Genomic DNA, 264,316 nt, shown 5'->3' on the forward strand with positions numbered 1-264,316 from the left:
ACTAATTAAAGTAAAACTCAAAATCTTTTTAAAGTTAGGCTTATTCACTGGAAAGTTAAGTTTTATTTTATTTTTGGGGAGGCGAATAACTTGTCTTCCCAAATACACATACTTCTACAAATTTAATATTTTAATTGCTTGAGGGGGAGCAATCTGGAAAGCAATATGACAGTATTACTGTCCACTGAGTTCCACCCCTTCTCTTCTCCCTCTTCCTCCAAAAGCTAGTTTAGGAGATGGGAGAACTACATTAAGATCAAGGCGGAGGAGGGTAGAGCGATCTGCCAGCCAAAAGCTGGAGTGCCTATTTAGGACTGCTGAGAATTATCTGGAACAAAGCTTCAGAAAGCACTCAAGTGGGGGGGGGGAGAGAAGAGCCCTTTTTTCTTGCGCAAGAGCTGGGGTGTCCATCAAGACCCTCATTTGCATAAGACGAAGAAGCCATTTCATAACCTAGACAGTGACCTTGAACTGGCTAAAGCGCCCTCCGATTTTCAGATTTTTCTGGAGTTCCTTTTCTCTCCATCCTACTATCCCGAAACATGTTTATGAAGAAGGGCTCCTTCGGCAGAAAGAACCGATGCTTTTCTTTTAAAAACCCGAAGTCGATCTTCATCTAGGCCGGACGGAGGTGAGAGTTTAGAAGCAGCTGCTTTTTCCTGTTATATTTCTTCGCTTTGGGGACGGATTTGCTGTGTTTTCTTTTGCTTTATTTCTCGAAGAAAACTGTTGTGGATATTGGGGAGAGAGAGAGAGGAATGGGAAAAATTTGGCTCAAGCTGCTTAAACTCGATTTGAGAGAAATCAGGTGTGTAAGGGATCCGTGGGGGTCGTTCAACTTGACTTACTTAACAAAAAAAAGAGTGACAGGGGGGATTATGTTTCTTTAAATTGGTGATTTAAAATACAGTAAAGTATGGCACAATAAAGCCACTGCTTTAACTTCCAGAATATTTTATTTTAGAAACTGCAATAAATATGTTGTCTTGCAATCAGTAAGTGGGATACGTGTCCCTCTTCCCATCCGCCTCTTTTCTCTTTCGGCCTCAGCACAACTTGGACTGGAAGGTTGAATAATTCCTACACAGTTCAGTGAATTTTCTCTCCAGAAAGAGCTCTGGGATTCGAATCTTACAGGTTTTGCTGTCAACAAGTCTCACGCTCATCGACACATACTGGTTTTACCCAGAAACAATTTCTCATGGAGCTAAGGGGTTTACTCCCTTAGTGTAGGCAGGATTATGAGGGTCAGATTTGCACCCGAAAACACGGGCTGGTTCTTCATTTTGGTTTCGTTCCTTTCCTTAGTTTACAACATAGATCATCCTAAAAAAAAAAAAAAAAAAAAAACCCTCTGGAGTCTTGAAATAACATCCCCACCAAGCAAACTTTCTCCCCTATCCAGTTTGGAGAGCTGCTAAATCAATTAGACCCACTCTAAAAGCTATAACTGGGGGGAATTGTGATTAAGAAGGAGCAGTAGTATCAGGCCGTTTCTCTTTCAATAGAGTTGGGAAAATAGCTTTGATGATTTGACTAGCACGTCCTGATTATCCTATTATTAATGTCTGGATGAGTCAGATCAACAGTTGATGATTCACCTTGCTTGCCTGCCTGCCTGCCTGCTTACCTACCTACCTGCCTGCCTGCCTGCCTGCCTGCCTGCCTGCCTGCCTGCCTACCTGCCTGCCTGCCTGCCTACCTACTTACCTCGGAAGAATATCTACCTACCTCGGGTAAACGCCAGCGCCTTGTGAACAGTTAAGCAGCTTTAAATCCCACCGAGGTCAATGAAATCACGAAGGTCTAACGGTGGGCAGGAGTGAAATCACAGGCGTTTTATGCGGTAAATCAACTTGAAAACGTTTGGCTCTAGGCTGCCAGCGGGCTTTGGGGTGGGGGGAAAGGCATGTATTTGTAAAAAGAGATCTGCTCCGGGAGTATAGAGGGATGGGATCTTCACAAGTACAGTTCTTGTCCTAAAGCCCTAAAGAGGTCTGAACGGACCGCCTGGGAGCTGGCGTTTCTCGGCCACCCTTAGCAAGAGAACAAAGCTGGCAGGGAGCGTAATAAAGATCACACCAAAGAACAAACCTACCAGTCCCAATTGTAGGAGCAATTTGGATTACACATTTAATTAAGTTGCCCAGCAATTCGGCTGCACTGGAAAAGGATCTCCACTGAACTCGGGTATTGCGAAGAGCTGCTCCTGAAAAGGTTAAAAGTTGGGGGGGGGATCCTCCCCAAAGATGCCTCAGCCGGGTTCAACTGGATTCGGAGTGTGGAAAAACCAGGGAGCTGGTTTTAATAGGATTAAGAAATAAAAGTGCTTATTTGATTCCCACGTGCTTTTGGTTCCCCTTCCCGCTGTTGGCCAGCCTCTCAACATAGCTGGGGGAAGAGGCAGTGGTTCCTAATGGGGAGGAAGCCCGTGCTTAATCCTCCAGGATTTGAACGCCCCAGAGCAGCGCTTTGAATGAAAACGTGCAGCGCTTCCATTGTTTGATTAGTTTGGTTTATCTGGAGGCGAGAGAGCAGAAGTCCTTCAGGAGCTCTCCGGCAAATTAAAGTTACTTGTATTGGGGTATTTACGGTAAATGAGCCGTCGGGTCTTGAAAATAGTGTCTACAGTACAAATTCCTTCTTTCTGGAAAAGGGAAGAGAAGCATAAGCTTCCCACAAACTAAACAACTCTTTCCTTTGTACTCAGAAACGGTGAGGTGGATATTTTCCCCCCCCCCTGAATTCCTTTTGGTTTTGAAGGGTCTCTGAGACTCTGCTTTCTTTGAAGAACTTCCCCCCCCCCCAGCAGTTTTTTTTTTTTCAAAATCGCTAACACTTTGGAGGAACAATCTGTCCTGTAAACCAGGATGTGATAAAAGCCGATTCCTCCTCGAATTAAAGATCCAAAAACAGCAGTTTAGGACAGGTGAGATCCAGAAGACGGAAAAGTCTCCGACCCCCTTTGTTTAGTGGGTCTCCTTGCAAAAGGGGATCTCCTTGCAAGATCCCCGAAGTGATTGGCGCGCTTCCTCTAATTCCCTTTTTTCTACTTCTAGAGGGAAAGAAAAATCTTTCCCTAAGAACTTTTTTCTAAATGCGAACTCCGCTCCTGCTATTGAAACTAAATAAGGTTTAAAAAAAGAAAGTGGAAGACTTTTCTCTTAGATGCAGAGGGAAAATGAAATTCCTCCGCCCCACGTATCTATAAACACAAGCCTGTTGTGGTTAGATTCATTCCTTTTCCTAAAGAGCCTGTAAACTTTCCACGACCCAATATCTAGCAGGAATTTACTAGGGAGATAGTGTAAATTTCAGCGGATTTAATTAATGAAAACACAGCTTAATTTTTGTCAACTGCTTAAAGGGATGCTTAACGTGGTTGGGGAAAACGAGGCGTCATTCCTTTATGGAAAAAGAATTGATATGCTTAATACGCGTTTTATTTTGTGTGTGTGTGTGTGTGTGTGTGTGTGTGTGCTGTAAAAGAACCCGCCCGGCAGACAGAACTTCGCATTGCGTTGCGTTCCGTCTCAAATTGCGAAAGGTGGGTGGCACCCTTTCTTAACGCAAGTTGGTGCTCACGTGACCCCTCCAGACCAATCGGGTGGACCTTTAGGTTTAACTATGTTTAATGTCAGATAGCAATAAACTAGAAGCTCTTGGTCAGGCCCGCGGAAATGGGCGAACATAATCTCCTTAATCCTGGGTTTGTGGGACCGTTGGTGAACATCCATACGGGAGACACCTTCTACTTTCCCAATTTCCGAGCCTCCGGAGGACAACTACCCGGGTTGCCATCTCTCTCCTACCCAAGACGGGACAATGTCTGTTCTTTGCCCTGGCCGTCCTCGGAGCCCTGCAACGGATATCCCCAGCCCTACCTCAGCAGCCCCGTGTCCATTAACCCTTCCTTCGGCCGAGCCTGCGACCTAGCTAGAGTGGAAGAAAGCAAGTGCTACTATAGGGAGGCGTGCTCGGAGAACGCGCCCCTCAAAAGGGAAGAGAGAGTTAGGGACGCTGCCTTGATGCCCCTCGAGTCGGGCATCCCCAGTGGAATGAGCGGCAATTTCGGCAAATTTGATTATCCGGCTCCTGAGGCGGCGGTGTCCCACGACCCCCCTTCTTGTCAGTCGTTGGAGTCAGACTCCAGCAGCTCCTTGCTCAATGAAGAGAACAAGGGCGCAACCAACGAGGCGTCCGCGCTGGTCTCCCCTCTCAACCAAGGAAGCAATCTGTCCGCTGGGGGTAAGATCCTACGCCTGGGAGGAAAAAGAGTCGGCTCTTCATAAGCAAAGCAAAATGGGATTTCTGCAACGCCTTCTCCTTCCCTTCCCTCCTTCTCCCTTCCCTACCTCTCCCTCCGGGCTGGGGAAAAGTCTGCTCCAAATTCCAGGAAATTAAGCAGCTGGGCTGCGCCCGCCCGCCTGCCTGCCCGCCCGCCCGCCTGCCGATTTGTGCCGAAGCCACTAGGGGTAGCCCTCAAATGCCTCGCGCTTTATTAGGAGCTGCTTCTTTTTAAAAAGGAAAAAAAAAAAAAAGAGCCTATAAACATGTAAATATCCCATAAAAAGGGGATCGCGAGGGCCCAAACAGACAGGCGGGAAGGCGGTCTCCCTTGCCTTTTCTCTTCTCCCTGCCCTCCCCCCCCCCTCCTCCCCAATCTTTATGCAGCTTGGCCGTCTCCGGAGCGGTCGGGCGAGGTGGCGCTGGTCTGTGGATGGCACTTACTTTCTTTCTCCATTTATTAAAAGTTCATAGGCGCCCTTTTTCGGCCGGCGAGGAAAAACTCCATCGGGGACGGAGGAGGGGGGGGGCGCGCTGTTTGTGGATTATTTGTTAACTCTGGTAGAGTGGGCCATTCCAGACGACCATCTGGAAGGAGAGGGGGGTTCAAGTTCTTTCTAGAACTTGATCTTTCCGCCTCGTTGTCTCCTCGCGAACAGTCCAGCGCGCTTCCCCGGCAAACCGGGGAGATGCTGGTGCCTGAATAAAGAGACAATAACAGCAGGTCCTCCGGTTAGGGCATTTGTTTTCTCCCATCGGAAACTCTTCCGGGAACAGGGATCGGTTCGGCTTCCCCTTCTTGCGGAGCGGCAGCGGGTAAAATCCGGCCCTTCTCTTTCCCCCCCCCCCCGTTTCTCTGGCTTTAGGACTCTGTAACACCCTCCTGCCTAAAGTTCTTTCAAAGTGGCTTTCGAAACTGCACCCAGCCCGTGGGGCTCCTTAAGTCCTTGCCTCTCAAGGTAGGGAAACGTTTATTCTGCTGGTGGCCTTGTTCGGTTTATCTGACTCGAATCTGAGTAAGAGATTGGGATCCTTTCCTTCTTAATATTCCTTCCCAAACAACAATAGTGGGCAAGGTCTCTGCATTCCTTCCTTCCCACCCTCCTTCCTTCCTTGTAAGAGAATATTAGCTAGTTTTTAACCTCTAATTATCTTTCCAGGTCCCTGCAGTTTTGAGAACTTTGTTTTCCTTAAGGGAGGGTGATAATGTTCCGTCCCTAGAATTTGGCATTGAAGAAGTATGTGTAATCTGTTTTAGAAGTGAGTAAAAGGAGAGAAGGACCCCTTCTGAGACAGTCTCTCTCTCTCTCTCTCTCTCTCTCTCTCTCTCTCTCTCATTAAATCACCTTTTCCATCCTCCCGTTCTTAGGTGCTCCCTGGTACCCGATGCACACGAGGTCCCGCAAAAAGCGAAAACCCTACTCCAAGCTGCAGCTAGCCGAGCTGGAAGGCGAATTTATGGTCAACGAGTTCATTACCCGCCAAAGAAGGAGAGAGCTTTCAGACCGGCTAAACCTGAGCGACCAGCAGGTGAAGATCTGGTTCCAGAACCGACGGATGAAAAAGAAAAGACTCCTCCTCAGAGAGCAAGCGCTTTCTTTCTTTTAGGGCTTCTCAGAGCATCCACTGCGGAGGAGGGGAACCACTTAAGACTCTTTTCGCCTTCCTGCTGGTGGTGGTAGTACCTGACGGGACCCGGAACTCTTAGCCGATGTGGTTGAGATTTTTTTTTATTATTTTCCTTGAATGATAATGTTATTAATATTAATCAGTATCCGTCTTCAAAAGGCCCAGCAGTAGGCGTGGTGGTGTGCGTGAGAGCGAGCGAGCGTTCGAACGCGGGAGGAGAGCGAGAGAGAAAGCGAGAGCGAGTGAATAGGAGAAAATGTCTTTTTTTTTTTTCCCCTCCCTTCCGCTCCTAAATCTGTAGGGAAGCGCTTAGAACGGGAATGCGCAGATACCAGGGACCGCCTCCCTCGGTCCGCCTGGCTTCTTGCAGCTAAAAAAAGACCTGCCAGCTAGGGTCGGGAGTGCTCCGCGAAGGCAATTTCAGCCGGATGGTTCTGGGCTTGGGCAAGCCGCCACACGTAGACGCTTCCCGGAGCAAGTCCTGAGGCTCCCTCGCTTTCTTCTTTTCCTGACTCTGGAGGTCGGGATTGGGTAGCTCGCCGGCAGGGAGAGGCGGAGAAGAAAGGCGGTCGAGAATGGACTCGTTGCCCGCTGCTCGGCGGGGGAGAGGTGGTGATGGGAGGGGAGGGGTGTCCTGTTGGGATTTGTTATTCGCTGGAGGAAAAAAACACGCGTGGATGTGACCTTCGTCTGAAATCACCGAGAACCAGTCTTCTGGAAGCTGGTGAGCCAGCTTGACAGGTTTGGCCCAGAGCTGGTGGCTTACCAAGGCGAGATTCAGGAAGAGGCGACTGTGGTACCCAGGTGAGCTGCGTATTTCCGTCTCTAACGACGCAGATGGTACAGATCATCTACCCAGCTGTCTTTCTTCCCCCGTCCGGGCGGGCGAGGGGGGGGGGCTTCGGCAATCGAAATGTAGCTGGTGCTACTCGCAAGTTATTTTCCTGAAAGTCACTGCGGCAGGAGCGTGGGACCATTGGTTCAGCCCCCACCGATATACAGGGTGGTTTACCGGCTATAATTATCTATAGGTACGTGTATGTTCGTATGTGTGTGGGTGTGTGCGTGTGGGGGGTGTCTTTAGTGAGATGACCTAGCATTGCTAACGTTTGTTTTTTAAAAAAAAAAAAAAATAGGAAAAATTCTTAAGGAAGTTACCTCATTTATTGTATGTATTTCTTGGATTCGTGAACTGAGCCTTTTGGAGGCTGCCTTCCGCGTTAAGCAGGCTGCCTTCCTTGCAATCAGCCCCACCTCACCCACCCCCTTTCTCTCCCTGCCTCTCTCTCTCTCTCCCTCTAATAGAATGCTTAACAATAATTTCAATTTGTGCTTTAATAACAGCTCGGTGGAAGGAGAGGTTGTGCTGTTTATTGTGCCGTTCTATTTATTGACGATTAAGAAGGTGATGAGAAGTGGGGGGGGGTGTTCCCTTTTTAATACATTAACCACAGTGGCAGCCCCTTGGAACTAATTAAGCTATTAACAGCAATCTCCGCTCGGAGGAAAGATGCCTTCTAATATTAGCGCCTGTATCAATGATTTCTGTTGTGGAATGAACAAAAAGGGGGTGTTCCCTCCCCGTCTCCTATCACTTCCCTCTTTTATATATGTCTTACATTTACACTGTGAAGTACAGAATTGGAAGAAAGGCAGTATCAACCCCTGTTCTCCCTCAAGATTCAAGAGATATCTGTGTGCGCGTGCATGCCGTTTTCTCGGATCTTTGTACACACGCGAGCGCGGGCACACACAGGCGCTTTATTTTCATTCCCGATTTGCCACCGGTAGCGACTGCCAACTGTGAACATTTATGGAGTGTGTCGCGTTATTTCTCTCCTTTTCTGATCCGCCCACCCGCCCGTCCGCCCGCCCGCATGCAGGGCTCGCACTTCATAATCTGCTGGGATGATTTCCACCCAGTTCTTCAAGTCTCCCACCGACCCCCCCAGCTTTCATCTGCATTTTTTCTTACCACCTAGAGCAGGGCAGGAGAGGCAGGGAGGGGGAAGCACAAGAGCAGGCCCGCTAGTTGTTTCTTTGTGGGCCGTTTGTGTTGTTCCTGGCTGGGTTGTCATTTCTTAAAGAAAGTGTTAAATTTGTTTTTCTAACACCTGTCGGGTTTGGACGTCCTCTGTCCCCGATCCCCATCCTCCCAGTTTTGCTGCTTTCCATAATTACACCCCGATCATAACCGCCATAGTGGGCTAGCAGAGAGAGACTCTGGCTACTTTCGCAGGCTTCTGGGCAGGGACGTTCACGGTCACGGCTGGTAGCAGGAATTCCTCGCTTTTACGATCCGCCGGCTACTCTTTCAAATGCCTGTGGCCGCCACTCCCTTCTGTGGAAGCCTTTAAAAAAAAAAAATCTCAGGCTTTTTCTCCTTATCCCGTCCCTTCGCCGCCGCCTCACCCTTCTGCAGAGGACTGGGCCCTCTCTAATATCTATCCTCCTTTCTTTAGGAGGGCACACCTTCTGCAGGCTTCACATCCACGCACGCACACGCGCAGCGACAAAGGAGAGGAAATTTCACCTGGCTATGGTCTGAAAACAAGAGGGATCCCGGGATAGTGGTGTACACTAAATGTACCTGTGTTTATGGCTATTCTCTCACCGCCCTGCAATGAAGGTCGTGGGAATGGTGGGAAGATGTGCAGAGTCCTGCCCCGAGGCTCCAAGGACTGCAAAACCAAAGGTTCCCCCTCTCCTTCTCTCCAGCAGCGGCTGACCCCTTTGCCCTGATCCGGCTTTCTTGTCTGTCCTGAAAAGCTTGCGCCTGTGGTTTGTATAGAGTGTGTGCAGGCTTAAAACAGGGGAGAGGGGAGAGAGGGAGAGGGAGGGGGAGGGGGAGGGGGAGGGGGAGATGGAGAGAGAGAGAGAGAGAGAGAGAGAGAGAGAGAGAGAGAGATGCCCTTGAGCCACTGCAGTATAATGTGATATAGATATTGTATAAATCAGGTAGCATTGGCCACGCCGGAGGTGGGGAATGGGACTCAGGCTTGAGGGTAGTTCAAGATACCGGGCTTATCAATGTTATCCCAGATTTCTTATCTCGAGGAAGCCGCCGTCGCAATCCTAGCGGTCCTGGGTCTCCCGCCCAGCTCGCCAGGTCTTGCAACCCGGGGCTAATGTTAACGCGCCGCCGGGGGGGGGGAGTATTTTGGAGGTGGGCGGCTTTATCAGGCGCCCTGGTTTGCAGTCAGCCTAAACAGGCCCGGTTAGGTAAATCCTATCATCCGAGGAGGGAGGGAAGGAAGGAAAGAGGCCATAAGGCGACTGGCTGCCTTGTTAATACACTATTTCACGGTCCCAGGGCAGTTGCGCTGTCCGCAGAGAAGAGGCACCTCTGCGCTTGGAAACCCCAGGCGCCGGCAGGAAAGTTAAACCCAGGCTGTGCAAAGCAACCCCTACTTCAATATTTAAAGGAGGAGGAGGAGGAGGGGCTGATCCACTAAAAATGAAGGCGCTGAAATATATGCAATATTCTCTTTCTGACCGAACTCGAGTATTCTTCTGTGTCGATTTTGTCCGTCTTGTGTTCGTCGCCGGTGTGGGTGTGTGGGTGTGTATCCGACGTCTCCCTCGTTCCTTCCTGCTAGTGAATGTCTCGCTGTTATTACCTAGCTGTCGCTCGCGGTAGAGTCCCGATGTAAATTGTTTCTTACCTCAAGCTTATTGTACGTAGGGCCTATGCAAATGTCGCCCGTAGCACGTTTCCCCCCCCCCCGGCTTTATATAGTCGTGTATTCTCCCCCCCCCACTTTCATAATAATGATAAAGATGACAATAAATTGAATGTATTATTATGTGATTTCTGTTAATAAATAAAATGGCTCAAATCTCCAGTTGGTGATTTATTATCGAATGAGGAGGAATAAAAAAAAAAAAAAGGTTAGTACAGTAGGGCTTTTTATAAAGATAATGAAACCTTTGGAGGCTTATATAGGGAATATATTTTCCTTAACGAAATAATAGATACATAAACCACGTTGTAAAATAGAGAGGCTGCCTCAGGAGCACCGAGCAATCCAAGAAGATAAGCAGAGGGAATTTATCTCAGTTGTTAAAAGTGTTTTAATCAGAATATATTGAAGGGGGGAGGGGGAGGATGGAATTCTTGCACGTCCTGTTCTTGGAAAGATATGTTTTAGGTAAAACGTTTGGTCCCTAATTGGTGGGGGAAGTAACGAAGCATGGGACATAATTGAAATCCACCAGCCATTGATGTCTCTAAATGTAGAAGGACATTGGATAAAACTGCTGCGGTATCATTTGCTAGGAGCACTGTGCAATATGAAGATGTGAAAGAAATATAGATTGGATGTGATCCAGAGTTCCCTATATTATTATTTTTAATTAGACTGGCATGTCATTCATTCCACTGCTTCTATGCTGAGTCTGGAGCTTTAATGGAGTTGCCCAGCTTTGAGATCTTGGGGCCCTCCCCAAATCGTAGAAGAGAGGAAACCTATGCATGCCCTTGCCCAGAACATGCAGAGAGACACCCATAATGGCCTCTGGATATCCTTCAAGGAAAGGAAAGGCTGCAATTCCTCCTGTGGGGTTCTGCCCCAGTTTGACCTAATCCGTATATGGGGTCTCTGTGCTCACTTTTTCTCCCAGCTTCCTTTCACCCAGATCACAGGAACGGGGTTTTCTTGGGAAAAAAAACAACAAGTCTGTATTCCTTGTGAAAGAAGGTAACTGTATCAGACAAAATACCAAACTGATTTGGGTAGAATTCCTCTTCCTGATCCATTTCCTTTATGATCTGATCTGCTGCCAATGCCTGGAAAACTTGTCTGTGTGGCAAGGGAAATCTAGAAGCCACCGGGATCCAGAAAATTAAGAAGAGCTTTGGGTGCCAAAAAAGGAAAAGGCATCCCTAACGGTTTGATTTTACTGGCTGAAATGTTAATTGATAAAATACCCCTTGGGCAAATAGTACCTTAAGTGGTGTGCGCAAATTCCTTCTGCCAGCATCTGCTCATTTCCTCTAAAGGCATCTTAATCAGGACTCACAACCAGGAGAAGTGTTAAAACAGCCTCTCCAACAGCTGGAAGGACTATTTCAGAATTCGCAGCCACCCCTGCAGGGAAAAATACTTTAAACTATATAAGATGAGGCTGCAAATATATGGGTGTGTAAAATTAATAGGAATCGTTACAGGAGTTGGAAGGAGAGGTGAATCAACAGTTTAAAATATTAAATAAACACGGAGGCAAAACATAATATGCTTGCTCAGAGGTCTCTAGTGTCTTTTTAAGGTAAAGACCTACTTTTTTGCACTTTTGACAGCTTGGTAGGGTTTAGCCCATTTCACTGAGAAAAAGAAAATTCTCCCTGCAGCTCAGGCCACAAAATCTGGAAAACTTATTTTTCAGCAGATGATGATGATGGTCCTGCAAATGTTTGACAAGAAATAATTTATTCTATTTAAGAATTGGGGTAGAACTGAAACAGGTGTAATAATAGTAATAATAACAACAACAACAACAACAACAACAACAACAACAACAATAATAATAATAATAATAATAATAATAATAATAATAATAATAATAATAATGTTGGAAGGGACCTTGGAGGTCATCGAATCCAACCCCCTGCTCAGGCAGGAAACCCTACACCATTTTGGACAAATGGCTGTCCAGTCTCTTCTTAAAAACTTCCAGTGTTGGAACATTCACAGCTTCTGGAGATAACTTAGGAGGTCTCCTTTTTCCCCCCCTTACCAGGACCTTAACCCAACAAAGTTATTTGGAGCAAGTTTTGCAAATGGCAAAGCTTTTGTGAATAGCTTACACCAAACCATCAGCTCATGAAGAGGCCTAGGCCCAGCTACTGTGCTCCCTCTGATCTGGGGGAGGGAGGGAGGGAGGGAGGGAGGGAGGGAGAGAGAGAGAGAGAGAGAGAGAGAGAGAGAGAGAGAGAGAGAGAGAGAGAGAGAGAGCTCCACCAGAGCTGCACCTTATATATAACCCATACTTTTATTGTCATTATCATCACCAGCACGTTCGTACTGGCAAAGTGGGGGATACTGTAGGCCTCATAGAATCCTGGGTGAGTTACTTCTAAGTAAATATAGCAAGGGCCAGCAGCTTCCACTGCAGGGCTTTCTTTCAATTTTCTCATTGGGGAAAAATCTAATAAATAAAAAATGAGAGCAGCCATACTCTGCATGATCCACCAGGAGCTCTTATTCACAGTTGCCAAAATCAGCTGGAGGCTTGCTTTTGGTTTCCCCAGGATGCAGACACACTAGCCTGTGTCTGGGGCTTCCACTTTAATTCACCCCATGATGGGGGCAAAAGTTACCAACCAAACACCACTTCCTCTCAGTTTCACTTTGAGGTATAGGGCAGCTGAGGACAGGGAGAGGGCTGCTCAGAAAATAACAAGAAAGCTAAAGGCTGTGCAGAAATCAGTAGAACCCTGGATCCTGGCCAACATATCTGAAATGTATATAGTAGCATAAATTGTGTAGAAAATTGTGTGTCAGTTCACCTTGAAGCAGGAAATGCTTGGTTCCAAAGATGCTTAAGCGTTCATCCAAATAGATAAAACTTATTTATTACCAGTGAGTGGCTGGACAAATTGTTGCTAGCAGTAAAAATGCGTATTGTTCCTGAGCTGGCTGGCTGCTGCTTCTTTTTATGTAGGGGTATATTTCATAGCTATGGCTTTAAAATGAATTCATTAGGAAGCGAAAAGTATATCTCTTTGCTGCCCACCCCGCCCACCCCATCTCTAGAATTGCTAGGAGTAATTCTGCTTTCTGGGGAAGGAAGAAAGGGGGGGGGGAGACAGGATGCTCATTAAGGTGCTTTTTGCTTGGATGGAAAATCTCCAAGAAAAGGGAAAGGGAGGATAAGAGTCCACGTGTTCTTGATCTCCGAAGAGTCTTCACTATGACATTTTTAATGTAAGTGTTCCCCAAAGAGAGCCAAAGGGAAAAGGACCTTTAAGGCAAAGCTTCTGCTTAAAGATGGTTTAAGACTAGTGGGCTTATAGTGTGGAGACTCTGAATGCTTTTAGGTCGAAAGCATTCTTGTGCTTGTTTTTAGGTATCCTGCAGTCAGGATATCTAATGGTACATTTAGATGATGTGTCCAAATGGTACATCCCTTTTAGAAGAATCACAATAATAATAAAAAAAACATGATTCTCCTTTCTCTTCATATTACATTTTAGCAGGCTTGTGCAACTTCCATCTAAACAGAATTCTGTTTTGGGGGAACTCCCAAATATAGAAGCAGAAACAGGTGGGATGAGAAGCAAAAATGGATTTAAAAAAAACAACAACCCAGAAATCTATGCAATGCAGGAAAATACATTTTAATTTCCACTTCTATAACACCAACTTCTCTTTGGAAGTGCTGCTATAAGGTATATACTGATTGCCCTGCCATGAATACCTTTTTTTCTTTTCCCCTTCCTATCCATCTGCTTTGCAATAGGCATTTCCCAACTTACTATAGATGTGTTGAGCTGTGGAAGAAATGGAAGAAGCAGTCCACCAATCAGAAATGGGGGCCTCCCAATTATGGAGACAGCTCTTCCAGTCCTGTCATCCTTGTACTTTGACAACCCCAAACTGAATTCCACAGGCCTAACTGCTGATCGTTCCTAGGGTGTTGCTCTTTTGAAGCCAGTGCAGAAAAGAAATGCTGTCTAGGCAGGGTATGCAAAGGTATCTTCATTCTTGAGGAAAGGTGAATTGCTTAGAGTTGGGACATCTTGGGTTTGAGCTCCTTGGAAGACCCAGGACCCAGCTGTCTGCTTCAGCCTTGGATCCAGTGGTGACATTAAAGAACAATGCAAGGAGTCTCATTCTGCTCCTTTGGTGTTTTGGAAGCAACTGAGAACCTGTGGAGAAAATGGAAAATGCAATAAAGTTGACATTTCAGTTGCTCCAAAAAGTATATATACATGTTTCAGACTCCTTTGCTCAATAAGCAATGGCTAAAGTCATTTGGTATATGCAAATATAACCATTTTAAAAGAAAAAGTAGGAATAAGGCACAATTAAGGGTGGGCTGTATGAATGTGAAGATGATGGTGGTGATTCTTAAAGGGACCTGTGAATGTATGCAAATACTAAATGTATTTTCTTTGAGCATGTCACAGCTAAAGAATTGTACAAAAATTTAAACAGCAGCACTGTAGTATTTTTAATTGCAGTAATCAACACCAACCAATTACAGTTTTAAAAACATTAAGACATCAGCCATCCTCCCACTTTAATGGAATTTAATCCTGTTTGCATTATCCCAGGAAGGAAGAAAAGGTGGTAGTGGTGATCAGAGGAGCTGCTGAGTATATTTATAATACAGGAAAGAATTATTTGTACGCTGCTTTGAGGTGGCAACAATGGGAAGTGATGTACAATATATATGAAATAGATGTTTATTTCAAAGAGTTTTAAAGATGGCTTTAATTTTGCCCATTAAAATTGGAGGTATGCTTAGTTTTGTCTGCATCCTTCCAAATATAAAGTGTGTATGTGGTGGTGGTGGTGGTGGTAGTGGGGAAATAAGAAAATAATCTTAGGCACCTACAAGCCCCTTTCCCTATATAACCTTAGCCCCATAGCAGAAGACAGACTTTGGGATAAAAGAAGTTCCTAACTACACCCTTTTATTATTATTATTCTGCTGCCAGTTGAATCTGCACAGTCCTATGAAGCAAAATCCATCAGTCTTAAGGAGATTTTGCTAACTCAGCAATGCAATCTGGGCATATCACTTAGAAAGCAGCCCTGTCAGTTCAGTAAGATAACACCTATAGTATAAGTTTGTCCACATCAATGGGCCTTGCTCTCTGATTATTCTACATAGCATTGCAGTGATATGTGGTATGTACTGTATGAATGCTTAATTATAATTTATATTATCATTTATTTTAAGTATTAATGTCAGTAATATTATTTATTTATATTTATATTATATAATTAATGTTATTATTTTATAAGTCAATACATCTGTCACATGTTGCAATGGATGTCTGGCTGATGATCTTAACTGGGGCTTATTTTTGGGGTACGTTTAGGCATACATTACGAGCACCCCGAAAAAAATAATGCTAGGGCTTATTTTCTGATTGGGTCTTATTGTCAGGGAAACACAGTAGCACTATTTGGACCATGGGTGTCCAAACCTTTGGCTTGCCTGGGACACACTGAGTGAACAGGAATTGTCTCGGGCCACATATTAAATATGTAATATAGTTAATGTATATAAATAATAAACTTCCTTTATTTTTTTAATATTTTTATTATCTTGTGGGGCCATGTTATTAACTGTTTAGGGACACCTGCAGCCTAGGGACCGCAGGTCAGACACACCTGTTCTAGACATAGGTGTTCAGTCTGAAAGGCCTACAACAGGGGTAGGCGACCTTGGCTCTTTTATGACTCATGGACTTTAACTCCCAGAATTCCTGAGCCAGCCTTGCTGAGGGGACAGGGAGAGGTTTCCAAGCTGAGCCATGCTGGCTCAGGAATTCTGGGAGTTGAAGTCCAAGAGTCACAAAAGAGCCAAGGTTGCCTGCCCCTAGCCAAAAGCAAGGTTGTACTCACACCCAGGGACATTTATGTGGAAAGAAGAAGTGCTTCATAACTAAAGACAGGCACCTTGACTCACAGGTATCAGATTGTAGATCCTGAGCGCCATCATCCTAACCAGAAAAACCCACATTAGGTTCACGAGGGTGATCCCAGAAGTATTGATGGACAAAGATTTGGAAAAAGTCAAAGTGAACACTCCTAGAATACCACCAGGTACTTTCTGTTGTTTCAGAAGCTGAGTTAAATTTTAGCTCAGCTATGAACCACCTAAAGAACCAGAAGACTGTGAGTTCCAGTTCTGACTTAGGCAAAGCTCACTGGGTGACCTTGAGCCAGTCCCTTTCTCTTAGCCCTAAAAAGAAGGCAAGAACAACTCACTTCCAAAAGACCTTGACAAGAAAATTGCAAGGATTAATCTAGGCAGTTCCCAGGATCCATTCTGACTGGAAGGTGTGTGAGCATATGTGCATGTGTGCATATGCTTAAATCCATGCATGAGTGCTCGCACACTTCAGTAAGATAGACAGACTTTTGGAATTATTGCTATCTTCTTCCTCATTTCTTCATCCCCAGGTTCTGGATAAACGTATTATTTTATTCCGAAGTGGATACCTGCCGAACAAAATCAAATTCCCTTTGAATCCTTCATATGAAGCTGGATACCTAGTGATCGTGTGCTTTTTAAGTGACAAGTGCCATAAAAAAAATCAATATGCTTACCTATTTTTTTACAGAGTATTTTCTCCACTTTTATAAGCATTGGCTTCATAAATACTCCATAAAGACAGAGCGGGCATAATTAGTAATGTTTACCAACATATGCCACCCACACCACCCTTTATTCCTTCTGATACTTTGGGAAATAAATAGAATACGAGTAATTAGTTTTAAAGCAAAGCATTTGAAATGGAAAACTTATGGGTAAAGCCTAATGAACTGCAGAAGAGGTTTTTTAAAAAATCTAATTTTTATATGACTGGATAGATAGCAGCAGGAGACATAGCAATATTTTACTGCTGAGAGAATAAATTAATTAATACGTCTGTAGCAACCAACTGCAGTGGCTCCATGGTTGACTGCATTTAAACGAGATATATGTATCAAGCCTCGCTGGTGTTGTTAACAAGAGTGATAATAAAGATGAAAAGGATAGGAAAGATAAAAAGATGGGCCCGTTTGTATTCCTTGCAGGAGCCATAAGAGCCTGCTTAGATTTTTTTTTTTTTTTTTTAACAAAGCCTTGTGTGATTACATCAACCAGCTGAGTTCATGAATCAAGGCTGCTCCTGTTTAGAACAACAACCCCAATCAGAATATGTATATGCAGCTGTCTGTCAATATAACTGCATTTGTCTGTACATTTATGCAATTACTTTATGTGAATCTACATAGTTTATTCACAGAGACACACATATTGTCTCTCTCTCTCTCTCTCTCTCTCACACACACACACACACACACACATACTCACACACACTTTACAAATTGAAAAGAATGATTTGATCCTTTAACATCTGATTCCAGTTGGATAGGTGTTAGCCCATAAACCATTTATACTTACTTTGAGTTCACTGAGGCAAGACCACTGATTCCCAAGTAGCACTGTGGACTGAAACAGGTGTTTAAATCTCTCCTCCAGAAATCAGATATTACAGCACCACTGATTCCATTAACACAGAAGTACATTAATATTTTAAATGGAGCTGCCCAAGTCTTCTGCTTAAAAAAATAAAACCACAGACCTGTATCTGGGAATAGGCCCATTTGAATTTAAGGATAATTTACTTCTCAGTAGAAGTGTGGGCAGAATATTGCCTCAAGAACTTTTCCATAATTAAGTACTCTTTTTTTAAAAAAAAAAAATCTCCTTTTACAGTATGTTTAGAAGACAGAAAATCTTAATATCTTTCTAGGCTTTAAATAAAATTACCATTTATATTTGTCTTTAGCTGGAATGCCTGTAATATACCAAGGCAAATTATTTGCATTAAAAAAAAAGTCTCTTCTTCCCTCTCCCCACACTGAATAGAATGGTAGGAATTACTTTCTTGTGCAGTATTTAAATATCTTTAGGAGCGCCAGCCAAACTCAAAGGGGGTGGGCAGGCCAGCTTCAGCAGTGGTACCCAAGACTTCCTTTTATCTTCTCCAAGACACGTGTTCACTGTGTTCATGAGTGTATAATTTACAGGGTGTGTGGAAATTCATTTCTGTGATAAAGAATAATTCATCTGTTATGAGATTTGGGAACAGAATGATTACCATGCATCATTAGCATTATTTCATGAAAGAGAACAGGGGGAATTGAAATACTAATATTAAATAATGGTTCCAAATGCAGGATCATTATTATTATTAGCATCAGCATCTCATAGAAGGATATTACCTTGTGTGGCTCCCCACCCCACCCCCAGGCAGCAAATCTAAGCTTCTCAACTGCTACCTTGGATTTCATTCAAAATCCTGAAAGAACCAAAAATGTGTTGATTCAGTTGGAGGAGGAGATATTGCCACACTGAGCACTTGTACGTTTTTGTTGTTGTTGTTGTTTTTAATGGTGGTTAATGGCACTGAGTTTTCTTGCATGCCTCAATCAGCCTTAGAAATAATAATAATAATAATAATAATAATAATAATAATAATAATAATAATAATAGAAATAGAAAGACTGTGGCAAAAGCAAGCAAGGGTAGTACCAATAGTCATAGGCTCCTTGGGTGCAATCCCAAAACAACTGGAGCACCACTTGAACACCATTGGCATTGACAAATTTGCTATTAGTCAATTGCAAAAGGCAGCCTTATTAGGAACTGCTTCCATCCTGCGACGATATCTGTAATACCATCAAACATCCACATCTGCCTATCCCAGGTCCTGGGTAAGGACTCGATAGGTAGACAAAATGCCAAATCCAGTCTGAACATCTGGCTGACTGTGCGATGATCGATAATAATAATAATCTGGGAAAGCAGATAATAATAAGACCTGGCAATGGCTAAGAGCAGGAAAATTGAAGAAAGAGACCGAGGGACTAATTCTGGCTGCACAAGACCAAGCCTTAAGGACAAATGCATACAAAGTCAAAATTGAGAAGACAGCAACAGACAGTAAGTGCCGCCTATGCAAAGAAGCTGAAGAAACAGTGGACCACTTGGTAAGCTGTTGCAAGAAGATTGCACAACTGATTACAAGCAGCGGCATGACAAAGTAGCAACAATGGTGCATTGGAAGATCTGCAAAAAATATCATTTGCCTGTAAGCAAAAACTGGTGGGATCATAAAATAGAGAAAGTCATAGAAAATGATAAAATTAAACTGCTCTGGGACTTCAGAATTCAAACAGACAAGCACCTGCAACATAACACCCCAGACTTAACAATTGTCGATAAGAAAGACAAAAAAGTCTGGATAGTGGACGTGGCAGTGCCTGGAGATAGCAGAATAGAAGAGAAAGAACTGGAGAAGATAACAAAATACAAAGACCTACAAATAGAAATAGAAAGACTGTGGCAAAAGCAAGCAAGGGTAGTACCAATAGTCATAGGCTCCTTGGGTGCAATCCCAAAACAACTGGAGCACCACTTGAACACCATTGGCATTGACAAATTCGCTATTAGTCAATTGCAAAAGGCGGCCTTACTAGGAACTGCTTCCATCCTGCGACGATATCTGTAATACCATCAAACATCCACATCTGCCTATCCCAGGTCCTGGGTAAGGACTCGATAGGTAGACAAAATGCCAAATCCAGTCTGAACATCTGGCTGACTGTGCGATGATCCATAATAATAATAATAAAAAAGTTGGAAGGGACCTTGGAGGTTATCTAGTCCAACCCCCTGCTCAGGCAGGAAACCCTATACCATTTCTGACAAATGGCTGTCCAGTCTCTTCTTGAAAACTTCCAGTGTTGGAGCATTTACCACTTCTGGAGGCAGGTTGTTCCACTGGTTAATTGTTCTAACTGTCAAGAAGTTTCTCCTTAATTCTAGGTTGCTTCTCTTCTTGATTAGTTTCCACCCGTTGCTTCTTGTCCTGCCTTCAGGCGCTTTGGAGAATAGCTTGACTCCTTCTTCTTTGTGGCAACCCCTGAGATATTGGAACACTGCTGCCGTGTCCCCCCTTGTCCTTCTCTTCATTAAACTAGACATACCCAATTCCAGCAGCTTTTCCTTATATGCTTTAGCCTCCAGTTCCCAAATCATCTTTGTTGCTCTTCTCTGTACTCTTTCTAGAGTCTCAGCAGCTTTTTTACATGGTGGTGACCAAAACTGGATGCAGTATTCTAAGTGTGACCTTACCAAGTCATTGTAAAGTGGTATTAATTCAGAGGAAGAAATACTGCTTTTTTCCCCAGGACTTATTGCACACCAGAATGCAGTCCTTTGGATCACACTCTTGCCCATGGTTATTTTTGTAACTTAAAATTAATCGAATTGTTATCACTTACCGAATAGAACTACTTCTGAATTCAAAGGAAACCTGGAGGTTTGAAAGAAAGGCAACAACTAAAATGTCAGGACTGTATCCATACTTATTGGCATAGTTTCCAACTTGATCATCCTCCTTTTTTTCAGGCATGTCATACCCCTGTAAAATGAATGTTTCCAATGTGGGGGTGGGGGAGGCTAGTCAGAAACCCACTTTGGCTAGAGACATGGAGGCAGATGACAGACACCCATAAAAATATTTATAAATCCATAAAAATCCACCCATTCTTCATCATGCACATATTGACCTACCTTGTCAGGATGCTAGCATACTGTAACTTTTACTAATATACCTCTATAGGCTGCTACCCTATCATCAGTGTGCCTCAACCAATGAAGTAAAGTACAAGATGGAAGTTATAGTGTAAATCTCTCTACACCGAAGGAGATTGAAGAAGTTACTGCCTTTTTAAAAATAATAATATTTTATTAATTTTCCAATTTTACATTTGAGTATTTAAAAAGCAATGTGGTGACTGGGTTAATCAATAGTTCAATAACAAAAACTTTAGTGCAACTCTCAGGTTACAACATCAAATATTTCTTCTCTTTTTCCCTTAATATTTACTATCTCGAATTCAAGCTAGTACAGTTCTAGTTATATCAACTCACTAAGAACATCATTATTACATTTATCAATAAATGTTTAGCTTATACATACCTTAATTACATTCAATCTTCGTAAACAATCCATATCCTGGTATTAATTTTTACCCAGTTTTTAGTTTCTCATCAGTATTCCAATTTAACATTTGATATTTATAATTTTCAGACTTTGGGTAACCAAGTTGAAGAAGTTACTGCCTTTTGGTGGGCTGCCCCCTCCCTGTGTTCCCTTCCTGAAATCAGAGGAAGAAATCCTACTGTTTTTTAAATATTTGGGATAGCATCCTTCACATTGACCAAGAAATGGATCTCCCAACCTGCCCCATTCATTGAAGCAGAAAAAAAGTGTCTTTAAAATGTTAAGGCTTGCATACAAATCTAACACCTCCCCTGTGTCCCCTTTCCTTCTCTCTAATGGGAGATATTTTTCTCCCTGTGGATGTCTGGCATATGTTTGTGGATGGGTGTGTGTGTTTGTCATGTGTGTAGGCCTTCCAGAGATACAGTTAACAGACCATTTCTATGCTTCTTTCCCTCATACACAAACAAATGCAGAATAATCTTCATTACCGAATCACTTCCACAGCCTACATTCAACATGTAATAGAGCTTAATCTTATTCTCTGATCAGTTGCAAACTTTAACCACAGCTAGGAAGTAGCTGAGGAAGGAAGAAAATGGTGGGTTTTTTTTTTTCCTTTTTCTTCCTTTTGGTATCACTTTGACTTAAATTCACAAAACCTTCCTTTGGATATTACACTGACCTTTCCTTTTTTTTCAGCCTCTGGTGCTGAAACTAGTAGGAAAGCTGAAGGGACGGTTCAACTATTAGAAGCTGAACTAAAAAATGTGATTCCCTCCTCCTTGCAACTCAACAGCCCCCTACACACACTACTTCAAGGCCACATTCAACAACAACGGTCCCTGGGGATTGGATCAACCAGGCCAAGTACTGGAGAGCCCCTCTGAATAGGCTTTTAATAAAGAAGCTGGTTGGTCTCCATGCCCCTCTTTATTTTCTCCCTCTCCGTCCCGCTCCCTCTGCCTCTCCCATTCATCTTCCCCTGCTGGAGTTTAGAGAAAATGTTAAGTCTCTTGCTGCAGCTTACAAATCATCAAAGATACTGGCAATTTTGTGGCCTAGTCCTTCCTTCCTTCCTTCCTTCCTTCCTTCCTTCCTTCCTTCCTTCCTTCCTTCCTTCCTTCCTTCCTTCCTTCTTTCCCTTTCTGCCAGGCGGCTTCTGTTTACAACTGTCTGTCTCAGTGGGCGGGGGGGGGGGCGCCATTACAAAGTGAAGGTCAAGTTAGCATCCTACCTTATATGGTAGACGGCACTCCTCCATTTTCAGGGATTTGTCACAACTGCCCCTTGCCTTTCTTACTCGAGTAAACATGTGGCTCCCTCTTCTTCCGCTCTCTTTTCCTCCTAGGGTTTCTTTCTTTCTTTCTTTCTTTCTTTCTTTCTTTCTTTCTTTCTTTCTTTCTTTCTTTCTTTCTTTCTTTCTGTTACATTCGAACTCGCAGCGAGCAAGAGGAAAGGGGGGGGGAATCTCTTCAGGAGGACTAGCAGCTCTGAAAGTTTCTCCCCTCCGCTGGCCCCGTCCTTCTCGGACTGCAGACTTGAAACAAGCCTTCTTTCACCGAGATGCCAGCCCCTCTGTCTGCCTGGAAGGAAATCCAGCCCCATAAAGAAGAGCCCCGGGAGGGTTAATGCTCCCCCCCCCCGTGCTGGCGTTTCTTCCTGACCGGCTCGGTAAGCAGAGGGACAAATGCAATAGGCGAGGAAAGGGTGGGGTGGGGGAAAGTGAGCTTAGTTTTCCACCTTGCAAAAGTCCAAGGCAGCGTTGCGGGGGGGGGGGGAGAGAGGGGGAGGAGAGAGGGGGAGGAAGGGAGGGAGAGAGAGAGAGAAAGAGAGGAGGTTAGGAAGCGGGCCTGGAGAAAAGGGGGGGGGGAAGAGAGAGAAAGAATCACTGAAGTTTTGAGTGTGCGTGTGTTCCTGCTCACCACCCACCAAGACCCCCTTGCAAATGCGCGCGTGTGGAAACCCGGTGCACACGTACCCGAGCCTTCTACTTCTGCAAGACAAAAGGCGTCCTCCTCCTAACATTTAGGAGACCTGCCAAAGCTTCGGGGGTCGCTAAAGCAGGGCTGTTAATACTTCAGTGGAATTTGGAAGGTAATATCGGGGCTAGAGTATGGCTGGCCGGGGCGGGGGTGGGGGAGGCGGGCGGCGGGGGAGAGAGGGGGGAAAGAGCGACAGCGAGAGGAGCAAAGTGTAAGTTGCGTGAAGGAACAAGCCGCCCTTTTTTTTCTTTTTCTTCCAAAGAGCGCTCTCCTTCCCCCCACCCACCCACCCCCCCCCTCTCTTCCCAGTGGCGAGCTGTTCTCCGCGTGTGAAAGACAACTTGGGTTTTTACCTTCCTCTCGAGGAAACAATATGACCCTTTATGAAATATTGGCAGCCGCCACTTGGCCAACAAAAGAGGGTCGATTTAATCTATTACAGCCCCGAGGCCATCCCATAATTTAAATTCTTCCTCTGCTCTTTCCTTCCTCTTCCGCCTGGGTTTCCAGAGGCAGGAAAGCAGGATAGTTACCCAGACAATTGCTTGAGAACTCCTAAGGTATCCGTGATAATAATAATAATAATAATAATAATAATAATAATAATAATAATAATAATAATAATAATAATAATAATAATAATAATAATAATAATAATACTGCTACACACCAACAGTCAATCGCAAACGGCAGCTTCACTCGGAATAGCTTATATTCTGCCAGAAATACATTTAACACCAACAAACATCAACATCTGCCTATCCCGGGTCCTTAGGTAGGACTCGATAGGTTGGTAAAAATCTAGTCTTAAACATCTGGCTTGAACTGTGCAATTAGCTGATAATAATTCCAAACCCCAGAACACACATAAATTCCCTTAAATATTGGAACCCCCCCCCCATATGGTCTATTTCCCCAGAACCAAAGTGGAGAAAATCCTTTTTTTTTTTTTTTTGCCACATTCCAAACTCCCAGAAAAGAAGGAACAAGCTTTTGTGGTGGGGTTTTTGTTCGTTTTAATGAAAGGCTTGGCCTGCTTGGGTTTCTTGATGAACCAACCCATCTTTTCTTTAAAGCGTCTGGTAGGGAAGACATAGAATTTCATTTAGCCTTGGTTATCATTGGTTCAGCTCTAGAGAGAGAGAGAAGTTGGGTTGGGTGGTTTGGTTCACCAGAAAAATTTAAGCTTCGGCCAGGACTGAGAGCTGGTATGGATATGCTTTTCTGGCGGAGTGAGGAGACATCACAACAAACCACACCAATCCAGTGAGCGACAGCTTCCAAAAGCATATTTAATCTCTGTAATGTGTGTTTCTGGTATCTTGCTCAGATTCAGGCCAGATGTACATTGCAAGTTTCATCAACCTCCCCCCCCCCACACACACACACACTTCTTTCCATTTTGTGCTTCCGGTTTGGTTTCATCTTGGTTAGTTTGGAAACACCTCGCACAGCAAGGATTTTTTTCCTGTTAGTCCTGCCAAGCAGATGAGAAAAGAGGAAAAGGAAAAAAGGAAGGTAGGTCCTGGCTAAAATAGATGGTGTGTGTGAGAGAGAGAGGGAGGGAGGGAGAGAGAGGGAGAGAGAGGGAGAGAGAGAGGGGGGGGAGGGAGGGAGGGAGGGAGAGAGAGAGAGAGAGAGAGATATTGTTAATACAAACTCCACTGGCCTTACTTTTTGAGAGTTTTGACTTCAGACTGCTAGCATTTAAAAGTAGGCAAAAGAGAAAAATAAAGAAAGAAAAGAAAGCAGGGATGTGTGTGTGTGTGTGTGTGTGTGTGTGTGTGTGTGTGTGTGTGTACAGCTGTAGATACTGCTCTTCAGTAATTACATGTGGGTCTTTACATTTGCAAACTAATTATAATATAATATAATATAATAATAAACTCCAAAAATATTGTTTCATATACAAAGATGGAAAAATAAGCTTGAAGAACTTGGCAGACAAACTGACTGACTGTGTGGGTGCATGGTTAATTATTGAAAGGGGTGTAGGAATTCATTAAGATAGATTGATAGGTGACAGTATTTAAAATGGAATGCATAAATCAGGACATTAAGGTCGAGTATAAATAACCAATTCTGCTGTCTTAAAAAAAACAAAACAGAACAAACTCATTGGTGGTGATCTGAAATATTGGCTGGGCGGTATGTTTTTATCTGTTATCATTTTAAGGGATAGGCATATAGAAAAATATGTTTAAGTTCCTTCTCCATCCCCACCCCACCCCGTACTTTTTTTTTTTTTTTTACACTGGAAAAGTCAATTCGGGATTACTTTCTTAGAGGGTCTTGTGACATTTTCCAAGATATAGGAGTTATTAAACGATTAATTGGATTAATAGAGTCCCTTTTTTTCTCTCCTGCACCCACCCATAGACCTCCGCTTGCAATTAAAGAATATATTTGTTAGGGTACTTTGGGATCGCCACCCTTTAGAAGGCATCTCAGAAGTTAAATTATGTCCCAGTAAATAATAAACAAGCCCCCCCTCAAAAAATGTTTAAACATGGGGGGGGGAAGAAATCGTTTAATTTAACTTCTTCTTCAGTTGCCCCACTTGCTCCTGACAGAGCAGTAACCATGAAAATTCAGCCCTCTTCCAGGGTCCGCGCCCGCGTGTACACCGACTGGCAGATATGCACACTTCGGAGGAGAAAGAGGGAGTACACGCCGCGGTGCGCACGCGCACATGGCCCCATGCAAACAAAGAGACTGATATTTCGTAGGAATGAAATCATGCAAAAATTCTCCAAACTGGGTTTCTGGGTTTGTAGAGAACGTCCCTTTTTTATTCACTGTTTTAGGCATTCTGTTTCATTCAGCCGTCCTAAATGTGGGTTGATTCTAACATCACTGACCTACATTTTGCCCGAGAGGGTGTGTGTGCCCAAGAGGGAGGGAGAGAGGGAGAAGGAGAAGCAAGGGGAGGGTTTTAGCAGTTTTCCCCTATAAAAACCCTTAGATTTTACTTGGATCGTGTTAAGTCAAACGAAAACAGAGCTGCCTGTGGGCAAAAATCAAAGAAACGTACGTTTTAAGGGGTAGGGGAATGTTTGCGTGTGCATCTCTCTAAGCACAGAAAGTTACAGAATGTATAAAGATGTAGATAAAGGGAGGGGGGAGATAGTTTTAGCGCCACACATGATCCAAAAGAATATCTTTCTTATGAAGATTTTGGTTAAACTTCATTTTAGCAGCGGCAGCAACTTTTTTTTTTTTTCTCGCAAACTCCCGCAAAGAAATAGGTCCTGATTGAAAAGGTTGGTCATGCCAGGATCTTTGCTGATAAACTAACTTGAAAGTGATGAAATATTCTCACTGTGTAAAGGGAGCCTTTTATCCCGTCTCCCCTTCTTTCAACCACAGCCTCCTTTGAGACAATAAAGCAATTTGATTGTATATGCAAGTCTTTTTTCTTCCCGCGCGGTGCACAAATATGATTTAGCATGCTGGCCGATTTGGAAGAATTTGCCTAGAACAGGCTGGTCGACCCCTCTCCCTTCCTGCCTTTCTTCCTTTTCTTTCTTTCTTCCTCCCCCCCCCAATAAACCGATCACCCAATTATTATTTTTTAAATGATGCTCTGTACCCTGAAAATAGATTTCATGGGTGACCGAGTAGGTCTCCCTTTTCTTGCTTACAAGATGAATTGTTGACAAATTCCCCTGGATGTGGCTTTGCAGCATCTATATTTGAGCTCGTGTTTGTGTGTATGCACGGCACACGTAAATGCCCCCCCCCCCGTACTCACTAGTTTCTTGTCAACTCAGAGCTTGACCTCTTCAACATAGTTAGGAGGCGGCTGAAATGTTCGGGTTTTCTTATTGAGGAAGAAATCAAGGCCATGTGGTTTCACTTCTGAGCAAAACTGTATCAAAGTATTACCAGATCTGCACTGGAATCCCCAGAAGAGGAAAGAACCACGCAAAGGATCCGAGGGGAATGAGACAACCCTTATGCACCCAGGGATCCCATTTGCTCTTGACCCGATCCCAGCCAGCGGTCTTCATGCATTCATAATAGGGCTGCTAGGTGGGCATCTAATCCCTTTCCACCAGCCTCCCTCCCGGTCCCCCAACCCTGCTCAGGGTGGGCTTTGCGTGTGGGATGCCCCTTATCAGCTTTTATCTTTATTGGGTCCACATGATTTTGAACTTGCAATCCAGCCTCTGAAAGTGCTCTCAGCCTGCCCCCCCCCCTCTCTCTCCTTCTATCTTGGAATCGTATGCAGCTTATGAAGTCATCTTTAGTAGGCTGGCTCCTATCCCATTAAATTTATCTTTGACATTGGAGGGCAATAATGTTTCCCAACAGCTTCCTTCTTGTAGCTATTGTGTCTGCTGGCCCTTGGATCCTTAACGCTACAGCTAGCCTTTCCTCTTAATACCTGCAAGGTTTGCAGTTTGATTTAAATACTTGGATTTTTATTTTATTTTATTTTATTTTATTGCCGGGGTTGTTTCCCCCCCCCCTTAGGAAGTAATCATCACTCTGTTTGCTGTGCCAAAACTGTGGTATAAAAGAAAAGCAATCAAATGCCAGGCTGTGATTCCAAACCCGTTTATTTGCAAGCCCCTTCCACTGAGACCAATGGGCGCAACAGCGAGATACGTAGTTCATAAAGGCGTCTGAAAATTGGGAGTGTTGGGCTTAATACAAGGCAGGAGAAAACAACTGCTTTAACGCAGTCTGAGCGGTGCCAGTTCCCAAATTATTGCAATGATTATCTTTCGACAGAACCATCTGAATTATCTGAAGCAAAAGGAAGTATGTTAAGAGTAGTATCTCGAATTCCCTAGGAAAAAGCCTGCAAGGAGATAAGGGTTTTTTAATGCTGAAAAGGCAAGTGCTATTTTCTTTTTTTTCCCCTTCTCTCCTGATTTCTCCCTGCATGAAAGCCTTTGATTAGTATGCTGGGAGAGGTGACTGGATCACAGTGGTTTTAATGGATAACATTTAAAGTACCTTCTCCAAAATAGACTCCATTCCACAGTTGCTAATAGCAGCCAAAGAACTCTGGAGAAAAAGTTGTTAATAGTCTGGAGTGAGAAGTTAATTAAAATATATACAGGAGAACATGAATTTATTTATTTTTCTCGCTAGCCTGGAGAGACTCATTTACCAGTAGCACATGTTTCTAGCTCCTATCTAAATCAACCCTCTGCATGCCATAAGGGTCAGGTTTTACTTCCTTAACATATACAAAGAGCTCCAGAACTAAAGTCTGGCCATTCTGGTAATTTCAACAATTCTTTCGCCCGGCCTGCTGCAAGGACAATGGGGCCCTGCTTCTTTGAAGGCTAATATTGGAGAGAGAAAGAGAGAGAGAGAGAGAGAGAGAGAGAGAGAGAGAGAGAGAGAGAGAGAGAGAGAGAGAGAGAGAGAGAGAGAAAGAAAAGAAGAAGAAGAAGAAGAAGAAGAAGAAGAAGAAGAAGAAGAAGAAGAAGAAGAAGAAGAAGAAGAAGAAGAAGAAGAAAGTTTCATAAAAAGTCTTGTTCAAGCTGAACTATCTCACTCCTGTGCCTTTAAAAATAATTTCAAAATAAAAATGCTAGCATGAGTTTAAGCAGGCTCATCCTTAGGTTGGAAAATGAATTGGCAGGAGGGGATGGGAATGTATTGTTGTATTAACATAGCAATTTGATGCAATGCAATATTGAAAGAGCCATGAACAACCAGCTGGCTGTAGATATACACATTTAATTGCATACATGAAGCCTGGCCTGAGAAAAGGACAAAATTGTTTCCTCTTTTTATTCCACCATCCATCTTTCCTTCCTTCCTTCCTTCCTTCCTTCCTTCCTTCCTTCCTTCCTTCCTTCCTTCCTTCCTTCCTTCCTTCCTTCCTTCCATTTTATAAGAAGCAATCAAATCTATTTTGAAATAACATTTGCATCCCGCTGTCCTTTATTTCTTAAAAATTAAAAAGTGTCCTAAAAAGTTGGGTCGACTGCAAAGAAAATAAAAAATAAAAAAATCTCTCAAGGATGAAAGCAGTCAGCGGACCTTGCAGTTTATTTGCCATATATATGTGCATTGGGCCTTTGTTTTTCTTTTTTCTTTTCTTTTCTTTTCCTTTTTTTTTTTTTTAGTGGAAACCAAAAGGAATGTGAGACTTCCAGCCTTCATTCTTCTGTTTTATGGTAGTCAGGGAATTGACTTTGGTGGTTCAAATTCAAGGGCTCCACAGCTGTCTTTTCTGTGTTTCTTCGCAGGAAGCCGACAAATCCTATATACTTTTTTAAACCGGGCATTAAAACAGGCAACAGTGCTGGGCTTGTCCAAACTTATATCTACCTATTAAGAGCAGTAAATTATTCACACACCTAGAGGAAAGAGCTTCAGACATTACGCCCCACAAACTTTTAACCACAATCCTTTAGATCTCTTCTGAGTTGAATAAAATAGGGAAGTAATTCTACCCCAAGTACAAAACTGAGGGTGGCTGGGAAGTCTCTCTCTCTCTCTCTCTCTCTCTCTCTCTCTCTCTCTCTCTCTCTCTCTCTCTCTCTCTGTGTGTGTGTGTGTGTGTGTGTGTGTGTGTGTGTGTGTAGAAGAGATCTGGTCAAAGGCAAACACAGTGCCTTTGCATCAGACATGGAATGGAGCATCTTTTCCCAGTCAGCCTTAACTGAAAAGATCCTCACCCAGGCAGGTTTCAGAGTGTTGGGGGGGGGGTTGAGGAGGGTGTGAATGGATGAGGAATAATAAGCCTTATAAACAATACATTTCATAGTGGGTTTTACGTAGGAACATTACTCTATAAAAGGCAACGGGAAGATTTCCTGATGCTTTAATGGACAGCTGGGAGAGGCCAAAAAGAGGCTCCAGACTCCTCAAAATAAGGCAAAAGGCAAGATTTGAGAAATTGAGATCTGCTTCAATGACAAGGCACGGGACCTCCTTTTCATCCTGGCACAGAGGTGCCTCATTCGATATGGGAACGTGCAAGGAGTCTGGAGGAGGAATTGACATGGTTGGAAAGTTACTTATCCAGAGGAAGAGATTTGTAAAACAGCCCAAATCCTATCTGGGGGTGAGGATAGCCTCGGAGGCAAGTTTAATCCTTTGGCTTATGAAATGCTACAGACCTCCCTTGACTTTGCTCCAGCTTATCCTGAAAGGTCCCTAATAAAGTCTGGGGTGGCAGGCTTTCTGACACACACATTTTATTAAAAAGGTGCTACCGGGCCTTTTGATTTGGACTGCCATAAACTAACAGGGCTCTCCTGTTACAATATCAACAGAAGGCTCTGAATAAAAAAGGCTTCCAATAGTGCCATCTTGGCTTTAGATGACATGCCTCAATGCCAGGTGTACCACCCTGGGAAGGGTACTTCAGTCCACACACACCCTCTAATCCACCACTACAACCACCCACACACATTAACAAGGTTTTGGTCTTTTATGAGGTATAGTCCATCAAGCTGATCTCTCTCTTGCTGTAAAGTAACTTGCCTATTAGCTGCGGTTCCATTTGGCTCTGTGTGCTGAATCCTTCCCAGAAAATAGTCCTGGAAACCAGGTTTACCTGCCAACAAGCCCTTATCTGTTGCTTTGAAAGTCAAGCAAGGTCACCCTAATCAAAAGGCGTCAGTGAAAATACATCAGAAGGGCAAATCAGGTCATCTGAAGTAGTTCCTTTTTCTTTCTTGTTTTCTTATTAGAATTGCATTTTAAAAGATTCCTGCCAGCCTATCTTCCAGAGAAGAAAAAATTGTCTTGCAAATAGTGCACAAATAACATCCTTAAAGTATTCTTGCATAGCGGCCTCTACAATTCTGGATTTCCACATTTCTTCCTGTGAATTTAGTTTCCTACAACACATATCGACAGGATATCACTACCAAAGTCACTTTACTCTCCTGATACTAAGTGAATTTTCTTATGGGGCTTTTAAACTGTCCCAAAGTGGAGCCAGTGACAGCAATAAAGGCAGGAGGATTTTATCTAAACAAAGCAAAATTGTGGGTGATTTCCCCGCTCCCAACCCATCTCACTGCCCAAAGGTGGAACAGACTGAAAGAACAGAATGGAGCAAACAGAATCAGCAAGAAGTAAATTAAAGAAGAGAAACATAAAACTCGGGAGGGGGGGAGAAAGGGAGGAAATAACAAAGAGGCAAGAGAATATTAGACAGCTCTGTTCTATTAAACAAATGTAGCCTTCAGCTCTCTCTCTCTCTCTCTCTCTCTCTCTCTCTCTCTCTCTATATATATATATATATATATATATATATATATATATATATATATATATATATATATATATATATATATATTCAAAATTTTGTGGCTGACAAAGAGTTAGTGGGAGACTTGTATAGCTATTTCAGGCTCATTTTGCAGAACAGACTGATTTATATTTGGTAGACCAGGTGCCTCACTCAACAGATTATATATATATATATATATATATATATATATATATATATATATATATATATATATATATATATATTACTTTAAGCAGCAAATCCAGTTCATGTTCGTTTTTCAAAAAAAAATCTGTCTCTTTTGGATGCTTTTATGCATATATGAGTCACCTCATCCAACGACCCATACGTTTTATATATCTTTTATCCCAGTTTTCTGAATTAATATTGGGAGAAGTGAACTGTTGGTTGAAAGTGACTGGAAATGTCCATAGTGGCACACGCTTCCGAAATATATCTTCTTTCAACTTTCAATAGTGGTGTGGTACGAATGAGAAATAAAATATTCAAAGCCAAAAGCCTGGAAACAAGGACAAATGACTTTAATAAAACTCCTTAATTTTTTCCACACATCCCTCCCCCAGCTTAGCTGACCAAATAAATTTACAAGACACGTTGAACATGTATTGATTGACAATAAACACTTGCATTAAATATTCACTCTACTTCTCTTACCTGATAAATATTTAACCAAACATTTTTTTTAAAAAAAAAACAGGCTTCTGGTTCTTTATCAGTCCTTATCTTAAATCAGTGGTTCTTCATTTTGAGCTGGCCTTTTTCATACCGGGCTTACTCGGATCTTTAATCTAGGCCTCACTAGACTCCAGTTTTATACTTCCATTTCTGGCAAAAGTTTTAAAGTGTATACCACCGCTTTTAAAGTTTATACCACCACTCCCCTGTGGCTGCCAAAGGATATTTTCTTATGATGTCTGCCTACCTGCTAGAGCAACCAGGTGATCCATCAATGGGGAAGGCCAGGGGCTAATTGCTCCCTCCCTTCTGCCTGTCCCCTACCCTCCTGGGCAAGATACACAGCGAATGTGGATGCTAGCCTAGCCGCACTCCCAAATGGAGACCTTGAGAAATATTTGAAAGACTTACTGAAGAATCTTTATCCTCTCCTCTGAGCTTCTAGTAATTCAATCCCCATTAAAGGGGGGAAGAAAAAAAAGGGGGGGGGAGAGAAATAATCCAGCACTTAAAATATGACTAGCATGGGAAAGGAACACACATGCGAGGGGGAGATTACAGTCAAAGCCTCGGGTAGACCCTCCCTCCCACCCCCTCACTCCCACGCGGCTACCCCACATCGGAGTCCCCCCCCCTCCCCGAAAGCACCGAAAGCCAGATCCAAAGGGGAGAGGAAGAGGAAGAGAGAACTTCCTCAGCCATCCCTCGGCCCCGTCTGCTCTGAGCGCTGACCGAGGGGTGTGCCTGGCAGAAAACGAACACAAGTCTGCGATTGATTTTCATAATGTTTCTGCGGTGTTTGAAAACCAATCGTTTGAACCTCCGCGGTCGTACCTAAAGCGAACCACTCCTACGCTTGCTTCCAAGGGCTCCCAAACTGATATATGGCAATATCTACTTTGGATCACGTGTCCCGGAGAGCGCGACTAAGACGGATCGCGCGTCATCTCGCCTTCCCAAATTTTTCCCCCTCTGCACCTCGGATCCCCAACCTCTATCTATAGGAGCGAGAACAGGAGGAAGATGTTTAACTCGGTCAACCTCGGAAACTTCTGCTCCCAGTCGCGCAAGGAGCGGAGCGGCGACTTCGGGGAGCGCGCAGGTTGCGCCGCTTCGAACCTCTACCTCCCCAGCTGCACCTATTACGTCCCCGAATTTTCCACCGTGTCCTCCTTCCTGCCCCAGGCCCCGTCTCGCCAGATCTCCTACCCTTACTCCGCCAACCTCTCCCAAGTGCCGCCCGTGCGCGAGGTCTCCTACGGGCTGGACCCCTCGAATAAATGGCACCCTAGGAGCGGCTACGCCTCGTGCTACTCCGCCGAGGAGCTGATGCACCGGGACTGCCTCCCGCCCTCCACCATGACCGAGATGCTGATGAAAAACGAGAGCGCCTACGGCCACCACCACCCCCCCGGCGGCAACCCCCCGCCGCCCACCGGCTTCTACTCCGGCGTGAACAAAAACAGCGTCCTGCCGCAGGGCTTCGACCGCTTCTTCGAGAACGCCTACTGCTCGGCCGAGACCCCGCTGGAGGGCTGCCCGCAGAAGGCGCAGAGCAAGCTGGAGAGCGACCCCGCCGCCGCCGCCGCCGCCGCCGAGCCCGCCGCCCTGTCATCCCGCGGCGAGCAGGGCGTCGACCCGGAAGACGAGGAGGACGGCACCCACCCGGGCTCCTCAGCCTCCTCTTCCTCGGCCAACAAGGACGCCGGCAAAGCCAGCAGCGCCAGTAGGTAGCCCGGGAGCAGGAGCAGGAGCAGGAGCGAGCGCCGCGGCCGTAAATGGGGAAAGGTGAAGGGGGACAAGCCGGCTGTTTTGTCGGCCAGGTTTTATGTGGAGTTTTATAAGCATTCAAAGGGATTTTATGATAAGCTGCAAAGCTGGGTCTTGCAACGGGGAGGCATGTTTACGATGGGAAGCGGCTCTGGGTAGAGCGAGGGAGACGGGAGGCGCAGACCCCAGGGGCCCCCACCAGTCGGGGGAGATTTGAAAAGCCCACCGGGGTGACAAATATTAACTTTGATCGTGAACTTACAGGGCCGCTTGAAGGGGATTGTGGTGCCGGGCTTTGGGGGGGGGGTAGGACAAGGCTTGGGTTTCCCCCCACCCCCACCCCCACCCCGAAAGAGGCAGGCGGGGTAAGAGGCAGTGGGCGAGATGGTATTGTGGTTATGATTGTAACGATTAAAAATGCATGTGCTCTCTGCACGGGTGTGTAAACGTAGGGGAGAGCAACACCTTGGCGTCATGAGCACGAGCTGGGTTTGTTTTGCTTGCAAGGTGTCGTGGATCTTTCTCCAAGCCCCGGCCAAATTCCCTTTTAATTTGTTTGTGCAGTTTTTACTTTGCTCCTAAAAGTATTTTGCTGACATCTGAAATCACACACACACACATACACACACACACACACAGAGAGAGAGAGAGAGAGAGAGAGAGAGAGAGACGCAGGCGCCCCCCCAGAAACAGACACAGGACATCTCAGAGACCCTACACGCTCTTTCCAATACCCCCGCCCCGCACCCTCGCACAAGGCATACATTTATGGTTCTTCTTTGAAAAACGTGGATCGAAGCAATTGATCAGACATGCGTCCTTATGCCATCGATTTTCATTCATAACAACTGAATGGGAGGGTAAAATATTGCAGGAACTGCCTGCGCGCGTCCGGGTTTTATTTGCCACTCGAGTGCCCGAGGGGTGGGGGAAGTGTTTCCTTTCTGCCCTGTTCTTGGGCGGGGATTCGGTTTAGATCCGTGGCTTTGATTTTCTTTGTGCGTGACAACGTGCGGGTTGAGGATCCGCGGAAGGTGGCACTCCAGTTAACCAGAAGCATAAGCAGAGCGCCTGGTCTACTTCTGTTCCACCCGGATCCGGTGCTGGTGCTGAACGGGGCAAGACCAAAGAAAAAAGTCTGTTTCCCAGCAGTTACTGCAGGCGCCTAAACTCATCCTTGGCTCTTATTCCGAGGGCCAAGCTCAGGGTGGCAAATTGTCCTAGGTTTAAAAACCGAGCGGGAAAGATTGCCCACATGGTTGTAATATGCTTCCCATCCTGGCCAGAACGTTGCAAACGACGTGGGCTTTGTTGGCAGAAGTGTGTGCTTGTGTGTGGATGGTGGAAGGAGTCGCCTGCAAGCGAACTCTCTAGTTTGTGTGTATGGAGGGGGGGGGCTAGGTTAGGATTTTGCAGGATATTTTGTGTATCTGCTTTCCTGCCTTCTGGTGGTATTTCTCTCTCTCTCTCTCTTTCTCTCTCGCTTTCTTTCCCCCTTAAGGTGCCCCCCGTACGAGGAAGAAGCGGTGTCCCTACTCGAAATTCCAAATCAGAGAGCTGGAAAGGGAATTTTTCTTCAACGTCTACATCAACAAAGAGAAAAGGCTGCAGCTGTCTCGGATGTTGAATCTCACTGATCGACAGGTTAAAATTTGGTTTCAAAACAGAAGGATGAAAGAAAAAAAACTCAGCAGAGACCGCCTGCAGTATTTCTCGGGAAATCCCTTATTGTGAACTTTCTTTTATTTTATTACCCTTTTGTAAACAAAAATTAAAAATTAAAAAAAGCCCTCTGCTCCTTGAAGTATTCTGTGTATGAAGAAGATAAGAATATGGCAAGTACGGTTTGACTTGACAGTAGAGCCTGGAAAACAATCCCTGACTTTTAAATCTTTTTCCTTCCTTAGATTTGTATTTTGGGGGATTGTTTGGGACACGATTTTTTTTTAAAAAAAGTCTTGTATAGTCCCTTCTACCTTTCCCTAAATCTTGAAAGAAGACTGAACATTTGTATGAACTTCTAATGAATGTTTTCTTCTGAAGAATGGGAACCCGAATTGTTGTTATTATTATTATTGTTCTCCTTTCTCATTACCACCCTTCAAATCCCTCATCTCCATCCTTCTGAAGAACCTACAGAACTCTGTTCAGAAAATGCTTTGTGGTGGTCCTGATTTCCAATATGCAGGTTGTTGGTGCTAAAGTGAGTTTAATGAGTTCTAAAACGTTCCCTACCCAAAGATTTCAGCCTTCAGCTGGGAGGAAGACTCCATGCGGGTCTGCATGGATAGGTGTGTGGGGGTAGGTGTGTGAGAACATGGTGAATGTGTAGATAAGCGTGCATGTGTGTAGATGCCTAGATGACCCCCTGTCCCACCATGCCCGCACACGCCTCTTCATAGGGGTTCTACTGCTAAACATGCTGAGGATCCTTGCTGCTTGAAAACAGATTTAAATCTGCTTTCCGAGAATTGGCACCACTATAATAATGTAGGTTCCATTGATTCCCTCCTAGACCTGTGATATATACATAGGGAGCCAGCCCCGGGTTGAGTTTTCTCCTCCATCTCGTTTCTTCATCTGGGGTCAGGGTGAGGGTGGGGGTGGACCGGGAGGAAGTGGAATGGACTACAATAAATTTGCAATAACTGTCTCTTAAATAGTGTGTAAATGCATTTCCCTCCCTCTCCTGGACATGAGAGACCAGCAAACAGGAACAAGGACAAGAACAGCTCCAGCAACCGGCAACCGCAGTTATAAATAAATCTTGGTGTATGTAAAGAACTGAATCCAGGGCAACTCTGTGAAATTCTATGGCAAATAAAGAGATTTCAAGCTGTTCTATATTATGATTTTATTTGACCATTTTATTAGTATTTCCCTCTTAAAAAGACAAACTGCAGTCAGAGTGGTGTGGACTTTCCTGCAGGACTTTCAATGCCAGAACAGAAACGTGTCCATGGGCTGTATGAGCTCGTGGATAGCTGTGTGACAGCGAAAGATTTGTGCAAAATAAATCACCATATATACACGTGTGTGTGTGTGTGTGTGTGTGTGTGTTTGCATACATACAAATGCGGACGTATATAACATATAGAGAAACGTCCTGTATGGGAGTGTGTATATACTCACATTAATATGAACCTTCTGTGTTTAACTAGACATTTGTAGTAGAGTTCATTGTTTTTTCCTGACTGCATTTACATTTATAGACGTTTCTTGGCCCAATAATACAGGCCCTTGCTATGTTGGGCCCCAGATGTCTTTGTCTGTTTCTCCCATGTAGTAATGTTTTTGTTTCTTGATTTTCCCCGTTTCTTTCCTCCCTATTCCTGCAGGAATGATATATTGCAATATGCTGAAATGATGGTTAATGAGCAATATTGCAATATTCTCTCTCCCCCCCCCCATGCAATTACGGCGATGCTTAAGGAGCGCATTTCTGTCCGCCCCGACAAAGAAGTCGAATTTCCCCTAACGTCAAGGATAAAGCGCCTCGCCCCCTCCTTTCTCCCCCCCCTTCCCCTTGCGCGAGGCGCAAATACAAAGTCAAGTACTTAATTCCTTCTCTTAAGCAAAACAAGTTCAACCCCAGGACATGGGGACAGGAGTGAAATTTTATGTTTGCGTGTCAATCAGTCCCCCCCTCCCGCCCTTGCTTGCTCAGAGAGCCTCAATTTGCTAACAGTACAAAATAAATAAGAAGAAAGTGCCTAACTGGTTTTATGCGTGTTTTAATTGTGCAGATGTGGAGGTATCACAAACAGGGAGGGAGGGAGGGAGGGGGGGGAGGAAGAAGGGAAGGAGTCTAATATTTCTCAACGTGTAAGCCCTACATTTGGCACTGAACCTTGGCTAGTCCTTATATAATTTCCCTTCATGCCAGAAAGTATGCAGTCTTTGGATAAAGGGACAGCTGAGCTCAAAATATGTTTTCTCATACCTGGGCTGATAGGCTTTTAACACAGATTATATTCAATTAAAATACTTTGGATGGACCTTTTGGGTTTTATCCAGCTATGGGGAAAACCACACGCATGTGCTCAAGTTTAAAGCGGGCGAGAAACTTTAGTTTGCTTGTCAGATCCATTTCCAATTTCATCGTGAAGAAAGGACGGATTATCTGGACAGAAATGTTTTCTATTACATGAGGTAAGGGTTGCCTATATCACTATATCTCTGCCTGCCTGCCTGCCTGTCTGCCTGCCTGCCTGCCTGCCTATCATCTATTTTGCACACAGAAATGCTGGGTGGGAATGGCTTTGCCTCCCGAGGCTCTCTCTATTTATTCTGTTAGGGATCGGCTTCTTTCCAGGCGACTCTGGAGCCCCAAACGCCAAAGTAACAAGCTTCTTCAAAGATTCAGAAAGTCTGTGCATATGTTTAATATAAAGATGTCTTGTGGGCGATCGTTTCACAAACTAGCCAAAACGTACTGAAAGGCTGAAGTCCAGACTATAAAAGTGAGGGGGGGGCAGGCGTACTATTAGAGGGTGAGGGAGAAAAAGAAAGAAAGAAAGAAAGAAAAGAAAGAAAGAAAGAAAGAAAGAAAGAAAGAAAGAAAGAAAGAAAGAAAGAAAGAAAGAAAGCCTGGGAACTGAGAAAACAAAATGGCGCGCCACTTCAAGGTGCCCTTCTTCTTTTTCCAAAGCGGCTGGGGGGCGAAACCCTTCCAAGGTTAAGGAAAACTCTAGCCAAGGTGCAATAAGGCCCATCTCCCCCAGTCCCAAAGTCCAGTCGAGATACCTTCACAGCCGGCCGTTTTGTCTGGACAAAGGAGGCGACTAGTCTAGACATTGTAATAAAGCCTGCAGCCCTAAACAGCTTACTTTTTTTCCTTAATGACCACCGTCTGGCCATAGAAAAAGACTTCCGCCGTAAATAGTAAACAAATAAGGGTGCCTTTGCTGAGCCTTTCTCCAGCTTCCTGCCCTGCCCCGCCCCCCCTTGCCCCGCACACACACACACACACACACACACACACAAACGCTCTCATTCCGACCTCTCCCCCTTCCTCCCCTGCTCCCCCCCCACCCCGCTCCTCTCCCACATCTTTTCGCCAGGGCTGCGGCATAATGAAACTGGAGGCCTAGTTCAAAGTTTTTCTCCAGCTAAAATGGAATGCCAGTTGTAAAATCCAAGTTTATAGACCTTGTGGGACTTTACAAGGGTATTAAGAAGCCGTGCGAGGTAGGACTAACCCGTTAATGCGCTTTCCCGGGGAGGGGAAAGAAGGAAAGGGTGGGGTTTTGGTTGTTTTTTTTCCCCTTCTTATTTGGATGCGGGGGGGAGGGGAGGGGAGGGATTTGGGATCGGGAAGGTCACCGTGGAGGGACACCTTATAAGACTGAGTCCAGAGAAGTGGCTCTGTTTTTACCTTCCCTAAAATCGGGGCATCTAGCTGAAGAAAAAAAAAAAAATCCGAAAAGAGCCGAATATCTTGGCGCACTAACATTCTACTTGTTGCGGGGGAGGGGGAGAAAACGGGGGGGGGGAGATGCAAGAAGCTGGGGGAAAAGTGAATATATGATGTCTTTGAACTTCAAGGGAGTCAAGTCCATCACCTTTAACCCTTTTGTAATAAACCGGAATCAGAAAGGCCCTTAGTCGCTGCCCCCCCCCGTGTTCCCGCCTACCGAGTTCAGTAAGTGGACTGGCGGGGGGGGGGTGCGTGTCCGCGCGCGTGTGCGTGTCTGGGAGTGCCACCCAAATTTCGAACCCAGCCGTGGCGTTTATGATCCTTCATATTTAACTCAGCTGCTCGGTAGCTTCTTGTATCTAAAGGAAAGGCGGGACATTAACGCAGAGACACCCAGACACCCGCTGCTGCCGCATACGAGGTTTATGATTGTTATAAAACCTTTTAATATCTTAACGCATGGAAAGTTTTTATAACTTTGTTTGGCATAAAAGTTTTACGGCTAGGCAACCCCTCCCGACGACCTCTCTCTCCTTTCCCGGCCGTCTCTGCCTCTTCCGCCCCTCTCCTCCCCCTAACCACCCCCCCCCGCCCCGATTCCTACCAGCTTTGAGCCTTTTGCAGAACGCAACTTTTTGTTGTTGTTGTTGTTGTTGAGATCGGAGGAGAAAAGGCTTCCTCGTAGTAGGCCGAAGATTGCAGGGAAAAGCTACTTTAATGACCCTCGGGCTAATTGCGGGGGAACTCTCCGTCTGGCTGCCAACGCGCACACGCGCGCGCGCGCGCGCACACACACACACACACACACACAAACGCACACACACACCCAGAGACCCAACCTGTTTCCTGCTCCTGCTAAGAATCCCGCCCGAACTTACTGGACGCTGTTTAAGAGGCGGTCTTGGCGGGGAGACTAGTGAGAAAGGTGAGGGGGGTGGAGGAGAGCTCGGAGCCGGCTACTGGGAGGACCCACAGCTGCCTCTCGGTCGGCTGGAGGGCAAGAAATGTCTCCTCCCGACGTTCTTATCGTAGTTGTAACTGGCTAACTGCAAGCTTCGCCTTCAACACCACTGGCGGGGTGGAACGGATTCGTCCCGGGTGGGTGCGAGAAGGTACCGGAGGGCTTCGGCGAGTTTATCTCCTCCTCCTCCTCCTCCTCCTCCTCCTGGGTCCGGGAGGCTAGAAACGTGGCAGGAAACGTGGCTCTGCCATTGAGGAAATTGACCGAGCGTGCAGATTCGGGCTTCCCGGGGCGAGTCCCTTATTCGGGGGCACCGTGTGAAGCACGCCACACTTCGGGGAGCGATCCCGCGCAGATCCGCAAGATCCGCGCCTAGGGCAACGGGTCCGAGTTGGCTGCCCGCTGAGTTTCTCTTTAGGCTCGGGAACCTGGCCCAGCTGGACCCACGGAAGCCCGAAGAACCGCGACAGTGGCTTTGGGAAGTGGACTTGAAGCTCGCTCCTCTTCGCTTGGCTGCGGACTTTGTGGGGGGGGGTGAAGCGGGGGCTGATTTAATTGACTTCTTTTCACGCGAACTTTCGCGGGAGGCCCACTCTGAGCGGCCAGAAAGAAAACGAGCCTTTCTTTGTACATAAATAAAATCCCCTCTTAGTCCCGCTTTGCAGCTAGAGGAATCCGGAACTGGTGTTTTAGAACAACCCCTTTCTCAACAATTAAATGTGCTTCTTGCTTTCTTTCTTTTCTTTCTTTCTTTCTTTCTTTCTTTTTTCTTTTTCTGAACATCTGACTGGCACAAAACTTTTTGACAGAAGAGACAGATTCATTGAATGAAATTGATAGATTGATAGATTAGATAGATAAATGATAGATAGATAGATAGATAGATAGATAGATAGATAGATAGATAGATAGATAGATAGATAGATATTCGTAGGCAGTTAATGAGTGACATTGACCTGAACTAAGGAAAACTGCTAGCCTTTTCATTTTCCAGCTGGATAATATTTCTGAACAAATCTGAACTTTCTCTGAATCTGCAAAAGAAGCCAGATGCAGCTTTAGCCTTCTTATTACAAGCGAGCTAACCCAATCCTCCCTCAAGATGGCGACTCATTAAGGCCCTTTTTATATGCTTTTAATAAAGGTGGATCATACAGGGCTGATCAACATATGTTGGTCTTAAGCACTGTTTCTCTGCTTGTGATAACTCACAAATCATACCATGAAATCACAAGAATGCAGCTTGGAGCCCAGGAAAACCTTGGAATCTTGGCTACAGCAAATAGAAAATGGATCACCGTTCGATGAAAGCTGCTCAAAATGTTCCTATAGCTTGTTTTGTTTAGCGTTTTGTTTGTTTTAGGGGGCAAAAAGCAACGTTATTTGTAGTGTAGAAGAAAGAAGAGAGGAAGGAAGGAAGGAAGGAAGGAAGGAAGGAAGGAAGGAAGGAAGGAAGGAAGGAAGGAAGGAAGGAAGGAAGGGTGTCATATGCCTTTATATGCATTGGTATTGAGCCATTATTCTTCAAGATTTTTAATGTAAATCTTAAGACTTGATTCAAATGATCTTTCCAATAACTGGATCCCCGCGTGTCAATTAAATTTTCCACACAAAAGATACAATTTAAAATCTAAAAAGGACAGAAGACAACTAGATCCAACAGGATACTTATACAATATCCAAATTTCCACCTTTATGCTAAGATCCACTTGGCGGAATGAAATCAACCACGTACTACCACTGATTTTTACAATATAGTGAAGCAGAATGAAAAATATAAATAAGTAGCTAATTCTGGTTTTATATGAACAATCCTCTCTCACAATAGGGGAATAGGGGAAAGTATCAGTTGGAGAACAATGGGAAAGGATGGAAAAGAGGAAAAGAGAAGACAATATATATTTTGAAATAAAACTATTTTTACATAGTCTTTCAAAGTATATTAAACAATCAAGGTAGTCGGAAAAGGGCCCCTCCTGTAATTCACAGTAATATTTTGGTTCTTCCTTTCAAAATAAACATTTTATATATTTTATCACTTTTAATTTTGTGTGTCAGTTCCTTTTTAAAAAAAATCTAATATTTCTCGGTTTCTTTCTTTTTCTTCCTTTCTTCTTTCTTTCTTTCATTTTTTTTCTGGTACATCATTTTACACAATAGTTTTCATTAGAAAAGATCAGGCGCTTATGGAAATACCATTTTAAGGGGAACAGAAAAAAGTATTATCTTATATATATATAAGATAATTTAATTTCTTTTTTTTTAGCATTGCTCCTTAAGGTCTTAAAATGAGGATACTAATAACATTAGCATGCTAGTTAGGCAAAGTGCTTTCGATTTCTATGTTAGGACAGCTTTTAAAAGGTTTGTTTTCCATCCCCAGATTAAAGTCACGCTTAACTTCTCATGTGAAAATAGAATTATATCATATAGCAAATGATATATATAGTTTTCATTTTTCATTCTAAAACAATTAGCTGTATTGTTCCCCGCCTGACTCAGTGGATCTACTAAACTGAAGAAGATGAATATTTTTTTTGTGTGTTCATAGCCACATACATCTAGATATTTATCTATTCTAGACAAGGAACAGTGTGCGGATAAATGTAACATGTGAGTACTGTAGGAGGAAGTTAGGCACATCAACTTTAATTTCTATGTTGGGGGTAGGAATAACTAAAGCAGTTTTTCAATACCACCTCAAGGCATGTAATATGATTCCATAATTCTTCGGCTTATGCCAAAAAAAAAAGGGAAACAGTATAAGAGGGACTGTAAAGTTTGATAGATTTCTTGTGGTGATAGTTTACACTTTCTAAGCCAACATCTAAAGGGTTGGGTTTTATTTTTGCATTCTTGTTATTGTACTCTCATGTACTTCGTCATAAATCAGAACATTTATTTCTTTCACAACATGGGGTATAATAGCAGGCAGAAATACAAATTTAAGGTAATCATTAAAATGTTCCTACCCAATTTCCCCCCCCCCCCAAGAAGTGAAAATGAATGCTTATCGTAAAAATGGCTAAAGGAGGTTGGGGCGGGGAAGAGAGAGAGAGTTGGTTAAACATATGGTGGGCATAAGAGGCATTTTGTGGCGTGTAACTCGTGATGAGATAATTAGGGAAAGGGGGAAAAAAGGACAAGTAAAATATGAAAAGTTTGAGGCAGTGCTTTTGTGTGAGTCGCAAAACACATGCCTGCGGGCACACTTGTATATGATTTTTTTAAGGCACATGTGCAGCTCAAGACAGCGCTGTGCCAGTGTTCCTGCATCTCTCTCTCTCTCTCCCTGTATGTGTGTGTGTGTGTGTGTGTGTGTGTGTTTGCAGCCCACTCCTTCCTTGCAGCCGCGTGCCCCGTGTCTTGGGGCTGAAGGCTGTTCCAAGGGAAGCAAAGGGGAACTGGTTTCAAGACCTCGTTTTGGGGGGGGGGGTCAGCTGAACTGTCTGGCTTTGGCATTCAAAGAAAAGGCCATCAGGCACTGCAGACAATAGCAAGCCGTCTGCAGATTGCTCCATGTACTCAGGAAGGCAGAAAAGTGGCAGGGCGCACTTTATCCTGTTTCTTTGACTTTTTTAAAAAATTAATCACTTCCTGACTTTTACTTCAGTCAAATAATTCCAAATAACTACCAGGCCCAAGATAAATGCATTAATGAATCCAAAAGCACTCACAAACCAGCGTCAATTCTACTTATGTGTAATCCCCATGACCCTCGGTCAACCTAACAACCTCAATCTTTCTTTGGTGGTTTTATTTTATTACTATTTTTTTAATATACCTAATACGCACTGCATGTTTTGTTCCTAAAGTAATGTAAAAACCCAGATTGAGATGTTAAAATCTTTTTTTCTGCATTTAGAGATTTCCCCTCCATTTAAGTTTTAATAGCATTTGTTGGTATTTATCTTCCGCAATTAAAGCATTTTCCCAATGGGGGTTCTACTTAAGCGGATGAATTTTATTTCTTTTTCCATTAATGACCCGTGTTTATCATACTAATTATTTTTTTACTTTAAGTGTTATTTGGACTTCTACATCCACTCTCTTGCTCTGGTTTACAGCAAGACCTCCACTTAGTGTATAGGTTTATAGCACATACACAAGCATATTCTGAACTGAAGCTAAGAAGTCTGTTTTGATCTTTTAAATTTCACCATTCCATTATCCATTATAATAAACTGTTTGTGGAAAGCTTCAATTATTGACCCAATTTACACTGAAAACTTTTCCATGTGTTCGTACAGATAGAGTCGGAGAAACAAATGTGCTTCTTTAAAAAAAAAAAAAAAACCAAAAACCAAAGCAATCATAATGACAAACAGGCAATCAATATGTAATTTCTACTGACTTTACACATTCAAAACCCTTCTATCCTATGTCCAATCATATTCAATCAGGCCTCAGTGGTATATATGAATCTCTGAAAAAGATCTGGAAAAAAATAATAATGTCATTTCACAGGCTTTACCTCAGTGCAGTTTGGGCTTTCCTTTTCCTATTTCCCATGGGGGAGAAAGGATGGAATTCAATACAGACAAGAATGCAGAGTGGAAAATATAGATATGGAAGACTTTGAAATATATTGTCACTTCATTTTCATCTAGGCAGTTTTTCTCACCAAAAATGCCTACAGGAAGGGATCTTGAGCTTTGTAGCCCAAAATGATTGTGTTAGCAATATAAGCTGCAAAAATAAGGGGGGGGGGTTTGAGAGAGAAAGAGAACTGGGAGAGAAAAGGAGAAAGCTAAATGGTCCCAAACAGTATTGGCCTTTAATTTCTTCACCTATAAAGGAGGAAACATTGGCTCCCATGCTAACATTTTATTCTTTGCTTATAAATATTATGTGGAATTTTCGTTGGAGATCATAAAAAAGAACGATTTCTATCAAACTCTTTCAAAAAGACCTATGCAGATAAGGCAAATAGAGGCTATAAAGTCACAAATAGCTTTCCAAAGAAAGCAAACAATGTTTAAAGTGCAGGAAAGCTCTTAGCATGTTGTATTTTGAATTGTGTGGCGGGGGAGGAGGGCGTTTGTGTGTGTGAAGGAGGACTTGAGACAAATAGAATTATGTGGTTTAAGACTTCCTTGGCCTAAGATATTAAAACTTCTCACCCTTGAAGATTGGAGGGAGGGAGGTTGAAGGTGTCCTCCCCCCCCCCCAAGTCCTTTCAAAGCAACAGCCAAATTGAATTGTAAAACCAGGTCATAGAAAACTTGTGTTTAAAGCTTGGCTGTTCTAGGAAGCAATCAGCATATTTAAAAGATATGTATTTAACCCAAACTGGTTAAGTTCCACATTTCCACATCTCTCAGTCTTTTTGAGTAAAAATTTCTTGCCCATTATCTGTTTTTGAAAAGGCATTCATTCCATCCCTTGAAAATGACTCTGAACCCTCTAAAGGTTTCAGATCCTTTGCAATGATCTTGAGTTTCCTTCCATTGACTGAATCTATTCTTGTAGTCACCATGATAAGTATATAATCATTATTTGTCTCTTTGTCAAAATTTCAGTTAGATGGCAGATATTTCCTTACTATACTCATCCACGCCCACTCCCACACAAAATGTAGAGAAACATTCCAAACTGATAATCATCCACAGGATTGTCAGTTTGGGATTGTAACACATTAGTCAATTTAATATACACTAAAGAACAATTCGACTTAATTCCAACCCAGTTTAGAAAATGTCCAATAAAGAGCACAGTCACAAGAAAAACATCTCGTTCAACATAACTTAATCTATGAGATGCCAATTATTATTTTGCGATCGTTAAGTTCACAGAGAGAAAGAGAGACGGCAAAGAGAAAGAAAGCATAGAAAGTAAATGAATCTAGAATAGGAAAATTAACTAAAGGAAACAATCATTTTTTTAAAAAAAAAACCCAAAAATCTTAATGTGCAATCAATAAATATAAGATCAAATAAAATTGTGCATAAAATTGCATTTAAGCACTCTTTCTGCTAAATAAAAGATTCCTCAGACATCCCACAATTTGATACTTTGCTTGATTGTGATAATCTCCTGAAAGAAGTAGATACCAAATCCACACACTCCTATAAGAAAGAATGCTGTTTTAGTTTTGTTAATCTACCTTAGTTTATTTACAAACTTGTGCTTATGTTTAGATTTCTGGAGAAGTCTAAGCAGGGTTGATGTTTACTTTAAAATAATGGCACAGGGTTTTTTTTTTTCCAAAATTTGAGGAGGAAGTTTCCTCCCCCCAAAAAATAATAGAAGGAAAGACACTTTCGTACAGTAAAGGCAAGAAAAATACTTTTTTAAAAAATAAACCCTAAAACAGCACAAATGTCAGTGACTATGCTGATTTTCAAATGGAAATATCTCAGTGATTTAATCTGAAGGCTTCATATTTCTTTGACTCCAGGTGATGATAATTGACGACAATGATTTTCTAAAGACTTTTGGGAAGTAAACTGAGCGTCCCATGGTGAACATTGAATCTGCAAAGTATTAAAGAAACCACAAGGTAGCTGAAGAAACATTTTCTGTGCATTTCGAGTTTAATTGGGGTGAAGAACTCAAAGAATCCAAAAGTTCATTTAGTGTTCGATTATTGGCTCATTTGTTTTTCTTCCAATTTTTTTTATTTAAAAGATAGATAGATAGATAGATAGATAGATAGATAGATAGATAGATAGATAGATAGATAGATAGATAGATAGATAGACTTTGCTGACCTTTTAATTTGAATTTGACTTTGTTTCTATTTACAGGTTCACTTCCTTTATGTTCCCCAGTCCGCTGCAGACACGCGTTCGTTCATTGGTAAACAAACCCGAGGGAAAGCGTGTCGCCCTCCTTTGTTCAATGTGAAGGTCCTGGGTTCCCTACCTTCCAGAAGCGGATAGATGTCGCTGTTGCTCCACGCAGGTTTTCTTCTCTCGCAACAACTTGACCCCGGTGACGTCACTGGCGTCTGAATCATCAAGGCCATTTTCAATCCTCATTGGCCTAGTGATCACGTGGTTGGGACCGATGCGTGGATAATTATGGTGCTGATATTTTTTTTTCCCCTCTAAAAAAAAGATGTCAGCCCCTGGCTGTAGTATTCCTCTTTAAAATCCTTCTCTGAAAATGTCATGTCCCAACAATGTGACTCCCAACTCGTTTTTGATGGACTCGTTGGCTGGTACCTGCCGGGGAGAGAATTACTCCTCTAATCAAGAAATGTATATGCAGTCGGCGAGCGACTTCAGCTGTGGGATGATGAGGAACTGTGGGATCATCCCGGCTCTTTCCAAAAGAGACGAGGTGAACCACGCCGGCGGGCTGTCCCTCAACACCTACCCGCCTTACCTTTCTCAGCTAGACGCCTGGTGTGACCCCAAAAACGCCTACCGAATCGAGCAACCTGTTGCAAGGCAGCTGCCCTCCTGCTCCTTCCCGGCCAGTGTCAAGGAAGAAAATGCTTGTTGCATGTACAACGCCGAGAAAAGGGCGAAAAGCGCCTCCGAGGTCACCCTCTACCCCGGGCAGATGCCTGAAGCTTGCCTAGCTGACCAAGAGGTGCCCCTGCCTAGCTACTACCGCGCCAGCCCAGGCTACTCCTCCCTGGAGAAGGCGCCCAGCGGCGGCAGCCCCGGCGCCTTCGAGGCCGGTTTCGAACCCAGGGCGGGTCTCGGCCAACCGGGCGAGCGTCGGGAGCAGACCCCGGGTCCGCCGCCGCCGCCGCCGCCCTCCGCCGCCTCCGCCGCACAGCAGCCCCAGCCGCCGCCCGAGCGGCCACCCCCACCTCCACCTCCGCCACCCGCCTCCCTCGCCCAGCCCGGAGCAACAGGGGGCTTCCCCGAAAGCGCCAAGCCGGAGCCCAACCTGAGGAACAGCCCGGCTGGCGACGTCAAGACCGAGAAGGGTCTGGCCGTGGCCAAACTCAGCCCGTCGGAAAGCGAGCAAAGCGGGCAGAAGTGCGCCGAGAGCAGCAGTGACAATTCCGACCACGAGGCAAAAGGTAAGGTAAGGGGTGGGTGGGGGGGGGGATCCTTCTGCTGGCTTCCCGGGAGAGGAGCCCTAGGGATGGAGGTTCTGCTTGGTGCTCTTTGGAGGTGGTCGCTCTTGTTATTGCGGTGGCCGTGGTTGTTGTTGTTATTGTTGTTACTGTTATTCGGGCTTACGGTCTGAGACGCGGAGCCCCGGCCTCTCTGGGGCTGCGGTCAAACTCCACCAACTTTTCTCTTTTGGACCCGGGGCGGCGTTCTGCGCCCCTCTCTCTCTCTCTCGGAAGCGCTCAGCCCGGCCCCCCCAAAGAGCAAGCCCGAACGAAAGGGGCACGATGACAGCCCGACTAACAACGACACCAGCAACAGCGAGCCCCTTAACGTCCGCTTGAAAGAAGGCGCCGCAGTGTGGCTCAGTCATCCTGGCCAGAAGTGGACGCCCCTGCCTGGCGTGGCTGTGGTTTCCGTGGGGGCAGCGGCTGGGGCTGACGGGGAAGGGGCAGGCGACGTGGTCTGGTTACGTTGACGGAGCTGTTTTTTTGTTTTGTTTTGTTTTGTTTTTTTGTCTCAGTCAGGGGGATCCCAAGGGGTTCCCGGCGCTGCACGAGCCCCTTCGGAGGGGCGAGGGAGTGGTTCGAGGAGCGGTTGCAACTTCTCAAACGGGCTGTTTGGAAGAGCTCGCCCCCTTCCCTCCTCTCCTTCCCCCCCCCCCCAGCCCTGAAAGCAGGCGTTGAAATTCTTGGGGATGTGTCGTGTTGTGGTGGCGTGACCGTGGTTGATTGTCTTGAGAATTATTTGACTGGCGAGGGCCCGGCTGCGGGCTGCTGGGGGTGAAGGTGGCCGGAGGGGAGGGGATGTGAGGTGTGCTGGGAACGGGTTGCCAAACACTTCAAACTGGACTTGGTTGTTGAGCTCCATTCTCAAAGCTGCATGTCCCCTGAGTCACTTCAAGGGTCTTGTTTGCGCAGAAACAAAGTCCTCTCCCCCACCCTCCTCCTCCTCCTCCTCCTCCTCTTCCTCCTCCTCCATTGGCGAGGGTGTAGGAACCCCTGCTTGAAGTTAAAATATTCTGGGCAAGATCAGCTCCTGGAGGGATCAAGAAGGGGCTTTCACAGAAGATACTTAAATTTATCTTGCAGATGGCGCCTAAAAAGGGGGCCAGTGAACAGAAGGGTGGGAGAGGGCTTAAATAGGTATTATTATTTATTAAATTTATATGTCACCCGTACTCCCAGTGAAGGAAGGGAAGAAAATGAACGAGGAGAGTTTGTTTTCTTCAGAATAGTATTAACTTTACGCAAAGAGTTCCTCCACCTCCCCCAAAACTGTTGGGAACAGATACAGATAAAAAGAAAGGTGTTTCAAAAGTACTTTGGTGTGTAAGACTCCCACGGCCTCACAAAGCCCGGTTTGGAATTGAAGGGGGGGAAAAACTTAGAAAGCAAATAGAGAGGATTTGGATTGTAGAAGTACGTGTACATTTTCTTAGCATACGTATTTTGTGCTAGTATGCATGCTTTCACCAGTACCTTTTTCACACGTGAGTTGCTTGAATTGCACCAAAAAATACAAGCATTTCATCCTCTCTGTTTCTCATCTAATGTATATATATGTGTGTGTGTGTGTGTATGTAAATGCGTGCATGGGTATGCATGTGTACACATATATACACTCCATATGTGTGTATCTACATCTACCAGTGTCTCCACCCACATCTTTATATATGCATTTATATAGAGCTAAAATACGATTTTTAAAATGGCCTGAAACGGATTTTCCAATCCTCTTCCGTGCAACCAAGAATGGATTATTTTATCTACCAATAAGAAAATATGCAATGTCAAGGTTATGTGAAAATCTCTAAAAACTATTTGCCCAAAACGCTTTCTTGCTTAACCGCTTTCTCAAGCGGCCTCAATCCACAGAGGTAAAATGAACAAAAATAATAAAATACGATTGGCTTTTTGGGGATCTCAGAGAGAGGTGGAAAAAGAGAGGACCAGGGGAAAAAAAATACCCAACAACTTCATGATCTCTTTTAATCTCAACAGTCAGTTCTATTGAAGAATTTGAAATGTCCCGCCTAGGTTTTTCCAAAGTTTTATTTAATTTTCTTCGTTGCGGAAGGAGAGAGCTATTTTTGGAAGTCTAACACTGTATGTATTATGCCAGCAGGGGGATGAATTTTGATGGGGCTGATGAGGATTATAATTATTATTATCTTTCCATCCTTCTCTTTGTTTTATATGGAGTCTTCCTCTCTGTTTCTGTTACTGTACATCCAGCACGCCCCCATGCAAGGTGTGGAGAGGGAGTTTAAGGTTTGTGGGAAAGGCAAACCCTTAGGAGGAACTAACAAGGTTCAATGGCAGAGGGCTAACTAAGCACGTGAAAGGCATTTCCACGCAGCCGAATTCGGTTTGGGAGCACCTTGCTGAGATTCCTAAATTTGGGGCAAGAATTCGGATCCTGGGACAGGAAGACTCCGGTAGACAAGGCAAGGCTTGCAGGCTTGCCCTCACCTTTGAAGGGGGAGAGCTGACTACCTCTGCCACCAGCCACAGAAGGTCCAAATTCAAATCTGGGGAAGTGTTTGTGAATTTGCAGGCTGAAGTGAATAGTTGGGGTTATGCCCGCCTGTGTGAAAAAGGGATATTTAGGGGGGGGGAAGTCGGGGTGTTGTATACGTGGGTGTGCCTGTGATGCCCGTGTCACAGACAGATAGGAAGGTGGTCCTTGGTCGGTTTGTTTTTAAAAGTAATATCGAAAGTTTATCTTCATTCATATTCAAACTAGCCAGAGCTTTCACATCAAAGGAAAATGGAGTCTGGACTATTGGGAACGGAGGGAGGGGAAGAGAGAGAGAACCACCATAGACAGGCAAAATATTTCTCTCCGCTCACCCTCTGAATCTCCCACCCCATCTTGTTTTGCTGTGGACTAGTTTTGAATATGAAGTGCTAATTTCAGAGCAGTGCCTGAGCCGAGAGCTTTGCGCGCGCCTGCAAGCAGCAGCTAATTTAGGACAACCATTAAACCTCTAGAATTAAGTTCTTTTAAAAAAAATTATTTAGAAACTTGGATGGAATTTTGTAACTCTAGGAGCCTATGGATAGATCTGACGCTTAAAAAAAAAAATCTTTAAAAATTCGGCCTGTCTTCCCAAGAAAGTCCTATTTAGGCTTTTCCGTATGTGTCATAGGAGAAGTGTGTGTGTGTGTGTGTGTGTGTGTGTGTGTGTGTGTGTGTGTGTATGTTTTAAAAAAAAATCTAGTAAGAGTTGGCATTATGTATCTTATACCCAGGTAAATATTGTTAAAATAAGACTTCGGTCCCAGCTTTTTGCGAGCCCTTAACTCCTGCTATTTATCAGAATGCTTAATTGGGTTGTTGTTGTTTTTTAATAAATCGGTAAATGTTAAGTAAAAATAAAAAGGAGTTGCAAGTAAAACGCCCATAATTTTTTAGCAGTGGACAGAGAGATTTCCTATTAGCAAAAGAAGCTGCAGGGGGGGAAAAAAAAAGTAGTCTTGACTCTAGGAAGCTCTCTTTGCTATTCCAATAGATACTTATTTAATAATATTATTTTTAACAGAGGATATAAAGGCAGAAAACACGACAGGAAATTGGCTGACAGCAAAGAGCGGAAGAAAGAAAAGGTGCCCTTACACTAAACATCAGACGTTGGAACTGGAGAAGGAATTCTTATTCAATATGTACTTGACCCGCGAGCGCCGCCTGGAGATTAGCAAGAGTATTAATCTAACAGACAGACAAGTCAAAATCTGGTTTCAGAACCGCAGGATGAAACTCAAGAAAATGAACAGAGAGAACCGAATTCGCGAACTGACTTCCAATTTTAATTTCACTTGAAAGTGTTCAGAGGAGGAAAGGACGGGCTATATGGGGAGAATCATTGCAAATCTTGTGCAGTATTTTTTTTAATTATTATCATTATTATTTTTCCGCCCCCCCCTGGGTATAAACTACAAGGAGTATAGGAGGGCAGGCGGGGAGGGGAAAAGAAGGCGACCTCAGGCTATGTGTTAAATTCTATAATTTGGATATTTACAGATTATAGAGCGGAGATGCATTCATCAGTATGAGCATGCGAATACATACATATATATATGTATATATATATATATATATATTGCATCAGTGTTTCTACATGTAAAATAAAGAACCAGGTGGTTGCTTACTAGCTTTTCAAACAGCTTCTAAGATGTTTTTTTTAAATTATTCAGAAACAGCACAAAGCAAAGGGAAGGGTGTGTTTTGGGGTGGAAGACTGAAGGATCTACATCTATGCCCTTTTTTATGTTTAGGATACTAGCTATGTTTGAAAGTTTGCTTTTCTTACCTTAGTGTAGCCTGCCTATTGTACCACAAATAAAAGATATACTGATGCCAATGAATTTCAGAGTATGTGAGTATGTGGAAATAGCAGAAAGAAATGCTTACTCTGTGTAGTTATGCAGTCTCCTTTCAGTAAGGTGGTGCTGTCACCCATTATATTTAAAAAAGAAAAAGAAAATAAAGCAGCACTGCTATCTTATCATGGGGAGGGGGGGGGATGCCTGTGCTTTTTTTGTGATTGTTATTTAAATATATCCTGTATGTGGAATCTGTGCATGTATCTTTCTATATGGAGCCAAATAAATTTCTTAGAACCCTGGACAACTGGGTATTTTTCAAAGTGATTCTCTCCCCCCCCCTGCCAAAAAAAGCACGTCTCCCTCCCCCCCCCCGCTTCCCTCTCCGTCTAGGGTATTTCCCCCCCCCCCAGTACTCATCCTTTTAAGGCTTTCAGGAGAGTATCCTAGCGGGCTTAATATAAGTGAGAGACCATAACGTTGATTTAAATATTATCCAGGTGACCACAATAAGTCAAGGTCATAAAACAGTAATGTCAGGACAGTCTTGGTAAGCGCTGGAGGTGGATTTTATGATCTGCAAATATAATGTGCCGCAGCAGTAAAAGATGCATTTAAAGGTGACTGTGGAGGAGGGAAGCAAGTCAGAAGCCGAGCAGCTTTCTTGGGATGCACACTCCTCATAGCTAGGGGTCTTTTTCCGTCCGTCTTTCTTTCCACCTTTTCTCTCTCTCTCTCTCTCTCTCTCTTGCTTTTTTTTTCTTTTTTTTTTTAAAGGAAAGACATGCTCCTTTCTCTCCTCCTCTGGAAGAACCGTTTTATATGACTAAAAAAAGAAAAGAAAGAAAGAAGGAATACACTTTTTAAAAACCACCCTTGCTCTCAGCCTAGCACAGGGAACTGGGGAATGTCACGGTGGAAGGCGAGCAAAGGTAAGACAGACGGTTTCTTGGCTGAGATACATGGCTGAGGTGCAAGTGGAATTCTCCCTCTGTGTGTGCTGCGCGCGTGTGTGTGTCTGGGTTGGTCTTCCTCCCCCCCCCCTTCCTGCGTCTACTCAAGGTAAAGGCAGCGTGGATGTGAACTCCACTTTGAGGCTACCTAGGTTTGATCCAGATGGGGCGTCTGGTTTGGTGTCTTAGGACTTTGGGGGGGGGGGCTTTCCTGTGCCTGTGTGACAGCTCATTTTCGACCAGAATATGCATGGCTGAAGAATGGTGGTGCATAGATTTCCATGTTGATCCCCTTGGCCACCAACACCCCCACCACACCCCTTCCTCTTCCTCTTCCTCCTTCCTTTTTCTTCTCCTCCTCCTCCTTCTCCTTCTTTTCCCCCTTTTTAAACTTACTTCTAATGAAGTTCAGCTTTCTTGAGAAGGGACACCAGAGAGTCTGAGGTTTTTGGTTTTTGGTTTTTGTGGCTCGGCAGAGGACTTTGGCAATCCCCAGCACACGTTGTAGTTGGGGTTGTAGTTGGGTATTCCCTGACACGGACTCTAAAGAAAGGGAAGGCAAGGGCGTTTGGTGGCATTTCAAAATGTTGTGGGATCACAGGCGCGCACGCCCACGCAGAGACTTCCCTTTGTGGATATTTCTTTTCTTCCCCACCTCCTTCCCCCCCCTCCTTATTTAACAGAAACTGTCATAGCAGTATGCAATGCAAAATGAATAATGTCAGACCGGAGCCAGTTTGCCAATGAAGGATAGTGGACATACCAGCAGCTCAGCTAAAAGTGTCAACCGCAGACCCAGAGAGAACTAGAGAGAGAGAGCTGAATGCAGATTCTATTAAAGACGGAGAAAGGGGAGGGGTGGGGGAAGAGGAGGGGGAGGAGAGGGGGAATCTTAATGAAGAGATTAAAGATGTTGCCTTAATTTGAAGTATGTTTTGTTAAGGGGCTTGGTCATTCCTTTGCTCAGCTTCCAATGTGGGGTGAGAAAGGAAGCAGGAACATATTCTGAAGCATAGCCTACATAGGAAAGGACTGGAAATGTTGTCTTTCTTTCTTTCTTTCTTTCTTTCTTTCTTTCTTTCTTTCTTTCTTTCTTTCTTTCCCCCCTCTCTCTGTCCCTCTATCCCTTTTTTGTCTTTCCTTCTTTCTGGCAGAAATGACTGTGGATCTTTCGCCCTTTTCTGCAGCTGTTCCGTGGTTTAGGTAGTTTCATGTTGTTGGGGTTGGCTTTTAACTCGGCAACAAGAAACTGCCTTAATTACGTCAGTTAGTCTTCATCAAGGGCAACCTTCCTTCCCCCCACCCCACCCCCGCTTTTTATTTTGACCCCCTTTCTTTTTCCTCTGCTACTCACACGCAGCCAGACGAAAGAGCCTTTGAGAGTCTTTAAGACAGGGAGCAGGCAAAGCGAGCAAATGGTCGGTAGACAGACTTCTCTCCCTCCCTGTTTCCCCCCTCCGGGGGGGAATTAGCAAGAGGAAGAGAGAGAGAGAGGGAGAGGGAGAGAGGGAGAGAGAGAGAGGGAGGGAGGGAGGGAGGCAGGAGGGCATTTCTGGAGGCTGGGTCGCAGGTTCGCCAAACGTTATAACCCTCTCCAACTCACCACGCGGCTTCATATACCTTCCCAACAATTCCCCCAAGCACTTAATGAGCGCTGCTGCGTACAGGACTTAAGATGAATCTTGCTGGTCGCCGTTGTTTCTGGCCGACGGGGCTCTCCAGACGGACAAACATGGAGGGGGTCCCTCTCTGAAAATTTCTCGGGTGATTAACGCTTCTAAGTTTAAAACCGGAATAGTTGTCTGACTGTGTAGCCTAGAGGTTTTCGGATTCAGTACCACTTCGCTTTCCTTCCGGCGGTCAACCTGGTGGGTGCTTTTGCCTCTTGATTTCTGGAAGGAGCCGAGTGTGGTGAGGAGCGAACGGGGGCTGCGGTGTGTTAAAAGACCTCCGTTTGTATGAACGCAGGTGCTCGGTAAATGGCCGGGGGAAGACTGAAATTACAGCCTCTTCGCTCCCAGTGGCAATCTATTGCTGGTATAACCGGCCCAGTGGACTCTGAGAATTCACTTAAATAAATTATAGTCTATTATGTTCCTTAGCTTGGAAGCGGCTAGAAGAACAAAGCGGAAAATGGTACTTTGCGTTCCTTAGACTCTCCCCGACAGTGTGTCCAGGTTTTTTTAAAAAAGGGTGCCTCTTAAAAATGAAGGGGGAGCAAAAAAAAAAAAAACAACCCAAGCCCCCATGAGCTCAAGATTTGCCGAAAGATTTTTCGAAAGGCAGCTTGGGTTACAATCTGCTACTGTCCAGCCCCCTCCACCCCTGCCTCCATTCCCCCTGAACTCCAGGGCTACGAAAGCTAAGGAGACTAGCAAAATCCTTCTGCACAGTGTTGTGATGAACAAGTTGTTGTGAAGGTGGTGGTGGTTGCTTTTGGTGGATCGGAGAAAGAGGGTCGAGATTTAAACGCCGTGTGTGTTTGTGTGTGTGTGTGCGTGCGCGCGCGCGGGGGGGGGTGGTTGGGGTGGGGTGAGGTGGGAGCAGATATTTTCAAGGGGGAAAAATAAATAAATCCGAGGTACGAGGGTCGAAGCCACCGAAGGGAGAAAAAAATCGCTGCTAAATTAGCTTAATTCTCCCACGTGGAGCTCAGGTTTATATTCAGAAAAAAATAATGAAGACGATTCCACCACCGTCACCCGTGTCCCCCCCAAAAAAGAAGAAAAGTACAAAAGAGGCACAGTGGCATTGGAGGAAGAATTCGCCCGCAGTCCTGCAACTCTGAATCCATGAATAAAGGGCAGGAAAGGAGGGTGAGAAAGAGCAAGGCACAAGGGCAGGAGCCTAGGGTGAGAGGCTGCGCGCACTTCTAATAGACGAGAAATACATTTCCGCAGCTTAAGTACAAAGGTGTGTGCTGTGAACTCTGTTCCTAGCCAAGCTCTAGGAAGGTTCCTTTCCAAACACAAATTTTTATTAGAGATAAAGTCTGCGCACCCCACCCCACCTCCCCCGGGCGTATGTACCTCTGCTCTTTCACTGGAGAAAGGTTATTTTGCTATTGCTGTGATTCTCGCCACTGTTTTCACTGTTTATTTTTTTTCCTTCTCTCTCTCTCTCTCTCTCTCTCTCTGAGCCCACAAGCTCTTTAGCAACTTTTAGCCGTCGATTTGGGGAGAACTGAGTACCTGAGACTGAAGGGTGGGCTGGGGTTGGGGTGCATGGATTCCCTTTCTCTAAGGAGTGGGTCAACCTGGTCTTGACAAGGTACCACAAAGCGGGGGGGGGGGGTGTTGCTGTAAATTGTTAGCTGAATGGTCCAGGCTGGAGGGGCCACCCGTTTTCTCCTATCTTATTTCTGGTTTGAACATTAAAGCTCCAATTTGGGGTACCGGCGAATGTACTGGGAGCTCCTTTCTTCAAAATCTCTTGCCCCTAATGTTAAATAACACACCCGATGCACGCCCTTCGATTTTTAAACATTTTAATAAGCGGACCTCAAAGTGGAAAAGCAAAAAAGTGCGCCCATTGTGCTTGCTTACTGTGAAGTCACTGGTCTACAGATAAATGTCTCTGGTCAAAGGCTTTAATTATTCGCAATGATCTTGAGATAATTAAATGATTTCATTACCTGCTATAGATAGAAAAGTTTTTCCGTCTTCCTGTTAATCTATCTCCTATAGCAATGTAAAGAAGTACGGGTAATAGTACTAAGTGTCCTTCAGTCCTGTGTAGTGTGACGGTTTATATTTGTGTGTGTGTGTGTGTGTGTGTTTATGTGTATGTATATATCTATATGTATAGGTGTATGTGTGTATACATATATATGTTTCTATGTATGCGTATATCTATGTATATACATATATGCATACATATATGTGTTTCCCACATTTCTTCTCACATACAGAGGGGGATCTAAAGTCATATATATTTAATCTACCCAAGTCAAGAAATGTAATAAAAGTGAAATCCTCCCCTACTGTGTCTTCCCCCTTTAAATGATTTTATTAGACCTGGATGTGAGTGAAGAATTTAGAGATCTAAACATTATTGCACGCTGCTTTTTAATCTCTAATGTCAGAAAAGATGCAATTAGAAAGATTTCTTGCTGTTTTGTGCATTTCTCTCTCTCTCTCAGCAAAATACTGTTTTTCCTTGCTTGCTAGATATGTTTTGTTCTGGGGAGGGGGTTGCTGTTGTTATGCCTATAAAATATTAGCAATATCATTTCTGCATTTCCAGTGTTGCTCTATTTTTCCCAGTGTGTGTCTGTGTTACTGTAATTCTGCATTTCACAGCAGGTGTGACTTCAAAAAGTTTCTCTTTTGATGTCTAGAATTTGATGTGCAAACCTATCTGCAATCTTTCTTTCAGTTTTATCTAGGTCTGTTTTTCTGAGCATTTATGGAAGATGCTGGTAGGGAAACAGGGGTGCGCATGTCTAAGCAGCCATTCAGGCACACACACTATTGTATGTACAATATACTGTGTACAATATAATGAGTAAGCATTTCTGTGAGTTAATATAATCTATATAAGTTGGTACAATAAATGTGTATAGGTATCTAAATACAGTCATTGCCCAGTGAATGCTCCCAAATAAAGTTGTCTGCGTTTTTTTGCCTTTTTATGTTTATGTAATACAGTATAACTGTTGTTCAGCCTGTGTTGTGTTGTATTAATACACAGTCTTTCCCTGAATCATATGAGTATCTCGTGTATTATATTCTGTGTATAAAATAGACATGTATCATGTATTTAGACATATACGTAGAAGTATTTACAGCGAGAGAGCGTGAGGAAGAATAATTTGTAAAAAGACTGTATAACTGGGGAAGGCAATAATCAGAAATAAGCTATTTTTCATTTGGCGCAAGGCAGAGGGCCTTTTGGTCTCTACAAGGCATACATTTGCAAGTATGTACTGTTGGTGAAGGTTTCTGCTTCTTTCACTGCTATGTGTGCATGCATACATTATACGCCTATACGTGCATGCATATAAATAAAAATTAATTTCGGCAGCTTAGCAGTTAATGAAAAAGAGGCATATCTACATATCTATAGCTATATCATGCACACACCTTTCTAGCCTTTTTGCTGTTTTCCATTTGCCTTCACCTTTGAGGGCCCTACTGCAGTTCCTGGAAAGTTCAAAGGAACATTCTGAACTGTTTCAGGAAAAAGGGAGCTTAGGCGGTGGCTGGGTGGCTGGCAGGCAGCCGGCTATGCCTGTGTTATTTGTCAAGGGAAAGTTCTCCTGACTCAGCTGTAAGAGAGGCTGCTAAGCCCAGGGCAGGCAGCAAGTACCATTAATTGAGGACAAGGCCTAGCCATGGGACTGGGGGGGGGGGTTGAAGAATGGGGCTAGCATGCCCCGTCTGCCTTTGGCTGAAACTTGCCCTTGTTTATAAATGCTGTCTTCCCCCCACCCTGTTTATGTGAACTAACACCTAGCTGGCTGCGAAGCCCCTTGACAGCAGTAGGCTTAAGCAGACAACAAGGAAACCAGCTTCCTTGTGGGCCAGAGGCATCATTCTCACCAGCCTTGATAAAAAGAAAAGAAAGAAAGAGAGAATGCTGGAGCGGGGAGGGTTTTTTTTAAAAAAATACAGAGAAATAGGTGGAGATAGTCTCCCCTGATTTTTGTTTTCCCCCCAGACATTCCATTTGGTGAGGTCTGGTGTGCACTTTTATTTATTTTTACTATTGTTCCTGCTCCTTCCTGTCTCCAATGCATTCTGTTTCGAAATGTATCGGTTGTGAGTATTTGTGTTACCCTAAAAAAATGAGAGTTGAGATATGGCGCAGAGGACCAACCGTTTTATGTCTCATTTAAACACTGTTGCCCTTTGAGGACTGCCAACTTCATCTTGCATTTGTGAATTTCCCCCGCTGCGTTCCTGCTCCTTTTTCTTCTTCTTTTTCTTTTCCTCCTCCTCCTCCTCCTCCTCCTCCTCCTCCTCCTCCTCCTCTTCTAACCTGAAATGTTCAAGAAAACACCCACAACACAGTGAAATGAATTAGTCCTGAGGTTTAATTGCGCTTCGGAATTTATTGTCTTCCATCCCCACCACCAAAGCACTAAAAAAAAAAGTCTGGCACCTAAAGTCATAACATCTCACAAAATTCTTAACAGCAACATAAAGAGAGTTCTTAGGGGCAGGGGAAGAGGAGGGGATGAAACAGGTACAGATTCCCCGAGACTAAATTTAAATTAAAGGTACATTTTAAGCCTTCTGCTTTCTTCCCACCCTCCTACCTTTTCTCCTTGGGTTAAACAGAAAGAACACGCCCAGAGGGAAGTAAAGTTCAATAGACATACACATATTCCTGTAAACAAATTGTTCGTACAGAACTATCTCTGAGCCCAAGCAGTTTTTAAGAAAGCTAAGAAAGCGTTTTAAGAAAGCAAAAGAGATCTTTGCCCGGCTGAAATGACACCGTTGCCCTTCTCACCATCACCACCACCACCCTCGCCCAGTGCTACTCTTCCTGTCGCTGCTCCCATTGTTCCTCTTATAGCAGCGGTGGAGTTCCATGGCTCCTGCGCCTCAAGCATCCATTTGGATAACAGGGAAGAATCGGGTAACCCAGTTCTCTCTCTCTCTCTCTCTCTCTCTCTCTCGGCCATGTTTTATCCATAAATGCAAGTGGAAGGAGGGGGGGGGGGAAGCCTAGGAATTCGCTCCCCATCGAAAGAAGGACCAGAAAGGATAGCCCGCCACAAGCCAGGCCAAGCCTCCTCCTGGCCGCCTCTTCGTGGACGTTAGCCCGTTTGATTTCGACACACACACCCCCTCTCTTTTCTTCCTTCAACTCGGGTGCTTCGGCTGGAGGGGAGGGCTAGGGGAGAAAGGCTCCCCACGCGGGGAAATTATTAAGCGGCGGGGGGGGGGCGCTTTGGGACCGACTGGCTTTCTCTTATGAAGAGGGGGCTGTCAACCCCGCGATGCTTTCGGTTTACAAAACCGGTTTACAACCCGCGGGGCCTTGCAGGGGAGGCGAAAGCGGGAGAGGGGAAAGTGGGAGGGGAGGGAGAAGTGGGTTTTTTAAAATCCGAACTTGACGGTGTTTATTGAGACAACTGGGCAACCGGGACCGAAGGAATGCGCCCCAAGGGTGGCGAGTCGGAGCGGGGAGGGGGGGGGACGAATGGGTCTCTTGATTCCTTGGGGAGGGGGGGGGAGGGAGGGAAATGGGTGTCTTCAGCTCCAGAGCTGGCTCAACCCAACCGGGGTTCGCCCTCGTGATAGCTGACGGTTTCTCTCTGGCGCTCCTCCGGTTCGCCTCCTCCTCCTCCTCCTCCTCGGTTCTCCTAGGCTGAATCCAGCGGCGGCTCAGGAAATCCTGGGAGCCCTGTGGGTTGTGGGTGTTGGGATTGCTCCCACGGATCCCCCCCCCTCCCCTAGGCCTGGAGTGGGCGACTAGACCAGGGTGGGAGCTGTTAGGGACAAACGGAAGAAGACCCTTTGCTCGACCTTCAGCGCTTTTCCTGGAGGAGAAGAGCAGGACCTGAGGTGTTGGCAGCGGCGGCTGCGGCAGCAGCAGCAGCGGCTGAGAAGGGCTACCGGGCCTTTAGACTCCAGAGTCCACTTCTGCAATTAGGGGAAAGGAGCCCAAGGAAAGAAACGGGAAGCCCGGACTTCGGAATGCCCGCAGTTTATATCCAGAATCAGATCGATAGGGGACTGCGTGTGTCTGGGTGTGGGCTAAAGGAGGGACCCAAGAAGAAATGTGCAACCGTGCGTGTGGGTGTGCGTTGATGTGCAAGTGTGCGTTAGGGGGATATAGGTAGCAGGCTGCTCGCCAAATGTCAGTTTTCTCTACCTAAACAAAACTGGCAGAAATCGCTTAGAAAATAATAATTCTTCAGTGTCATATTTAAATGGAAGATCGATTAAAAAAATCTCCAGAGGGGTTCACGCTACATTTTTTTCCCCCAGGCTCGTCACAGATGACAATCTTTTTTTTTTTTAATGCAGCTTTTTAAAAAATGACTCTTCCTTTCCTTTCTTCCTTTTTCTCTCGCTTTAAAGACAATTATATATATACTGTATATATACTATATACTGTATATATATATATATATATATATATATATATATATATATATATATATATATATATATATATATATATATATATAGTCATATAGAAAATAACCTGGAGATAACCTGGAGTCACCACGTTCTTTTAAGGAATTTCTACTGTACCTTTTTACCAAAGGGCAGGATTTTGCCTTGTTAGCTGGCGAGATTTTTCCCTTGCTACTTAGAGAACTTGATGCAGAGTCTGGGCAGACTGCACAGAAATGTAGCCAGCATGTTCAACTTCTGCAGCTCGAAATTCTTGTCCCCAAAGAAGAGCATTAAAAAATATGCCACCCCCCCCCCCCACACACACACACTCTGACAAGGTTAACTGAAAATTTCCCCCTTCCCAGAATGGTGCCCATTTCAATTTGGGGGCATCTTTCCTAGTTAGGAAAGAGGAGTTTTGAGAGGGATGATATAAATGATAGCTAGATAGCTAGACAGCTAGATAGAGATAGTTCGATAGATGATAGATAGGTAGGTAGGTAGGTAGGTAGGTAGGTAGAGATAGATAGATAGATAGATAGATAGATAGATAGATAGATAGATAGATAGATAGATAGATAGATAGATAGATAGATAGATATTCTGGATGCAAAGGCATGTCTTTGATTTGATTTTATCTGTAGACAACATTCCTTCTGTCAATTTTATTATCTTATTTTCCCTGACATAGCAGGACTTGGTGGGGGGGGGGCACTTATAACTCTGACTGAGTTCTTTGCACCATCAGCCTTCCAGGATCATTGCCCCAGGACAACCTGCAGCCCTGATGGGAATTGCTGTTGTTTTTGTTGTTTTCCCCGGATAAGAGGGTGGCTTGTAAATAAAAGTGGCAACTTTCACTTATCAGCGGCTGTCTGCGTATTCATTCCAAAATGCTTCTTTCAAGGATATTTAAGTGCCCTTGCTGGCTTCTGTTAAGGCTGCCTTTGGTGTTTACCTCCTTTTCTATTCATAATCTGTTATTCTTGACTTGGATTCATGTCTTAAATCCTCATTTTATGCTTAATGTTATATTTTCTGTTTATTCTCTGTATTGGGGATATATATATACATACATACATACATACATACATACATACATATATATATATACATACATACATTTTTTTAGATTGCTAACAAAGAATAAAGGGAGAACTGGAATAGCTATTTCAAGCTTCTTAACTCTCTTCAGCCAGACATACCTTTCTGAGATTTGAACCTGGGCTGTGTGCATGTTAGTATATAATGTATCTACTAAAAAAGCAAAAGAAAGCAACTTCCTCACCCATTCAATCTGTCAATCAGTTGGAAGACTGATTCTTTGCAAAAAGAAAAGTATATTTCTTTAGTGCAACTAAGCAAGGATTTCATATTCCTCCTTGCATCCCTTCACACACACACACACATACACACACACATTTCTACCCATATAAAGCCTAGAGGCAAGATCATCAAAGCATCCTAGGTACTAACTCACCCCCCCCCCAAGATTCAGAGGGGAAAGATGAAGTCATTAGAGAATTGTGATTGACAGACAAAGTGAACTCAAGGCAGGCCAAAGGACACATTAGGTTCCTACAGGACAATTTCTCATCCAGAAAGTGCAAGGTTGAAAACAGGAGGAGAACTGTGGACAGAAGGTGGTTAGTACAGAATTTGCAGCAAAGCTGTTTTCAGATCTTGGGTGCAGAGACAGTCCCGCACACAGGCAGATGACACACATCCAAACCTTACAGTATTTCTATTTCAAGTCTGCTCCATATGGAATGAAATACGGTTTTACTACTCCCACCAGGGCAGGCTGGGGAACCCCGATTGAGGGCTCCTGAGTTAATATCCATTCAGGAACCTTTAATCAGTTCAATCAAACAACTTTCTCCAGAGTCTTTTTCAAGGGAGAAGAAAGAGGGGGAGGAGGACAATAACCAGTGAATAAGCACTAACTGAGAGGTCTTCCGGGAAATGGCTTTGCCTGCTACTTTGCCTGCCCAAATGCACCTTCTTCAGCAAGCTGCCTAAAAATAAATCCACCGCCTGCTCCTGTACCAAGAGGAGACCTGAGCCCTCAGCCCTGAGTGTGTCCCTAGTGGTTATTCCATCTCCTTGGGGCACACGTCCCCCCTTCTCCTTTTCTGCCCTCTGAATGTCCTTTTTCTCTCCCCCCCCCTCCAGCCCCATAGCGTCCACTTTTCTTAAGCCTTGCAACCCCCTTCCCTCCACTGGGTTAAAACTGTACCTCACTTCCAAGCCGCCTCTGCTGTTATTGTATTGGAAATCTTGGTTCTTCTCTGACAAAAACCACAAAAAGGAACAACACGCTTGTAGTAGCTGCCGCTGCCTCTCTTGTTGTGTTCATATTCTTGAACGGGGATGGGTGGGAGGTGGGGGGGGGGAGGAAGAGACACATCCTTTTGCAGATTTCTTTTCCAGAGCCAGGGACCAAAGCCACCCTTCCAGACCACTAAGGGTAATAAACTATACCGATCACCTTACTCTACCAAGCCAAGGTTATTTTTTTTTTAACACACGCACGCGCCTGCGTTCACCCACCCACCCCCACCCACAGAGAGATACGTGTTTTCAGTGAAGTTCTGCAAATCGATTAGTCGACAGAAAGTTTCAGGTATTTTTAATGCGCGCGAGCACACACACACACACACACACACACACACACACACACACACACACACACACACACACACACACTTACCAACAGGGATTAAACTAGGAAAACAGAATTTAAAAAAAAAAAACACTCTAGCTTTCTGTCTTCAATTGCAAAAACAAATTCCCTCACTCCCAGTTATGCCTCATCGCTGAAATTTACTCGTACAGTTTTATTTAGTGAACGACACATTCATGAACAATCAAATGATCCTCGTAAAAATTTTATTGAAGGACATAAAAACATCTAGGACTACTTGCCGAATAATGTAGCCTCTCGGGAAGATGAATGCCACTTTTTGGGGGGAATTCTTGCTATTTTCCAGTCTCTGGGTTTACAAAGTCATCCTCTTCTTCCTCCCAGAAAGTGTGGGTCTGTGCCTGCATGTGTTTTTGTGTGTTTGTATGTATGTGTGTGTGCGTGCGTGCGTGCGTGTGTTCACCCAGTCCCTCCCTCCATACATACACATGTATGTAGAAACGGATGGTTTTATCTGGCAAAAAAATAAAATAAATGAATGTGTATATATGTATGTGTGTATCTGTGGGTACACACATACATAATACATATACATACATGAATGTAATTAAAATTCAGGAGCTGGTGCCGGAGAGGCTGAGAGCCAAGCAGGATCACTCCGTGAGGCCCTTCCGTCGGCCACCTCCCCTTTTAAAGATCTTCCATGTAATGTATCCATTATCGAATACAAGCTGTAGAAGCAGAATGAGTAGACAGAGACAAATTGCGTCGAGAAATAGTTCCTGTGTTACCTTGCTACACCAGATACCTTACACCCTCATTAGCAGCAGGGCTATGGAAAAGCCAGGTCGCCGAGCCAGCCAGCCTGCCAGCCAGCCCCAAGGAGCGAATCGCCTTTCAGCTTACGACACGTAAGATCCGACCGCTGCTGCTAATAACGGCATTATCTCAAAGAGTTTGATGAAAACCCAAGTCGCATAGGCATTATTTAAAAAAAAAAAATAGAAAGAAGGAGAGGGGGAAGAGAGAGAGAGAGAGAGAGAGAGAGAGAAAAAGACCTGCGGATTGATCTACGCTGTATTTTGGGTAAATATAATCACGTGGGACCTCGGAGCCAATGGCACGCTCGGAAAGGCTGAAAAAATAATTACCTGCCCTGATTGTTCTATGAGAAGATAAAAAGTACACATACAGTTCATACAATAATCTTATGAATGTAAAAGAGGGGGGAACAATGTCGGCTTCGGGTCCCATAAGCAACTATTATGTAGATTCTTTGATTAGCCACGAGAGCGACGACTTGCTGGCGTCCCGGTTCCCAGCTACGGGCTCTCATCCTGCTACAGCCCGACCGTCAGGATTGGTACCGGAGTGTGCAGATTTTCCGTCCTGCAGCTTTGCCCCCAAACCGGCCGTTTTTACCACTTCGTGGGCTCCCGTGCACTCCCAGTCGTCCGTGGTTTACCACCCGTACACCCACCAGCCACACATTGGAACTGACACTCGGTATATGCGCTCTTGGCTGGAGCCTATCTCCGGCGCGGTTTCGTTCCCAGGTTTTCCAGCCAGCAGCCGGCACTACGGGCTTAAACCCGACGCCTTCCACGGCCGCAGGGACTGCGGACCGGTGGATGGACGTAGTTACCCGGATTATATGTACGGATCCCCGGGAGATCTCAGGGACAGAACCCCGCAGACTATACCCTCTCCGGAAAATGAGGCCATCGCTTCCAACAAACACAAAGAAGAAAAGACCGAATTGGACCCTAGTAAGTCGAAGTCATTCTTGTTTACAACCGGGAAGGCATTACAGCCTCCTGGCACGCAGCTCAATAAAAAGAAATTACCTTGCTGTTTAGAATTCTTGGCGTCCTTCCCTTGGATCTCCAGCTACAAGGGCTGACAAACCTGGGGAAAGCTGGTTTATTTGATTTGGGAAAGGAGGGCGGCAGGGGGCGAAGAAAAGGGATTTTTTATGATGATGATGATTATTATTATTATTATTAATTATTATTGTTACGGGGTCTCGAGGGTTCCTTCGTCCTCTCTTGCTTTCCCTTGGCATCTTGGCTACTTTGTTTGTTGCTAAACTAGCCACAACCTGCTTTCCCCCCCCCCCTCCTCTTCCTTGCATTTAGTCCTTCTGACTTTTGGAGGAAGAAGTCTGGCAAAAGCCATGAGGGGTATGTGGGAGGAGAAAAAATATTGGGGTGTTGATGTATACTGAAAAGCAGGGGGGATTGGCGAGAAAGCTTTAGAGGGGGGAAAGAAACAACAACACCCTACTCCAGACAACAGTTCCCCAGATTTTTGCCTCCAGCTAGAAAGGGGATCGAAAAGTTAGGGATGGCAATGGGAGGGAGACAGCAAATAAAAGGAAGGGGATAATTGGATTAGGAAAAGTACAGGTTCCTATACTTTTAGAGTTTAGCAGATGGGGAGAGATGTCCAAACGTTTGAAAGAACAGTTAATATTACACACCATCTCCCCCTTTCCATTTTTTTTATAAAGAAAAAGAATTCCACAATGTAACTTACTAGTAAAGGGACTTTAAAAAAAAAAGAAATAACCTTGAACACTGTTAAAACAGCTGACAGGGTCTCTAAGGGATTTGTGCTTTTGCTTTCTTTTTCTTTCTTTTTTTTTAAGTAATCATTCTTCTGCACAGTGAAATGTTCATTTCCTAGTGGACATCTGCCATTTAAACATGGGAGAATTTTTTTTTTCTTGTGTGCAGTCGATGGGAGGCGAGATAGAGAAAGCAAAATAGGTGGGATTTAGACTATCCTAGTGCCAAGAAATAATGCCCACTTGTTTATTGATTCACATGCCCCAGCAAAGAGATGTGTGTGCATTTCTGTGCCCATCTAGAGATAAACAGAGCTGGTCTCTTCCCCTCCCCTTCTGCTCTATAGATAGATTCCCATGCCAGGTGTGTAGAAATCCTTTCAGGCCTGATGTGCTGGTCAAATACTGGTTCATCCTGATAATTTTAATTGTATTTGTGCCACATAGGCAGATATACTTATAAAAATTCATGGGGAGAGAGGAAAAAAAGGGAGAGAGGGAAAGAGACAGAGATCTGGGACTAAAGGAGACTATTATCAGCAGCATATTCATTTCACCCAAGAAATAATTAGTCTGAAGGATAAGCTAATTCCTTATGAGAAAGTTGTTAAAGAAGGTCTGGTGGAGATGATGGTTCAGTGATCAGAAAAGGGAAGAGGTTTGTTTTGTTTTTTTATAACCACAAGGCTTAATTCAGGGGCACTGTCTGAATATATATATATATTCTCATTCCTTTTAAAATTGCTGGCAGCTCCATCAGTGGGAAGTTACAGGGAGAGAGCTGGAGAGAGCCAGGGTTGTAAACAGAGTTTATAGGCCTATGAAGTGGTGGGAATTTTGACTTTTCATGATTGCGTTCTTGGGTTATCCTCAATAGAGTCCAGAGGCATATTATTATTGTTGTTGTTATTACAACCTCTTTGCCCTAGTTTTATTTTAGAATTGCAGTTGGTGGGAGAGAATGATCACTAAATGAAATCAAAATGATGGGCAGAAACAGGGTGCAGGACAGAACTAGTTAAACTCACTCCTGTTTAGTGGCTCCCTGCTTGCACATTGATGAGCACAGTGCACGCTCAGTTCCTATAAAAGAATAGATGTGCCCTTAAAAATCCTGAAGGTCATTTCAGGCTTGAGCAAAGAATGCTCGCTTGTCTAAAGAGACTTTGGACAGGAGACTTTAGATAAGTACTAAAATTATAAGGGTGGGAATACAAATTTAGGGAGTCTTTATTTGAAGGTGCTGCCATCAATAAACGCAGATCTGGGTAAAGGCCGAATGGCTAAATAGAGATGAGCAGGTAAATAAACAATTAATTATAAATTAAACGTCCCAATCTTTATCTTGCAGATAATCCTGTTGCAAATTGGATTCATGCACGTTCTACACGAAAGAAAAGATGTCCTTATACAAAGTATCAAACGCTGGAACTAGAAAAAGAGTTTTTATTCAATATGTACCTAACTCGGGACCGCCGTTATGAAGTGGCCAGGGTTCTTAACCTCACTGAGCGCCAAGTCAAAATCTGGTTTCAGAACAGGAGGATGAAAATGAAGAAAATGAATAAAGAGAAAACCGATAATAAAGAGCAGCAATGAAACTGGCTATATGTCCTTCCAGTTGCGGAGAAATCAAGGCGCGCTCTGGTTTTTCCTAAGAAAGAAAATTGTTCCTGACTTTTTCCCCTTAATGTGCTGATGAGTGTTTAGAATTAGTTAAACACGGCAAACCTTTCTGGAACAAAAAAAAAAAAAAAAAAATGAGAGAGAGACAGAGGCAGAAAGGGAAACAGAAGAAGTGCTTTTCTTTACAAAATGCAAACACACACACACACACACACACACACAAATCCCTAACAATTGCAACTAAAAATAAACTTTTTTTTCTTTTCAGAAAAAAACAACAAAGTACTTGAATTTTTGGGTTTAGTATTTTATTTTATAAGTTAAATTTATCCAGTGGTTTGGGGTTTTTTTTTTAATTATTATTTTATGATGTTGTGGTTGCATATTTTGTACAATGGAAAGAATAAAAGTGGGTGGGTGGGGTGGAAAGAAGGAGAAAGGAAAAAATGGTAGGGGGGAGTGATTGCTCAAAACAATGTTTCTGTCCTCGTGTCAAGCTGGTGTACTTATTTGTGTCTTCTCTGATTGTCACAGAACCGTTCTGTAACACTGTTATGTTTTGCTATAGTAGAACAGCTTTCTGTAAATATATACCTAACTTCACCCAAAAAAAAGGAGGAAAAAAAAACCCATCGGTAATCAAGGTGTCTTTTTTTTAAAAAAAAAGTGTAAACTCCTATGGAGGAATAATACCTCCCCCACCCCCACAATAAGTTGTAAAGGAAGGAAAGAGCCAGGAGATGCTGTTTGTGATTCTTAAGGATACAATTCTGGGAAAAAGATGTCCATTTAATTACCGCTGGTTTCCTTCGGAAAATATTTAGAAGAGCAGAATATCTTCTCTCGGGGAAATTTGTAGGAAATGAACAGATCTTCGGCTCCCAGTGTTTACCTTTTTTTATTATTATTATTTTTTCTGGGTCTCCTAGCTCCTCTCCCTTTCTCTCAATATACCAATATCAGCCTAATATTCTGCTCGTAAAAAAAAAAGAGAGAGAGAGGGAGGGAGGGAGGGAGGGAGGGTGCTCTGCATTTTAATTTGGGGTAATTAATTGTACTAATTTATGACCCTGGGCAATCAAAGAATGTGTACGAGATTAAATACGAGCTTCAGTCAGGTTTGGCTCTCAGATAAAGTTCTCTTTGACTTTTGTGATCGTCCGGAGACAATTCTATTAGAACGCTTTGGGATTATCAGCGAAGTGCCAAAAACTTGTTAGTGCCTCGCTTGGGGGCCCAAGCAATTACGAATTAGGTTCGTAATGTACCACCACCACCACCACCACCACCACCACCACCACAGGGAAGGGGGGGGGGGAAGAGGAGGGGGCGGATGGTGTGTTCCTAATGGCAGCGTTAGGGCTGAATAGCGAGAGAGCATCATCTAAATAATAATAAAAAGCTTAAAATGTTATAAAGCCTGAGGGAGTGGAATTCGGATCGGGAGGCTCCCCTCCCCTTCCCCCTTGGCCTCTTTTAAAACCGCTTTCTCGGGGCAGGGAAGAAAGAGAAACTGGGAGTGTAAAAACCCCGAAGGTCGCCCTGTTTAGGAATGAGTTAAAGGACACGGGGCCCGGCGGGAAATGTGGCAGCTCGAGCAGGGGGCTTCTGGGGTGGTGGAAGGCCAGGGTTGCTAATTTTTCATAGTTGATTTAAAAATCTTCCTTACAAAGGCAGGTCTCCTGTTGCCAGGGCCGGTTAAATGAAAGTCAAAGGATTTTTTTAAAAAAAAAAAGAAAAGAAAAGAAACGGGGGGGGGGGTCGGAGAAGACATCCGTGAGATGCTTCATCACAACTTGTCCTAAAAAAGCGTTGCTTTTCTGGAAAGAAGGAAGTCAAATATCTTCCCATTTTTCTAATGATAAACAGACCGCGGCTTGCAAGAGCCAAGCTTCCCTAGAAACCAACAACAAATAAATATGGGTGTTTTTTTTAAAAAAAAAAACAAATATCTGGAAGCTTTTGGCCCGCTGATGTTCTCCAAACTATTATAATTTCGTGCTTTTGTCCTGCCTTTTCATTTAGGAAAATAAGTTTGCAGTCTGATGTGTTTATCTAGGTGGCATAAGACCGGGGAGGTGGGACTATCGGTTCCAGCAAAAATGTAACAGCCAAGCTTAGCTTTCTGTAGTGTTTTTCAAGAGGGTCCGAGCACCCAGCAATGCGGAAGGGCAGGGAGGATTGAAAAGTTCCGTCTAAAGGGCAATAAATAAATATGTATAACACCCCCTCCCCCGTTTTCCTTTTGTCTGCTATAATAGGAACGCTGGCGGAGGCAATTTAGTAGTTTCAACCCTGTATCCAATGTGAATTTGAAAAGATAAAACAAAAAAGAATATCCATCTTTAAAATCCTTCCTTCCCTCCATCTGTCCTTCCTTCCTTCCTCCTTCCTTTTGCCTCCCTCTTTTCCTCCCTCCCTCCCTCCCTCCCTCCCTCCCTCCCTCCCTTCCTTCCTTCCTTCCTTCCTTCCTTGTTTTTCTCACCTTCTCTCTGATAGACTAGTGCCCAGCCTGTGTCTCTTTTATTAACTTTGAGCCTTCCCTATGCTTCCCCTTCCACCAGACCTCATTTTCAAGATGACTAAAGATGCAGCCTCTTTCACCTTTCTCTTTCCCCCAACCCCTCCTCCCCCCCCCCTACCCAATAGTCCTCAGCAGGGCTGAGCTCCCATTGGAGGTAATGGAGAAGAAAAGAATGTAAGTTATGCTTCCTTTGTTTCCATAAGACTGTTGTTCTCTCTCCTCCTCCTCCTCCCTCCCTCCCTCCCTCTTTCTTTCTCCATTTCTTTCTAGCTTGCTTTGTTTTATGGAGGAATATAGTGTCAGTTTCTGTACAAGTCTTCTACATAAAATTCAGGGCATCTCTTTTCATAGATATAATTTAATGGCAGGCGTGTATGTGTGGATCTCTCTCTCTCTCTCTCTCTCTGTGTGTGTGTGTTTTCCAGAAGTAACTAGGAATAACTTACTCAAATATGCATATCAGGACTGTATCTTCAAAGCATCTTCACCCAACAGGATTGATTTTGCAAGCAACCTTGCTTTCGTTGGTGAATCCTACTTCTCCCCTCAGCAGATTCGTTTTGCTTTCTTTTGTTTCTAAATTAAAAATCACGCTTCCCAGTTTCTCAGCGGTGATGTTGTTCGAGTAGATGCTATATGGGGGTGTGGGTAGGTGCGGATATGTATAAGTATTAGAGAGGGAGAGAGGAGAAAAAGAAGGGAAGGGAGGGAGAGAAGGAAGGAGAAGGGGAAGGTAGGAAGGAAGGAAGAAAGGAAGAGGAAGGAAGGAGGAAGAAAGAAAGGGGGGAAGGAAGGAAGGAAAGAAGGAAGGAAGGAGTGGGCCTCTCATCTTGCCCTTAAAAACAAAAACAAAACCCTAAACAGAACCCTTTTGTAGTCAGTACAAAAAAGACAGGATACAGCAGCTTTGAAAGCAGCCCAGAGGTACATTTCCGCAGCCCAAAAATGCCAGCTTTACAACTTTGATTGTCTCCGCGGTGAATAGAATGGAACAAAACAGGACCACGGAACCGGCTAGACGTCTGGCCTTAATCGTTTTATGGTTTTAATAAGGTGGGGTGCTCTTCCCTTTGAAACCGGATTATTGGAATGTTTTGTCTACCGGCAACGAACAACAGACGCGCATTTCGCCCCCTCCCCCTCGCCCACCTTCTGTTCCCCCCCCACACCCCTCTTCCAGCGCTTGGTTAGAGGAGGAAGCCCTGTTTGTAAAAAAAAAAAGAAAGAAAGAAAAAGATTGTGAACCGGTGGGGGGGATGGCGGGAAGGGGTGAGGTTGACAGGAGAGGTGAGGGACAGTGGTGTAAGGGTGTGAGTGTGTGTCCTCGCGCGAGCCAGCGCGTCAGGGTTATTGTTCTGAGAACCGGGGCTTAGCTGGGGGCAGGGGAGAAAAGAGGAGGGGGGGGAGCAGAAGCAACCTGAGCGAAGGGTGCGCCCCTGTGTATGTGTGCGCCTCCAATCATTAAAACCTAATTTTTGTCCAAGCCTTCAGAATCTGTTGTTGATTGAGTAACGCCAGATGTTCTAATTCTTTCCTTTTTTAGGGGGGAAAAAAGGGGGATTTTTTGCATGGCTTTTGTTTCCTTTGGGACGTAACAGTATGCACGGACTGGGAAGGCGGAGGGGGGGAGAGAGGCGGGGGAAGGGAGAGGTGGGTGGAGTAAAAAGAAGGTGGTGCTGGGAGATCTTTCTCTATTTTTGATCCCCCCTCCCCCCCCCGCCCCGGAAAGGGGCTCTTCTTCCCAGCCCGCACCGTTGGCCCAGTTCCGCAAGGCGCCTGCCTTGGAGACAAACCGGCGCGAGATGGCGCTGTTGCTCAATCTTAGACGCCCCGCTTTATTTACAAAGCGGCCGCTTACCTCGAGGCCTGTCAGGACGATTTCAGAAAAAGCCCGAGCTCCAGAACCGGGGGCTGAATGTGCGTCTTGTCAGCGATGACTTGCAAAACAACGTCAAAGTTAGGTTGGAAGCACAAGCCCGGGTTTGATGGCGTACTGCTGGGTTAAAAGGCGCCGTAGCCTTAAGGCGTTATGAACTATGCAATGGGGGGGGGGGGAGAGAGAGATCCTCTTTTATACTTCCTTGGCTAGTAGACACACACGCTTTTTGCACAAAATATGCTTTACCTTTATTTATACGAAGGCAAAATACGGATCTATGTAATAAGGAAGGCGAGCAGTTACATTTTATACCCCGAACCTACGCATCGCAGAAACCAGTTAGCTATAATGAGTGCATATGGCATTTTTAGTTGCATAATTTATATGGTGTATTTCACCAACATTTATGGACACTTTAAGCACCCAGCAAAAAATAAACGTGGCGTCCTGTATGAGCGTGAAAAAACAACAACCCACAAAATGATGCTGCCTTTACAATAAAATAATGCATAGGTTGAATTTTATTAAACGTTTCACCTACTTCTCTGTCTTTTCTATGCATTCTCTCTCCTATAGCTCTGTTTCCTAGTGTGACAAGCACATTGTGCTGTACCCCCCCTTCTCCCTTTTCCTTGTTTATGAAGATAAATCCTTAAAAAAAATCAAATGTTTGTATGACTGAGTGAAATATATATGACCAACTTTCTATCATCACAGAAGTTTCTAATAATAATACATAAGTACATACATTATCTACGCATTATATATACAATATATATACAATATATATACAATACACACACACACACACACACACACATACATATACATACCACAACACTCAATATATTGTACTACATAATAAGATAATCATGCCCAAAAATTTAAATTCATATATGTATTGCTTTCCAGTTCTGGTAAACTATCCTGTTGATGACTCTGAGCCTTAATCTGCCAGTTAAGACAAGTCAAAACCCCCAAAATTGTTATGCTGTTTAATAGTTGCTGAGCTTGGTTTCAGGATTCTCTGATTTAAGATCTGTTACGTTCTTCTTGCCTCCAGTGTAGAAATAAGTGTAGATGTCTTTTATCATTGCAACGATATTATTTATTATTAAACAAAAATAGAAAGAAGAAAAATTAAACTAAGTCTTGGTGTGTTTTGTGGGAGGGAAAAGTGAGGGGATCCACTTCACCCCCATTTCTTGCGCCATTCAGACCATCATTCTGTTGCATTGAAGAATAGCTGGCTCTTGGTTTCTCATTTTGTGTCTGTCTCTCTCTCTCTCTCCTCTGTATGTGTGTTGAGAAAAAGTACAACCCAAGAACAGATTATGCGATAGTTGTTCCACTGATTTCAAAGGATTTAGGAACCAATGCTCTTTGGTTCACCAAAATAAAATAAAATGTGAGGGGTGAATTTGTTCATAGATGGACTGTAGTGCTTTGCTCTTTCAAATCCAACTCAATCTTTATTGCAGCCATAGCCCAGCATAGCTTTGCTTTTTTGCACACTGCCTAGCAGTTTGGATTTCCTCTCCCCTCCCACTGAAATTTACTTAGTTGCCATTTTCTGGGGGAAGAGAAGGAGAAAAAGAGAAACACTGTGAAGATTTTGAGGGTGGAGGGATAGAAGAAAAATTGCTCTGGTGGGTTTAATGAAAGGGCCTGGAGGACAGTTAATTTATTCCAGTGGCTTTGATTAATTTTTTTTTTAAAAAAAATCTTTTAAAAAGCACAGGAAATATTAATTTGTAAACTTTAGAAAGAGAGAAGGTTGCTAATTTTTATGCTTCTGTTTAATGGCCTGAGCTCTTTAACGCAGCCATTAAAAAAAAAATGAAAGGAAATCTCCCAACTGAAGGCTTTCAGCCAATGGTCACTATGGAGTGGAAAAAGTATGGAGGGGGTGGAAATGTGGTGTGGGAGAGGTTTGCAAGACTACACATTGGAAACATATCACGTGTGCATATGTGAACCATTCCCCAACATTAGATAATAGAGAGGGATAAGTTGTGGCCTGTTACTAAGCCATGGTCTCTGTTACAGAAGTTCCTTCTCTGTCCCCAGGAGTACCCTTTTACAAATGTGTGTGTGTGTGTGTGTGTGTGTTTTTATATATATATATAAAATTTGGATTGCTAACAAAGAATTAAGAATATGTATGTATATATGTATGTATGTATGTATCCTCTTTCCATTACTCAAACCAGATTGACTCCATATTCTCCAAGGGTTGTCTTGAGGATCTCTTCAGAAGGGAATCCAGTCCTCCCCCCCCCCCCGTCCAATAAATGCTTATAAACTATCCCCAACATTTTTGTTTTGGGGATCAAACTTGTAGGCAACAAAAGGGGGGCGAACCCACCAACACTGCCTCCATCCACTTGGTGGTGGTTACTCCTCTAAAATGGGAACTGTGGCCCCTTCTCCTGAATTCTGACTCACCGCCTCCCTTAGGGAGGGACAATCCCATGTTTTGAAAGGGGTGGGGTGGGCTTGCTTAACCAGCTCCTATGGCCTGTCTGAGGTTATCTGGGATTTCTCTTCTGCTAAGCACTCTCCCAAGCAAAAAAAAAACGACCCGGATTGGCGTTTTTCTACCTATTACCTGTTGAAGTAACCTAAATTGACCTCTCCGCGCATGTATTTGCTCAGATCAGTGAAGAGGCTCTTAGCATAGGGAGGGGGGAGCGAGGGAGAGAGCCAGCGAGTGAGCGAGCGAGCACCTCAGGGTATTACTGCGCACCTTTCATAACCCTATTCCATTCATTCGATATGAGGGTGTCTGATTCCTCGCCCCCCCCCCCTTTCCTTCATCCGAAGGGCTGCTTCCTTCGCCACCCCGTCACCTCGTCACGAACCCCCGCGATTTCCCCTTGTCAATTTCTTCCTAGCCTGCCTCGGCGGGTTGGATTGATGAATCCAGATCGCGTGTGAGAGCCTCACCACCGGGAGTTTGAGGAATTTGCCTGTGGTGTTAAGGGGAAGGGAACAAGTAAGGGAAACTGAGAGAGAGAGCTCTACCTATCGACGGATATAAGAGAAGTCAAGAGCGTTAGCCATAAGCAGCCATACCCACTCAGGCACTATGAAACGTCTTTGAGAGAGAGAGAGAGAGAGAGAGCGCATTAAAAAAAAAAAAAACAACACACCAGCAGCCACTAAACCAGGACTTTGCGTAGTCCAGGGAGAGGGGAGAACGAGAGTCCTTAGCACTGATCTCGTAGAATTAAAGACCTTTTTTATTATTTTTTTACCAACAACAAAAAAGGGGGGGGTTGACTTCCTTCTTTCCTTTCATGCGAGAGCTATCATGAGCTCCTACTTTGTAAATCCTCTTTTCTCCAAGTACAAAGGCGGCGAGTCCCTGGAACCAACTTACTACGACTGCAGATTTCCACAAAGTGTGAGCAGAAGCCATGCCCTCGTGTACGGACCGGGCACCACGGCTCCCAGCTTTCAACACCCTTCACACCACGTCCAGGAGTTCTTCCACCACGGAACCTCCAGTATCTCTAACTCTGGATACCAGCAAAATCCCTGCGCTCTGGCGTGCCACGGAGAGGCGTCTAAATTCTATGGATACGAAGCCCTACCAAGACAGTCGCTTTATGGTGCCCAGCAAGAGACGGCCGTGGTTCAATATCCTGACTGTAAATCCTCCTCCAACAGTAACTCTAGCGAGGGACAAGGGCATTTAAATCAAAATTCTTCTCCCAGTCTCATGTTCCCATGGATGAGACCGCACGGTTAGGATCTTTTCTCTCTCTCTCTCTCTCCTTTCCTTCCTTCTTATCGTGGTTTTGTTTTGTTTTTCCTTCCCTATTTCAGCAGAGCGAGAGGGAAAGGAAGGAAGGAAGGAAGGGGGCAATGTAATCTGTATTTTGAAGCGGCAGGGAAAGGCAGATAGAGGAACAGAGGGGTCGGTTATAATCCTGTTTTTTTTTTCTTCCTGTTTGGGCAATGGCGGGGAGGGGTGTGTGTGTTGTTTTCTCGTTAAAAAAAAAAAAAAGTAGAAGGGCTGCAGTTGTCTTTGAAAAGCCAGGAAGGTGATTTCTGGGTTTAAATCACAATAAAGTAAAACTTTCTTTTTATGGCTTGCCGGGAGGAGAGCAGTAAGAAACAGCTCCCACGAGGTTATTAGCATGTTCATATATACGCTGCTTTTTCTAAAATGTCATCTAGCTTTGCTTAACCGCTTGACGCCTTGGGCTAAAAGGTGAGCTTTACCAAAAAGGGATACTGCTTGAGAAGATGTGGGGATTGCAATTAAAAGTTAAAACCTTTGAAGGGCAGCCTGGTCCAATTTAACATTCCATTCGTGGAGGAATTTTTTTTTTAGAGGAATCTCTACTAATAATTATAATTCTTCTATACATTGTTAGATATAAAAACTACACCCAGATGCTACACAGACCAGCATGGCAGAATACTTACCTAGGGCAAGTTTCGCCTTCATAGAGTATTATTTAGAAGGCCTTTTAATTTAAAACACATGGAGTCTGGATTGTTTTAAAGAAGGAAATTAAAGGACAGTTTCCGTCAAAATGTTTTAAACCCAGTTGTTGTGTTAAGATTAAGATGACTAGAACGGGGCCCAGATCAAACATGTGTGTGTGTGGGGGGGAGAGAATAAAAGACCAAAAGTTATTGTTGTGATGGAGGGTTTTGACTTCTAAGCAAATCTCTACTGGGGCACTTAGAAGAATGGGGCAAATACATCCTAACATGTGTGGCATTTGATACCATAGATTATGGAGAGCCAATACAGATAGAGCTGAGTATTTTGTCTGTAATCTATAATCGTTGGATTGCATTTTCAACGCCTCAGTTGCCACAGCCATGCATATGGATGTATTGGGAAGACACTCCCACACACAAGCAGAAGCAGGGAAACAAAAAGGAAGCCGGGAGCGAACGCCTATCCTGAGGGTTTCCATCAGCAAAGATGGAGAAAGGAAGAGGCTGCATGGTGTACTAGAAAGTCAGAAAAGTCCTGGTTCACCCCATTTGAGGGTGGAGGGGAGTGAGAGAAGCAAAGGTTGCCCGAAGACTCTGGCTAGGAGGTTGGCTTTATTTGAAGCCAGGGTTGGTTGTGTGCAGGTAGAAATGTGAACAGGACAGTAAGAGTTTGCAGAGAAGGGGTGGGGGAAGGAAGGAAGGAAGGGAGGGAGGGAGGAAGGAAAAAGGAAAGAAGGAGCTTCCCGTAGGAGAGGAAAAAAACAGAAAGAAAAATAAAAAAGAAGGGAAAGGAAGGGAAGGAAGAGTCTAATACATTATATTTATTGTCCTTATTCATATTGTTTTTGTTTGTTGTTACTATTACTACTACTACTACCATTATTATTATTATTATTATTATTATTATTATTATTATTATTATTGGTGTCACACAGCTCCCGGAAGGCGCAGTGGCAGGCAGACTTACAGCCGATATCAGACCTTGGAGCTAGAGAAGGAATTCCTCTTCAACCCCTATTTGACACGGAAGAGGCGCATTGAGGTCTCTCACGCCCTCGGACTGACAGAGAGACAAGTCAAGATCTGGTTCCAGAACCGGAGGATGAAATGGAAGAAAGAAAACAACAAGGACAAGCTGCCAGGAGCAAGGGATGAGGAGAAGACGGAGGAGGAAACCAACGAGGAAGAGGAAAAAGAAGAAGAGGAAAAAGAAGAAAGCAAGAAGGACTGATGTCTCCTTGAAGTCCTCATTTTATGGCGGATGATCAATCGAGATGTTTACGACCCTGTCATTCGCTTTTATAGAGTATAGAACAGAGAGACTCACACACACAACAGTAACTACCTGTCAAACAGTTGTAGCCCTCCCTTTTTTTATTGTCATAGTACTTTCCCTGCTCTCTCTCCCCCCCCCCAATAGCAGCAGATATTTCTTTATTTTATTATTCACTCGAAATTTTTCTTCCAACAAAGTAAATATAGAACTGGATTGATCGCAACCACATTGAAAACCCGAGTTAGCTCTTTGAGTACCAGTTACTTTGCCTTCACCCCCCCCCCTCCAGTAGCACCAGCATCATCCTCAACCCCAACTCCATGCAATTTTTCCTATTCTAAGAACAAAAATATATGCATCCTCTATACTTCTTTGGAATGCCTGGGCCGCCCTCCCCAGCTCTAATGCTCTGAAAGGGGCTGGGGGGGGGGCACAGAGAGCAGGTTAATCACTTAGGTTTATCTTAATTTTAAAGGAAAGCAACATCAACAACAAGCTTATCTACTCATCTACTGCTCCATGCTAAGGTACATTTACAATTTCACTTTTAGCTGTCAGCCAGGACCACCTAAAGGACAATTGTTATTATTTTGATGTTGGTGTTGCCTCTTTAGGAACCGTGGAGGCTTGGCAGATTCCTGAAGACAAACATTTCGTGCTTATTGAACTTAAGCTCTATGAACTTAAGAGAGAACTTACCTACAGGCCCCCCCCTCCGATTTGCAGGATAGGGGTGTATCCCTAAACACCCTGATATGGAAAAAAAAAGTTCTACTCTGATCCAGGAATAAATATACTTAGGATACCCGTGAAGAAGCGGGAGCTAGATTAAGGATTCTGGGGCGATGGGGTTATTTGCTAGATCACTTGTGTGAGCATTCTTCATATACTACCTAAATGGGAAAACCTGCAATAATCTTCTATTAGCAGCAAGATGGGGGCTTATACATAGTAAAATAACATAATAAAAGAACTGCAAAAACCACAGCATCATAATCGGTTTAAGAAGAGTTGTGTATTGCCCTAATGCAAGCTACTAAGTAGCAGAAAATAATAATAATATTAATAATAATTAATAAGATCAAAACCATTGTAATGTATCTTATCACTACCTATAGAAGGAATCATGCTTTGAAAGTATTTGTAAACGCGGTTTTGTTGTCGTATGTTGCTGCTTACGGTTTTGTTTTTGTTTTTTTTGTTTTGGAAAAAAAAAATTTCCCAACAACTGAAACTGCCTAGTTAAGAACGCACAGTATTGTATTATTTTATTGTGCTTATAATGTAGTTAGGACTTAATTGCACTGAATGTATAGTTATCTATTTGTCTTGACTTATCTGTAAATGCAAGATGCTCGAAGTACACCCACACAGAAATGTCATCTGTTTTATGTCAACCATAGTCTTCTACATGTTCAAAACTCTGAATGTAGCAATTTCAGCTAGAAATGCAATTCTGGCTGCCCGTGGATTTGTATTGTATACGTGAGATATTACGTAAATAAACAATAAAATTTAAGGAGGAATAACTAGATCAAGCTTTTTAATAGCTGGGCAATTCTATAAACCTCTATAAACTCACCTGCTAAAATTTACTGGTGGGCAAGTGGTGCCTTCAAATTACTAACAGCCTAAAACCAAGATCCAGCTTTTGATTGAAAGAAAGCTGGTATGGGATTTAAATGTCTGCATCCGGATTAAGATGAAGCTGCGAAATGTGGGAACACACACTCTGTGTACTATATGGGCCCCATCTGAATCAGCCCAAGGGAGTGTTGGGGAGCCTATGTGTGCATCCCCTAATAGGCTGACCAGTATTTCACTGATGGAATTAAATGTCATGGGAGAAGTTTTCTTAGATTGCATTTTACTGGAGAGGTTACAATGGAGTTTATCTTCCAGAAAATATGCTTTAAGGTTGTGCTCCAGGTTAACACAAACAAATCTTGAATCTACACGTGGATCCAGGGATTGTCACCTCCTCCTCCTCCTTCTCCAAAGGACTGAGGGACAACGCCCCCTGCCCAAACTAAACTTAGCTCTGTGCTTGGCCCCCCTCCCTCCCTATTATTGTTTTTACAATACCATTCCATTTCTTTGTTATAAATGTATGGCCTTTATTAGGATCTTCTTACCCATTCCTTTGGAATCAATTCTTTCAGTAAAGATATTTTCCATTGGAAAATCTCATTATTGAAGGGCCCTTGCATAGTTTTCTGCTTTGGGTAATCTTATTTTTATTTGTATTCTTATTCTTAAGCAAAGATGAAAATAAGGGGGAGGGAGCTGGCCTTTCTGGGCTCCTCATCCAGAAAATAAAACAAGTAGAATAAGATTTTAACAGAGGAGCTACAAAGTAGTTTGTGGTGTAGTGTACTTATTTATAAGCCAGTAGCAGCCAGCTGAAGGAATAATATATGTGTGTGCGTATTGCACACACTTTACTTAACAAAATGCATTTAAAGTATTAAGCATATATGAGTTCTCTGTGTGTGATCTGTTTGTCCACAACATGCATGCATACCTACACTTAAGCTGTCTCTCTCTTTCTCTCCCCCTCTCTCTCTCACACAAACACATCTATGTGTCTCCTCTGAGCTCTTCTCTCCTCCTTCTATTGCCCCTCCCCCCACATATTGGTAGCTATGTGTGCGTGCACATGCACAAGAAAGACATTCCGCTTCTGTAGGATATTCCTATGTCTCCTCTGCTGAGAAATGGACTCTATCCTAACTCAGTATTTGGTATGAAAGGGGACAGTTTGTTTACAGTGATACTCCAGATAAGTGTTAACCACAAGATTCCTAAGATGCATCTTGGCTTAGTGTGCAGAAGCTGGAAAAGATACAGGCCAGGGGCCCCGGTTGGGAGAAGTCCTTTATCTTCCAACCTTAAATGTGTAGAGGCTTAAATGTGTAGAACACTTAAATGTACAGAGGGAGGGAATGTGCAGGGGTCTGCTCCTATGTGCCTGAGCAACTTTGGGCACAGAAGGAGGGCCTCAGGGAGGTAGGGTCAGATGGGAAAGAAGGCCCTGTGATCAGCAGCACATTTATTTTGCACAATTACATCCATAGATCCCTGCTTTAGGATTGTATTTGCATTGGGTCTGTGATCAGTCCAGACCTGTGCTTGCCTCTGTGGTTGGAGATCAGGGATCCAAGGTTACTGCACTCCCATATTCATTGGTACCCCAAAAGTAGGTGCTTAGGTACTCTCAGGAATTTGGGAACCTGCACAATGTCATAGAAGTAGGGCACAGGTTGCCTGCAGAGGCAAAGGCAACTCCCAAACAGACTAGGAACACCCCTCCTTCTTGAGACTAATGCAGGCTCTCATGAACCTGGCCCAGGGGTGACTCTGCTGAGCCTTTTCCATATTTTGAGGATTGGAAAGTGGGGGGAGAAAACCCTGGCCCGTCTTAAGGTCCCATCCCACTCCTCACATCCCAAAGGGCAGACTTTAGTCTCAGCGGCTCTAATCCGAATTCACAACCTGAAGGTCTTGCCCGGCTAGAGCACAGGCGCCTGCCCTATCGTTAAAGGGCATATCCTTGAGAGGACACCCTAGCGTCCACCCACCCATCCGCCTGGTCTTTGCAAGGGGGTCGACCATAAAGCTTTGCCTGCCTCGGTAGACTTTAGCAGGCCGCAGAGTAGAAAGGTAAGCCGATTTATTACTCCTCAAAACTAGGAGAGCCCTGGCCTTCCGCTAAACTTGATGCCCCTCTGTCTAAGCGTGTGTGAAGTAGAGAGGGGAGGGGAGGGAGACGTTTTGTACGTGTGTGTGTGTGTGTGTGTGTGTGTGTGTGTGTGTGTGTGCAGAATGTATTCATCTCCTCGGCTATCACCTCCCTCCTCCTTATCCCCCCCCCCAAGGAATGAACAAAATACAAACCTACACCTTTCAAAGCCACTCTTGGAGCATCTGATCCCTTTCATTAACTGGCACCTAAAAAAAAAAAATAACCCCTGAAAAAATTTTTAAGAGCTACCGCTCTTTTTATTTTCTTCCATCTTTTTCTCCAAAGTTTAAGGAAGTCCTTAGAATGCACAGCCTTCCTATCCCTATCCCTCCCTCTCTCCCTCTCTCTCTCTATCTTTCCCTCTCTCTCTCTCTCTCTCTCTCTCTCTCTCTCTATCTCTATCGCTATATCTCTATATCTCTATATCAATATATATGTATATCTATATCAATATATCTGTATATCTATATCTATCTATCTATCTTCCATCTATCCCCATTTATTTATTTCTCTTCCTTTGCAATTTTTTTTAAATGGGGGAAGAGGAAAGCACCCAACTATCTTATCCATCTATTCCTGCAAGGAGAGGAAAGTTAATTTAATTTAATTCCAAAAAGAAGGAATCTGAAAAAGCGAGGGCAGAAAAAGAAAGAAAAAGAAGAGCAGGGCGAGGCAATCTGCTCTTTATCCATCATATTTAAGCCTACATTCTTGAAGTGGCTTGATTCGAAGGAATGTCCCAAATGAGACTTATCTATCAAAGGGGTAGAAGCTAAATTATCGAAATTGCAAGGAAAAGCCATTACATTGGGGAGGGGGACAGAAATGTTTATCGTTTATAAACATTGTTAGACAATATGTGTTTATTTCTAAGGGGTGTGTGTCATTGTTAGACAATATGTGTTTATTTCTAAGGGGGGGTGTCGGATAATCACTTGGCTATTGGAAGAGGAAAGGAGAAAAGAAGGAGAGGAGATGGCCCTTTTTATTGTTGGAAGTAATTTAAAAGAAGATAAGCTTTTCAGAAAGTAGCTGTTTTTGGAGACGCTCATTACTTCAATATTTTCTGAAATGTGACTCACCCACCTGCCTGGAGTAAGAAATACCACTTTTCTTTTTATTAGCCAATCAAAATTTCTTCCAGCCTCCATTCGTGATTTGTGAAAAAATACAATTTCTCGAAAAACTGCGTTCAAGCATATTGCTCATTTTCTTTTAATTTATTATTCTCATCCCAACAGCCCTTAGATAGTAAATGCTCCTACCGTGCTGGGGCCGGGGGGGGGGGGGTTAAAGAGGGCTTCGACTAAGTTTGGTTTTGTACTTGGAGATACCTCACCCGCCTGGACAAAACTTTGAAGTCTCGACTCTTTGGGCCTAGCCTGAAAAAAAAAAAAAAAAAGGTTTCTTGGGAAAAGTCGGGAGAAATGGAAGGTTTTCTCTTTCTCACCCAGAGCTTTCTTCCTTGTTCGCTTCCTGTTTTTGATATATTTTTGATATTATTATTATTTTTTCCTCTCGCCAAAGCGAAGTGGGATTTCTGTCCAGCGAAGTGATTTTTCTCACCCCCCTCCTAAAAGAGAAAAACGCACCACCTTGTCTGGGAAGGGCTGACTTCGGATTGAGGGCACTAGGGGACGGACACAGGGCACCGGAGAGAACCGGGCAGGTTCCCTTCTTGGTCCGGCAAGCTGTATTTGGGCCGCCTTTCTCTGTAGAAAACGGGGCGTCCATTGTCCCTTCTCAGCCTCCGTCGCGATCGTTCCTTCCTCGCCGTAACTTTTAACTACCTGTTATAAAATTTATTGTCGGTTTGTAAAGCGGTGGGGGGAAGAAAAAAAAAAGAAGTAATTTCCCTCTCATCCGGTTGGACCATTACCTATAATGGAAATTTTAGACAGACTCATATTCACACGGAGTCTGAGAAATAACGGCCTTCTTTCCCCAAGGAAGAATTTGGACGTCCAGGCGAGAATATGCAGAATATATAAGAGGGTGTATCAGGCCCACTCGGATCCGCTGAGAGGCAGGTAAAAGCCGACAAATATTCCAGCACACACTTGACTTTCTCTTCCGCTCTCTCCCTTCAATACAGTTTCCACCCCACCCTTTTCTGTGGCTTCTCCCTCCGCCGCGCAATGTTCGTGTTTCCAAGAGACCCTTTTAAAAATACAAAAATCTACCCCGCAATCAACATTGGCACAGCGGCCTGTTGGGATATAAAGAGCCAAAAATATCACCCCTCCTTTGCAATGTCTAAGTGCCTGGAAAAAAAAAAAAAGGGGGGGGTGCTGTGTCCCGCTTCACAGCAGGCCCGCGGTCCTCTCCGGTGCCCAGAGGAAGGACTCGCCCTTCAGATGCCACCCCCGCCCTCTTCCTACCTTCTGCTAAGGTCTAGAAATGAATCAGATCCATGGGCTTTAGCGGTAGCCCACCATTTATTTCCACGTCGCTGTATTAATGCTCGGGGGGGGGGGGAGCCTGCCGGACAGTAGAAGCTCGGGCTAAAACAAAACGAAAAGGGCGCCTAAGCTTCTGCCATTGAAATTCGGCTGGGCAGAGAGAAAGTTCCATTTTTTCCCCCTCCTGACCTCGCAGGCAGGTATTTTTTTTCTGCAAAGTCACTTGGGGAGACCCGTTTTTGGGATTTGTAAAGCCCAAGGTAGCCCTGGGCACCTGGTTTGGGTGTTGCGGTGGGTTGCTTTGTTTTCCGTCCTTGTATGAAGAAGGGCGAATTATTTCGTTATCCGTTAAAAAAAACCAGTTGGGGGATTCCAGGTGCGTTATTGAAGAGATATTGTTTCATTATTGGTGATAGCAGGAATTTAGATCAACGAAAATGTGGAAATGTAACATATACACACACATATACGTATATATGTATATGTATGTGTATGTGTGTGTATATATATGTATATATGTGTGTGTATGTACATGCGCGTGTGTCCGTGTGTGTGTGTGTGTGTGTGTGTGTGTGTGTGTGTGTGTGTGTAGAAATATAGAAAGGTCAGGACCATATTGGTTGGAAACATGCGGAAGAGGCCTTCATCCTGCAGTGGTTAAACTATGGCTAAAATTATTATGGCTAAAATGATTATATTATATTGTGTGTGTGTGTGTGTGTGTGTGTGTGTGTATTAATTAAACTTGTACCAGATTTTCCTCCCTCCCAAGAATGTTTTACATAATACGGACTATTATTTGCATTCCATATTATACAAAAAAAATTTTGTGAGGGGGAAAATCTGCTACCAAATCTGCTATTATATATATCTCTGTGTATCTAATGTATGTGTGTGTGTGTGTGTGTGTGTGTGTGTGTGTTTTATGTATATATATATATATATATATATATATATATATGTGTGTGTGTGTGTGTGTGTGTATATATATATATAATATAATATATATAATATAGCAGATTTTTTCCATTCACAAGATTTTTTTTTAAATAATAGGTGTGCTTGTGTGTGTATATATAATATATATTCCGTATTATGTAAAACCTTCTTGGGAGGGAGGAAAATCTGGTACAAGTTTAATTCAGACCTTGGGAGGGAGGGAGGGCACACAGCCTGGAGAACTAAAGCCTTAGGAAATGGGTTGCAAGTGTTCAGAGGTGTGCTTAGCTTACTCCCCATTCTCCTTTCGGATGGCTCCATGGCTTTGTCCACCAGTTCATTTGCTTGATTAAAGAGGCTAGTCGGAAAATGAGTTGGGAGCATGGCCAGACGGCTTTTGCTGCCACTGGAGTAAACAAATGGGAGCTAGGTTGGAAATAATAAGCGAATTAGCAGCTATAATAGGAAGAATGATAGTGCTGTATGATGGACGCCAACATCTATTCTCCCCAGTCCTGCCCCTCTGCATATTAGTTGGAATTCAGACATGAATAAATGAACGAATTGGAATTGTAAAAACTAGAGGAAGGAAGGAGGAAGGAAGGAAGGAAGGAAGGAAGGAAGGATCTCTCTCAGGCTTCATTGTAATTTATCTGTTTTAATATCTTGTACGTAGTGAGTGAAGATTTGGGTGAGGAAAAAAAATGACTCAAGCCAAATGCGTGTGAGTGTATGTTTGCGTGTGTCTATATATGCATGAACGTTGAGGCACACATGCAGATACATAGAAAGGAGACTTCTATTAACATGGCGACAGAGAAGAGCATTTGCACTCATCACACACAAAAAAAATGCAACGCATTCTTGGTTGTTTGCAGAAAATTTACAGCTGAGCAATAAAAGTTTACGACTGAATCACAAGTTGGATTGGCCACAGGAAGTCATGTGGACTCCATCCATGAACGTGAACTTTTTATTGTGGTTTCTCTTATGACTCTTTCGCAGTAGTCCTTCCTTTAACAGTCCAAGCAGTGCCAGTGAAACGGGGGTACGATGGTATCTGTATTTTTTTCCCTTTATTATTAAGCTCTTCTTTTTTTTTCGTGGGGTGGATGGAAAGATGGGGAGGAATTCTCATATTGTTTCTGTTCTCTTCTGGTGTTTTGTTGTGGTGGTTTTTTTTTCTCTTTTTTTCTTTTCTTCAGAGCTGAAATTGTTGATTATTCTGGGTATTTTAGGAATAATAAGTTGACTGCAGCGGCTGGCTGCCTCCTCCTCTTCCTCCTCCTCCTCCTCCTCCCACTCCCCACCCCTAGGGGCAAAACGCAACACATTTCCTCCGGAGGATGCAATAACGAGGGGGAACAAGGAGTTGTAAATACCCTTTTTTAAAAAAAAAAAGAAAGAAAGAAAGAAAGAAAAGAAAAAAGGGAGGAGGGGGGAGGAGAAAGATGCTAATCCCTCCGTCTTCTGTTTACCCCCATGCCATGTTCAAAAAGAAAAGGATTATTTTTACGCGTGGGTTTGCTTTCTTGATTTTTCTTTTTCTTCCGTTTTGGTTCTTACCTCCCCCCCTTTTTTTCTTTTTTCTTTTTTTTTTAAAAAAACCCATAACATATATATTTCTGCGGAGCTGAATTCATCCTCAGCGAGACAGGAAAAGAGGCCAAAAAAAAAAAAAAAAAAGAGAGAGAGAGAGAGGGGGAAAGAGAGAGAGAATGAGAGAGAATGGGAGAGAAAAGAAAGGGAGAATCGGGTAAGTGTTCCCTTATTGGCTAAAATGTGTGTAACTAATGACCCATGGAGATGGGTGGTAAAGATAACGATGCCTCGTTTTCGCGAAATAGACGAAAAAGAGGGGTGTTGCCTGGTTATGACAGAATATGATCAGGCAAGGTCGGCGGCGCAAATGTGGTTAATTCGGGGGCGGGGGGAAGAGAGGGCTGCGGGCGGTGATGTCACTGCGGTCTGGTTTGCTGGAGACGGAGGGAAGCCGGTTGCAGTCGGCCTCCCTTCCGCGCTGGGTTCAGTGTTTATTTGGAGACGGGGGGGGGGGATGGAAGGAAGGAAGCGCGCCGAGCGGGGGCGGCTGGGCGGGAGGCGGAGGCGAGGAAAGGTCTGTGGCAATGCTGCCCATTGGTTAAAGTCAAGAGAAAAGCCGTGGTAGAGCTTAAGTTCGGGACGGGCATTAAAGCCAATGAATGCTAGAAAGCGTGCTGCTTTTTTTTTTTTTTTTCCCAAAGATGCCGGGGCGGCTCTGTGTGTGTGTGTGTGTGTGTGTGTGTGTGTGTGGAGGGGAGGGAGGCTACACAGGAGCAACTTTCAATAAGGGCGACTGAAGGCGGTGGGTGCTTCAGGCACATGCGCAGTGCGCCTCCGCCCCCTCCTCCTGGCAACTGTAACATTTCTTCCCCCCCCCCCCGGCGTACAACGAGGAGGCAAACAGAAATGCCATTTTTTAAAATTAGCAATTGCGGGGGGCTTCTATTTGTTTGGCATCCGGGAGGTTCTCCTCCGGTTTGCCGTTGGTTTTCTCCTCTCTCTCTCCCGTCCCGTCCCCCCCCCCCGGTTCACCTACCGACATCTGGCTTGTCGTGGCTTTGCTGGAAGTGTTTTTCTTGGAAAGGAGAATGCGAATTTATTTTTAGAAGTTGGTCCTCCCCACATTCTTAGCGTGCGCCTCTCTTACTTGGGTCCTCCTCGCTTCACCTGCCTACCTCCGACGGACCCCCCCCCCCGCTTTGTGTGAAAAAATGCTGTTCGGTGTAACAATGCACGTGTACTTCCGTGGGCTACGATTTGCTGCTGGTTCCTGTGATAGATGCCTGCTATGTTTTCATTATTTCCAATATTGTCCAAGTTATAGTGTCTGTTTGCAGTCGCCGAAAGCTGCTCACTTTAGGAATCTTGGTTTGGTTTCTTGGATTTATAATTCTGATTAAGACGTGGCACTTTAGCAAGAAATTGTGAGATGTTTGATTTTTACACTTTTTCAGTATATTTCTCTATCAAACACCATGCACGGACTGAACTAAAGCTGCTGAAAATAACATCACCCCTATTTTTTCTTTGCTTGGCTGGCTATGTTCCCCGACACCCCTTTAATGCTTGCTACCCCTCCTTTCAGATTCTTTTAAAATACACACATTTTACTTGAATACACGTATATTTTTTATATGTTATGGTTTTATTATATTTGTAAGACTCCAATGTGCTTCTTAATTGACTGTCCCCCACCCTCTTTATGCTGGTCTATGACGGTAATAAACAATTGACATGACATGATGTGATATGGTCCAAACGAGCTATATATATATATATATATATATATATATATATATATATATATATATATCCATATATAACAGAGCGATCCGTATCAAAGGATAAGAAAACGTCGGACGACCTAAGATAGAAAAGGGTGGGGGAGGGGAACCACGACTAAGGTCCCCTTTCTGGAGTTTTATTACCAATAGCTCCCCCTTGTCATTATGAATACAATAGGTGGAAACGCAGGCCTTGAGGAATGGCACCCTCCTGTTCGTCTGGGGGGGGGGAATCTTTAGGGCCTCCAATCTGACTCCTTAATGAAATATTTAGCGCGTTCTTCAACCCGGGTTTTTATAAAGGCCTGCCTGTCCCCTGTGGAAGCGCCTCCGAGCAGCCTGCAACGAAAGCTTTGCGCGCGCGGGGGGGGGCGTCCCCAGGAGACAAGGGGCTCCTACTGGATCGCGGCGCGCCCGGCACAGAAGCCGACCAAGGTGGCAAACGCGAGTGCCTCTTTCTCCCCACCCTACCCCCACCCCGTGGGTTGGCATTAAGAACTAATCGGATCCGGGGCATCCGGTTTTGCCAGCCATCTTCTCCGTGGAGAAAACAACCACCGAAGCCAGCGGATCGCCACCACGACCATCGTCAAACCCTTCTAAGTCCCCAGGAGGAAAAGCCAGCAACGGTGAGTCCATGGGCCTCTTGGAGGAGGAGGGGGGAGGAGGAGGAGGAGGAGATGGTGGTATGTCGGTCTGTGGAAGAGAGGTGGTCTGAGTCCCGGCTTCCCAGAGCCAGAGAGATCTCGGTTTTCCTGGCTGGGGCGTGGCGTGGCGTGGCGAGAGGCTGCTAGGGAATCCCCCTTGGCTCGGCAGTGCGGGCTAGTGCGTCTCCTCTAGAGTAAGGGAGCCTTGGAGCGGAAGAGGCCCCCGTTCTTTCTTGCCAAAGCTTGAACCCGGGTGCGCCTTGATCGTTTGGTGAGCGCGCTTCGTTTGGGGGAATGTTGAAAAAAAAAAAAAACAAATAAAGCTGGGGGGGGGGGGGCTGGGGTGTCTTTCCTTGCCAGGATTAGCGTCTGCGAGCCACCCTTCCTCTCCAGGCGCGTGAGAAATCCGCGGTTGGTGCTCCGGAGGTTCCATAAAAGGGGATTGGAATAAAAGCTCTTTTAAACGACCGAAGCACAAGCCTTAAGGAGCGTTTACTTGTCTTCCAACCCCCCCCCCCACTCCCGGGCTTCCCTTCTCTTCCTGTTTCCCAGGAACACTGTTTTCTCACGTGGAGGTCCACTGGTTGGGATCAGTGCCCCCCCCTTTCATATTTCTTCCTTATGCCCTGTCATTTTGTTGTGCCTTTTTTTTTCCCCTGGGGTCAACAGACCTTCCTCTCTGTTTCGGCTGGGCAAGTACAAAACACACATTTTCAATGCACCGATTCGTTCTTTAAATTGACCTATTGCCGTTTTTCCTAAATTTATGAGATTTATTTTTTTTTGGTAGATATAAAAGGGCTGATTCTTTTTTTAAAAAAAAAAAAAAACAACAAACCCCGATTTATCTCTCCAGGATTTTACAGAAGGAAGGAAATGAATGGTTTCTTTTACCCCATACCATTGAGATAGACAAGGGATGGAGTGAAAGGAAACTCAGCCCTTATTGGCGTATAGGGTCAATGAAGAGGGTGAATAGATTTCTGGCAATGTGTAAGTCCAAAATCCAATAATAGAAAAGTGTCTGTTGATTCCTGACCTAATTTTCAATGGCTTTTAATCTCCATAAATAGTATCATGAATGTGAAAATTGAAAACCATGAATTTGTCAGGGTAATAAAGGTTAATCTTCCAATCCACACTGAATTAGAGAGGTAGATTATGGTTTGAAATCCTCACTGTGAAGCCTCTGTTCTAAGTGGATTGGTTCAGACTGATGACAACAACAACAACTGTCATTAAAATAATGCTAAGGACTTCACAGTTAGACCACCACAACTAAAAACCTCACATGTTTTGTAATAATTGCAAAAAGCAAAGCTGGGAAAAATATTACTGCTACTAACTACCACCGCTATAGCCATAACCCTAAGGATAATTTTCAAATTATGCTGTATAGCTATTTTTCAGCTCAGAAACAGACAAAGAGAAGAAAGGGTCTGACTGGGAGCTGGAATGCTGGCTGAGAGAGAGAGAGAGAGAGAGAGACAAACATACACAGGAGGATAAACTGCAAAGCTTTGTAAAATGACAATTGCAATAACAAGAGTCATAATCCACTTTGAAGTGGGTGTCATATATCGATTTACATTCCATTCCATAGATAGAGAGGGCGTGAGAGCCTGGTACTCTGCACATGAGCAGTCAGGGTTTTGGGACTTAGACAATGTTATTAAATTCAGGCCCTCTAAAATAACAACAATCAGAAGAAAGATGTGCAGTCTCAGTCATATCCAAAATCATAAGGCTTCATTTTTTTTTTCTCCTTCTGAAGCGTATCAAGGGGAGGGCCAGGAGAAAAGGGAAAAGGGAGATAGCTTTCACTTTTCTTTGTGTGTGCCACACAACACCGGGGTGTTAGTGTTGTGTGCCTTTGGCAATGTGTATCCTTGTCTATGGCAATTGCATCTGGGGCTTGGGTTCTTTCTTTTTTTTAGGTATGTTGGAATTGGTTTTGTGTGTTTTGAGCTCTGGGAATATAAATATTTGGGATCTTTTCCTTCTGCGATACAGGATATTTATTTATTAACCGCCATTAATTTCAGTGCAAGTTTATTTCCGGAAAGGTATTTTCTCTTTCTTTAACTCAAGGAGGGTTGAAATGTTTGTTAAATTTCTCAGGATGAGCCCAGAGGTTTTAGAGAGAGGAATCAAATTTAAGAAAGCCAAGCAAAATGTAATCCCAAAGGCGCTTTAAGCAAAATGTAACAACAGAGGCCAAAAAAAAAAAAAAAGGATGGGTAAAAGAAAAGATTAATTAGAGAAGGAAATATGGAACTCTATGTATATCTGTATGTATGTATGTAAATGTAAAACACATATATGATTCTAATAGTTATTCAAGGTATATATGCATGCATGCTCATGTGACTGTTGTTGTATGCTACATATTACATATATAGGGGAGACAAATGCTCCCACATGTATATAGGAGAAGCCAGAGTTTATATATGTCTACCCGCTTTAGCAGCACCTCCATCCTTCAGTGTCTTATTTGGAACAGTCTCACAGGGTTAAATTAGAATTTCAACCTGATATGGATTTTACAGTTCTTTCTCCTTGGGTTATTTGGTTGATTGGGAATGGAGGGCTGTCCTTCTGGGGACTGTTCCTTACTGCTGCTGGGAAACATGTTCTCAACATCTTCTTGGTGTGGATGTTCCGGGCCTCAGATGAGATTATTCCTTTTCCTTCTCTGACCTTCTAGTTCTGGTTCTATCCCAGAGAGGGAAAATCTCGCGGTTCACTGGACAGAAAGAGATTAAAATATACCAAAGAGAGAAGTCATGGGGTAGGTTGCTTATTCCCCTGCTAGTTTGGCTGTACTCTTTCTCTTTCTTTCTTTCTTTCTTTCTTTCTTTCTTTCTTTCTTTCTTTCTTTCTTTCTTTCTTTCTTTCTTTCTTTCTTTCTCTTTCTTTCTTTCCTTCCTTTCTTTCTCTTTCTCTCTCTTTTTCTTTCTCTCTTTCTTTCTCTTTCTTTTCCTTCCTTCCTTCCTTTTTGCAAATTCGTCATCTTTTAAGAAATAAAGTACCAGCTATAGGGATTGTGATTACATTATGTAAGCATATAAGGGAGGAACCCACTACTCCACAACAATGGGGTGCAATTTACTTCGAAGTAGATCTCCCGAATTTCTTCTGTTGATCTCCATGAGATTTCTGCAGGCCTCCCAGTCCCTTGGCTCCATTGCTCAGCTTTCCAGGGGCATAATTTTCTGGGTAAGGCTATACAGTATATATATAAATCTAATCTGAGAAGCCTGAGGCTGCTTCTGTTGCCTTCTTCAACACAGGGGGAAGCAGGTTTCCCTGGTTTTCGCTGTGCGAGTCCAGCTTCTTGACTTTTCATTTAAGAATAATTCCATTTTGGCTGCAGGATTGCCTATTGGTCTAGAGCGTACCAGGGTTGTTTGGGCATTATTTAGATATTGCCCTTGATTTAAATAATCACGGAGGTTGTGTTTAAGAGAGAGATAACCTGAGTGTGCAAACCTGCACTCCAACACATGGATACTTTTTTATGCTGAGTGTTAATTAATCTTGTGTTTTATGCTGTGTATTAATTAACTCTGCTTTATTTCTTTTTCTTTTTCTCTTTCTCTCTCTCTCTCTCTCTCTCTCTCGTTCCTTTTATTTAACCGCTATTTTTTGTTTACTTGTTTTGTATACTGCCACCAAGTGACTGAAAGCTGACAAACCAACATTTTCCAATCCAGACGCTCTTTTCTCTCTCTTGATACGTCTCCCCCACTCGCTCCCCCAATTCCCCGTCCATCCCTAGGATAAGCTGGGACCGGGGTGGGGGGCAAAACCCAAAATAATCTTACTGCATAAATGAAGAATTGAACCGCTTGGGGGAGGGGAAGGCAGGATCGGTCTCGGCCTTAAAGGCCGATTTCGTGGAAAGCCTTTCGAGCCAGGACAAGACCCGATTGCCGAATTGTCAGCAGCCTCCTAGTCAGGTCCTTGGACGGCTAGTTGCAACTAGGGAAAAAATTTGAACTCCCAAAGCTGTTGGGAAGTTGAGATGTCTGAGACGGTGTGTGTGCCTTTTCACTGCGAGTTCCTCGGTCGGCTGCTGTTGAAATTTTCGACCGGACGCCGCACACGCTCTCCTCTCGTTCTAGAACGCGGCGTTTGAAATCACTGGCCCGATCAGGGCATTCATAAAAATAGATAAGGCGCGTCAGCTTCGAGACACTTTTTTTTGGGGGGGGGGAGTTCCACCCCCTATCACTTTCCTGGCAAAAAGAAAGGAAGGAAGGAAAAAATGAATGCATAAAGACACTAGACTGCTTTCCATTGAAAGCCAATGCAAACCGACTACTGTGGTTTCTTAATGTGCAGAAAAAGAGTTTTCTGAATAAAGTAATTCTATTGAAGTGATTGCCTTTTTTAAAACCACACATTGCAGTAACTAATACTGTGCTTTGGATGCTGCTGCCCTTCCTTCCTTCCTTCTTCCGTCCCTCCCTTCTTTCTCTTTCTCTTTCTGCCTTCCTTCCTCCTGCCTTCCTTCCTTCCTCTTTCTTTCTTTGTTTCTTTGTTTCTTTTTTTCTATCTTTCTGTCTTTTTTCTTTCTTCTTTCCTTTCTTTCTTTCTTTCTTTCTTTCTTTCTTTCTTTCTTTCCCTTCCTTCTTTTCTTTCCTTCCTTCCCTTTTCCCCTTCTCCTTTCCTTTTTTTTTGGTAGCATCTGAAGATTAATTTTCCCTCACCCCTCCCGCCATGTGCAAACAATAAAATAAGAGCTCCTAGATAATGGCAGCCATTTCTCACTGCTGAATTATTATTCCAGAACATATTAAAATCATATTCTTCTTTGTTTAATTTGTTCGCAGGCACAAGTAGTTGGCTTAGAACCATATTTTATGTGACTTTATAATATCATGCTTTGTAATTTTAAGACAGTAACTATTGTCCGTGACAGCACAGTGTGACGTCATGGCCTCAGCGCCTTTAAATGTCAAAATGAAGGAGGGAGAAGCATGGGATGGAACATTTCCATGCAATAAAATGTAATCAAAGTCAGCCATAAAAGTTTTCTAACCTGAACATCCCTTGGTGAAATGTGCAACATTATTGGGCTGCAGCGGATGTTATTTGGAAGGAACAACTAAAAATTCATATTTTTTTAAAAAAGTTCATTTCTCTTTCCTCCCCACTATCAGTACACATATTTCATATTCTTTCAAAATGACATTAAATTATTGTAACAAACATATTGACAGTAACACGCAACAAGTAAAGGAAGAAAAATCTCAGGTTTGAATTGCCTATAGAAGACATGCCTTTAATGAATTAAGACTTAACTCAAGAGAGTTTGGTGGTGGTGGGATAAGAAAGGTAAACATTGGAGATAGGGAGTGGTTGTGTTGTTACTTGATATGGTTCAAGGCGAACTTCCTTTGTGAACCTGAGAGGTTTTGAATCTTGCAAAGCCAGAAAATCTGGGGAAAAAGAAAAGAAAAACTGGATAAAACCATGCCATTAATGGGCTTAAACATTGGTTGAGGTTTAGGAAATCTGCAGAAAACTTTTAAAAAATCAGAAAAGAACTTGAAATCTGGTAAAGAAAGGACAATAGATTTATTTCCAACCTGTTTAAAAATAATGCATTCTGTCTCTCTCACTTTCTTCATGTCCAGTTGGTGTTGTTTTGATCATTGCAGAATTTTGCTAATCCCCAGATCTCCCGTCCTCCATAATGCAAGCAATATTTAGATGTTGTGTCTCCCACAGATTACCTCTGCCTATACACACACACACACACACACACACACACACACCAACCTCAGGGAATAGCCTCCCATTTTAAACTGCCTGGTTATCTTCCCAATATCTATATCATTATTCACTTATTACTGGGCAATTGTGCATGTGTGAACGTGTCCCCTACCATAGTGGGGCAGAGCTGCAGATCCGATTGTCTAAGAATAGAAATTAGAGCATGTCTTTTCATTAGTTTTATAATATCACAAAATCATAAACAGAGCAGGGCTTGGTTTAAATATAAGGTATTTATATTTGGGGTTGTGTTTTTTTTAAGCTGCATGTTTTACCCTTTTTCCTCACATGAAAACAATTGAATTGTGAAATGGAGAAATGGGATTTCTGTGATAAATGGAGTGAAAAGATGGTGGTCTGGGGAGAAAGAACAACAAAAAACAAAGTAAGGCCGAAAGAGAAAAGCAAGCCCTGGTTTTCAGTTCTTGCTGATCTAGATATATTTACCAACAAGAATAATTTTGATGGCACTCAGCTTCATTGCTCCAGATTGGTTTTTCAATGACATTGGAATAACCATTTCAGCCTTGTAATGTCAGACACAGAAAGGGGATCGAGCTAAATGAAGGTAATAAGTCTATGTATTTTAACTAATCAAGATATAATTACTGTGACACAGTGGACACTGAAACAAAGCATATGTCTTTCTCAGTCATAATTGGTTTGTGGTATTTATGCGCCCATGTATTTTGGGTTAGCTTTTAAAAATTATTATGGTTTGTTACCCAGTCCGCCAGATGTTTAGATTGGATTTGGCATTTTCATCCACCTAACCCTAGTCCTTCACAAGGACCTGGGATAGGGAGATAGTGTTGTCTACTGGTTTATTATTTGTATTCTTATTATGGTTGGTTACCCAGTCAGCCAGTTTAACCTGAATCTGGCATTTTTATCCACCGAGTCATTATTATTATTGTTGTTGTTATTATGTTATTTATGGGAAGAGTCAAGATTTGATTAAGAAGCTTATTTTGTAGGAGCAGTGAAACTTCAGTGCAATCTCTCTAAATAAATAATTACGAGGCAAGAAGCCCTGCCTGTAATAAATGTCAAGTCCAAAATGGCCGAGATAACATATATAAGGTGAGATCAGCTCAAAGGAAAAACACAGCTTATGCTGCCATGAGCATTTCACACAGAACACCTTAAAATCCATGTTTCTTGCATATAAACCATGACCTCATGCTACATGCTTATACGGTATTCTGATTATCTATTGATTTCCTGTTTGAAAGAGATGCATACATAATGTTTTCCTTTATAGTTTGGGGGGGGGTTCCTGATTTTTTTTCTACATGGCTACATGTGACCGGCTGACTTATGAAATAACGTGTGTAAAACATGAGTGGATGTGGACAGAGTGAAATCACATGGATATGTAGTCCTGGATCTGGTTACCACACTAATTTGTCTCATCAGCCTATAAAAGGAACACAACACAGTGGGTACATAACTATACACACTGATCTCTATAAATAGACAAGAGTGAAGTCTCATTCAGTGTGTGTATCTGTGCCTCATCAGTGTGTGCATGGTGTGTGTTTAGGGGATGAGTGAAGGATTTCTAACCCATCTATCTATCAAGGGATAATAACACATGTTTTCTACACAAGAGTGCAACCTAATCCTGCATATGAACTGTAAACCAAGGCATTTGACCTAAGGCAATTATTAAAACATATTTAAATCCAACCGGGCAAAAACCGCATTTAGGAATAATCCATTGTCTACATCCAGATCACAGCCTAGGTGAGAATTTGTGGATCTTTTTCCCCGTCTGCTCTTGTGTGAATAATCTCAGCTGATTGTCCAGTCATTAACATCCCACAAAATTCATCCCTCCCACTCCCTTCCGTGCTCCACAAACAGATAAGTAAACACACGTGTCTGGATTTCCATTCAAGATCACATCACAAAATCAGAGAGAAAAAAAAAGAAGGAAAAACTCAAAGGTAGCTCTTGTTTCCTGGCAGACATTATTCCGTGGAGTGTGCATTTTTGAAGCTTTCCTCTAAACCAGTTCATCAATTCGTTAATTATTGCTGAGAGGGAATCATAATGAGGCATATTTTTCTCCTTTAGCATCAAGACAGAGGTAAAATCTGGGGGGAGGGGTGAAGGGAGAAAAGGGAAAAATAGCTTATGAGTCAGAGATGTTATTACAGCTTTCTTTGGGCACTTTAGCTCCAGGGGGTGGGCCAACTGCTATTCAAGAACGATTCCAGGACTTGTGCATATTTTCACTGCTGTGTAGCAGTTTTAATAAAACATCTGTTCTTGCTTCTGCTGATGAGATTATACAATTGTTTGCAGACTAATTTTGTGTAGAAAGAGACCTATACTTTATGCTATATAGGTTTGCAGGAAAGGTGGGAAGGAAGGGCTGCCACCTTTGATTAAACCTGCATTCTAGATGTCTACACACAGAGACCAGACACCCATGTAAAATTTCAGGCCAGTAAGTTATAACTTGCACTAAAATACTTGGCTGACAAATATGTGAGTTTTTGGAATCTTGAACTTTGTGCGTGTGGTGTGTGCGTGTGTGCTGTATACTGTGTACATGTGCATATTTCAGCATTTTCTAAACCATCCAGCCAAATGTTAAGGGAAGATTTTGTGACAACCAAAATAACACAACCAAACTCTGAGGTTTTCTCTTCTGTTTAGAAAAGTAATAAACCCTTTATCCTTTCCCAGGTCTTTCTAAAACAGCTCTTTAGGACTTATATAGCCCACTATACACTCCCTCCCTTCCTCCAACCATAAACCTTTTTACATCACATAATCTCAGCTCTTTCAACCAAGATTAGGAGTATTAAAACACTTTTAAAAAGAAGCCTTTTTTTTTTAGTAGCGCTTGCTTACCAAGGGAAAAAAGTAAGGGAGGATGGAGAGTTATGGAGGCTTTGTGACTTTTAATGGGTTCCTGATTTATACTAGAGCATTTTCTTTTAAAGGACCACCATTCTAAATATAAATATAAATTCACTCATTGAAGAGTCTTCACAGGAGAACTCTTAAAGCGGAAGTGGGAAGGGAGTTGCTTCTGTCAATTTCAGGGGGTTGTGTGCCTGGAACACTGATTTAGTAGTTTGCAAGCATTTCAAATAATCTGAATTGAAATTAATTTCACTAAATTCCTTCAGATTATTGGTTTATCCATCCTCATCCAGGCGTGCCCATATAAAATGCTTTGCAATGCATAGCTCCTTAGTAGGTGGGTGGATGGATCTAGGAGAAGAGTTAACTTGGCTCTTCTTGCCCCAGTTTTTTTTTTTTTTTTAATAATACATCCTAGTCTATAATGTAAAGTTTTGGTAGCCACTATTACAAGATGGGAAAAGTGGAAAAAAATTGTATTGGACATCTGTCATTCTCCTGCCCATTAAACCATCCTCTTCCTATTTTTTTTTTAAAGCCCTTCATGGCTTTATACAAGAAATCTACTTTTTTAAAAAAAAAAAAACCAAATTGCTGGCCCTCCAGAAATGCCTAATGCTGGACAAGAATGAATACTTCAGCCTTCTTCTTCTTCTTCTTCTTTTTGGTCTGTTGTGGTCCGGTTTATGGCTTTACTACTGCCTCTGATTACTTTGCTTTGTTGAACAGAGGAAAAAGATCATAAAGGCTTTTGGCATCCTTTGGCATCCGGGTTCCTGTTGGAGCCCAGAGGTGATCACAGGAGGAGGGATTTGCCTGCTTCTTTCTCAGCCCACCGAGGAGAGTGACTCCATTCCAAAAAGGGATGTTCAAAGTACTGGCTTACGGGGGAGGGGGGGAAGCAAATGTAAAGATATTCATTCGGAGGTGGGTCTGGTTTCCTTTTATGGACCCTTCTAGTATTATTATTCTCCCTTGAATGCAGCCAAACAAAAACCACGGGAAAATCAGGCCCAGGTTTCCTAGCCCTAATTGAATTTTTAAAGAGCAAACCAATAGCAGGATGAAGGAACCTTGCTTCCGTTGACACATCAGCAGGTATATTTTTACATTTAAGGGGCAATTTATGGCCCCCAGATTGAAATTAAAATGAGATTAGCTGTCTTCATTTCAATTAGTATGTCGGGGAGTAGAATACAGTCCGCTCTCTAATCTAACTAAATATTTCAAGGGGGAAGTTTTCTAATCAGCTACAGATATCTGAAGCCATAAATTCTGTCCCCTCCCCCCCCTTTTATTTTTGCAAATGTAAACACGAGGTGCTCCTTCTAACCCACACCGCTCCCTAGAGAAAGGGAAGGTAATGAAAGGCTGGGGGTGCTCCAAACATAAACGGGAACCTAACAATCACAAATTCTTCCTCTTCCATTTTTTTCCCTTAAAGCAAAGCAAATACTGGGTTTGAATTACATTAAATGAAAAGATTAATAAAGCCCCGCTCTGAATTTGGGGGCCAGAAGGAATGAAATAAGGAGCTTGCAAAGTTCTTCGCATTCCAAAATCCAGGAATATTCTCCAGGAAGATACGGTTTCTGTCCAACTGTCACTTCTTGCCCTGCCTTGTCTTTTCAAGATTGTTTTTTTTTTCCTTGAAAACACTAGTGTTTAATTCCACCTTTATTGACTGACAGAAAATTAGTGGAGGGAAAGAGAATTTATGGTATAATATTTTATGCACACTTCAGATTAATGGCTATAATTTCTGTGCTGTTTGGTTGCTAGAGGTATTAAGCAAGGCATTTATTCAAAAGAATAAATATCCTGATTTCTGTTCTCCGTGGTTTCTTTCCTTTCCTTAATATTTTTAAGGCAATGCTTTTTCTCCACTATAATTTTCTTTTCTTTTTTCTCCCTTTCCTTTTTTTGCCCCTCCTTTAGTCCTCTCCCACCTTCCCCCCATCATTCTTACTCTTTCTCCCCCCCTTCTTCTAAACCATCTTTAAATTTAGAATTTCGAGACTTACTTTCAATGCATACTTAGTTTCAACTGGGGAATCAACACAAGCAAAAGCCATTTTTCCGTGTCTTGACATCCAGTTTCCTATTGGCTGACTGCGGGTCAGCTGACTTTGTCATTTTGTCTGTCCTGGAGTGGAGCCGTCCCTATAACAATCTAGTTCAGACTACAAACTGGAGACAGAAATAAATATTAAAGAAATCATACAGGCCAGGTAACAGGGGGGAAGATATGAATTCCTATTTCACAAACCCGTCGCTCTCTTGTCACCTCACCAGTGGTCAAGAAGTCCTGCCCAGCGTGCCGCTCAATTCCACTGCTTATGACCCTGTAAGGCATTTTTCTACGTATGGAGCCGCGGTTGCACAAAACAGGATCTATTCATCTCCTTTTTATTCACCGCAAGATAATGTTGTGTTTAGCTCCAGTCGGGGACCATATGATTACGGATCGAATGCCTTTTATCAAGAAAAAGACATGCTCTCTAGCTGCAGGCAAAATTCTATGGGACACAATACACAAACTTCTATTGCACAGGATTTTGCAAGTGACCAAAACAGGAGCACGTCCCAGGAACAGAAAGCTAGCATTCAAATATACCCGTGGATGCAGCGCATGAACTCCCACAGTGGTAAGTTTTACAGCTCGCAGAGATAAATTAAATAAACTGAACCATCTTTATGGCCGTCTCCCCAGCAGAACAGGCTCAGCTACTTTTTATAGCCCCATAAAAACAATCATATAGCTTCCTCACAGTTGCCGCTACAGGCCTTTTATTTGTTAAGTTGTTGCAAGCAAATATGGCTTGTTATGCTCTTTCTAATTAAAAGACTTCGGGAGTGTAAAATATCCATAATAAAGTGCAATCAGCTGATTCTATCCAACACCCCCCCCCCATCCCGTAGAGGAGATTTGGGGGGGGAATTAGGTGTAGAAAATCAGAGCTGGGGCATTTTTAAAAATCGAAGTTTCCCAGATAGGTGAGAAACAGCTTTTTTTTTTTTTGAACGGGGGGGGGGGAGATGTAAAATGTCTTGCCCAATAATAGGTTGAGAGATGGGCTTTTGTGAAGTAGCTTGACTTCAGAAAGCAGTGTCTATTCCTAGTCATTAAAGCAGCATTGGAGTAGGATCTAATTAGATTCTTTTCTTCTCTGAAGGCTGCAGAAATAATTAAAACAACACATTCCGAATCTTTGCAAATAAGAAAGGAAGGGAGCATGCTTTCCATTAGGCGCTCCCCTCTTTTTGCTCTGTCTCCCTCCATGTGCGCTGCGAGATTTTAATGAACAGCCAGCCTAAAGGAGCAGAATTAAAAGTGGGATGGGTGGGCGTACGAGGAAGACGGGGGGGGTTGGAGGGGGGGGTGATTTGATGGCTTCCTTTCGGGGTTTTGTTTTTTAAAATATATATGACTTGCCTTTTACCTATTTTCTTATGGACTTATAGACCGGTTGGCCGAAGCCGTAGCTAATCGTTTTTAGTTTGTTTGGTTTCCGAATCCCTAGGAGTCGGCTACGGAGCAGACCGGAGGCGGGGGCGTCAGATCTACTCGCGCTACCAGACGCTGGAGCTGGAGAAGGAGTTCCATTTTAACCGGTACTTGACGCGGAGGCGGCGGATTGAGATCGCCAACGCGCTGTGCCTCACCGAACGCCAGATCAAGATCTGGTTCCAAAACCGGAGGATGAAGTGGAAAAAAGAGAGCAATCTGACTTCCACGCTACTGGGGGGAGGTGGCGCTGGAGCAGCCGCCGAGAGCTTGGGCGCGAAGGAAGAGAAAAGAGAAGAAGAGACGGAGGAGGAGGAAAAACCGAAGGAATGAACCAGGACGGCTCTCGGCCAACAAAATTCCCTTCTCCTCCCCTCCAGTCTCACCCACGAGCACAGCCCAGAGAAGGTCCCCTTCCTTTCCATCCACCACCCGGCTCTCTCCTGCCTTCCTTTCCCTTCTCATTACTGCAGGCACAAATGCTACATTGGGTTAAATTAAACGGGGGGGGGGCAAGGGGGGAGAGATAGAAAACCCCCTCCTCCACTTTCAGTTTCCAGCGCTCAAGTCCCAGACCCTTGACTCCCAGATCTCCTTTACTTTCCCCTTTAGAGGCTCCTGCCCCCCCCCCTTGTTCCTGGCCTCCTTGCCCAGTGACCCGGCTTTTCCTAAAGTGCACACACACACACCCAGAGACATACACACAACCCACACACACCCATACACAAGTGAGATAAACTCCCCTTGGGATTCCTTCTTTGCCCTCTCTAGTCAGAATCTGCCTGCCAAAGGAGAAGGGTTCTCTTTGGGGGGCTTCCTTCCAGTAGAGCTGGGTTCGACCAGGCAGGTCCAAAAAAAAAAAACTCTGGGCAGTTTCATTTTCCTAATAGAAAGAAAGAAGGAAAGAAAGAAGGAAAGAAAGAAAGGTGGTGATGTGGATCGTGGAAAAGAAGCTGGGTTTTAAAAAAGAAAGAAAACGTAACACAGTTCACCCACTCACCTAGCCCAATGAAAAGGACTTCCGTCCATATATCCTTCTCCAAGCTACATCCGCCTAAAATATAGCGCTTTCTTTCCAGAGTAAACTCATTGTATTGAAGACACTACCTGAAGTCATGATGCATACGACAAACTGTGATGGTTCCTGTGTGAATATTTTTAGCTGTATTTGTGGTCTCTGTATTTATATTTATGTTTAGCACTGTAATGGTCAAACGGTAAAGTGAATGGCATTCTATAGCAAGTAAGAGAAAAGCAAACCTTGTGTTAAGCTTCCTAGCATCATGTATAAAAAAAAAACACACAAAAAAAGTCATGTCCAAAGGACTATGGTTGAGTATTTAATAAAAACTGGATATTATTTTTAAAAAGGACTGGAATATATATTTTTTTCGTTGTTCCATGGGGGACAATTTCGAGCTGAAATGTTTTGCAAATGGACTCACCGCGTTCTTTCTTTTCCCTTAAGCGCCTTCAAATCCCGTTTAATTCCCGCAGCAAGGAAACTGATAGGCGGAAATAATTTATTTCCTATTAAGTAAGCTAAGGATGACTTTAACACCTCTCTCTCTCTCTCTCTTTCTCTCTCTCTCTCCCCCCTCTTGCATAACCATAGATGTATTCTGGCACAGACATAGGTAGGCATAAGAAACTGGATTCCAGATCTCCAAATTCCTAGGCCCACAATTTCAACTTTTTTTTTTTAAAATAGTGTGTTTTTCAAGGCCGGTATAAGCACAAAAGCACCGATTTCCTTATCACAGAGAAGGGGCAATGAACAAAGGAATCTCGCCACATCCTTTTCTAAATTTATTTCGAGGTTAAGAACAGGTGGGCAGGAATTATTGGCGATGGTGGTGGGGGGAGTGAGAGCGGAAGAAAAGTTCAGAAAGTGCAATGGACAAGTCTATTGTAGGCCATACAGCCATCGATCTTACTTTGTGGCGGAGGGCTCCAGAGTGGCTTGGGTTTAGGTCAGAGGCATCCTTGTCCCAAATACAAATGTCTGGATGTAAAGTTCTGGCCTCTGGATATCTGGATAGCCTTAGCTACACTTTCACGTGTTCTATTCAACCACCCGGTCCCAGTTAAAAGGGAAAAAAAAAAAACAGAACTACTCCTGACAACACCTCACCATTCGTTGATTTCGCGCCCCCCCCCCGCCCCGTTGTCTGAACCCAAGGGAGACTGGAGTCATCCCTTTCTCAAAACCATAACAAGGAGCCTCAAAAACTCAATTTGCTCCGTTTTTTAAAAGCCAGCCTCGCACATGTCCTGTGGAGGCAAGGAATAGACTCAACAACATTTCAGAAACCTGAGCCAAAACTTTCCTGGGGTTCTTTACGGATTGCTCCTGAATGCGAACAACAGACAAACAAACAATTAAATAGGCGAACTTATTTAAAGAGTGAAAGATGACCCCTTAAGGATGATAAAAGATTTTTTAAAAAGAAAGATAACATTGGTGCTTCCTTCCCCCCCCTCCCCCCAAAATGAAGAATGGTGGGAAGAACACAGAAACCACTTCAGGAGGAGGGCAAATGTGTTCTTTGTAACTCCACCCCAAACAAACCAAATAAATTTAAGGCGACCGACCGTCTAGTAAAGGAGAAAGGGTACCCCAACGTCTACCCAGGAAAAGTGGACTTTATTTTTCCAAGAGAACTCCTCAGAGCCATCCGGGTGGGTGAGTTAGCAAGCGTGTCAGTTTAGTGAGGAGGGAAAGGATGACACACAACACACAATTCTCACACGCCAGTTTCCCTGCAAACATAGGAAGAACGGAAAAACAAAGGGAACCCATCCATTCCTTCACCCCAAGCCGGAGGATTTATGGCTGTGGCGAGGCCACGTTTCTTGCCCCCTCAAAGGAAGCTTTTCGCAGACTCGCACAAAGTCCTCTCCACTCGGAAAGATACTCTGGCTGAAATCATCAGAGGAAGAATTCAAAAAAAGGGGAGGCGAATTTAGCTCAATAGGTTTACAGTTCCCAGGGCTGTTGTTTTTTGATGCCTGGGCAGAAGAGCAGATTCGTTGGACTTTGGAAAGACATCCACATCCGTGTCCATGAGGCGGTAGCTGGATGCCCAGACCTATATATATGTACGATATTTGGAAAAAATGCATGTAGAAGATGCTGAGGTGTTTTTTTTGGTTTGTTTGTTTGTTTGTTTTTTGCCTGCCACATGTGTAGGGATTTTTGGATAGCCAAGAATCCTAGAGAACGGGAACCCTGTGTCCTGTCCGCTCAAGTGCCAGGCACAGAGGCAAAGAGTCTGGCAGGAAAGGAACTCCATGCTTCACACCGGGATAATTCTGTTCGAGGGCACACACCCGGGCAACTTAGGCCAGAGAGCCTGGTTGGCCCACCCAAGGAAACAGGCTTACGAATAGCAAGGTCGTATTTTATGTCAACCCACTCCTCAGTCTGAATCAAAGGCAAACTTTCCCCAGGTCTTGCCCGGGTGGAAAACTCACGCTTGCCTTCGATCCACCTCGAAGACTTCAGAGGATTTGTGCCTGTTGTTTCACACTCCAAAAGCCTCGAACGTTCCAACAGGGGTAGAATTCGAATCAGACGCCATACCCCGAACTTAGCACCAGGTGACGCTCTAGACTCATTGTCTCAGTGTTTTGAGTGTGGGGCCTTTTTTTTTTTTTCCATGGCTTCGTTATGCCAACATATCACATACGTTGCACGGGCTTCCATCAATAACCTCCTGGGGTCATCAAGCCAAATTTATGACTGGCCAACACTGTCACGTGACTCTTTAAACATCCCATATTTGGGCAGCGCACATAGAATAAAGAAAAGAAGAATCCCCACCTATAAATTCTGCACTTTGGAGAACAAAAAACCCTGAACTTCAAAAGGGCCACAAATCAAGTCTAATCAAAGGGGTGTAAGAGAGAGCGCGTGAGAGCGAGGGAGAGAGAGAGAGAGAGAGAGAGAGAAGCTGGGTGGGGGGGGGAATATAATTCCTGACATGAGTTCCTACGTAGCCAATTCCTTCTATAAGCAAAATCAAAATGTTCCTGCCTATTCCATGCAAAGTTATGGGAATTATGGATCATTGCCTGAGGTTCAGCCCTCCAGGTGCTGCTACACTGGGCTGGATCTGAGCATTACATTCCCTCCATCTGGGGCTTCCAACTCTCTGAACGGTGTGGACGTGTCTTCAACCCCCAGATCTAACCCCGACCGGCCTTCCTGTACTGTCATGGGATCTTCAGGGCACACTTTAGGCAGAGACGACCAGGCTTCTCTAAACCCAGGAATTTACAGTCAGAAGGCTGGTGGCACCAACAACCCCACGCCGTTGGAAGATAGATCTAAAACCAGTGGGGAAATCAAGAGTGAACCGGTGCAAGCAGCCCAGCCCAGCGGCCAGCCTGTTCAGCAGTCGCCGCAGCAGCCACCACAAATCTATCCGTGGATGACCAAACTACACATGAGCCACGGTAAACTTTCGCTTCTCGATTTTGTTTCAGAGGGTTTGCCTTGGTTTTATAGGCCATACGGGGCAAATAACAAGGGGGAAAAAAACCGGGGTCGTAAATTTTACGACTAAGGCATCAATTGCTCGTAAAACTGTCCACTAAAAGGCTTAGAGGCTATATACGCCCAAATTTATGACGGCATAATTGGATCATAGAAACAAAACGGGTATAAAGGCAATATTCCAGCGGGGGGGGGGGGGGCGAAAAGGAAGGAAGAAGGAAGAAAGATTATAAGGGGAAGAAATAACTTGAATTCGAGCGCACTTTTTTCTGGGGAAGAAAATGAGCTTATGGTTATTTAGAGTGTTCCCCCCCCCATTCCACACACCCCCAAGAACCTTTTGCACATCCCATAAGCCACGACTTTCTCTTCTCTCGAAGGAAAGACATCGCTGAATTTAATTCCCACACTTTAGCTACACTTTCTCGTGTTTTAAATGGCGAGCACCCTCCTGCCTGACTCGTTTGAGGTGGAATTCAAAGCTTGGATAAAATAGGAACAATCGGCACCCTCATTTACCAGTAAATATTAAAAAAAAAATGTTCCGGGGAGAAGTCAACCAAGCCTCCTCCTCTCCCCCCCCCTTTCCTCTCGCTTTCTTTAGCACATTTGGTTTCTCCCTTCCTTGGCATTGCTGCCCCGCTTAACGTGACTCTTTCCCCCCTCGTCCTTATCCGGTGTCTGTTCTTTTCCAGAAGCAGATGGCAAACGTTCTAGGACCAGCTACACTCGCTATCAAACTCTGGAGCTAGAAAAAGAATTCCACTTTAACCGCTATCTCACCCGTCGGAGGCGCATAGAGATCGCCAACAACTTGTGTTTGAATGAGAGGCAGATCAAAATCTGGTTTCAAAATCGGAGGATGAAATGGAAGAAAGACTCCAAACTGAAAAGCAAGGAGTCTGTCTAGGTAGAAGGTCGGGGTGGGGCGGGGCGGGGAAGTCAGCTCGTCTGGATGGTGAGAGCCCTTGTTGTTGTTGTACCTTGAGAAAACTTTTCTTTGGGAAGTGGGAAGGAAGGAAGGGGGGAGGGAGGGCAGCAGCCTGGGACAGACTACATACCCTTGCAAATCTGGCAGACAAAGGCGCCCCTCTGATTAGTATGCAAACAGGCCGAGTCTTTAGCTTCCAACAGAATTCCAGGGTTTAAGCCTTCTGGAGTTGCCACCGGCCCCTTTGCTCTCTAACCTGGGTCCCGCTGATCTGGGAAGTTCGCCCTCGTCTCTAGGGACGACTTTTCCCTAACGCTAACATAGCCAGGACAACCCTTTAGGAAAATAAAAGGGAAGCTCAAGTTATGCAAAGAGGGGTGAGTGCGACCGTCGCTACTTTTTCTTTTTTTTCTTTTTCCAATTTCCCCGAAAAAAGTCCTACGGCCTCGGCTTCCTACCCGTGCAAGACTTGCAAAGTTCAGGTCTGTTGAAATGAATGCCTACTAATCCTTTGCGCCCAAGTCAGGATTGCGCCTGAAGCGACCACGCGATCCATCCGAGAGCACTTCTTCTTCCGCGGCTCCAATCCTACCGCTGGCCCGAGGGGCGCCGCCTCCCCGAGTAAAGTTGCCTCCTTAGGATCGGGCAAGCGCGAGCTAGTCTGGTCTCGAGACAATATTGAACGGTCTCGCGTGCGTGGAATGAAAATTGCCCCGTGGAGTCGTTTCCTAGATGCTCTTAACCCGGAAAAACAAACAAGCTGGGAAATCTGTTTGCTACCAGGATGTGTTGTTCCGTGCTGGGGATATTTTCTGTAATTCTCCTATTCCCTCCCCTATTTACTTATTTTTGTATTATTGGCCTATGAAAGAAAGTGAAACGGACTGAGAGCAACACGGTTTCCGCGCCTCTCCTGAGAGATACTTGTGCAAAATAGTAAAGCCCTGTGGAGGAATGGAATGGGGAGACTAGTGGAAAAGAGTGTGAATTCACTTGGCTTAAATATTCCCCTGTATTTATTTGTTGTGTAATTAATGTAGTATGTACATATATTATATATACAATCCTTATACAAATTACACTTTGTTTACATATAGCCCATTGTAGTCTCTTCCCCTCCTTCTCCCTATTGTTGTAATACCTATAGTGTATTTATTGATTGTAATATCATATGTGAAAGCCCATGGAATGAATGAATTGAATGAATGAATATATGAATATTTATATATGCGGCAGTTCACCAAAATAAACTGTTAAGAATACTTCAACAACTAAGGCCAAGTTTGGAGTGGGTGGAGATGAAGGAAATCATGACACATTTTTTCTTGAGTACCGCCCAGCACCGAGTCTAACATTTTCCTAATTCCTTAATTTGATTTTTTAAAAAAAGTATTTTTGTTGTGGCAACAAAGTACACCAAATCTGAGGTAGGGTGCATTCATTTGAGCATACCAAATAATTTTCTGTGGAAGGGTTAAGCTTCAGTTGCTTTCATTGACATCTAGGATAATCCAGAACACTCCAGTTTCAATTAATTGGGTCCCTAAATTTTAGATTTAAAGGCCTGCTCAGATCAGCAGAACTTTAGACCTCTGTCCTAAGAGCAAAAAATGGAAAGTCAGCTCTGTACGGTTTGCAATAGTAATCAGTTTAAGACCCAATTTATCTTGGTTCAAAATGGGCTCTTATCTACTTCTAGTCCCTACAACTTTTATTATTATTATTATTATTATTGCAGCAGAATAATTTGGGGTAAGATAAATTAAATTGCAGACAATCTATCCACCCTCTTTCCTCTGTGAAATGTTTGCTCTTTTCTTGGATAGCCTGGCAACTTTTAACTTTCCCAATTTACACAGCATAGCTTTGGTGTCTTCAAAACTTGTCTGGATCCTTTCTCAGAGATTTCTTTCCATTGTACCTTATAAGAACACTCCAAACAAGACCACATTTCTAAAGAATTTGACCATCTACTTTTTCCCCCTCTCCAGCCCAGCTGGAAGGAAAGTTCCCTCTTTTCCCCTGTCCCATAATTAACTTCCCATGGACTTATAGTGAAACCTGTGCCGAAAGGAACTGGGCTATTGATGACAATATCCGAACTTTCTTGGGTGCCTGTGATTATTAAAATGGGTTGAAATAAGAATGGCAGATTTTTCACCTTACTCTCAAGTAACATGGGCTAAAAGGCAAAGAACTAATGGGACATTTCTGTGTGCTAAGTTTCAGATAAAAGGTATCTGGAATATTGAAAACTTGCATACATATATGCGTTCACATGCATCTATATTATTGGTTTGTTTATTTGGTTTGCCTATTGGTTGTATTACTGAACCCATTAGGTGGAAGTTTGATTTGACCAGGACAGATACAGGCCTCTGGAAATGTGGGGGGCAGGACCCTGTGCATAGATGTTTCATGTGTGTCTATGTAGATCCATATATGTGTTTTATTGAATTGCATGTATCAATGTGAGTCTGGGGAATGCAATTGTCAAATTCTTTCTAGAACACTTACAAGTCCATTCAAACTAGCACTCATGCCTGCCGTGTCTTTGGGGCTATTTACAGTAGAAATGCATGCTTGGGGATTCGTGGGAATGATCTCAATAGCACAGTAAACCTTTGTACTGTTTCCTCTACACCATCTTGAACAATGGAGCAATTTCCTGAACCCTGAAGCAAAAGTTACTTTTTCAGGATGGTGAGAACTTTTGAAGATACTCCTAAAACTCAAGAGCTTTCTGTCTCTGACTTCAAAATGTCTGTTCTTTTCCTTTAAGTTCATTGGTATTTTTAGCATTGTCTTTATTATGGACAATATAAAATAACAAGGTGACTAAGGCAATCCATGGCAATTGTTTTATTTGCAGTGTTCCGTCTACCTGAAAAATCTTTTTTCCCTTAATCCTTCCTGGCTTTTACACTATTGGTAGCTTGATTTTATTCGGTTTTCTGCCACTAACAGTCAAATGTTGCAAACATAGATCAAAGTTTTTTGGGTTCCACCCCCCAATTTCTTTCCTTTGTGATGCTAGATGGCTTTGTAAAGGATATAAGATTTTCAAACAGGAGCAGTTTTTTTAAAAAAAAAAAATACATGCCTACAAAGGTGGGAGGGGTAGGAGAAAGTGTAGATGTTTGAAAAGCATAAACTCTACTATGTAAATCTAAGGGGTGTTTATTAAGGCAATTGGAGAACTGTAGACATGTTTGGATAACTGTTCTCTAACCTAAAGCCAAGATTTGCTGTTTTACATCTGTCTCATTATTCTGGTTTGTCTTGAATTCCCTCCCCTCAACTCCACAAACCAAGGCACCTCCTTTTCATTTGGTCAGAAATGTGCCAAGGAATAACTGAACTTGACAAGTTAGGGTTAACAAAATCAGATGTACTTTTGTTTTATCGTAAGGAGGGTGGTGGGGAGGAAGAGGGAGAATTTGTAAGCCCACAGCACCAGCTCCCAACTTTTCCATTACCGTAAAGGCGAACCAGCCAGAGATACACTGCCTTATGATTAATTATTCGTTTATCCAGCGAACAACGTGGGTCTATTTTGGCCACTTTCCTGTCTTTTTAAAAAGTAATTTTTCAGGACTGATTAATATTTTGGTGGTTTGGGCTTGTCGTTGACTTTTGCTGTGCAAGACCTTTCCCCTCCCGTCAATTTCTGCCCGCTTTTCACTCAGCCCTTTGCCTAAAAGAATTCTTGAAAAGCCGAGAAGGAAATGAAACATCGCTTACCTTTCATAGCCATCCATGTCAACACAGTGGGAACTTTTAAAAAAGCCTCCAAAAAAGAAAGGGAGGGGGGGGGATGACAGACATCAAGTTCCAAATCTGTGCCTGTGTGCGGGTGAGCTTTGGGGTGGGGGTGGGGGAGTGGGAAGAAGCGAGAATAACAAGGACAATAATAATCCGAGGTTGTTTTTTTCAGCCAAAGCTTTTACTTTCCCTGAGAACATTAGCAGAAATACCCCTGGCTTCTGACTGAATTTAGCAGTTTAAAACTTTTGAAGGTTATTTATGTGGATTGCCCAAAGCAAAAGCCCTGAATGGCTCTCGCGGAGCACGTGATGTCATTAAACTAAGTTTTATGGTTTGGGGGAGCTGACATACCCACAATATATTTACATCATATATAATCTTAACTGTCTACCAACGCAGCTGCTAGAGCTGTTTAACGCCGGGACAGAGGGACCAAGGCAGTTAGTGCGATTACGGCGTCTTGGGCTGCGGTTTGGGAAGGTAGATCTTCCCAAATGGATCCCTGGCGAAACGCGTAAGTGCGTTGTTTTCTCTCTCTCTCCCCCTCCTTGCGCCTCTGCTTCCCCTCCAGTTCCTCCCTGCTTCTCACATGGGGGCGTCGAGCTGTGGTGACGGTGGCGGCGGTGGCTTCCCCCCCCCCCCCGGGAATGGAAAGATTTCACCCGCACCTTTTCTACCGAGTGGTGGGAGGCTGGAAGCGCTGGTTTTTCTTTCTCTAGCTCGCCTTCCCTGTGGAGAAGGCTTTGGCTGGGTGTCAGACTTTGGGGATCTAGACTTGGTCTCTGTCCTATCTACCCTCTCCCCCCCCCACCTCCGTCCCGGCCTTCCCACTCCATTTACTTCCTTGGGTCTAACTGGAAATTAGTTAAGGTCCTGAAGCTTGTTCCAGGAATTCAGCAGAGGTTATTCCCCTCTCCTTCTTTCTCAGTTGCTTCCTATGCCACTTGGTTGTTGAGGATGGAGGGAAATGCGTGGGAGTTGGAAAGGTTTCTTCCAAAGAGAAACTCAGTTAAGAAGTTTTGAGTCCTGGTTTGGAGGAGGAGGAGGAAAAAGAGGAGGAGAGGAGAGGAGAGGAGAGGAGAGGAGGAGAGGAGAAAGTGTAGAGCATGAGCTTTGCAGTTGGGCTCGAACAGTGCAGTCCTGTTCTTCCCAGAGAGCTGAACAGGTGGAAGCATCTCAGAAAGGCTGGAGGTAGGCCAAAAATACCACCTCTTTGTGTGGCCGGGAAAGAAGATTAAAAAACCATACCCCTGGAAGTTATGTGCCAGAGTGTTGCAATGGCCCTTTGTTTGTGTTGCCTGTCAGCTTTCTTCTGCTTGCTTCTCTTTTGCCTTGAACACATGTCCTTGCATCTTGCTTTGCCCTGAGCAAGTTAAGCCAAGGTAAGCTGGACAGAGCTTTCCCATGGATGTCATGGCCTTGCCACCCTAGTTCCCAGGAGCTTTAATTAATGGTGAATGAGCTAGGAAATAAGATCTGGCCTTTGCACACTTCAAACAAGAGATCTACTTTGCACCTTAAGTGGACTCTGGCAAACAATTTGCTAGCACACCAGCAAGACTTTCTCCAGGAACCAAATGTACTGTGCAACATGCTTACTCCCTTTTTCTTTTCCCAAGTTACCTAGAAAGCAGGCTGTTGAACCAGAAATGCTTGTCATAAATCAGATTCAGGGTAACCTTAGAAAGGCCTAATTTGCTCCTAGGCAAATTTGAACACAGCACATTACTTCTCTCTTTAGAATTTCCCTCCATGCTGTCCCAATCCTCCTCCTCCTCCTATTATGGATTACTGTAGTGCCTTTCCCAGAATTTCCCATAAATTTAGTAATTCAAGCCTGGGGAATCCTTCTATACATATAATAGTTGTATATAGACCTATATATATATATATATAGGTGTATATATATATATATATATATATATATATGTGTGTGTGTGTGTGTGTGTGTGTGTGTGTGTGTGTGTGTGTGTGTGTGTGTGTGTGTATACACACACATACATACAATCCTTCTATACATATAATAGTTGTATATAGACCTATATATATATATATATAGGTGTATATATACACACACACACACACACACACACACACACATACATACATACAATCATGGATAATTCACCTAAACTAGATAAAGAGAATGGGAGTAGATCCAGTGAGTCATATCATCTTATTGGTAGCTAGAAATTAAGTGACACTCAGCTCATATTGATCTCAGCTTGTTTTTCTTATATCTGTGTTGAAAATTCAGAAAAAAGCACCATGGGACCTTCCCATCCAAAAGCCTTATTTCCCAAGCCCTACCCAATTAGCTAACACAGGATTAGCATTTTAAAGGCATGCATGATGAAAGGCCTACATCTAGTGCTTTACAATTTTGTTTTGCTTTGGTTTTTCCCCCCTACACTGCATTGGCTGAATGTCAGTGAATGAAAACAGTTATCTCAAAAATAGAGCAGAAGCTATCCTTTATTTCCTAAGAGCAAGCAATGGTGAAATTGTCCAGTGAAAGTTGAGACAATGGATTGCAATAGGGCATCTATGAAATAGAAGAAAAGTGCTATATTACCATGAGGGGAAGTGAATAAATTTGATTGGAGCTTGCCAAAAAGGAGGCAACCAAATTGCTTCCTACTCTCTGTAGGGGATGGGATGCTCACAATAGTCTGCAGTAGAAATATTGAAAGTCATCACCTCCCACTCCTCCTCCATTGCCTTCCCATAAACCCTCCAACAGTCAACAACCACACACAGGAGCATATGGGAGGGTAATCAACAAAGGACATTAACCCTCTACCCCTTTCTCTTTTCTACTTTTGTGTGAAAACAACAGAAGCTGCTGTTGTGTCTCTGATGGAGGGGAACAATCCCTAGTGGATATTATCTCCTTGCTCATTACATTCTCTTGCCATAGGACAGTATAAAAATCAAATGAACTTAAATAGGTTTCCAACAGGCTAATGCAGAAGCTTGTGCTCAGAAGAACATTCAGATCTGCTACCTGCCTAGATCTTCTGCAAGAAGATTAGGAGATGGAACTTTAAGGGAATAGATCCTGTTTTCTAAAGGTATACCAAATTGTCCTTTTCTGACTTAAGCATCTCAGAGTCCTTTCTTAAAGGATCAGGGTATATGAAAAGACCTGTTTCCATTCTTGATGGTTCTTCAAACCAGACTTTACCCTTACCTAGTTCTCCACTGGTGCATGGACACATATCACCCTTTCCTTGGGGAAATGGGAATCTGTAGTCTAATATATCTGGAGGCACCAAAAATAGCCCTGTACAATTATTCAATCCATTCTGCTCCTCACTTTCAGTGTTGGCTGTTTGCTTCCTGTCGAAATAGTTTCATTGGAAAGAATCACAAGAGAAAAATTAATTTAATTGTCTGTAGAAACACATACACTGCTTAATTCCAATACCCTCCTGCCATTGGCAGTAGTCTTAACTCTGAATGCCATTACATAGTTTGAGGTATACCTTGTCCCAGATCTTCTGTTACAAGTATTCTCTTAGAAAGCCTGTGGGAAAAGTCTCCTCAATAATAGGGGTTTCTGGCTCCCTGTATTTCAGCAGAAGGTTGCACATTTCATCATGCTTCCATAATAAGTGGGAAGACTTGTGGAAATTACTAAGATGGAATTCCAAGAAAACGTATTTGACTGAGTTGCCCAAATGTTTAAAAGCCACCCTTTACATTCAAAGGGTTATGGTCTGGTCTAATAGTAAATTAATAGTAATGTGCTCAAATGGCGCCATGCTCCAGACAAAATACTCTCATGATAGCAGCAGCATCTCCCTCTCCCCTCCCCCTGCTTCTTTCTCTGCCTAGCCCACTCCTCCTCTTCTTCCTCCTGTCTTTCCTGCCCCTCTCTCACATGCATTCACACATGCACAAAACATTTGGCCCTGACACTAACCCAATTCCACCTGAAGACCTTCTCCCTTCTCTACATGCACACAGCTCTTCCCAAAGTTTACTTTGCATTCCTGCTTCTACTGTACTGCTTTGATTTGCAGTGATTAGAGCCAAACAAGGAGAGACACACTTACCCTGAGGACACTCACGTTTCAGCCCTGAACAGTTCAATCATGAACAGGCTTACACCTGTTTGGGGTTAGAAACCCCCGGAGCCAGAATGCAAAATATATAGTTGTTTGTTAACACAAAGATTTTTCTAAGGTGGCTAAAGGTTTTATGATTACTGTATACTGTATCTTTGACAAAGTTGAAGTTTGGGAACTATCAATGTCTACACAAGAAAAAAGTGGAGGCTAATAACCCACCCACTCATAAGGAAATATATTATGAAAGAATCTCCCAAGAATCAATGAAGGCAGCAATAGTTGCCACACAGACATTTTTATATCCTGCACTTGTATCACTATAGACCTGCATATGAGCAAACATGCACAACATTTATGTTTTGCAAACTGCATTCAGTTGCATTCAGACAGCATTCAATGAGGCTTGTAGTGGGGGCAGTGGCTTCTACTGCCTTGGTTTATTAAGGGCTGCAGCTACTAAAATTTCATAAGCCATTGGCCAGCACACAAAAACTCACCTAAAGAGATCTATTCCCCCCCCCCCCGCACCATTGCAGTACTAGTTCAACTCAACTAATCTGGATTTCTGAACACAATCTGAATGTACTTTAAAGGAGACTCCACAGCTTCAAGGAGGAAAAAGGAAGACAGGCCAGTCCTCTCTTTCAAGAATCTGGGATGGTATCTCTTGTCCTGTCCTCTCCAGTACTTTGGTCTTATTGGTCACTCAACATAATCTACATTTCCCCTTCCCATCCTTTTGGAAGCTGCCTAATAGAGCCCTGCAAGTTTAATCATTTAGGTAAGGAAAGAGGAAGAAGTCCCAAAGGTGCTTTCTCAAAAAGCAACTATTTTTCCTTGAACTGAACTGAAGAAGCTTCTTGGATGAACACCGAAACGTTTTCAAGGAAAAACAAAGTCCAGTTGCCTTTTGAAAAAGCACCTTTGGGACAACCATGATCTGGATGACTGAGAACCTCCATAGACAAAGGGGAGGAAGACAATCAGATACTCATTGCCTTCCAAGCTTGTATAAAGTACATTCTCCTAGCAGCAGAACTACAGACTCCTTTAAAAAAAAAAAAATCAAGATTTTAGTCTGTGCCGAAGTATAGCATCTATCTCAGGGGAACTCCTTGACAATAACATAAACCAATAAAGAACTGACCCAGTCTTTAAAGCACATGGAATGAAAGGCCCACAGTGCTTCTCCTGTCTATTTTGCACTGGAGCAAAGAAGACTTGGCATTGCCCTGGAGCACTGAAATAGGTGGCAGATGAACTGATCTCTGAGGGGTTGAACGGAGACCTCTTCTTTTGAATCTGAAGCTGTTTTCTGCTTCGCTTGAAACTAAATACAAAATTACCATAGCGCTGGTATCCTGGACACTAAGATCCACCTCTGGGAGGGGGGGGGAACCACCCTACTGTTGTGTGTTATCTCAGCCTCAGTATGGATTTTTCTAAAGCAGCACATACAATGTCTGGTCAAGTTCATTCAGGAGAGAAAAGACATGGACAGTTTCCGCTGGATAGATTGGGATGGCTAGGAAAGTAGATAAAGAGGAGGAATTATGGCTATGACTTAGCATGACTCAGAGGTTTTACCATTGTTTATCTGCTGGTGGCTTTCAAATGCATCAGCCTAGAGCACTTCCTTGAGAAGAAACTCTGATTCCAAGAAACCAAAGACAGTACAGTCAAGTTTGGGTTCTCATTCGATTCTTGGGCAAGACTGGTGAATTCCCAAAAGTTTATTTTTAGACTTGTGTAGCATCAGCCTATGTGACTTGTACTTCAGGTCCCTCCACTACAGCCTTATAATAGACCTTTCAGTACCAGGGGATGGAGAGAACATTCAAGCAGGGCCCTGACTTTCAATCTGCTGATCCTTGCTGGAAACAGGGAGATGGGCCAGAAGGCAGAGATTTGATTAAGGCAATATTCAAAGCAGGCATTTTCTGTTTTGGGGACACCCAGATGTTATTTTCCCCAGTTCTTCCTGAGAATTTGGAAATTCCATTTCAAAGCATATCCTAAGTGTACTGGCAAACTCTGGTTTAGGGTATGATAGAGAGTAGAAAAGTAGGTAGATAATTCCCTTTGATATTTAGAATCAGAAGTTTTCCATTAGGATCCCAATTCATATCAGTTTCTGCTTCAATATGTGCAGGTCTTTGCCAAAGCAGAGCGAGAAGAGAGGACAAGAAGGGATGGAAACTACCCTCAAATATTTTATCTTCTAAGGCAACTTGAAGGCATGTGGACTTCAGCTCCCAGAATTCCCCAGCCAGTGTGCTAGCTGAAGAATTCTGGAAGTTGAAGTACACATATTTTAAAGTTGTCAAGGTTGAGAAACGTTATTCTAAAGTGCTATTAGTCCAAGAAGTGCTGAGTTATCTGCTCCTGCCTTTTCTTTTTTGGCTTTGACAAACATTTTTAGATATTGTTTTCTTTTTTGAGGGTGCCCCTTTATTTAGCTAGTTATATCCTGCCTTTATTTTTTATAAACAACTCAAGGCACTGAATTTATGGCACCTAATACCTCTTCCTCCTATTTTCCCCACAAGGACCAAAGTCACCTAATCAGCTTTCATGCCTGAGACAGAACTAGAATTCACTCTCCTGGTTTCTAGCTCGGTGCTTTAACCACTAGACAAAACTGGCTCTTTCTAATCTTTCTGCTTATTGAAAGATACAGAGGGAAGTAGAAGATTTGTGCCTTGTGATGAATGGCAGAATAACATAAGAGCAGAGTTGGAAGGGACCTTGGAGGTCTTCTAGTCCAACCCCCTGCTCAAGCAGGAGACCCTATAGAATTCCAGACAAGTGGCTGTCCAGTCTCTTCTTAAAAGCCTCCAGTGATTCCAAGATGATGAGAAGGTTGGCTGGAATAGGACCACAGGATCCATACTCTTTCCTTGAGGAGAGAAATCAGGAAGGCATCAGGTAACGATGTTTGTCAAAGCCAGCCAGAGGAAAGCAATTTGAGATCAAAACAAGAGATATGGAGTTGCCACAAGCTTATCATTTTATCTTCCCCTCTTTCTCCTTTTTTTTTCTTTTAATATCATCAATCCCTCTAATAATTTAGCCAGACTTCATTAATCCCTTACTTAGCTCAATGTGTTATTTTGCTTGAATGTGGCATGACTGGGGAAACTTTCTCTTAAAAAAAAAAAATGAACCGTAAATATAATTTCTGCCACAGGCAGAGAGAATAGATCACAAGGCTTAATCTTTTGCGCGCTCTTATTTGGAAATATTCATCATTCATGGATATTCACCTTAAGATGATTATTATTTTTAGTGATTTGAATAAAGATTGGACTCCATAAAAAATGGTCTCAGTTTTTAAAACAGTCACTTCACCTTGGTATCACATGCGGTAAAAGAAACGTGGCCGACAAAATAGCAGCTTCCTATATTGCCAAGCCCCAAATACTTTCTTTTAAAAAATGAGTCAGGGATCAATTTGTCTGTCTGCCTATTATGAACATCAACTGATATCTCTGCCCTTGTTTCTTTCTTTCTTTTTTTTTAAGGAAGAAATCTGGGAGTGAGAATGTAAAACTGAACTTTTGTTTATATTACTATAAGCATCCCCCATATCCTGTTAACTTTAGCCTCCCAATGTCTTAAGTAGTGGGGTAGATTGCAGGCATTTTGCAAACTGGCTTGTCGAACTGCACCCTCCCGCAACAAGTTGCTTGTGGGCACCATTGCTAAGCTGTAAGGTGATCTCATTGAATAGAAGAAGAAATAAAAAAGCAGGCAAAAGAGCAAACAGACAGAATACACACACACACACACACACACACACACACACACACACACACGCCCCCTTCAACCTGCTCTATTTGATGTGCTTTTGCAAGGAAGTAAGAGGAGAAGGAAATTAGCCAAGTAGGGAGGGCGCTTGGAAAGAGAAGGAGAGTGTGTCCCTTTGGAGAGAGAGAAGTAAAATTCTCTTACACCCACAAAAATTGAGCTTTATTCTGTAGACCCAGAAGGATAGAAAGGAGAACTTATTCCTCAGGGCAGTTAGATTTCCAATAGGCCCATGTTTAACAAACAGATGAAAGCCAAGGTTCTGATGTTGTATGGGTTTCGGTGTGTTGATTGTCAGTTTTAAGACTTGGGATTTTCATTGCCAGCAGATCTTGTACAAATTTTTGGGCAGAACAAAACTGTTTGATTATTTTTCAGTCTCTGCTAGAGCCTGAATAAGTGAATCCAAAAATATCCTTACGCCAACTCATGTCCCCTTCTTTAGTTCCTCGGAAATGTTATGTTTAGCCACTAAAATAATTACTTGCTTCCTTTTAGCCTTTAGACTTCTCCAAAGATATGCTAGGGTTTGTAAGTATTTCTCTCTCTCTCTCCCACTCTCCTGCCATGTTTTTAAAATTAATCTAAGCTTATGGCTAAAATTGTTAGCCCTGTGCAGAATTTATCTGCTCTGGTTCTGATTTTCTCAAAATTTGTATCTCTCTCTCTCTCTCCCCCCCCCCCGTGTGTGTGTGTGTGTGTGTGTGTGTGTGTGTGTTTACTAGGAGAAAGAGGAGGTGTTGAAGATATTATATTTTGCCTCTCCTTATTTTAAAAAGAGAGATAGCAAGAAAAAAAAGAAAAAGAAAGCATCTATACCAATGCCAGGGATTGACTGATTGGTTGCTTATATTGATTAATAATTTGGTTCAGAAAGAGCTCCGCTATCAAATGGCGTTTCTATTCGGTTAAGAATTGAATTCCCAGTTATCGATTGTGGAGGAGGATTTTCTGGGCTTGCCATTTTTGCCTTTCCTGCCAGTGACACCCATAAATCCCGCCCCAAGTCGTTCCTGTCATTGTGGCAAATGCCGTGTTCTGTGGCTGTTATTGTTGGGTTACTTCGATTTCAGGGTGTGGATTCCTTTCTTAGCAAATATAATCCATAACCCAATATCCTCACTCAATAAGCAAAGGACAATAGTCATATTTTAGAAAAAGGGAAGAAAAGAAAGGCAGGCTGACAGGGAAGCTCTTAAAATGTATTTGTCCACCCAACCATACGCCTATCTAATATCCCGGCCTGATTTTTGAACCCTAGAAAATGGAAAAGAGTAATTTCAGGAGGCAAAAACTAACAACCAATATCCAGCTCATTACACCCTTCTTCTTCAGAGTCTGTCATGCTTAGCCATCCCTTTATATCTGCAATCCTTTGCACAACAACACGAGCTAGTAGTTCCTACCTCTCTATCTACTTGTGTATTATACCAAACGTGAAAATATACAAGGCAGTACATTCCTATCTGCCATGTTCTGAAGAGTTCAGGTTTCTTTTTATCTCTTACAGAAAATGGCATGTGGTGGAGAAAGGGAGGAAGGAATACACACACACACACACACACACACACACACACACACACACACATACTGTACAAGGCTGTTTCCGTTCCTATTCCTATTCTGGCCAAAGCAAGGTTATAGCTGGTTTGAATGTATAATATAAACAAGTCATGGTAACACGAATTGCTATTTATGCACAATTGTAGGGAGATTTGTGAAGTCTGTTAAGCAGCATGCCTGTGGTGAAAGGAAAGAAGGAGAGGGAAAAGGAAAGAGGAAAGAAAAAAAGGAAAGGAAAATGTCGTTTTTTGCAACGTTTTTTTTTAAAAAAAAAAAGGCGGAAGACTTTCTCTCAGCATTGTGTGCCCCCACTCCATACTTCCTTGCCCCCTCCCCGCTCCACCAAGTGGCCTAAAACAATATATCCACTCTCTGCTCCTTTGGAATCGAATGGGAGGCTACTGTAGGCTTTTATTACGGAGCCTCTCACAGTCATGAAAAGCGGGGGGGGGGAGTGTCGTAAACGCAGGCAGGTGTCCGGTTTGATCTGTCTAATCACAGGAAGCGGCTGGGGGGGGGGGGTTGAGTTTGCCTGGCTGACTTCGGGCTGTAAATGCCACCGGTCTGTCGGCCCTTTGCTTTCTCTTCCCTCTCAAAGGTGCCTGCGAAAAGATAAAACAAGCAAAAAGGGGGGAGGGGCGCAAGGGAACGAAAGCAACTGCGTGTGTGTTCGTGTGTCTTGTGTGTTCGGGCTGGGGGGGGCAATAACCTCGCGTGTAGGATTGGTGCTAGTTGACGCGAGTCCCAAAGCAGGGCCCCGTCTCCCCCGATTTAGAGGGGTTGCTTGCCGCTGAGAAGCACCGATCAGCGCTGGGCGCTCCGTCCGAAGGGGTCTTGAGGATGGTCCGCTGGGCAGCAATGGGGCCGGGCGGGAGGCTCCTTCCGAGAGAGGAGGCGTCGTTTGCAGGCCTGACAAGGAGGCTCCAGTCGCCTTGCGCGGCGAGCAGGGCCTCCTTCTTCTTCTCCACCTCCAGTCTCCCGTCTCTCCCTTCCGGGAGTTGCAGTCCAGCATTCCGCAGGGCTGCAAGGAGCTGAAAAGCCGCCTTCCTCCTGGATCCTAACGATTTGGAAATGTGCCTGGAATCCCATTCGGACCGCTCTCCTCGAGAAAGGAATCGCCCCTTTGTGTCAGAAATCCAAACCCCGGCGCACGCTGGGGGGAAGCAAAGCGGCTTTGGGTGTAAAGAGCGTCGCCTGTAAGCTCCGAGCTATAAAGAACTGAAATTATAATGGTTGAAAGGACGGGGAAAAAAGAAATCAAAAGTCAATCTCTAACGGGGGGAGGGGCGGGGCGGGCAGCAGCTCGTGGACTGCGTGGGAGAAAAGGCCCATTCTCTTTCCGTGAATACTGGCGTCCATCTACTTACCTAATTTTCGAATCTGTCTGTCTGTCTGTCTATCTATCTATCTATCTCAGAAGAAAATTATTCTTCTTTGTGGAACTGGCCATATTTGTGCAGCATGTGTATGTCTGCTGCGGTCAACCGCTTTTGAAGAGACCTTAACTTCCGGTGGACTCTAATCATAGGACAGAAGGAAACTCAATAGTTGTTTCCAGAAAGAAGGGGGGAGGGGAAACCCGGCTTATTGCTGGTCCCTCCTCTCCTTGAGGAGACCTCCCATGGTCAAGAGATGGAAATGTATTTTTGCAGTGCCTTGTAGTTGCGTTGGTGTGGCTTGGTGACTGACTGATGACCGTTGAAATGAATCCATGATATTGCTATGGACAAATTGGGACTAGGGAGGAATCCAAAGCTATGCATGGAGTTACATACATAAGCAGAGAAACTGGGACTGAATAATCCCATCTCTGAAACTGGATTTCACGTGCCACGTTGGCAGACCGAAGGATAGAGTGAAGGATTAGAGATGGGGGGGGGGGAAAGAGAGAAGGATTGGTCTCATGGAGGAAAAACCATCAGTCTCTTCTGTAGCCCTTCATATATAACTATTTTTTCTGCTTTCTCACTCTAACCCTAGCAGTACTCCGGTTATTGACTCTAAAGAGGAGTGCTTTGGTAGGTTCATTATCTCTCTTTCCCAAAGTTTTCCATCTCCATCTTTGGGAGATTTGATCCCACCAGAGGAGTTTCCCTTCTATCCGTCAATAAAGGGATCATCTTTCTTTCTTTCTCCCCTCCCTTCTCTTTAAAACCTAGTCTCCAACTGATGCATCTGAGAAGCCCTTCTGTATGTCATTCCTGAAATGTTTCTTGTCCAGCACCAGAGCTCCTTTGGCTTCTATAGGCTGGACTAATGGTAGCTGCAATTGACAAAACCTGCAGAATTATAACTGCTAGGCTCAGATGGGAGATAATATAGACCAGGGGTAGGCAACCTTGGCTCTTTTATGACTCGTGGACTTCAACTCCCAGAATTCCTGAGTTAGCTTAGCTGGCTCAGGAATTCTGGGAGTTGAAGTCCATGAGTCATAAAAGAGCCGAGGTTGCTTACCCCTGATATAGACCCTCCTGCATTTATTTAACAACAAAACCTCCCCCCCCCACACACACACACACCACATCAGCTCAACTTTCTGTTAAGTTCTGCCTGCTGCACTGTACTTACTGTTTACAGCTTTCCCTGAATCACAGGAACTAATAAATGTTTTATTAAAAGGTTTTGATGGATTCACCTTTGGGATTAACTAAGATAATAGTTTATTACACTGTGAAAAATTAAACTGAGTACCCTGGTGGGGAAAAAAAAATAAACGTTACAAATAACAAAGCTCCTGATTAAGCTTAATGCACTATTGTTCTCAGACTCTAGATATATGTCACTGAATATTTTTTTTAATGGATTCCCATTCATATGTTAGATTAAAAGGCAATTAGAAGAATTTTCCCAGGCAGGTCTGTCTGTCTGTCTGTCTCTCTCTCTCTCTCTCTCTCTCTCTCTCTCTCTCTCTCTCTCTCTCTCTCTCTATATATATATATATATATATATATATATATATATATATATACCATCCATCCATCCATCCATCCATCCATCTCCATTTATTTATTTCTCTTTCTTTGCAATTTTTTTTTAAATGGGGGAAGAGGAAAGCACCCAACTGACCACAAATTCAAATTAAGTAGGAAGAATGTAAGATGAGCATTCTCTATAGAACAATACAAAGGTTAATGGTGCTAAAAGGATCCCAGTGACTTTTTTATAAATGGAACCACTCTCTTGCAAAATATTTTCAAATATTGGTCTGCTAGGTAAGGATTGGTTCCCCTACCCAGAACATCAGCTTGGCTTTCTCAGGTCTTCACATTTACACATTTTTTTTTCCAAATCTGAGGAGAGAAAGAGAAAAGTTTACATATGCCTGGATCACAATCTCTCAGCTTTTTGTTGATGCTATTTTATAACCATCAAATAATGTTTATTCATAAAATCCATACAAGTATGACTACAGCTGTATATTACCTGTATATTAACTCCTTTAAATCTCTGATTCTTTGTAATGCGTGTATATTTGCAGAGGGAAAAGAAGAAACACAAGCAGCAAGATTGCTTGTGTGGGTATGTTCCTGTACCTATAACTGTGTCCTATATATATTTTTCATTGGCATATATGCTTATGCATAATAACATCATAGTAAGCAATATATGTCACATTTGCTATGTATTACGTAGAAAGCAGAAATGAACTTTTCAGATAAAAGGAACACTCATTTAACGAATCCAAATGATATTCATTTATTTCGTTTCCAGAATAGTATTCCAAACCCTCAGTAGCATAGGAGAAGACAGAAGACTGATTATGCACCTATTTAAACATTTGGTCTTTCCTTGAGGGAAAGATATAGCTTAGTTTGTTTCTTCTCTCATCCCTATGTGGCATAGCTCATCATTGCTAGCTGACCTTATACTACACTGAATATTTTTGGTAGCTGTTTAGTTCCTATCATTTCAGCATATCTTTGATCTGAAGGCATTTAGCCTACAATTCAGTTTCCTGGGGATTTTCACTGTTAACTCTGAAGGTCTTACTTCTAAACAGAAATGGTTTAGAAGTTTATTCCATGTTCCATGCATGTATCAGATGGGATATGTGTTGTGTAAACCTCTATATTAGCCATCTTGAATGTTAGATTATATTTTAAATTCAGATACTCAATCTGGTGCCCACTGCTGTTTTGAAGTAAAACTCCCAGATTCCACAGCCAACGTAATCATCAACATTCAAGGTTTATTGGAGCAATTATTCAGGCCATCTAAAAGGCACCAGTTAGTCTGTTCTCAACTGAAATGATCAAGGAAGCAAAGTATCAGCATTTTGCTTATTCTAGATATTTCTTCTCTTAGAAGATAAGGTTTATATTAAAAGTTCAATTCTTCTGGGAGAGTCAGAAGTAGGGCAGAATAATTGAAAGGAGAACAGAGACCATTGCAAAAGCAAAGCGACTGTATATTCTGGACATAGAAAATCCAACTGTGCCAGAATCTGGGAACAATAAATGCTCTGAAATTAGCACTGATAATCCAGAACCAGGAAATCATCCTTTGGGAGTGTCAATCCATCTCTAGAGGATTGCAACATCCAGGTGACATTGTGAGGGAGCTATTTTGCATTAAATACCTTGGAAAGGCCTTTCATATCAGTTGCCAGTGCCATCACCTAAGCAAGTGTATCCCTACAAACAAATATAATTGTAGTTGCAAGATGAAGCAGAACATGATGTACATGTAGATGTGTCTCCACACAGAGGAAAAGGGACCCTATATTGAGGGATCTTTGGTGCTCTCTCAGCTTGGTTGTTTTCTTGCAGATGGTTCACTTCCCAAACTAGATAACATCATCAGGGCTACTTAGTTTGGGTAATGAAGTGTCTGCAAGAAAACAACTAAGCTCAGAGAGCACCAAAGGCTCCTCATTCCAATCCTGAGCTACACATTTTCTTCTTTATTGGGACCCTATATTCTATTTCCCAGCAGCCCCTACCTATGTTGGGAACAAGCTATTTCTCTGCTTTGCTCCTGTTAGTGTGATCACACCCAACCATTTGCACCGTTATTAGTTCATTGAGTGCTAGCATCTGGGAGGGTTCTTTTAATGGGGCAAACTTTCGGATTTACCAGCAAAGATAGGGCCAGCCTCTGGACTTTAAACCAGGTTCTTCATCTCCCCCCCCCTCCAAATGACAAAAGATGCTCTGAGTCATGATAAACTAATTAATTCAGCCAGCTTTCCACTATGGTCTAGGCAGTAAAAGCAAACTAAAATAGAGCTCTGGTTTTAAAGGAAAGCTAGCTTATTTCAGATACTTACTAGACAACCCCAAAATTTGTTTCTCTCTCTCCCTCTCCCTCCCTCCCTCCCTCCCTCTCCCTCCCTCCCTCCCTCCCTCTCTCTCTCTCTCTCTCTCTCTCTGTATGTGTGTGTTTTGCAAGAGCCTTTTGTTGTTATAGGCCTCTTTGAAAATTCTGCCACAGGGTGATAAGATAGGCATCAGAGGTATTTATGGGGAGAATAGGAGAAATCCCTGTGTTTTTCCCCAGCAAGGTTTTGAAGTCTTTATCTCAGCACTTTTTTTTAAAAAAAAAAAGAAAGACAGAATATTACCAAGCTTTTCTTCTCCAATTATCACAAGTCCAAACATTAGCAACTACAAATGATGGATCAGCAGAGTTGGAAAAGAAAACAAACATATTTTCACCTTTACAAGGGCCAAATATTTCCAAACCAAGTCACACAGAATTTACAGCAAAAGGGGCGTTTGTATAATAGTAGATTAATCAATTGTAGCAATATATATAAAGCAGGAAAATTAAATCTATCAGGGATCCATCCTTACTAGGGAGCAAATGCTACTGACTTCCTAATACTGCTCTGCAAAGTAAAAGAAGCTTCATTTATGTAATTGCTACCCTTTTATTCCCAAATATTTGCATTAATCTAATAGATGGGATGATTTGCCACCTTTACATTTAAAATATGAGATAGGAATGAAAGAAGAAAGGAAGGAAGGATAGTAACAGTGCTATCAAAACCAGTATTGTATATATTTGTACTTAGAAGTAAATCCTGGCATGTTAGTGGAGTTTAGCATATTTAATTACATTAAGTCTATGGTTAGCTGTGCTTTAAAAGAATTAAGGACAAATTGAACCAAACATCATCCCTATTCGGCAACACAGATCTGCTTTGAAGAGCTCCCAAACCCGGAGCATCTGAATTAGTCCCCTTTCAAACCATAAATAAATATATAAATGAAAGCCTGAAATATAGATTTGAACCTGGTTGATAAGTGAAAGAGAAAGAGAGAAGGGGGGGGGGGAGCAAGACTGTTGTTGTGATAGTTGTTTTGAAGGGGGGGAGTGGGGATGAGTTGGTTGGAGGGTTAGGAAAGGGAAAAGAAAAACCAACAATTTCTCCAGCATAAAAATGAAACATCATATTAGTTTGCCTTTGGGCTTCATTTTTTCCCTTCTACATTATAACTAGTTATTGAACTCACTAGAAGATCTAAAGGCCATTTGCGAGGAGACAAATTTCAATGGAGGTTCCCCATCAATAACTCCTTGGCAGTGACCTATTGGATCAAGTCAAACAGGGGAGGTGAAATTCAGGTCACGCTGTCTAAGCAATATTAAAATGCGCCCACTTTTTAAAAAGCCACTTTCAACTGAGATTTGAAGAAAATTGAATTCCTGGGAGAGAGAGGGAGGGAGGGGTGAACGCAGTGGGGATGGGATACTGGTGGAAAAGAGGATGAGAAAATGAGAAAATGTTTGCAAAAATATGCTTTACCTTTTTCCTTTCTTTCTTTCTTTCTGGAAATAGCAAGAATTTGACTGTTTTAATAATAAAGATAATGAATATTTACACAAATGACACTGAAATGGGGTGGTGGGGGTTATGTGAGTTTCATATCTAGTGGTATGCTCTGGTTATTTAAATTGTATCACTCCAACTCATTTATTTTTTTTAGTGACAACAGACTTAAGAGAAAAAAAATCAATTAAACAGTTGCGTATTTCTTTGCCTAAATTACTACTACCTCTCTTCTTTGCCTAAATTACTACTACCTCTCGACATTGTGGGGAGCAAGAGAGGGGAAGAGGAAGAAGGACCAATATGGAAAGATTTTGTGGTTTTTCATACCTACAAATTTATGGTTTTTTTTTAAAAAAAATGAAAACGGATTATTTATTTGATATTCAAATGAAGTGTCATAAAGAACTCTGCTCTGTACAACTGATCTTATTTTCCCCATTTCCCAAAAACATTTTTCTCCACCATACCCATGCACATGGATCTTCCCATCTAGTCAATGAACAATCTTTTGATCCCAAAAGTGTCCAACTCACTTGGTCAGTGATGAAATGTTTTGTTCACTTAGGAAAAAAGTAATTTCTGGTGCATGAAAAAGCGTGTAATCCAGAAAATTATATTATTGGATTTTTTTTTAGATGTCTGCAAACAACAGCTTCGAGATGCATTTTTTAAAAAAAAAAACCGGTGTATATGTGACTGCGCCTATGTGTGCAAGTGTGTGACTGCCTTATTTGGCTAAGGAATAGCCTTGGTTATACTTAACATTAAAGAGTATATGGCTCACATGATAAAGCTTTGTGTGGTGGGGGATTATTCATTTAATATTTATTTGGATTGCTAAACAGGGAAATAACAAACCCTCGATGGCTCCATACTACATTTGGGGGATGGCGGAGGCTTTTATTTATTTATTTATTTATTTGCCCAGGGAGGGTGGATGCACAGATTGTAAATGGCTAGAGGTGTGGGTTACCAAGCGGTCAGTATGGTAATAGCCTGCACAATGAATCCGCAGGGACAATGGGCACTTATTTTTCTTCCGTACTGTCAAAGGGATGCTTTGTACTCAGAAATAGTCCTGGAAATGGGAAGCAGAGAGATACATGTTTTTCCAACCTGATTTCCTAGTTTGGATAGGAATTAAGAGTCAGGAAATATTTCCCTGAAAAGTTCTACCTCTTTTCTCAATTGCTGAGCAAAAGAATAATTATTACAGGAATAATGTGTATCGCCCACCGTTGTATTTTGCCGGTTAGGAGAAAGTGAGGCTAAGGAGAGAAGGATGCTAAATAGAAACAAAAGAGGTTTGTGCCCCACTATGGTCTTTTTTTTTCCCACAGGGTTTTGGAGCCTTGTTTGATGGGGACAATAAGAGGAAAAGTCCCCAAACACTGAAGGAATCAAGCTAAGCAAACACACAGAGACTTTCTTTTTTTGGGGGGGGGGGAAGGGGATAACCTACAAGAGAAAAACCATTTCTTAAAAAGAATGTACCCATATGTTAAAATATGAACAGGGAAGGGGATACATTGGCACAAATAAGAAAACGGAGCCGTTATAATTTGATTGCAAAATAAATAAATTTGAAAAAACAACAACACCAAAAGGCTGGCTAGGAAGTGAACTCACTCACTCACTCACTAGGGAGTAAATTCAGATTGGCTTTGTACTTTCAAACATTCCTGCAGAATTGGGCCATATCCTGCCACTGCATTTTCTACACAGTTAAAAAGTTCATCTAAGTTCCAAGAGGTCTGCCATATTGCTATCATAATTTTGCAGTGCCTGCCAAACTGGTTCATTCACGTGTGCTTTCTTACCCCAGAACATCCTGGAACCGGAACCGCCCTGAGGTTCTTGAGCTTTAGGATTGAGCTGATGTGCTTAAAACCCAAACTTCTTCTTTCCCTTTCTCTCTCATCACAGGAATTCTATTAACATTAACATAAAAAGGAGGCAAGGAAAGCAATTCCCTTGAACTGATCTCCCTGAATGCAGTGGGATAAAATACACTAGAAGGTAGTGTATATCTGTGATAAGAGTCCTGAGATATGCAAAGCTCAGAAGAAACAGCTGTAATGCTGCTTGTTGCAGCTGGTGGTAATGCCACAGCTAGGCATAATAATACCATCACCACCAGCAGAAACAGTATTAGGGTACTCTGTCTCAGAAGAAAGAGAGAGAGAGAGAGAGAGAGAGAGATTGCATTAATAATAGTTGCAGAAGCAGAAATCTTTGCCTATTTTTTTTCAGTTGACATTTCCTCTATCTTCTGTGCCACGATTTTAAGGCAATACAGTCCCCCCCATACACATTCTTCTCTTTCTTCTTGTCACGCACAGCAACAGATGCCTTAGACAAAGTTGTTCCTATCAAAGCATATATCAGAATTCCTTTCGTATGGACAGTTACCTGAATCAATAGGATTAGGTGCACTGTCCAGTTGATCTCACAATATTTATTTCTCTTTTGCTTTTTATACGCCACTTATATACGTATGTTGGATTACATCACTTATACTCTGCAGCCAACCATCAGGTGATCTGGAGAACTTCAGGCTGAGAAAGGGAATAGAATAGAATAGAATAGAATAGAATAGAATAGAATAGAATAGAATAGAATAGAATAGAATAGAATAGAATATACTGTATACAGTAATAAATAACTTTCTCCCTCAGGAATGTAAAACCAATCTCAACCTCCTTTTCTTCTTCCAGAGTTAATCAGTAAACAACCATTCAAATGAAGGATTAGATAGCCATAGATGAGTAAAATACCATCCCAGAATATACTTTCCTCTTTAAGAACTGCACATGAGAAGCATTCAGTAAAGGAACAGGGGAGAGTGAGCTTGATTAGGTACTTATTGGATGTACTCTTTTTTAAATGTCCAAATGCAATAAATATAAACTGTAGTCAAATTAGAAATCACTTTCTTAGGCCTAATTACCAAAGTGAAGATAGAATGGGTTCCATCTTGCTAAAATCTACTAAAACTGTACACAACTAGAAACAGTTTAACTTACGAAAAAGCTTTTTTTTTTTTTGAAACTCTGAACAGCTGCTCTTCGAAAGAAAAGAAAGAAAGAACTTTATTGGGAAAGAGGAGGAATATATTTTCCAGGTTTTTCTAGCCCCATAAAGGACAAATTCATCAGTCGTTTATATATACCCTGTAGAATCGAATTTGTGTGAGCACCTCTATTGCAAATTCGTCTCTAGGGGGATATATGGATGATGCAAAAGGCTTGCTAATGTTCTGTTTTCTTTAATTTCCTCTTACTTGCAGATGTAATTAAAAATCTCAAATGTTTGGGGATGGTGATGCATGTGTATTTTTGTGTGTGTATAGTTTTGATAGATCTAATGGAATCTCGTAACTAGGTGATGAATAAATAGTTAAAATAAAAATAAAAGTAAACAGTTCTCCTGATAATAAAAAAATATTACTTTTTTCTTGGAAAGAATAAACAGTCAGCATTGCAAAAGCAGGCTTGCACAAGCCCTTGTTAGAGAGAGAACATGCATGAGAGAAAAAAGAGAGAGAGGGAGAGGGAGGGAGAGAGAGAGCTAACCATTTCAAGTGACTGATTTATGGCGTTTTACAGCCCCATAAAAACTGCTACAACCAGCCCAGAGCCTCCGACACCGCTGGCACATTTAGTCTAATAAATAAAACATAAACAGTTAACTTTATGTGTCACTTTTATTGTTATCAAGTAAAATATTGCAATGCCCTGCAAGCTATGATTTTCAACTATAATTGTTATCAAGCAATACAAGGGATTAATCCAACTCTCGGTGCCCCCTTCTCCTTCATGTAGGCTATAGATAAAGCCCTTAACTGCAATAAATGAACACTTTAAAATGTTTGCTTCAGATCAACTTCTTTAGCCTGCCCAGGGGTCTGTTTATATTGGCATCTGGGTATATATTCTGTCCACTATTTCCATAAGGAAACCAGATGTTCTGAATTAAGGCCCTATATACTTTCTCCATTACTTGGGGGGGGGAGGGGGGTGGTCATACCTACCTCTTGTATGGGAACGGAATATTATTATTCTTCTGTCTTACATTCAGTCCAGATGAGTGTAGGGTGTGCACATGTTTTTCTCCAAAATTTTATATATATTGTCACCTTCTCATCCCCCTTCTCACCCTCGGAAAGGTAATGGACCTGCCCAATGGCTGCCTAGAACTTCCTCCGCTTTTACTTTCCAGCCATCAGCAACTCAGATTGCCCTTAAGCAAAGGTTAATGAGGAGTTCTAGGAAGAACACTCCAAATGACGCAAAGGTGATTTGCATATGCCCCTGCTCATCTTCCCCGCCCCCTCCGCCCTCGCAGGTAAGCTGACTTCTTTGTCTCTCCCCCCCCCCCCGGCTCTTGCCCACAAATCATTGGCGTGCAAATCTTGAACTTCTTCCTAGTTTTCGGTCTGAGCGTCTTGAAGGGAGCTTGAGGTCTATGGGGAGGAGCTGAGAGGGCGCTTCTGCAGACAATTATATACTAGCTGGTTTCTGGGGAAGAGGAGAGGGAGGCGGAGGCAACCCCCCCACCTACCCACCACCACCCCGGATATTCTTTAAGGTGAAACAAGCAAAGCAATTTTGAGCGCGCTTCCTCTCTCCGCACTGCAAAAAGAGATCTTGGGTGTTTCTCCAAAGCGAGATTCACTCCATACTTGGTTGTGTACAAGAAAGGGCTTGCTGGGTACCTGAAAGGGGGGTGGGTGGGTGGGGGCGGGGAAAACCTAATGCGAAGAAGCTTTCCCCACATTCCTATTTCTCTGCCATAAAATGATTGAGTTGATTTCTATCATTTTCCTGACTTGACATGGTCCTTTTAAAAAAAAAAAAGGAAAAGCAAAGAAGAGAAGGGCCATTTCTGGTTGCCTGCATCACATACCCTTCCCCCAAATTCACTTCTGCTTGGAATTGGGGGTGGGGGGTGGGGGGGGGAAAGCACCTACCAAACAAGAAGATCACACGCACACGCTCGTGTACACACACACACACTCGCGCGCGCACACAAATTGGATACACTTTGAATAAGCTTTTGGTTCCTTATCCGGGGACTAGCGCGGCTGGCGTGATTGGCGCAACGAGTCACATGGTGAAAGTAACTTTACGGGGTCGCCAGCTAGTAGGAGGGTTTTATGGAGCAGAAAAACGACAAAGCGAGAAAAATTATTTTCCACTCCAGAAATTAATGATCATGAGCTCGTATTTGATGGACTCTAACTACATCGATCCGAAATTTCCTCCATGCGAAGAATATTCGCAAAATAATTACATCCCAGACCACAGTCCGGAATATTACAGTCGGACTAGGGAGTCCAGTTTCCAGCATCATCATCAGGAATTGTACCCTCCACCTCCACCACCACCACCACCTCCTCCTCCTCCTCCACAGCGACCCAGCTACCCCGAGCGCCAGTACAGCTGTGCCAGCCTCCAAGGTCCCGGCAACCCCTCCGCGCATCCACGGGGCCATGGACAGCCGCCCGGAGGCCACCATCTCCCCGAGAAAGCGCAGCAGCTCTGTGACCAAACGGCTCTCTCCAGCGCGGCTACCTCTCCTTCCCCAGCCCCTCCAGCTTGCAACCAGCAAAACCCCGAGCATCCCAGCAGCACGGCCTCTAAGCAGCCCATAGTCTACCCATGGATGAAAAAAATCCACGTCAGTACTGGTAGGCAACTTTTCCTCCTCTGCTCTTTTTCTCTCAGATGTGTGTGTAGACGCGTGTGTGTTCGTGTGTGTGTGTTTGCGGCCCCCCCTTCCCACCAAGCTCTCAGGCTCCCTCTCCCTCCCTCCCTCTCTCCCCTTTCCCCCCGTCTCCTCCTTTGCCTTCGACGAGAGTCTTTGGGTTAGCACAATTGAGCTGGATTTACGACTCCGAGCGGGTAATTACACCCACCATAAATTTTATAGCCGAGCTAGTCTGGGCAGCCCCAGCCATGTGGTTCGTTCTGTTATGTATGTGTGAAACTCCAAAGGCTTGGAGAGGGGTGCATAAATAATTCAGGCTCTTTCCAAGCCAAGGAAACCCCTTCTTAGGAGCAAAAAAAGTCTTGGGTTCTTTATAACCCAGTAGGCGGATGGCTTTCTCTCCCCCCCCCCCTTTCCTTTCCTTTCCTTTCCTTTTTCTCCCTCTTTCGATCTCGCTCTCCCTCTCCCTCTCTCTTTCGGCGCCCTGAGCCACCGGAGATCTCGCCGGCTCTTCTCTCTCCCCCCCCACTTCCCCCCCCCCGCTTCCTTGCATCCATGCGAATCTTTGGTTTGGTTTGGCTTGTTTGTTTGTTTTCTCCAGTGAATCCTAATTACAATGGAGGCGAGCCTAAGCGGTCCCGGACTGCCTACACCCGTCAGCAGGTCTTGGAATTAGAAAAAGAGTTCCACTATAACAGATACCTGACGAGGCGGAGGCGCATCGAGATTGCCCATTCCTTGTGTCTCTCGGAGAGACAGATCAAGATCTGGTTTCAGAACCGGCGGATGAAATGGAAAAAAGACCACCGACTGCCCAATACCAAAGTGAGATCCACGGCTCCGGCCAATTCCTCGGCCGGCTCCCTGCCCGCTTCTTCCAACGCGGTTGCTGGCGAAGATCATTCGCAGAGCTCAGTTCAGGAGCCACGAGCAGAGGATATTACAAGGTTATAAAACAAACCAACCAACAACAAAAAACGCCCCATGCAAATTGACTCTGATTATTTATAGAATCTAATATATATATATATATATTGGGGGGGGGGGTTCCTCGTAGTTTTCTCGTGCGTCTGTATATATATATTTAGGAGAAAGAGAGAGAAAGAAAGAGAGAGAGAGAGAGAGAAAACACATACATACACATACACAAAAGAATGAGGTCTATTGGAGATCTCAAGCTTTAGGTGCATGTATTATTAGCATGAGAGGCCAGGTGGCATACCTGTTGGGGGGGTTTTTTAATCACCATTTTCAGGGTTTTATTTATTTTTTAAAAAAGGAAAGAGAATGGAAGGATGGGCTGTGTATCAGGATGTGTCTGCATGGGGATGTATGTATGTATATAAGTGTGCGTGTTTGGATTGGGGAACTAAATGTTCTGTTTTAGATGAAAAATCGGGGCATATGCTAATAATTATACAGGCAAGGAAAGAATGTAATTATTTTGCTCTCTGGGTTTACACATGGAGAACAAAAAAGAGGACCATTGAAGGCTTCCCTCCCCCTCCTTTTCTTTCTTCTTGTATAAATGTGGAGAAAGATTTTTTATTTTTTTTTACAAAAGGGGGATGGCACACGCGAGCTAGTAGAAACTAATAAATGTCTGGTTAGTTCAATGTGAGCAGCAAGAGATAAGGAGAGCAAGCTAACAGCCAGTTGAAGGGAAAAATCAGTGGGTAGATTTTTTATTTTTATTTTTGGCTTTTCGTCGTGGTTCTTGTGTTTTTGGACTAATTTTACATGATCATTGTAAACCTGCAATAAATGAGTTTAAGTGTATATGTGAAAGTCCCCTTGTTCAATAAAACAAAACAAAACAAAACAAAACAGTGAGTGTGACACAGACTGACTCTGGGATGTTTGGTGAGTTATTTTGCTTCTTTGCCTCCTGCTAAAAATAAAATGCTGGGAGAATAAATATGGGCAGAATTACCTGAGTAATGACTCTTTCTCAGCTAAGTTTGAAGAACCTTCCTTAGTTAGGTGTGGGGTTTTTTTAAAAAAAAAATTGTCTAGTGCCTTGGAAGCTAATTGTTAATTTGCCATTGATTTTAGGAAGTATCTCTTGCACCCTTTCTACTCTGTGACATCACAAGATGGGCACTTGCCTTTGAACTCACACTACCAGGCAATCTTTGCCCTGGAGGTATACAGGTGTGTTTGATTAGAGATAGATTCAGCTGATTCAGGATGTGTTTGTGCATTACTTTAAAAAAAAAATATGTGTGTTTTTAAACATTTTATAGGCACAGGAGCCTCTTTCCCTTTGTTTAATAATGTTATCAAGTTAATTGTTTTCTTTTGCTGTCTGTAAACAACTTTAGCTGAAATTTACCCCTGTTATTGTACTTTAAATAAGTTTCTAGCATATATTGGAAATACTAGAAGAAAGAGTAGTACTGTAGAGAATCTGGAGATGTTTACTTTCTGAGGGGAAGCAGAAAGGGGGACGGGAAAAATGTAGCACAGATGTGTTTGCACAAGGAATACTTCTACTCTGATTGGAGATAGCTAGCTAGATAGATACTTTAGCAAGTGCCTTTTTAGTATGCTGATTAGCCTATTGATCAGCAGGCCTGAAAATGGAAAATAACTAGGTGATCAAATTATGCTTTTCAACTCTTGTTTTAGATGATACTTCCATGACCTTTGTTTGCATTGCTTAAATTTTTAACAACTTGAAAGCAGAAATTCATTACATTGCATGAGCAGAAGAATCTATTTATTTGTATATATTATTGTTATCTTTAAATGGTGTGCAAAATTGTGGATTATCTATAGCACTGATAGTGAAATAAGACAATATATATACATTTCACATAAAGTAGGAATTTGAAGGACTGGGGAAAAGGTTTTTTTTAAAAGGGCATATTACTATAACCTTCTGATGATAATTAGGAAAATCAGTTTTGCATCCGAGGCCTACGGAACACCCAGGAAATGACTGACAGGCATATTCAGATTATTCAGCCATTCCATTCAGGTTAATGTAGAACTTTTGTGGTTTTTAAATGGGGCATAATTAGACCTAACAGTAATCATCCAGATTCATTTACAAACCACTTCACAAAGAAACTTGAGGTCCAGCTGAAGAGAATGGCAGTTCAGCTTGTTACTTGTTCAATCCATCTGATGTATATTGAGATGATTGACAGAGCAGCCAGGCAAAAACCATGACATTATTTTTACCATTCCCAGTAAGGAATACAGACTTATGTGTTGAGTGTATGGGAATTATAAATTAAAATGCTTCCTTATAACACTGTTTGTCCACCTTATTTGATAGATCAAGAAGGGAAATAGGTAAGCATTCAGACTGCAGCCTTGTGCAGATTAACTTTTGAGGAAATGCCATTGAACACAGCTGAGATTTACTGTGTGTGCATAAGACCTCAGCTACATATTTAATATATCCCAATTAAAAAAGGAAAACATTGTTCAAATATACTATTTTTGGTCTATTGCTGTAAGAAGACAAGCACAATCAGTTTTTCTCAAAGGTTTTACAAACACAAACACACACTTTTTATACATAGGCCCTCTGTGAAATAAGGGATACAAATAAAGTGATTGAAAAAAATCCAAAGTTCTAAATAGTTTTTCATGGTAAAAATGGAAAGGCCATCATTTGCAAAAACTCTTGACTCTCTCATCCACCCCGTTGATATTCCACACTTAAGCTAGTAAGAGTTCTGACTCTATGGATGCGCCTGCTTGTATCGCACTGGATTGTTTTAACATCCCTCTTTCTCACACACATACACACTTTGATACATTGTGACCAGGATCAGTTTCTGAATGTGGAGGGACTTTGTATTGGGGGCATTCGCTGTGTCTGCCTAGGAAGCCAGGGGGAGAAAGGGGGGGGGGTCATCAATCACATTTACAACTCTATAGTGTGCATATTCATTTTTAAAAACCTTTTCAGTCAACCTCTTAAATATATGGCTGAATAATATTCCTAGTGCTCTATATCCCCTTCCACCAGCCTCTCCTGCATTGTTTTATTTATTTTCCTCCTGAAGTTCATTTCACTGTTTATCTCCTGCAATCTGCCCTTCTGTAATCAGATTCTTTTGTTTTTAATATTATTGTTAATCCTCTAATTTAGCCTTTAGACTTGGTTGGGCATGACATAATTTTTCCAGGGAACATAGGTTATGATTAAAGGCAAGCCAAGAAGTGTGAGGGGAGGGGAGGGGGAGAGGGAGGAAGAGAAAAGAAAAAGAAGAGAATGTGAAGAGATACAAACCTTCCCATCATCATCTTTCCCACCTCCCTCTTCCCTCTTCCTCTCTTCTTTCTCAACTTTTTGACGCTTCCATGTTGAGAGCCTGAAAGGTACTTCATTGAAGTTCGAGGGGGGAAAGGGGGAAAAAGTGGGTTCACTGAGAGGGCAACTTTTCTAGGCCAGCAGTTTTATTCTAGCGGCTCAGGCTGACCTCTGAGCCCCCAGTGACCTGAGCGAAGTCTCTCAACGTGTACCTTCTGTGCCCCTTAGACAAACTTAAAGGCATCGCCCGTTTCGGCTCTTTGTAGAGAAATTTTCCCTCGTAATAGAGCCGGGTGGGTGGGGAGGCGCGCGGGGAGGGGGAGGAGAGGCAAGCGGGGGAGAGTTGGGCTTCGGGCAGATTCAATGCGCTTTATCGCTTGGTGCTGTCACCAAAATAACTCCAGAGAAAAGCAGGCAGGGTGAAGTCTCGGCCAAGCCTTGCTGCTTGGTTTTCCCCCTCCTTCCCGTTCACTTGAAAAGTTTCCTAGCGGGCTACTCCAGACGAAAACAAAGTTTCCAACACGTCAAGTAAGTCGCTTTTTTTTTTTTGGAACTTCACAAAATAAGCAGCTTCATCTTTCACACGTATGTTTCACTGGGGGGGGGGGGGAGGGAGGGAGGGAAAGAAAAGAAAAATATACTTTTTTAAGGCCAAGAGGCAAAGCGGAGAAATCGGTTACGTTGGTTAAGGTGCGCCAAGACGCTTTGGGGTTTCTGCTGCGTGTAGAGGCAGTTCCTCCTTTGGACGAAGGCAGCCAGTTCAGGGGAGCCGGTCTTCTAAGCTGGTCCAGACTTCCCGCTGGCAGGAGGGAGACCTTCCTGAACAATCCTGGCTGGAAGCCTCTGGCCATTGACTGCCAATGAGGGAACCCTTGCAGGCCAGCGGTTCGCTTGATGGCTGTACTTTTGGGCCTCCAGCTCCGTTGTGTTGGCCAGGTTTTCTTCCTACTGTGGCAGGATCTGCGTTGCACGCAAGCAAGCGTAGCCATTGCACCCAAGACTCTCCTTCCTGTCTCCTGGTAGGTAGATCAGGTTGTTCGGTACTTTCCCCCTCCATTTTCTTTGCTTTCCTTTTTTGGGGGGTGGTGGATGGGGTTAAAAAACAGGACCCCTGTAGAAATATTTCAGAAGGAATGTCAGGAACTCGGTGACTTGTTTCACAGCCTCTGAGTGCCCAAGCTATGTGGCAAAACTTTTTTCAGGACAGCCCCCTGCATTTGCTTGATAAGGTCTCCATAGGACACAGGAAGCTTGAGGGGGAAGCCAAATGGAGATCCCCCCACATCCTGGGAGACCCTACTTCTTTCCTTGGAGGTGGGCTTAAAGAAATTTCCTGCCCAAAAAGAAAGAGTCATCATGATTCCTTGGGGGTCTCCAAATTCCATCCCCTGATGCTGTTTAGGAAAAGAACTTTTTTTTTTTTTTCAAAAGGAGAGGCTGAGAAGCTGAAGAGAGCTTGTCTGGTTGGACAGGACTTAGGCTGTTAAGAGAGAGAAAAATGTAAGATAATACTCCCCCCCTTTTTTTGATTATCCTGATATACTAACATAGTTTAGCTTAAGCAAAGAATATCCCAGAAGTTTGAAAACTCCCCTCTACAGCTCCTGCTCTAGACCCTCAGTTTTGCTAGTTATCTCTCCCTTCCCCCTCCTATTTCTTTCTCCTCATACAGTTGAGGGGGGGGAGGAAAAATGTTCAAGTGTGTGCTGTTTAATTGTAATTAAAAGACAAACATTCCGCCAGGGTTAAATGAATGAGTTACGGGTTTCCAACCATAACTGCCAGCAGCTTCAACATGTAACTTATATTTATTGTGGCCTCATATATCATTATCTAGAGATATAGTTTTATGTACTTCCTAATCTGTCGCCTTGATTTATTTTGATGGGCAAGGTACCAAACCAAACATTTTGGGACTTTACTGAAAGAGTAGTATTTCCTAGCAAACAGCCAATAAATAGCTTTTATGTTGATGGCACTGATTTCTGGCAAAATTGTTGCCTTCATTGTTTTGTGTCTTCTGTTTCTGCAGGTATGCATGTGTGTTTTGTGTGTGTGAGCACACAAATTACTTTTTGGGATGGAAAATTACCTTCAGCTTCTGTTCTATAAAGAAAGAATCAGGCCAATATTAGCAGATCAAATGCAGTTGTAACCAAAAGAAAAGGAAATATTTCCTTTATAAGCTTCGGCATCTGGTTTTACATGCATTCATACATAGCTAGATAGATACATACCTATTTCTGTAGTATAAGAGACTGGGTATATAAATACACACAGAGTTTTATTGTTATTATTACTGTTTACAATGACAGGATAAGTTTTCAGTTTCCCCTTATTTATTTACGGCAGGAGGGGTATTAATATACCTAAAGTAAAAAATAAAAGGAGAAAAGGACAATTGCTGTTTGACACAGTCAAATCCTTACAGGCTTAGTAATAATCTCTCTTTTTTTTTTAATGAACCAGGATGAAGAGATAGTGATTTAACTCCCAGAAAAGTTAGGGAGAGAACACTATTAGACTGCAATGGTGTGTATCATATCCAATTCTCAGTCCTCAGTGGTACTTAAGTAAAGATTGGGGTACACCCTGCAGTGCAAGGATTGATCCCAAGTGTCCTGTAGGATTGGAAGGAGCAACAAAACACTTCCTTTTGAAAGGACCAAGTTGAGACACTGCAGTGACATCCTTCCTTCCAGACATCTAACCCAAATCTAACTCAGACAAAGGCATTTTCAATTCTCAACCTAACTATATACTCCTGGCTAATAGGCAAATGATGTTTGTCCTTTTGTTTCCATTCCAAGCATGCCTCACTCTGGGATAGTCAACTTCTGAACATGGAAATGCAATAGGCCAATAGTTCCTGCTAAATATCACCATGAATTTAGCTCCTCCCTTTGGATGGTCCTCTATAAACTAGTGGCTCTCCCTGAGTTTGCTAAAGTAAATCACAACCCACCACACGTGACTCATAATATTCTGAAACTATTATGGAACCACTTTATTGGGTGACCTCAAGTCCTGGGGATTATCAGCAAAAAGGAATCATTTATTTCTCACTGCATTCTGGACACTTGTTCCTAAATGTTATAAGCCTGTAAATTATGAATGGCATGAGATTTTTTTTTCCCTCTTGCTCCTGCCACAGGGCACCAAGGCAACCTGGAGGAGGGAAACGGGGAGTAGCCCCTGAACGCGAATGCATCTTTTTCTAGCCCACATTGTGGTGGGAAATGTGACCTTTGCAAATACTACCCTTTCCTACAATCTGTAGAATTGCTTCTTCAGCCTCAAACCTTCCAAATATACCTTGGGCAATATCTTTATAACTCCCAGCCCAAAGATGGGTTTATTGACCTTTATAAGACCTGAAGCCCACCATGGCTGCAGGTCACCAGGATGGGTAGAGATATCATGAAGCTTTCCCAGATGGGTTGGTCTACTCTTAACACCTGGTCATCTGGATTTCTGCAACTCTCCCATAGAGTCACTGATCAGGGTTTTCTAGAGCTGATGAGCTATATGGAGGATACCAAACAATACCTTGACAGGAGCAGCAGTACAGTAGTAACAAGGATCACCACCACAAAGGTCTTCTAGTCTTGACTTCATGGTCTGATGGGAGAAGACTTAGGAGCACTATTACTCTGCCTGACAGGATTGAGTTGATACTCCTGCCTCTTCCCTGAAGGTCTTGGTCCTTCATTGGCTTTATAGTGACCTTCTGCTTCTTCCCAAAATGTTGTCCTTTCTTGACCTGCCAGTGTTTCCCAGGAAGGCTAAAGCAGGGCCATTGTTTGTCCTGGAGCTGCCAACCACACTCTTAGCCAACACCTCTCCCTTCCTAGGAAAGGAAGCCAACACCCTTTGGTCTGTCTTAGAAAGTTCCAGAGGTGTTTTAATTGCTGTGCGGGAGTCAGTTCCTATATCCCATTTGATGGCAAATTCTGATTTTGGATTGTAGCTGGTGGGGGGAAGGGGGGATGGTGCTGGAGCTCCTTGCATAAGGGAGTTTGGCAGGCAAGGCACAATGTCTTTTGCCCTGTGATGGAGAGCTCTGAAAGGTACCCTGGTTGGTAGGAGTCCTACCAAGGGCCCCAGGCTGGCTGCAGTTGCTTAAAAGCTAGCAAAATTCTTGACGGAAGCAAGATCAGCCATAAGGTGATCATTGATCTTGGAGGCAAGATCAATGTAGATTAAGAAAATGGATAAAGAATAAAATGCTGGATTCAAGACCTCATGAGCCACAGCAGCCAAAGATTAAAAATATGGGATTCCCCCTCCACTGGTCACTAACAGCCAAATATTACCTCAATTATAGACAAAGCACAGCTCACATTTTATTTTTCTCTCCCTCCCATTCTATTCCTAAGCCTGCAGGCTTTTTTTCCTATCTTGTAGGCTGGCGCTGATCACCTCCATCACCTGCCATCTGGGCAAGGGTTCTCTAAATCCAACAGTCCTTCCCTTGACCTTGGCTCTCAATGGCTTGGTCTTTTACCCATCTATGTAGGTGAGGCATAGAGAGAGGAACATGCTCTGCCTTTTTCCTGCCTGCCTAACATTAAAATAGGGCTCAGCTTTCTGGAAAATCTGAAGCTAGTGCTTAGGCAGCAAAGAGCAGAACCAAAAAGATCTTCCCGATCTGCAGAATAGGAAGAGAAACCCTGCACTGAGCACACTCCTGTGTGGGTATGTATTGTACAGTGTGAGTGTGTGAGAGTGAAAAGGAAGAATGCTCCTGATCTTAGCTTAAAGGAAGGGACCTTGGTTCCTTCCACCAAAGGCTTCCTTCCGGGCCTTGCAACCAGGATAGAGAAGTCTTGCAGGGCTGTTGCTCCAACTTTTTCACCACACCAGGCCTTGACCCATAAAAGTATCCCCACAAACTATGGTTCTTTCCCCACCCTCTGTTGAATCCATAAAAAGTCATCCTGCAAGTTCCCCCCTCCATCTGTCATACCTGCCATCAAGAGGTCTGGGTCTTTTTAAAGAGCCTTCACTATGCTTAACCCTAACACACACACACACACACACCACACACACCCCTCAGTGGTTCTGTCTGCAATACTTAAAGGAGCCCCATGAAAACCTATTTACTTACCCCATTCCAAGCTCGGTCACAACCCCAAATTCAGACCACAAAACAAAGGAGGGGGAGGGCTTCTTTGAAAACTGGTTGTTAACATCTTCTTGGAGTGACTGTTCTTTGGAGCAGCAGGTTTATATAATTGTTGGGTAAAAGTTCACAAGCCTAGAAGGAGAACTTTGCTACTGGGGGAGGGATGCCAATAATCCTCTTTCTGGTCAGGAATATTAGCCAAAATTGATAATGCATTAAATTCTAAAATATAAGGCAGAGAGGAAGAGTGTCATTTTCACAGTCCTTTTTGCAGCCCAGGTACCCTGTGGAAATCTCCTCCATCTCAAGGGCAAACTCCTAAGAGAGTCCCTTCTGAATCTTTTAGTACAAAATTATTTTCCTGGGACAAACCACTTTTTGATGCCCAAAGATGCAGATTTCAGGCAAGAAGCTTTCCTCCTGTGTAAATTACACGCTTTTGAAGCACATATTACACCAAACAAGTCAGAGTCGATTTGGCTGGCACCAAGGAGAATGATTTAATAGGAAAATGTGGCCTTTTGAGCTTTTTAGGACAGAGGCCCTCTAATTTTGCTGTTCATCTGGTTTGGATTTTCTCTTATAGATGTACAGCACCTGGAAGAATGTGGTTTACAGTCCCTTGTAGCATTCAAATCTGGGGTGCATCCTTTATTCTCCTTTTGACCTCTCTAGCTATGGATTACATCATACATAGGTATTAAAAGGATGCCACGAACTTAAAGCTGCAAAGCTTGTTCATTCCTACTTGGGTGTAAGAGTGATTTGCCTCTTCCCCTTCCCCTCCAGCTTTCTCTTTCTATATAAGGAGAAATTGACTGTTGTTTGATTACTTGGGACTGATAGCCTAAAGAAAATTTATCTGAATATTCTAGGTGTCTGATTTTTAGATAGGGTTAGATCTGGCTTTGTTCATCTTTGTTCATGCTCTCCGACCTGGGACTCCTGGAATACAAGGAGGATTTGGCACAGCATAGCCGCAGTTAGAACCCTTCTATATAGCACAGAACACATAAGAGAAATGAGTGACCTTGGTGTGAAATTTGTGCATTTATTGAAAATAAATAAATAACTGTATGCCTCCCAACAAAAGACACCTATTGTGATACATCTAGATCAGCCACTCCCAGCTGAAAACTCCAGGGAAAGACACTCCACCGATCGCTGCACACTAGTGAAAAAGGGCAGAAATATCCTGGCATCATGAGGCATCACACTTAAACCATAAGTTGCTGTTTTAAGGTCCCCTTTGGCTTTCAGTGTATTTTCTCAGCCTGGTGAGGGGCATTTTTCAAAGGAACTTATCCCAAAAGCTCCCCTTCAAACTGTCAGAGCACTCACTTAGTCCCTTTAATTCTGCAGAGGGCTAGGCATTGTCTAGGTTCCCCCCTCCACCAGTCTTTGTATTTAAGAGGAAGAAGAGTCACCTGCCTCCCATTTCTTGCTGGGTTGAGGACAGAAGCCCTTCCTGGGGATAAAGAAGAAGATGAAGGCAGGGGGTATTTTAAAGGCTCCGAGGAAGAGGCTCAGGAGGTTTCCCGGCTTCTAGAGTTGATCTCCAGGAATAGAAGTGATCCATGGCATGAAAGAGATAGGATTGGGGAACAAGAGCTGACCAGACTCTGTTTCCAGCACAGAAGAAATCAGGAGCAATAAGAACTCTTCTATTCTTCAGTTGTTCCACCATGTTTGTATTAAAGACTAAGTATTCAGTCAGAAATTAAATACCAGGTGGCCTTAAAGGTGACTGGGTTGCGTTTTTGAAATTTAAAGCCTATCACTAGGTTTGTTTTGTTTTGTTTTGAAAGAAAATTCAAAAAAAGAAAAGAAAATGTCTATTAAATGTTATCTAATAAACTGATGCGATCTAATAAAGCCTAAATGTGCCACACTCTTTCCATTCCTCCCTCCCTGCCTTATAGATGTCAGCTTGATACATATTTGATCTGGTGATCAGATAATACAAAGGTTGACCCGGCACTCCTGTAGCTGAAAGCATACTAAGCACAGGGGGCTAAACTCTCATATAAGCCTGGTTACATATTTCACTGTTAGGTTTAACTAGTGAGGTTTAATGTTAGATCGCCTGAGTTGTAATACAGTGGTATGAAACATCCATACAACTGTTAGCCACGCAGGTTTTTGGAATTGGTTTTCACTCCGCTTTTGTCCTCCACTGAATAAGCATGAGTTTGAATTATTCCCCCCCCCCTCCATACACAAAGAGAGTGAGAAAGTGAATGAGAAAGATGAATGCGAAGCCGGTGATCAGGCCCAAAAGGACCTTGCAGAAGGTCGCTATAAATGGGGGAAAAAAACCACCTTACAAGCCTGTGCTTTAAGATGGCGCCTGGTTTGGCTTCTTCCCTCCAGCCCCGTCCCTAGCCTCACCCCAAACACGCCCCAAGACTTACTGCAGGGCCGAGGAAGAGATTGGTTACTCTCCCAGAGCGGAAAGGAAAAGGGGTGTTGGAAACCCTTCTCTTTGGAAACCTACAAGTTGGGCTTGGGGCTTCGTTCCTAAATTGGGTCGGGGGAAAAATGAATAAATGAAAAACAAAGATATATTGCTCGGGGAACCGACGCCCGCACAGCTCTCCAAAAGACAGATTTTCCCTAAGATATGAGTCCTGGCGAGGGGCGTGCGCCGAAGGCCTGTGTTATCTCTCTGTCTCCGGGAAGAAGTTCCGCCTTCTCACCCACAGCGAGTAAAAGGCCTTGGGGACATTGTCCGCCTCCCGGCTTCCCAACAGGGCCAGTGACCGCCAGTTCCGCTCTTTCACTGGAACCCGAGCGATCTCACTCAACAGTCTCCCGGATCCCAAAGGGAGATAAGGGAAGAGAGACTGAGCGAAACTGCCGCGGCCTCGGATTTAGAAAAGCCCCGATTAGCCCTGGCGACTTTCCTGGCGTGGAAACCGATATATGAAGGTCGATGGGATTGAGCTGAGCAGCAAGCACTTCGGTTAGGCCGCTGAACTTTGTTCGGCGGATCGGCCCCTGAGTCTCGAAGGCTTCTGCTAGGCTGCCCTTGAGACGGGCCCCATCCGCGGGTCCAAAGAGATTGAAATGGAAAAAAAATCTTCCGCGCCTTCACCCGTTTTCTATAGCAGAAGCTTGCTGAGATTGGCAGCGGCCTTAAAATGCTTTATCCTCTGATTTGGGGTGTGTGTATGTGTCCGTCTGCTCCTGATTTTTAACAAGAAAGTTAGGCATGAAAACGACCTCTCCAATAATTTTCGTGTGTGTGTGTGTGTGTGTGCGTGCGTGCGCGCGCGCGCGTGCGTGCGTGCATTTGCGGATTGTATGTCTCGATCGCGCTTACTGTTCCTCGATTTCGGTTCTGGAAAGAGCTCCGGTTCAGAAATGAGCCCCACTAGGCTTGGAGAGGGACTCAAAGCCACCTTTCTTTTTGCTATAAGGTATTAAACATCAGTATTTAAATACCCTTAGGGTATTGTAGTTGTTATTATTGTTAATGCTACAATGGTTGCCTCTGCAAGTTACAGGAGATGGGAGTTAGATGATGATGACAATATAATTTGTCTGCTTATATCCAAGAATTTTTGTTAAATTAGATAGTTCTTTAGTTCCTTAATATTGTATAGTGTTACATTATCCTTATTCAGTATATCTGTGTGGACAGTATATCTCTGTGCGATTGTGTATGCACACATATGCCTTTCCTCACCCAGCCCGTCAATATGTTGATTCATAGAATTGTGCCTCAATGATAGTTCAACCCATGTGCACCCATATTGGTGATGTCTCTATAGGACAGAAATATCCATTTATAAAATGTTATTTATATAGGTCTATGATTGAGTGTGCAACAAAGCTCAGGTGCAGCTGACTTCTAGTGGGTGATGAAGGCCCTAACCTGTCAGTATTGTGTCAGCATTTTGGGATGTGCTGGCAGAAAGATCTGCCTTAGCTTCATCATTCCTCCCATCTGGGATGTGCCAATTTATCAAACATGCTGCGCCTGTCCAAAGTGGTGGGCAACGTCATTTCTGAGATGTTCTCCCGGACCCACAGCTCCCATTATCTTAGCCACTGGATTTGCTGGTTGGTCTGATCAGAAATTAGAATCCAACTTCATTAATTAATCTAGCTTCATTAGAATGGGGAATACTTGGCCTTCCAGAATTGTTGCTCCACTACAAATCCTATAAACCTTGGCCATTGGGAATGGCGTTTATGGAAGATCGTCTGTGTGCTACTTACCTGTGATCATGATACTATCTAGTGGCAGAGAGCCAGTTCAGTATAATGGTTAAGGTGCAAGACTTAAAAACCAAGAGACTGTGAGTCTTAGTCTTCCCTTAAGCATGAAAACCAGCTTTGGGCTGGTCAGCCTCTCTAACTCAGCCCACCTCATAGGTTGTTGGGGAGGTGATGTGTCTGTGTGTGTGTGTGTGTGGAGAAAAGGCAGGAGCATCATATATATCTTTTTGACTTTTGCAAAAAAAAAAAGAGATGGGATATACATCTAATAAATAAATTCAATAAATAAAAATTCTACACATCCTACTTTGCAATATTAACATCCAAAGACGTTCCTTTTCACTCTGATTCTAAATAAAGTGATAGGTTTGATTCCTCTGCAGAAGCTTACCATCACTTAGGGCCCTTTGGAAGTGGAAAAGCCGGATTAACTACATTTCAGTTCAGTAATGAATGTATTTATTTTAATGAATGACAGCTGAATGAAGAAGAGAAAAAGTTCTGCCTGAGGTGGTGAAGTTGTGATACCCCTTCCTAGCATATTGGGGTTGGGGAGAGGGGAACATTGCATGATGTGATCTTTTGGAAAGAGATAAGAGAATTGCTATAAACTCTGTGAATGAGGTGCTGTGCAGCCTTTTTCTTTGATATATGCACCTATTTGTGTCATTGCTCTCTGAACACCCTCTAAAACAAAAGTCTGATAAGTGTCAAAGAAAGGCCTTTCATTAGAATCCAATGGGCTTCCCTTAATAGGCTCATCTTCCAATAGGTGAGCCTTCAGTCCAAGTGACTGAAATGGGCAGGCTTCTAAACCGCTTACTGTCAAGCAGTCTTAGGAGAATTGGTAGAAAAACTCATCTAGGAGGTTCTGCGTAGAAAGTATCTCCTGGAATCACCAGGTGGTCTGGCTTAGCTTCCTGGCAGATGTGGGGAACATTTCTTCCACAAGATTTTTTTTTTAAAGAGTCAATTTACTCAGTTGTAGGAACCTGGTAATGGAGGTTGTGGAAGGTCATCTTCTCTCCTGGCCTTTATCAAGTACAGTGTAGGGCTGCGGTCTTATGGCTAGGGCAACCAGCCTTCTCTCCTTAAAGATTGATCAAGTTTCTCTCTCTCTCTCTCTCTCCTTGGGTGTATATGGGCTTAGGATTTCAGAGACAAGTTGGTTGTTTTTCTTGGTTTTAGGTTTTTTTTTTTTAATTCTTTTAAATCAGTTGGTCAGTGAAAATTCTTCTTGATCTCTATTGATTTAAGGTGTGGGGCAGAACTTAAAAGAATGGGAGTGCATTTCTTATTCACCCAGGGCAGAGAGAGAGAGAGAGAGAGAGAGAGAAAGAGAGAAACCTATCCCATTCCTTTCTTTTCCTTCCTAAACAAATTCCATTCTTCTCTCTGGGTTTAGCTACATTCCTGAAGCTTCTTAAAGGACCAGCTTGTCTATGTTCCTTCTAGATTATACAAAAGCCTTTCTCAATCCTCCCTTTCTGATCTTGCTTGTAAGCCTTGTCTTCCTCCTGGCAAGCAGCATGCACAGATGCCAGAAAACAATGGCTGCTAACTTTGTGATATCTTTGTAACCTAATCAGGTCTGTTTGGAGATATTTAATGTTCTTCCCACTGCCCAGTTCTACTAATTCACACAGGGGTTCATTTTGGTGCTTCATAGATTCATTTTTTCCTTTAATCCTGTTTCCTCTTTGGTCTCTTTTTGACTTAGCCTTTGCTTTCCTCTTTTAAGCTGGCAATTTGCTGCTGAAAGCTGGTGTCAGTTCTCCCAAAGGTTCTGCCAAATATGTTAACCAACACTAGCCACATTTTGATTTTGCTTGGAAAAGGCAGCTTTGGTGGAAACTGATGCTCTGCAAGTGTTTAGGGGAACTTCTGACCCCTAGTCCTTATTTTAGTTAACATCTGTAAACCAAGAGAAAGAACTCTTCCCATTCTTTGCCACACCCATAACTAAAAATTCACATCCCTCCTACCAGCTTGAAAAGGGGGCAACTGTCACTGATGGCATATTTGCATATTCTAAGACAGGCATAAAATTAAGGAGCGGCCTCCTTCAGACAAAAAGAGAGTTTGATTTCTACTGAATTGTCCCACTACTTAAATGGCTTTTCAGGAATAAACATTCCTAGTGAAAATAAATCCTAGAAAAGGAATTAAGTAGCAAAATAACTCCTGCTGAATTAATGGGACTGGCTTCCAAAGCACACCTCCTTTTTCATCTTTTTCGGCATCCCAGCCTTGCTTCAAAAACAGAGGTGAGCTTGCCTCACTGATAACCTACCTGGGATGAAAGCAAAGAGGTTGGGGTGGGGAGAAACAGCCTTGGACTCTGCAAACATGCACTATGTAAATAAGTTGTGTGTGTGTGTGTGTGTGTAAAAAAATTGAATTCAGTGCATCTGCTGCCACAGGTGCCTTCAGGATTGTGTCAGTAAAATAACCATGGCTGGTAGTAGTCTCATGATTTAAAAGTGATTTTAGTGTTTCAGATAGATTCTCTAACCCCCCCCTCCCCACCCCCATTGCTTGGGTTTTAAACATACAGGGGAATAAGTCCAGAAGAGAAGCAGTTAAATCATTTTTTTAAAACAACCTTTTTCGGTGGAAGAGACGGATGTGCTAAATTGAAATAAATTGAGATTTAAGGCCTCTTCGGTAAATCCAGAAGGATTGTAGCATCTTAAATCTGGCATTAAGCAGAGACCCTGTAAATACCTGGACACATTCAGGTGAACCTGAATGATATTGTATGGCTTCACAGTGGAGGCTGAGGCATTCGATGCTTAACATCCATTCAGAGAATTGGTCCATTTCCATAACCAATTTTAAACAGCTTGAAAGTGATTTAATGATCAATGTTTCCCAAGAACCTTAGATACTGTTGTGGAGTGGCTGCCATAAATTCTTTGTTAGAGATAATTAGCTGCTACAAAGAACATCAGTTCCAAGGTCCCTTAAGTTTGAGGTATTGGGCTTGAAAGCAGTTTAAATCTGCAATGTAAATATACTTGACCCCATTCAAATTAATCCTCCCTCCCATTGATCCTAAGAGCTCACCCAGTGATATGTTCAGCTTCAGACAACTAATATATCCCCCACCCCCACACATGCCAACTGTTTTTATCTCCCTCCTAAGTGTTGTCCAAGTGCCACATGTGGGGTGCCATCCTTTGTGTACTTACTTGAAAGTAAAACTCAGGAGGCTTACTTCTGAGGAGGGACCTTTAAAATGAAGTCTGGGTTTAATTTTGGCCATTAATTGATCTTTATGCAAAAGGGTGAAATTGCCATTTTGTTTACAATTTGCAAATGGGTGAAAGGATGGAGTAGTAGTTAAATCAAGGCTATACATGCTGACTAACACAGCATTTCATTGATTCTGGACCAAAGAAAACTGGCTTAATTCCAGGCATCTTAAATTTTCTTTGCTCTCCCCTCTATAAGTTTTAACTCATCAGTTTTAAATAAACAGTTTACATGTAACTTCTCTTAAGACATCCCCCCCCCCTTTCACTCACTCCCATGAGCTTTTGCATTGGTTAGAGGCCAGTAAATATAGCCAGGATGAAACAGACAAACAAACAAACATATAGAATGAGCTGCTTCATAGGTTGCTCTGATCTATTGGACTAAGACTATCAATCGATTTCTATGAAGGGGTCACATGAAGGGCAAATTACTTCTAACAGGGAGTTGGGGATTCATCTCAGGACAAGGAAAGTCACACGGGACAGTCAAAAGACAATTGCTTCACTAGTTTTGCACAAGAGCCATTCTAGATTATGATATCATTTGCATAGTTCCTACCAAAAAAGTACAAAGCAATGCCAGATGTAAATTCAACTTGTGGGGTTTAATCTGGAGCATTTTATCATCTCCCATAACATGTTCGGAGTCTTTTGCTTATAACAAACTGACTTTCAATATCTAGGCTTTAGAAGGGACTTCACACCCTGAGTCTTTTGCTTATAACAAACTGACTTTCAATATCTAGGCTTTAGAAGGGACTTCACACCAATCTTCCTCTTTAATCTCTTTTCATAAATAGATTATTGAAGTGCAGAGGTCCAACTGTTTGGTCACCACCCTTATTTACTTATTTGTAGCTCTAAAAAAACCAGGAATTTCATAAAAGTTGTGTCTAAGTGGGGAACTGGTCCCAAGCCCTTCATCCTTTTTCCTAAACAGTTTCCCAATGGTTGTGGTCAGAGATCGCTATTTGTAATTCCATTGTTTTAAAAACCAAATACTTTGGAAAAGGCAGTGGTGCAGCCCTAATTTTGCTGGAGTAATAACAGCAAACTTTTGTTCAGAAAAAAAAAACCCAAAGTGACAAAATGTATATATTGGAATCCATAAGCCATAGATTTTTATGTTATGATGGTGACTGAAAAGATTTGGGGAAGAAAGGATAGGATATACTTTTATTGTCCTGTTCTTTCTTGTTGAATAAAAGAAAAAGAAAAAAAAGGGGGGGGAGAGTTTAAATTCCTGAAATCATTGTTTTTTCTTTCCTCCTTTTTTGAACTGAATTCACAATTAAACATGATTTTAGCTGAATTCATAATTAACCATAAACTGAAGAAAAACTGGCGACAGCATTCCATACTTATGGTTTGTAACAGATTATTATTACTATCAGAGCTGTGGTCTGAGTTATTAATTTTAAGTTAGCCTATCCCAGCAGTGGTCGTATTCATAAAACTCTGACTTTTAGTATTTTAGATGTCAACAACTATGATTTAACAAAAGATTTTTATAAGCTAAAACATCTAAATATAAGCTAAAACAATAAGCTAAAAAGCAAAAGTAGCAATGGCTAATGTGAAAAAAACCAAAACTGAACTCCAACTCAGTAGTGTTATCTAATTAGCAGGTTTTCAAAGTGATAGACATACTCCACTCCCCCCCCAAAAGAAAACCAGCTTAAAAGTGGCAAATGAAAATAAAGGGGACAATAATTCATGAACAAATTTTAGAGGTTGTTTTTCCTAACCCACTGACACCAGGAATGGTGGAGGGGGGCAGTAGCATTTTTTTTTTAAAGGGACACAGGAATTGCATTTTAAAGAATAAATAGATAATGTGACTTGAGATACATTGGAGATATATGCAAGAATACTCAAATTACTTGCAGAGTGCCTAGTGATGATTAGGTATCTTCAAGTCATTATTGACTTAGCCATCACATAAATACATTTTTGCCATGATGATCTGTCCTTTAACTAGTCCTTCAGCTCTTCCAATGGTGCATTCATGTTACTATAACTTAATCTACCCATCTTGCTACTGGTTCTCTTCTTTTTTTTCTGCCACATTTCCCAGCATTAGAGCTTTCTCCAGAAAACTAAGTCTTTGCATAATGTATCCAAAGGAGGATAATTTGAGCCTGCTCACTTGGTGAAAATTCCAGGTTGATTTGTTCGATGAGCCATTAGTCTGTTTTCCATGCTTAGTGACTGCAGTGTCCTATTTAAATGCAATAAATCATTAAATGAGTTATTAACTATAGGGTTAGACTTTTGGGCAGAACAAGATGAAGGGTTCCCAAACGCAGCTGGATAGCCTACTACACTTCAAGGTAAGTTAAAATAACTAACTTAGACAATGGGTAATTGGGAGACCATGAAATCTAAAGTCCAAACCTGATAAAACTGTAAGACTATAATGAGCCATTTCCCATAATAGGGCTAAGTCCTGAAGAGATGAGAGCTCAAAATCAAAAAAGGATAATTGTCAAAGAATATACAGAGGAGCTTTTTCTGCTGCTGGATTTCAGATAAATGTGTGATGAGAAAAGGCAGCTTCCAGACAAGATCCTGAGCCTGACCTTTTCTATTTACGAAAAGGAGTGACAAAATCCTCTTGGGCCCAACCCCCTCCCTTGGATAGTTCCAGTCTGTTGAGATTATGGCTCTAACTACTCACCCATGGAAGCAGCTCCTTCTCCAAAGGCTTTTTAAGACCAGGAGAGAAAGAGGAGCTGACAGACTGGTTTCACCTGAGGGCAACTTCCAGACAGATGAATTCTCATCTGGATAGGCTGCTTTTTGTTTCTCCAGCACCTTTTGGCCTGATTGTGCAAGAGTGAGAGGATGCGAAGGGCTTGCCCTTCATGCTGCCTACAGTACCTCAGTGGACTTTATGATTTATCGCATTTAAATTGGTGGCTGAAAAAACTACTCTCCCTTTGGAAACCCTCTCCTTTCCATAAATGCAAATTTTGGGATGCAAGCAAGGAGGACGTTCTTCACTGGGAATTTCCTCTCGAATGTACCCAGTTCAACCTCATTTCCTCAAATGCAAGATTACAAGATTCTTTGTTATTTCCTGGTACAACAGTGATACAACCCTCCGCCCCAATTTGCTTCCTTCTTTCAAGGCCTGATTTCAAACCGTGCAAAAGGTTATTCTTCAAACACACAAGGCTCTAGCAGAAGAAAAAAAAAATAAAGCATGGAGTTTGCATGTGTCGGTATTTGAGAAATAATCTTAGTGGGTGATTTGAAATGAATCCCACAGAGAAAGAAGGGGTCTCTCATTTTCTCTCTCTCTCTCTCTCTCTCTCTCTCTCTCTCTCCCTTTGTGTGTGTGTGTGTGTGTGTGTGTGTGTGAGTGAGAGAGAGAGAGAGAGAGAGAGAGAGCGCCTTCCTTAAATGGCGCCTTTGCTTGCCATTCATCTGCGTTGAACGTTTTGTCAATCGGCATTTGATTATTAGGGTCTGCAGCATTGTGGTAGGACAAAGGTTGGGAATGAACGCTGCCTCCCAGCAAGGCCAGCCAGAGAACAAAGTTCCGGTGTTGTTCCTTCACGGAGAGCATGTTTGCAAAAAAACATTTCTTCTTTATATTAAGTTTCAGCAAGACTCCAGTTTCTCCTCCCTCCGCCTCGCCCCGTCCATCTGCCTTGGCCTTTCTATAGCGAAGGTTCCACTCAGCTTCCCTGGGAGTTTATTCTGCGGGTCGCGAGATGCCGCAATCATAGTTCTCCCCCCCTCCCATTCTCAAGTCTGTGGCTTTGTCTCTCTGAATTCGTTAAGTGAGGGCACTCGGAGGTCACTGGCTAGTGGAGCTGCTCCTCTCTCCTCCCACTTTTGCCTACCCTTTACTTTCACTGCCCCCTCTCCCCACAAATTCAATTTTCAGCACTGGGAATGCCCACACCCTTCACGGTGGCTTAAGCCTGCACCGAGGTTGCTACACATCCAGTGGTGGGATTCAAATAAGTGAACAACCGGTTCTCTGTATGGATGCTGCTTCCAGAAGTCCATTCTGGGCCTGGACAACAAAAAATTAGCTACCGGATCTGCCAAACTGGTGCGAACTGGCTGAATTCCACCACTGTGCACATCTCCATAGCCTGGGGCACCTACCCACCCACATCTTGCAGAAGATCTACCAGATCCCATTTATGCTTAGAGTGGACAGAAGGAAATTTGGAAGTTCAGCAGCCTGCAAGGTTCTCTTGGCCAGGATTCATCTGAAATAACCCAATCCTATAACAGGTTGTTCAATGAGCATCTGGGTTCTTGGAGAAACTGTAGAAAGCATGATTTTCATGTCATTCTCTGTGGCTGAGTCTATGCAAGTGAACTGGAGAACTCATTGTTTAATGTTCAATATGGCTTCCCCACCTAGCCTCAAGGAGTCATAGTTTTGGGAGGTTGCTATAAAAGGATTGTTTCTGAGAGCCTAAGCCTTATGTCAAAACTGGAGGGAATGGCTACTGCTAAATCTACCTAGTGCACATGTCTCCCTTGCTCTTCCATGTAGAAGGATCTCAAGCCCAGATGCCTGAAATGGAACTTTGTAATTTGAAAAGTATCTGTCTATTCCATCAAATTTATATAACTGCCCATTTTTCATAAAGCAAACTCTGTATGGTGTACAACAGTCCAATAAACCAGTAGAAATATGCAATCATTATCTAAAATCATTACATAATAATTAAAAAGCATTAAAAGCTATAAAACAAAACTAAGACAGAAAGAAACTAATAGGCAGAGGAATATTAACAATAAGGGAGCCACCTCCCTAGTTCAGAGCATCAAAGAAAGCAGGTGACCAGTTGTGATTTATTTCCTTTTGCCCCAATCTTGAATATTCCAGATGTGTTGGACTTCTTTTCCCCGACTCCATGGGTAACCTAGGTAGAAATGTAAGGAGCTGAAATTCAGCATATTCGGAGGACATCAGGACAGTGAAGCATAGGATACTATTGCCTATCAAAAAAGAGATTCACTTGCCCCAAAGCAAAAAGAGTTGGGTTAAAATACATTTATGGTTGGAGAAAATGATTAAAAAACAAATAGACTTTAAACCAGAATTATTTTTGTTAGGAATAATAGGAACTAATTATGAGAAAGATTGCAGATATCTAATACTACATATATTAATGGCAGCAAGAATTGTATTTGCCCAATATTGGAAAAATGAAAATTTACCAACTGAAGAAGTACTAATTAAGAAAATTCTAGAGTGTGCAGAAATGAATAGATTGACTTTAAAGATAAAAGAGAAAGAAGACTCAGTGTATTTAGAACATGGGATAATTTTTATCAATGGCTAAAAAAGTGAGTCAGAGAAAAAGGAATGTGATATGTAATTTTGAATATATATTAGTAAGAAGAAAGCTATTGAGTGATGAATTAACATATTGTTTATGATAATTAACTATTATTGTTAGTTAAATACATGTACCCAGACATTATGCTGTTTGCTAAATATTGAAAATGTTATTTGGAAAAACTCCAACCCTAATCCTAACCCTAACTCAAATCCCAACCCTAATCCTGACCCCATCTTATCCCTAACCCTATAAAAAGTAATAAAATCTATACCAAAAAAGAGAGATTCACTAAAATTTGTCCTCTGCTTGAAAATCTCGTAGGAACTAAAACTACTTCTATCTAGACCAATATCTGGCAGTGGGAGTGCCTGTGAAAACTGGAGTAATACAAATCTTCTATACTTACCATACTTGAAGTGCAAAAAAAAAAAAAATCACTCCCCCCCCCACCTTCCCTTCAATTATGTCTGATTCTTGGAGACTACCTGGACAAAATTCCTGCAGTTTTCTTAGCAAGGTTTTTCCGAAGTGGTTTGCCTTAGCTTCCATCTAGGGGCTGAGAAAATTGACTGGCCCAAGTCACCCAGCTGACTTTATACTTAAGGCAAGAGTAGAATTCAAAGTTTTCCAGTTTCTAACCTAATGCCATAACCACTATACCAAACTGGCTCTCTGAATGACCACTAGATGGCAGCAAATAATTTGTGTGTTGGTATCTTTTTGCTGCCCTCCAGTGGTTATCTGGATTTTTGTAATTCAGATATAGTACCCTTACTAGCGGACTGCTTCTTTATTTTTTCACCTTACATATTTTATATACTGAAAGCCATATTAAATAAATCATTAAGTATTCCTTCTCCAGGATAGTTTAATAAACATTTTAATCTTATAAATTAAATGTTCAAGTGGAAGAATGCTAAAATATAGAGTAGAAACAAAAATATTATACTGAATTGTGATACTACTTTTCTAGACCTAGGGGGGAAACATAAAATAGATCTGTATCTCCTGGTAGATCTCTGATCAATCAAAGTAGGATGACAAGAACAATTAAAAAAAAATATAGGATAATTTTTCCAGTCTTAAGCTGTACTCTGAAATAAGAAAAGTATGTAAAGTTTGCAGCCTCTTTAATAGTAATTCTACTCTGTCATGCACCCGAGAAAGAAAAAAGGCAGGGGTTTAGTATGAAAAAGCTGGCCACACTGAGACATTACCCAAGTACTATTTCTACAGAGATGTATCAAGAGGAGTTTTTTCTAATTTTTTTCTGGATTATTTTTCTCTGCAGTTTGCAGCCTGATCAGGCTCATATTTCAACTCTTTTTTTTTTTTTGGCCAGCTTCTGCTCCCATAGACCAAATATGGTCCTATTGTTCATGAATTATCAGAATCCAAAGCTCTTTTAAAATTATTTATTTTCCACCATTATGGTGGGTTGGACTGTTTTTTAAATAGGACAGAGTGAATTTTTGTATGGAACTTCTGTGACCTTTGTTCAGTGCACAATATTAAAAAAATTAAAAATCCTGGACTCTAAAATGATGATATTTTGCATCACGCACTGAATGATAGCTTTTAGTGGATTTCTCTTAAGAAGCAACATAGAGTTCTCAAATTAAAAGGGGGGCTTACCCCCCCTTTTTTCTCTCTCATAATAACCAAATGCTTTCTTATACAGTGTCAACTCATCTATTTTATTCTTTTTTTATCTTCCTTCTTCATTTGACTCTAGCTTGCTTCACATAAGCAGGTTACATTTTAATTAAGTCATCATTTGGCTTCTTCAGTGTCCAGAAGTTGAATGTATAAAATGTGACATTTTGAAAATAATAAATACCATTCAAACATTCATAAATTGCTTTGGATAGTAATTTCCAACTAACAGAGATACACATGAACACCTTTCTCTTGATGCTTCTTCTTGATTCATTTCTGATAGTTTGCTTCTGGGCGTCTATGTTCCCATCTGCTGCCACATTTTCCACCTCCAAGCTCTTTTGTGGTCACGGAGCATCAAGATTTGTACAAATAAATTTGGCCAATTTGCGATTGCACTGAGGATAAAATAGACTTTTTAAAAAGTTGACTTTGGAAGAAGGCTGTCTACAGAAAATGTGCATGTTTGTTTTGTCACTCATTTGGCAAAGAGTAAATTCCTGTGCTTTCCATACAAGAAATAGACTTGTATACCATAGGCATGACAGATGGGGAACACTGTGAGGCAGGGTCAACTTGGGGAGAGTCCAAAGAGTCAAGACAATAAACATAAACATGCAAAGTCCTGTCCATTTTATATGTGGTTTCAGTCATGGGGTGGCATTTCTGTACCCCACCTCTGGATGCTGACAGAGGCTGTCAGATATTTATTTTGGTGACTTCAGGTCAGCTTGACTGCTGGCAACTGCCTAGACTTGCTCTTGCAGTTTTCTTGGCAAGTTTTTTCTGAAGTGGTTTGCCCTTTCCTGCTTCCTAGGGTTGAGAATTAGTGACTGGCACAAGGTCATCCAGTGGGCTTTGTGCCCAAGCAGTATTAGAATTTTGCTGGTTTCTAGCTTGGTGCCTTAACTACTACATCACATTGGCTCCTGCTGTGAGACATACCCTGAGGCAAAGAAATCTATGTTGTAAGTATGAACGTAACCATTTTTTTTAAAAAAAACCTTCTTAAATTCTTAAGAATAGCATTTTAAATGTGGCATAAATACAGAGGCACATATCACACTACATTATTAAAAGAAAGTCTTCACCACTGCTTGCCTCTCCCGTACAGACACTACTAGGTGAGACAGAATGACTGGCCCAAAATTATGCAGTGAGTTTTGGTAGCTGATTGTGGGCCTGAACCTTTCTTTTCCTAGCTGTGATCAAAAATTTCAGCACTGTACCACATTGGCACTACCACATGACTGCGAATTTGGGATGAAAATGAATAGAGTATTCAAAGTTGTAACAAATATTGATATGATATGATATATAATATGATATAATAATGTATAGTAGTATAGTGTTAGTATTAGTATAGTATAATTATAAACAATAACACAGTTGCCAAAATGACTCACTGGATCATCTGTAAAAATTGCCATGTGCCTGTAATGAAAAATGGTGGGAACACAGAGTTGAACAAGTAGTCAAAAATGAGCAGGTTAAATATTGTGGGATTGCCAAATACAAACTGATGAAAGTCATCACTCATAACACACCAGATTTAACTGTGTTTGAAGAGAAAAAATGTGGATAATTAATGTGGCAATCCCAGGAGATAGTATATAATCTTTCAATTTTGGTTTTCAGATCTTGATAGTTTGTGATCTTCTCCAGTTCTTTGTCTTCTGTACTACATTGGTGGTTATTGGCACATTGGGTGTCCTTCCCCAAAAAATCTTAAGTGGCAATTAGAAAATCTGTGCATTGACAAAAATTTCCACTTGTCAATTACAAAAGACCAAACTGCTTGGATCCACACATATATTACAGTGATACATTACGACATCTTAGGTTCTCAGGAACAATTTGATGCACATGAAGGCCAACACCAGCTAAAAAAATTGTCAGGTGTGACTTCACATTGTTGTAAATAAATAATAATAGTGCATCACCAAAAAAAAGTCTGGGTAGTGGATTTTGTAATACCTGGCAACAGCAGAAGAGAAGAGAAAGAACTGGAGAAAGCCACAAAATGTAAACACCTGCAAATAGAATGACTGGAACATCTGTAAAAGCAAGCAATAGTACCACTAGCCATAGGTCCTTGTGTTTTCAAAACATCTGGAACATCACTTGAACACCATTAACACTAACAAAATCACTATAGTCAATTGCAAAAGGCAGCTTTACTTGGAACAGCTTATATCCTGTGATAGTAACTTGAATGTTATTCAATAACATCAGCCTATCTCAGCTCCTTGGGAAGGATTTGATAGGTAGGCAAAAGTGCCAAATCTAGTGTAAGTATCTGGGTGACTCTGCATCCAACTATTACGCATCACTTGAACACCACTGGCATTGACAAAATTACCATCAGTCAATTGCAAAAGGCAGGTTTACTTGGAATAGCTTACTGTTGCTATGTCTTTAATTCCTTCTAAACTCCCATCACATTCTCCATAGGATCACTCAGAAATAGTTACAAAAGCTGCAGTTGGTCCATAATTCAGCCACTCCTCTATTACTAGGATGATGTGTGAGAGTGAATTTTAGCTCAAGTGCACAGGTTGCCTAATAGTGTTGGGATCAAATATTAGTTTAACAGTTTGTGTCTGGTGTATGCAAGGGCGGAGATTTCTTGGGTGTTCAGATGCAAATGTAAAGCAATGTATAGCTGCCTGGCAAATGAGATGGCTTATTCTTCAGGGGCTGCTCTGTAATTGCATCTGTATTCTTCATAGATGAGGATTCTAAGGCGTGGCTATAGCATGGAGATGAGATAGTTCATGTATCACATCTGTTTATCATACCAGAAGTTTGTCCATTTGTTTGCTCACCACTTGTTAAAGGCTGGCTGCTGTACTGCTGTTGCATTTGGAAATCATGCCTAAATGCTTCTAACGTTCATTGTGTTTACTGTCACTGCCAGTACATTTCTAGCAATGTTGGGTGCCTTTGGTGGCAGCAGATACAATATTGAAATATGTTAACAAGGAGAAGTTTGACAATGATGCAAATACCTGTAGTAAGAAATACTTTGCCTAATTTTTTGCTTGGAGTAAGTTTGTTTTGAGCCCTAATAGGGAAACATTTTCATTACTTACTAGTAAAGAAGAGTGTACATCAGTAAAATACCACTCAAACGTTGACTCGATTTAGAAAACTGATGTCATTCATTTCAGATGTCCAAGGCAAATAGTCAGATTGGTCTATCTGAGTCAGGTTTCTAAATTGATTTGGGAGGGAAGAAAACCAAGCTTCTAGATATGAACAACAATGTGAATCGCTGAAATCAGTGGGGAAGTATCTAACACCGTATTCAAATAGACATTGTGATTTAATTCAGAACGCCAGTATGATTCGGAGATTTGGGTGGAATTCCCTCAAATCTAAACTCTGAAGTGAACACCTGCATAGTCTGTCCCCACCATTGCAATTTTTAAGGTGCTATAGATTTCCATAAATTGTGTGTATGTTAATTTAAAGGCATATTTACAAACTCAAAAAAAAAAAAATGGGGCTAAGGGACTTGTGTGATTGCTCATTCTATTGTGCTGGATGGCCCCTCCCTCTCTCTTTCCTTATGTTTAAAGTAGATGTGGGAAACCGGCCTGCCAAACTGAAAATGCCTTCAAACAGAGGACTGACAGCCTGTCAAACAGAGGATTGTTTGCATCTGCATCCTTTTGTTTACATAAGCATGAAGCCCATGTATTAACTTGTACAAGAAGCTGGTGTCAGTGGAGCAGGATACTTCAAAAGAGCGTGACCTTTGTGAAGACAGCAGCAAGAGAGTTAGCCTTAAATTAAAGATCCTGAGATAGAGAGATACCAGACAGGGACCCTGTTGCAATCTTCTACTCTTTAGATTAGAACGATCTCTATTGTCTAGATTCTTTTTTAAAGGACAATTAGCCTGTCCCATACGACAGGCAAACAATGGCTAGAGATGCCAGAAATAACTTATAGTTCAGAATTTGATGCATTCCCTTTTTTTAAAAAAAAATTCTATGACAGGCTGGAGAAAGGTTCTAACTTTGGCATAACATTTGCATAGCTGGCTTCTTTGTGCTTCTGTGAATCTAGGGCAGAGTCAAGGGTGTGGCATGTGGAATACAGTCATGAGTTACCGTGTAGTGTGGTTCAGGTGAGGGTCAACCAAGCTGTTCCAATTCAGATGAATAGTAGCTCCCAAGGAAGCCTGTGCAGAATTGAGAAGATGTTTTCTGCTCTTCATTTCAGAGACCATAACACTGATTTGTGTACGGTTTGCAGGCTTCTATACAAAAGCATTCACTGTCAAAGCTACGCGAATGCTCATCAAATAGTGATCACGGCAATCACGTTTTTAATTTGTACGTTCTTGTGCTCCTTTTAGTTTTCCTATGAGCCACCAGCTACCAGCTAGCAGAAGGCCGTGAGTACACACCCAGTTTACACAAACAGAAGCATTGCCACGTATGATCTGATAGTGCACCCGTACCCACCTTTTCCTCAAACTGGCTTTATTTGCAAGAGAAAAATAGCAGTCCTGGTGCCTCTTTCTTCTCCTTGCTAAATTGTACAGAGAGAAATTCTGAATGAAAACAGGAGGAACCTTGGCTGGACAATATCTGGCCGAGGGAAGGTGGATCTCAGAAACAAGGTAGCCAAGGAAAAAGAGCATGCAACGGTTTGAACTTTTCTGTTAAAAACAGGAAAAACAGATGCAAAAGAGCAGACATTGGTTTGATTTAGCGATCTGTCCACATTTCCCCAAAGTTTGCTGAAACAGTAGTTTTTGATCAAACCTCAAGAGGATGTAGAATTTTCAGAACATTAGATAGCTGTCTTTCCTGTATGCTTAAGGTCATCTCTCCCCAATTTAATATCCCCTAGATACATTAGGAATCCAACTTCCAAAATCCCCACAGCCATTTTTCATGCAGATTAAAAATTAAGGGATTTTCAGTTCTCGTGATCTGGACTGTACTAGGTCAGAAAAGCGTGCTTTAGGTATACAATCAGTGAAAACAAATTCATTGCCGCTCACTGGAGAAGCTGACTTGTCCAAGCTAAAAACGGCTTTACCCAACATTTTCCCCCATTCCCCTCCCCCCCGCATAGTATATGTTGGGTACAACTCTAATCATCCATTCTTACCAAACCGGTAGAGGAAATTTTGTTTGGATATGTCTGTATTTGTATATAGTACAGAGACAAGCAATTTAGTATCATCCAAATGTTTGGACTAGCAATCTATACTGTATGTTCTAGTCAGCATGGATGATGGCCAGGCACTCTGGGACTTCATAATCCAAAATATTCAAAGCACTTCAGACAACCTATCCTGAAAGTACTGAATTTGTGTAACATGTAGTTTTGAGAGTATGGTCTTATATACTGTATTTTATGGCAGGGACTAGAAACAAACAAACAAAAAATATATGGCAAGATATTGAACAGTTTCACAAATACCTGAACTTTATTATAAAAAAATCTATATTCGACTGTCTTAATTACAAAGCTGAAAATGCCATTCAAATATATAGGTAGTCCTCGATTTATGACTGCATTAGGATCAGAATTTCTGTGGCTAAGCTAGGTAGCTGTTAAGTGAGTCATACCCAGTGTTGTGACCTTTTTTGCCATGGTTGTTAAGTGATCCATTGCAGTCATTACGTGAATCCAGCTTCCCCCGTTGACTTTGCTTGTTGGAAGCCAGCTGGGAAGATTGCAAATGGCAATCACCTAACCCTGGGACACGGCAACTGTCATAAATGGATGCCGGTTGCCAACTGCTCAAATTCTGATCATCTGTCTGTGGGGAGGATGTGATGGTCATAAGTGCGAAGACGAGTCTTTAGTTACTTTTTTCAGTGCCGTTGTAACTTCAAATGAATGGTTGAAGGCAAGGTGCTACCTGTATCTTTCTTTTCCTAATACAATAGTGCATAGGCTGCAGTTAAACGCAATCGTTCTCAATCATATTGAGTGCAGTGTAACTTAGCTGTTTCCAAAAAGTATGTAGGATTGTGCTGCAAGTTATGAAGCAAGAAGCCTCACGGAATACTTAAGTTCCCTTGAGGGTTTTCTAGAAAATCCACTATTGCTCCGATTCAAACACCCTAATTTGTATCCAGTGGTACCTCAAGACAGGACACACATGTAACACTGAAGTTAAGACTCAATTTGTTCGAAAAAAAAAGTTTTTCGTATATTCGTATGTTGAAACCACAACAAGAGTAACTGTATTGCACTCCAACATTGCACTTGTAAAAAAGAAGCGCAGGACAGTAATAATGGAATGGCAACTTAATATGAAAATAAATGTGTTCCAAAACCAGGCAGCCAAGTTCTAAAGAAATAGAGCAGAATACCAAGCAGGTATTTACAATAAAAAAGTAAATAAAAAACCTGTTAACCATATACAGCATATAAGTAAATAAGTAAAATTGAACCATATCTAACATAAGACCAGGGAAGATGTTACTAAGACCAGTCCAGAAACTACCAGGCTTTAATTTCTTCCTTATTTCTCAGAATCAAAAATAGATTTATATACATGCTTACAGACAAAACAAATGTGAATTATCTGAAGACTAAGGGCAGCTGACTCCAAAGCAATGGAACTAACTCTCAAAAAGTACTAAGTCTGAATTTGCTGTTGAAGTAGCAACAAAATGCCAAGGAGAGTGAACAAACAATAACGAGGATGACTAAGGAGCAGCTCCACGCCACAAAACACACTGTCCAGAATTAAGATTTTATAGCGCTATAAGATGGGAGCGAGGCCAGGGCTCTGTAGGATACAGAAATGGGAGTGAAAGAGGGAAGATTCAGAGCCACCTGGACTGCAGAATCTTAAACCCAGGTCAGCAAAACAAGCAAGAACAGAAGAGAGGAGATCTGCCCACTGGCAATAATCCGAGATGTGATACAAGTGTAGCATGAATGGGAACCTGGGCAGTATCAGGTGTCAGGAAGTGGCAAGTACACAAAAGCTATGCAGATGAAAATGTGTGCTTGACTGCAGGGACAATCTCTTCACCAGTCCTGAATTCTTGATAACATGGAAGGGGTTTCTTTAAGTTCGGGTATTACGCTTCCCAAACGCAGTACTGAGTACAGCCTGTGAATAGGATGAGCAAGCAGCTTTATACAGCTTTGTTATATGGATTACTGGGAATACGTTTGTGAAGAGCTTTCACACTTACAAGTCTGAAACACTAGATAAATATGAAATATGCCTTATTATGTTACACTGCTTATTTTGGATGAGAGAGTTGAGATAATATCCATTTTCTCTTCTGCAAATGATAACCATAACCCAGACGATGATAACTTATATTAATGGAGTACTAAAACTAAGCTGCCTAATCATTTTAATAAGTCTTTCTAATTCTTTTGTCCTTTTTTTGGCTGAAGCACAGAATCTGCTTCTGGATATTATCTTCTGACAGACCTACAAATGTTTGAGTGTTTCCATAGCTGCAGTTTGGGATCTAGTGCCCTGAAAACAGCATCAGAGTTTAATGTGCTGTATGAATTGTTCACATAAACAGAATGGACCACTGAATTCCCATAACAGAATGAACCTCATCAATTCACCTAATGGATAAGCTAGGATAAACTTTTTTCAGTAGCTTATATAGTAGTTATTATTCACAGGTCACAAAATGGGATAGTATTATTGTGTGATGGTTGAACATTTGGTGTGGAAAGTTTAGCTTCAATTTCCAGAGTTACGTAAGGCAAGGAAATTTGTAAGCATTCTCCCAGTCAGAACTGATTATATTAAAATAAAATATGATGATGACATCACTGGATAAAGGGTGGCTTTCCATACCATAATATTACACTGGATCACAGCTCGTATCAAAAATCACTTGTCTTGCTTTTGTCTTGAATGATATGAAAGAGCCTAGGTCTGTGGACCAAATGACTGAATTGTTTAATTTGGTTGTGCCTGTGGGATCTGTGAAAGTTATATTTTCATGTTTCAAGGATTAAACATCTTTGATCTTAGGGAATTCATATAGTTTGGTATAAGTAACCGGGAATATCATTTAGAACGCTTCAGGAAACAGGATGATGTGAGGATGATGTTATTTGGATACAATCCAATCTGGTGTCACATTTGATTTGAGGATAAAAAACAGGTTTGGTTGCATTGGTGGATAAAATGTCGAACAAGGGAAACAGAAGTCTATCAGTTCTCTTAGATTTTCAGAGGAATTTTTGATGTCATCACCTTCTTTCTGAATCAACTGTCCAGCTTGGATGTTATTACAATTTCATTCTTTTCTAGAGAATTGATCTCACAAGTGGTGCTTAGGGATTAAAAGTCTAGTCGGGCTAATAGATTAATGGATGTCACAAAAGTTATCTCCTATGGTTTTTAATACCTACATGGAACCACTAGATAAATCATCTGTAGATTTACTTTCACGTATTGATTACTTCCAGGTCTAACTTCTACCTCAGTGGGCTTATCAAGGGAGGCTATGGGACTTTTGAACTGGTGATCTGAAGCAGGATGGGGCTGGGTAAAGGAAAGCATGCTAAAATTCAATCTGTACAACAAATAGGTACCATGAGCAAGGAAATCAACCACTTTGGATGAATAGTTGTGTTTTGCTTAAAATACTATGTATAATAGCCCTCGACATACGACCACAAATGAGCCCAAAATTTCTCTTGCTAACCGAGATGTTAAGTGAATTTTGCCCCATTTTATGATCTTTCTTGCCACAGGTGTTAAATGAATCACTGCAGTTGTTAAGTTAGTAACGTGGTTGTAAAGTTGACTTTGCTCATTAGAAGGTTGCAAAAGGTGTTCATATGTCTCAGGGATACTGCAACCGTCATAAATATGAGTTAAATTGCCAACTCCTTGAACTTAAATCACATGACCGTGGGGTGCTGCAACTATTGTAAGTATAAAAAATGGTCATAAGTCACCTTTTTTCAGTGCTGTTGTAACTTTGAATGACCACTAGATGAATGGTTGTAAGCCGAGGACTACTTGTATGCAGTCAGGGAATTCATCTCAACTTGGTCCAAAATGGGATATCCAAGTAGCACCAGTGTGCTTCCTTAATTGCTTGGGCTGTTACTCCCAACTACGTTATCATCAGACATTTTAGCTCTTTTGTAGCTTAGCATTTGTGTAGTCCAGGGGAAGGTAACCTTGGCTCTTTTATAACTCCTAGACTTCAATTCCCAGAATTCCTGAGCCAGGAATTATCAATCCATAGTAATATATGGGAAGGCAGAATACTTGGCAGGACTCTTCAACTAATCCATTCTGCATAGATACAGTACATTTTTCTGGTGAATATCTGTGGAGACTATTTGTATATTTGTTCTATAGCAGAATATAGTCTCTCCAATTACGTAGAGCAGGGGTAGGTAACCTTGGCTCTTTTATGACTCGTGGACTTCAACTTCCAGAATTCCTGAGCCAGCCATGCTGAGGGGAAAGGGAGAGGTTTCCAAGGTGAGCCATGGTGGCTCAGGAATTCTGGGAGCTGAAGTCCACGAGTCATAAAAGAGCCAAGGTTGCCTACTCCTGGTGTAGAGCTAACCCATTTAGTTCATTTATGACTCACTGTATTACATGAACCTCAAATATTGGTCACTTCAATAATCAGATTAAATTATTGCATATATGAATCCATAGAGAGTGTTGGGCTGTCAGATAGTTCAGACCAACTGCACTGATTGCCAGTTCATTTCCAGATCAAAATGAAAGTAATGGGATTGGACTTTAAAAGCTTTAAATATTTGGAATCTAGGTCAGTTGAAGGAGTACCTTCACTCATTCTAACTCCAACACTCTGAAGTCAGTGTATGTATGTATATATGCAGTGCTTTTTTTGTAAAAAAAAAAAAAAAAAAAGGTGCCGGAACTCACACATGTCATACAACCCGCCTTGCCTACTCTACAAGGTTCCATCCAAAAAAGGTGCCGGAACTCTATTTGGGGTGTTCTGTAACATAAAAAGCCCTGTATATATGTGTCTGGCTGTAGGAGTAGTTTCGTAAGCCAGTATGAAAGATAGAGGGATACCTATAGCAACTATTGTTTATAGACTCTGACCTGATTCCTACTAACTCCATTGCTAGACACTTTGAAGTGGGGCCCAGAGACATATTTATTTACCTTAGCCTGTCTTGGAAGAAGGCAATGGCAGGTCATCTCTTTGCTGTTAATAAAATGTATCACCCCTAATATTATCTTTATAATAATTGGCAGTAACTGTCTGCTTTTGGCTAATCTTGATTAAACTAAGCTAGGTTGGATCTGGTTAATATTTCTGTGGGACACCACCAGGAAAGGCTAGGGTTATAAATTAGACTGAGAAGCTGAAAAAACACCCCAGAAGAAGGCATGGTAAATCATGTAAGGGTTTGCCTTCAAACATGCCATATAAATCTTTTCAATAAATAATTTAATAGTAAAACATGAGCTGTTGGGCTGGAGCCAGAGTATTCTATGAATGAAAAAGTACCTCCTGTTCATAGATGTCACCAAGAACCAGCAAGTACATCTAATTAGAAGAAGCAGGGATCTTCACCAGTTGTCTTTGTAGTCCATTGTATCTTGGGAAGGAGATTTGGTGGCTCCTTGACAGAATTCGAAACAAGACAGGAAAATATGAGAATCCTCATCCAACCCCTTCCAAGCCAAACAAAAATATCCTAATCTTGATCTAACTTATTAGTTACCAAGTTGGTGTAGATAATATGAAACTAAATATTAATTTACTATATTTATATGGCTGCCCAACTCAATAAGGGGGCTCTGAATGACTTATAAAAGAAAAAAAACCTAACAAAAATGCAAAACCACAATACATTACACCAGTTAACGATGAAGAATGAAGAAATCCTCAGTTTATATGTAAACCTTGCTATGTTTAGCCCTAGATAAAACACACTACATCAACTCCCTGTATCTTAAACATGGGGGTGGTTAATATGGTCTAAGGGAACAACTCCTGAGATAGTAGATTTTAAACTGATTTAAATGCAGAGGTGGGATTCAAATATGTGAACAACCGGTTCTCTGTGTGGACGTCACTTCCGGAAGTCCATTCTAGGCCTGGACAACAAAAATTAGCTACCGCTTCTGCCGAACTAGTGCGAACTGGCTGAATCCCGCCACTGTTTGTATGTCAGTTCTGCACCTTGTAATTACCACAATAAATTAGGGCTCATAGAAACAAAGGCCATATTGAATCATTTATACAGTGATCCTAAACATACATACTCAGAATTCAGTGTACTTGGGTGATGTGTTTAATTGAAAAAAGCTAGTACAGTATTTCTTTGTATTACAATATTTCTAAATTTTTAATATTACAGTATTTCTAAAAATTGCAATTCTATGTCCAGGAATTATAATTTTGAGAAATAATTGTAGTTTTTTTTTTTTTAGCCCATTCCAGAAGTCCTGAAACTGGGGCTACATGCACTAACTAGTTGGTAGAAAACAGGAATTTAATTCAGTGATGTAGAGTAAGAACATTAGAAGTTACAAATCAACTCTGAGTGATGATGGAAACCACATACAGTTTTAAAGTGAATCATCTTTGTGGCAAAGAAGTTCCACCTATGTTAGTAGGTCTGTAAAAAAAAAAAGAAACATTTAGCAGGACAAACCTATCTCTCTTATTGATTGATCTCTCCGTGGGCTTGTTTGAGTGTTGTGAATATTTATTGTATTATCTCATCACTGCAAAATTAACTGAAGATGTGCATATAACCGCTTATATATTTGCTATGAATGAAGGAATCTTCCTATTCAGAGGGAATGTGATACATGGATAAATGAAATCATAGGTGAAATTTGATGACATGGGAGAAAACCGGAACCAATTTAGTGTAGAGGTTAAGGCACTAGGCTAGAAACAGGGAGATTGTGAGTTCTGGTTCCACCTTAGGCAAAAAGCCAGCTGGGTGACCTTGGCCAGTCACCCTTTTGCAACCCTAGAAACCAGTAATGGCAAACCACTTTTGAAAAACGTTGTCAAGAAAACTGCAGGGTAGTTGCCAGGAGTCAACACTGATTCAAAAAAAAAAAAACAAAAAAACCCCAAACTCTGGGGCAATGGCAAACTTCCTCTGTGCCACTGATGTCACAGCCTTTCAAATATTTGATGATGTACACAATTTATCTTCTGTTGCTTCAGGATGAGATTCAAACAAGTCATCAGAAATTACAAGCAAAAAAGATTTACCTAAATCTTAAGGCAAACAAGTGAAATATACCAGAGCAATTCACTGTAGTGCAGAGTTATGTGAAGTGTAGAGTTTAATACTTATATTTATTTATTTAAAAGATTTATATGGCTACCCATCTTAAGCAACTCTGGGCAGCTGGCAACAATGTAAAGTAGAAAATACAAATATCTTGGATATCGTGCAGACATCCTAGCCATGGAGCTGGTAATGACTGCAGCTGTCTGCTAGGTGTGCGCTCAGTGGCAGGCCCACATATGCTGCCACATAATGTACAAAATGGTCCACAGGGATGGAGGAATGCAATCTTGCATTAAGGTTAGTTTTCCTGGAACTTGGTATTCTCTAATAGGCAGGCAAGATTTTCCTAGAGCAAGTCAGAATATGAAGTTTAATCAGGCAAAAGATGAGAGGGAAGGAGAGACTCCAGAGAAATCAAATGAGGATGACTCTCTTCTGAAATGAGTACAAAGCAATTCTCTTGGATCCTCGATCAAGTAGCTTTATTGCCTTCAGCTCAGGAAAAGTACTTTAACATCTATAGGTGGAAACAAGAAATCCTATCTAAAGTCATCAAAACATTAGGAGCACCTGCTTAAGTCCCACTGGCTCTCAGTGACATTTAATCACTTGATCAAAGTTAAGCACGTGATTAAGAATGCTTTTGGGGGGAGAGAGGGAGGTGAATTTAAGCAGGTGCTTAAAGACCACCCTCTTGATGAGGAACTAGAATGGAATATAATTGGGAAAGAGGAGGAGGGAAATGGGAAAGAAGATAGTGGTGAAGAAGCCACTTTGTAGCATGAGAGATTTAACTACCTGAGATCTCTCCCAGAAGACTTAACTTTTCTGTTTTTAAGAAGGCAATGTTCAAAAGGCAATGGGACTTTCAAGAAGCTGATGAGAAGCAAAATGTTTCCAAGGAACACCCCGCCCCCCCCCAAGAAAGTCCAGTTGCCTTTTGGATAAGCAGGACCTGAATGACCGAGAATCTCCATAGACACTTTCTGTTTTTAAAATACTGTATACAGTAAAAAGAAAGAAAGAAAAATCTGGAATCCAGGTAATAGATGGAATACTCATCCTCATTCATTCATTCCTCTCAATGTGAAGCAAATAGAAAATAGTTGTTTTGGTCAATGATACCTGATCACTGCAAATGCTGTCAGGACCTGAAGTCTACAACATCTGGAGGGCTTCAGTTTTCCTAATCCTAGTTTGGATAGACAGATAATCAGATGATGGATTGCACTAATACAGGTAGTCCTTGACTTGTGACCACAATGGAGCCCAAAGTTTCCATGGCTAAACAAGGCAGTTGTTAAGTGACTAAAAATATGTAGATTTATCTTCATATATTGACCAAGGCAGCTCCATGAAATTTTGAGGCTTTTCTTATGGATCATTAGTCTCCACCTTTCTGATAGTTTCTAGATTCCATGAAGAGAGAGGATATAGAGCAGGGTTGTCAAACTGCTGGCCCATGGGCCGGTTTCATCATACTGAAGCCACGCCCACCCCACTGCCGGCAATGCAAAAAGAGTCACGATACATCACAACATGTCACATGACGTGGCAAGTTTGACACCCATGGGATAGAGTGTGACATTAGTTGCAACATGATAATTTCTAGATTCCATGAAGAGAGGGGATAGAGTGATTGTGACATTAGTTGCAAACTCTGCCTCCCACCAAGCACGTCCCCCGGCAATCCCAATCCAGGGCCTTATATCAAAGAGTTCTAAGATTCTGGAATGCTGAATATTCTTAGTGAAGATAGTTATAAACTTCCACCTGAAAAGAAAATAAGGGTGAAATGACTCTGTAATATTGGTGTACTCAGAAAGAGTTTACTGGGAAGGGGAATACAAGGATAACAAGTGGATACTGTTTTAAATGGTGGTTATAGGTAAGGATTCTTCCAGCTGTGTATGTTTGGCAGTTATCATTATGTTCCAACTACCACAGCCAGTGATGATGGAAATTTGTTTCCAAACATCTGGAAGGCACTTGATTAGAAAAGCAATTATGAAAGACAGGACTATGGCTTCATGGGCGCAATATGAACTTTCACTGAGCTAGCATAGATAATCATGTACCAGTTTGGTGTCATAGACAGAAAGTTAGCATAGCATTAGAAAATCCTAGATTAAAATATCTGCTAATTTTGAAGCTGTTACTGTGTGACCTTGAATAATCTCTCTCCCCCCCACACACACACTCCAGTTTAACTTACTCTCTAGGGCAGTGGTGGCGAACTTATGTCACGAGTGCCAGAGGCAGCACTCAGAGCCCTCTCTGTGGGCACACGTGCCGTTGCCTCAGCCTTGCCTCCCCCTGCGACCCTCTCCTCACCAGCGGCCCCCCTGGAGGAGAGTCGTTCCTGAGCGTGGCCCATGCAGAGCAGTGCAGCCAAGGACATGGCAGCCAGGCAGTGTAGACAAGACTCTGCCATCATGCCCCATCATGCACAGTTGATGCTGCAGGGCATGGGCAGAGGGTGTGGCTGCCATGGCACTGCTGGGCTGCCTGGGTGATCTGCAGCGGGCCCTGGAGGTGGTGAGTGGCCCTGTGGGCAGGTGGGATGGGGGTGGGGCAGGGGGTGGAGCGGGGGCAGGGTCAGTTTTTGAGCACTTGGTCTCTAAAAGGTTCGCCATCACTGCTCTAGGGCAAGGGTAGGCAGCCTTGGCTCTTTTATGACTCATGGACTTCAACTCCCAAAATTCCTGAGCCAGCATGGCTCAGCTTGGAAACTCTCCCTTTCCCCTCAGCATGGCTGGCTCAGGAATTCTGGGAGTTGAAGTCCACAAGTCATAAAAGAGCCAAGGTTGCCTACCCCCGCTCTAGGGTAATTGGAGAGACTATGTTCTGCTGTAGAACAAATATATGAAGAGTCTCCACAGATATTCACCAGAAAAATGCACTGTATCTATGCAGAATAGATTAGTTGGAGAGTCCTGCCAAGTATTCTGCCTTCCCATATATTACTATGGGTTGACAACATTAAAACATAGCATATCTGATTCTGCAAATTAGAGCCATTTGTGTACAGCATGTATTTTCTAATGCACGGGTGTCATGTGACATGTCGCGACATATTGCGACTTTTTTTTGCATCGTTGGAGCTGGGATGGGCACGGCCTCCGTATGATACAACCGACCCGTGGGCTGGCAGTTTGAAACCCCTGCTCTAATGCTTACATGCTCTGACACAATGGATTGTCAAGAACAGGTTGTTACTAAGAGCCACATAGGATTGTAGGATTAAGGTTGGTTGATGGAAAATAGCCCCATAACAAAGCTGATTTCGTTGGATTGTGTAGAATATAATAAGATCAATAGGGTACTGGCAATATTTCTGATATCAACAATACTTCAGAAACAAGTTTTAAGTTTCACCTAACGCTGTGCCAAAGTCTGCTGAATGATTTCCTCCCCATCTAAAGAATTTCCTGTTTTTCCATTTTATTTGTAGGGGGATTGAAAATTAATTTTGTATTTCTTAGTTGGCATTTTTGAATTTAAACACATTAGGAGAAAGTCAGCTGATCTACTTTCTGTTACAGGTCGTCTTTGACTTATGAGCACAATGAAGCCCAGAATTTGTTAAGTGAGTTTTGTCCCATTTTACGACTTTTCTGGCCACGTTTGTGAAGGGAATCAATGCCGTGGTTAAATTGATAATCCAGGTCGTGAAGTGAATCTGGCATTCCCCATTGACTTTGCTTGTCAGAAGGTCACAAAAGGGGATCACGTGACCCCGGGACACTGCAACCGTCATAAATATGAATCAGTTGTCTAGATATCGGAATGGAAGTCATGTGACTGTGGGTTGCTGAAACGGTCATAAGTTTGAAAAACGGTCATAAGTCACTTTTTTCAATGCCGTTGTAACTTCAAATGGTCACTAAACAAACTGTTGTAAGTTGAGGATGACCTGTAGTCTTCTCTCCATCATTTGGAAACCTCCCTGACTTCTCCTGCTTTCTGATCTAAAGAAACTGCCGAAGAAACGTCTTCCTTCTGGTGGAAGTGAATTGGGGGGGGGGGAAGCCAGGAAGGCTGAAGAGGGCTACTAGAAACAATGGAACAATGAAAAATTGGGCACTACCATCAATCCTGAACAGCAGTGACCATCTCATTATTAAATAAATGTAAGCTCATTATTAAATAAATGTAAGAACCTCATACTCTGCCCCGAGGACTTAAGATAAGTTCTCCTGTGAAATAACATTGAAAAATATTTTTTTCCTATCACCAAATTAAATAGGAAGTGGCAGGCAAAATTGTATTTGTTTATAAAATCATAGGCCACCCATCTTACCTCAAGGTAGACTTGCGCCTCTTACAATCATAAATGCATATATGTATATATATTTTCTTATATAGCACTATTTTATATTTCTAATCCAGACAAGGTCAGCATTCAAGTAGGACTTTACCCTTCATCACTACTGGGCATCAGCTATGTTTCTGATGTCAACAAATACCAGCATGCTAATCAGTTGCAAAGTTTAGTACTACAGATCATGCACTTTAGCTGAGCATCTGTTGTACGCACATGAGGTCTAATTGACCTGTGAGTATCACGCCGAGCCCATGTGTCAGCCAAACACAGGCACACAGCTGAAGCATAAACAGCCTTCGGGTTGATCCTAGGCAGAGTAAGATATAATCAAAGCCTGTGGTGAGATATAGAGTAAAATGTAACTCTCTCTTTCTCAGAAGTTTGCATTCCTGTTGATTTGAAATAATCAGAATCATACCAGTTGCTTGAAATCTTATCGCCTAAGGAGGGAAGTAGAACTTTATCAATGCAGCGGGCTGTTGACTTCTTTATGTATGGTCCCAATCCAGTAGCTATGATCTTAAAATGCAAAGGATGGGAAGGGCAGAGATACATACATCTCAGGATGAATGGTCGATTCACTTTCCTGCCAATTTCCTTTCACTTTTCTGTAACGGAGTAGGCCTTTAAAAGCTCCACACCTTGGCTGGCTTTTAAAGAGGTAAGCTCTTTCACAATCAGCCCTTAATGAATTTGTTTTGCCATCAATAAATCAGAATTAGTATGAGCAATTTCCCATTGCTTCCCCTCCCCAATCTCTCCTAGGACTTTCCCTTGCTCCTTCCAGTGCTGGAGGAGAGACTGACGTATGGGTCTACTAAGTTGGCCAATAAACATCCTGTTCTTAAGCAAGTGCTGCCCTTTATAAAGTTGCCAGGTGTAGGTTCCTTGCAAAGGGGTAGATTATTCAGTAGATGATCCTGGATGTGTTAAATGCCCCCTGGAAAATATATTTTTTTAAAAAATATCTTTTATTATTTTTTTAACATAATCACCTTAATATTTGGTAGACAGTGCGTTGTCTGGGTTTACATTTAAAAAACATTCACTAACAGTTAATTCCTATAATCTGTAATCCGCATGATAACTTTACTTGATTTCCTCTTTTCCCCATAATGTTCTCTTTTACCAGCCTTAAGTTAATACAATTCTTGTTTTAATGAATGATAATTGAGTATAAAAGTTTTCTAATATTTCTACAAATAATAATCACATCAATATAATATTCCTTTTCTATCTAGTCATTCTGGTTGTCTCATCATATATCCTGTTTACAGTTCTTGTTTACATGAGTTTTTCCCACAATGTTCTAAACATTTTTACTGGTTAAGATTTTCTCAAAGTTAAGTACATTTAAATATTTAGATTTATTTTTTCTCATGTAAGCCAACCCAATGCTTTTACCTGGAAAATATTTACTCTCCTTGCAATTCTTTAAAAGCTGCTACCCTAGGAAAGTAGTATTTTACCCTTGGGTGTGATATAAGAAAGCCTCAATGCCCTTTGATTAAAAGTAACTTCAGTTGAACAGAATATGTTGATCCTTAGAAATTGGTTCATGACATTTTCTAGCCTCAGTGGAATGTGATCAATACAGTTATATATTACCAGTTCTGTAGTTTTTCACACGGGTGTCCACAGTACATTTTCTAAATGCCTAGGATGTCAAAGATACAGGGGCATCTGGGTTAGCTTGTCTGGTTTATCTGCACGTGGAAATTAGTGTCAAGGTTGCTTTTACCTATAGACAGCAGGTATAATGGTTTAAAATTGAAGCTCTTCCCCCATCACTTAATGAATTAGATATCTCCCAACACACTTAAATTCAGCTTTCCCCCCCCCTGTTTAAGCATTAACAAATGCTCTTTAGTGTGTGATTATTTGATTAGTGTGAAGGCACTTCAGTCAAATCTCTGAATCGAGTCAGCTTTCTGAATCAAATCATTGAGCAGAATTGGATGGTTTCAAATTGATTAGATGGGGTTTTTTTGCTTTTTATTGAGTTAAATCAAAAATCCATATGGGGTTTAATTTTCCAAATCAGCGATGAGAACTGGGTTGGACCCTTTTTGCACAAGCCTATCTTTCTCTCCTCCTCTGCTTTTTTCAGTGCCAACACGTGGCTAACAACTAGAGAAGAGTTCACATTTCATAAGGAATAATGGGAATCCAGCATGGAACTGTCCATCATCCATAAATCTAAGACAAAATAATGTGAAAGCATTAAGTCAATGTTGTGTTATGTCCCACTAGCAATTGTGTTGATGAAACTGAATATTGTCTCTGTTTATACCGTTCACAGAAATACATCCAGGGTAGGACAGCACCTTCTGAAAAGGCAATCCATGGCTTACTCCCCTGGATCCTTGGCCTAAATAAAAGAGGACTGGGATTATAAAGAGTACTTGTCACTTTGAAGACTGCCCAGGGAACTGAACTTCAGAACTGACCTCCAGTATAGGATGAAATGGGGATGAAGATGTTGACTATCTTTCATAAGATACGTTCTAGTTATTGTACTAGGAAATGAAGCAGAAGTTTCCAGATCCAGTATCAGTCCACCCATTTGAAACTCATGTTTCTATGCAATGGTTAACATGCTCACTTCCGCACATTCCAGAGGATTTTGTAAAAGCTGATTTCATTTTCTGCCCAATGGACAGAACCGTAGTTGCATTTGAGCAATAAAGTGTTCAATTTCTTTTCCTCTCTCCTGCCTCTCCCCCCCCCCTATTCCATTGTTTCTTGGGTTATGTTGTTGTTATGGCAACAGCTAAGATAATAAACTTGTAATAAACTTGGCATCAAATTTATCACTTTGTTGGATTTGAAAAACTGTAGGCTAAACAGCAAGATCTCAGCACCAGTCTGCATGAGCCCTTCCACGGGTGGTGGGATTTGGGTGATGGTGGCTGTGCCTTTTGGAAAAACTGAGCAACTGCCTTCTGCATGTAGTGTCTTAACTATGCCCCCTTGCCATTAACATACACAAGCACACCCTGTGCATGTGGGAGGGGGACATTCATTTAGCTCTTTGCTTTAGTTGTGGAAATAGCTAAGGCCAGTGCTATGTGCAGAGTATGCAGAACTCCACCCGCAAGTATTCATTCATGTTGACTTGCCTCAACCTCATCAGCCCACCACAGGGAAAGAAGACACCCTGGGCTGAATAGTTTGGGGGCTGACTAGTGAAACTCATTCTCCTGAATGAGAAGGATTGCTCTGAAATGCTTATGTGACAGAATAAGTCTTCAATCTACTGTCGGTGTGAAAGCTCCTCTGCATTTTAAATATGGCTGCAGTTCTCTATGGCTTTTCTGCATGGCTCAAACAACTTGATCTTTAGTTGTATCCATCTGAAATCCACAGCAACCTTTGCGTTATTTTTAAAGACTCTGCAGCACTTCCTAGGATTGGTCCTCTTTTAGCAGTAGTATTGATGCTACTTTGGTGAGCTATCCATTAGTTGACACCTTTGCTGCATGAACATGCTATGTAACCATATACACCCCACCAGAAAGTGCTCCACCTTTAAAAAGCAGCAACAAGATCTTTGCTTTTTTTGGATTCATTTTATTATACCTATTTCAAACAACAACAACAACAACAAAGGATTTCATGACAGGATGCTTGGAATTATGCAGCCAATTCCAGCTACAGTATATGGGACAGCGATCTCTGCACATTAGATCATCCTCTCATGATTAATATTTTACTCCACACATCATAGAATAGGGTAGCAGCAAATTCACACGGATATGGGAAACGTTCAAGTCCACTGAAATATATTTTTCACCTGCTCTGATCCAACCGTTTCAAACTGGATGTTTAACCCTCCTAACTACAGATTTTATGCATCTGATTTTCATTTGCATCACAAATTAAGTTAGCAAAGCAATTCAGTTGAGCAAAAGTCTGCTTTTGCAGATGCTAAAACATCACAGATGTTTTAAGATAAAATACTTGTTTTTAATCTCAGGATCACATAATTAATAAGAATTTTTCTATTGTCTTGCATACTGTAATGGTTCCAAATTTTCCTGTGGTTTTTTTTTTTAAAAAAAAAACCCAATTTGGGAAACCAATGCTAAGCAAATTATGGGAACAGTTGCCATATTCTGAGTTCCTTATGTTTTGTTTTGTTTTTTCAATTTGGTTATAGAGAGAATGGTGCAAGGATATAATAATGGATGGCTTCCATACCGATAGCCTATTGAATGAATCTAGTTTTTGTTTTGCAATTGGGTAACCTACAAAATTATACAGATAGGGAAGGCCTAAAGTGATCTCTTCCCTTCCTATTTATTACTATCTCTATTCTGAAATATCTATTAGAAGCAAACCTCATGCCTATATCTGGTAAAATCAAAGCATGCTTTCATTCAAAACATGTACAAGAAACACATTAGCCTGATTTCCAGTCAGTCAGTATGTATGTATGTATACGGCAATTGAAATCTAAAGTTCTAAAGCAGGATGGCTATGTTTTACTTTAAAAGCTGCCAGTAATACAGTTGGAAGCAATTCATTAAAGAGACACAGTACCTAGGAGATTAAAGAAATTCATGCCCACTCCTTGTTGCAATTTCCATTGAGATATGGCAGTATTTGCCAAGAAACCATTCAGTTTGCAAATCTTAGAAAACAGTTTTACAATTTCAGCTATAAATAAGCCCACCTTAAGAAATGTCTCCGTACCAAGAGATTTATTTCCTACTAAAAATGCACATTATTTAAATTGGGCACATAATTTTCTGCAACAAAAACATTTCTTTATTTATGCAATACTTCTGTATCTTGGCATGAAGGGCTCAATACTCTTTATATCAGTTCAAATACCTTTCCCCAATTCATCCTTGCTAAATCATTAGTGGTTAGCTTCAGCTCACCCAATTAAGTTCCATGGCTGAGTAGGATCTTGTCCTTGGATCTCCCTGAGTTCCAGATCAATAATCCAACTTAACATCTCTGATCTCCCTTATGGTCTAAAACAGCAATTAAAAGTTCTCTGAAGAGAGCCGTTACAAGGATCTTTAATCACAGTAGAAGTAAAGCATTGTTGTTGCTGTTAGAGAGACACATAAAATGACTGGCTCAGTCAAGAAAGCTTGAAAAATTGTCCTTCTAACCACTGTTGCAAACAGAGCTGGAGAAGGTCTCCTTTGAATTATTATCCTTTTTTTTTGGTGGAAACTAAGTTAAAATGTATACTGGGCAGATCTTGAAAGCAGAGTGTGTAAACGGGAGGGAGGGAAGAAGAGCAAAGAAAGTAAGAGAGAAAGAGAAAAAGAAAGGAAAAATTAAAGGCACTCCAGACAATTGCTCATTTTGTAATGAGTTATTACTTTAAAGGTCATTAGAAAAGATAAGGGTGGCCATAAAAGCAGCCTGGCTAGTATACTTTCCCTATTGAGATGATCATTATTGGCTTATTAATCTGCAATAATGTTGAATTATGCACAGTAATAAATAGGAAAAAGGTTGACTTGGAGTTTTAAGTATGTTATGGATCTCCAAGTGAATGTTGCAAAGCAGCAAGAGTCCCTTGGAATGAGTGGCACATCTCCCAAAGCATTTTATACCCTTTCCATTCTGTTTCACCTTGTTCCCTATCCCCAGTCCCCCAGGAATGTTCCATTCTTGATACATTTTTCCACTTTCCGAGGAAGAGGATATTCGTGGGTTGGTTTGCCCTGATCAAATGCTAAAAAAAAGAAAAGAAAAAAAAGAGTAACAAAATTAGTTACTGAAATATCCTAAGGTTGTAAAAGCCTCTTTGTTTTCCTCTGCCCAATGAAGCATTTTAGATTTACACAAGAAGAGTGTTTGGGCTGGAGAGTTAAAATGCTAAAGCATATCTAATCTGCCCTGAGAAGATCCCAAAGTACACACATACATACCTGCTAAATCAGCTTAAAACACCTTGGCGCTCCCTCCCTCCCCCTCTCTCTGTGTGTACTTAGGATCACACATCTTTGTGAAGGAAATGCAAGGAGGCCCTGAGAAATTAGCAAGCAGGACTTTCAGAAATGGGGTCTTGTTGTTGTAAATCTTACTCTCAGTTTCATTTCCCCCCCCCCCAATCAAGGTAGACTATGTTTAGCAAACTCCTTGAAAACAAAGCACACCCCAAATGTATTTTAGGTTATCGTTATTTGAGACCCAGTGTTTTAAAGAAAGTTGTGCTTTATTTTGAAAAACGATACCAAATGAAGTGTAGAAGCAAAAAAATGCCAGTAACAGTAGAGGCACAGGCTCTTAGGCGTTAGCGCTATTGAAATCATGAGGACTTCCTCCCAAGTAAAGATGCTTAGGCTGGGGGTATTATATGCTGGGGTACTTCCCCCCCCCAATAATTACACTTTTTTTTAAACTGCAATTTTGCTCATCCAAGGTGCCACAACTTCATTGCCTAAAACCGAATTCTTGTAAACTAATCTTCAGGCTGATATGCTAGAGATGATATAATAGACATAGGTATCTAGCTATATGGCTATATAGATATATAGATTTAGATTTTTCCCACCTAGAACGATTATAATGATAAAGATCCCACAGCCAAATGAACACAACAGACTGATGGCTGAAAAGGTAACTATTAAGTGCCTCCCGACTTTAAATGCTTGAGCAGATGCCCGGTTCTTGGCTGATCTCTCTGCCCCCCCCCACCCCCATCTTCAGTGGGTCAGGGACAGAGGGAAGGAAGGGAGAGTCAACCGCTCCCCCCGAACCCCAAAGGGAAGGTACAAATAAATCTGGGATTAATCCCCCCCCCTTCTGCCGCCAGCCAGCGAAACCTGAACGGCTTTGGTCGCCGCGCTCTGCAAAGGCTGCGGGCGTCCGGGAGCTGAGTAGCCCAATGGCCGCGCTCAAGGCCATCTCTGGCTGCGGAGAAGGGTGCTGCTCAGGAAGGCAGGCAGTCCCAGCCCTCCTTTTTTGGAGGCTCCCTTAAGAGCCCACCTTATCTCCTCTTCCCCCCCCCGCTTCCTCTGGCCTTCCCTCCTTCAGACAACCCTACCTAGAAACAGAAACACAAACGCCACACCTCCGCGCGCGTCTCCAATTGTGAATCGTTCTATCCAGTTTGCCAGGTCAGGGTTTTAAAAACAAAACAAAAACAAAACAACCCATCCACATATTCTTTCCTCGGGCGGTACTACCGGCTTCCTTCGTCTCCTTTCACCAACCCCAACGGGCCGCGTGGTCCGAAAACTCCGGACGGCTTTGGATCTTGTCCAAGAACTCCGGAGGAAATCAAATCTATAAGGAGAGGTGGGAGCGAGGGAGAGAGGTGAGAAAGAGAAATGGTACGAAGTTAAAGGCTTACAGCTCTCTCTCTCTCTCTTCTTCTCCTCCCCTGCCCGAAACGCAATTGTTCCCGGGTTGCTGTGGTCGGAGCGCGTGTTTTCCACGGGGAGGCAGAGGGCAAATTTCTAGCCGGCTCTTCTTGGTTCCCCACCCTCCCCACCCCGGTTCCCCAGTCCCCACTATTTTTCCCAGTGGAAGCGAAACGCCTCGGCCCCCAGCTTCTGTTATCTGTCCGTTAGGCCTTTCTAAGCGGCGTGGGAAGCGTGGGCAAGGAAGACCAACCCGGATATCCACAGACCGGTGCTTTAGGGAGAGTTAGGACTTCATCAAAACTCTTTCCTACATCTTGGAGAATTTCTTCTCCGCCCGTTCTCTCTCCAAGGGGGGCAAATGGGGGGGGGAATCAACCTGGCGAAAGAGCTCCTTAAGCGGCAGAAAGTGCGGCAAAGCTGGGATATCTTTCCTCTGTTTTCCTCTCCTTGTTTACAGCTACCGAAGGCAAAAGAGAGCCATAAATCTTAAGGCAGCCCACAGAGACAAGTGCATTTGTATGCATCGTTAGAACTAGCTAATACCTAAACCCATTAGCGAGCCATGTAGAATTCCAGTTTCCGGTGTCCATTAACTGACAGTTAAATTCTAGAGGAAAGGCCAGGACGATTAACATAAGCTATATCCATCATATTGTTTGTCATAATAGATTAGTCAACGATGGATGTGCGTGCGTGAAACTTTCTCTTTTCTTTTTTCTTTCTTCCCATCCTTGGTGCCGGGCTAATTTTCCAAGAAGGACCCGCGATATTTCGGCCCGCCCCTCCCACGCACCCAAGGCTCGGATGCTTCGCAGAGAGAGAGAGAGAGAGAGAGAGGAAGGGCGAGCATCAATTGCGCGCCTGCGGCAGGTCGCTTCCAAGAGCGAGCCTAGGGAAGAGGAATGGAGGTAGTTCCTCAGAGATGAAGCCCAGAGCGAGAGTGGGGGGTGGGAGTGGGGGGGGGGGAAGAAGGCAAACCAACCCAAGCGACGCCTGCAAACGAGAGACTTGTGTGTGTGTGTGTGTGGGGGGGGGTCGATTGGGAAAGTCAGAGGGAGAATCCGGCTGCACAGGGGCGGCCGGGTGCCCGCTTGGCCCCCCTCCATTTCCTGGGAAGTCACCGGTCTTACTCCAAGGCAAGAGCGCTGGAAGGGATTGCAGCCTTTTCAGACCCGTCGCCCCTCTGGTTGCCAGGCGGTTCCGTGTTGGGTTTGATTTTACTTAAAGGGCCAGGGGTAGCAAGGGATTTCCCCACACACACACCACCCTCCCACCCCCGCCCCAAGATTAACGTCTGCTGTCTGGTTTCTTTTTCCCTTAATGGGTCCTCTTCTCCCATTCTCGTCGCCCCCTCCCCCCGTCCCCCCCCCGTCCCTGGCCGGCTCTTTCTTGTCCCTGGCCTTTGTTGAATGACGTTGGCTTACGTGTCCCGCGTCTCCCTCCCCGGCAGCAGCCCTCCCTCCTAGCCCTAGCCCACCACTCCTAAGCACCACCACCAACCACTCCAGGAGCCGAGCACGCTCGCTGGTAGGAAGGCGCTGGGCACTCTCCCCTCCCCCCTTGAGCTGCATCCCTCCCTCCCCCTCCCCCCTCCCTCCTCCTTGTTTGGGCTGGCAAAGATAAGTGAACTTTTGTAGCTCTGCTTTTCCGTCTTCGCCCGCGAAAGCGTTAAAGGTAAGGGTCTGGAACTCGTAGGCAGCAGCCGGCTTTTGTAGCGGTGATTTATGGCTTCAATCTTGGTTCACCCAGAGTTCACATGGATTTGCTGCTTCTGAGAGCTAAAAGATGGTCTCACTTGACAAGTGTGACTATTCGAAATGCCTCCCTCCCTCTCTCTCTCTCTCTCTTCTCTCCCCCCCTCTCCCCTCCCCCTCCTCTCTAGTGCAAACTCGTTTAAAATTTGAACCTTAAAGCCTCGGGTTTGTTTTTAAAAGGGGCAGCCATCCAGTCTTAGGGATCCAACCGATTACATAAAGACATTTTATAGCAGATCCCTTTTAGGGGGTGGGTGGGTGGGTGGGTGGGAGTGCATGTAAGGGTGTGCGCACAAATATACAAGAGGCATGAGTGATAGTGCATGGTAGGTGCCTTAGAATATATACAATACAATATCATAATACAACACAAGAGAGTGACACGGGAATCTTTAGACCAAATGAAGTGAGGGTCTAGAGGGGACTGGGTCGGATCCCAGCCAGCCTTTTTTAAACCCCCCCCCTCTTTTTTCTCCCCATTTCTTTGTTGCCACTCTTGGTTGGGAGGGGGAAGGAGAATTGGGAGGCGAAGAGGATGGGAGGGAGGGAGCCATTGGAAGCTGGCCTCCTGCTAAAGCTCAGAGAAATGGGGGTGCTTCTCGCTTGGAGGGAGAGGGAGAGAGAGAGAGAAAGAGAAAGAAAGAGAAAGAGAGGGAGAGGAGCAGAGAACGACCCTGCATTATTCGTTGCTTTTGTTTTTTCCCCCGTCTGGTATTGCCACCTTTAAGTGTTAATAAAACAAGCTTCCCCCGCAAGACGTTTGTTAAATATATAAGCAATTGGGGATTTTTTTTTAAAAAATTTTTTTTTAAAAAAAGAGGATGCTACAACATCATGAAGCCCAGGTTTGCATAACGTGACCTGCCTTCCAAAAGTTAGCCTTAGGGCATTTGCTGGAATTGAACAACTCGAAATATTGAAGAAGGGAAGGGAAAAAAAAGAAAAGAAACGGGTGAGAAATTTCGTTAGGTTGATTTAAAACGCCCGTAATCACTGTAGGTGGATATGAGGCTTGGGACGGAGAGCACCACACAGAGGTCTCATGGATCAAAGGGATTTATTTCTCCGGCATCTAAGTTTATATTTCAAAAAAACCGGGAAGCTGGATTTAACTGTCCCATCTAGCTATGGTACCGAAGTACACAGAGAGCTTCAACTTCGCAATCCAGCCGCCTCTTCCTTTGGCCGACCCAATTCTTTTTTAGACGGAATCAGCCCTTAACCCTTATCCCATCCTAAATCCTTACAACCCGTTGGGGCCCGGCAAGATCCTTGAACTGGCCGACCCTTGTTAGGATGCTCAGCCGGGCTGTGTGACCGATTTTAGTGGGCCGGTCGCAGATCCGCCTTGCTTGTTCGGGGCGGGCTAGTCGTCCAGAAAGCCCTCGTGCCTGCCGTTTCTGCCTTGCTTACACCGCTAAGTTAAGCCGGAGCTGGGTGAGGCTTTTTGTCCTGCTCCAAAGGACTTTAGTTTGCAAGGGGAACCCCGCGATTTCCCGGCCGTGGTGCCTCCCCAAAACGACGCTCCCTTAAAGTTTGAGCCTCCTTCCCGGATCACTTCCCGGATCTGGGTCTGCTTGCCATCCTCAACTGGGCTCCCTGCAATTGCGCCGGCCAGCCGTAGTTTCGGTTCCCTCGGCCGCAAAACGAACCCTTAGGATAAACAGCCCTCCCCTCTACTCCCCCGTCCGGCTCAGAAGCCCCGAGGCCTTCCAGAGATAGTGGATCTGATTCAGCGCGCTTGGGGATCGGGTCGCACCGGCGGAGTTTTCCCGGCTTTGGAAAGAAAGGCCAGGCTGGATCGCTCGGGGTTGCTTGGCCTGAAATAAGGAGAAACACGGGCGCCCCGTCTCTTCGCGCCCCCCCCCCACCAAAGCCCTGGGTCAGGGAAAGTATTTTTGCCCTGAAGGTTGGTCTGCCTTCCACACAAGTTTCAACTGCCCCGTGTTGCGGACGTGCAGACGGCCTGTCGAAAGCCTATTGCGGCTGGGAATGCATAAATCCATATAAAATAACAGGGAACCGCGGAGAGGTCCTGTTAATGCAATTCAAAGCTATCCATCGTCCTCCCCAAATGCCTGTCAGGTCGCTGGCAAAATTCTAGAACGAAATGTTAAAAAAAAAAAGAAGAAGAAGAAGAAGAAAAAGAAGCCGTGGGTGATGGAAGGAGAAAACAAATCTTCTGTTGAAAGCAAAGGGTGGATTCTCGCCCGTTACAATTAGTTCAGGTGGGGGGGGTCAGTGCAAGAGGAAACGGCGCGAGCGAGATGGGATGAAATCCAGGTCGAATAATAATAATAATAAAGTCCAAGGGAGGGATGGGGGGGGGGGGAAGTGAGGAAGTTTTAAAAAATAAGGACGAAAACCGGTTTGGGGTTGCTTGGCTGACGGGCGAGGAGATCTCCTCTTGAAAATATTTTTGTCTTATATTGTGCTGTCTCCTAGGAGCGTCCTCTTGAATATACCTCCGTTAATCTGCTATAAATCATCCCTAAGCAGATCTGTACATGTGTCACCAAAGTTTCTCTCTCTCTCTCTCTCTCTCTCTCTCTCCTGCCCCCTCTCCAAATTCTCTGTTCTGATTCCAAGGGGTTTCTGATCATTTCGTAGAAAAGTTCATTCAGGCAAGTAAGGGTGAGTTAAAAAGCGGTAGATAAATGGATCTAAATCCTCTTCATCACAAGGTTAAGCAAGGTATTCTCTAACAGTCTGGTGTAGGATGATCCAGAAAAGCTTTAGAAAGACCTAGGAAAATTCTTGCCTATAGTATAGCTATTGGCTTGAAACGTGGAATAAGTAACACATCCATCTACAGGGGCATTCTATGACTCCTGTGACCAAGGCTCAGCCCAGAAAAGGCAGGTCTTTCCCACAGGCTCTCCTGCTTGGAATTTCCAAAATCTCTGGCTACCTGTGCAGGTGTGGAAAATACGATGCAGGATCCCTCTCTCCCTCTCCCCCCTCTGCTTTTTTTAAAGGTTGCATTAGGAAAATGAATAGTGAATCCAATCTATACCTACTCTAAAGTAAGTTCCTTTGGCGTTAGTGACATTTACTCCTAGAAAAGTGGACTCAAGATTGCAGTTTTAATTATTTGTAATAATTTACATTGAATGGTAGTAGAACTAAATTCTTATACTTAATGTGTGAAACCTATAGACGTCTATTGTTGCTACCATCATCATTATCGTCATCATAACTATTACACTGCATGAATTTTTCTTAACTGTTCTTCTCTGAGATACTATTGTTCAACCTATAGAATTAAGGACTGTCTGTGTACACAATGTGGTTATTCACCTGAATTGATAGAATATCACACACACACTTGATATTTTATCAGTCTGAGTGAATAGCCACATTACACGCACACATGCACACAAACACACAAACATATACAAATTGCAGCCATTGTGCAATGCAAAAAAGGAAGTTAGGAACTATTGAAATCAATGCAAAGCAAGTTTGCTGTTGCTTTTTCAATATTACATTCACGATGAAAAGTTGCTGATTTGTGCCCAACATACATTAGCCATCTGCTCCCATCAATCAGCTGCCTTACATTCTGAGTTTTTGTACCTCAAATGCAGGGTTAGCAGTTAGAGGCAAGTTAACTAGCCACCTATTAGTTGAGTCTGAGCATTTCTCAAAGTTTAAATTATCACACGCTGCTGGAGAGTGTGGCACAGGAAGAGTAAGTGCCTATGCATTGAACACATTCAGATGTTGTTTTATGTTTCAGTCTTTTACACCATTCTATCCATGTGGGTAAGAAAACCTGTTTGCCAGGATGTAATATGAAAAGAGTGAAAATACTGCCTGCTGACTTAAAAAAAAAGTTTTAATCCTTACAATTAGCAAACAGTTTTAAAAATGAATGGGCTTTGTCAGATGAAAGTGGTGAATCAAATTCCTAGTGACATGGGCAACAGGGTTACAAAGTTACTTGGCTATTTTTTTTTTAATCAGCAGGGTAAATAAATGAATACATTAATTATGTCTCGAGTTGTATGGTAGCTTGGAAAAAGTTTTGCCCCACGTATGCAGCACACTCAGCTATTTTGCCAATAATTTTGCTTCAGAAAATCCTGACCAAATCCTTTTCTATCAGTACAGTCAGAACTTCTTATATAGCTCAGCCATCAACCTAATATTTTTAGTTCCTAATGTGTTCTTTATGAGATTCTTTGTATGCCTGTCAACATTTTGTAGGAACCAATGATTTCCCCAATAGGGTCAGTTGCCCCTTAGAGAATATTGTTTTATTTTAAATATCGACACCGCCAGTATCACCATCCCTTTCCCACTAAATAATTTATTTATCCTGGATGGGTGATAGGTGGAGGAACAGTGTTAGAAAAATACCTCCTGCTTATTTTCCTTCACTCAAAGCCAGCCAGTTTACTATACATGCTGTATTAATGACAAGGCTTTTATTCCAAACATGATTTCAATTTTTACATGAAACAAGCCATTACTTCTAACACAGGCATCAATAGTAGTTATGAAATACTGATTTTTTGCCCCCCATTGCACTCTCCCTGTTGTGTTGGCTAGACAGGAGCTCATCTCCTGGCTGCAGGGCATATACAGACTGTCTGCTTTTGCACTGTTCTTCTTTTGACACCTCCATGGTCCACTTCTCATTCCCAGAACCCCCCCCCCCAAAAAAAAAAGTCTTTCCTGATCATGAACTCAGGAGACGTGCCTCTTAAAGTCTGCTTTGTGCATTACTTTGCCGGTGAGCAGGGACCACCAATTCCAATTTATAATTTTAACGTTTAAATTTACACACTTAAAAATGTAAATGGTGAATGTAAAAAGCAGGTTTGCAAACATGTCACTGAAGTACCCTTTCCATCAGGATGTACCCCCCCCACACACACACACTCACACACTTCTAATCATGCACTCTGTAGCTGAAGTTCAGCATGATTGGAGCTGAAGTTCAAGCAAGACTGAAATAGCTACAGGTTTCTTGCTCCCAGAGACCACCCCTTTGCTGAAATAAAATGCAGATTTTTTTTCTGGTTAGGGAATAATGGAATTGATGGCTGGGTTCCTCTGTGAGCATTACAATTTATTCTTCCTTCCCTTTCCTCTCCCCCATGGTTCCCTACCCATACCCCCTCCCCTGCAAGGCAAGCAGTTTGCAGAAAGATCTTTGAGAATAATGGAGAGAAATTTTCACCAACAGCACAACACATTGCTGGCTGGGGGATTTAGGAAAAAAAAGCTATCCTGTTGCAAGCAACTAGGCTTAGCATTGTATCTATCCTCTCCTTCATATCCTAAAGTTTCTTTAGCTTCAGGCAGCATCTTTTAGCAGCCATTATCTGCACCTTTATCAACAAAGATAAGATGGGCAGTGAAATGAATATTCCAAAGGGGTCGAAATGCCAGGACCATATTTTGTTATTCAGGTGCAGCATGTGCAACTTTTCTCAGAGAATTTGAGAACTTAATAGATTACTGAGCCCTTATGATCTTGGCAGGAATCCAGAATAAATAGGACCCTATCAACAGTAAAACTTTATCAAATGTATACAGACCACACACACACACACAAACACACACACACACACACACAAACACACACATATTTAATCAATATAACAACATGTCTTTAATATATTGATATACTAATCTTGGTACTGATGGGTATCCACAGCTAATGCCCAAAGATTCTCCAGAGAAGCTAGATTTTTACCACTTCCAAAAATCCATGAGAAGTTTTTTTAAAAAAGAGAGAGATAGAGAAAAAAACCAACTGTGGGGTAGGAAGGATTTCTTTTCCTTTTTTAAAAATAGCAACTAAGATCTGAGCAAATGGGAGGAGATCCCAGAGGATATGGAGTCGATTATTGTTATTTATTATGACAAATTAAGTGAACATTATTCTAACTGCCCCCCAAAAATCACTTTTTGAATATAACTGCAAGACAGTGTTCAGAGCCCAAAAGCACAGACATTTTGCTTGCTGGTATTGAATCCTGCCCAGTCAAACGCTAAATAATAAAATAAATTCATCATCACCAGGCAGTTACAGATGTCAACTCTTTAGTGCATCTTCAGCACCACCTTTGCAGATCATCATTCTGGGAGAGGCATGCATTTGTTTCCACTCAGAAACACTGAAACCCAAACGGGCTGTCTCTGTTTAAGGTGCCTCCTGTTCCTTTTTTAGCAGCGTTGCCTAAGGAAGGCTGAGGAGCGTCCTTCCTGCCTACTTAGGGGGCTTTCCCTTAGCTATTGGAGCACGTGGTTGAGGAGGGTCTTTTCTCAGCAGTAAGAACTGGAAGTCTCTCTGGATTCCTTTCACACCCATTGCAAGGTCTCCGTCTCCTTCCCCACCCCTTCAGTCCACTCCTTCCATCTGACAAGAACGGACATGCACAAGGCTCTGCAGGAAGATGACCAACAGGCCTCAGAAGATAGCTGGTGCCGAGATCTCAGCAGAAGGCACTCCTTTAGCCAGCAGCACTTTCCAACCTCATCGATATCCTTGGAGTCAGAAATACCCACGGGGTCTTCAGAGGGCTCCAAAGGTTCCCAAATTGCATCCCTGAGACCTCTAGGAACCTCTAGGCTACGGCAGCTGTCATTGGTTACCTCTTCCAGTCCTTGTGACATCACCACCACCAATGGTAGCAGTAGCAGATCGTGTAGCGGCCACGTACCAAAACAAGTCTTTCCTTGGATGAAAGAAACAAGACACAGTGCCAAGCAGAAAAGCAACCTTCCTTTTTCAGGTACTTTCTTTTCACTGTCACCTCCTCCTCCATGGGAATTCTGGGAGCTGTAGTCCAATATATTTGGAGGGTAGCAAGTTGGGGGAGGTTGGCATAGAGTCCAGGGGTAGGCAACCTTGGCTCTTTTATGACTCGTGGACTTCAACTCCCAGAATTCCTGAGCCACCCATGCTGAGGCAAAAGAGAGAGGTTTCCAAGCTGAGCCAAGCTGGTTCAGGAATTCTGGGAGTTGAAGTCCACGAGTCATAAAAGAGCCAAGGTTGCCTACCCCTGGGCCATAGACAATAACTTTCTAAGTAACTGTTCCTATGCTGCACTCTACGCATTTCTTTCACCTGTTTGCACTCATTGGTTTTCAGAAGAGCTAAGCAAACCTTAATATACTGTTTCTTGGTGCTGGCCCATCCAGATCTATGGTAGCAGCGTTACTGGGTGTAGCTTCTTAGCTTTAGCAGCTAAATTAAGATGCGTGCTCTAGACGAGTGTCTGGCAAACTTCTTGGAAAGCCCTTCCATGTTTTTATTTACTTGCACCTAAAATTGCACAATTCTAGGTTTACTTGAATCTAGAATTGAGGCCACTGAGAGGAATTTGATAAGATATACATTTTATTTTACCACTTGCTCTAATAAGACATTCCTTTTAATTGTTCACAGAAAAAACTGTAAAGTAATACTCCTATGGATGAAATATTTTTATCTCACACACACATAGAGATCGAAGATTGCATCATTGAACTATATATATATATATATATATATATATATATATATATATATATATATATATATATATATATATATGTATGTTTTCTGAGGTTTTCGCGGGTGTTTGTATGTAGGTCTTTGGTTGTTCGGGTTTTCTCCCGCGTAAAATTGGAAGTGTCTTGGCGACGTTTCGACGAAGTCCCATTCATCATCTTCAGGCTGGTGCTTTCAGCTTCGTGCTTCGAGGAGCTCCTCGAAGCACGAAGCTGAAAGCACCAGCCTGATGATGACGAATGGGACTTCGTCGAAACGTCGCCAAGACACTTCCAATTTTACACGGGAGAAAACCCGAACAACCAAAGACCCATATATATATCTCATGTGTATATATATATATATATATATATATATATATATATATATATATATATATATATATATATTAAGCACAGGCTGTCTTCAACATATTATCAGTTGCTTAGCAACCATTTGAAGTTCCGACAGACCCCCAAAAGTTACTTATGATCCGAAGTTGAACATGGCCACCCCAACCTCTGCAGACACATGATCACATTTTGGATGCTCAGAACTGGCCCCCATTTACAGCTGTTTGCAGCATTCCACAGCCACGTGACTGCGATTTATAGCAGTTTTTCTGGTAACCAGCATTTACTTCTAGTTTCCAGCAAAACATGCCCATTGTGGAGAACGGTTCACTCAGTGACCATTTACTTAATGTTTGTGGTGTACACTTGATGACCACCACGTTTATATAATGACTGGTCATAAAATTGGGTGCCTTCTAGTGATGACCTGCTTAATGACTGTCATAACTGAAGATCTTAATTCCAGGCTTAATTCCAGTCATAATTTGAGGGCTATCTGTATTATATTTTGAAAAATCTTTCTGATTAGCTACTCATTAATAGTGTAGGAACAAATAACACGATCTAGATACACAGTGGGATAGAACACTGAAAGTATAAATAAATAGATTAAACAGAAAAAAGTTTTGGTTTTTTTTTTAAAAAAAAATGATATTCATAAGAACCCAGAAAGTTCCTTTATGGTACTGAAGAGTTTCCAGCTTCAATCTTTTATTAGAAACTTTCCATTTTAATAAAGCACGAATGAATTCTGAAAAACACTTTTCTCCAATGCTGGTTGTCTATCATTGCTCCTGGCTCTTTGGCACCAGTTTATAACCTTGTCCTTGGCTTTTTTTCCTCTTAAAACAAGTTATATTAATCCCATCCAATCATAGATTATATCGCAGGTGTGACATTAGTGATATACAGTTATTCTGGTTTAGCTAAATGAATATGTATTTATGGGCAATAATTTTGATGACTTTAAAATGTGTCGGGGCTAGACAAATTTATGAAAAATGAAATGACCAGTGGCCATTGCCTATGATGGTTCTATGCTACTACTGTAGTAGGATCAAAGGCAGCAAAAATCTGAATATGACTAAATCAGGTCTAATTCAACTAGAGAGCTCTTTTTCAAATTTCATGATGTCTCTGAAGTATGATGAAAATGAACAAACAACCATTCTTTGCAGAGTGTACCGGGACAAGATATCTTCCGAAGAGGGGAGATCCTTTGGTATCACTGGAAATATTTGCAAACAAGTTATTTTGAATTCTGCTTCAGTTCTTACAAAATACATATACATCCATCCATCCAGACATACATTCTAGACATACTGTACATTCTAATGATACCTTGTTGGGCTCAAAAGGTAAAGTGGAAAGTACAGGTAGCCCTTGACTTATGACCACAATTGAGCCCCAAATTTCTGTTGCTAAGTGAGACAGTTGTTCAGTGAATTTTGCCTCATTTTACGACCTTTCTTGCCACAGTTGTTAAGTGAATCACTGCAATTGTTAAGCCAGTAACATGGTTGTTAAATAAAACTGGCTTCTTTATCGACTTTCTTGTCAGAAGATTGTAAAAGATGATCATATCACCCCGGGACACTGCAACCGTCATAAATATGAGTCAGTTGCCAAGCATCTGATATTTTGATCATGTGACCATGGGGATGCCGCAATGGTCATAAGTGCAAAAAATGGTCATAAGTCACTTTTTTCAGTGCTTCAAACAGTCGCTAAATGAAGTTATAAGTTGAGGACTACCTGTATCTGCTTATGATTTCTGGCTTCTATCTCCATCTCCAGTGATATGGCTAGGATTCAACCTTGTTTTCAAATTATCCAGTCATCTGAATGCATCAGGAACTTTTGGCTGAGACTTTCTAGACCAATGGTCTTCAAACTTGGCCCTTTTATGACTTGTGGACTTCAACTCCCAGAATTCCTCAGCCAGGCCCACCTAGCTGAGGAATTCTGGGAGCTCAAGTCCACAAGTCATAAAAGGGCCAAGTTTGAAGACCCCTGTTCTAGACAATCTACAGTCAGTCCTCCACTTACAACCAATTAGTTTAGCACAACGGCACCAAAAATGTTACTTAAGGCCAGTCCTCACACTTATGACCATGGCACCATTCCTGTGGTTACATGATCAAAATTCAGGCACTTGGCAAACTCTCGTTCACTTACAATGATCGCAGCATCCTGTGGTCACGTGATTGCCTTTTACAACCTTCCCAACTGGCCTCTGACAAGCAAAATCAATGGAGGAGGCCAGATTCACTGAATAACTACAGTGAGTTGCTTGACAAAACACAATTTGCTTGGGGCAGAAAAGCCCAACTGTGGATTAAAACCAGGTAAAGATTCCTCCTGTCTAGTTGTATTCATCTCTCCGTCCATCTCCATTTCTTTGCTGAGGAAGCCAGCATTGTCTGAAGTCACTTTCCATGGTCCTGTGGCCAGCGTGACTATATGCCAAGGTATATATATCCTCCCACTGTTATCCTCCCACTGAGGTGAAGTGATAACTATTTATCTAGTCGCATTTGCATGCTTTCGAACTGCCAGGTGGGCAGGAGCTGGAGCAAGTAATAAGAGCTCACACTATTGTGCAATGCTCAGGTCTCGAACCTGGGCTGTCAGCTTGCCAGTGTTTAACTTATCAGGTTTGACCCACTTAATGACCACCTTCATAGCAATGGGAATTTTGATCGCAATTGTGGTTGTAAGTTGAAGTCTAAACAAATTCTGTATGGAGAAAACTTTGGCTAATACTATTTATTACTTTTGGCTAGCAGCACTTAGCTGGCCCAGTAAATGTATATGAAATAATGGTCACAAACTTGTTTCCTAGCTTTTTAGTCCAAGAGTGAACAGCATCTGTTGGTGGTTTTCATGCTAAGCCATTAGTTTGGTTTAAAACACCACACGAACACATTCATCGTTCAATTATGTGCAGAGTGAATACACATACATGGGTGTGAACAACGTTGTGTGGTTGTTACATGACATGCCCTGTTTCTGTGTTGATTTCTGTAGGATGAATATTCTGCAAGGTGATGAATGGGTTCAGAATGCAGAATGGTTAGGGCTCAAGCTGAACTGAATGTTCATTCCATTTATTTAGACAGCAGCTCTCCATCAAGTTTCTCCTCTTCCAAGAGAATTCGCACAGCCTACACCCAAACGCAGCTGGTGGAACTGGAAAAGGAGTTTCATTTTAACAGGTACCTCTGCCGGCCCCGCCGATTGGAAATGGCCCAGCTTCTGAGGCTTTCCGAGAGACAAATCAAAATCTGGTTTCAGAACAGACGAATGAAGTACAAGAAAGATAGCAGAGTCAAAGGCACCATCTTGGCATCTCCCAATAACAGCCCTGAAGTGGGTGACTATTATGGGCACGGGGAGGCTGATTACGAGATGGTCCCATCGAGTTCATGCAGCAAATCCTTGGAAGAGCTTGACAGTTCAGCAGGATACACAGGCCCTCTCTGTAACAGCCCTGTAACTTCAGTCTCTTTGGACTACGGCCCTTTCTTTGGACCGGGAGAAAGCCATCCTTATGGACCTCCAGTTCTGCAAAGGAGCCCAAGAGCAATGGGAGAAAATTACCTGGGAAATATGCCCGGGGCTGACTCTTTCTTCAGCTACCCTGATTACTCCTCTGGAAACCTGGAGTACAGCTGTGCTACTGAAATCCCAAGCCATCCCCAGCTTGGGCCATCCAACTCGTATCCCATTTACACAGATTTAACCACACATCCTGTGCCTCAGGGAGATTCTCAGGGACCTGTAAATCTTAAGCATCTGTGAGAGCTGCCTGGACGGAAGCAGAGCAGGGGAAATTGCTACAGTCCTATTATCTCATTAAAACGAATACCTCTAAGTGAAACCAACAATATTCCTCCCTCCCTCCCTCCCTGCCCACCCATTATTTCCTATTTATTTAATTGTATTGAAGAAAAACATATTGGTAGGGAAAAGTAGAAGCCACTGTTGGATTTTTTTACTCAAGGAAAGACTGTTTTGATTTTTAATAATAGTAATAATAATAAAACAATCAAACCACAACATCTGCCTATCCTTGGGAAGGGCTCAATAGGTGGATAAAAATGCCAAATCCAGTCTAAACATCTGGCTGACTGTGCAACAGACAATAATAATAATAATAATAATGATCATCATCATCTGATCTGTTTCTTGCATGAAACACATTTTCTAATATACTTTTATGAAAGATGTGAAACTGGATCTCAGCCATTCAGTAGCAGAAGCAGCCATTTGCCCCCAGGTGGAGGAAGGAAGTCTCATCTGAGTTACTTTCCTTTTCCAGGCATTACTTTGCCTAAAATTAAAAAAAGTAATTAAAATTGGATACTTCCAAGCCTCACTCTTTTTTGCCTAGCCTATTTGAGAAGCTCAGGGCCTTCCTTTTTATTCTTTTTATCTACAGGGTGGAACCTCCCTTTGCTACTAAAGATCTTGCCCTAATGGCAGGGATCTTTACAAGTTCAATGGGCAAGCACAGACAACCAGTGATAGGATTCAGCCAGTTCGCACCAGTTCAGCAGAACCAGTAGCTAATTTTTTGTTGCCCAGGCCCAGAATGGACTTCCAGAAGCGGCATCCACACAGAGAACTGGTTGTTCACATATTTGAACCCACCACTGCAGACAGCCCTTTATTGTTCACCAGAACATGCATGTAACCAAGGGCAGAATAAGCAATGGGGGCCTTTTAGCAAAAACTAGTCCCCAGGAATTGAAGCAGTAGCAGCGGCAGGTAGGAGAATTAACTCTTTCCTCCCTTTCTTAAAAGTCTGACAAGAGTGAAGATATGATGGAAGTTCTCTTCTCTTGGCAAGTTGTTTAGGGCTGAGGGAGCTTCAAAGTGTTTACCCAGAAACCTCAGTGAAAATGTAGACTTACATGTCTTCTTTTTTTTCCCTTTTCAAACTTTTAATCCTTCCTTCTGGTGTCTTTCACTGAGGAATAATCCCAGGCCACAGAAGATGCTAGGACAGTGATGGCGAACCTTTTAGAGACCGAGTGACCAAGCTGCAACCCAAAACCCACTTATGCATCGTCGGGTGCCGGGTGGGTGTGGCCCATTGGGTGGGTGTGGCCCATTGGGTGGGTGTGGCTGCGGTGATAACAGCAGACTGGGTGGGACTAAAAAGTTCAATCAATCAATTCCAACTTTGCAAGATCTTTCCCCCCCTCCTCCGAAGTTGAAATTGATTGATTGATTGAACCTTTTTTTTTTTTGCACACGGCTGCTGAGGCCTAAAGTGAAAAGGTTTTATAAAACCCAGGTGAAGGCCTAGGACTGGGGCGACGGCGCGCGTGCCCAGAGAGATGGCTCTGAGTGCCACCTCTGGCACCCATGCCTTAGGTTCGCCACCACTGTGCTAGGAAATGTCCTTGTCCATTCATGAGGAACTAGTGGAGTTCAACTGAAATGAAATTTTACCTGAAGACTTCCCTGAATTTGGTCACTGCAAAGGAACATCTGCAGGGATGGATAGCAAGCTATGCTATGTCTAAATTCTTTTTACTGAGAATACCCCCAGATAAAATAAAAAATCCCAACACAGTTTAGAATATCCTCTTAAACCCACTCTCCTGTTTTGTTATTATCTGCTTCCTATAAACATCTTCTGACAAGACTAATGCTTCTGCAGCAGAGATAGCTGGTTGTTTATTTTCCTACCTTCCCCCCCTTTTCTCCCCAACCCTAGCTGACCTTAAGTGCCTAGGATGTAAGCAGCCAACTCTGTTCTAAACCAACTTAGCCTTAAAGGCCCATTTTGTTTTGAGAGAGAGTATTCGATTTGTGTGGAGAACAAGGCCTTTCTAAAGCACCTGGTAAAATCCGAAAGTACAACTCTGTATTTTAAACACCTTAAAAGAAACACACACAAACCATCTCTTGTGAAACAGGGGTGCTGTAGAATCTTTACCTGCATCCTGGTATTCTTGGCTGAGCAAATGGCTGCAAGCTGGGGTCATTGTCTCACTATCAGAAGCAGAATTGAAAAGAATGCATTAGAAGGAGGAGAACCAACTGGCTGCTGCGAGGCACACTTTCACTGCATGTTACACATCACTGTTGGTTTATTTTTAACGATCGCTTGGCTCTCGGCATCTATTTTAATGTAATGTTTTGATACTGGAAATAAAGAGACTTTTAAAAACCGCACCAGGAGACTTTCTTGGCGAAGGCAGCCTACCTCTCCTCCATGAACACTGCTCTGTTGTTCTTAGAATCACTTTGCCATCTTGTAGTATACGAAGGGCTGGGCCTCACCCTTCCCTCACCCCCATTAATCATTGAGACAGCACATACTTCAGAAGGCCTCTAGCTCTTTCATCTCCCAGTTAGTATGCAGCTCTGAAGCTTAGTTGGCTTGTACGGTTCCCCCCCCCCCATTCCTCCACAACTGGCCCCTGCCTTCCATTAAACGGCTTCCATTTCCGGAGACGACAGGGTAAGCTAGACTTTCCAGTCTCCCTTGAAGTGGCTTCTGCCCAGGCGAGGAGTGTTAGGTGTGGGGCTTCAGCACAAGGATGGAAGGCCTATGTGGCAAAAAGCCACTTTTTGGGGAAATGGAGAGTGGTAACATAAGTCCTTGTGTGTCAGAAAAAATCTTCCCCCCTCCCCCAACTGTTCTAACTCCAATTGATGTAAAAGTAACAGCTTTCGATTTTCTTTCCTCGAAGAAGTGTGAAAAGGTAGCATTATTATTAGGCTTCAGTTGTGGAGTTGTACTCCTCCTAGTTACAGGTAGTCCTCATCTTACAATTGAGCCCAACATTTTGGTTGCTTTGCTGAGTGAGACAGTTTTTAAGTGAGTTTTGCCCCATTTTACGACCTTTCTTGCCACAGTTGTTAAGGGAATCACTGCAGTTGTTAAATGAGTAACAGAGTTGTTAAGTGAATCCGGTTTCCCCATTGACTTTGCTTGTCAGAAGGTCTCAAAAGGGGATCACATGACCCCTGGGACACTACAACCGTCATAAATATGAATTGGTTGCCAAGCATCTGAATATTGATCATGTGACCATGGGGATGCTGCGGCGGTCATACATATGAAAAATGGTGGTAAGTTGCCTTTTTCAGTGGCATTGTAACTTTGAAGGGTCATTAAACGAACTGTTGTCAGTTGAGGACTATCTGTATAAGAAGGCCAGGATGCACATGAATATCTGAATAATAGAATAACAGAATTGGAAGGGACTTTGAAGGTTTTCTAGTTCAACCCCCTGCTCAAACAGGAGACCCTATACCATTTCAGACAAATGGTTGTTCAATCTCTTCTTATCTCTGGTCTTTCATTTCTAATCATTTTTCTGGATGTCTGTAACCTTTCTGGCTTCCCACATTTTTATAAAATTAAAAGAAAATATTCCCATGGGACTTTCTTCAAATTGGATATCCAGAGAAGATACCCAATTATGGAGAGATGCCTAGTTGAAGAAAGAAAGTACAGCACTCCCTGCCTTCACAATAATATAAAAGTTGCTACCTTTAATTCTACAATACCTATAAATTAATTAGAGAAATACTGTAGAAGTCTTTTTTCTGTAGAAAGAAGATTACTAGGAAATTCTGAAGAGTATTAAAAGTAAGAAAATCCAGCTTCAAGCTTCACTCTTTCAAAACAATTATTATTTCTTATTTGCTAACTATTGATTTCCTTTAGTTCAATAGCATAAACACTGAAAATGTGAAACGTTATCATAAAGATAGTTGAGGTTAAAGGTCTGGCATCTGCTGTTATCAAAGTTAGCTACATTTGCTGCTGATGCTGAAAATTTTATTTTATATGTCTTAGGGGTTAAAAAACGAATCAGAAATTAAACTGAATGGTTGAGTTTTAGTTTTCCATTATGAACACCAGCCAAAGCTTAAAACTTCTGAGTGGTATTGATTCCAATAGGAAAAATATTTCCAATGAAAACAAAGGAACTTCTCATCAATTTGATGGGATTAGTTCCCTGACATAGTTTTTACTGCTATTAATTTGAAAGGCAAAAATATTAAAGATAGCTCATTAAGCAATATTTCTCTACCTTTAAACATTTTAAATGTTTTGTTTCCTACTTTGTCAATCTAAAAGTACATACAGACTAAGAATCTTCTCTCCAGAAGTGAAGTAACTATACCTGTATCCTATTCATGACAGATCCACTTAAGACATGGATAATGACAAATGTGATGAATCAGGAATCCAAATGCTGTAAGAAGCTGTTGTAAAAAGCTAATTATGTTAAGCCCCCAGAAAATGAAGAAGAAAAATATTAACTTTTATTAGATTTAAAGCAGAAGCTGGATGTCCAGTAGGGTACAGTAGTCATACTGGGCACTACAAGAGATTTGGTGATATGGTCCCTGACAGTCCTTCCAACTCTGCTTTTATGCGGCCAGACAGCAATATTAGAAGAAGGGTCTGCCTGAATTTAGAGTCAGCTCCTACAGATTGGGGTAGGGCAACATGAACACATGGTTTTATGAGACACTCTCTGGGTTGACTTACTTTGCTTATTCTTTGTTTCACTCATGCGATAGAGAAATAAACTTAACAAGGAAAACAGAGACTATATCCTCTCCCTCTTTTAGATATGACTAGGATCAAACCCAGTTCACCTCTTTGACTAACCCCATCAAACCCGGGTTGACTTTTCATGTCCCAGACAAAGCGCCTGCAATCATTTCTAAACCAAAGAGTAGAGGCTCCTCACCAGCTCACAACACAATGTCAAGGGAGTTGCAACCTAGAGAAACCAAGCCTTCTAATTCCTGATCAGCTGATGGTCTCAACATTCCATGGGCTGCTCTCCTGAAAGGCCTATTTTGCCTAAAAGTAGTAGTCATCCCAGGTACATAAGTACACAGACAATGAGCTGCTTGGCTTCAGCATCTTGCATCTTCTATATAAGAATCTTTGCTTTCCCATTGTTTGGGATTCCTCATTCTTGTACAGCAGATACCCAACAATTATTGAATAATTGGCTGGTTGTTTCTCTTCGGCGTTGTGCTCTGTCTTTCTGAATTTCCCATGACAACCCATTCTTGCAATGCATGATAAGTCATTTGTGAAATTGTGGTCCATGGTTTTAATGGGCCACAATTTGAAAGAGAGCTGCCAAATTTGCTAGGGCTTCTCAGTACTATTTAGGGATAAGAACTAAATGTGAGCAGAGATAGCAGGAATTCACTTATTCTATTCATTTATTGTTTCTCTGGTCCACTGCACCCTAGGTTCTGTTCCTCCTGAATTATGGATTAATTAAGAAACACTCTCAAGCTGAATTTTAGAATTAGGGCATAAGCAGTTTACCGTAGCTTTTCAGTTCTTCTATTTATTTGTATTTGCTCACCTTCATTCTACATTACTGTTTTGAATGTGTACATTGATTTAAAGAAAAACTAAATCACTTTAAATGTTTCTATTCCATTTTTCTACTAGAAAATATTTAAAGTATATCCATGGGTCAGCTCAAATTCTACTGATTTATCAGAGGCCAATGGAAAGCCCACAGGATAAAGGAATAGGTAAAGGCAGGTTTACAGCCTCCAGAACTGGGGACAGAACAGAGCTCTCATTATTAACCATTAAAAAGCTTCTCCACACTGGGACCACATTTGGAATTTGGGAGCATGTTGGAGCTGACCAAATGGCTCCATGGTGATGGGAATGGTTACGATAGAGCAGTGGTTCTCAACCTTTCTAATGCTGCGACCCCATAATACAGTTCCCCATGTTGTGGTGATCCCCAACCACTTATACATCACCGGGTGCTAGGGGCGTAGCCAAAGAAAAGGGGGAAAAAATGGTGGACAGCCTTGTTTGGCGACCCCCGTGAAATGGTTGTTCGACCCCAAATGGGGTCCCGACCCACAGGTTGAGAACCACTGCGATAGAGCCATTAATTAAAAAAAAAAAGCCTATAAACATGCTCCCCTCCATCTAGCCCACCTCCAGTCTCTCTACTGTAGCTTATCTTTCTCCTTTTTTTTCCTGGACAGGTGGACCAGTATTCTGACAAAACCCTAAGCATCAGCTATTCATTGTTTATGTTCTACAAAAAAAAAAAAAAAAAAAGCCCATGGAAATGAGAGGCATCCTTGTAAAAATTAGATGATGCATTACAGCTCGAAGATGTAGGTTCCAATTTATTTATTATCTGGAGTTAAAAGAAAGCAAAACAAGTAAATTATAGCAGCAGGTGACACCATGCAACGCAAGGAAAGGACTTAGAGGTACCTTGCTGTGTGCTGATTATCCAGCAGAAGTATTGATTCATAGGGGCTTCCTGTGCAAATTTCTCAAGAGCTGTTTGAGCATGTGCTTGCATGGCTCCCAGTTTTTCACAATTACTGAAGAGGACCCTGCGAATAGAAAACCTATCTTGGCATTTGGAATTTTGTACCCTGTTGAGTCAAGTCGACAATCTCAGATTAGACCAGGGCGACCTGTGACCATGACACTTTGGGCAACATGTCACTGTTCACCAACCACCCGATGCTGAATGCTGTTTAGGTGGCCTAGATGGAGGTGGGAGATAGAGAACTGATTTGTGTCTCTCTCTCTCTCTCTCTCTCTCTCTCTCTCTCTCTCTCTCTCTCTGTGTGTGTGTGTGTGTGTGTGTGTGTGTGTGTGTGTGAGAGAGAGAGAGAGAGAGAGAGAAGAGTCAAGTTAGGCATTTTCCAAATTTTTGACATGCAGAGCCCAAAAGTCACTGGACTGGATCTAAAGCAGGAATAAGGTAGAGAATCTCTGGTTCTAATCACCCTTTCTTTTATTTTCTTTGGGTGGGAGAGGATAAGAAGAGACAGATCACCCTGAGGTTGTTGCGATAACAACTCTCTTTTGGCAAAGAATCCTCCTAAGAAAATGCAGAGGTTGCAGTCATTAAGTGTCTGTGAAATAATAACGGAGGCAGCTTTGTGTGCACAAAATTGGAATGCTGCGGTGCAGATAAACGTAAAATACATTGCAGCAGCTTTGGCTGCTTCCAGTGGCAGCAGGCAATTATGATAACACAACTTTCCACTGTATTTTATTGTCTTCCCCCTTAAAAGATGAATGACCCACCCATGCAATCTACATATTGTAATTAACTGATAAATATTTAATAAGGGCAAGAACTTTATCTTTTCTGGTCTACCAACAAATTTGAGAGTTGGTAAACAGATTTTTGTTGTTGTTGTTTAAAAAGCGCAGCTTTTTTTCCAATATTATTTTTCTTCATCGTTCAAGAGCTTGAATTTATTAGTATGTTTTCGGCTCTTGCTTTAAAAGGAAGAAAGCTGGAGCACAATCTGCAAAGGCAACGTGGAAGGGAAAATTAATCGGAAAGGTTTTTGGGGGAAGGTACAATTGCTGACATAAGCATGCATCCAGATTATAATCTGAAATAAAGTAATAGGAGCTTGGACAGCAGAAAAATGATCTTGGGTTTAAAAAATATTTTCCTAAGAACAAGAAGTATTAGTGGAAAGAACGGAGATCTGGTTCAGTCTCAGCTGAATGCAAATGGGCTATTAATTATGAATTTCAGAGAAAGGAGGGCAAGACTATATCAATCTGTACGGCTGCTGCAAATTAAATATAACTTAATTTTATTTGCTTATCTCTGCAAAAGAGCGATGTCGCTCCAATCAAGGTACTCCTCAACTTATGACCATTCATTCAGCAACTCTTCAAAGTTACAATGGTACTGAAAAAAATGACTTACAACTAGCACTTATGACTGTTGCAGTGATCCCAGGGTCACAGGAGCAAAATTCGGATGCTTGGTAATCATTATGTACTTACACCATCCTGGAGTCAGGTGATCACCATTTACGATCTTCCCAGCTGGATTTGCTTAATGAAAATACAATTCACTTAATGTCCACAGAGATTCACTTAACAACTGCAGCAAAAAGGGTCATAAAGTCAGGTGCAACTCACTGAAAGATGGCCTTGCTCAGCAGTGGATGTTCTGGTCCATTTCTGTTGTTTTTCTATCTCAGATCCTGCAGACACCGAGAGTCTCTGAAACTGCATCTCTACTCCATTATTATCTGAGCAGATGTGTCCATCTTGAAGTTGCAAGTGATCTTGTGCCAATGAACCCAGAAACTAAATGATTTGATTCTGTTGTTTAAACCTTGTTTGAGTGCTTGCATGCATGAAATGCTTACCTCACACAGGCTCAAGAAACAATGGATGGAAACTAATCAAAGAGAGAACTCAATCTAGAACTATGGAGAAATTTCCTGACAGAGAGAACAATTAATCAGTGGAACGATTTGCCTCTAAAAAGTGGGAGTGCTCCAACACTGGAGGTTGTTAAGAAAATACTGGACAACCATTTCTCCAGAATGGTAAAGGGACTCTTGCTTCAGCAGGGGATTGGACTGGAAGATCTCCAAATCTGTTATTCTGTCATCTCATTTCAAAAGGAATTGTTCCTTTATCATTCAATACCAGCAGCAGACACTTATGTGAAATTCTGTTCAAGGCAGAAAATTAGTTAATGATTTTAATAGGTGATAGTAGTAGAGCCACTTATATAGAATAGTGGATCAGTGTGTGCTGGAGGACCAGAAAGGAATTATTTGATCAAACAATTAGAAAAAGGAGGGATGAGCGTCTACATGATCTAAACTGCAATGTGATTTGTTTAATTCTGGCTAATCTTTAATATATGTCATGGTTCCAACAGATGAAACTCTTCAAAGAACTTTAAGGCATTGTTTACCCTAAAGAATCTTTATTAGAGAATCATAGCGTTGGCACTAACATAATCGAAGCCAAAAACTGAATTCCCCTACCCTGAGCACATAGTATTTGAGGTTTAGTTTTGGTATATGATTTAATTTCCTGTGTGAACCAGGCTATTGTAGTTTATCAGCATAATGTATAAACCAGACTCACTCAGAATATATGGTACTAAGCCAACGAGACCAAGAATCTGATCATAAAGCAAGTTTTTAGCACTACAGTGCTTCAAGTAATTTAATAATAATAATAATAATAATAATAATAATAATATTCCATGCATCACAAAAGGGAATTGATTGACGTAACCTTTATACAGTACACACTGTGAATGTTGGTGCGACATTCCCAAAGCAACTTTTAAATAGCAACACACCATAATGAAATTTTGTCAGCTACCTTTAAGTAAATATTCCTTTGAACAATTATTTATTAGTAATGGAGAAACAAAAAATTGGCACTGATTGAAGTGACAATGAAATTGCCATCTGTTTCCATAATTTCAGTTTGTAGCTTCAGGCTTAATAAAAATGGGCTCTACTGGATTTGGCAATATTATGTACAAGTTTATTAAACAAAAGATACTCTCCTCCCAGTAAAAGTGTGATTCAGCCATGCATGTGATATCCCTTCCTTATATGAGAGCACATTACTCTATTTCATGTACCTGGATTATACATGAGACTATCCTCGAGGACCATCAGGAAGCTTCAAATGGTCTACAATGCGGCCCAGAAGCAGCAATGGGAATGTCAAAGTTCTTCCATGTAACACCCCTATTTCAAGAGCCTCACCAGCTGCCAGTTGTTTTCTATGGAATAATTCAAGATTCTGGTTCTTATCTCTAAAGCCCTTCGTGCCTCAGGACCTGGATATCTTCAGGACCCAGTAGCTTCTGACCAAAAAAAAGACCGGGTAGGGCAGGCTCACTTTTGACCCTTCTTTCAAGAACTGCCACCTACGTGGCCTTCTCAGAAGCTGAGCTGTCTCAGTTGCAGCCCATTTTCTCTCAAAATTAGATTAGCCCCAACAACTTTGCTGAGCTTTTGGAAATCCATTAAAATTGGATGTTATGAGAGAAGGGAGCAGAAATAAATTGGGAGTCCTCACTTTGGTTTGTGTTTGGATGTTTCTTGTTCCTTGGTATTTATAGTTTTTTAAAATGTTAAAAATGATCATTAATATAATTTTTAAAATTATCAATTTTTTTAAAAAAAACCTATATTAATAATATAATTAATATAGTTGTTACATGTTATTACACTGTAATTTTGTAATATTGTTTTGCCATTATATTTTCTCACCGAAAGAAAGGAATGTACGCCTTTCAGAGTCCCCTCTGGATCTGAGTGGTATATAAGCCTTAGTAAACTAGCAAACAAATCTTATAAGTCCATTATTTATGATGACAGGTGAAGTCTTCTATGAGTGGAGCTGGGCTCCTGGGGATCTCCCAGATATATCCAATGTTTGCTTGGCAACACGATGGAAATGTCTTACCATTATTTTCTAGTTGTTATCAGATTCTCAGTCTAACATAGGGCTCTGGGGTTCCCCTCTAAGTATCAACCACGTCCACCCAACCTAAGAATAACTGGAATTGACAATCTTACATTTAAAAATATGGCAAAATAATTATCTTTCTTATTTATTTATTGGTGCCTTTGAGTCTGTTTTGATTCCTGGTGACTGCCTGGATAAGTCTTTGCAGTTGTCTTGATGAGATTTCAGAAGCCCTTGCTTCATTCCTAGAGCTGAGAGACAGTGACTGGCCCCAAGTCACCCAGCTGGCTTTGTGCCTTAAGGCGGGACCAGAACTCGGAGTTCATGCCATAACCCCTATCCACACTGGCTTTTCTTTGTTCTTTTATCACAAGTTAAATAATATGCTTTATAATCTACAGTTTTAACCATATGTGATAGAGTCCAGGCATGTCAAACTGCCGGCCCACGGGCCGGATGTGTCATGCCAAAGCCGCGCCCACCCCATTGCCAGCAATGGGGGAAAAAGTCACGATACGTCACATGACATTACGTGACATCGTGAGTTTGACATGCCTGTGATAGACTCTACAATCTGCAAACAGATTAAATGATATCAGCACTGATCTAACCAAAATCACTGCAAGGTCATCAATAAGCAAACTTTCTTTTGGTTCTGATTTGTTGTTGTTGTTGTTAATTGCGAAGTCGTGTCCGACCCATCGCGACCCCATGGACAATGTTCCTCCAGGTCTTCCTGTCCTCTACCATCTTCTGGAGTCCATTTAAGTTCACACCTACTGCTTCAGTGACTCCATCCAGCCATCTCATTCTCTGTCGTCCCTTCTTCTATTGCCCTCAATCTTTCCCAGCATTAGGCCCTTCTCCAGTGAGTCCTTCCTTCTCATTAGGTGACCAAAGTATTTGAGTTTCAACTTCAGGATCTGGCCTTCTAAAGAGCAGTCGGGGTTGATCTCTTCTTGGTTCTGATTATATCCAGACAAATAGCATGTATCTTTAATATTCAAAATTCTTTGATTCCCTCCTTCCTCCCCCCCCCACATTTAGGAATTGCAATATCTTCTGCACCTTACTGAACACCCAGTTGTTTACCCACTAAGAAATGGAGAGCCTGTTTTATAGAAGAAACTGAAGGCACTGCAAATGTAACGATCCATTTGCATTCTCAGCTAAATTCACACGTAAGATGACTGTTTAAGCAAAGTAACTCCCTAATGCAGAAGCCCCACAAATGACATTCATAAAACAAACTTTAAAATAATCCAAATCCTCTGTACTTTAAACCTAACTGAATAACTTCTAATTAACCCTGGCAGATGGATTTTTCCAAGGAAATATGACCCTGAAAATAAAAGGCCTCCCACTAGGATTGCCCATTGTGGGAATGATATTATATTATGTGCAATAGCATATTTTAAAGATCAAATTTCAAGGTTAAGAGAGAGCAACTTCCTGAACATTGAATGATCATAACTTAGCCTGGGATTAAAACTGTACAGGTAATCCTCGATTTACAACAGTTCGAAGTTACGAAGGCAGTGAAAAAAAGTGACTTATGACCATTTTTCAAACTTATACTATTGCTGCATCCCCATGGTCATGTGATTTACATTCCAAAGCTTGACAGCTAGTTCATATTTATAATGGTGGCAGTGTCCCGGGGTCATGTGATTATCTTTTGCAACCTTCTGACAAGCAAAGTCAACGGGGAAGCCAGTTTCACTTAACAGCTGTGTTACTAATTTAACAACTGCAGTGATTCATTTAACAAATATAGTAAGAAAAACGGGGCAAAATGGGGCAAAACTCACTTCACAAATTTCTCACATAGCCACTTAAATTCTGGGCTCAATTGTAGTTGAAAGTCTAGGAGTACCTGTAATCCAGTTTCAGTCACCTGGTTATTAATTTGAGCTGTTCCTACATAGGACACTTACGTCACTATCTTGAAATAATGCTGCTTGTTGCAGGCAAATGTACAGATTCCCCATGGCAAAGAAAACTTACCCTGCTGAGTTATTTCATGAAGAGAAAGAAAATTTCCCCCAAATTAGGAATGAACTATTAATCCATAGCAACACTGCTATTTGGTCTCCCAGCCCATAAAACTAAGGCAACAGCAGGAAGCTAAAATCCTACTCATGCATGCTTGGATGTATTAGGAGAAACTTAGTCCCTAGATTCCCAGTGTGCTTGGCAAAAAGAGGTTGAATGAGAATTCTGAGACTTAGCTAAGTAGCAACAATTGGGGAATATGGATTGATGAAGGTGATAAAGTAGCAGGAAGCCATATATCATCTCCAGTTGGGTTAACAGTCATTCTGTAAGTACTTGGTGGGAGGAAGGGAACAATGTCTGGATTCCTATGTCTTATTGTGGTTGATGGTCTTTCATTTGATAGGGTCAGTTCTCTAATTGTTAAAATTATACCACTAACTTTAGTAGTGTAACTATTGGTGTGTATTTTGTGAGCCACACACAGCCTTTTTTCTCCTATATCCTTGTAGCCTATTATCCTTATAGCGTTTCCAATGAAAGGGATTGGTCTGTAGAAATCCATTCATCACTGAATGTTCGGTCTGGTCTTAGATACGGACATGGCCATTACATTATTGGCTTTTAGGGTGAGTAGCATTGTGCCAAACATAGTAGAGGAGTGAGCAGAGGGCCAAATAAATTCAAAGCAGGAGATGAGAGGGAGAAAACAGAATTCTAACTTTAGGTGATTAGTTTGCATCAACCAATTCTAGTCTACACCACTCTCTCTGAGCTTGGGATGCTTTGCTGGCAGAAGATAATCACTTGTGCACAGGCATTCCCCAGCTATGGGAAGTCACTAGACTGGAGCAACTATATCAAAATGATACTAGGGCTAACTGTGAACTTACACAGGAATAAGGAATTTATCTCTGATATCTATAGAGCCAGTTTGATCTGATGGCTCAGATGCTGGCCTAGAAACCAAGAGATGGTGAGTTCTAGTCCCATCTTAGATATGAAAGCCTCTGCGTGTTTCTGCTGTTATTCGTCATTGTTCTATTCAGAAATACTGATTTATCCAGACAGTACTTGTCAGACCTGCCACAACATAAAACTCTAAATAGAAACAATTCTTGGCTCCATTTGTTCAGAAAGGTATAGTTTTATTAGAGATCAAGTGTATTGCAGTATTGCCAAGGCAGAACAGAGAGTCATGCACCCAAATCCCTAAGTTCTACTTTTCCCTCCCTTAACTATCTCTTCTTGCCCATGCTAGTATCACCCATCAGATTCAGGCAAGATGTTTTTGTAACAGTTAGAGCAAGTGCAATTTGGTATATGCTTCCTTCTTCCAGCTGGGTGATCTTGAGGCAGCATCTCGAGGAGATACAGCACTTACTTTCATTTCCCCAAGCATCCCCTCCTTCACTCCCCCTCCCCATAGTTCATGGCAGTCTGTCATTGCATAGCAAGCAAAGCACAAGCAAGCATAAGGTGGCAGCTGACAGTACTTGTCTGAATGTGTGTGTGTGTGTATGTGTGTGTGTGTGTGTGTGTACATTCAGTGGAAAAAAACAGACAGCTGCTAATCTTAAATACAGATATATCCAGTATTGTGGGTGCTGTGAATTCTAATGGAAACACAGCAAATTGAGCATTGGAATTACAAAATAGCTTTTTAAATATTTTGGTTGCAAATTGTTATGGGAATAATAGTCCACTTCATTTGCATTATCTCTGATCTTTTTTTTTGACAGTCCTCTAAAGCAATGCTTTTCAACTTGGCAACCTTAAGATGTGTAGATTTCCCCAGCAGGACTGGCTATGGAATTCTGGGAGTTGACATCTATACATCTTAAAGTTGTCAAGGTTGAAAACCACTGCTCTAAAGCATGTCAAGACTGTCTTTCCTAGAATGCCCTTAAGGCTAAGAGAGCAAGACCTACTCCTGGAGATGCTAAGTGAGGTCACAATTCCTTGCCTGAGAGAATTTCATCTGGAATTTCTGCTGTTGGCAGTTCCATACTTCAAGAACCTGTTCGTTTAGAGAGTAAATGTAACTCTCCCTCTTAAAGTTAATAAGGAAAATAATCTCTTCTTCCTCTACTCGACTTTTCTATTTTCTTTTGGTTCCTTAGAGCAGCAGAATAACTGCAGAAAGAAATTTTAATTCAAATTTTAATTACATTTAATTAAAGCAGCTCTAGCTCTAACTTTAAATTGCTTGAGATGTGATCCACATCTTAAAAAAAAGAGGCTATTTCAAAATTGTTCTTTGGGTTACTTGTGAGATGTAGCACTGAATTCGCTGAGGCATTTAGTTATAACTAAAATGAAAAACAACCTTAGAAAGGCAAAACAGTACGCATATGTTAAATAATTAAATGCATCCCATTATGGTATAATGTAATGAATGCTTTTCTATGAATGTTTTAAAATGTTCCTTATTTTGGTGGAAGTGTTAACATGTCAAAATGACAACCATGACTGTGGGATTGAAGCCCTGCTCCTTTTTTTAATATGTGTCATGCATGTGAAGCGTGGAAGAGAAGGCAGGGCTTCTATCCTGCATTAATTGCTACCATTCTGACTTTCCCCTCCCCCCACCACCTCACTAATGCCTTGCTTGTAATATTATGGAATAGTTCATCATAGACAGGATTCCAAGAAACCTGGATTCAGATCCATCATGAAACACCCAGGAATGGTTTGAAATGAAATGGGCTGCCAATAAATTTAATGAACAAACAAACAAACTCTCTGGTGTACAAGCAGGATTTACATAATATAATGTAATACATTTGCATGCTATATTATGCTGTACTGTACCTGGCTCAAATTGTAATTATATATCATCTCATTAAAAATATTTTAACTCTCATATCTGATAAACCTAATTGGCTGCTTATAAATCTGATTCTTAGGGCTGGAATGCCCAAAGGAATATTTTATTGGCTTATTTATTTTACAACTTTGATGAACAACCCAAATCTGACTGAACTGGATGTGTACCTAGCAATGCAAAACCATGCATTGTATGTAAAATAAGAAATATTAGAATAAGAATCCAGTTGACGTATATTTCTACTTGAATAGAAGTAATAGATGGATGTCCTCAGATGGTGTTATTCTGAAAACCAGTTAAGACTTTGCTTTTCTGGAGGACCTCTGGGGCAGACAAACGTTGAGTGATTATTGATGGAATAATCTTACTTGATCACAGTGGATGGATATGATGGCACAAGAAGAATGACTTATTGTTGGGTCTTGTGGTTTGAAAGTATTAATTGGTCTTGTAATTTTATTATGGAATTAGGAATGTAAACTGCTCAGAGTTGTTTTCAGTTGAACTGGCAAATTTGCCTTAGTAAATAAACAAAACTATCTGGGATCCAAAGACCTGCCAAAATAGGATGGTGTTAAGAGCTTTCCTAAAATGAGACTTGTGGGAGCAAACTGCATGTCTGGGGGCAGAATGTTCTACAATGTGGGGGCTACTACTAAGAAGATCTGCTTCCTAGTACAAGTCTTTTCTCTTTAAGTGATGGTGAGATGTTTAGTAAACCTTCTGTCAATGTTCCAACTGGACAGGAAGATTCATGCTTGATAAGGTAGATACAATGTCTAGGTCTTTGATTTGGGCCCAAAAGCCTATTTGTAGCCAGTGAGCAACCTCAGAATGAATGTCATTTTGCATGGATGAATTGTCCTAAATTGCAGTTTGCTCCAATTGCAACTTCAAAGGTTGCTCCATGTAAAGTTCCATGTAGAGAGCCAGTTTGGTCTAGTGCAGCGGTTCTCAACCTGTGGGTCGCGACCCCATTTGGGGTCGAACGACCATTTCATGGGGGTCACCAAACAACGCGATCCGCCATTTTTTTTGTCAGCTGGCGCAGGGGGCGGCGTTGCGCATGCGCACTGCGCAGGGGCGGCGCATGGGGGGCACCGCACATGCGTGCCATGCAGGGGGCGGTGCCGCGCATGCGTGCTGCCTGCTTATGACCGGGGTCGCTGTATAAAAAGGTTGAGAACCACTGGTCTAGTGATTAAGGCACCAGGCTATAATAGCAATAGCAATAGCACTTAGACTTATATACTACTTCACAGTGCTTTACAACCCTCTCTAAGATGTTTACAGAGCCAGCATATTGCCCCCCCCCAACAATCTCAGTCCTCATTCTACCGACCTAAGGATGGACAGCTAAGTCAACCTTGAACTGGTGAGGATAGAACTCCAGGCAGTGAGCTGAATTAGCCTGCAATACTGCATTCTTACCACTATGCCACCACAGCTCCTACAAAGCGGGAGATCATGAGCTCTAGCCTCGCTTTAGCCATGAAAGACAGCTGGGTAACCTTAGGCCAGTCACTCTCTGTCTCAGTGCAACCCACCTCACAGGTTTGTTGTTATGGAGACAAGAGGAGGAGGAGGAGGTGCACTGGATGTGTTTGCCAACTTGAGTTATTTGTAAACATAATAAAAGTGGGATATAAATAAAATAAATAAATAATAAAATAAAGTGAATTGCAGTAAACTAGCCTCAAGATAACTTACTGTTGCATGGGCATCTTGTTGCCAGAGCTAAAATGTCTGGGATTATTATATTTTATTTATAAAAATAAATAAAATAAATAAATGGAACAGTTGTTGTGTACCTTCTCATGTCACATCATCTATTTCTGCTGATGTTATTTTGTCGAGTAGGGACTTCTCTATAGTGGCGTCTGCACTCTGGAATGCTGCCATCTACTACATACCTCTTTTAGGCACCTGTTGAGAAATTATTTTTATCACTTAGGCTAGGGGTAGGCAACCTTGGCTCTTTTATGACTCGTGGACTTCCTGCTGGCTCAGGAATTCTGGGAGTTGAAGTCCATGAGTCATAAAAGAGCCAAGGTTGCCTACCCTTGACCTAGGCCTTCCCATTGTGAATACCGGAATACAATTTTTCCTTTCTTTTCCCTATCATTCAGATGAATATGATAGCATAACCTTTATTGTCACTTTTTCCGTGTACACACTGGCACACATTAAAAATTAAATTGTGTTGCCTGATCTCAAAAGTGTCTCTCTGTGTTTGTATATATATACCCACACCCATATATACATACACACACACACACACACACACACAAATATTTATATACACATACAAATAGATACACACACACACACACACATCTCTCTATTAAATCACAGTTCATTTTGAATACATAGTGGAAAAAAGAGTCTTGAGAGTTAATAAGATTGATATTATATGGTACAAAGCTATGCTTAATTGGATATACTATTATTCAATACTATTATTGATTATTCAAAACTACTATTGAATATTGCTTTTAAATATACAGTATATCTTTTTGTGCTGTTTTTTATTACAAATCTTAATTTGCTTTGGCACACGAAGCACATATAAATTATTACATTTATTAAAAGTCACTAAAGGAGAGTACAGTATAAATGTGGTGTCCCTTAATCAGAAAGGCCCAGTTGAAGTACCCTCCTGAATCCAGAGTTCACTGAGTGACTTTGAGACAAGCTTTTCCTCTCTTTCTCTGTCAGCCTAACCTACCTAATAAGGATTGTAGGGATGGGCAGCTTGCATGTAAGCCACTTTGCATTTTTGTGACCCTCCACAGCAAAGATTAACCCATCTTTGAGTCAGCAAAAGTCTTTGCAGATGTTCTGCCTGCCAAACCCTCTTCTGCCTCTAAGAAAATAGGGCAAGGGAGCAAAGTCCTAAGAGATTTTATATATCTTTAGACTGCCCTTTGACAGTGTTAGAGCAAGGGAAGAATACTGTTCTAGCACTAGTACAGCTAAAGATGATGTAAGCCTGTTTTCTTTCATGTGCTGGGAATCAAGACAATGTCAAGGGGACATCGAGGCAAAACAGAAATTGCAGGGCAGATTTCTGCCATGAATGGGCACAAGAGGGGAAAAAAAATCCCAATCTTAGTGAAAAGGCAGGCAATAAATACAACAAACAAAAAAGCATTTTGCAAACTGTACTACCTGCCACAAATTAAGTGAAACAGCTTGCTCTTCTGAGTATCCTGAAATACAAGTACGGCAATCTAAGATTTGGACATCCTGGCAACTGATAGTCACAATGAGGCAGCCTCGATTGCTTCCTTCTTGGTTTCTCATCGTGTACCATTAAACAATCACTTTTTCAAGACTAAGATGGAAGGTAGACTGTTGTTATAAATGGGGGGTATCCCAGTGTGCAAAGTACGGTAATTCTGGGTGCATGTTTTTCTCCATGAGCCAGAAAGAAGTTTCTTCATCCCATGTCAAATCCCACATTTAATTCTAGCAATCCAATTTTTGCAGGTTTGATGTTCTTTAAAAATCCTGTTTCATTAGGGCTTAACATAGCTTAATAAATATTCTGACCCACAACCTTTTAATGCTTACACTTTACTCATGGCACTCACCAAAAAGGGAGAGATTTACAATATCACAATAAAACAACAATGTCAAATAACATACAGCAAAATACAATCCAGTTGATAAACACTGGTGTTGTCAACAGACAGGACTTTTGGGCAGACATCCAGGGTCCCAATTAGTAGAATTAGACAAGGCAAGATTCTCCCCCCCCCATCCATTTGCTTACCATATGTTGAGTATAGGAACCTGCTGTTGATTTTCTGGAAGACGGGTATCAAACTCGATCGCGTCATGTGACGTGTCGTGACATATCGGGACATTTTTTGCCTTTGTATAGCCGGAGTGGGCATGCCCTGCATGTGATGCATCTGGCCCACGGGCCATCAGTTTGATATCCCTGTTCTTATCCTGCAGCCATTAAATCCTCTCACTACTTCAGAAGCCCAAATATCAGGCTTCAGTTTCTACAGCTGTGAAAACAATAAATTCATCATCCCTTGCAGAAATAGGGTCTTCCCCAAATTACTGCACCATCAGCAAGGGACAAGTGTTTGTAGAAAATGAGGAGGGGGAATCTGCTGTAAGTACCATTACATCAGGGGTGACCAACCTTGGCAACTTTAAGACTTATGGACTTCAACTCCCAGAATTCCCCAACCAGCCATGCAACTATGGAGTATTCTGGGAGTTGAAGTCCACAAGTCTTAAAGTTGTCAGGGTTGGACACCCCTGAATTATTACATAATTTCTGATTCCTGATCCATGTTCCAATGGCTCCTCCTAAATCAGCGGTTCTCAACCTATGGGTCCCGACCCCATTTGGGGTCGATCAACCATTTCACGGGGGTCGCCAAGCAAGGCTATCCGCCATTTCCCCCCCCCCTTTTCCAGCGGGTGCCTTACCTCCCTTGGGCTGGGCCAGTTGGTGGCCCAGCCGGTGGTTGGCCTGCTCCGTCTCTGCCACTTGCCAGCTACGCCTCAGCTGGCACAGGGGGTGGCACCATGCATGCGTGGCGCTCCCAGGCAGGGAAAGTCCTCGACTTACAACCGGTTGGGTAATCCTCGACTTATGACCGGTTTAGTCCTCGACCTACGACCGGTTTAGTCCTCGACTTATGACCGGTTGGGGGGGTCGAGGCATTAAAAAGGTTGAGAACCACTGTCCTAAATAAAACAATGCAATAGTACTCCTACAGATCAAAATTAGCTCTTCAGATAATACCAGTTTCTGCCCAGCCTGCATTAGAACTAGGAAGGCAGACAGACTCTCTAAGGCGTCATAAAACATGTTATTCTGTAATTTCAATACAATAGTGAATTATTGGATTTATCACATGTATCATTTGGATCTGGACTCTTCCAGTTTTGGGCATCAATTCAGCCTCTCAGCCATTTGATTAAAAAATCCCAGAGAGTACAACTTTGCAGACCTATAATGGGGAACCCTAAATTTAGCCATCTGTCCATCCTAACTCAGTTCTTATTGGGTGGGTAGGAAGGCTTTGCAGCCCTGCCTTCCAAGCAGGACTTTTGCCTGAGTGAGAGTGTCCATCTTTTGCCTATACAGGCAGACAAAGGGTGAGTTTTGTCAGTAGGCTAAACCTATACTTTCCTTTTACCTGGGAGAACCTTCCGTCAAAATGTGCTGCTCCTTTACCCGCTCAAGCTGCCAAGACTAAAGGGAATGTTTTCTGAAAGAGCGCAGAGTCCTCTAGCTGCACAAGCACAGTTGTGATGGCTGGTGTCCCATGCTTGAAAATATGGTATGCCAACTAATCAGGGCCATCACTTGACACTGTCCAACTTTAGTGCTAGTAGGGCTGAGGCTCAAAGAATGGCCTCCCCAGCACATTTTTTAAAATTAATCTTTCATTGCTTTAGAGATATTGTTATGGCAGAGAAATTAGGGGAAAAAATCCCAGAAAAAATACATTGTTTAAAAAAAAAGAAAGCACACACACACACACACACACACACACACACAGAGAGAGAGAGAGAGAAAGTGTTTTTTAAAAATGAGAAAATGCAACAAAGGGAAAAGTAAAAAGCTTAAATATATTATTTAGTTGTAGTTGCAACTACATTATCTCGTGCAATTAATCAAGTACAGGGGTACCTTGGTATTCAACTGCTTTGAAACTCATTGAATTTGGTACTCAATGCATTTTGATGCAAACATTTTGTCCCGGTACTCATTGTTTGTTTGGTACTCAACGCACAAGCTAGAACAAGGTGTCATCTGCCTTGTGATTCACCACATTATTCTTTATGTAAACATTTGTTTGATATTCATCATTTTTGATACTCATCACACCTCCCTGAATGAATTAGCATTGAGTACTGAGGTACCATTCTACATATACATTTTTATAACTATCATATTTTAAAAGCTACTGTGTTTTGTATAAATGAGTACCAAACGTTATTATATTTTTCTGGGCAAAGTCTACATCTATAGGCAATCCACTCAGAGGTGGCTAGTACAGACAGATCTTCAGTCCACTGGATGAAAGGGGACATAGCTTCTTTGTCACATCTTAGTCTGCAGGCAGGAATTGATTATGGAGAGAATAAATGTGCATGCATAACAGCTTTGACTAACTTAGATTCTAGAGCAGCCAAATTTCTTGGCCTAGAAGTCTCATAATGTCTCATTGCAACCACTGCAGACATTTGATTGGCATCCAAGAGATAAAGTAAGGTTGTTTTCAAACAACTCTCGGCTATGTTTAGATTTGTTGGTCTTTTACAGTTTAAGAGTTAATAAGCTATCCAAAAACACATGCTACAAATATGTAGCAAATGGACTAAGCTAAATCTTTATGTAGCATAAATATTTTATTTGCTTGTTCATTTATTAAACAAATTTATGTGGCTGCTCATCTCTCCAGGGAAATGTTGGGTGGATAACAAGAATAAAAATATTATAGCAATAGTACTTATATACTGCTTCACAGTGCTTTACAGCCCTCTCTAAGTGGTTTACAGAGTCAGCCTATTGCCCCCAACAATCTGGGCCCTCATTTTACCCACCTCGGAAGGATGGAAGGCTGAGTCAACCTTGAGCCAGTCAGGATCAAATTGCCAAACTGCTGAGAGTCAGCAGAAGTAGCCTGCAACACTGCATTCTAATCACTACACCACCATGTCTCTAATACAGTTATTAAATGAACTGAAATGAAAAAGAAAGGAAGTTGAGCCCCCATTTAAAAAAAAAATATCATACCCATGAACCATATACCACCAGCATCCTTAGATCCACGAACCTCCTGGCCCTGGTGCCTGAGGGAAGAGCCAGGCCTTCACTGCCTTTGAGAAGCCCAATAAGGGGCAAAGAGCAGTTTCTGTAGGATGAGCCCTCTAAAGTTGGACTAGTCCAGGGGTAGGCAACCTTGGCTCTTTTATGACTCATGGACTTCAACTCCCAGAATTCCTGAGCCAGCATGGCTCAGCTTGGAAACCTCTCCCTTTCCCCTCAGCATGGCTTGCTCAGGAATTCTGGGAGTTGGAGTCCACAAGTCATAAAACAGCCAAGGTTGCCTACCCCTGGACTAGGGGTTATAAATGCCAAAGGTCTTTCTTTCTCAGCTTTGTAGCAGCAAGCATTCATCCCTACCTTCCTGCAGACTTCTAATGCAGGCATTTTCAGGGAAATGTCTCCTGTAAGCAAATTATAACTCTATTCTTGGAATTAAATCAAAACTCAGTTGCATCTAACTTGACAGAAAGGGGTCAGAAGGGAGCCTTTGGTCCATGCAAGCTCAGAATTTCGGTAATGAACGTTTCAGCAATCCTTCTCCTTTTACACTCCCCCCCCCCATACACACACTTCCATTAATGGGCAAATCTATAACCACAGCTTGCAAATGGCTTACTACAGAGGGCCTCCCCTGGTGCTTGAGACCAGTAATGTTACTTCCCATTCCATACATCTTCCCCTATCTCCATCAGACTGTATGTAGTGCTGTGAACCCAACTAGTCTCAAGTCATCCAGCTCCAAAGTAGCCCTCTTATTCGGACTGAAATTATCCACTTCCAGTATACTAATGGGGATTGACCTTTTTTGTCTAGGTATGCTCTTGTAACTGCTCGGTGTCCGTGTCCAATACTGACTGCTCTGTTTCAAGCAACAGCTATCAGGCCTTCACAAAAGCTGCTACAAAACCAGCTGCAGTTCTAGCCTCTTAAAGCTCCCCCTGCTACAGTCTTATCACCTCTGGCCTGGATATCAACATGACACCTCTTAGCTGTGAATGCCAGGCACTCGAGATCTATTACAGGAGGAAACTACCAATCTCTGCTCCCCTCATCATCTTCTCAGGGGCATTAACAAACAGACCGCTGGGCTAGATAGAGTTGAGTGATTTGATCCAGGGAGTGGACTAAGTTTAAGCACAGTCAGATCTGACTCTGAACATCAAACACAATCACCGATCCTTTGTAGGGTGCTGCAGTAGGCCCTGCTTGGAAAACTGCTCTTACTTCCATTCGCCCACCCACATCTGATGTTTCATGTCTGAAGAAAGAAAAAGAAATGTCTCTTCAGGTAGTCTTACTATGAGGTTATTTGTTCGTAAGATTGGGGGAAAAAAATCCCTTCTCACCCCTATGGGTGTATATGTGTCTTCTTCAGTGTTGGTCCCCTTATCAGAGACCTGAGAGTTTGAGGGTTGTGTGCACAGTAACTTAACTGTTCCTAGCACAGCACTCTTCTGGACAGAGACCTCTGATGTTGTTCCTGGGAGCTGTTGGAGCCAATCTTCCAGTTTAGGAGACACAGCCCCAAGTGCTCCTGCTACCACTGGGACCACTTTAGCCTTTACTTTTTGTATCCTCTCTAGTTCCTCCTTCAGGCTCTGGATTTGAAATGAAAACCTCTATTCATTGTACATTCTCTAGTTTCTCATACTCCTACTTTGTGATGTTTCTGTCACTTGGCACAGCTACATCTATAGTCATTGCTGTCATCTGGTCCTTGCCTGGTTGATTGGTCTACTTGTCTGGATGCGGAAGTCCCACAGGATCTTAGCTTTCTTATTATCCGTGGCTTTCTGTGGGATCTCCTATCTGGACTTGAGAGGGTCTAGCATATTTTGTAAAGGTGTTCCTCTGCACAGTGTCAGCCGCTTGGTTGTGCCATTCGGTGTATGCTATTCCTGCCTGCATCTTGCATCCTGCCACTATGTGTTGCTCTGTCTCTGTGGACTCTCCGCATACTTTGCACTTGAGTCCTATCTAGTGTGATAGACCTCTGCTTCCATGGATCTGGTGCTTAGTGCATGTTTTTGTGCTGTTATGATTAGTGCCTCAATGCTGTCTTTTGGTCCAGCCCTTTCCAGCTATTGGTGGGATTTCCCAAGGTCTGCCACCTCATCTATGTGGAATATCCAGGTGATACCTCTAGGCATAGTCTTGTCTTGTGCCATGATACTTCCTCTGCTTGATCAACCTTCTCTATCTTCTACTGCCTCAGGCACTTTCTTAGCATTTTCTATTTGGGGGTCATCTTAGTGATATATTCCTGTCTGCTTTGGGTTTCATCCAAGACAACGGCTTTGACACTCACCAGATTCCACCTGCCCACTTTCTGGTTTGAGTATAGTCTCTGGACGTTGGACTTTGGATGGACTCTTTACATTGTGAGGAACTTCCAGGTCTTCACATTGGCAGCTTCCATATCCTTCTTTGGCCAGCTCACTATACCAGTAGGGTATTTGATGACGGACAAGATATATGTGTTGATGTCATGGATCTTGTTCTTTTCCTTGTTTTTCTCCTGAACTGGCTCTTCAGGACCTTTCTTATTTTGGGGGATGTTGCTAAATTCCTTGCCCCCTTATCATAGTTCCTATGTGACTGTGGGATACCAAGGTACTTGTAACTGGTCTATAAGTCTGCTATATGGACTAATTCCCTTCTCATCATTATGGGTGGTCTGTGTCTTCTCAATCTTAGGTCCTTTACCACAGGGGTCCCCAACCCCTGGTCCATGGACCAGTACTGGGCCAAGGGCATGCCAGCAACTGGTCCACACAAACAAAGAAACCCCTATCAACAGGATGCAGGCAGCACACAAAACCGCACCCCCTCCGGTCTGTGGAAAAACCTCTCTCCACGTTAGCAGTCCCTGGTGCCCAAAAGGTTGGGGGCATCTGTTCTACCAGATGCCTGGGAAGTTGAGGATTCTGTGCAGGATCTTAGCTGTTCCTAGTACTGCATGCTTTTGGACGAGTGCAGAGACAAGACAATACACACACACACACACACACACACACACACATAAACAGATTGAAATTTTAACACAGATTAAAAACTAACAACTATTAATAATTGAGGTATAAAGAAGAAAAAAGTAAAAATGAAAAAGAAAGCAAACCAAAAGTGCAGAAAGAAAAAGAAATAGCACATGAAGAAATGACTTCCGATTTTCTTTTATAACAGATACTGTATAAGTATAAATTTACATTAAGCTCTTACTCTAAGTTTACAACATAACTTTTATTTTTCTGTTATGTACTTTTTCATTCTCCATGACTTTTAGAAAACCAAAATATTCCAACATGTGCTGAGTAATTGTAAGAAACTAGGAGACAGTGAGTTTTAGTACTACTTTAGACATAAAACCCAGCTGGGTGACTTTGGGCCAGTCATTCTCTCACCTCACAGGTTTGTTATTGTAATGGGAAAAAAAGAAAGAGTAAAGAATGTAAGAGATGTTCACCACCTTGAGTTATTATAAAAAAATAATAAAGGCAGTATTAAATAAACAAACAAATAAATAATTTCTACATCTAAAAGATGCAACTGATATACATTTCTCATTCTATTTATGACTTCATAGAATCAAAGTTGGAAGCAACTTCTAAGAGTCTAATCCAATTACCTATTAGCATAATACTCCTGAGCAGTATATAAAAGAAAATTCAATTGAATTTGAATATTCAATGGATGAGTTCAAGATTTAATAGAATTTACTTCCATTAGAATGTGGGATACTGTTTTAGTTCTTTTGAAAATAACAATTCTGGACACAGCAGTGAATGGTAGATTATTCTCCAAATGTATTATCAAGGCTTTGAGAAATATCAACTGTGGCATTTAAGATACCATTTATTTCCATTTCAGGTCCCAAAGCATCTTGGGCTACTGCTAGTTGGTTAAATGTTAATTCTCCTACTGGGTATGATTAGAGAAGCAACTCTTTTCTAAAACTATAGCAACATCAAAAGGATTAAATTTCTCTGTATTTTATAATTGCCATGATGATCTGATGACACATTTTCAGCAACGTCTTGCACTGATCCATTGCCAAAACCAGGGGATACCAATTTGGATAAAATATGCATAGTGAAATCTGTAGTTTATAAATACAAATTTAGACAGTTATTAAAATTAAACTACAAATGCAAAGCATTTCCTTAGCGAGGAGAAGACTATGTGTAGGCGATGCTGCCGCTGTCCAGATTTTTAAATCATAGGTAAGATTTCTCCCCCCCCCTTAGGATTCTGAGCATATGGGGGATCTTTAAACTGAGAGCCTTCTTAAACATAGATCATTGACTTATGATCACAACTGAGCCCAAAATTTATGTTGCTAAGTGAGATATTTGTTAAGTCAGTTTTGACCCATTTTACAACCTTTCTTGCTACAGCTGTTAAGTGAATCACTGCAAGTTCTTAAATTAGTAGCATGATTGTTAAGTAAATCTGGCTTCCCCATTGACTTTGCTTGTCAGAAGGTTGCAAAAGATAATCACATGACCCAAGGACATCTTAATTTTGATCACATGACCATAAGGATGCTGCAACATTTATAAGCATGAAAAATGGTCATAAGTCATTTTTTTCAGTGATGTAATTTTGAATGGTCAAGGACTGCCTGTAGATATTGTAAGCAGATTGACTGATTAAAGTAAAGTAAAGGGAAATCTACATTTGCCCACCTCTGTTTTATACCTTTGTTTAGATCAGAAAAAAAATCACTGTTCCAGATATCAATTTGTTTCCCCTTTTGGAGTAGAAACCATAGAATTCTCTCTTGGTCAGTTATAATGTGTTCCTTGTGGCCCTTGGCTTTCAGAAAGTTCTGGAATATTCAAATGGTCTGGTTTGCTACAGTTCAAACAACTGATCATTGCAGCCATACATTCATTGGCTAGTCTGGAACTGGATACGACTTCAAGTGGTAGTATTGACCTTCCACAGCTTTCCATAGCCTTCTTCTACTGGAGTTCTCCAGATACAGTAGTGGCCAAAATTGTGGAAACCTTTTGGGAAATGTGTATTTTTGAGGTTTGATGGTTAATAACACCACTTTATTTTGGAGTAGTACCATAAAATTATATATCAATGGAAAGATAATTTAATCAAGAATGTAATGCAACAAAGTTTGTTCAATTATCTGAACTGTATTCTGTGACACGTTATAGCTAAATAACCAGAAAAAGGAAGCACAACTTGCTTAGGTTGATATCAGGTAGCTTTCCTTCATCTGATTGTAGCCAATGAGCATGAGTGTTTAGAGAGCCAATCAGGTGTCATCTTGTTTTGGCAATGAGCCAATCAGATCACCGTAGGATTCAGTTATTGATGTCATGTATTGAAGCTGAGACGAGGACATGTATCAGTGATAGTTATGTGATCGCTATCAAGTTGGTTGGGTTTTTTTGTGTCCTTTTATTTAGTGAGCTTGTAAAACATAATAAAATTAAAGTAATGGTGCAAAGAGTTGACTGGTTGTCCAGAAAGCGATGTAAAATAGTATTATTAAATGAACAAGGCTGCAGTTATAAAAAAATTAGAAGAAAAATAGGTGGAAACTTAACCAAAGGTGGCATTTCTACTGTACACTTTTCCCAAAAGTTTCCACAATTTTGGTCACTACTGTATATTGAACAACCTCAGTTCTCTTACATGTGTCTGATCTATACACTTTACATATGTTGGGAGGCCGGGTCATTAACAGGAAAAAAGCTGCCTTATAGTTTGGGGTTTTGATGTCATTTTTCTTCATCCTTCTCTGTATGGAATGGAGTTAAAGAGAATTTCAGACCTGTGTAGCAGTTCAGGATAGAATATGGTCAGATAGAAGAGAATATCTATAGATCAGGGTTGAACTGTGGGGTCCTTGGTGTTTTCTGAGCTTTGTCGTTTTCTTGCAGATGATTCACTACCCAGCTAGATAACAGCATCAATGCTTCTAAACAAAGATGACCACAGGTTGTTTCCAAGCTGCTTCTCAGTGCTAACAGCTAGAAGCTGTAGGTCAGGGGTGTCAAACTGCCGGCCTATGGGCCAGATGCGTCATGGCGAAACCGTGCCCACCCCATTACCGGCAATGGAAAAAAAGTTGTGATACATCACAACACGTCACGTGACGTTGCGAGTTTGACACCCCTGCTGTAGGTAGTGTATCTTCAGGCAAGAACCTTGTCTCAATTGCCCAGAATCACAGAGTTGGAAGGAGGCCATTTAGATGGTTGAGTCCAACCACTATTTATAGAATCCAAATTAAAGCAACAGATGGCTGTCCAGCCTGCATTTAAATACATCCAGAAAAGGAGAGCCCATCACTTTTCTGGGTAATTGGTTCCACATCAAACTCCTTTTGACTTTTCCAGCTTTTCCTAATATTCAGCTGGAATCTTCCTGCAACATGAGACACCAGGTGCGGGGAAAAAAAGCCAGATTAGTTAGAGCCAGAGTATTTATATTTCTGACAGGCATTCTGAATCAGAATTTTAGATCAGGGAACGGGGAAAGAGTTGTATGGTCTGAAGAGAAGGTACAATATAATTGGAATTCTAATTTTAAGCTGCCTTGTTTCTAAAGGAAGTTTGATTTTCATACTGTAGTTGCTTCTTAATTTTTCTCTTATTAGCATGTTTTAATCCACATGCTTTAGCTATGTTTTAATCTGATTATGTATAATGTTTTATAATTTTGCATTTTATCTGTATATTCCTGGTGGTTATTTTGAGCATCAGGTCATAAATTTCTTCTGGAATAAAAATTTCCTTTTAAAATAAACTGGCTGTCTCTCCCCCCCTCCCATTTTTTCTGTCTATTGTTTAGTTCTATTGTTTTTCCTTCAGCAAATTCTGCTTTATCTTTCTATATTAGATTTCTTTCTTTGCCTGTAACAGAAGCTGCTGGGAATGTGATATCAGAATTCTATGGTGGCAAAGTTCTGGATGGTTCTACTACGGAAAAAAAACCCCACTTCCCTTTATATAGAATAAGCATTCTGGGGACCATTCTTAACTACAACCTTTTTTTTTTGCTTTTGTACTTTTCAGCTTATATATTTCTTATAGGGGAAACTCTTCAAAATGGCTGAACAGAGTGTGTTCTTTGCATTTTTGCTAACTGATGTCACTGTGCTTCTGAATACTGTGCTCATATTGCAGGTTGATTCACATCATCTGAAACCTCTCCCATCATATGTGAAGAAGTCATTGTAGATGAAAAGACATCAGAGGACTTGCCAGGGCTGGCAGAATGTTGTCTTTCTCATCTACTGGGTTTTAGTGGAATCAGCTTCAGGTCATCCACATAAATACAGATAGTCCTTGACTTACAGCCAGTTATTTAGTGACTGTTTGAAGATCCCACCTCTCTGAAAAGGGTGGTTTTGACCCTGTTCTAAAATTCTGTCACTCGCTTCACCAGACTTTGGGCACTCAGCAATGTGGCCATATTGATGGCCATTTGCAGAGTCCAGCGGTCATGTGACCACATTTTATGACAATTTTTCTGAAAACCAGCATGACCAGTTTTCGACAAAACCACACCATGGCAAATAGCGGAGTTGCTTAACCAATGTGGTGTTTGTTTAACGACTGCAGTTTTCATAGCTTTAAAACTTACAACTACCATATTCACTTAATAACTGTCGCAAAAAAACCCCACAAAATCATTTTATAGTCGTTACAACTTATAACCAAAATGGACAGGCTCCATTATGGCCATAACTTGAAGACTACCCAGTGGTGGGATTCAGCCAGTTCGCAGCACTTCGGCAGAACCAGCAGCTAATTTTTTTTGCTGCCCAGGCCCAGAACGGACTTCCGGAAGCGGCATCCACACAGAGAACCAGTTGTACACATATTTGAATCCCACCACTGAGACTACCTGTATATGAATGATAAGAAACTGGCCAGAGATCCGCATGTAAGCACTGGGCCAGTGATGCTTAATAGGAATGTTAAAGGATGATGGTGTGTTAGGAAGTAACTTTCAATTCCTTTTTGTGCTTTTTGCCCCTCTTCAACCTAGCCACATTTGTATACAAACACTAATTCAGGTGCTGTTTCCCAAATACAGCAATTTAACCAGTAACACAGATCTACCCCAGGACATCTAATGTAGCCACTGAATACCAAAGGCACAAATAGAGTCATTTGGTGGATAATATCATGTGAGAATCGTCAAACGATTACTTTATAAAAGCTTGAAGTCAGGTTAGGCTCTGAAAATGATATTCATCTAAAAATAGCATCACTTAAGATGATCCCCCGCCCAATGGAACACCTATCAAGCATGCCATAAAACCACTCTAAAATCTCTTTGCTTTGTGCCAAGATGTAGGTCTCCATACCAGACCAGGGGAGCTCAACACATAGTGATAACAGACATACTAAATAAATAAAGAGGCAGCCCAGGTTTTTATCAGACCTTGTTATTTATTGGCATACTGGTCTCACTTCCACTTTGATGTGACTCTTGAGAAAAGGCTGTAGTGCTTCTCTGCAGAATCTGAAGAGCTGCCCAGGGCCTGGGCTGCTCTTTTGTGAAGTTTAGCTCAACTAAACAGTGCAGATTTTAATGTTGCATTCTAATTCTCCTATTACTGTCATAAAGCCATTTGTCAAATGCCCTGGGAGACTCCATGGACGTCAGCCTTGTAATACTTTTTATTGCTGGGCTAATCTTTACAGATCGAATTAAGACTGGGGAACTTTATCAGTGGATTGCAGTGGGTGAAGGGTTACGTGTGTATTTCATTTGTTCTGCTATCAAAGGTGCACAGGCCTTTGCTCCTGCTTCCTGCCACCAAGGCCAATATGCCCATTACTGCGTAATCAAATAGCCTTTAAGAGGCTCACTTGGTGGGTTGATGCATGGAATAAAGCAAGATGAATGTTGCAACCCACTCCCATCTGCAGAGCAGAGGCAATTTCTTTTCATCCTGATATTAATTCTCCTATTAAATTAAATAACACTACGGGTTGTATAGCATTCATTAAACATCACAGGCATCCAGGCTCCCCACAGTGTCAATGCCATCCTTATAACACCACCTTAATTAGCAGTAGGCAGGCGAGTTGTTCGTCTGCCTTTTTTTTCTTATTAATTATGGGGTGAAATAAACAGACTTATTAATATTATAATCCTGTTAATATAAATGAAGAGAGGCGAGGGAGTGAGTGTTTGAGTTCCTGCTGTAATAGAAAGTGGGAAATGGCAATGGCAAAAGGCTTCATTCCATGGGCTGGCTTCATCACTACTGCCATCCAGGTCAAGCATGTATATACCAAGGGTCAAAGGGCAGCTGTTCCAGCTGTTCTCAGCTCCAGAGAGGTAGCTATACAGGCAGCCTTTAATTTCCAAGTAGCCCACTCTCCATGTCTGGTAGGTACACTCATTTAGAAGGGGTTTACAGGTACTCCTCAATTTACAACGCCATAACTGAGTCCATAATTAGAGTTGTAAGTCATGTCGGTCATTAACTAGATTATCATGTGACTGCGCCTGATTTTACAATCTCTTTTTCCAGTGATCATTAAGCAAATGCAGCAGTTGTTAAACACACTGGTTGTTAAGCAAAGGTAACAATAGTTAAATGAGTCTGTTTTATCCATTGGGAAGGTTGTTGGTTTTGTTTTGTTTTTTTTGCCAAAAAACTGGAAGTAAATAATGGAAGCCAACAAAAAACTCTAAAAATCGTGGTCATATGATCATGAGATGCTGCAAATGGCTGTAAATAGCAATAGCACTTAGACTTATATACCGCTTCACAGTGCTTTACAGCCCTCTCTAAATGGTTTACAGAGTCAGCCTATTGCCCTCCAACAATCTGGGTCCTCATTTTACTGACCTCGAAAGGATGGAAGGCTGAGTCAACCTTGTTGATTAAATATGGGCCAGTTGCCAAACACCCACTATGCTATTCTGTGACTCTGTGTGTGTGTGGGGGGGGGCTGTAGTACTTTGAAAACAGGTCTGAAGTAGCTCTAGGGAAGTCCATCATAACTTTGAATAGTTGTTAAGTGATTGGTCATTAAGTGAGGACTACTTGTATACATATATATAGAAGGTAAATATGGTACCTATTTATAGTGGTTACTAGAGGTGTTCACCATATATACCAGCCATGGTGGCACAGTGGTTAGAATGCAGTATTGCAGGCTAAATCTGCATGTCACTGTCAGGTGTTCAATCCTGACCGGTTTAGGATTGATTCAGCCTTCCATCCCTCCAAGGTCAATAAAATCAGGAGCCAGATTGTTGGAGGCAATAGGCTGACTCTGTAAATGACTTAGAGTGGGCTGTAAAAGCACTATGAAATGGTATATAAATCCAAGTGCTATTGGTATACACAGGGATGATCTCTATATTCCCTCTGTGTAAACACTAAACACTAAAATCAAAGTCAGCTGACATTTTTTCTTGGTTAAATTCTTATTGGCAAAGCCATTAACTTTATTACGGTAACTTTATAAATACCAGACTAAACTAAAATAACCACAGGCGTATAAATATAAAACAAAATATAAATGACCAAACTACTGTACAGTAATAATTTCATCCTACTGCACAGATCTTTGAACACCACATGTGTTTACTGACGATAAACTTTATAAATGTTTAAGAATAGGGAAAACATTGCAAATGTAAGGATTTTCAGAGAGTATGCTGCATTTTCTATTTTTCACTGTATGTCATCCTTAGGTCCTTACCACTCCCATTTCTATTTCTAGTATCTGTTGGGCAGTGATTCCTAACCTGTTTGACTCAATTAACCTTTTCCTGGCCCTGGATAATCTCTTTACCCTCATTTAAAAAAATACCCACAACTCCAGTTGTTTTACACCAGCATCTCAGCAGCTGCAATCCCAATCTGAATCTTCCACTTACAAACAAGCAGTTACAAATTGCTCCATTACCCCCTAAGATATATCCAAATTACCCCCTTGTGGGTAATTATCCCCAGTTTAACAACCACCGTTGTAGAGAATAGGAGTCCCAGAGTTAAGAAAAACTTCAACAGATACTACTTACTTGCAAAATCAAGATTCAATGACCATTCATTCACTAATGTATAGATCCAAATATTTAATAATCTGATTCTCTCTGCTGAATCAGGTTCCAAGTATTATCTTGTTTCTTCCACCCTCCCACAGTCTCTGTAAGGAACAAACCCAGACAAACACTCTAATTCAAAATATGCTACTTGCCTGAACAGAGATCACTCAAACCTATACGATTTATGAAATAATTTGAGAACTCACTCAGAATGAGTTCTGAAATGAAATAGTTCAGGGAGGTTGAAATTAATAAAAATCCCTTTTTAGGAATAGTATTTATCTAACTCAGAATAATCTACTACTAAAACTCTGGTATCTGTAAACTTTCACTGGGCAAAATGATGCATCGTAGGGCAAAACTTTTTCAGCCAAGGCAAGGTACCTCAAATGGACTAACTTACAGAATGTGTCCAATGTCCAAAACACATAACTGCTGTAGAATTGAAATTTTGCAAATTTTATAAAACATTATGACATTAAAAAAAGTCATCGTTACGTATTTTATGACAATCTAAAATGTCATAAAACATTTCTTGTGGTCAACTGCTGTTTGACTGTGTTATATAGTGCAACGTGGGCTATTTTCAAGGCAGATATATGTCTGAATATCTCCTGAACTTTTAAGAACTTTTCCAGTGAAGGCTGCACATTGGAAACTCTGCCATTGTTGAAGGAATTGAGGTACCTGGTAAGGAAATACCCCTGAAATTGTGACCCAATGGGTCATGAGCTATCCAATACTGATTGTCATCAGGGCAGGAGTTTCCCTGTCTGCAGGGTATGAATTGTGTCATCCAGGCATGTCCATCCCAAAGCCCATGGGCCACATGCAGCCCTGGACATCTAGTAATGTGGCCCAACAAAATTGTAAACTTAACATTATTATGTGATTTATATACATTATATATAAATTTAGCAATTACATTTAGACATATACCACTTAATAGTTCTAGAGCCTTCTTTAAGCAGTTTACAGAGTCAGCCTATTGCCCCCCAACAATCTGGGTCCTTATTTTACCAACTTTGGAAGGATAGATGTCTGAGTCAACTTTGAGCCGGTGAAAATCGAACTGCTGGCAGTCAGCAGAATTGTCCTGCAATAGTGCATTCTAACCACTGCACTATCAGGGCTCAGTTAACCATATTATATATTTTATATGTGGTCCAAGACCCTCTTCACTCAATGGAGCCCAGACAAGCCAAAAGGTTGGACAGCCATGGTGCAATCCATCCGAGAAACTTTGAAATTGTGACTTTTTTAAAAAATGTGTCTCATTAAGCTCACTGATTACTTTAGAGAAAATTTGGCCTTCTATGATTCTTGTTCAAAAGTTCAATCCTATTTCCTTGACGTGATTTTGGTTCTGCTATGCTCATACGTGCACTGAAAATGTCACAGCTGATCTCAGGTCTCATTTAAATTCCTAAGGAAAGAAAATGCCAGTCTGTTAATAGGACCCCATTGTAGGCTATACAGGTGGTTGGATGGGGTCTCTGCTGAATTAAGAACCGATGGCTCTTGGAAAAGAGCTACTGTAAATTTTATTATTGGTACTGTTATTATTAATAGAATCTGGTGCCTGCCAGATGACATTTCCACACGTATAATAGGTCTAAGAAGTCTCATAAACCAGCACTTCCTCTGAATTTTCCTTCTATGTTTGCTTCTTCCTTACAAATTAGAAACTTGCAACGAAAGAAGGCACGGCTCGGCTCAGAACTCATGGATGTTATCGCTTCCTCTTACAGCAACAAGTCACTCAGCAGGCTGTCATCAGCCCTTCTCTTTGTGTCAGGGGTGTCTCTAGGGAGGAGACAAGGAGTCAGCCAGCATTGCAGAGGGAGCTTCTCAAGAAAGGTGCCCCCCATAACTGCCCCCCATAACACAAGCAATCTGGGAAAGTGAGATGAGGGCAACAAGGGAAGGCAGGCAGAATTCACTGAATAGGCCAGATGTGTTGTCACGCTGCAGTCATGTGATCTTTGTCTTATCTCAGAGACAGTTCACCAATGATAAGAACATTATCCCTTTTTTTCACCACTGGATTCCATTCACTTACTACAGGATTTTAGAATAACATCTAGAATCTGAATGTAGATTATACTCTCCGCACAATATTGCTTTTGGATGAAATCCCCAAACTGTATTTAACTGTGATTTTTTTTTGAAGGCTGTAATATCATGGTTTTAGATATATTAGTCTGAGAAAAAAATATTACCCTTTTTTGAGGTTTTCTTTTCCCATTCTCATTGCTTTGGGTTGTTTGAGAGAGATTGGTCCAATTAACACAGTTCTTGATCAAAAAGTTCTTTCTGACATGGCTATTTCCATAGACACAATTACCTGAATTCCTTATTAGGAGCAGCTTTCTACCTTGGAATGTTTGTCTGCCTTGCCCAGTAATATCTACTTTGTGGCACATTACAGGGCATTAGTGAAAATCCAGCATCTTTTACCTGAACATGCTAGAGTGAATTCTCTGTATGCAAAGTTCTGGTTGGGTGTTCAGAGTTTGGTGAAGACTTCCTTAACCCTCTCTGCCTCCCCTCCCCTCCCCTCCCCTCCAACAGTTAATAGATAGCAAGGTGATCATGTACACCAGGGGTCTTCAAACATGGCCCTTTTATGACTTGTGGATGTCAACTCCTAGAATTCCTCAGCCAGCGTGAGAAATTCTGGAAGTTGAAGTCCACAAGTCATAAAAGGGCCAAGTTTGAAGACCCCTGATGTACACCTTATCCCCATCCCAACATATAGATTTCAATATACAGTACATAATACAGGTAGTCCTCGACTTATGATCACAATTGAACCCAACATTTCTGTTGCTAAGTGAGATACTTGTTAAGTGAATTTTACCCTATTTTACACCTTTCTTGCCTCAGTTGTTAAGTTATTGACATATTTGTTAAGTGAATCTGGCTTCCCCATTGGCTTTTACTTGTTAGAAGGTGGCAAAAGAGGATCAGATGATCCCAGGACACTGAAACCAAATATGAACCAGTTGCCAAGCAGTTGTTGTTAGTTGCAAAGTTGTGTCTGACCCATCGCGACCTCATGGACAACATTCCTCCAGACTTTCCTGTCCTCTACCATCTTCTGGAGTCCATTTAAGCTCACGCCTATTGCTTCAGTGACTCCATCCAGCCACCTCATTCTCTGTCGTCCCTTTCTTCTCTTGTCCTCAATCTTTCCCAGCATCAGGCTCTTCTCCAGTGAGTCCTTCCTTCTCATTAGGTGGCCAAAGTATTTGCGTTTCAACTTCAGGATCTGGCCTTCTAAAGAGCAGTCCCTCTAGGACTGACCAGTTTGACCGCCTTGCAGTCCAGGGGACTGGCAGAAGTCTTCTCCAGCACCATAGTTCAAAGGCCTCAATTCTTTGGCGCTCATAGGGATGTTGCAACAGTCTAAGTGTGAAAAATGGTCATGTCACTTTTTTCAGTGCTAAATGAGCTGTTGTATGCCAAGAATTATGTAACTGCTATTGTTTTGCTTATATTCCTTTACCTAGGACAGGGGTAGTCAACCTTGGCTCTTTTATGACTCGTGGACTTCAATTCCCAGAATTCCTGAGGCAGCACAGCTACCTCAGGAATTCTGGGAGTTGAACTCCATGAGTCATAAAAGAGACAAGGTTGACTACCCCTGACCTAGGAGGTAAAAGAACTTACCAAGTCGAAGTGTTATTACTCTTTATTATTATCCAGATGGAAATATAGAGACATTCCTATAATTTAAATAGGAATGCAATACACGATGAGAAAAATTAAAAGTAGGTGGTCTACATGTCTGTATGGTCTGTGTTGCAGATGCTAAGGGCTGGTAGGGAACTTCTAAGATTTGCCTGCTCTTTTTCCTTATGCGTTCTCTTTTAAGAAGACATGGTTTAAAGATTTTTTTTAAAACCATATTCTAACTGGTCCTTCAAATAAGGCACATTTTCAAAGACAGGCCTGTGCTCTATCAAAGAGTTCTTCAAAATCCTTCAACAAATGATGGAGACACATGGCTAGCATTGAAAAATTGGAAACATATACCTGCATGATTTTGAAAAGAGAGTTTTCTAAGTGATCTTTGCTTATGAGAAGTCTTGCTCTTGGATGGTCCTCATTGTTGCAGCGCACTTAAGGGATTTTCCATAACTTTCTGAAAGGGTCTGTTCTACAAGTGAAAAATTATAGGGGTAAAAATGCTCATCTTCTATCACATAACAGCATCAGAGAGAATGTCACAAAACAGAAAGTGTACATCAGGGTTCTTGACAAATTCCTGGAACACAACTAGAAGAGCCACTCCATATAGACCAGGGCTAGGCAACATTGGCTCTTTTATGACCTGTGGACTTCATCTCCCAGAATTCCTGAGCCAGCCATGCTGGCTCCAGAATTCTGGGAATTGAAGTCCACGAATCATAAAAGAGCCAAGGTTGCCTAACCCTGCTGTAGACTAATGAAGCTCTGCAGCGTGGAATGTAAGTGCAGTTTTCGATTGGATTGCTCCTATCTATATTGAAGGGTACCATCAAGACCAGCAGGTAGCCACCCAAAGGGCTACATTTCTTTTTACTGGTAGCTTATGAAGAGACAATAAGAACACAAGGTTTGCTAAAGCAAGAGAGAGTGGCTGGCTGCAGAAAGTAAGGATAGTGATTCTGATGGAAATATGAGAAAACTCTTAGCCAGGCAAAAGGGGCTGAAATATTTTTAAGTCCTAAAAGCAGGACACCATGAGTTCTGGTCCAGCCTTTGCCATGAAAGCCAGCTGGACTATCTCTCAGCCCAACTCACCTCACAGGGTTGTTGTTGTAGGGAAAATAGGAGGAGGAGAAAGGTGTATTGGATATGTTCACAGCCTTGAGTTATTTGTAAAAAACAATAAAGGCAGGATATAAATAATCAGATAAATAAATAAAATAACATTTGGAAATGGCTCAAGCAGACACCTCCTGGTACATTGAAATCGCAAGAGATACAGCACCATCAGACTTGCAAGATTTTGCTATTTATAGCCGATTTCAGTTTTAATCTTTCTTTGGAGTTGATTTTCTGGTCTGGTTTACCTAGTAATGCTGTCATTGGTTTAGCATTTCATTTGATGGAAATGAAAGTTCGGCAGTGGTTAGTCTCATCATGTGGTGGATAGCGGACGTAGAAATAGTGAACCCTAATTGTCAAACTTCTTGTCTATGTGTGCTGTTTTAGGCAAGAGTTCCATTTTGGGGTCCAGATGTCATAGGGCAGGGATCCTCAATCCCTGGGCAGTGGCCCACTACCAGGCCGTGACCTGTTTGAAACCTGGCAACGTGAGTGGCTGGTCAGTGTGCATGTGTGTGCACACAGACTGTCCCACTGCTTGTGAAGGCTGGTTTCCCCCTTTCCTCCCCCTGCTGGGCAGCCAAGGTTGTCATAGGCATTTGCCTGACGTTGCCTAATAATGCAGAACAGAAACAAATATATATATAAAACTAAACAACTGTATTAAGACAGCCCACTGATTAACAATTAAAACTATACTCTTTTGGTCTTATTTATTTATTTAGCATATGGCATCTACAGAAGTCATGCAATCACTATATACAAATATAACTTTAAATAAAACAAAATATTAAATTAAGATGAAATCATAATAAAATTTCCATAATATAGCACCATAGAATCACAGTGGGATAGATGTTATAGTTCAATATCTAACCAGGAAGGAAGCTAACCATCTAACAGCTTTTGGTATAGCTGCAAGTGAGATCATCCCAGGTGCCTTTAAATTTCCTGAGGAGACATTGTTGAACTATCGCATATGCGTTATCGTTTGTTATGGTGCACCACAGGAACATTGTGGGTTCGTGGCCATTCCCCCACTTAAAGGGCTTAGTCCAATAAGAACATACCAAATTTCCTGTGTCACTGATACAGGAGGCCTGCGTGCAGACAACATGTGTCCAGAAGGATGCCTCTGGACAGGGCCCCAGATCAAACAAAATGAATCCCACCCCAAGATGTGAACCTGGACATATAATCTTGTAAGTTATGGCATCTTGTCAGAACCTTGCCAGATTTAAACATATTCTACAGGAAAAGCAGAAATGTCTCAAATGAGCCAAAAATGATTGCCTTTCCTAAAATATTCAGAGTGAGGGGCAACTTAAAATGACAGAGATCAGCAAAAGGGGTACAAGAAATGCCTAGGCCGGAAATATAAATGTCTGGTGCATGACACTAAGCCAAGCCTGTGGTTTGCACAGTAATGGGGTAAGTCACAGGTCAAGTGCCAGAAAAGAGAAATCAAAATGACGCAAGCTGCTAAAGTATGGTGTAAAATATATACAGTAGATAAAGTTAAAAGAACTGACCCTCTAGAAATGACAGAAAACAGAGAAATAAATAAATACTCAAGGGGGGTATAGAAAGCAGAAGCTGAATACAGGTAACCCTTGACTTACAACAGTTCATTTCGTGTCTGTTCAAAGTTACAGCATCATTGAAAATAGTGACTTACAACTGTTTTTCACACTTATGACCACTGCAGTATCCCCATGGTCATGTGATCAAAATTTGGATGCTGAACAACTGGTTCATATTAATGACAGTTGCAGTGTCCTGGGGTCATGTGATCCCCTTTTGCGACCTTCTGATAAGCAAAATCTCTGGGGATGCCAGATTCACTTAACGTTAGTAACCTTGTTATTAATTTAACAGCTGCAGTAATTCACTTAACAATAAGGTGACCAACTTTTTTACAGTGAAAAGGAGGACACAAATAAATTGAAGAAAAAAATATCGTAAATAAAAGAAACATTTTATTCATTGCAACAATAATACAGAATACACTATAATATGATAAATGCATAATAAAAAACATTTGTAACAATAATATTTTATATTGTAATTATGCTTACATGCTGCTCCCCTGCCCGCAGCCACCCCGCCAGCACTGCTGCCCCGCCGTGTAGAGCGGGCCCTGCGGCTCCCAAAGCACCAACTGTGCCGGCTCTGGCCCGGGAGGGCAGCCCGCCGTCGACACATCCTGCCTGCAGCTGAACCGTCAGCACCACCGCCCACCCTGCACAGCCCCATGTAGAGCAGGCCCCGCGGCTCTCACAGCACGGGGGGCAGCCGGCTACCACCGCCCCTCACACCCCTGCCCGCAGCAGCCCCACTGCTCCTGCCTCTTGCACCCGCAGCCATTATTGCCCTAGCAGGGCCGAAGATCAAGAGAAAGTTACCGTGGCATCGCCGCTACAGTCTCCTCCAGGTATCTTTGGGACTAACTAGGAGATGGTGTAGTTGGGTAGCAGGGAGGGGTGCAAAGTTCCTGCCAATTCGCCTTCACTGCAGACAACTTACATGTGCAAAGTTTGCCGGCCGGGTGTTTTGGCCCGCTCAGCAATTCCTATTGGCTTTCAAAAGCCAATAGGGGGAGTAGCACAGCTCATGCAAAAGTTGAAAAAAAAAACCAGCAAAAAAAGGTGCCGGAACACTGTTCTGAGCGTTCTATGAGAAAAAAAAGCCCTGCAGATTAGTCTTCAAATATCGAAAAGAAGGACATGTAGGAGGACACTTTTCGAGGGAGGACAGAACACACAAAAGGAGGACTGTCCTCCCTAAAGGAGGACGGTTGGTCACCTTATTAACAAGTGTGGCAAGAAAGGTCGTAAAATAGGGAGAAATTCACTTAACAAATGTCTCACTGAGCAGCAGAAACTTTGGGCTCAGTTGTAGTTGTAAGTTGAGGACTACCTTTAACAGGCTGTGAACCAGAATGAGATTTAAAAAAAAAAAAAGATTCTTCAAGGATAAGTCCAACAGGTCTAGTGATCTCCAAGGGCCTAGTCTAAAATTGTTCTATAAATTGAACCAGTAGAAATGTAAGGGACTACTGATTCAGAAGATCTAAATCTAAACAACCGACAAAGCTGTTACAGTCAAAACATTTAAATACTATTTCTATAATATTTAAGAAACATAGACACACAATATACTCAGTGGTGGGATTCAAATATGTGAACAACCAGTTCTCTGTGTGGATGCCGCTTCCTGAAGTCCATTCTGGGCCTGGGCAACAAAAAATTAGCTATGGTTCTGTCGAACTGGTGCGAACTGGCTGAATCCCACCACTGAATATACTGTATTAGAACTGGTAATCTGAAGCTTGCAGCCACTTTGGTTTTAATTTTGGAAATTGCTGCAATGCCAAACTGGGCCACAGAGAGGCACCTTTAATTTGAGGTGGGGGAAAGTGACATAATTTATTATACTGTGAGTGCCTCAGATTCCATTTTTGGCAGGCCAGAAAAAGGTAAAGGAAAAAGGGGCCTTAAAAGCAGTATTTCCCAAGCCTGGCAACTTTAAGATGTGTGAACTTCAGTTCACAGAACTAATCAGCTGGGGAATTCTGGGAGTTGAAGTCCACACACCTTAAATTTGCCAAGATTGGTAAGTTTTGCTCTCAAGCATTTCATGACACAACGAACATCTCTCTTTTGGCCCAGTCATAGGGTTTGAGCCTCATCAGAAGGAAAAGAGGATTTGGATTGTTTAGGCAAAGCCCCTCCTCCTTTCTTTAAAAGTAGAGTTGTTGGGACATAAAACTAAGATCAGAGCCGAGATGAATTCAGCCCCAAATGGTGTCACAAGATTTGTTCCAAGAGTTCTTATCTGTTCTTATCAGCTTTTAGTTCAGTCCTCTGTGATAGGTAATTATAAGTATTGTCCCTCAATAAAGTTATGTCTTAGGCCAGGGATAGGCAACTTTGGCTTTTATGACTCGTGGACTTCAACTCCCAGAATTCCTGAGCCAGCCATGCTGAGGGGAAAGGGAGAGGTTTCCAAGCTGAGCCATGCTGGCTCAGGAATTCTGGGAATTGAAGTCCACGAGTCATAAAAGAGCCAAGGTTACCTACCTCTGACTTAGGCTAATGCTATTTAATATTGCCTGCTTGTATTTTGAGCAGCAGAGCAATTCACTACTTTTTTTTTTACTGGAAGCTCTTTAGATGGCAACATGCATGAGTGTCTTTGGTTCCAATATGTGCTTACCTAGCCCTCTGATGTCTGTGGACTCTCTTGCTCATTCTTTCAATTGAGCCTTTGAAATTTTGTCTCAACCTCATACCCGGAGAGCACCACTGACTTCAAGTTTTTAACTAGGATTTTTCTTTTTCTTTTTTGGCAAAAAGGGAGCCTTTATAGTTTGGGGTAAAGGATTTTAAAAAGTTTACCAATTTTTAGATTATTTGGTGAGTAACTGATATCCCCTCCCTTCCCTCTCCTCTCTCTCCAGCAGGCTGGGGCAGATTTACTCTGGCGAGAGGTATGGACTGCATGGCTTGCTGTTTTCAAAGGGCTCTGGGAATTAGGTAAGAGCTGCATGAAATGAGGCTGAGGATTGCTCACATTTGCAGCTTGCCACTGTCTGGAATAGACATGGTTTAATTAGGTGGATTGATGGGTTCTGACTTGGCATACATTTGCTTTTTGTAGTCCTCTTTCTTCATTTAGGTGTTTCTCAAACGGGGCAACTTTAACATGTATGGATTTCAGCTCCCAGAATTCCCCAGCCAGCCATGCTGGGATAGTCCCCACATTTTAAAACTGCCACATTTGGGAAACCCTGATTGAGATTATTAGAGGAACAGTTGTTGCGAAGTTTTAGAAATATGAAACTGGAACAGGCTCCAACACTGACCTTCCACATGAATATAGGGAAATTCAGATATCCCCCTACTTTTATCTTTGCAATGAGATCAGCTGAAACATCCTAGGACTGAAATAAATGGGGGTAACAGGTCCAGGAGAGGTCTGTGCTGCACCCTTCTATCATGCCACCCTTAATCTTGAGGTTTCTTTTTCCACCGTCTTCTGCAGCTGCATCCGGACAAGGCACACAAACAAACATGCATTTCTGGCTTAAAATCTCACTGGTGCAAAAGGCATGTTGTTTTCTTTGTTTCCACTGAAGATCTAGTCAGGATGAATGCCAAGAGAAGCCCTGCCCTGCCCTTCTTCCCTTCCTTTCTCACAAGCCATATTTTTTTTCATAGGAACCAAAAATAAAACATGAATCTCCTTCAAAATGATGATGATTTGCAGCTGGAGACATCTGGCTGGAGTGAAGCTCCCTTTCCCTCAAGTCCCCCTTCTGGACAGACAAGAGGGAAATTCCTCTTATAGGGCTATTGTGGAAGTTTCCTTTCTCCTCTTAATTTATCACAGGATGCAAGGCAGTTCCTCTCCCTTGTCATAAATCTCTCAAAGGCATTTGCTCCCTTAACAGCAAACTCTCACTGGGCTTAGCTTAGTTCTTCCTTCTTTGGTTCCTTCCAGAGAGAGGAGAAACAGTGGAAAACTTTTGTTCCTGTTACTAGAGCCCCCTCAGCGTAGCATCCCAACTTTGCAATCCAAGCTCACTCCACCAAGCAAGCAAAAGGTTAAACAAAGACTCCTCCAAAATGACTGCCACTATCAAAAGAATAATGGCTTTTATTACTCTTTGGTGAAGGGAAGCACAAGATATCAGGACAGTTCATTGCTGAAAGGAGACCAGATCTGGACAGGCTGTGTCACATGTCAGGGTAAGGTGTGGCTTTAAATACATCAGAGAATAGGGGCTACTCAGATATACGTTAAGGGCGGGATGGCTCAGCAGTTAAAGACACTGAGCTTGTCAGCTGGAAAGCTGAAAGCACCGGTTCAAGACCCAAGTGTTATGAAACCGAGTGGGCTTATATTACCTGCCCCAGCTCCTGCCCACCTATCAGTCTAAAAGCATGCACATGCGAGTAGATAAATAGGTACCAATTCAGTGGGAAGGTAACTGCATTCCATGCTCCTTGGCATATAGCCATGCTTGACCGCATGACCACAGAAAATGTCTTCAGACAACTGTTGGCTCCCTCGACTAAGAAACAGGGATGAGCATCGCCCCCTGGAGTCAGACATGACTGGACAGGGGAAACCTTTACTTTTATTGTTTGGTATATGTTGCAATCCTTTGGGAAGTTCTCATTGTGTTATATTTTTATTCCATATTTCATCCTAGGAAATCGGGTTATGATATCTACCGAAGCTCTTTTTTATTTCTCATAACAGCTTTTAAAAGGTCAGCTACATGGAGAAATAATGATTGAGCTTTGAAGCTGCCTACAGGGGTTGACTAGTTCTTCTCCACCTAGGGGCCACATTTCATGCTATGGGTAGTCCTTGGGTTATGACGGCACTCAGGACTGGAATGTCTGGCATGAAATGATGTGGTCCTAAAGCTTGTGCTTTATCATAGGATCGCATTGTTTAGCCATTGCAATCCCAGCTGTCCTGGATGCCATTGTAATCCCAGGACCATACAGGTTGTTAAGTCAGAGACTTCATGTGTGACCACAATGTGGGAAAAAGCAGGAGCGTGAGACATTCAGACCGGCAGGCATTTTAATTCTGTAAGTGGAATCCCAATGCAGTTTTATTTCAGGGGGATCAGTGTTGTTATAGATTAGGGCTGTGACATGGAAGTTTAAATCCATTGCCATAAATGCAACTTAAGTCATTTCCCCCCTAAATGCTATTTTTGGCCATTGATAAGGAAATGTTTAGGCACACACCTTTTGACAGATAAGAACAGCTCTTGGGGAGCCAATTTGGTTGAGGATTATGAAATACGAAAGTCTTCCCCACCAATGGCTGCTTTTTAAACAGAAAATTGTGTTGAAAATTCTATGTCAGTGGTGTCAAACTGCCGGCCCACAGGCCAGTTTCATCATACTGGAGCCGCGCCCACCCCATTGCCGGCAATGGCAAAAAGGTCCAATACATTGCACGACATCACGTGACATCGCAAGTTTGACATGTCTGTTCTATATCCTGATCTCACGATATCATAACATGATGCAGTTTGGCCCTGAGTCATAAATGCTAACCACTACCAACACTGCCTTCTTGTGCTCTTACACACCTCCAGGAAATCTAAAAAAAAATAATAATCTGTGAAATCAAGTAGACACTACCACTTGGATTGTTCTGCATGGCTGTCCCATATTTTGGACAGGCAGAAGTTCTAATAAAAACTTTGGAAGCGGCTGATTGGTCCAGCACTGCCTGCAAACCAGACCTTCCCATAGCTTCAAAGACCTTTATCCAGCCCAACCTGCAGATGTTGAAGACTGAACCTGTGACCTTGCATGCAAAACAGGTGTTCTACCCCTGAGCTACATCCCTCATCTAAATCTTCTTGAGATCTAATCTCCTAGCAAAAGAAGATGGACTGGAAGCTATTGCTCCCTGGGCCTTGATAAAGGTGAAAGAAAAGTCTTTGGAGAAGTATACCCACAAATGGATCAAAGTGAAATGTTATTTTCATAGAGTTTGTCATTTGGTAATGAAAATTACAGGTTCCAGAAGTGCCCAAGGGTGCAAAGAAAGGCCCTATCAACATGTGACACTAAACACATTGCTACTTATTACTTCAGAGAGCGGTTGTCTTTTTAATAGAAAGCACAAAGTCGGGAAGGGGGGGGGAGAATGGTGGGTTTTTTTTTTTTTTTTCATTTACAATAAAACAGACAGAGGAGTGATGTTATTCTCTACCCCTTGTTAAAATTTCTGGGAAGATTTACCAGCAGTAAGAAAAAGTCCCATTGATACCCATCATGAGCGAGTTATTCTTATTGAATGAGCTTTTTGAAGAACAGATGTTTGGAAGCATCTGTTTACATTTTCAGATTTCAAAAGAAAGGGGATCCTGTGTTCTGATCACTTTCCTAATTAAGTTACTAGCATTGGTCACTATGGGAAAAGGTTTGCCTGCGTGGAATTAGAGTCAAAGTTCTTCCTGTTCGACAGAGAAATATAAAGGAACCAGCTTTATACCAAGGAAGATTATTTGACTATCTATGCCTCTATCATTTATTCTGCCCAGCAAATCATTCCTAGATCTCAGAGGAGTTTTTTTTGTCATCACTTTCTATGCATTCAACATGATATGGAATTGTTCATTGCAGTGACAGGAAGAGGAAGAGCTGATCTTTGTGGCATCAGCTTTTTCTCTACTCAAAGCATTCTTATTCTGTGCAATGTCTCAGAACTTTCTCCAAGAGTTTGCATAAGATTCCCAAGCCCACACAGGCTATATGAAATGAAACAGAGAAGGAAGAAGAACTCCAAAGCAGATTCCAGAATCAGTTCTTATGCAGTAGTTCAGAGAGAGGAGAAGGAAAATTTTGTTTTTTCTCCTTCTTGGGTGGATTATTTCTCTCTCACACATGCTTCCTCTAAAACCAATTGTAAATCTATCTATCTATCTGTCTGTCTGTCTGTCTATCTATCTATCTATCTATCTATCTATCTATCTATCTATCTATCTATCTATCTATCTATCTATCTATCGTCTGTCTGTCTAGCTGTCTGTCCGTTCATCCATCCATCCATCCATCCATCCATCCATCCATCCAGCTAGCTAGCTACCCATCCATATCAACCTACTTATCTATTTATTTACTTGCCTACCAACCTATGATGCCCTAGCACTCTGGATGAAACAGAAATAATTGGCAATATATTTGGCTTTCTCTAATTGGCTGTATCACTGTTTATCAACCTCAGCAGTGTTATCTCTTCTATTATACCTACCTTAAACATTCATTGTTGTTGTTGCTGCTGCTGTGGTTACAATTTCAACTTGTATTAAAGATCCATATTTGACTGAAATGTGACCAGCAGCAAATTTACTCAGGGAGAAACATACAGGAACTGCTTATTCCTCTGAAATGAGCAAGACTGCCCTTGTATTGGAAGGAATACCTTGCCTGTCATTCCCAACTTGTGAAGACATGTATGGTTTCCTTTAGAACAGGAGACAGGTATCTTGTTCCCTCCCTAGAGACTTCAACTTCCAGCGGGCTGTCTGGAGACAAATCAGGAACACAGATGCCACTGGAATAGCTTTAATACCCTCTGTGCTTTTATTGCACAGGGAACAGGGGAAAAAGCCAGGGAATTTAACATTTCTTCATTTAAGTATTCAGTACCAATGACTTTAAGTGAGTCATAGAGATTGCTACTAAATAAATCAGTGGCGCTCTCCATTTTGCAGCGTGCTCTTGACGCTGCATTTGATGGACAGTTATTGAAAGAAATCAGGACGAGGCTCTTTCCCTCCTTTTAAATGCTTCTAATATGAATCGCTCTCAAGGTAACCATTACTATCTCTTAAAAACATTTTATTAGGAGGGTGAATGTATGTTTTAGCAATGCTCAGATGGCTACTTAATGTCATGTTTATCCCAGGCCAGACACTCTCCAAAACAAATGAGAGTTTTAAGATCAAGCTTTCGTTTTTGTTTAATGGAGCTAAAGTTGTTTAAATCATCCACTTCCATATAAACGTTTCACTTAAAACAAGCCGACCTTATTCCTCTCCATTAAAAGTTCATTCATCACAAGGGTTTCAGCAACTTTCAAAGAGGAATTGGACATCTCTATGGACTAGAAATAATAGCTAATAGTTTTACAGACCCAGGAACAGAATGTGAAACCTCTTGCCTCAGGGCTGGATCTGCAATCAAGGGATCTCATCAAAGGCTGCACATTCCTGCCCCACAAAGGCTTCAGATGTTCTCTCACATTGTGTGTCCAGGACAGGATATGGTGTCAGTATCGCCATATGTGCAACCCCATGTGGTGTTACATTTGGCAAGAACCATCTCTAATAAAGACTAACAACACTGGACATTTGTCAGCAACTTGGGAGGATAACGATGTCCACAAATCCAGCCAGGGTGTTAGATCACATTTCTCCTATCTGCATGTATAATTCATGTTCAGAGAGAAGACTTCCAGATATTCCCCAGACCAAGAGATGTGCTTGTCCAGAATGGATACTACCTGATGTTAATACGATGCAGAAATAGGCAAGAAGCATGATTGACAGCCAGTCAATAAATCAATACATATAGGGCAACCTTGGCTCTTTTATGACTCGTAGACTTCAACTCCCAGAATTCCTGAGCCAGCCATGCTCAGGGGAAAGAAAGAGGTTCCCAAGCTGAGCCATGCTGGCTCAGGAATTCTGGGAGTTGAAGTCCACGAGTCATAAAAGAGCCAAGGTTGCCTACTCCTGATATAGGGCAATGGCTCTGGAACGGCAGTCCTTCATACTCCACCTAGAGGTGGAGTTTATATGCATTCTGCATATAAACAGATGCACCTGTAACATCTGATTTACTGTATTTCGGAATGTAACATAATGTACATTACCATCCAAAGAAGCTGCTCCTCACCCCACCTCCAGTATCTAATAAAGGCAATTGACTCCAGAGTCTAAGGACTCTTCCAGATATGGGTATAGATTCATTAAAAGGATCCTTCCCCATATCCAACACTGAGGTCAATGGGCACAGGTCAATTATCAGGTCCTGGGGTTTCCCTGCTTCCACTACAGTAGTGGCCAAAATTGTGGAAACCTTTTGGGAAAAGTGTATTTTTGAGATTCGATGGCTAATAACACCACTTTTTTTTTGGAGTAGTACCATAAAACTATATATCAATGGAAAGATAATTTAACCAAGAATGTAATGCAACAAAGTTTGTTCAATTATCTGCACTGTATTCTATGAAAAGTTATAGCCAAATAACCAGAAAAAGGAAGCACAACTTGCTTAGGTTGATAACAGGTAGCTTTCCTTCATCTGATTATAGCCAATGAGCATGAGTGTTTAGAGAGCCAATCAGGTGTCATCTTGTTTTGGCAATGAGCCAATCAGATCACTTAGGATTCAGTTATTGATGTCATGTATTGAAGCTGAGAGGAGGACATTTGTCAGTGTGCTATGTGATCGCTATCAAGTTGGTTGGGTATTTTTGTGTTCTATCATTTAGTGAGCTTGTAAAATGTAATAAAATAAAAAGCAATAGTGCAAAGAGTTGACTGGTTGCCCAGAAAGCGATGTAAAATAGTATTATTAAGTGAACAAGGCTACAGTTATAAAGAAATTAGAAGAAAAATTGGTGGAAACTTAACCAAAGGTGGCATTTCTACTGTACATTTTTCTCAAAAGGTTTCCACAATTCCACTACTGTACATGATTTTGTGCTATCAGAGAACTTCTACACACAACCAGAAGGATGACATCAGGGTAGCTGTGACTGAACACAGCTAGTGATGGCACAAAGAGTACATGCGAGGAGGGGAGTAATTTACAGCCATTAACAAATCTACACCACCTCTGAAAGAGCTTTTCAGTGATTCCAGACTGCCACTGCATTTCAGCATTTTGGTTTCTTCCAGGTGGGCACAATGTTTCACAATATTTAGATAGGTTGTTTCACTGAAAGGCCGGGGAACTTACCTTTCTGTGTATGCAGTTACACCTGTACCCATACAGGTAGTCCTGAACTTATGAGCGGTTGCTTAGCAACCATTTGAAGTTACAATAGACCCCCAAAAAACTACTTACAACCCAGTTAAGAAGCTCCAACATTTGCTCCACCCCACCCCATGGTCACATGACTGCATTTTTTTGGCACCTGCATTTACAGCTGTTTGCAGTACCCTGCAGTCCTGTGACAGCAGTTTATTACGTTTTTGCCAGAAACTGGTATCTGCTTCTGGTTTCTAGCAAAAACTGCCTCATGGCGAACAATGAGTTCACTTAATGGCCCCTGGTGTTCCTTTAATAACTGCTGTAAAAAAAAGTAATTAAATCACATAGAGACCAATTTTACAATAACCACAATTGTAATTGCAGGCTCAGTTATTGTCCTAACCAGGGCTTTTTTTTCTCATAGAACACCCAGAACGGAGTTCCGGCACCTTTTTTGGATGGAACCTTGTAGGATAGGCAAGGCGGGTTGTATGACGTGTATGAGTTCCAGCATTTTTTTTTTTTTTTTTAAAGAAAAAAAGCACTGGTCCTAACTCAGGGGTAGGCAACCTTGGCTCTTTTATGACTCGTGGACTTCAACTCCCAAAATTCCTGAGCCAGCATGGCTCAGTTTGGAAACTCTCCCTTTCCCCTCAGCATGGCTGGCTCAGGAAATTCTGGGAGTTGAAGTCCACGAGTCATAAAAGAGCCAGGGTTGCCTACCTCTGTCCTAACTCAAGGACTACCTATAGATATACACACAATATCCTACAAATGGGCTTGTAGGATGGAAGATTTTCCTCTCTTAGTGCTTCAGATGCAGATTGCTGAGAGTGAAGACAATCAGATCCCTCATTTTAGGGTTTAAGTATAGGGTTTCCTGCCTGAGCAGGGGGTTGGACTAGATGACCTCCAAGGTCCCTTCCAACATTATTATTGTTGTTGATGTTGTTGTTGTTTTCCCCAACAACTGAATTCAACTCTGATTTCCTCAGGGATTTTGATTAGATTCATGAGAAGGAAGGGGAGCAAGGAGCTTGCTTCCTTGTTTCTTTCTCCCAGCAGAAGTAAAGCTGGGGCAAACTAAGGCTGTTAGTAGAGTCACTCGGATGAAAAGAAGCTTCTTTGCCTTTCTAAACCAGATGCATACTTTAGCTGCAGATGAAAGTAGCTATGACTTCTTCAAGTTTAGTAAACTGCAGCTTTTCAATAAGACAATTGTGGTTTAGCTCAGTCCATTACTCATTTGTGTCTGCCACTTGATGACCATCTTCTGACCTACTGGAAGCCTTTTATAAAAATAATTTCAACCCCATCCAGAACCGTATTGACAATAAATAAGAACATGTGCTGATCTCATTTTGAGTGGCAGTTAGCAAATCAAGATGCCTACAGCCTCGCTGGAGTTCCCTTCCTAAGTCCTAGCCAGTTAATTTATTTGTATAAATTGTACAATTGCATTTTATGTTCATTTAATGGCTATTAAAAAGAGGAGATATATTTTTATGTTGTTATCATTGCTTTTGTATCATTTGTCTGGTCTTCTCTTAACAAATTAATTTCATTACTGGGGTTTCCCCCCCCCCTTTCCCAGATGTGTTTTATGCTTGCTGTTATTCTTAATAAAAACTAAGCAAGTGCTGAAGGAAAACATGTCTGCATTTTCTTTTATTTTTTCCCAGAGCCAGAGGAAGCTAGACTTGGACTTACTTTAAACACAGAAGAGAAGAAACCAAATGTCCATGGTCTATAAAAATAAATTGCACGCACACTGAAACAGAACCAATACAGCTTGTCAGTTTGGTGGATGTTTCCAATATTTTTCATTACATCCATAAAATTAAAACACATGAAATGTGTGAGTGACATTGGCTGACTAATAAGAGAAGTAAAAAGTTGTTAATCAAACATGTGGCCTTATAAAATAAAAGAAATAATTGGAAAAGATATCTAATTTGTCTATTGAATGCCTCCAACTCTCTTTATCATTTAGATGGACAGAATATAATTGGTACAGTGAAGCCATCAATCTTAGCAACTGGATTTCCTGAGCAGACTACAACTATTACTGTCATATTATGACACCATAATATCAAGATCAATGTTGTTTTAAATGCACTCCAGTTATGGGCAATTGGTGACAATAAAAACAGTGACAAATTGTGGACACAAGCATCAAATGATCTGATGTCTAAAATAAACCATAAATAATCTGTTTTTTTAAAAATAGCCCACAAATTCACAGTTATTGGGAGAGAGGGGTGGATAGGTTTGACTTCCCAAGTGCATCAGTCTATCTATGGTACCTCAAATGGTGTGTGTGTGTGTGTGTGTGTGTGTGTGTGTAGCAAAGAAGAGAAAAACTTCTTAAAGAGACATTCTCTGGAAATTTCATAGTGTCGCTATTAGCATAATTGTGATTATCAGAACTGGTTAGCTAATTTAAATACAGCAGCTTCCTCTTCTTCTTTTTGATCTCCCCAAATTTTTTTTAAAAACCCCTACTTGTTTTCATACAGGGGGAAAAAATGCTGCATCCATCTGTAGTGGGACAGACTTTCTCTCCAGCTTCTTGGCTCCACATTCCTCCAAGCATGCCAACATCTACTAATCATGTGGGCCAGGAAAAGTGATGAGTAGCAAGGCCTGCTCAGCTGTATGAGGGAAAGAGAATGGATATAGCCTGGCCTTGCCATTTTGGCTACTACCCCATTCTGTCCCAAACTAGGATGTCCATTTTACTTGCAGCTGATTTGAGCTTTTACCAGCTGTTTGAAGAGGAAGACATTTGTGCATAACAAAAATAGCTCAGTACCATCCCAGTTTTAAGATTTCCACGGATGAAGAATATTTTATTGTAAGTTTGTCTAGATGTGAACTTATTGAATCTGGTTCCCAACAGCTCCTTGCTAAGATGCTGGCAGCATGTTTGTATTCCATCTCAGAAATAAATATGAAATGTAAATAAAATTTTGGAAGTGGATGGAAGTTTTGACAATTATGATTCCCTTTCCTGGAGGTATTAATATATTATTATTGGAGACATGACTTCAACAGAAAAAAATTAGCTGTTATACCTTAGCTAACTACTGAACAGGGAACTATTTTCTCACTTGGGAAAGGTGGGGGAAGAATGATGTAAAAACATAATATTGTTTTGATACGTAGGGCATGAATGAAGCCAGCTGTGAAGACATACAGTGTGCTCTCCTTTTTAAACTGAGCTTTAATAATTTTCTAGCATGTGGGTGAAAAGACATAATAATAACTTCTCACATTTTAGTCAAATAGACGAAAAGAGGAGGGGAAAAATTCTGGCAAATGTGAGCTCATTATCAAATAGTTAGGTTTACATCACAGAGGAATTACATCTCTCTTTGAGTAGATGTTTCACAACAGCTTTGAAACACAATTACTATATTTGTAAAGCTTTGTTATGAGTTTTCATGGGTTTTTCCTTCATGAAAAGAGCACAAATCCAGATTAATGCTTATGTACTACTTCCATTCATTTAAATGGCCTTGCCCAGGAGATGTTTTCCACTGCTTTGTGTCCCCTTAAATTCAATATTTAAATTCTCTCAGCCTTATGCAGTGTATTTTCACCAACAACAACTCTCCTCTAGGACAGCAAGAAGAGGAATCAAGCTGATGCTTGAAATTAAAATGGAAAATGGTGTGGGGAGTGCTGTATTTTGCTCAAGGAAATATCTCACTATGATGTATGTTATACATTGCCTGTCACCTTTGAAAATATCTGCTCCCCCCCCCCAATCATGCTGCAATGCATATCTCAAATGTAGACTTATGCCTTGGACACATGTATTACGTGTTATCTTATAGCCCTTATACCCGCATACTGAGTGAAGTTGTCACATTTCCAGCAAATCCAAGAACGCTGAACGAGTAAATATAATTATAGAAGGGAGAAACTATAACCCTTCCCATAGGGGCCTCTGTCAGTGGGATCAACAGGGATGAAATGGTGGGTGCGACCTGAGCAACTGAAGCCATATTTGTCTTTATGTACAGGTAGTCCTTGACTTATGAACCCAATTGGGTGCAGAATTTCTGTTGCTAAGCAAGGCAGTTGTTAAGAGAGTCATGTCCAACTGTATAATCTTTTTTGCCATGGTTGTTAAGCAAATCATTGCAGTTAAGAGAATCCCGTGGTCATTAAACAAACCTGGCTTCCCCCATTGATTGCTTGGGAAGGTTGCAAATGGTGAATATGTGACCCCTAGGAAGATGGTAGAGGACAGGAAGGCCTGGAGGAACGTTGTGCATGGGGTTGCGATGGGTCGGACACAACTTCGCAACTAACAACAACAAGGACACTGCAAAATTTGTAAGTACAGGGCCAGTTGCCAAGTGCCTGAATTTTGATCACATGACTGTGGGGATGCTATGACAGTCATATGTGGGAGGACCAATTGTAAGTCACTTTTTTCAGTGCCATTGTAACTTCAAATGGTCACTAAATGAATGGTTCTAACTTGAGGACTACCGGTACATGCCATGTGTTTGATGCACACTAAAAATGAGGGAATGGATCACGTTAGCCATTTTGACACTTCTGAACTCCTCCCTGCAGTTTCCCCCTGCCTCCAGATATTGTTGGCTACAGTTCTCATTATCCTTCCACATCTGGCACACTGGCTGAGTCTTTCTGTAGATTTGTAGCTCAGCAACATTTTGAGGGCCATCAGGTTCTCCCACTGCTCTTTACTGGAAATGGTAATTATAACCATGGGATGGTGAGTGTTAAGAGTGTAATAAGGCAGCAGCAGGTCTGCCAGCACTTAATTCTCCTAAGTGTTTGAGACAATCAAGTATTAGAAATACAGGGAATAATAACCGTTTTCTCTCTTTTCTTCCCTTCTTTTACTTCTGAGAAACCACACATCATGTTTTCCTCAATATGACTCCTTCTACTCCTATTCCAGGGGTCTTCAAACATGGCCCTTTATGACTTGTGGACTTCAACTCCAAGAATGCCTCAGCCAGCATGCCTGGCTGAGGAATTCTGGGAGTTGAAGTCCACAAGTCATAAAAGGGTCAGGTTTGAAGACCCCTGTCCTATACTATTATCACCAGAAGTAAAGTTTTGAGCTGAATTTGATTTCTGGAGATTTTGTGGACATATACATGTCTATGGAGATTCTCAGTCATCCAGGTCATAGTTGTCCCAAGGGTCTTTTTTTCAAAAGGCAACTGGACTTTCTGTAGTTTTTTTTCTCTTGAAGACATTTTGCTTCTCATTCAAGAAGCATTCAGTCAGAACTGAAGATACTTCTTGGATGAGAAGTGAAACATCTTCAAGAGACAAGGCACAGAAAGTCCAGTTGCCTTTTGAAAAAGGACCTTTGGGACATGGAGAGGTACATATAGTTTTCTCAGCAATACAAAAATGGTTTGCCATTTCCTTCACCTGGAAAATTCTTCAACTTCCTATTCTAGTGTACATTGCTCCTGGCAGTTTCCGTCAACGTAGGCATCCATTCCTAACTATGATGGTGACAAAATGTACATTACAACATCGTGGCACAAGCTCGGGTATATAAAGGATAGTTGTTTGCATTACTGTCTGACACTGCATGTTTTATTATTTGACGCCCCAATCATGGACGCTTTCAACTACAATCAGTTCTGTCTCTACTTAGTTTCTTTTTTTAGATCAACCATTCCTAAAAGATTAATCAAATCTTTTCTACCAACCGGTCAGGAAACAGAATCTCAGATGCTGATTGCTACGCTTAAATAGGTTTATAGGGGCATAGAGAGTTTATAATCCAAAGAAATCCAAATCCAAAATCCAAAGAAATATCAAAAACATTTTTGAAGCACTTTGCGGTCCATGGGCATAATATTTTTCAACTCCCCCCCCCTTTGGAATAATCACAGGAATTCATCAAGATATTCCATTGATTATTAGTCAGAAAGGAAATGTGCATAACTCCTCCATTTATTTGAAAAAATATATATTTTTCAAAACACTTCAAAGGAGGAAAGTAGGCACGATACAATTCTTGCTTGTTTTGGTGATGTCATAATATTACACTTGGTCCATCCAAATCCTTAACACACAACCAAATTAAATCTTCATGGAAGTACAACAGCAAAAGTAAGGCCACCGCCAGATTTTCCAATTATCTAAAGTGCCTAGAACAGCATTTCTCACCCCTAGCAACTTTAAGACAAGTGGAGTTCAACTCCAGACTTCCCCAACCACCATCTTAAAGTTACTGAGGTTGAGAAATACTGGCTTAGGTGTTAAAAAAAATAAAAATTAAATTAATTTAAAAATTAAATGTAAAAAACATCCGCTGTTGCTGAGTTCTGACAGGATTACAGAGGAGGTACCTGGCAAATGAGTGGAGAGGGGCAGGTTCCATCACTGAGATGCTTACAGACAAAGAACAAATCCTCCTATAGCTGAATACTCTTCTAAAGGAGGCATTTTTAATGGCTTTAAATCCTATTATGATCTACTTGCCTTTGTATGTGTGTGCATAAAAATCTCAAGCACTATCAAATAAAAAAGCCTTGTTCTTACATGTGTATGAGCAGGGAAGAACCCAGTTCTGTAATGTACCCTTTGTATGGCCCCATGATTGTTCAATATGTGGGTATTCCTACCATGCCTTCCATGGATTCCCTCAAGCTGTCTGGCTTAGGCAGGAAGAAACATCTGCTTTATTGTGGCAGGTGCCAGGGACATAATCCCTCATTTTCTGTTCCACTTCCTTGAGGATCTCTGTATGCCCAAAACTACCTTCCTCTTGATTTGGAGATGTGGAGGAAGACCCCATATTATTGACAGCACTGAAGAAGGATCCAGCTTCTACCATCTTTTATATGCAAAATCAGGCCAAAGTATTGCTTCCTGTCCTTTGCTTCAGATAGCTTAATGTCTTGGGCCTTGGCCCTGCGCACGTGCAGAGGGAAAGTGAGCAAATGGCTGATTAGCTGGATTTAGCCTCTCTCTGAAGCAGCTGAGCGTTGGCAATACACCAGATGACCACCGATAATGTACGGCATGCAGTGAGAGAGAACACCCACTTAATTAAAATATAGGAGATATACTGCCCGGGCATAGACAGGAATTGCTGCACACAGAGCATGAGTTTATTTGAGGCATCCTTCATGCTTGTGATGATTGCAAGCGGCTTTAATCTTGAAATATGTTCCATTTACTAAACTCGAACCATCCCACCGAAGCCGAAGCCACCACAGCAAACAAACAAACAAATAAATAAAGACCTTAGTTTGATGAAAGATACAAAAAGTAAACACATTAATAGGAGGTAATTGAAAACACATGGACAGTCTTTAAGCAATCATGCTCTTGTACAAGGTGGTGTGTGTGTGTGTGTGTGTGTGTGTGTGTGTGTACACAAAGAGCACATATACATAAGTACAATATGAACATGACACGTAAGCTGGCTCTCACAAATCACCGTCTTGGTGTTTTATGGAGTGAGATCTCCAACTGTAACCGCGGTGTCATGTTTAGATTTCTAATTATATTTTGATATGCTTCACTAGCTGCTCCTGTAGCACAACATTCATAAAAAGCGCTGCTCTCTCTGCTCTCCTTGCTGAACAAAGGGAAGGAGGAAAAGAGGAAGACAATGAAAGGAAGGAAAAGTCCTTCAAATGATTAAGATGGTATACTTGGTCAGTCTTGGCTCTTCCCAGGTAATATGTGATAGGGACAGGACTAGTATGCATTCACACACCCACACACGTCCAGACCAAAATTTATGTCCTGCCAAAAATCAAATTTTATTCACTGTCATCATGATCGTCACACCAATAACAATAACAATTACTTAACTAAGGTGAATTGATAATGCCAGCCAAGCATTGGCAGTTTCAAATTAAGTAGTACATTGGCCTTGGCTTTTATTATTTATGATCCTCTATGAGCATTCTATGATAACATAGTACCCAGTAATTCCTGACAAGACCAATTATACAGTGACTGGCAACAGTTATAAGGATTCTGTAAATATAAGGTATTTATTGTATGCAGGATTGAAAAATTCAGTTCAGTCTTCTCAATATGACTGGGAATGTTGAGGGTAGTAGTCCCAATAAATGGTACAGGCTAGAGATACTTGGATTAACTAAAAAATAGTCCCAGTAATCTGGTGGTATCTTTTGTGATATCTGATGCATTTGATGAAACTCACAAGAGCTTGTGTTTTTTAATACAATTTGTTAGCTGGAAAAAGTGCTACCAAATTCCTCTTGACTTTTTTGGTACCACAGACTAACATGTATCTCTTCCAACAACGTTTGGATTAATTGATTAATCAGAAAACATTTTCATTGACTAGAAAGTACTGCAATTACCTAGTATACAGGTCATGGTTACAATTTTGTTTGATATAAATACTTATGAAACTCCAGGTAGCAAATTCTGTCTTTAATATATTTTTTTCCTTTGGATGAGAAAATCTATCTGTATGGTCACTAAATCATTGATTTGATAATCAATAATAGAAAATGCCCTTTTTCAGACAATAAAGCACAACCACACAAAATAAAAAACTAAAGCATTTTAAAATTATTCTTGTACATGAAAACGTATACAGACTAAACTAATTAACGAAGTGCTATATTTTCATGAAAGGTAAAAGGAATCAGAATTTAAGACCAACTACCCTACAATGGATGATTACTTGGTGTTGGCCTTTGGATGCCTTGAACTCTTCCCAAGAACTTAGGATGCTGTAATATATTTTGTGGATTCTAGTATATGTGTGGATCCAAGTTTGACCTTTTGCACTTGACAAATGGAAATTTTGTTCATGTGCAGATTGTCTAAGTGCCGTCCAATATTTTTTTGTATGGCACACAGTGTGCCAATAACCATGGGGATCATAATGGCCAGTGTATGCTATAACCTTTTAATTTTAATTTTCAGATTTTGATACTTGGTGATCTTTGCCTTCTCTTCTGCCATCTTCTGTTGTTACCATTAGCCACACTTTCTTCTTTTCAACCACAGATAAATCTGATGTGTTATGAGCCAAGACTATCTGTTTGTACATGGAAATCCCACAATATTTTAACCTGCTCATTTTCGACTACCAATTGTTCCCACCAATTCTTCATTATTGGCAAATAATAATTTTTACAGATGTTCCAATGAATCATTCTGGCAACTGTGATGTCATTGATTATAATCAATTTGTGGGATCTTCTTGCACAAGTTGAGTATATGACAGTGGTGGCGAACCTATGGCACGGGTGCCAGAGGCAGCACTCGGAGCCCTCTCTGTGGGCACACGTGCCATTACCCCAGCCTCACCTCCCCCCATGACCCCCTCCTCTCCAGCAGCCCCTGTGAAGAAGAATTGCCCCTGAGCATGGCCCATGAGGAGCAGCGCAGCCAAGGACATGACAGCCAGGCAGCATAGACAAAACTCTGCCCTCACACCCCATCATGCATAATTGATGCTGCAGGGTGCAGGCAGAGGGCGTGACCGCCATAGTGCTGCTGGGCTGCCTGGGTGATCTGTGGTGGGCCCTGGAGGTGGTGAGTGGCCCTGCGGGCAGGTGGGGTGGGGGATGGGGGCGTGGAGCAGGGGCGGGGCAGGAGGTGGAGTGGAGCGGAGCCAGTTTTGGGGCACTTGGTCTCTAAAGGTTCGCCATCACTGGTATATGACCTACTGTTTCTTTTACCTCTTTGTACAAGCTGCACTTGGAGTCATTCATGGAGAACAGCTCTAGCAAGAATGAAATTTCTCAAAAATTTCATAGTGCTTTTGATCTGGAGGCAGCCTCCCTCCAGTTAATGGTTGCAGAGAAATAATGGCAAGAGATGAATAGGGCTCAATTTCCTGCTTGATTACAATAAGAAACAAAACAGTGATCCATTGAAAGGAGGATTTACAATGGGTAGATTGAGAGGATTTCCAGTGCCCTCTCATACCAAAATCTAAGAAACAACAAAGTAGTACTGTAATATCTATCTATAGAGTTTATCATGGATACTGCTAAGTGCTGTCTATTTCACTCAGAAGAATCTGTTTTAATGTTTGATGATCAGAACTTGACTAAAGTGACTTTCTATAGTTCCTGCTGTTCTTCAAGCTGCCCATCCACAGGTCCTTTCTCCATTAGATCTGAGCATATGATGGTCCTAAAACTGAAGAAAAATCTTTTTGCCCTCTTTACATAGGAAAAAGACAAAAAACTATTGGGCTGTACAATGGACAATGTAACACCTTCAAAACAACACCATTATTAATTATCTGGAAGACCTGGCTTGCAGGAAAAGGATGCTAATCTTGATCTATGAGGGAATAACTCATTAGAAAGATATTCTGGATAAGCCCCATTAAAATGATAGAAATTGTACAAACAGTTGAGATCTGTGAAGGGAGAATATCTGGTGGATTGTGTTCCATTGTAATTACTATATTCATCAACAGCAGAGGTGGGGAACTATGGCTCCTTTATGACTTGTGACTGGCTGGCTCAGGAATTCTGGGAGTTGAAGTCCACACGTCATAAAGGGCCATAGTTCCCCACCCGTGATCTACAGGGATCCAGAACTAATATGTTGTATGGTAACATGAGAAATAGTACTTGCTGTCCAACATATCTGATACAAAAAGAATCTCATCCAAAGTTTTTGGCTTGTAGATAGAATTGAAATTTGGGGGGGGGGGGTATGACTGCCAAAAATACTTTCACAAAATGGCTGCAATGTGGGTGGGCAGGGGGTGGGGTGGAAGAGGTTTGTCTGTTCAAAAAAAAAATGGGTGCCAGTTTCTGTCACAAAGCCACAAAGTACCCATTTCAAAAAGTAAAATTCGCAAATGAATGCAGCTAAGGCCCCACTGCACAAAAATCAGTCTTTTGGCTCTCCAATTTCCTGTTTGAAATACCCACTTCACGAAAAGAGAAATTGATGATATGCATAGAAAAATACCCACACACATAAACAAACAACAACCACATCCTTGTGTAGCTCCATCACTTTCTACCCCAAGCTACTTCTTCCAACTATTTCTACCTCATACTTACAGCAAATAAAGGTGGAATTGGAAGCTGGTGTTTCATACATTCACCCATGCACCCTCTTTATTTATTTATTTATTTATTTATTTATTTATGAGACTTATATACCGCTTTAAGTGCAAGCACTCTCTAAGCGGTGTACACCAGTAAGCAATGTATGTATATATATATATATATATATATATATATATATATATATATATATATATATATATAATATATATATTTACATTGCCCCCAACAATCTGGGTCCTCATTTTACCTACCCCGGAAGGATGGAAGGCTGAGTCAACCTTGAGCCAGTGAGATTTGAACCGCTGACCTGCTGAACACAGTCAGCTAAAGTGGCCTGCAGTACTGCACTCTAACTGCTGCGCCACCTCGGCTCATGCTTGTTTGTTTGTTTGTTTGTTTTAAAGGGGTTTGAAAATAAATTACAAACAGGAGGAACTGGGAGCTCGTGAGAACCAAAGGAGAACCACAAAGGCCATGGTAATCACTGATCCTCATAATAAAATAATACACTGTGTTTTTGAGGAGCAAAGCTTTGTCTTAAAGTGACGGGTGGGCCTCTCCCATGTTGAAACCTTGATTGCTGTGGATTAATTCTGCTTTTCATGAGCATAAACACTCAAAGTGGGAGTGGAGCATAAATCTAGTAGTCACAGTTATTAAGCATTAACAGCTCCTAGAGCTCCTAGCTGTGCACTTAGACATCTTTGTAGGGACCTTCCCCGACATTGGCTGCCTGTAATCATAAATATACCAAATACACCTTGATCTCCTCCATCTCATAACATAATTCTGAGCAGAGGTAGTTTTCTTAAATATCCTATCAATGGCTATTCCAGTTTCCAAATGATTACTTTCCAGATAGTAGCAGTTTGTGGTTTGGGCCAAAATTCAGTGTGATATAAAGTGGCTTTAAAATCCCAAATAATTCCTTTTTTCAGACCCAAAGTTGCAAACTGTAATGAAATAAGTCCTCTTTGCCTTTTCCCCTTTAAAAGACAATAGCTCTCACCTGACTTTCTTCCAATGTTTGTTCGATTGCCACTGACAAAAGTAGGAAATGTAGGGACTTTCCCATATCATTATTTCCTATGTCATCATTTACTGGAAGCCGAAGTGGAGTAGAGATTCTGTTGCTGATCTGAAGATTTAAACCCTCTCTCCACAGAGCTTTGAAGTTCACTTTTTAATAGCTTTGGCTATAAATTTCATCACCCAATAAATTCACATGTTCATAAATTGCTATGTAGCAGCAAAGCTTTTAGGCATTAGTGTCTCCATGTCCCTTAGAATGTATTTCATCTGGAAGAAGCAATTGGTGGAAGAAACAGGTGAGAAGTGTCAGCTCACCGGGGTCAGCATGCCACTTTAAAAAAAAAGGATTACCACATCAGGTGTAGCTGAAATATATCCATCCACAGAACCTAGGTGTAAGGGAAAACTACCCTGTCCTATAAACAATGGAAGTTTACTCGTTCAGTGGGGTTTGCCCTTTAGCAATCATTTGTAGGTTTGCAATAAACAGGCATGTGTTTGTGATGTTAAGCATGCCTTTATGCAGACTTGCTTGAGAGGGAGTCTGGTCTGAAGTCACGTAGGACTTCCTGTCCAGGAAGCAGGCAGCAATGTGGCTGCTTATTTCAGAGGCAAAATCAATGAGGTTTGAAGTGAAAAGTTCAAAGGATTTGGTGGCTTCCACTGAAATTGTGCATAAGCTCAAGAGTTGATTTGGGCCAGATAATTGGTTGGAGAAAATTTAAAATGTTAATCAAGAAATAATAATATTACTGTTCCTGCATCTTCATTTTATTTACTTCAGTGGAAAGGTCAAGAAGCACATTCTTAATCTCCCCAATGAAATCAATGGGTTCAAAAAGGTGTAATGGGGGTTTCATTCAAAATATTTCTCACATCAGAGAATGACTATCCAAATGTATTCTGAAAATGCTACGTTTGTAAAAGGAGGAGGAGGAGGAAGGGGAGCTTTCCTTCCTCGCATTGGAGAGTTTAGTATCTATTGTATAGTACTGATTCAAACCACGTTCATATTTTTGGCAGAAAAACTACATGAAGTCATAAAATCACCAAGAGGAGAAAATGACTCAAAGGATACTTTGTATTTTTATGTATTAATTTAATTGATTTTTACTTGTTTGATATTTGATATTGTTACCACTCAGAGGAGCAGACTGGAGATATTTTTAGGTAGGATGTTTTCTTAATTTTAAAAAAAATCAAACAAACAAAAAACTGCCTAGAGCAGGGGTAGGCAACCTTGGCTCTTTTATGACTCATGGACTTCAACCCAGAATTATGCTGCCTCAGGAATTCTGGGAGTTGAAGTCCATGAGTCATAAAAGAGCCGAGGTTGCCTACCCCTGGCCTAGGTCATCTCACCACTCCAGTTGTACAAGGGCCTGGTGACTTATCCAGCAACCAAGTATTCTTTTGGTATTCAATTTGTAAAATTTGTTCTTAAGACTGTTTCCACCATAGCCTGGAACAATGTATGCACTGAATTTTCAATAGCTTGACCACAGCCCTAACCCTAGCACTGTAGGCTAGATTGGGCAGTTGAAAAACTTCACCAAAGGTGACATTGGCCAATCCCTTCTATATGGCTGCCAAAAAAATGAGAAGGACAAACAAGATACTACTACCTTTTCCTTCCTTCCTTCCTTCCTTCCTTCCTTCCTTCCTTCCTTCCTTCCTTCCTTCCTTCCTTCCTTCCTTCCTCCCTCCCTCCCTCCCTCCCTCCCTCCCTTCCTTCCCCCTTCCCTTCCTTTCCCTTCTCCAGGTCAGAGGATCAGAGGAAAGTGCTTTCAAAAAATCCTATCAGAGAGAGGTGAGCTTTCAGTGCTCAGCATTTCCTTCCTTCCTTAAATATTTAAGCAAAATGGTAAATATTACAGTAAACGCTATAGCAGGAAACATTGTGCAAAATGTTTAGGCAGGTTAGAGCTTGTAATATATGCTGGGTGCAGAATCTGGACTGAGTGGATATAAGATGTTATTTAGGAACCAAGAATGCACACCTCCACATAGCTAAAGGCTACTAGCTCTCCAACTTGTTTAGTTACTTATTTAAATCAGCATTGTGTCAATTTGCATTACAAATCTCTGAGTAATGCAGATTAGTAATAATCTGACTTGAGGTACACAGTGCTACACTTCACTGTTTTCAACCTGTTAGCTCCAATAATATAATCAATAGGATGCTAATAATGAGAATTCCCTAGAGCATTACTGAAGTATTCAACTGAAGTACATGTGTATAAATGGGGGATATAATCTAGAATTCACAGAGAAATGTGAGGTGCTGTTCCTTTCAGATGAATACCTGATAGGCTGGGGAGACTGGGGCAGGGAGATCTTATATTATTTTAGAAAGGATTAATTTGTGATAGTACATCTTCGTCACATTTTTCAACCACAAATTATTAGTTGTAGTAATAACCATAAGAGAGCCACTTTTGCGTAGTGGTTTAAGGCACAAGGCTAGAAATCAGGAAATTGTGAGTTCTAGTCCTGTCTTAGGCACAAAGCCAGCTATGTGACATTGATCCAGTCACTTTCTCTCAGTCCTAGCATGGAGACAAAGGCACACCCTTTCTGAAAAATCTTGCCAAGAAAACTACAGGGATTTGTCTAGGCAGTTGCCGGGGTAAAAAATGATTAGAAGGCACCCCCCCCCTCCAAATTATATCATAAATGGTAATATCTGGCCAATTTTTTATGGAAAGAGAAGTTAATTAGAGTCAGGCATAATTAGTACCTGCAAAGGAGACCATGAAGGAATTCCCAATATTGTAAGATAGACTAGAAAGTTCACATACTTCCTGGAGGAAGGCAGAGATGGAAAAAAAAAGGCATAGATTTGCTCCTTTAGTCTCCAGGAATCTAGCTCAACATAAAAAACCAACGAGCAGGTAAGTATCTGGGGTGTTTGATGGATCCAGACTAATTCACAGTTTGTCATTCTGAACTTTATAATGCTAAATAAATATATAAGAAGGGGAATCTGACAAAAAGGTCCCAAGGGCTTTCTGAATTGCAGGAGAGAGTCTTTCAGCCACAAAAGGGACATTATTATTTCACTATGTCAAAAAAAAAAACATTACTATTACGCTTTATCTTCTTATATAGATAATGGACATTTATGGCAATTTCCCTCTCTGACTGCTGTTATTTTGTAATGAGGATCTGTGTGAGGAACCTTCTGTGGAATAGAAAAGCCTTGAAAAGCCTTGACTAAAGTTGAACAATGTACAGTTGTGTTTCACATGACGATATGAATAGTTCAGCTTCCGGCTTTGGAGCAGATTATTTCGTTTTAAATTCCTTTTGGAATTTTGGAGTTGCTGATATGCCACTGAAAGCAGATGGGTGAAAAAAGCTGGTCATTTTGCTTCAAACTTTAGTGCTAAGAACTGTAAAAGATTTACATTTGAGAATGCCAATATTATTCTACTGAGTTTGTAGTTTTTTTTTCTTGTATCTATTGATTTTAATACTGTGATTTTTTTTAACCTTTTGGGGCTCTGTTTGGAAGGCAGCAGCAAATATCATCATTTGCTTTATTTGTGTGAATTCTAGTCAAAACTCAAGCCAAGGAAGGGAGGATTTATACAGGCTTTACCAATTCTATTGCCACAGTATAGGCCTAAATAAAAATATAATCCTGTAATCAGTCATATATGCCAATTGCCTTTTACCACTGATTCTCTAAGTGAAACTTCAGGCACTTCATTTCCCACAGCCCCTTTGTAAACCCAGGCCTACCTTGTAATGGGCTAGAGGAAGGATAGGCAACCTTGGCTTTTTTATGACTCATGGACTTCTGGGAGTTGAAGTCCACGAGTCATAAAAGAGCCAAGGTTGCCTAACCCTGGGCTAGTGGAAAGAGGCTACTAGAGAGCAATTTCATCCAATACCTTACCACTTCTGTGTTCCAGACAGCAACTGAGAGCATGGCAGAATATCCAAACTGCAACATTCTTGTTACTGCCCACTCAGATCTCAGTAATGCATGCCAGATTTGCCCATCGCTTTTGCACCACACTGAGGATGGATAAGGTCTTATTCTAGGCAGATCTGACATATAGTACCTTGGTAGCAGCTTGAGGCTGAAGCGTCCTGTGATCCTGGGCATAAGATGGGAAGCTGGACCAGAAATGAGGGCTTGCACTAAATTGCTTGCCTTCCTTCTGCAATAGACAGTCCAACTTCTATTATCATAATTGCCCCTGTTTATAAATATAGAAATCAGGTTCTCTGTTACTAAGCCCCATCCTGGCTCCTTCAGCTTCGCTCTCCACACTATCTATTCCAGCCTCATCTCTCTAAAAGCCATTTGGAGGCATGCTCTTCAATGGGCCTGATATCATAAAGCAAGTAAAGAGCAACATGAAGAGCAATTTTGTTTAAAATAATGAGTGGAACCTTACTCTGGGGCGGAGAACAGCAACATGGCACCTACCCTGACCAGAGTGTCCTCTGAAGTGGCAGTAAAACCCCCACAAAATTAAAAAAAAATAGTGATCAAAATCTCACAAGACTATCATATCTCATGAGTGTCAACATCCAGCTCAAGAATCCAAATAAAACTCCAGGTTCATTCCGTTTCCAAAAATCTTACTGTTTATTGAATACACTGCATGGTTATGCCAAAGCAAAACTAACTCTGAGGTTCCAACACTAATTCATAGACTTCAATAATAGTTTTCCCAGCCAAACCCCCCAACATCTTACATAATTCATATCAACTAATTCACTTTGTTATGGGAACCGTCTGCTTCCAATCCACATCTATTCTGATATCCTTGACAAGGCTTCAAGCTCTCATGGTCTTCAGCTGAATTGAAGAAGTTTCATTTCTCCATCTACCCTCTTGAAAGTAACACCTCCACTCCCCCCTTAATCTAAAGGCAAGTTGAAACACAGAGGCACGTAGCTGCTAAAGTTTCATCCTTGACAATGACTTTCATTTGAAATCTTGTAAGATCTTTTGAGAATGTTGAAATACCACAATGGGATTTCATCCTGGAATTTGGGGTGTTTTGTCCATAGTAGCATGACATCTCAGGATCATTTTTTTTTTTTTCATTTTCAAAATTGGGGATCTCACATAGTTTTGAATAAGTGATGGCTTGAATCCAATCATGGAAACATGCCTGCTATCTAAAAAGTCAATCTGTCATAGGAAATTAAAGCTCTTGCTGGAACAATTGTTTGTGATAAAAAGGAATGGACTTTATTGTTATGTGAGGACTATGTATGATATGCAGCCATCAAACTGAAGAATTGGAAAGGCAGGGCAAAATCTGCTAATCAGTTCTACCAAAAAGTCTTCTTTTCATTTCCAAATTATAGTCATACACCATTTTAATGAAATGTTTCTACTAATTTGTCCACAAATTCCAAACATATATATCATTTCAATTACACTCTTTATTGGATGAAATAAAAGCAGCAAATTGCCTCCATTAATAAATTACCAATATTTACATAGCTGAAACACACCTGAAAAGAGCAATAGAGACATGCTATTTATAAAGAAGTGGGTGCAATAGATTCTGATTTCCTTCCTTGAATAAAGCAGAGCATACTTTTACCAAATGGATTATTTCCTGCTGCTTCTTGTACCATCAGAACATCTGTTCCAGTAGTGAGAAACCCTTAAGGACTACAGTATTGTCAAAGGAAGAGGCAAATAGGATTTAAACCCATAGACTAAACCAAAAACTGCAGCAAAGAAGAAGTACATATAATGCTCAAGCCATACTCAGAGAATTCAATTATTTTTCCATCATTATGGGAAGCTATTTCTATCTGGATTTTTTGTTGTTGTTGTTTAATATCACATTGAGCATCCAGTGCAGGTAAACATGAGTTGTAAATGTGCCAAAAAATAAACAAATGCCTCCCTCTGTCCCATAAAAATGCCAAAAATGTTGTTTTGCTTTGGTACCTAGGCAATTTTTTGTATATTTTCTAATATTCATTCAGAATGCCTGAACATGGAAGCTAGCGTGGACATGGGATGAACTGTAGGTGAATATGGAAACTGGGAGAAATGGAAGAGATCCATATTGTCCTATCTGTATATAAAGCTTGCATATATTAACTGATATGTATAGACACATATTGAGAAGTAATTTTAATGTAATTCAAACAAACATCAGTCTCATTATCGGGAGAAGATACGACATCTGTACCTGCTCATTTACTGTTCAGGTTTCCATGTTGGAGGGCAACTTCCAGGTTATTACTTCTCTCTTTTTTTATGTTTGTCATCTTTACATTGGGCTTAGATGGGATAATCCTTCAAATAAAAGACACATTTTTCCTCTTAATGTCTAAGTTATCTACAGTCCTGCATATAATGTTCTGTCCATAGCTTCATATATTTCATTCTTACAAATGACTGGTTGAATTGTGTCCCAAACATTCAGTTCACCTATTGATCACAAGCATTTATTCCACACTTCACAAAACTGAATGGCATCATGATGTATTTGCCCAAGTGAGAAGCATTTCAAGGAGGGCCCGTATGGTGGTGATAGTTTCATGTGTTTTGGCATATGAACTGAAAATAAAATAAAAAAACAAAAATCGGTATGTGGCTACGCTTTTTTTTTTTTTATATAAACACAAGAAAATGGAGACAGAAGGCAGAAAATGACACCCTTGATGTTGATTTCTATCTCTTGATTTCAAGATAAAAGTACCCCAGGAATCATAAAATATGATAGAGTTTGGCTGGTGTTAACTGTGAGACTCATCTGTGCTTTACCAATCTATCATAGGGCTCTGTAAGATTTCTGGAAATCAACATTATGGTTGCCTGATCCTGGCTGCCTTTTCTTCAGTTTGGTAGGTCAGCCTATGCCAGTGATGGCAAACCTTCTAGAGACTGAGTGCCCAAACTGCAACTTATTTATCGCTGGGTGCCAGGTGGGCATGGGCCACTGGGTGGGCGTGGCTGTGGTGGTCATGGCAGATTGGGTGGATGTGGCCAAGGTGGGCGTGATCACCTCGATGTTGCTCGTGGGGAGGGATGCCTGTGGGGGCCAGGCAGGGTTGGGGGAGATACAGGGGGTCTCTGGCAGGTGGGGCAGTGGGCAGGAGACTCGTCCTGTAGGGTGAGGTGAGGCAAGGTGAGGCAGGGCAGGGGTGCCATTGTCACAGGGCAAGGTGAGGCAGGGGCCGGGGCAGCTGCTGCCTGACACCACTGGGCCTGCACACAGAGGCCAGCAAGCGCATGGGTGCTGGGATGCATCTGGCCACGTGGGACCTCAGCGAGTTAATGGGCGGCTGGTTGAAGAGGGATGGTTGCCATCTCCGGGGCATAGCACGTATGCCCACAGAGAGGGCTCTGAGTGCCACCTCTGGCACACGTGCCATAGGTTCGCCACCACTGGTCTATGCCATATTGCTCTTTTAAAAAGCGATGTATTCTTTATCATACATGAATTCCAAGACTAAAGCTTGTGTATAGACAATATCGACTTACTGACAGCAAAACTCTAATTCCTGATGCTTGTTCTTTTTCTTATAGTTCAAAGAAACTGGAACTCTTAAGACCTGCAACTAGAACATCTCAACTAGAAGATTGGAGATTATTATTGTTTATTTATTCTGTGAATGCCTTTTAATTCTTTCAGGTTTAGGTACAAAGTAATATACTATCAAGTTTGATCACAAATAAAGAATAAAATTTGTTATAAGATTAATAGGCAGCTAAACCTTCTGAAATTCCTCACAACTGGATTGGGGAAAAAGGTACACACCGTCTACAGCCCATATAAATACATATTGACATTGACCCACAATTCACACATTTACAGATATTACACACAATTAACTAGAAATGGATGGGAGAGGTAAATGACAGAGAGAACAGAAAATCAGAATAATATAAATATTCAGAACTGAGAAATATAAATTCAATACTTTAAAACAACTTTGAACACAAGCATTTTCAGCCAAAGGTATTTAGCCTGTTCAGTATTCAGTACTGCTGAAGTTGTTCTTCGCAACCAAAATAAAATCTCCATAAAATAAAAATAATTAGCAATTCCAAATACTGAAAAATAAGAAAACCAGATTAACGCCAGAGGAATAGATGAAGAGATATAATATGCATAATATTATTCTAATTGAGCTTTGGGGGAGAGAGAAGAGGTTTTTGTTTTTTTTAAATTTACCGTTCTGGAAATCGAGTGATTACTATTGGAGCTAAATTCAATGAGAAATGTTGAAGAATGATAGTAAGAGAGGTTATATATGACCTAAGAGTTCAGTTTGTCCTCCCATTCTTTCCCTGCCTTGCTCTCCCCCATCTTTTCATATAAGATATGCCATGGTGGTGCCAGTTCCCCCCCCCTCCTCTTTCCCCTAGGCATCCTGGAGGGACTTCAGTGGAGAGAAACAAAAATGATGAAAGGTTTGCAAAACAGGACCTCTGAGAGAGAGGGCAAGAGAGCCCAGCATGTTCAGACTGGAGCAAAGATGACATATGGGAGACATGATTGCAAACTGGAAATATGTAAAGGGATGTTGTAAAAAGAAAAATGAGGACCAATTACTTTCATTACTAAATGAGAGGAGGGCGAGGAGCGAGGCTTATGCTGCTGCCGGGATACATTAAACGAAACATCAGGAGGAATTTTATCACTCCAAGAAACAGTTTGGACAATGGAACTGCCTGCCAAAAGAGGTTGTGTGGTTCCCTTGAATGGAGATACTCAAGGCTAGAGACCCATCTGTCAAGGATGGTTAGTTAATGATGAAGTTACTCCTGCCACAAGCAAACCCTTCCCAGTGATTCCAAGCTGATCATTAACGGATTGTTGAGTGCATAAACACACATACAAACACATACCCAATCGTCCCAGTGGTTCTTGATTTGCTCTGGCATTGATGAGCAAGCATCTCTTGAGTGGCTGAAAGCTAAAAGATGCTTACTTCACATGAGAATTCCAGGGATGTTGGCTAGGATAGATAGTCAAAAACCATCTTTCACCACTCAACTAGAGGGTGTCTTTATTTTTAAGCTTGGAGCCCAGGCTAAATGACCCTCCCACCATCTGCCCCCCCCTCCCCGACTCAACATATAATGCAATTCTGCATGATGTGGTCAT

The 264,316-nt window shown here is 42.0% G+C and overlaps 8 protein-coding genes and 1 long non-coding RNA gene across 17 annotated transcripts; 8 read left to right on the forward strand and 1 right to left on the reverse strand.

Annotated features, from left to right (window-relative positions):
- The first annotated feature begins 3,490 nt into the window (after positions 1 to 3,490).
- Positions 3,491 to 6,966, forward strand: HOXC12 (homeobox C12). Its single transcript, XM_039357576.1, has 2 exons — positions 3,491 to 4,248; positions 5,657 to 6,966. Exons 1-2 carry the CDS (start codon positions 3,681 to 3,683, stop codon positions 5,893 to 5,895), a joined length of 807 nt encoding a protein of 268 aa, XP_039213510.1. The 5' UTR covers positions 3,491 to 3,680; the 3' UTR covers positions 5,896 to 6,966.
- Positions 6,967 to 32,581: 25,615 nt separating this feature from the next.
- HOXC11 (homeobox C11) lies at positions 32,582 to 35,321 on the forward strand. Its single transcript, XM_039357591.1, has 2 exons — positions 32,582 to 33,284; positions 34,830 to 35,321. The coding sequence occupies exons 1-2, from the start codon at positions 32,582 to 32,584 to the stop codon at positions 35,060 to 35,062; spliced, it is 936 nt and encodes a 311-aa protein (XP_039213525.1). The 3' UTR covers positions 35,063 to 35,321.
- A 1,900-nt stretch (positions 35,322 to 37,221) lies between these two features.
- On the forward strand, positions 37,222 to 175,301 carry LOC120314466 (homeobox protein Hox-C9). 7 transcript variants are annotated; one of them, XM_039357584.1, is made up of 4 exons: positions 37,224 to 37,480; positions 46,109 to 46,210; positions 46,458 to 47,692; positions 51,274 to 52,210. In XM_039357584.1, exons 3-4 carry the CDS (start codon positions 46,819 to 46,821, stop codon positions 51,549 to 51,551), a joined length of 1,152 nt encoding a protein of 383 aa, XP_039213518.1. In that variant the 5' UTR covers positions 37,224 to 37,480; positions 46,109 to 46,210; positions 46,458 to 46,818; the 3' UTR covers positions 51,552 to 52,210. The 7 variants fall into 7 exon arrangements, with proteins under 7 accessions (XP_039213521.1, XP_039213518.1, XP_039213515.1 ...); XM_039357582.1 differs by lacking the exon at positions 37,224 to 37,480 and adding an exon at positions 38,381 to 38,518; XM_039357587.1 differs by lacking the exons at positions 46,109 to 46,210; positions 51,274 to 52,210 and adding an exon at positions 175,184 to 175,301 and having other exon boundaries at positions 37,222 to 37,480.
- HOXC8 (homeobox C8) lies at positions 74,689 to 79,591 on the forward strand. The gene is made up of 2 exons (XM_039357595.1): positions 74,689 to 76,085; positions 77,733 to 79,591. The coding sequence occupies exons 1-2, from the start codon at positions 75,650 to 75,652 to the stop codon at positions 78,026 to 78,028; spliced, it is 732 nt and encodes a 243-aa protein (XP_039213529.1). The 5' UTR covers positions 74,689 to 75,649; the 3' UTR covers positions 78,029 to 79,591.
- On the forward strand, positions 100,026 to 102,677 carry HOXC6 (homeobox C6). Of its 2 annotated transcripts, none has more exons than XM_039357593.1 (2): positions 100,026 to 100,447; positions 101,300 to 102,677. In XM_039357593.1, the coding sequence occupies exons 1-2, from the start codon at positions 100,048 to 100,050 to the stop codon at positions 101,638 to 101,640; spliced, it is 741 nt and encodes a 246-aa protein (XP_039213527.1). In that variant the 5' UTR covers positions 100,026 to 100,047; the 3' UTR covers positions 101,641 to 102,677. The 2 variants fall into 2 exon arrangements, with proteins under 2 accessions (XP_039213527.1, XP_039213528.1); XM_039357594.1 differs by having other exon boundaries at positions 101,324 to 102,677.
- Positions 105,193 to 109,586, forward strand: HOXC5 (homeobox C5). Its single transcript, XM_039357596.1, has 3 exons — positions 105,193 to 105,768; positions 106,504 to 106,718; positions 107,176 to 109,586. Exons 1-2 carry the CDS (start codon positions 105,294 to 105,296, stop codon positions 106,716 to 106,718), a joined length of 690 nt encoding a protein of 229 aa, XP_039213530.1. The 5' UTR covers positions 105,193 to 105,293; the 3' UTR covers positions 107,176 to 109,586.
- HOXC4 (homeobox C4) lies at positions 131,724 to 134,275 on the forward strand. Its single transcript, XM_039357590.1, has 2 exons — positions 131,724 to 132,426; positions 133,048 to 134,275. Exons 1-2 carry the CDS (start codon positions 131,847 to 131,849, stop codon positions 133,398 to 133,400), a joined length of 933 nt encoding a protein of 310 aa, XP_039213524.1. The 5' UTR covers positions 131,724 to 131,846; the 3' UTR covers positions 133,401 to 134,275.
- A 669-nt stretch (positions 175,302 to 175,970) lies between the features above and the next one.
- LOC120314473 lies at positions 175,971 to 181,154 on the reverse strand. Its single transcript, XR_005558446.1, has 3 exons — positions 180,598 to 181,154; positions 179,900 to 180,141; positions 175,971 to 178,585 (listed from the first exon to the last, which is right to left on the reverse strand). It is a non-coding gene; the product is annotated as an uncharacterized LOC120314473 (long non-coding RNA).
- A 3,166-nt stretch (positions 181,155 to 184,320) lies between these two features.
- LOC120314467 (homeobox protein Hox-D3a-like) lies at positions 184,321 to 194,891 on the forward strand. Of its 2 annotated transcripts, XM_039357589.1 has the most exons (3): positions 184,321 to 185,001; positions 188,163 to 188,727; positions 192,939 to 194,891. In XM_039357589.1, exons 2-3 carry the CDS (start codon positions 188,367 to 188,369, stop codon positions 193,622 to 193,624), a joined length of 1,047 nt encoding a protein of 348 aa, XP_039213523.1. In that variant the 5' UTR covers positions 184,321 to 185,001; positions 188,163 to 188,366; the 3' UTR covers positions 193,625 to 194,891. The 2 variants fall into 2 exon arrangements, 1 of the variants encoding a protein (XP_039213523.1); XR_005558445.1 differs by lacking the exon at positions 184,321 to 185,001 and having other exon boundaries at positions 188,607 to 188,727; positions 192,851 to 193,030.
- Positions 194,892 to 264,316: the final 69,425 nt, after the last annotated feature.

Source organism: Crotalus tigris, unplaced genomic scaffold (assembly GCF_016545835.1).
Source record: "Crotalus tigris isolate CLP2741 ecotype Arizona unplaced genomic scaffold, ASM1654583v1 scf7180000018931.1341448, whole genome shotgun sequence".
In the NCBI taxonomy this organism is placed as follows: domain Eukaryota; kingdom Metazoa; phylum Chordata; class Lepidosauria; order Squamata; family Viperidae; genus Crotalus; species Crotalus tigris.

Coding starts and splice junctions, on each gene's coding strand:
- HOXC4 (XM_039357590.1), top strand. CDS start 131,847: ATGGTGAAAGTAACTTTACGGGGTCGCCAGCTAGTAGGAGGGTTTTAT. Junction 132,427..133,047: donor AAAAATCCACGTCAGTACTG/GTAGGCAACTTT, acceptor TGTTTTCTCCAG/TGAATCCTAATTACAATGGA.
- LOC120314466 (XM_039357584.1), top strand. CDS start 46,819: ATGTCATGTCCCAACAATGTGACTCCCAACTCGTTTTTGATGGACTCG. Junction 47,693..51,273: donor TTCCGACCACGAGGCAAAAG/GTAAGGTAAGGG, acceptor TATTTTTAACAG/AGGATATAAAGGCAGAAAAC.
- HOXC12 (XM_039357576.1), top strand. CDS start 3,681: ATGGGCGAACATAATCTCCTTAATCCTGGGTTTGTGGGACCGTTGGTG. Junction 4,249..5,656: donor AAGCAATCTGTCCGCTGGGG/GTAAGATCCTAC, acceptor TCCCGTTCTTAG/GTGCTCCCTGGTACCCGATG.
- HOXC5 (XM_039357596.1), top strand. CDS start 105,294: ATGAGTTCCTACGTAGCCAATTCCTTCTATAAGCAAAATCAAAATGTT. Junction 105,769..106,503: donor CAAACTACACATGAGCCACG/GTAAACTTTCGC, acceptor GTTCTTTTCCAG/AAGCAGATGGCAAACGTTCT.
- HOXC8 (XM_039357595.1), top strand. CDS start 75,650: ATGAGCTCCTACTTTGTAAATCCTCTTTTCTCCAAGTACAAAGGCGGC. Junction 76,086..77,732: donor CCCATGGATGAGACCGCACG/GTTAGGATCTTT, acceptor GGTGTCACACAG/CTCCCGGAAGGCGCAGTGGC.
- LOC120314467 (XM_039357589.1), top strand. CDS start 188,367: ATGCACAAGGCTCTGCAGGAAGATGACCAACAGGCCTCAGAAGATAGC. Junction 188,728..192,938: donor AAGCAACCTTCCTTTTTCAG/GTACTTTCTTTT, acceptor CCATTTATTTAG/ACAGCAGCTCTCCATCAAGT.
- HOXC11 (XM_039357591.1), top strand. CDS start 32,582: ATGTTTAACTCGGTCAACCTCGGAAACTTCTGCTCCCAGTCGCGCAAG. Junction 33,285..34,829: donor CGGCAAAGCCAGCAGCGCCA/GTAGGTAGCCCG, acceptor TTCCCCCTTAAG/GTGCCCCCCGTACGAGGAAG.
- HOXC6 (XM_039357593.1), top strand. CDS start 100,048: ATGAATTCCTATTTCACAAACCCGTCGCTCTCTTGTCACCTCACCAGT. Junction 100,448..101,299: donor GCGCATGAACTCCCACAGTG/GTAAGTTTTACA, acceptor AATCGTTTTTAG/TTTGTTTGGTTTCCGAATCC.